Raw genomic sequence first — 285,065 nt, forward strand, 5'->3', positions numbered from 1 at the left:
AGTGTAATCAAAGAAATAGTTTTATAATTTTGGTTGTAAGGAATAAAATCAGATTAGCCATTACAATGACAATGGTGAAATAGATCCCAGGCCGGCTTGCGAGTTGTGATACACAATCGTGTCTTGATATGTGATATGTAGGAAAAATATCATGAATGAGACTTTTCGTCTACTTCACTTGTTTGTTGTTGGTTTTGTGTGTTTGATAATGGCTTTAAACTTTGTTAGAAGAACTCTCTCCCCTCCCTCATCTCATTCCCTCTACCTGTATGTCTGTCTCTCACTCACAAACACAATAGGTCTACACGAAATTTCCACTTAAATACTTAATCCTAACATGGGCATCACTATTATAAAAAACACCACTACCACCATCGTCATGATGACGATGATCATCATCATCATCGTCACCTTTTTCGTCTATTCCTTCTTCCTTGTTGTCACTCTTGAAGTACATAAGAAATAAATTAGTATGTAATCGTTACGCAACTATTATTATGACTATCTGGAGTATCCTCACTCTTGCTGTGTTAAGTTTTGTATATTACCATCACTTGTACAGATTATTCTTGCTGTTTTCTTTATTGTCACTGGTTGTAGTGGTCGTGGCAAATTGCATCAATTAGCACAACTGTCAAACAACATCTTAAGCAGACCCGTATGCCAGATATGACAGGGTATGCAAATCCCGTACGCCTGAATCAATGTCTTACATGGTAAGCAGCCCCCGTATGGCCAAATCAATGTCACGCAGGTCAGTCCCGTATGCCTGAATCGATATCTAGCATGGTAAGCAATCCGATATGTCTGAATCGATTTCTGACATGGTAAGCAGACCTATATGCCTGAAACGATGTCGATCATGGTAAGCAGCCTCGTATGCCTGAATCGATGTCTGACATGGTAAGTAACCCCGTATACATGAATCGATGTATGAAGTGGTAAGCAGTCCCCGTATGGCCAAATCGATGTATAGCAGGTCAGTCCCGTATGCCTGAATCGATATCTAGCATGGTAAGCAACCCGATATGTCTGAATCGATGTCTGACATAGTAAGTAACCCCGTATACCTGAATCGATGTATGAAGCGTTAAGCAGCTACATATGCCTGAATCGATGTTGACATGGTAAGTATTCGTGTATGCGTGAATCGATGTCTAACACGGTAAGCAATCCAGTATACCTGAAGCGACATATGACATGGTAAGCTGCTCTGTATGCCAGAATCGATGTCTAATATGGTAAGCAACCCCGTATGCCATAATCTTTGTCTTACATGGTAAGCAAATCTGTATGCCAGAATCGATGTCTAATATGGTAAACAGCCCCGTATGCCAGAATCTATGTCTTACATGGTAATCAATTCTTTATGCCAGAATCGATGCCTAGCATAGTAAGCAGCCGAGTATGCCTAAATCGATGTCTAGGTGCCACAGTTGTAGCATTGAGCGCATATATATATATATATATATATATATATATATATATATATATATATATATATATATATATATAGTTAATTTGTCAATGATAACCAATATTCTGGAACGAACAGTTAATAAAATTCTACTGTCATTATAATTTAACAAGTCAAAATGAGCAGTTTTCAGAGTAATCAAAGTCATTGTTATCATGATAGGGGTTACATTAAAAAATGTAGTTCGGTATGAACTTAAAACGTTAAACATTCCTCAACGAAGTAAGAAATTATACATATGGATGTTTTTTCTTCTTTTTTTAAACATATATTTGTATATAATTTATAAATTTTTCTATTTAACTTACTACTTGCGTATATCTGTCTCGGTGTTTTCACGGTTTAGTTAGTGTAATCTTGACTAAGCCATCATAATATAAACGTCTTGGAATGGTTTGCTTCGATTATTCTCTGTGTTAAAACTGTATACGGTCTATATTCGCTTACACGACGAGACCAACTACAAACTGCACAGACCCAGATTTGCATACTGCGTCGACAGATCTGTGCATATGCAGTTTGTTAGGAGGAATCAGTACAATAAACAACAGAGACCCTGATCTGTATTCGTATTATGCTATGGCAGATTTGTTGTTCGCAGTTTGACTCGACTTATAAGCACTTTCAGACGTAATGAATACAATCACCCTTTAAGTCGTTTTATGTGGTCCTAATCCTGGAGCTTTATACTGTTATTTAATGCGACAATTAATTGTATTTAAACAAAACTCTACTCAATTCAACTTTATTCAACTAAACGAAACTAAATTAAATTAAACTAGACCCATTTCAACTATGCTAACCAAAACAAAACTGAACTAAACTCGACTAAAACTAATATGTGAACAAATTGTTTTGAGAAATTACATTACGTCTTTTGAATATATTGTCTGAGTCTTCTAAAACAAAGAAAGAAAGGACAAAATCTATCGCGGAATAATATCAAGTAACCATTCATTTTCTTTGTATTCAATTTTCTTTCAGTGTAATGTGGGATCCTGTTGACGACCACTTGAGATCTTTGCAAATGGGGAAAATTTCAGAGATCTCATCCTTCTAAATTACAACTTCCATTAAGTAAAGGGCATTTTATTATGACCTTTTAAAACATTTCGCGAATTCTATCTTGGATTCAGTTGCATCTGATATATAGAGCTGCCAGTTTTTGTTTGGTATGATTCATCATACCAAACACTGTACTGGCTCTCATCCACGCCATGGGCATGGACTACCAAAATACAGAATGTCATCTTGCATGACGGGAAGGTGACTGATTTCCAAAGCTCATTACATGCTTTTGAATGCATATACTTACACTGTCTGATAACCATCTCAGCAAATGAGTACGAGAAAACTTACGCTCAACATTTTTTAACATTAAGATTAAAGAGGGAAATACTTACTATTGTGACCATTTTAGCAGATAAATGCGTTAGTGGTCTCAGGATAGTATATATGATTTATGTAGTTTTACAACTATACTGTCATCATTGAAAATGAAAATGATGTAGACCTTACCAAGCGAGACTCATATCTAATAATAAATAAAGACGAAACCAAAGAAAAACAATTCTTTAATTATCGCATCACTTCTCCTGCTCTTTCCATCAAAGAAGTTAAAAGAATATTCCTTCACGCATGAACTACATCGTAAATATCTTTGTCTCCTCTTTCCTCTTTATGCAGCTTTACATAGACGATCTGACGACACCCTCGCGCCGCATGTAGACCTTTGACCTTGTGTCCAAGTCAAAAAGTCAACTGTCGGCGGTAAGCATTAAGAAGCTGCAGTTCTTTGGTTCTTAATAGCACGTGCTATATCTGGTGATAGTGAAGACGTAAACAGTAGGATCTCACTTGTGTACTAAAAGAGGCGACGATACAAATTGAGAGATCACTTGCAATCGGTATTATATAATTTACACACCCTTTGCTTCCATTTAAATTCTTCAAATACAAACTCTTCTGCCCGGTGCAACATTTGTTATGCAATAATTTAAGTAGCTCTTTAAAGGAATGATTAATTTTAAAATCAGAAATCAGTTCCTCTCCTAGCAATTAAATGCCTTCTAATGCTTTCTATGGTTGTATCGTGTGATTTGTGAAAGAAACCCTATCCTTTCCGCGCTCTCCTGGTACAAGCAGAACTACGCAAATCAGCTCATTTAGTGCTTGGCTACAATATGATTGATACAACTATTCTGAAATGCAAATAGAATGAACGCCAATTTTGTTTGGCTATCAGTTTCTTCTGAAAGGTTTTCATTTCCGCACGCATGAATATAGCTGTCTTCAGGACACCTTACTACGCCGCACGGGTCAAAGGTCATCCAGGCTATAGTGCCACCAGAAAATAGGATATGGTATCAGTTTACTGAGAAAGGAAATTAGAGGAGAACTGGCTGTTGTACAATAACATAATACTTCTCTTATTTGTGTTTTTCAAGCGTGTTGCGGTACAATAAGAATCCTTATTTGAAATAAAGGCCCATCATGGTTGTCAGTTTAAACGCGGATATACAGGCTAAGATTAAATTGAATAATCAGAATATGTATTCCGATCAAGAAATAACGCTTATATCCACCATTCCTCCTCACTCTGTCTCACCTAACAATATGAACTTTAAAATAAAAATGAATAATACAAACATTATAGAATTTATTTATTTATTTATTGGGTTTATATTCTAATTTGTGTAGGTTGTTTTTGTTCTTATTTACCCTTAGAAGTAACTTACTTTTTTAACCCTGTCCCTTTGACAAAATCGCTAGCGTTACAAACTGCACACGTGCTTGTTTCACTGTTAAAATTACACCTCATATAGTAAGATCATGAAATAGTTTTTCAATTGTTCGCCTTTCCATTCTCTATCCCGCCCCCTTTCCATTCATTTCTATTCCCATTTTTTGAGTTATATGCCACCCATGTAAAACCTCAGTGGGAAATTTACCAGTTCACCGATATCCCATTACATGGATGTATTTTTCAAAAACTAAATACGCTTTTTATGGTAATTGTGTGTTATTTTCAAGCTAATTTGATATACAAAACCCCTCCGCCCAAACAAATCAATTTATTTTTATTGGGTAGTTGGTATTCTATCACTGGTTCCTAGCTGTACAAATGTTGGATCTCGGTCACTTGAGGAAGAGAATTTCAGAGCTGACGCCTCCGTTAGTGTCTGGTTTTAGATTAGTTTTGGTATTTTAGGGCACAGCAACAGCGTTCGGTTATACAGTGCCAAGCCAATAGGAGTAAATTGCCTGGATCAAATATGTATAACCTGGGCTGATACAATGGCAAGATTCGAGCCCGCACACCTCAATTGCAAGTCTGGCACGCTAACTACTGAGCCAGAGCGGTTCCTACCTCCGTTAGTCGCCTCATACTCTATGGCGCACGGAGCCTGTTCTACATCCCTGACAAAGCAGGAGATGAAACCTACATTCCAAAACGAAAGCATAACAAAAACAAAAAGCAAAATAGTATTTAAAAAAGTACATACAGTTTCCCACGTAATTTGTAGTATAGTGCATTGAGGAGTGTTTTCTGAAGTCTTTTTTTTCCTTCATAGTTTCATAAAATCAGACCTCTCGCTTGGTTCAGTGCGATCTCCGTGATAAAAGGGACTCTCATTATGCAACATCTCGCTAAGTAAACTCTGCTGCTATCTGGTGATTCTCTATATAATCGTATATATTATCTTCCGTCAACCAGCTTGGCGAACAAGTATGTGTGTTAATAATCTAATAAAAGCGTTGCAGTCTTTCCCACTGTACATTGTTTGTTGTGCTGACAGGCTAAAGAGAATATAATAAAGTCACTGGATGTAATTTAAATTAATTAATATTCTTCGCAACAATGTGTTAACATACGTCTTTGCAAAACTTAAAAATTGATCATGATCTTTGGAGCACTTCCGTTGTAACACTCTTCAGTTTCGGAGGTGAGTAGTTCTTGCATGGTATCAATCTTTTGAATGTTCGAGGTAACTAGTTCTTGCATGTAGACTGCAGTAATGGCATGCCTAAATGAAAGTGATCGGTTTTGAAAAACACTTGAACTCTTGATGTTTGAAGGATGTCCAGCAAGTCTGGTGCACGTCTCAGTCTCTCAAGAGTCTGGCTGAACAAGACTATTTTTGTCGTTCTCTCTCTCTCTTTCTCTCTTGCTTATATGTTGTATGCACAATCATGCACAATTAGTAGAATGGGGCATTTGACAATTTGACGATGACTTTAGATTCATATTCCCACAGTCATTACAAATCGAAAGAATTTAAAGAATATATTCACAGAGAAAAGGTTATTCATTTTACCCTTTTTTATTAACAATCGAGTCTTTTCTTCTTCTTTGAAACGTGTACTATAGACCATTCTTAATGAGATCCTCACGAATACTAATGTATCGCGAAAACGAGGCTAAGCTAAGCAGATCGAGAAAAAAATATGGCGTCCTACTGTACATCGAGTAACGATCTAAGCTGTTTGCCAGATATTTCTTTTGCATTCGTTGAGAATTTCATCACGGGTGTCTCCAAATAAAAAGATCAACTATGAGTTAATTGCAATAATTAGTTGTCAAAAAAAATCAAACTATTTTTTCAGCACAGGCCATTAAAATTATATCACTGTAGTAATATAAAAAGGCCAAAATATGCAAGAAAAAAGGGAGGAAAATCATATATATATATATATATATATATATATATATATATATATATATATATATATATATATATATATATATATATATATATATTTGCTTCCCTTTTGTGGGATTTCTCTGACATTAACTTACTACAATGATAGAATTTCAATGGCCTGTGATATAAGTGTGCACTTTTCCTTACGTTTACACATATCAGTAGGTTTTATCAACAGTTTCATGAATTTGTATCCGGTCACGTTCTCTGTCTGTCTCTCTCTTTCTCTCTTAATTTTATTCAACTTGTTCTCTCATCGTTTTCATTTTACTGGTGCTATATCTCTTCTCTATCGTGGTCATTTTCATTCTGCTGTTTCTATTTATTTTTTCAGCTAGATAATAAAATTCACTTTTTCTGTAATTACTACTCGTATATCAATATTCATAATCGCTGAAATGAATGCACTGCGTGGGGGTACACAGAGATTTCGATGACCCTGTTTTGTGGAATGTGACTAGGGGTAGCATTTTTAGAAACCTACCATTATATAACACACATACATACACTCATTTGCTTCAACGACAGAACCTATTTTGCGTTTTGATGACTCTTTATTACATCATTCAGAAGAAAAAATAAAAACACCAACATTCATCCAGTTTATTATCTTAACCTTCGGCCCCTCCTTACGACGTATTGCAACAATCCATTTTCTACGACGTTCCATTTTCTTCACTGATGGAATATAGTGGAAGCTTAAATCTATGTGAATTCTACCATTGCCATTGCACAACGGAACACAAAAATATTCGTCACTATTTTTTCATTTGCCAGTATCAATTGTAGTAGCCATGGTTGCGAAAAATATAGCTGGTGCTTATCTTAGCCTCGTTTTGGATTCGTTGACCAGGGTCACATGAATACATGAATATATTCTGAGAATGGTCTATAGCGAAGTCGTCTGCCCTTTTGCATGCGTCCTTTTGGATCCAAGATAAGTTTTTATGCAATCCAGAATTCTAATGAGGCAACTGTTTATATAGCTAGGAACAACAGTTTTGACTGAAGATGAATTGAAGGTCGAGATGTGAAACATGTAGTGAACGGTATTCACACCTAAATCCACAAACACTTACCCGTGAGGACTTGCTGATGTGAAATCAGTTCGGTGTGCTCTCCTGAGTGGATAAATATACAATAAATGCAGGCAGGAGCCACGCTGGCTCAGTGGTTTTTAGCATGCCGGTCATGCGAATGAAAAGCCATGGGTTCGAATCCTACCATTGAAGCAGTTCCTGTTGGCTTTATTGGTCATTGGTGTGTCCTTAGACAAAGCACTTTGCTACAGTTGCTTCGTTACTAACTAGCCTCCTTGCGCTTCTTTTCTGTAAAGCACAAAACCAAACCACACACACACACACACAGAAACACACACACACACGTACACACACAATATTTGTTCTTTCTAAATATGCAAGGTGCCCCAAATCTAACTTTTTTTAAATGATCCACCCAGTCACATTATCGTGTTCGCACACATTAACATAAATATAATTCGTGCAAAACATATATAAAACACAATATGCCTTAAATACTGTATGAAGAAACTACATTAAGCGACAAATCCTAAGTGTCTGTCTGTCTGCATGCATGCATGCATGTATGTACGTATGTATGTATGTATGCTCGCACGCATGTACGTACGTACATATGTGTGTGTTTGTGATTTGGATTTTTAACGTAGCTTTAACAATTTTTCAGTCATATCGCTACGATGTCTGCAGTGTGGCAGTTTATAGTAATGTCTAGCACTGGGGCATCATGCTCCAGACATTTAGCATGATGTCCCACCCAGTCACATTATCCTGACACCAGGCCGACCAGTCCTAACACTAACCTCTTCATGCTGAGCGCCAAGCGAGGCAGCTGTTAGTACCATTTTTATAAATCTTTTATATGACTCGGCCGGGGATCGAACCCACGACCTACCGCATCCGAGGCGGACGCTCTAACCACTAGACCACGGAGCGGTCCGTACATATGTATGTGTGTGTGTGTGTGTGGACCTTTCTGGTGGCATAAGTGGTTAGAGCGTCCGCCTCGGTATCGGAAGATCTCGGGTTCGAACCCCGTCTGAGTCATACCAAAGACTAATAAAAATGTTACTAGTAGCTGCCTGACTGTGCGTTCAGCATTAAGAGGTTACTTTTAGGACGGGTCGGCCTGGTTTCAGGTGGTAAATGATGCTATATGTCTGCGGTATAATGTCCCAGTGCTGAACATCAGTATGAACTGCCACAATGCAGACATCGTAGCGATATGAGTGAAATATTGTTAAAGTTACGATACAAATCTAAGTCACACACACACACACACACACACACACACACACACACACACACAGAGCTATCTGTTATCATACGATAGTTAAATATATGTTGTTAATGTGTCCATTAATGTACATATTTCATTTTATGGGATGAACTAGAAGAATATATCCCAGAATAATAATTTAAACTATGAAAGCTACAAAATATTGGTACCAGCCAGAGGCATAAATATCAGAGAAAAAAAAAATCATAACATTAGAACCGTGACTTAGTTTTTCCTTCTTTTTCATGATTTAACTGTTGCCATTTCTAATTACGAGTCTATTTCTAAGTTCTTTAATTAGTACAAATGGACCAGACAAAAACATCAAAAGGAACCATTTATCCTTTCTTTTTAGGGAATAGTTGGCAAAAGCACTTACACATCAGTTGAGCGAGACCTGTGATTTACACATGATTACAGGATATCATGGAAGAAATGTGCCAAATTTGAAACCTGTTTCGATAGTTTGCATCAATTCGTAAACCTAATTAGGCAATTTAATACTTTACGAACATTTTGTGATATATTTTGAAAATTAAGGTAGAGCTGGAATTGTTCTTGATGATCCTCCTTGATGTATATGAACAGGCAAACATTTTCAAGACGATAGAAGCGAAAGTTAGTCAAAACCAGTTATATGGTATGGGAGAAAAAATTGTGATGGCTAATGTGAAACTTTTATTTAAAAATGTTGCACTTACTTTGTGCCATCTTGCTAAGAGAGTAAACTATATTAAAGATACATCTTCACTGGCAATGGGTTTTCTGGAGCCAATACTTTCCTTACAAATGGGCCAAAACAATCCAAACATGTGACCATTTTATATTCCGTTTTCTTTTCGATTTTGTTTTTAATGACCTGACTGGGGTAGTGGCTTTGCCATTATTCGGAATTTTCCAAAGAGAAAGTTGAAAATGCAAAACAATAAATTACCCTAATACAAAAACACACTTAGTAATTATATCTCTTTTCCCCAGCAACGAAATGCTAGGTAAAAATGTTTTAACTTAAGCTGCGATTCTTTCCCATATGAATTGAATACATTAAACGTTTGGATTCTCTTCTTGTGTTGTCTCCTCCATTGTTTGCGGTTTATAAAATTGAATTATTAAGTATCGCATTCATAAGTAGGTGTTGCGTGGAAGGAAAATGATACGGCTTCAAATCACCATATTTGTCAAATGGAACCACGAATTATGTCGTCTGCAACCACGAATTTGTAGTCTGCTTGCTGACATAATTGCTACTCTCTCCAGATGGCAATTTCGCCAATCGAGGAATATGAAGGGGTATTGGATGTCGCGAAGAGATTATTTCTGTTGACAGCGAAAATTGCCCCGTAAATCAGCTAGTGCTAAATAGAGAATTGTCTCTGACAGTCACATTTTCGGACAAAGAATACAGATATGATGTTCGTCAGAATATTATCGTTCGATGAAGAGAGAAAAGCAGACATCAAGGTACTCGGTGTTAGGAAATGGGTAGCAAAAGTTCGTAACAAGTAATTCTTGTTATTGCCTAAAGCAGATTGCCTTTTTGTACATATTACCATAGGCGATGGCCCTTTAAAACCCATATTTACATGATGTCGATAAATTCAATGTATATGTGGACAGTACCGCAGATACCTTATCAGTATCGATAAAAGCATACCCATGCTTAGTCCATACCATCTAAACTACCATGCACATGAAAACATGTGACTGAAAGCATCCTCTACTTTTGACAAGATGGTGACAAGTGGTAAGGAGAAAAGCATCAAAAACATTTGATCGAAATTTAGCATTTAATTCAGCGTTCACACCAAGGCGCCAAAATTTTGAGAAATGGGTAATACAATAAACCATATAATCATGCCTTTAATGAAGCAACCTTGTGTTAACGTTTTATGGATTTATTATTGTAAGTATACATATAGACGCGACAACGTGGTACCCCCCCCCCATAAAGCTTATTAGCTACAGTATAAAAACACATTGTTTGTCATATGTCGCAAGTCATATTAAACATAAATAAATAAATAAATAAATAAATTAATAAATAAATAGGTATTTATACACATAAGAATAACCATCAGTATAAAGAAATGAATGTAAAATATAGTTTCAAAGTTGCTCACTCTCCGGTTGGGATATTTTATTTATCAGTACGTCCCATTTTCCACAGTTAAGTGGTTAGAACATCTGCCTCGGATGCGGTAGATCGCTGGTTCGAAACCCCGACCGACGCATACCAAAGACTTATAAAAATGGTACAGGCAGCTGCCTCGCCTGGCGATCAGCAATAAGAGGTAAGTGTTAAGACTGGTCGGCCTATTCTCAAAATAATGTGACTGTGTAGGACATGATGCTACATGTCTGTGGCATGATGCCCCAGTGCCAGACATCATTATATGCTACGAAAATGAAGGCTTCAAAGCGATGTGACTCCAATTGTTACAGCTACCATACAAATGCTAAGCCACAATCATAGTAGCTAAGTGGTTAGCGAGCTGTATCATGAGTCCAAGGTACGATTTCCAGACCAGACCAGATCTGCTACCAAGTTGTGCCATTATGCAAGACAATATTCTCTCATTGCCCAACAAACACTAACCAAAGCCATTTTTGTTAACACCTCCACGTGGTCATAGCCCCAACAAACCAGACACTGCCGTGCATCATTGATGCGCACTCATAATGTTTTTCACAAATCTGACTTTGTTTGAAAATAAACTCATTATCAAATGTTGAATAATGGACCGATCCATCATCAGATGGTAAATAATGGACAGATCTATTATGAGACGGTGAATAATGGACAGATCCATTATTAGATGGTGGTTAATGGACAGATCCATTATTACATGGAGAATAATAGATCCATTTAAACGTTTAAAATAGTGATAAGAATGTATAGCACTATAGATCGGAATAGTTATACTCTTTTGTTAAGAATAATTTGGACAGTCAAATAAAAAGCTTGTGACAAGACAATATATTGATTAAGCACATCTATATCATAACAAAGGCGATATAAAATTCAACATTATTCTACAATTGGAGGGTCTTAAGATGTTATCTGCTTTCGAGTAAACATAATGATCATCCTGTTCTTGTGAATTTATTTTGAAAATTGAACAAGCTTGTTTTTTGACTGTATAAATTTTCACAAAGAGTAGAAATGTTCCGATCTATATTGCCATACACTTTCTGATGATGATACCCGTTCTTATTTCAGCATTGAAACCAAATTGTATCTCTCTGCATCATGTCTGTGTCTAAAGATCCAAGACATGTCAGTAAAAACTGATACAATGGCAGCGATGTAAAAGTTTGGTCTTATAGCTCAGTTTTAATTAACTGCTTAACGACTTCAAAAGTAGCATTTAAATATCACCAAATGTTTGTTTTTTTTAAAAAAATATTTTTTAAATGTTGTCATGTGGTACTTAATAGTATTACTATGTACGAGGTGAATTTGAAAACTTCTGAATATTTTGTTAGAACTTTTGTGCTTTGAACCTGTCGACAAATGTAATGCCGATTTAGTGGCAAAACAGATTTGAACAGTATGTCCAATAACGATTGAGTTTCTTCCGCGTTTTCCTGATCGGAACGTATATGAAATCTGAAAGAATAGTTCCTTCTCCTTGTGATATTACTACATAGTGCATATAAAGCGGCATTGAAGGAATTATACTGAGCATCGTGCATCAGAACTGAATCAAAGAAGAACATTCTGGAAAGACAGGTGGACGTGGATAGGAGTGAGGGTGTTCTCATCGTGTCAGATGCTTAACGTTTGATTTCTGTGAAATAAAAAGCTAATCAATTGAAGGATATTGGCAAACATTGTTCTAAAGCAGGATTTTTTTTTACATTTGGCACTTGATTTAAAATGTCAGAGCCGACAGAAATATAATTTATCGCGTAGCAGCTTTGTAAACTAATCAGTTGTAACAGAGTGCCTTGGTTAGAGAAGAGAAATAATATTGTAAACTGACCTATCATAGGGTCATCTTGAGGGATCTCTCTAAGGAGAGCTATTTATCATATCTGAAAGGGAGACAAGGTCGGAATATCATGGTCAGTCTTAGGCATTATTCTGCAATTATGTACTTAGACGGCATCAGACAAAAGAGAAGAAAAGACAAATTCCTAAATCAGCTTTTCTAGGTCTTATTTCCAAAGCATGGGTCAGTGAATTCATAAATCTTTGACCCTTTGGAAATCTTTTGCTTGATAGAAAAAATACAGAAAAAATAGCCTTCTATTTGGCTTTTGTTTCAAACATTGATCTTGTTCCAACTGCCATGGAAAATATTTTGTTCTCTTTTATTCCTGTGACTAACTGCACAATAGCATTAATATAACTTACTAAGTCATCAAGACCTCATTCGGTCTATATGTGATATTGAATTTACAGTAAGAAGTAAAACGCTAGCGATTGTTATTTTTTTATTATACATTTTTGGCAGACCAACTTACAATTAACTGAAAATGCAAGCATTGTTTGAAATGAAAATTGCATTTGTAAATTTCTAAGAAGTGCTGTGTATTCTAGTATGCCTAATTCCTCGAAGGTGATTTGATGGTTTCATAGACCTGGCAAATTGTTTCCTCGAGCAAAAGACCATGCTTACAAGTCCTAATCTATGACTGAGAAATATTTGATTGTGTTGCAATTGCGTAAGCGTCGTGTGAGGTGGAGATAAAGGCAAATTTTGAACTGGAAGTGCCTGCAATTTAACTCGATTTTCAGATCTTATGTGGCTTACGATGGTTCATATTTAAATCCGAAGATTTTGCAAAGTAATTACCAGAGGGTAGTTTTGTCATAAGGTGAAATACATATATCCAAATGCAATTACCATAGGGTAGTCTTGTCACAAACTAAATCCATATATCTAAATGTAATTACCAGAGGGTAGTCTTGTCATAAGGTAAAATACATATATCCAAATGCAATTACCATAGGGTGGTCTTGTCATCTTGTCACAAAGTAAATACTTATATCCAAATGCAATTACCATAGGGTAGTATTGTCACAAAGTAAATACATATATCTAAATGTAATTACCAGAGGGTAGTCATAAGGTAAACTACAACCTCACCTGAGTAACCTCTCTGGTTTCGTGCGTGTAACAAAGCTCAGATACATTATCACGATTTGTGTATGTCCCGAACACTCTTCGAATTGTTTCTAAAGGCACAATTCTGGGTGGGTGGGTGGGTGGGTGGGTGGCTGTGTGCAGGGCCGTAGAGAGCGATCATGGGCCCTGGGGTAAGAAACACCCAGTCCTCTTGTGGTTCTTGTTCAAACTAAAAAAATCTTTTATAAAATTAAGAAGTGTTGGATATATCCCCGGTTGCTCTCCTCCCCCTCTTGTCGGCCCTGGGTGTGGGTGAGTGGGGGTTGGGGTTTTTTGGTCACAGCTGGAGTCGGATATGCTTTCCAACATAACCCCTACTATCCAGCACATATTGTGTGATATAAATTCCATTTTGGAAAAAATTTAAAGACCGCTAGATGCTCGCCAACATCTTTTTGGCTGCTATCCAATACCCAACTGGTGAGTACTATCCAAGACCCATGTATTGATTACTATCATACATACTCTTTGTGACTGATTACTATCTAACACCCGCTTTATAAGTACTATCAAACACCCACTTTTTGAGTACTATCTAAAACCCACTTTCTGAATATTAAGCAAGACCCACTTCGTATACTATCCAAAACCATTTTTTCGTAGTATTCAACACACGTTTTTTGTTTTGCATTACTATCCATCACCCACGTTTTTATTACTATCACATTATGTGATGACTAACATTTACATGTATATATTTACATACACACAAATATGCTAACGCACAAGAGTAGAGTATGATCTAACAGGAAGGGATAGATATAAAGCAAGCGTAGGTATTGTGTATAGACACTCCATATCCACAAACAGTTAGATTGTAAACATTGACATAGACATGCACAAACAGGTCATACACATAAACATATACATGCACACACACACAGACATACAATAGACAGACTGCAATAATTTTGAGAAGTATATATCTTTTTAAAGAGATTTTGATATTATCAAAGTTACTGCATTGATTCACGCCACAAGGATTAATGAATACGGAAAGGGAAAGGTGAGGATGATTAGTCTCCCTTTCTCAGCCCTCCATTGATGGAATGAAGTTTTAGGTTCCTGGTGTAGTTGCTGTTGCAGCTGCAACTGAAAGAGCGTATTGTATTGTTCCTTCTGTTTCTTTTCGCCTCTTTCAATTTTCGTTTTCCTTTCTCCGTGTTTTCTTCCAGCTAGGAGACAACTAACACTTTAGCTGTTTTGAATGGTCCTTTCCGTTCCTGAAATTTATCCTATTCGGATGTAGTTCTATATCGTCATCTTGACCTAGGAGAGGCTTCACGCAGATATGGTGCACTAAAGTTTCCCTTATCATGTCTCTCACATTCAAATTGCTCATTCTTCTGCGTTGACAAGTCAGCGATGGATGGCAAGACTGGTGAAAGCACCGATTTATATACAAGAAGAGCGGATGTGAAGGAAAGCATCCCTCAGAATTGGTATCTGAACGTAAAATAAAACATTACACATGTAAAGAAGATTGACAGAAAGAATATGAACATGTTCAAAAATAACTGTTATTCATCCAAATCAACACTTTTTTTTTTGTATGCCCTGCTATGAAACACTTTTGTATTTCCAGAGAAAATAATGACTTGAATTCAATAATTCGAAGAAATAAAATTCAGCCCAAACTGGTCACAACATAATACAACTTAAAGTGCTAGATCATAAAGCACGACTGGTAAAATGCTCAGCCACATGACAATATGTTTCTCTGCTTGAGCTCAGGTCACAATTAACATTTTCTAAAAACAACCAATACCTAATGGAAAATAACCCTCTAGAATGATCTAATGACCCTTGTTTATTAACACAATAGCCTACAACATTCACTTTGGAATGTTCAAAACCCTGACCCTGATCAACATATTTACTCCTCTTTTACTTGAATAATAATGGTGAACTCCAGTTACTTTTACTCGGCTCTATGAAATCATTCTCTACCAAATACTGAATTTATTTATTCAAGCATTCCTGTTTGAGAGGATTCATCATGTACTGGTGTTGTTTCGCAGGTGTGGAATTTATAATTTCAACGTCATGGTCGATTTTATTTGTGCTTGTAGGAACATCTGGAAATTAGTGCTCATATTCAAGTAATAACTGTTTAAGGTCATTCCTTTCTTGTTGTTACAAATATTAAAGTTTCTGGTCCAGATTATTCATAATTTCTGAATTCCGAAGATTTGTTACTCCAAAATCAATAGAGTTCGATTGCATTCCTTCGCTTAAATCCTCACTGAGTGGATCAGGTGCAACTAAATTAACTGCATGATTAACCTCTCTCTCTCAATATACTGTTACTCTGTTATTATCTTTACATCCCAGGAGTATTATTATTGTAATTTAACTCATTTATTTTCTTCTTAAATTTGTAACGGCCGTAATATCTAATCTGAAGAAAATTTGTTGAAAGCTGAGCAAGAGAGACAGAACTCCATCACCAGACTCAAACGTTCTCTCCATTGTAGTTGTGTCAAACCATAATTTCACTTTTGACCTGAATTGCTGAATGCCAAATTCAAGGGTAATTAGCTGGAAAATTCCAGACATAAAATTTGACCCTTGATCAGATTGGACAGATTTGAGAAGGCCAAAATGAGTAAAAACAAATTTATCAAAGCTTTTACTATTGTTTTAGTTTTAATATTCCTCAAAGGAATTGCCTCTGAGAATCTGTTGACGCACACATTATGATCAACAAGTATTGGTTACCTGACACGGTCTTAGGTAAGGGACCGACAAAACCTACCATTATTCTGCTAAATGGTTCGTGAAATGCAGGAATAGGTTTCAGATGAGCCGTATGTATTTTCTGATTGGGTTTTCGTACCATTTGACAAGTATGACAAGATCTGCAGTATTTGCAAACGTCACTTTTAATGTTTGGTCAGAAGAAGTGATTTAAGATCTAGTGATAAGTCTTATTAATCACTAAACGACCAGCCAAAGGCGTTTCATGGGCCAGACTAAGAATGTCCTGTCTGGATGATTTTGGAACTACAATTTGATAGTTCACTGACCACTTGTCACCAGCAGGTACCTCGGGAGGTCTCCATTTGCTCATAAGAATTCCATTTTTAATGAAATAACAAACAGGTACTTCTGTGGGTTCAGATTCACGGATGACCCTTTCAAATAAACAGGAGATCTCAGGAACTTTTTCCTGTTCGACGACAAGTGTCGTTTGTCACCCTGATTAGAATAAAGAGAATGAGTAGTTATAAGAGGATCACTGTGATCAAAACCTTTTGATTTATCTGAAGAATGAGTGAAACGGACTCATTATAAGCCTAACCTATACATGTGTGAGCTAAAGGAATACTTACCTGATCAACAACTATCTCACGAGCTATTTTGCCAGAGCTCTAGTAACTGCACAAGCTCGGTATAAATCATTTAACTCTTTTTCAATCGGATCGACTTTCTGGTCCAAACAAGGCTCGACAGTTACAACTGGATTAACCACAGCCTTATCTCCAGCTAGGTCATTGCCTAGTAATAAACGAACGCCTTCAATGGGTAAAACAAAAACTGTTCTGACTGTCGCGAGTCCTTAGAATCAGTCTAATGACAAATTTTCACAATGGAGAGGAACATCAACAAAACCGCAGTCTACTCCCTGAATAAGAACATCTCATTAGAAGAAGACTTCTAAAAAAAAGACAACGTACCTGATGTCACGGAATTAAACTCTTTTATGTATTGAATACATGTACTAGGGTTTCGTTTTTTGTGTACAATGATGCCCGATGGTGATTTATGTATATTGTGTCGTATTTCGAAATAGTGAGTTTGGTTCATCCCATGCCGCACGTGCGAAGTGCTCTCGATGGGACGAACCGAATGCCTATAATGCACATACTATGTTTGTTTATAAATACCTCACCGTACGTAAATTTCTTTACAGTACGAAATAGTCTTGTCAGCGGGCAGTCTGCTTCAAGGACTTGCACATCTTCAGCTGTAGAGCTGTCTGTGACCAGAGTGTCTGTGTCTGGAGTGACCGGAATGTCTGTGTCTGTGATTGGAGTGTCTAATATCCAGTGTCCGGGGTGTCCAGAGGGTCTAATGTCCGGGGTGTCCGGAATGTCTACTGTCTGTGACCAGAGTGTCTGTGTCTGTGACCAGAGTGTCTGTGTCTGGAGTGACCACAGTGTCTCTGTGAGTGTCAGTGTCTGAAGTGACCAGAGTGTCTAATGCCCGGAATGTCCGGAGCGTCTAATGTCCGGAGGGTCTAATATTCGGAGTGTTCCGAGTGTTTCGAAGTGTTCCGAGTGTTCAGAGTCTGTAGCAACTGTGAAGCTGAATTGTAGCAGCCGTGGAGTTGAAATAGTGTACTGATGACGGAGTGTATCTCCGTACATGTAATTTGTTAGCCGTGGACTAATTATGGGGTTCGTAAAACCCAGTGTATCTTTCGGGATTGTAAAGATAAGTTGTATATCTGTCCCTCTTTTTTATCACCATAATTTCGCTACCTGAGTGAATGCATTTTACTACATGAGTAAAATTTTACATCGTTTACTACCTGAGTAAACTATATCCATCGTTTCATTGTCAAATCGTTGTGAACCATTCACCCCTTGTCTTTATATTTGCTAAATTAATTTGTATTTATCATCATTAAGTCTGTGCGTTCTTATGTTAATCAAATCAAATATTTGGATTATATATATATATATATATATATATATATATATATATATATATATATATATATATATATATATATATATATATATATATATATATATATATACGCACATTTTCATAATTAGTTGCTCATTCAAGTCATCCATTATCAAAAAATTGTATTTATATCATCGTCAGAAGTGTTCTGTTGTGAATCTGAAAATCCCACTAGGATATCTTGTTACACCTGATAATAAAATACTCTGAGAAGCTACTGTGTCCCTTCAAATTTTAGTAGGGATAGGACTGGTCGAATTACTCATGAGTGATATAGAACCCTTTGACATGAATGGTTCATAATTCTCCATGATGAAATCAGACTGGGGTTTATTAGACCCAACAAATGTATTGCTTTCAATACATGACGGTGACCGTGACCTTTACTTCTTAGAAATAAGAGTATTTGGAATAGGTCTGTCTTGATTCTGTTGCCTATTTTTTCAATTACTTGCTTTCTGAAAGTTGTGCCAGATTAAAATTTAGAAGGGTTCTTATTAGGCTGAAATACTTTTGTTTTACCAAAAGACTGCTGAGTGGAAGACTTACTTACAAAAGAAACTTTATGAGCTAAGGAATACACGTTGGCAATACGAGCAGCATTTTCCAAGGTTTCGACCTTATGCTCATCAAGATAAGTCTTAATGTCACTATGGACTCAATTCTTGAACTCTTCATGTAATACGATTTGTCTTAGATTTTCGTAATCTTGATCAAATGTATTGGCTAAACATCATCTCTCAAATAACTGCTCTTTTTCTCTTGCCAATTTGACATGAGTTTGTCCAGCTTCCTTTTTATATTTCCTTAATTTTTGCCGATAAGCTTCAGGCACTAACTCATGACCCTTTAAGACACATTCCTTAACTAGCTCACAGTCAGCACTTTGCTGTACTGATAGGAAAGCATAGATGTATCGGGCTTTGCCAAAAAGTGCACTCTGTAATAACAGAGTCCAATGCTCTCTTGGCCTATTCGAATTTTCAGCATTTTTTCCAAATCAGGACGATATTTATCTATTTCTTTTTCTCTAACAGGGGGCATTAACTTAATATTCTTAGTAACATCAAGACTTAATTTGTATGTAAAGTGGGGGTGTGAATTTCACTTGCCAGTTCTAAATCTTTCAATCTATATTGATATTTCCTTTCTTCCTTCTGTCTTTCTCTCTGCAATTCTGTCTTCCTTTTCTTTTCGCATTTGCATTTGTCTCTCTCTTTCCTCTTTGTCCAATTGCATTTGAATTTGTTTTTCTTCTTCATTTAGCTGCATTTGTTTTTCTCTCTCCTCTTTTTCCAATAGCATTTTTCTCTCTTTTTCCTCCTTATCTAATTGCATTTGCTTCTACTCTTTCTCGAACTGCATTTGTATTTGTTTTTCTTCTTTCTTTAACTGCATTTGTTTCTCTCTCTCCTCTTTCTGCAATAGCATTTTCTTCTTTCTCGTTCCTCCTTATTTAATTGCATTTGCTTCTCCTGTTTCTCCAGTTTTGATGACATCATAAAAAGGTTTGTTGATTTCACTAAAGATTTCTGAAATGTGAAAAAATTCCGAAACTAGGGTAATTTAAATTTCAGAAACAAAGTTTAAGCAAGTGTCATGAGCCCATGCTCTTAAAATAAGAAAAAGGTAAGCGTGAAGATAACAAGTTTTGTGAAATTTAACAAATAATTTATTTCCCTAGAATACAACGTGAAAACTGAGAAAAATAACTTACGGTATTGCGAATTAAATCCAAAAATAATCCAAGAATTAAAGACACAAGTCATAGTAATAAAATCTCCTGAATAAAACTCAGTTAGGTCCCGAAGAGATCGTAAATTGAAGGCGATGACGTGTCTTTTATAGCCTACGAAGCACTGTAGTGTCAACAGTATCTTGTTGAATCACAGAAATATTATAACAGGTTTGATTTCAGTATAAATTAAAGTGAATGTCTTTATCCAATAATTTTATCAGAGTACTTTTGTATTTCCAGAGAAAATAATGACTTGAATTCAATAATTTGAAGGAAATAAAATTCAGCCCAAACTGGTCAGAATACAACTTAAAGTGCTAGATGTTAAAGCACGACTGGTAAAATCCTCAGTCACAAGATAATATAGGTTTCCGCTTGACCTCAGGTCAGAATTAGCATTTGCTAAAAACACCCATTACCTAATGGAAAAAAACAATCTAGAATGATCTAATGGGCCTTGTTTATTTACAACACAATAGCCTACAAAATTTACAGAGGAATCTCCAAAACCATGACCTTGATCAACATATGTATTCTTTCCTGCTTACCTGAATAATAAGCCTAATAATAAGCCTAATAATAAGCTCATACACACTCATTAGTTGTTTACATAAAGAAATAAATAAAAGTCAGTCAGGTCAAGCAGAAATGAACTCAGTTTTGGACAAGGTCAAGTACAGCATACAATGTTAAATTACAATAGCATGTAATGAAATAATAAAAAGTTAAACTAACAAGCAAAGAATTAAATTAAACATACATAACACCATCTCATCATCATGGCTGTATGTGTGTCTTATTCACTTGTGACCTGTGACTGCTGTTGTTCTAGAGAGAAAACATCTTCGTCTAAAACGACAGGTTTGTGTACCTTTTTTTTCTTCTTATAATAGTCTCGGATCGCTTCTTTCAGACTGTTGATTTCCACAGTATTATCAACTTCTGCGAAGAAGATGACGTGGTCGCTGCTGCAAGCTGAAGTTCTTCACGAAGTTGGCCTAACTGAAGAGGGCGGAAATGTCAGTCGTAATTACCTTGGTCTGAAGTGAAATCAGAACCCCACAAAAAATATCCTCTTACATAGTCGTGATACGTGATGCTGCGGCTTCAACCAGTGTCAACTAAAATCTCAGGTACTATTTCTGGGCAAAGTTAAGTTCATTAGTTTTGGAACATAACGTTTGGCAATCTCAAGTGACTTCACTCCTGGTTACGTTGAAGTTTTGGGAATCTGAAAGGATTTTTGAACGATGGCTTCGTTGAGGATTGCATAGCTGACTCTGCCAATGAGCAAATATTTGGGGAGCTGTCGTTGGAAGAGGCGATCTTCGAACTTTTATCGGTGTTCAAAGGCAATGAAGATTTTCATTTCCACTTGTCGTAGAGGATACATGACTATCGTTCTGGTTTGTCTGATGCCTATTCCCACATTAGAGAAGTCCTCCACACGGCGTACGTAGCATCAGTCATCAAATGGAACGCGGCATTACTTCAATTCTCTCTCAGGCGTACATCCACTCATTTCAACAAATACTTATCGTGCAACGACACATCTGTCTTTGAACTTGTCCACAGTGGCAAGTTTTCCTATCACTGAAATGATCCAGATGTGTGCTATTGGACTCTGTCAAGAGATATACCAGGTACTCTCAGTTAAGAGTAAATGTCCACGTTGCTGCTGACTAGTTTGTTATTGAACTCCAAATCCACTTCGCTAAACAACTAATGCAAGAAAGTGTTGACGGGTAAGACTCTGGCATGAGGGCATGGATTGCTGTTGTCCACTTTGAGGATTTTTTCTTTCAGTTATAAGTAAATGTTAATCCGATCGATGTAATCCTCTGCTTGTCCTTTTATTTCAAATTCTGTAGGTCTGCGGTGGTCAGTTATGACACAGGATGAAATTCTACCTATTGAGGTTCTCGATTCATCATCGTCGATGGCACTACAACCATATCGAATTCGGTCCAGGAACTTTCGCAAGAATCTAGGTACATCATTTTCCTTTTTTCAGTTTGTAATAAAAAACGTCCCACTCTCTGCCAGATGTTTATTTTATATTCATTTTCTGAACGTGTCTATGAATTTTCGACATCTCTTTTTGCTTTTGTCGTTCTTTTTCGTGATTCTTTGTAGCTCTCGCAAGTAAAAATTATCTTTTAGCACTTCTCTGTTAATAACATCCGATTTATGCGAATCAAACCTCATGTCTTTTAATTGTTTTCCTTCGTGGATGACACCTGAGACGTTCAAAATAATTACATTGCTTGCCCACATTATACATTATACCCATTAACATATTTGTACACTGTCACACACGTGTAGTTATTAGACTGTATTGATTTTTTTTTTTGTTTCATTTGGCAATCATTTGAATAGTATCTACTTTCCAGCAGATCTAGGTGGCTGTGGAAAGAGCTGTATATGTGTCTGTGTCTTTCACAGATGAACTATACCATAAATCGTTAGTATGTTAGTAGGTATAGTGTGTAAGCACTACTGCTCTTCGCTTGTTTACAGATAGACAGAAAATTCTTAATAATTACAAACTCCAAACGTATGATACATAACTGCCTTCTCTCCTCTCGATCTATGAGAATATACTCATTTACTTTTCAATTTGTGAAGATGGAAGAATCACGATAGATCGTACTTCCGATCAAAGATTTAAAGACGTCTGACGTCAAGACACCAGCCATGTCTGTCAAGAGAAAAGATATTAGGCTCCAGAATATCAATGACGTCAAAGAAAATGAATCCCTAACACAATAAATATGTCATAGGTCTTCAGCATGTCCCAAGAAAGAAAGAATAGAAGGAAAATAAATATTGATAAATCGAAACGGGAGAACTCACTCATGTAAAGAAATTCAAGTAAATGAGACGACCAGAAGAAACGGTCGAAGAGAAAGAACCCATGCCAATAAAGGAATTTAAACTTCGAAACAGAAAGACAGTAAAAGTGGTGTTTGGGATGTGCTACGAAAAATCATAGTGACTTTGATTTCATAGGAATTTATATACCAAAAGAAAACGTAAGTTTTCTTTGTCTTGATGTGCCTTTTTTTAAGCAGGGATATAATACTGGATCAAACGTTTAAGGTATAATAATGGCTTGTTGGACAGTAAGTGTAGGGTGTTGGATACTAAATGTATAGTGTTGGACAGCTGATGACTGTGAGAATGTTAAAATACCTATTGAGTTTGTTAGTAAGTGTGGTGTCTTGGTCACCCAAAACATCGTTAAATGTTTAATATTTTTTATACATATATTTTACAGTTTGTAAAAATAAAATTGTTACAATTTTATTTTTAACAATTTACATAATACTACAGTTTTTAAATTTGGATTAAATTTTTAAAAATTTTCACTCAATTCTGTAGAATTTAATTTTTTTATTTGTAAAAAGCTGTACATTTCTCAAATGTTGACCTTTAAAAAAAATTGGACAAATTTGTAAACATCTTTTTTACACATTTTCCAGAAATTTCGTATAATCTCCACAAAATTCAGATTGCCTTAAAAAATTGTGTTACTTTTTGAACAATTTTTAAATATTTTTTTTCTGAATATTTCATTGTCCGCAAAAGTCAGTATTAGTTTTGGAATGTTAGTGCTACTTTCAGTTTAGGTATATTTCTTTTAAATCCTGCATAGTTTCGTAAGTTCAGTTTTAGATGATTAAAAAAAAATATCGGATTTACTTCAGTCTCATACAAAGCCCTGGACAGTTTCGGAATTGAGTACTACTTTTATTCTAAGCCTTTATAATCTAATATTCCGGGCTTCTTTTTAGACTAAGTTAAATTCTTTGACAGTTTCGTAAGTTTTTAAATTACACGTCCATTTTAGTGTCATTATGAGTATGATCCCTCGATTATAGCTGTTTATGGCATCGGTGCAATATATGCAAATTTACCATGTATATAATATCAGATATGTACTTGGATAGGTTTGATAGTATGTGTACCATCTGAGTCAACCATTTCTAACAATGTAATAATATAGCCTCATTTGAGGTCAACCAGTTCTAACAATGCAACAATGTAGCCCAATTTGAGGTCAACCTCTTCTAACAATAATACAATGAACTCCCAAGTTAAATTTCCTTTATGACCCCATAGTGCCATAAACCATGTTCAATTCCCATTCCGCCCCATAAATTAAGGTCAGCCACTTCTGACACTACTGTAATGTATCCCTAATATCAAACATGCAGATAGTTTTAACATAGGATTTCACGTATGCCTCCTGGATGTTAATTCATGGGCTTATATATAATTATCATATGACCCTCAAGTGACCTATATAACTACTTATATGCATGTAAAGAAGCTAGATGAATTGATCATGTTCAACAATGTAGTGTCAGATCAGCATAGCTTTAAGGTACGAAGTCAGCTAGGCATTCAGTTATGAAGTCAGCTGGGCATTTGGATATGAAGTCAGCTAGGCATTTAGGTATGAAGTCAGCTAGGCATTTAGGTATGAAGTCAGCTAGGCATTTAGGTATGAAGTCAGCTAGGCATTCAGTTATGAAGTCAGCTGGGCATTTGGATATGAAGTCAGCTGGGCATTTAGGTATGAAGTCAGCTGGGCATTTAGGTATGAAGTCAGCTGGGCATTTAGGTATGAAGTCAGCTAGGCATTTAGGTATGAAGTCAGCTAGGCATTTAGGTATGAAGTCAGCTAGGAATTTAAGTATGAAGTCAGCTAGGCATTTTGGTATGAAGTCAGCTAGGCATTAAGGTATGAAGTCAGCTGGGCATTCGGGTATGAAGTCAGCTAGGCATTTATGTAAGAAGTCAACTAGACATTTGGGGATGAAGTCAGCTGGGCACTTGGGTAGGAAGTCAGCTTGGTATTTTTGTATGAAGTCAAATAGGCACTTAGGCATGAAGTCAGCTAGCATTTAGGTACGAAGTTGGCTACGATTTTAGGCATGAATTCAGCGGCATTTAAACCTTTTGATGAACTGTAGCCAAGTCCACATGCTTGCACCACAAGCCTTATCCCACGGTAGATGTTCCACTTTGCACATAAGTTTAACCTTGAAAATTTCAACAGTTGCAACATAGGTGGCGAAACAAATTCTCAACCATCGTCGGAAGTAGGGCCTTTGCCGATATTCGTGTCGCCTTGCGGATGTCTTCTACTCACGAATGGTTTTATCAGAAACTATACTCCATCTTTTGGGGGATGTTCGCATTATCAGATCGGTAGAGGAGTTGGTGTGTGTACAATGGACGATTAGAGCCGCAATCCGCTGATTCAGGTTCGAATCTAGGTTACAAATTATAAATTCTTTAACCTATCTGATAATATTTTTTCCCAATATGTTATAATTTCAGTTTATATTATCACGCCTCCTCTTGTAGGACCCAGGAATAGCACATTCCTCTCTGTGTGGTTATATCCGTACAAACTCCCGTGGCCTAGTGGTTAGAGCTTCCGCCTCGGATGCGGGAGATCGTGGGTTCGATTCCGGGATGAGTCATACCAAAGTCTTAGGTGGCGCTCGCCAGTTTCGTATTTTGCATAAGATTAGAATTTTAAAGAAAAAGAATTTCGCTTGGTGTCCTCACTGGTTATACTGGCTATTTAAAAGAGCCTTTTATATCTTAGGTATTATTTTTTTAAAAACTTGAATTCCCTTTATTTTGGTTGATGGATGTAAAATGGGTTATAGAGTACACAGCTTGGCCTTACATCAAATGTGCATCTCTCAAAAAAAAAATGCTAGCTCCGCTTGGTCATTTTCACTGTCTGGACTTCATAGGTACATTGTAAAAAATGGACCCGATAACGTTTTTTACTTTTTATGTTATTGGTAATTCTTTCATTGCGCTTCCAGAAGCTGTTATTGTCTAGTCTGGCAAAATTCATTTTCCCTACTTTAACAATTGCTAAAGATAGTGTACTTTAGATTAATTCAGGCTGTTTTTTTTAGCACAAGGGAGCAATCAGTTTAGTTAGCTATGTGCTTAGATCATTTACAATTTCCACAAGTACAGGATCCAATGAAATTTCAGCCACAGTACATGAAAGTAACATAAAGTTATACCAACATTCTCTCCATTGTGCGTGCTGCAAATGCCCCCTTACAAAAAATAGTACTAACATCTACCTCGCTTGGCGCTCAGCATGAAAAGGTTAGTGTTTGGACTGGTCAGCCTGGTGTCAGGATAATGTGACAGGGTGGGGCATGATGCTACACGTCTGCCGCATGATGGTGCCCCAGTGTTAGAGATCACTATAAACTGCCACACTGCAGATATCGTAGCGATATGACTGAAAAATAGTTAAAGCTACGTTAAAAATACACACACACACACACACACACACACACACACACACACACACACAAACACACACACACACACACTTGTAGGAATCTATATTCATTTCTGGTAGGCTTGACTTCTGTCATAGGAATCCAGAGTAACTGTTTTAGATGATAGTATCACGGTACCAATTGTTTTTCCATAGACCTTAATGCTAATGTCTGGGGAAATAAATATATTTTCTATCCTACTTTAGCGTGCATGTCACACACTTTTCTAGAGAGCACTGTTAGATTGTCAATTTGGCAAGGACAAAACCAGGTACTCCATTGCATTTAAGAGAGATAACTCTGCTGGAACTAGACAGGGGTAAGAGTTATCTAGTCACAACAGACATAGTTTCAAACATGTGTACTACATTTTAAAATCATAAAAATACAAAATATCATCTAGATAGGAATTAACATGATCTCACATGTTGCCAGGAGGCACAACTTTTTTTAACAGAAAGTACAACTCTTACATAATGCACCAATCACAGCTAGTTTTTGAAAATTATTTAGAAAATACAATGTTCCCTACACCTTAAACTGAGCCCACCTGGACTTGCGCAGTTGGTACCGTTATATTTGAAAGTTAATTACTAGGTCAAAATGCGGATGCGACTGCTGCGCATTCATGGTTATTTCAACGACTATTTTCCATACTTCCTTGGAGATGTTCTCATGCTATATAGGTTTATATTGGGGTTGTTGCGTTTTTGCAAAGGCAATTTTTATCATAAAACGCAGACCCGGGTTTAAATCTAAGTAAGGAGAAAAAATACATGTATTATCATTATACAAAAACTTCTTTTCTAGTACAGAAATGCTTACGACAGATGTGACAGAGTATACTTAAGTAGTCAAAGGGAAGAAACTCTCTCACTTCTAGTATTTACCTTATTTAGTACTTCCCCTTTATCATTTGCAATGCAGCTATCTTGACTAATAAATTATTAATAATAATAACAGCAGCAACATCAATAATAATAATAATAATAATAATAATAATAATAATAATAATAATAATAATCGTTATCATCATAATGTACTTATCATCATTATACATTTATTCTATTTTTCAAGTCAGTTCACATCTTGAAAGTAGCATTACGAGCTGACTGATTGTTTTGAAGATGCGAGACTTGAAAAGAATCACATTTAAACGATAAGGCGAGGCGACAATGTATTGAATGAATAGAACACTACTGAAGCAGTAGAGACTACGTAAATTTGCATTTAATTTAATTTATTCATTAGCCATTGTTACGAGTATATGCTCTTAAAATACGTAAAACAAACAAGAGTGAAAACAACAAGCTTTGTAAAATTCAACAAATATTTTATTTCCCTAGAATGCAAAATGAAGGTGAGAAAAAGAACTAAAATAAAATAATCCAAAAATTACAGTCACAAGCACTAATCATTTAAAGTCCTGAATAAAATTCGGTAGAAGCCCAGACTAAATCCAAAAACTGAAGGCGCTGATGTGTCTGTTGTAGATTATAGTGTTGATATGTCAACAGTCTTTGTTGAATCACAGTTTGATGATTCCAGGTTGAATTCACTATAAATTGCAGTGAATGTCTCTATAAAGGAATTTTATTAGAGCACTTTTGTATTTCCAGAGAAAATAATCACTTGAATTCAATAATTTGAAGAAACAAAACTTAAGCCCAACTGGACACAATATTTAATACAACTTCAAAGTGTTAGATCTTAAAGCAAGATTGAAAAAAAAACACATTCTCAGTTACAAGATTATATAGTTCTCTACTTGACCTGAGGTCACAATTAGTATATATATATATATATATATATATATATATATATATATATATATATATATATATATATATATATATATATATATATATATATATATATATATATATATATATATATATAATATAATATAATATAATATAATATAATATAACTTTTTCTTCAAGTAGAATTCACTAGTTTACATCACAAATGTGCGTATAGGCAGAATACACAATTACTTATGTTCTTGCATCTCACTAGAATCAGGCCATTGGAGTTTTTTTGTTGTTTTCATACTTTTTGCTTTATTACTTGCATCTCACTTGAATATACTGGATTGTGGTTTTTGCTTTTTTGTTTCCTTATATCTCATTAGAATCTGGTCACTGGGTTGTGTTTTTGCACGACTGTTTTATTTCTGGCATCTCATTTAGAATCTAGCCGTTGGATTGTGGTATTTGCATGTTTTTGTTTTTCTTTCCTTGCATATCACTAGAATCTAGTAATTTAATTGTAGTTTTTACATATTGCACCTCAATAGAATCTAGCCAATTGATTGTTGTTCTTTTATGCTTTTTGTTTCCTTCTTTCTCATTTGAGTCTGGTCTTTGGAATGCAGGTTTGTCATGCTTTTTGTTTCCTTGCAACTCACTAGAATTTTGCTATTGTATTGTAGTTGTATATGCATCTTGTTTCCTTTCTTGCACATCACTAAAATCTGGCTATTGGATTGTAGATTTTGTATGTGTTTTGTTTCCTTACATCTCACTAGAATCTGTCCATTAGATTGTTTATTTTGCATGTTTTTTGTTTCCTAGCAACTCAGTAGAATCATTGTTTGTCTCCCGTTTAGATTTTTTCCCCCCGTTGGAATAGACTCTTTTGTTGTTTCTTCTCTTGGTCTGGATATCTTATCTTTCTTGACGTGGATGGGTTCTTCTGCTTCTGAAGACATCTTCTCCTTTTTCTCTTGCTTCTTTATTTTTGTTCTCTTTTTCTTAGGGCACTCTGAAGACCAATGTCCTTTCTCTTGACAACGATAACAGGTATATTGTCCTTTGTCTCTTCCCCTGTGGTTCCCTTACTTTGATGATGTGGGTATTCTGGAGTCTAATGTCCTTTCTCCTGACAGATATGGCAAGTATCCTGACTTTTGTCTCGTGGGGATAGTAGTCTATAGTTTCTCTGAAGTATACCGTCGTGTGACCCTTCGCAAATCTCTGACTAGAAGGTCGATCTCTGTTGACTCTTCCGCCTTGATCGTTTGAGAGATGAATGAATAATCTGGCTCTAAGACAATAACCCTATATATAGATAGAGATATATAGATAGATGTATATAAGTAACGAGTGGGATTACCCTAAGGACAATGGGACTTATGTTAAATTTGGGTGTTCGTATCCTGGGACAAACGGGAATTTAATAAGGATGGGATACTCTAGGGACAATGGAAATTTAACATAGGGAATGTAGAGTGTATATATATATAGAGAGACATGGTTAGAGACATAGACATATACATATCACACAGACATATATTTATGGACATAAATCTATCACATCAAAAATTGACTAAAACAATTTTTAGGCAAGAGACGGTTGCATCTTTTCAGAACAGTTGAGAGGCCATGAAAAGGGCCTTTGTTTTTTTTTTTTTTTTTTTTTTGGTTAACACCATTCAGTTAACATAGAGGGCATCACACGAATCTTCTTCTCTTCCTTCGTCTGACCTCTGGAGCGTAGATTAAGACTCGCTTCAGACAGCATTGCCTCTCCACATAGATCCTTTGTTTCCAAACGGCCTCATCGGTGATCTTGGTGATAGCTCATGATGATTTGACATACATCGGATAGGCCGGGTTGAACAGCAGTGACGATAGGAGGGTAGAAGGTTCTACGTTAGTCCATATCTTGTAATGATAACAGGTGAATGGAATGAGGTGAACCGCGGTTATTTATAGTGGAAGAGCGGATTGAAACAGACTGAGTTCTTTCACCAATCTTAACACGCGTTACAAAATTCAGTCACAGTGCGGAGTCTGTCTTCCAATCCGAAGAGAGCTGCATGTGATGTCGCATTCCCTATACAGGCGCGCAAGCGTCTGTGCGCAGTAAATCAATGCGACAGAGTAAGAACATGACAGAAACTAAGAGATGAGGACTAGGGGCATAGTAGCGGCTACTAAAACAACCACAATCCTACTTCCACAAGAGAACGATTTTAATTGGAATTTAACGGATTTTCTCTCTTCACAAGAATTTTGTTCCGGTACCGGCACTTTCGACTCATTTTCCTTCCTCACCCTACGTAGAGGATTTTAAACAGAGGCAGAAAGAAGAATTTAAGAATTTTTTCCAACAGCAGAAAGAAGCAGAACAAGCCTTTCTCATTCAGCAGCAACAGCGAAAAGAAGAGGCAAGAAGAAAACGACAGGAAGAAGAAGAATCAGTGAAGAAACAATGTCTTGGAGAGAAGGCGGACAATGAAAATCAAACGATGACGGTACTCTTAGACATTTTGGCAGTGTTAAGGAGTCTCAGAGAAATGTATAAGACTTTTTTAATATACGACCCAAGAGAAAACGACCTTCCAGGGCCAAACACTCCAATCCCGTCCACAGCCCCACTACGCCTGAGGTACTAACGCTGGTGATCACTACCAAATCATCGACAGTAGCAGGTCCAGAAGTGGATCTTGGCCGTGGCAATTGAATAAGGCAGTTGAAGCTCATTACTTCTCGTTCCTGAGCTTGTTTGTTTGTTTTTTTGGAAGAGGGAAAAGAAACAACAAAACACCCAATGGTCCTTTTCAGGGCCACCCACCTCTCTCGAAAAGAGACTACTCAATGTTTGCCAAAATCAAATAAAACTCAAATCCATTTTCCCCCTAGATGGTCGTTTGTGAGTGCGTGAGTGGTGGTTCTTATTATGACTATACAAATCAAAACCAAGAGACACGTTTTACTTTCTGGTATATTCTCTGTAAAATTTTACAATCCATTTTCAACACACAACACATTAAAAAGTTTATATACTTCTTTGTCTTTTCTTTTACTTTTTTTTTTGAATTTCTTTACTGTTACAGGTTTTTCCTCTTCTTCCTCGTTTTCTTCTCGTCGTGTCTGGGTTCTTCCTTTTTGGAGGGTACCTCTTCTTCTTGTTCGGATCCCCTCTGTTCCTCCTTCTCATATTGTTTCTTAGAGCAGTCTGAAGACCAATGTCCTTTCTCTTGACAATGATAACAGGTATCTTATCCTTTGTCTCTCTTAACGTCTGTCCTACTTTGACGTTGTGGATATTCTGACGACCAAAGCTCTTTCTTCTGACAGATATAGCAAGTATCTTTACTTTCATCTTGAAAGGAGGGAGAGTAGTCCGTCGGCTTCTCTGAAGCCTTCGTATGACACCTCGCAAAGTTCTGATCAGAAGTTCTATCTGTGTTGGCTCTTCCATCTTTCTGGTAGGATTGAGAATGATATGAATACTTTGAGGGAAGACACTAACCATTTATATAGGGAAGACACTGGCCTTACATTGATATATAGGGGACCATGACGTTTAAAATATAGTCATTTGACAAATTTTCATTGAAGATGAAAAGATCGCGTCATTCGGTGAAAAAAGGAGAAGAATGTAAGAGGCAGAAATGTAACCTATCGCCTAGCACAGTAGTTGAAGTCTCGTCTCAAATTCATGCCAGCGATTTTGAAGTTGACATGAGTCAGTCAGAATCCCGACCCAGAGAGTCAAAGTCCAACCAAAGTTCACCACCAGTAACCCCTGAAAACTACTACCACATTCGAAAGACGGATAAACGCTAATTTCATGAACCACGACCTACACGTACACGGTGAAATTTAAAGATTTCATGTCAGACGTACCGCTTGAGAAAACAGAGGGGTTCATCACTGATGTGCGGGATTCCTTGTTAACCACACAGAAACGGCATTGTCGTGCCAACTAAGACGGTCGCTTGACACTTTGCATTTATCACGACAGTCTGAATACCCCCGTTTGGATCGAGTTTATCAGGTCATCAGAATTGACATCTTCCAAACTCATCGACAATATTCAACACGTTCAGCAGTCCAACCACAAGTTTCATATCAAAGATAGAAAAGCGACACTGTACATGGCCGACGTTTCTCTTCCCAAAGGGACCGGACGCAAAAAGGCGTTATTGGTGGGCGACCTAAACAGCACCAAAAGAGCCTCGTCCGAATTAACAACCCTCAAGACAAGATGTGTTTAGCAAGGACCATCGTAGTGGGATAAACGTATTCTGACAAGATCAACACGGCAGAATGTCAAAGAGCCTGGGACAACGTTCGAAAATCGAACCGAGCCACACAACAAAGAGAAGCAGAACTCCTGTTGCAGCAAGCGGGGATACTTAAAGACACACCCTGTGGCATCCCGGAAATGCAATAAGTGCAAGACGTGTTTGCTTAAAGGTACACCTCTGTTGTTTCGATGCAAAAATGTCAAAGACGGAAGAAAAAAAACATTCACGTCTACCATCACGATAAACATTTCGATGTCATTACCAGTATCACCGCATTCCTGGGAGACGGTTATTATTGTGAGAAATGTGACTATGGTTATAACAACCGAGAGCAACGTAAGCATTGCGGATCGAAATGTCTAGGATGTTTGGCCTGTAAACCCTGACTTGACGAAGGACGAAAACGAATGCATTGCTCAGCTTGTCAGCGAACATTTGTCAGCCCCAAATGTTACCAACAACATCTCAATGCGCAAGGTTCACAGCCATAAAGTGATTGTCAACTCCTGAAATATTGTTCTGCTTGTGAACAAGTCAAACGTAACAATAGTGCCAAGGCACACATTTGTCCAGGAAAGAAACGGTGCCACATTTGTCACCAAATCATGGACTTGGAACACGAATGTCACATTAAAAAATACCAAACCCAACAGGAAGAGGAGTAGGAGGAAGAAGATGACCAGAAGAAAGGGGATTTCATCTTGTTTAATTTCGGATTCGTGCAAGAGACTGGCATTCACATTTCTAATTTCATCGTGGCTCATCGAGCGTGCGAGAAGTTCATCCAAGACCCTATCTTTAGTCATTACCCTCACTGCAGCAAGATTCCTGAAGGACGTGAAAAAATCGTCGGGGACCTAACACGCTGGCCGAGTTTGCCTAATGTATCTTAGACCCTATCGACGAAACGTGTAGTCAAAAGGACATCGAACGTTATGGAGATTGCCATCGTTATACCACGGTAATGGCTCACAATTTCTCGGGATACGATGGACAATTTCTTCTGAAATACTATACGGAACAAAATACCGAATGTCCTAAAGTGACTTTGAACGGAGCCAAGTTCATTTCCATGCACATGGGACAAGTGCAGTTTAAAGATTCTATGAATTACTTGGCTTTGCCATTGAGCCGAATACAGATGAAAAACCAAGATCAGAAATACTCATTAATTAATTAGTTTGGAATGACAGAAATGGCCAAAGGTTATTTTTCCGCACTTTTTCAATACTGAAGCCAATCAACACGCTGTTCTAACCCATTTGCCTGATGATCACTACTACGACCCCGACAACATGCACACCGAGAAACGAGAAGCTTTCTGCGCTTGGTACTACGCTCACGCCTCGGACCCCATTTTTATTTCAGGAAGAAATGTTAAAGTTGTGTCGTTCTGACGTGGACATTTTACGGCGATTCTGTGGAAAATTTCGAGAATTGTTCATGGAACATGGAGGAGGATCCTTTGAAAAAGCCTGTACCATTGCCAACGCGTGTTCCTTAGTGTACCGCAAACGAGTCATGCCCAAGAGGACCCGTGCTGTCATACGCCCTCAAACGACCAATTTTGTCAAACGTCAATACTCGGTCAAAGATCTGCGCTGGCTACATTACTTGTGTGACAAGGAAGACAAATGGATCCAATACGCACGAAACAGGAGGAGGTGAAAAGTTGATCAGAACGTTTTCGGTGGATGACTGGGTCATAGAAAACCCTGAGATCGTGTACAAGTTTAACGGTTGCTTATTTCATGGATGTATGATCTGCTATCCTCAACGGTACGCACAAAATCAAGACGGAGTATTTGACAGAGCCTTCCCGCTATTTCCAGATGATTCACGACAAAAACAAATACATGAAACACATAGATGTCCTTCGTGAGGACCTGATCCTGGTCAATTGCGACAAAAGAATTTGAGTTTGTAGAAGCTGACGAATTTGAAAATATCATCATTGCGACATACGTGACAGCCCATGCTCGCTTAAAATTATGCTAAGCCTTAGAACTGTTAAGAGATCGTGTACTGTATTTTGACACGGACAGTCACATCTAGATCAATCGCCTGGGTCACTGGCACCCTGACATCGAAGGAGAAAGCTTAGGAGCCTTGACGGAAGAGCATCCCAACAACAAGATTCTACATTTTGCTAGTGGCGGTCCCAAAAATTACGGCTACGAATACCGTAACCCACAAGGAAAAGCGCACATGGAGTGTAAAGTGAAAGGATTGACTCTCAATTATCGTACAAGTCAAGTGGTGAAATTTGGGATATTAAAAGAACCTCAGGAGTCTGGAGAGGATCAACATTGTAAAGTGACCACCTAAGAGACTCACAAGATTGTACGTTTAGCCACATACCAAATCGTCAGTCGACCTTTGGAAAAATTGTACCAGATCGTGTACTAGAAACGAATGCGGCTTCCCAACCACCTCACTTTACCTTATGGACACGTCGATATTGGTCAGCATATAAGAAGGGAAATCGTCCAAGACCGATAGTTCTTAGTAACTACCAACACCAAGCGAGAAAGATGAATCCTAACAATTAGACACAATTCAAGTTCGGTGATTTTCAAGTGGAGTGCGATGCTGTGCCTTGCGATTGCAGTGATGCCGTACGCTGCGACCTCAGCGATTCAACAGGACATCATGGGAATTGTGCTATGACTACTGCAATACCTACCGTGGAAAGTGATGCTGTGCGTGTCAAACCTGACGGATGCGAAAGCGATGCCACTCGTTATCATGGCCTCTTTACTGGTTTTCATTGTCAATATCAGCCTCAACGTGAAACCATGAAGCTACCACTCTACGAATGTCATCAATGCCGAAGCAAATTACTGTGGATTTCACCGTACCCTCCTCGAAATGAACTTGTGAACGACGAATATTCGTTCCATATGCGTTTGTCTGAATACTGCGACTTTAAAAGTCGATTCCAAACCTTCCAAGCGAAATTGCCTAAATATATGGGAGGACCTACCCCCGAAGAATTATCCAGAGCCGGATTTATCTACTTGGGCGAAGGTGACAAAGTAAAGTGCTTCAGTTGAAGTGTGTCGCTTCACCAGTGGGAGCAGAAAGATTCAGCTTACCTAGAACATGCTCGATGGTCTCCGCACTGTCAGATCTACCTTTAGTGGGACAACCTCGGTAATCTCTTGATGGATATTTTACAAGAGAACATTCGTGGTTTGCCTGTGGAGTTGAGAGAACGCATGTACCGAGAGTTTGTCAAAATAATAGCCAAACACAAAGAACAATAGAATACTTTACGTCACCGATGTTGGAACCACTCGTACCTGAATGGTATAAAAGGATCTATTCATTTCAAAGTGTTCCATTGGTCAGACAGTGACGAATCAAATGAGATTCATTAAGTTTTGGATGGCACTAATTCTACTTACAAGGTGACCATAGTACACAGAATTCCAATGGAAGAGTTACAATTTTACCAAACTCTTTTACACGAACAAATATTGGTTCCAGAGGAAACTTATGTGCAACATGTGGTGTGTGAGTTAGTGATTAAACAAATTTGGTACAGTACTGAAATAAATCCTCTTCTGTTAAAAAAGTACATGCATTACCTTCAACAAAAGAGGGTATAAAAACTTACTACCATGTCACGCGCTTTATCATTAGTGATACAACAATTGCCGTGGAAGGAAATCAAAATACACTATTCAAGACTGGCGGATTACCAACACCTTTTACGAGAACTGTATCCAATGAATTTGGGTCGTCGTGTGGTGTGTGTCTTAGTGTCTTCCTTTCTGGGATTTTGTTTCCCAGCCGATTCCTTGTGGGCTCTTTAATATCTGTACCTCACAGTACCACCAAAAACATGAGGGTGTTTCCTTTAACTATACACGAGAGACTCATTCTGTTAAAAACCTTGCTCTTTCATCTCGATACTTCTCTACCCCTACGGGGAAAAAAGATTTGTCAACTATCAGTCACTGAAGATGTTTACAAAGATGAGTGTAGCTTGTGATTGACACTCTCACTGGCAAGATGTACGTGACTGGAAAAGTTTTGGTTTCGAGGCTTGAACAAAAGAAGTGGCAAACTATGCCAAAGATTTGTGATCATAAATTCAAACAGTCAATAAAAAAGTAAATTTTCAACTTGTGCTAGCCGCAGTGTCATAAGAAGAACCCGACATCGAGGAAAACCACTCCATTGAGGACAGGACCATCATCGACATGGACACCTCAGAAAAGCCATTCTGGGAGAACCCCCGTGTGACTGTGACTGTGCCCAGTGTAGAGACTCTAAGAACATGACCCAGTGTCCCTAGGACACCACAACTTCGTCACAAAAAATTTGTTCAGTGACTTTTTTATATTCCACTTCGATCGGTGTGGTGTATATTTTATCGATGTACTTAACCATTTGGCTTTTACGTGTTTTGTCTTTCCTGTTTAATTTCGAAAATGTTTTGAAATAAATGTGTCCTTATACTATGGCTACCACTGCTGTCTCTGATCCCTCTTCTTCCACTTTCAAAGTCATCGACGAAAATTTAGATCATGCCAGTTGTGAGGCCTTGTATCTTCGTCATCCCGTTAACATGTTAATTGCTGGACCGAGCGGTTCAGGCAAAACCGAATTTGGCAAACGTTTGATCGTACATAAAAGTGATTTGATTGATCGTCCACCTCAACGTATCGTGTGGTGTTACAAAGAGTGGCAATTGGCGTAGTATCCTGCGAGAAAGTCAAGGAGATTTCATCGTGTTTGTGGAAGGCATTCCTGGCGAATACGACTGGATCATGTCTGACACCCGTCAAACCGTGGATTTAAAACCCACGACCCACGATTATTTACGATTTCGTACCCATCTGTTTCACCACTTGTGCCAAGATGAGGACCTGTCGCAAACACCTCTCCGTCGACTTAAAAAATATCTTTAAAAACCTCGAACACTTTGGTCTGTTTCACATATCATCCAGTCAAATTGATTCGTGCCTTCGCGAAAAAAATCCACAAATACGTGCTCGTGTCTTAGAAGCCAGTCTGAGAGAAGTCTTAGGATGGTTTACGGTGACATCACGTAGATTTCATCAATGTATCATTCACATCCCTCATTAAACCAAGCGCTTTTTTTGAGGGAAACAAAGCAACCTTGACGCAACAGGCAGATCCCAACATCGACGCTCAAACCAAAAAGCAAATCATGTTGAAACCTGGAGGTAGCGGTTTTCCCAATGCCCCAAAAGACATTCCCAGGAACAAAAACCTCTCCCTGTCCCAAACGTGCCCAGAAGAAAAAGAGCAGTGGTATCAAGACCAGGTCACAAGCACATAAAAGGTAAGTCCCAAGAAAAGACCCCAGAAAGCAGCTTCTACCAGCAGGAGAAGCACTCAGGCCAGGACTCAACTTTATACCACCGAGCCAGTAGCCTCAGGTTATTCTGTTTCTCCGTTGCTTTTGATGCCAGCCAAACCAAATCTGACACGCGTCTATCCTAATCCGATGAAAATGGAACCCCTTGTCTGCAGGAATTTCTCCTCTAGCGGTGACACCCTCCTCTTCTTTAGCTGCTGAGACAGCTGCTAACAAGTACCTGCCCCCAAAATCAAAGTCCAAGAGAGATCGGGCATGTTACAGAGTTTACTGGATTTATCCAAGTAGGAACTGTCCCGATATAGTTCGTTGCGAACCCTTCAACGTCGAGTGATGCCTGCTATGAAAATGATACGACTGACCGACAATCAGTGGCGACACGTTCCGCTATAAAAAAAAAAAGGACTTGGGTAAACGATGGGTATCAGTGTTTTTGTGCTCCTGAACTCCAAAGATGTCACCTGCCAGAAGTGCACGCCGTCACCACCGTTGTTCTTCTTTCCCAAAAGGAAAAGGAAAAGAAGAGGACAGTCTCGTCGTTTGACCCGGCATCCGAAAACACGCTTAGCAAAGCATCAACATCTACCCCAGTAAAGGCCCTAATCGTCCAAAGAAAAAGACTAGTAACCAAAAAGGAGCATTTTCTCTTTATGGCGATGATGTTATAGTCAAGGAGGTCGTCAAACAGACCGGTCACACACTCTACCAACTCCTCCAAAAATATTACTTAAAAAAATAAGATAAAAGCACGTGTGCCAAGTTATCAACGTTAGTGTTTTGTGGGTGTGCTCTGGAATTAACAAAGATGTCACCCCCAAGAAATCATCCCTCTTCTACCCCCAAAGGAAAGAAAAGGAAAGGACTTCCTCCTTGCTTAGCCAAACGTGTTGTCCGTCCTGTGCAAAGCCCCTCCACCCATGCGAAAACAACTAATTCAAACTGCCTCCAACAACTTCTTCCATACCGTGTGCGAATGTTGTCTGAACGTCTTGAAAGGAACAATACCTTTGTCTCAACATCAGAAAGAAAGCTTAGCTAAACATCGTCACGTTCTTCGCCAAATGGTCCAAAATAAAATACCCATCCGTCAAAAGAAAAGATGTTAGTGTACCTGTTGTTAGTATCCATTCTCAAAGGAGTATTGTGATCACTGATTAGAGGACTCGTGGAAGCTGCTGCTTCACAAGGGATGGGTAAAAGATAAAAATGATAAAGAAGACAAAAGGGGCCTCTGGGGTCAACAGATCTCAGACGTGACCTTTGAAATCTGATGGAAGGACGAAAACTAACTTTAGTGCCTTACAAACGATGGATGGAACTCCATCGGTGGCAAGAACAACGGGCCCCACATTTACCTCCCAATCCTCATTTGACCGAAATGTCCCAGTTACTGCACGAATTGCAATCGTTGACGGATCTCAGCGATTTATCAGAAACGGAAAACTCAACGGTACGGTCAAGATGCGTCAGTAATGTCTCAGCGTGCATACGTAGTACGGAATTTGGAGTCTGGTATTGATGAAATAAGGTCAAAGCCTCCAATGGTGTATCGTCCTGCTACCTGATCTGCTACGTGAGTCTCCTGCAGACAGATTATGTCAACATTATGACGGTGGGTTATAGTGCTGATGATGGTTCGTTTGGCTGATGAGATACCGTCGCTATTACGTTGCCACTCTCGTATAGCCGGTCCAATGGCTTGAAAGTCAGTGGACATTGCCACGTCAGGGGCTGCTCTTGGTAGTGGCACGTAACCGGGATTGGTTTGCAAGCTGGATCCTTTACTTTCCTAGCCTCGGGCTGAACCTTGGCTGAGTACTGACGGGGAACGCGACGTGAACGCGGATCCATGCTCCTATAAAATCCTCTTAAAATCCTTCTTTTGAAAACGTAGATGTAAAGTTCTCACATTGCACCCAAACATTCTGGGATTCGAAATGCAATAAGACTGACACATTTTCCATTGATCACAAATTGTACGATTGTTCGTGTGTTGTTTTATTTTGTTTAAGCGATTAGTGGTTATGTGATATTGTCACTACATGAATAACCACTGAAGCGAATTCGAAGTTAAGGCGGTATAATATAATGGTTACAATGAGTCACATATTGTTTTATTCTAAATTTAAGGCAGACAGTGTAGTGGTCAGGCGCTCAAGTTGCATGATCTTGTCACTGTATGAATAGCAAAGCGGTTTCGATGCTAATGCGGTAAAAACTATTGGTTAGTCAATGAAATCACTTAGAATGATCGACGGATTGTTCTGTTCTAACAGAGGGTAAAGAGAGAGAGAGAGAGAGAGAGAGAGAGAGAGAGAGAGAGAGAGAGAGAGAGAGAGAGAGTCCTGTCTCTACATACATACTGGATGATGGTGCATGAGAAAATGAGATAATGATAATATTTGCCCAAGCAGTTTGCTTTATGTTTGTGTATGCATGTTATTTGCATGTCTGTTTGTTTACAACTAAAAACTAAATGCCCTTGACCCACTATCTCTTGTGAGATAGTATGTTTGTATGTAAGGGTATAGTAGAACTTTCTACCCTTGCATGTGATACTATGTTTGTATGTGAGAGTATGGTTATAAACACTATTACCCTTTTCTTTGGATAGTATGGCATGTGTGTGTTTGGATAATAACAAAAAAGGCGGGAGCAGGATAGTATATGCGATAAGCTGGATTTAATCAAAAAGTGATAGCTAGATAGTGTATGTGGTGTGTTGCAATGTAGATAACAATTTTAACTTTATTTTTTCCTTTGTCCCTAAAAACTGCCGAAACTTTTTTCCATCAACAATTTGAACATTCCATTTTCACATGTCCTTATAAACAACTTGGTCCCTATAAACACTTTTGTCACCGTAATACCATCTCCACGTTAAATTTATGTACAATTTTAACATAAGGTTTCCTCGTATCCACTAAATTCATTTATATTGATCCTATGGGCTAATGTTTATGCCCACATTGTCCCTCAAGCCCCCCATACAATCATTACAATGCTGATGATAACAATTTGTCCGTTTTCTCACCAAACAGTGACAATCTTATTAACACATTTGAAACATTCCAACATTCTGACTCAGTGCCGGATTATCCATTAAATACGCTAAGAACGTCCACGTGCTTAAGGCACCAGCCCAATAGGGTCACTAGAAAAAATTCAAATTAATTATCCTGTCCTGATACCGAGTATGCTGCCATTTTGTTTGTACTGTCATTGTGTTAATACCCCCGCCCCGTATCTGTATGTGTTAACTCTTTGTTTTTACTGCCCTCATGTTAAATACTATCATATGCCTGTATGTGTTACCTCTTTGTTTATACTGCCCTCATGTTAACTACTATCAAATGCCTGTATGTGTTACCTATTTGTTTATACTGCCCTCATGTTAAATACCATCAAATGACTGTATGTGTTAACTCTTTGTTTATACTGCCCTCATGTTAAATACTATCAAATGCCTGTATGTGTTAACTCTTTGTTTATACTGCCCTCATGTTAAATACTATCAAATGTCTGTATGTGTTAACTTTGTTTTTACTGCCCTCATGTTAAATACCATCAAATGCCTGTATGTGTTAACTCTTTGTTTATACTGCCCTCATGTTAAATACTATCAAATGCCTGTATGTGTTAACTCTTTGTTTATACTGCCCTCATGTTAAATACTATCAAATGCCTGTATGTGTTAACTCTTTGTTTTTACTGCCCTCATGTTAAATACTATCAAATGACTGTATGTGTTAACTCTTTGTTTTTACTGCCCTCATGTTAAATACTATCATATGCCTGTATGTGTTACCTCTTTGTTTATACTGCCCTCATGTTAACTACTATCAAATGCCTGTATGTGTTACCTATTTGTTTATACTGCCCTCATGTTAAATACCATCAAATGACTGTATGTGTTAACTCTTTGTTTATACTGCCCTCATGTTAAATACCATCAAATGCCTGTATGTGTTAACTCTTTGTTTATACTGCCCTCATGTTAAATACTATCAAATGCCTGTATGTGTGAACTCTTTGTTTTTACTGCCCTCATGTTAAATACTATCAAATGACTGTATGTGTTAACTCTTTGTTTATACTGCCCTCATGTTAAATACTATCAAATGCCTGTATGTGTTAACTCTTTGTTTATACTGCCCTCATGTTAAATACTATCAAATGTCTGTATGTGTTAACTCTTTGTTTTTACTGCCCTCATGTTAAATACTATCAAATGTCTGTATGTGTTAACTCTTTGTTTTTACTGCCCTCATGTTAAATACTATCAAATGTCTGTATGTGTTAACTCTTTGTTTTTACTGCCCTCGTGTTAAATACCATCAAATGACTATGTGTTAACTCTTTGTTTATACTGCCCTCATGTTAAATACCATCAAATGACTGTATGCGTTAACTCTTTGTTTATACTGCCCTCATGTTAAATACTATCAAATGCCTGTATGTGTTAACTCAAATGCCTGTATGTGTTAACTCTTTGTTTATACTGCCCTCGTGTTAAATACCATCAAATGCCTGTATGTGTGAACTCTTTGTTTATACTGCCCTCGTGTTAAATACCATCAAATGACTGTATGTGTTAACTCTTTGTTTATACTGCCCTCATGTTAAATACTATCAAATGCCTGTATGTGTTAACTCTTTGTTTATACTGCCCTCATGTTAAATACTATCAAATGCCTGTATGTGTTAACTCTTTGTTTTTACTGCCCTCATGTTAAATACTATCAAATGACTGTATGTGTTAACTCTTTGTTTATACTGCCCTCATGTTAAATACTATCAAATGCCTGTATGTGTTAACTCTTTGTTTATACTGCCCTCATGTTAAATACTATCAAATGTCTGTATGTGTTAACTCTTTGTTTTTACTGCCCTCATGTTAAATACTATCAAATGTCTGTATGTGTTAACTCTTTGTTTTTACTGCCCTCATGTTAAATACTATCAAATGTCTGTATGTGTTAACTCTTTGTTTTTACTGCCCTCGTGTTAAATACCATCAAATGACTATGTGTTAACTCTTTGTTTATACTGCCCTCATGTTAAATACCATCAAATGACTGTATGCGTTAACTCTTTGTTTATACTGCCCTCATGTTAAATACTATCAAATGCCTGTATGTGTTAACTCAAATGCCTGTATGTGTTAACTCTTTGTTTATACTGCCCTCGTGTTAAATACCATCAAATGCCTGTATGTGTGAACTCTTTGTTTATACTGCCCTCGTGTTAAATACCATCAAATGACTGTATGTGTTAACTCTTTGTTTATACTGCCCTCATGTTAAATACTATCAAATGCCTGTATGTGTGAACTCTTTGTTTTTACTGCCCTCATGTTAAATACCATCAAATGCCTGTATGTGTTAACTCTTTGTTTATACTGCCCTCGTGTTAAATACTATCAAATGCCTGTATGTGTGAACTCTTTGTTTATACTGCCCTCATGTTAAATACCATCAAATGCCTGTATCTGTTAACTCTTTGTTTTTACTGCCCTCATGTTAAATACCATCAAATGCCTGTATGTGTGAACTCTTTGTTTATACTGCCCTCGTGTTAAATACCATCAAATGACTGTATGTATTAACTCTTTGTTTATACTGCCCTCATGTTAAATACTATCAAATGCCTGTATGTGTGAACTCTTTGTTTTTACTGCCCTCATGTTAAATACCATCAAATGCCTGTATGTGTTAACTCTTTGTTTATACTGCCCTCGTGTTAAATACCATCAAATGCCTGTATGTGTTAACTCTTTGTTTATACTGCCCTCATGTTAAATAACATCAAATGCCTGTATGTGTTAACTCTTTTCTTTTTCAGTAATGCTTATATGCATCTTGGAATGCTTTTCAGTCATAAATGGGTGAATCTTTTAAACCGATATTTTAAGTAATCTGGACTTTTTCTGTACCCTTCAGACCCGACTCTGATTTAATAGTTTCCTAAATAGTAAATTAACTTTCACTGCCTTTTTTAAAAAAAAAATCTTTGTTTGCTTATGTTATGTGCTATTTGTTTTGTCCCGTTGTACATATCTAATATGCTGCGTTGGTATGTCTTGCAAATGATGTTTTATTGTTATTTATGTCATGCCAGCAAAAGCTCATTTGAGCTTACGTTGAACTGTTGTCTTAAATCAATCCCGCTATAAATAAATGTTATCTTATCATATATTTTACTTCCCAAAGACGGCAGACAAAACAAAACAACAAACAAAAACAAAACGTTATGTATTTCCTATACCAAGCCTGTTATTGATAATGTGTAAAAATCGTTCATTTTAATTACTACAGTTTTATTCGTCAAATTTGCAACTTTCGTGTCTTTATCTGCATGTTAAACCCTATTGTTTGATGCAAAATGTATAAGTTCATTGATAACACTGACATATATGTAAGATTTGCAACATCTGCACGAATTCCACATGGAACTGTTCTATACTTAGAAATACGGGTCACGTGACTGCGTACAGCTGTGTTGAGTCAAAATGGAGGCGATGTTGAGTTGGTACAATGACGATCAAACCATGGACTCATAAGTTGATCTGGAAGTGTATACGGCATCAGTGATGATGCACTTTTACCTTTAGCAGAAGCGACAAGTGTACAAATCAACATGACATCTGTAAAAGTAGCTGTTCGTGTGCGACCTCTGAATACCAGGTAAACCGTGAATGTCGCACAGGTGCACTGAAAAAAACAACCCCACAAAATATAAAATGTGGGATGGGGGGTGGGGGTGGGCGGGTAGGAGATGCAGATATTGATCTTCCACATGTAATGTTTTTGTTGTTTTTATTTTTGTTATTGTTTGGTGACCGATACGGAAAAAGAGGATGATTGTTGAATCGTTTATTTTGTTTTCCAATGAGAAAGTGGAAATCAAAGTACGGCTTCGTTAAGCCTGCGGTATCGTGGGTTATATGGTATCGGGGTAGTCGAAGTTTTCGGTATTTTCCAGCATGTCGCCACCTGTTGTGTGTTCATCTGACTTAGGGAAAATATTGGGATTCCTAGCGAGTACACTATTTTAAAAATAATTCCACCAATATCAGTTTCCAAGCGAGGCCGTACCCCGTCTTCTTAAGTAGAATCTATATCATCCGAAGATCGATGTCACTGTAATAAATTGGTCAGTTTGTTGTCTGATTGTGTCCAGTGATCGTAACCAAGAGTCAAATCACATGATTACATGATATTTGTCAAGAAGCAAGAGATCAAATATATGGTAGCATATGACCACTCTGGTGGCCTTGTGGTTAGAGCATCCACCTTGGATACGGGAGGTCGCGGGTTCGAACCCTGGCCGACTTTTTACAAAAATGGTATTTACAGCTGCCTTGCTAGGCACTCAGCATTAAGATGTTAGTGTTAGGACTGGTCAGCCTGGTGTCAAGATAATGTGACTGGGTGGGACATCAAGCTACATGTCTGCCGCATGATGCCCCAGTGCAGGACATCTCTATAAACTGCTACACTGCTTACATTGTAGCAATATGACTGAAAAATTGTTAAAGCTATGTTAAAATACAAATCAAACACACACACACACACACACACACATACATATAAGAGTCAAATATGAAGTATGTTAATGTTGTTGTTTTGTGGTGGCTTTTGCAATTGACATGTGTTGACTTAAGAACTTTGTTGTACACAATTTATTACTTATCCCCTTGCATTACCTAGAATGTACATGGTGTCAGCTTATCGTTTCCAGGAATCATCTGATTTAAATTGGATATTAAGTGCATTTTAATATAGAAAAAAGAAAAATAAAGACCTTCGATGCCATAACACTCCTAGCTAAGTGTATGGCTTATTCTCCAATAAGTGTGCAAAATCTTGTCCTATATACACTTTTTCAACTGGGGCCCAGAGTGGCTGAGTGGTCTAAAGTGCTCTCCGTTACAGATCACTGCCATCTCACCTCTGTCTGCATGGGTTAGAGTCCAGGATTCGACCAATGTGGGTCTGTGAGAAAGCTTGCCAGTAGCTTCTCGTGGGTCGGTGGTTCTTCCCAGGGTTTTCCCTGACTCTTCCTCCACCATTAATACTGGCCGCCATGCATAGCCTATCTTGTGCTGAAAAATGGCGTTAAACCCCACAAAAACAACAACAACACTCTTTCAACCACTGCATTATATTTTGTGCCAGACTATAATTTTTAATATCCGTCATTAATTTTTGAAAAACTTGATCATTTAAGCAAAATTATAATTCAGAATCCATTATCATGTAGATGTCACATCGTTTCAAAAACACTCATGTAGTGTTACAAAATTAAAATTTCAATTTTAATTTGCACTTCTTTCAGTTTAATTCTGTTTAAAGTAGACCAGGCATTGTGATTAAAGTAATGTTACTGACGATCTATAAATATCTAAGAAATTGCGTTAAATATTCATGCACAGAATTTTCAGCACAATTTATATTTTGTCTAATCATATAGAGTCAGTACCAATTTTCTGTAATAAGAGTCATAATTTTGACATCACTTTAAGCAATAAACTTAAGTACCTCAGAGATGTACACATTCAATAATATATATATATATATATATTTTTGTATGAAATGTTTGCTTCACATTACACTGGAATTTTTTTTTTCAAAATCAGAAAATTATTAACATGATAATGTGTGAGACGTCCATCGTACATTCCAGTTGGCATTCCCGTAACTGTCTTGATACTAATTGTAAAGTGGGGGCCCCGAGTGGTCTAAAGCGCTCTCCATTATGGATCACTGCCATCTCAGCTCTGTATGCGTGGGTTTGAGTCTCGGATTCGGCTATTGTGGGTATGTGAGAAAGCTTGCCACTAGCTTCTCGTGGGTCGGTGGTTCTTTCTGGGGTTTTCCCGGGTTCTTCCTCCACCATTAATACTGGCTGCCATGTATAGCCTATTGTGTGCTGAAAAATGGCATTAAACCCTACAACAACAACAACAACAACAACAGCTAATTGTAAAGTTGACCAATAATATATAACAACTTAATGTATCAGTGGTATCATAGCTTTAGTTGCTTACTATTATTGAAGTAAAATTTCAAGGAATGTATTTTATGGGACGTAATCTATGTTTGAATGTTTTCAGAAGAAGAATGCAAACCAAAATGTAATGCAAAACTTAAACATGCAAACTTTGTAATGTCTGTGATGTAATTCCAGTCATTTGCATCAATTTTGAGTTGTCCGAAACATTTTGCCAGCAGATTTGAAACTTTAGATTTTATGGTAAAGTTATCGTATTCTACTTCTCAATATAGCTAAATAATTCATGAATAGAGTGCCAAGATAGGGGTCAATTTTTAGCGTTATATGCTTAAGCAATGTTCCCTTAATTTGTTTGTTACATACGTCACTTTTATATGTGGTTTGTATATTAGTGTAAAGTGTTTTAAAAGGGTAAGTGATAAAGGAGCATTTGCAAGTTGTTAGAAATTGATGAAAATTATGATGGAGTCTTAATTTCTTTCATGGAAGATCATGGAGAGGTTAAAGGAAATTATATATGGCCTCAAAGATTAGCTATGGGTATCAGTGGAAGATATCATTTGAATGATTCCCAAGCCCTAAGCTACATGGAAATCAAAGAGAATATACAGATTGTCTGAGGAGGCTTTTGAAACCATCATGTTCAAACTTGAGAGCAGATTGGTGGGCATATTGTAATTAATGGGACAATCTTTATTTTAACTGAACTGCGTTAAGTAATGTTTCCTGGATGATTTGACTTGACGACAGTGTTGATGATGGATGGTTGTTGTTGTTGTGGGGTTTAACGCCATTTTTGAGCACACGATAGGCTATACATGGCGGCCAGGATTAATGGTGGAGGAAGAACCCTGGAAAACCCCGGAAAGAACCACCGACCCATGAGAAGCTACTGGCAAACTTTCTCACATACCCACATTGGCTGAATCTGAGACTCGAACCGGCGCAGACAGAGGTGAGATAGCAGTGATCTGTAATGGAGAGCACTTTCGGCCAAATAGGGGCCTCTGATGATGAATGGAGTTAGGATCATAATTGTGTCTTTCTTAGTTTCAGTTGTTTGATTTCAATGTCTTATTGCATACAGTATTTATTGTTATGTTGAATTAAAAGATAAAACAGATTTGTTGGTGTTCAGATTAATTTATGAGTTCAACAGCTGATTCCCACAAGTAATTATCTCCCCTTTTGTGATATACGGTGACATTCTGTGAATTTGTTTTAATTGTGCATGCTATCAATATAGAACAGAAAATCCAAAGGCACAGTTAAGTGAATTTTCAAAATGGTGTTGACTTATTTTGCAAGTTATGAGTATCCAGTAGTAATTTACTAGTTCTTATAATTCAGTCCTATCCAGACAGTACAGATTATCACATCAGTTGGACAAACACATATTTGAAATACATACATCTTGGTGGCAGTGAAATATTTAGAAATGTAATGATTACTTTCTCTTATGTTTTGGACTGCTCTGGTGGCCAAGTGGTTAGAGCGACCACCTCATATGTGTGAGGTTACGGGTTTCAAACACTGGCTGAGTCCTACCAAAGACTTATAAAAATGGTACTAACAGCTGCCTCGCTAGGTGCTCAGCATTAAGAGGTTTGTGTTAGGAGTGGTCAGCCTGGTGTCAGAATAATGTGGCTGGGTGAGACATGTCTGTGGCATAATGCCCCAGTGCTAGACATCACTATAAACTGCCACACTGCAGACATCATAGTGATATGACTGAATTGTTTTTAAAGCTACGTTAAAAATCCAACACACATACACACACACATCTTGTGGCATTTACAGTAATTGTGAACAAGATATTTATATATATTTCTAAGTCAAAAGACTTAATATAAAAAATTCCATATGAAAACATAATGAAATCCACAGAATTCAATGCAGAGTTTACATTTATCACATTAATATGTTATCCTCTCGACAAGGAAGTCACATATTAAATGGTTAAACTATTTCTGTATTACAAGATATTACAAAAATAAGGTCCTTGTAAATTACATGCTATTTGTTTATACAGTTAAACATGTAGCTATAACAACACAATGCTGTAGGGGATGACCAGATTTGACCTTTTTTATCATCAAATGATGGAGGATAAAAAAGTTGGGGTTAAAAATGAATTAAGTCAATTTTCTTTGATTTTTGAAGTTGAAATTTCATACCTAATGAACAATGAATCTTTTTTTTTGTATTTCAGTAAAGTATTGATTATTCTGAAATTTAAGACTGATTTCAGTTGACCAGTGTTGGTGCATTCTAGAATTGTTGAGGGATCTGCATCTTAGTAAACTTGCAGATGAAAATTTAGCGATTACTTTGAACCGTTACATTGAAAGCTGATCAGCAAACTTAGACAAGGAAAGTGAATTTCAGGTCTTACCATTTCCAATGTAAGGGGTAGTAGTATTTTTTCTAGTATGCAGTGCTTTCATTTTGTGAAATTATAGCACACACAATGTTTGATCAGTTTATATTGGATCACACCTCTTGGTTAGTCTTTAAAATTGTCCATGTCCTTTAAGACAGATTTCGTCAGATGTATTTCCTTGGTCAGTTATTTAATCTTGGAAGGAGTATTGATCAGTGAGCAGCTAAATGGAATAATCACCATTTTAAAAGATCTCTTCAATAAAATTCTAAATAATGACACCAGTAGATGAAGTAGTACTGCACACATTTACATGCTACACACATTAGATCTGTTGAGAATCAACTTAAAAATGGCAGATCAGTTGTTTTTTTACTTGATGAATGGAACTAGGATCATAACTGTTATATGTGCATTTTTGTTATAATCTAATTGATTGACTTTGTTACTCTCTTGGAGTAACTATGCATTTGTCACTTGATACTTGTAGCTTAAACTCAATGTTTCCATGATGGTTTTAAAGGGGACAAACAATAGACCTTTCCTTGATAGTTTTAAAGGGTACATTAATCTACCTGTCCATGATGGTTTAAAAGGGTAAAGCAATAGACCTTCTGTGGTGGTTTTAAAGGGTTTTGCAATAGTCTTTTCCATGATGGTTTAAAAAGGGACAGCAATAGACCTTCCATGATGGTTTTAAAGGGTGCAGCAATAGACCTTCCATTATGGTTTTAAAGGTGGCAACATTAGACCTTTCCATGTTAGTTTTTAAGGGTACATCAATAGTCCTTTCTGTGATGGTTTTAAAGGGTACAGCAATAGACCTGTCCATGATGGTTTTAACGTGTACAGCAATAGATCTGTCCATGATGGTTTAAAAGGGTACATCAGTAGACCTGTCCATGTTGGTTTTAAAGTGTACATCAATAGACCTGTCCATGATGGTTTAAAAGGGTACATCAATAGACCTGTCCATGTTGCTTTTAAAGTGTACAGAAATAGATCTGTCCATGACGGTTTAAAAGGGTACATCAATAGACCTGTCCATGTTGGTTTTAAAGTGTACAGCAATAGATCTGTCCGTGATGGTTTAAAAGGGTGCAGCATTAGACCTTCCATTTTGGTTTTAAAGGGTACATCAATAGTTCTTTCTGTGATGGTTTTAAAGGGTACAGCAATAGACCTATCCATGATGGTTTTAAAGTGTACAGCAATAGACCTATCCATGATGGTTTTAAAGGGTACATCAGTAGACCTGTCCATGTTGGTTTTAAAGTGTACGGCAATAGATCTGTCCATGATGGTTTAAAAGGGTACATCAGTAGACCTGTCCATGTTGGTTTTAAAGTGTATGGCAATAGATCTGTCCATGATGGTTTAAAAGGGTACATCAATAGACCTGTCCATGTTGGTTTTAAAGTGTATGGCAATAGATCTGTCCATGATGGTTTAAAAGGGTACATCAATAGACCTGTCCATGTTGGTTTTAAAGTGTACGGCAATAGATCTGTCCATGATGGTTTTAAAGGGTACATCAATAGACCTGTCCATGTTGGTTTTAAAGTGTATGGCAATAGATCTGTCCATGATGGTTTAAAAGGGTACATCAATAGACCTGTCCATGTTGGTTATAAAGTGTACGGCAATAGATCTGTCCATGATGGTTTTAAAGGGTACAGCAATAGACCTGTCCATGATGGTTTAATAGAGTACATCAATAGACCTGTCCATGTTGGTTTTAAAGTGTACAGCAATAGATCTGTCCATGATGGTTTCAAAGGGTGCAGCATTAGATCTTCCATGATGGTTTTAAAGGGTACATCAATAGTTCTTTCTGTGATGGTTTTAAAGTGTACAGCAATAGACCTGTCCATGGTGGTTTTAAAGTGTACAGCAATAGATCTGTCCATGATGGTTTTAAAGTGTACAGCAATTGACCTGTCCATGATGGTTTTAAAGTGTACAGCAATAGATCTGTCCATGATGGTTTTAAAGTGTACAGCAATTGACCTGTCCGTGATGGTTTTAAAGGGTGCAGCAATAGACCTGTCCATGATGGTTTTAAAGGGTACAACAATAGACCTGTCCATGATGGTTTTAAAGGGTACAACAATAGACCTGTCCATGATGGTTTTAAAGGGTGCAGCAATTGACCTGTCCATGATGGTTTTAAAGGGTACAGCAATAGACCTGTCCATGATGGTTTTAAAGGGTGCAGCAATAGACCTGTCCATGATGGTTTTAAAGGGTGCAGCAATAGACCTGTCCATGATGGTTTTAAAGGGTACAGCAATAGACCTGTCCATGATGGTTTTAAAGTGTACAGGAATAGACCTGTCCATGGTGGTTTTAAAGGGTGCAGCCATGATCATATCACTTGACATCTGCAGAGTTGGAAATTAATGCTAATCTGCTGTCAAACAGTATGGTAATTTTGAATACAGATCACTAAAATCCAACTGTCAAACAGTACGTTAATTTTAAATACAGATCATTAACATCCAGCTGTGAAACAGTATGGTAATTTTAAATACAGATCACTAAAATCCAGCTGTGAAACAGTATGGTAATTTTAAATACAGATCACTAAAAAATCCAGCTGTCTAACAGTACGGTAATTTTAAATACAGGTCACTAAAATCCAGCTGTCAAACAGTACGGTAATTTTAAATACAGATAACTAAAATCCAGCTGTCACTATTCCATAATAGTTAAGAAATAGTTGTGATTTAGCATTCCTTTAATGTTTAATTGATCTGTTTGTTGTGTTATGAGACAAAATACATGCTCCTGGTGCAGATAGGAAGGTGTTAAACCACTCCTCCACTCATCACGTAAATCTGTGTGATTAGTAGGGGGGAAATAATATACATGTGCCTCGTATTGATATGATTCATGATACACAGTCTGTGATATGATACATATCGATACACTTGATTTGTTTTCCATCTTTGAAAGGTAGGTGGTGCCCCTTTATGTATGTTGACATACTCTTTGTATTTCCAGTATGCAGATTACAGATAGAGATATAGTTATATATGCAATTCTCAGCGATGACGAGAAAACAAAAATACCTTCAAACAGTTGGTTGTCAGTGAGTTTTATTCATCGTTTGGGGCCATTTAATGGTGGCTCCATTTAGCTCACTTTAGCCACCAGGCCTTTTGTTTTGCACTGCATGAATGCTTTGAAAACATCTTATCATTTTCATGTCTGACTTAAACTTGGAAGGCATTACGATGTTCTCTTCAAAACTGAAGAAATCAAGCTGTTTCCTCATGCAAAGAAAATCTCATCTAGAACAAATCTGGACGTGGGAATGAGAATGAATACCAACAAAATCTATCACTTTGTACTTCCTATAATTTTTAAATTTTCTTTACATACATAAGTTGATAAACTTAAGCTGTTTGAAATCTGCCCCAATGCAGATTCTGTGGTAATTTTATTTATTCCATCAGCACCTTCATTCAGTGGTTAAATATCTCTGCATAAAAAGAGAAATTCCAAATTTGTTCCTCATGTGCAATTTAAGGAGAGATGCTGGCATTATTTTATCTTAAGGGAGACTTCACCCATTGTCAATGAAAGAATGAGAGAGTAGAAAAGGTGGAAGAAGAAACAGTCATGGTTCATTATTTATCTAACACTTAAGTACTCCACTTTTTTAGAGCTCTACTGAAATCAAAATCTTTAAAAGATGTCACCTCTAGTTGTATATATATTAATTGGTATATTATTTCTGAACATACTGTTCCTTATCTGTGTATACATATTTTCTGTGCTTCCTTCTGAAAGGGCATATGCATAGCTAGCTTTGGCAGCTTGAAAGTGTTTAGAAATTAATCTTTGTGGCTGTTATTTAGAATTTTCCAGAGTTCACAGATATTACTATTTGGATACATCTGCTCAAAAATAAGATTTTTCACTAACACAAACTTATTTCTTGAATTTGTAGTTTACTGACTTCCATGCCAGATTTCTTATCTGTTCCATGAGGGTTTTAAGCAAATTAATGTCATAGTCTGCTTGTGCAGACAGAGGTATTCAGATAATTATCTTTACTTCTTAATTTCATTTTTTTCATCCTTACTTATTCAGTTTATGTCAGGGGTCTCAATCATGCGGCCTGCTAAGATGTATTATGTGGCCCTCGATATGATTGGCGTCACAAGGTGTCATGAAAAGTAACAAAGGTGGTGTGGCCCTTGGGCTATCGAAAATGCCCACATGCAGCCCTCAGGATGGTTTGAGTTCGTGACCCCTGGCTTTTCTTAACCCTGATATGGATATATGGTTTTGTAGCATATGATTCGCAGAGTTAAATTGGTTGAAGGAAAAAAAATGAAAATTGCATTCTGCTTTTTAATTGTCTGTATTTTAATTAGGCTGAGTATTCTGATGTTTCTACATTTAGTTTTGAAATACCACTGAAAGGGAGACTGACTGTCATGCCCTCTATTTTAGTCCATCCAACATATACATCTGACTCGTATTTAATGCCAATTTTCAGCTCAAAATCACTCACTGGTATTAATAATTAATAATTTCCCAGCTCCAGAAATCCAATATACTTCATAACTTTAAAAATTATTGTTATAGTCACCATCACCAGCCAGTATTTGGTGAACAAAAACGTACTGAACCATGCTGGCAATCAGACATTTTGGATTTTCTAGGTGGCATGTATTTTAGACATGCATTTGTAAAACTTCCTTAATGGAATGTTTAAACTGCACCATAACACTTATTCCAGGGCACAGTGTGTCAATTAAATTTAGTTTAACAACCATTTTTGTCATGCTTGAAGACCCCATATGTGTAAACTATTCCCTACCAGAAAAACATGTTGCAGCAAGAACAGTTAAATAAAAAATGTATACTTCGCTGAGCACATTTTCATATGCGGGACTTTCAGCTAATTTGTGGGAGTTCTCATGCATCACTGTTCTCCAAGTGTGCGAATTCGTACGTATTTTGCATGATTCATGCAATTGCACACCCTGACAGCATCTCTGTTTAAGTACTTTATATATGAATGACTTTAGAGCGAAGTTTTTCTGTTGCTTTGTTAGTACTTCCTGTCTGTCATGTATTGAATAAGCTACACTGATTCTTGATTGGTAGTTATTATTTAACCTTGACCAGAACAAGCAGTAACCACCAATAAGATTTGAACGTAACATATATCACCGTGTGACACTAGTGTAGCTTTCAAATCGACCAAAGTAGACCAGATCAAATTCAGTGTAGAAACTTTGCATAAAATTGGTTATTAAATGATGAGTAAAGTATTTCATTATATTCATTGTGCATGTGGCACACGTTTGGAATGTATCCTTTACACTGAACATGCTGCTGGGTTAAGATAATTAGCATGGAATTGGGGGTGGGAGCAGATTACGAACCATGTCACTTTGTCTGAATTTGCAGACAGCAAGCGAGTTTTCTCATTAGTCTTTTTCATTTTTGCTTTTAAAAATGAGTACCTAGGACTGCAAATGATGTTTCAGATGAATTCTATATTTAAAGAACAAGGCGAACTTGTTATAATATTGATAACTGCTGAAGACTCAAATAACTTGTGTGTGGTAAGTATCGATTTTTGTATTGATATGTGTATCATTCTGGCAAAAGTATTGATATATCGATGAATCGTTTCACCTCTGTTGATTAGTGTCAAGAAAGTCTTTATCAGCATGGAACTAGCCTGCTGTACTGTCCCCAGCTCTGATTTCATTACTGATCATAACCAAAGGTATAGACTCTTGGGCTACTGAGGACCACTGATTTCATTACTGATCATAACCAAAGGTATGGACTCTTGGGCTACTGTGGACCACTGATTTCATTACTGATCATAACCAAAGGTATATATTCTTGGGCTACTGTGGACCACTGATTTCATTACTGATCATAACCAAAGGTATAGACTCTTAGGCTACTGTGGACCACTGATTTCATTACTGATCATAACCAAAGGTATGGACTCTTGGGCTACTGTGGACCACTGATTTCATTACTGATCATAACCAAAGGTATAGACTCTTGGGCTACTGTGGACCACTGATTTCATTACTGATCATAACCAAAGGTATAGACTCTTGGGCTACTGTGGACCACTGATTTCATTACTGATTATAACCAAAGGTATAGACTCTTGGGCTACTGTGGACCACTGATTTCATTACTGATCATAACCAAAGGTATAGACTCTTGGGCTACTGTGGACCACTGATTTCATTACTGATCATAACCAAAGGTATAGACTCTTGGGCTACTGTGGACCACTGATTTCATTACTGATCATAATCAAAGGTATGGGCTCTTGGGCTACTGTGGACCACTGATTTCATTACTGATCATAACCAAAGGTATATATTCTTGGGCTACTGTGGACCACTGATTTCATTACTGATCATAACCAAAGGTATAGACTCTTGGGCTACTGTGGACCACTGATGTCATTACTGATCATAACCAAAGGTATAGACTCTCGGGTTACTGTGGACCAATCAGAAATGGCTACATTTGTGGACTAAATGATCAGTCCACAATTATATGGAACAGTGTGTTTTAATGTTTATATCATTTTTGATAAACATTCAGTGAATTACACTGGTCAACAGTGAAATCATTACTGACTTGAAAAGGCCCTAATCTGTAGTATTTTGGTGTGCCGAACACGAATATAACCGTGAAAAATTTGTATTGGCTCTCGTTTTGAAGATATTCATATACCTCATTTTCTATGTTTCACTGTGTAAATTTCTCCAGTAGGACTGCAGCAACATCCGGAATAATGATGTAACATTGCATAATACCATCATGCTCACATCATCCACAGTTGATTGCATCATTTTCTGATGCAATGCAATACTAATGCCATGCGGCTGCTGAAGTAAGTTGACGTCAGCAGTGTACTATACATGTGTAGGCCTATTATACTAATGCCAGGCGGCTGCTGAAGCTGACGTAAGCAGTGTACTATATAAAGCCCAATCAGATAGGTTCAGCATTTAAAATATTTTAGACGTTGTGCGAGACAGTTCAAGCTACTGTTACATAAAACTTATTATTTTATCCATTTACGTACAATAAAGAACAGTAATGCCTCGAAAGTGTGTTAATACCGCGGACAATTTTTGCTATATTTGTGGGGAAGTGACATTTGCCAACCAGAAGAAAAGTATCAATTCTCAAGTGAAGAAGGCATATCATCTTTACTTCGGATGCAAGGTTGGTGACCAAGACAAGCCTTGGGCTCCGCATATATGCTGTGCTACATGTACAACACAGCTTTCACAGTGGTTGAATTGCAAAAGGTCATCAATGCCGTTTGCAGTCCCAATGGTGTGGAGAGAGCCAAGCAACCACCTAAATGACTGTTACTTCTGCTTGGTTCCTCCTCTTTCCGGCGGAATAACGAAGCGAAAGAAGTCGAGAATAGTCTACCCAAACATTCCGTCTGCATTGAGACCAGTTCCACATGGTGAGGGACTTCCTATTCCAGAACCTCCAGCAGAATATTCTCTTGATTCATCTGACGAAGACAAAGGTGAGTCGACCCGTTCTTCTCCTGGTCCATCAGCATGCAGTGATCCAGATTTTCACTGTGGTGCATCATCAACCCCACACAGAATAACACAGGAAGAACTAAATGACCTGATTCGTGATTTGGACTTATCAAAGAACAAGGCAGAATTGCTAGGATCAAGACTCCAACAATGGAATCTTCTAGAAGAAGATGTCACAATTACTGCATATCGAAAGCGCCACCAGCAATTGGAGCCTTTCTTCAGAAAGGAAAGTAATCTGATATTCTGTTCCGATATTGAGGGCCTCATGAATGCTTTAAAAATCACTCATGACCCACAAGAATGGAGACTATTTGTGGACTCTTCGAAACTGAGTCTCAAGGCTGTGCTTTTGCACAATGGAAACATTCTTCCATCTATTCCAGTAGCGTATGCTGTCCACATGAAAGAGACATACGATAACTTAAGGCAGCTACTGAATTCCATTGAGTATAACAAGTACAGCTGGCACCTCTGTGGTGATTTGAAGGTAGTTGCCCTTTTAATGGGACTGCAGCAAGGATATACAAAATACATGTGTTTCTTATGCGAGTGGGATAGCCGAGCAAGGGAAATGCACTACATGAGGAAGGAATGGACTCACAGGCAGAATGTAGCCATTGGAGAGAAGAATATCCAACACCCAGCTCTGGTTGAGGCTCAGAAAATCTTGCTACCACCCCTTCACATCAAACTAGGTTTGATGAAGAACTTCGTGAAAGCCATTGACCGGACTTTGCCAGCATTCCGATACCTGCATGAAAAATTCCCTCGACTCAGCGAAGCAAAGATTAAAGAGGGAGTTTTTGTGGGTCCTCAGATTCGAGAGCTTTTCAAAGATGACCGGTTCAACAACTTGCTGGAAGGTGACGCGAAACAAGCATGGAATGCTTTTCGCCTAGTTTCTACAAACTTCCTCGGAAATGTTAGGGCAGAAAACTATAAGGAACTAGTAGAAGACATGTTGATGAAGTATAAGAAACTTGGCTGCAATATGTCTCTAAAGATTCACTTCCTTCATTCCCATTTGGATTTCTTTCCTAGCAACTGTGGTATTGTTAGTGATGAACACGGCGAACGTTTTCATCAAGATATCGCAACAATGGAACAAAGATACCAGGGAAAATGGTCCACTACAATGCTGGCTGACTACTGCTGGACACTCCTCAGAGATGCTCCCGAACAGCTGTACAAGAGACAGGCGAAGAAATCTAAGATGTAGTCAATGACTTGATTTTTTATAGGTAGGCTATTACAGTTGACCTTTTACTATTGGAATGCATTTCGTTATGTAAACATTAATTTCTTGCAGATTACAAAAAAACTAGAGCCAATTTTGCAATTTGACTGTCATATTCGTGTTCAGCACATAAAAATTGATAAGAATTGACTAATTTTATTTCAGTAACATGACTTTTGTAAAAATTTGTTGTCCAGTGTTATGCGATGACAGTTTCAAAGGTGGAAGTATCTGCAGGGTGCACAACCACCACTGAAACTGCAGAAATTTGATTGTGGAGAGAGAGAGACGGAGAGTGAGAGAACACATTTGCATATCTGGCTGAGGAAGAACCCGGGAAGAACCACTGACCTGTGGTAAGCTACTGGCAGTCCTTCTCATAATCATATTGGCTAAACATAGACTCGAACCCATGCAGATATAGATGTTATGTGCATGACCACTCAGCCACCCAGGGCCCCTAAAATGCAGGAAAATGAGTGGTGAACATGTTTGTCATGATCATATTCTCTTTTTTTTGCACACTGTACATTCTTGTGTATTGATTGAGTCCAGTTGCAAACAACATAGACCCAGATATACCAACTCATAATGTGCTGGCAGATCAGGCTCAATATTGTTTGGTCTCCTGATTGCTCCAAACAAACTGCATTGACCTAGATTTGCTGATGCATTATGCAGTGTCAGTTATAGGTCTGTGCAGTTTTGCAGTTGATTGAGACTTTTAAGCAAGTATGTACAGTGCTAAAAATGTCATGTTTTTGCTTACTCTAGTGTTTGAGAGTACATGTACATAAGTTTCTGTGGGAACCAATTTTATTCCTGCTAATAAAGATATGTAAGTGCATGCAGCGTTGTCTTTTATTTAGTCATTTTTGAGTCTCCAGATCAATACCAGTGGTAGATGTGACACAGTTTTGTGGAAAAGGGAAAGTATATATAGAAGAGCTTTCCTCTGGAAAGATCTGTTTAGGGAGGCTTAACATTGGGCTAAAATACGGTTAAATATTTACCTATGCATCGACTCATTAAACCAAACACTTTTTATCTTTGAATCCTCATGATCAATACTGATACTTGTGTACTGTTTGTATAACTACCATTTTATACATTTGTATTGTTAATGCTGCTGCCTTTTGTGACAACGTTAGGTCTTAAATTATGTAACAAAAAGAAGCAAAACCAACAAGTTTTTTTAAAATCAACAAATATTTTATTTCTCTAACTTACAAACTGAAAATTTACACATACAGTATTTTGAATTCATTTCCAAAATAATCCTAATTAATCTATCACAAGTTCAAAAGTATAGAATGTTCCAAATAAATTGAATTGAATGTCTTGATTTATCACAATGATATAATCCAGAATGTCTTTGAATGAGTCTTCAATTAGAGTCTCTGTGACCACTATGCACCAAAGTAGTTTCAGTTCAGAAAGTATGAACACTTTTTAATTCCAGTTAATATTTAAATAAACACAACCAAAAATGATTCCACTGACTGATCTTAAGACAGGAATGAAGATTTTGTTTACAAAACCTCTATTTACATGTATGTACAAATTGTACCTGACCTACAAATTTTGCCCTGCTGGCAGCCCATTGATCGGGTCAGCTAGGGCAGCTTGGAATACCTACCTACAATGCAACAGAATGTTCTGAAAAACTGACCATTTCTAATGGAAAAATTCACCAATTCATAATCAAAGTTAGACCATGAACTTAGATTCAATTGAAATCATGACAAAAATCAGGCAGGCACAAACCTCAACCACAGACAAAATTTAAGCACACAATATAGAGAAACACAGCACTTCCACTAGTTTGTTAATATGGTACATATTGTATTGTTTACTTTTTTAAGCATTCATTTGTATAAGCAGGTCACATATGGGGTCTTTTTTGAAATAATATGTCTTTCAGATGCCTGTTTTATGTTTCAAGGCTAATAGATTCAAACCCTGAATGTAGCCCCTGCAGAAGCAGAGGAGGGAAACAAAATATTTTCATAGATAATATGGGCTCATCCTTTGATACATTTGCCATCTGTAGGATTAATGGAGGATGGTCATATTTGATACAGTTACACTCCATCTATATAATTTATGGAGGGTGCACTATTCAAGAGAGAGACCTCAGATCTAGGGATATAATTTAGGGTAGATGTGCACAATAGTTTTAAATTTAGATGAAATCACTAGGGGGTGATGTGAAGTGGGGGTGCTTTACATAAACTTAAAATAGTTAATAAGTTATGACACTAAAATCTCAGAGAAACTGTGTTTGTGATTACAGACACAAGTGTCCGGAAATATCAGATGGAGATTTTACTGGAACCCTGGTGTCATGCCTATTGTACATTGGTCATGACTTAGGAACTACTGAGATCCCCATATATAATTAAATGTGCAACTATTGCCATAACAAAAGATATTCATGCAGTTGGTAATGGCCTTAGGAAGATTTTTTTATTTCTTCCCCCATCCCCATTTCCCCACCCAGGGTTTAGCCACTGGGTAATAACATTAAAACTAATGAGATCAGCACCCAATAATCTTACTGTATGTACTTGTGTATAGGATGAGACCATCTGCAAAGACTCAGCTGCCATTGCATATGTGCCAGCAAATCTGGGTATGTGCAGTCTGTTAGGAGCAGTCAGTATAGCAAACAACATACACCCTGATCTGCTGATGCATTATGCTAAGACATCTGGATCTTTGTCGTTTGCAGTTTGACGTGACTTATAAGCAAGTATACATGTATACATGACATATAAACTAAACTAGCATAAAAGACATATTAATGCATGCAACTAACATTGACCCTCTTGTCCACCCCTACCCCCAGGAACTTAACCCCATCTTCATTACTTGCAAACTATAAACCTACTGGCCATGAAAAGATGAATTCATATATACAACTAAATTTTGGTCTTTGTGTCTGTGCTGTATTCTTAGGGTGCATATTTTGAGGGTGAGTTGGACAAATCACTGCAGCATGTGTATGTATTTTGTGAACACTCCTGTTATAATTTTATGAGATTCTGAAATTTTGAAACAGAGCTTGAAAGTGAAAAGAAGCCAAATATATGATTAGTTTCCTCAACACACTGAGATTTACTTGTCAGATGTACAAAAAGCGGTTTCCATGAGTTTGGACAAGTTCTTTCATTTGGGCCAGTGAGCAATCCGTTGAAATCTAATCAGGGGTCCTGGGGTCAATATCAACTCAACACAGACATGCTTCAAAATAATTTTAAAATGATAGGGCAGACCAATAATTTTTATCAGCATTAGGATCAGTTACATTTTCTTCCCTTTTTCCCAAACATTTGTATGTATGTGTGGGTAGATGGATCAATCTCTTTACCAAACTGTTTCTTATTTTATATCCTATATTGATCAACATTTTTTTCTTTTCAGGGAGATCAACCTGGACAGCAAGTTCAATATTCAGATGGATGGACAGAAAACTATCATCACCAATACTAAAGTAACATTTTTAACAAGCAATTTAACAACAATAATTTATACTGACAATCACACTTATTTTCCTTATACAAATCACTCTTTTTTGTCTATAAAAATCAACTCCACAGTGACTCATATTATTAAATAGAAGGTATTCGAGACTGGATACTACATGAAGAAAGATTAGGTGAAGTAGCCAGTAATAATCAGAACTATGCTTATGTTCTGTCTAAGCATATGCAGTGTACATAAGCACTTATCTGATCTAAATGGAGATACAGACCCATATCTGCATTTGCATAATACACTTGCAGATCTGGCTCAATGCATTTTGTTGGGACCATTCTGTAGAACAAACAACATAAAACTGATCTTCTAGCGCATTTTCTTGTTTGCAGTTGGACCTAACTTAATGTTCCAAAATAAACTATGCATGCACAAGCTGAAATGGGATTAATGTTTTCTCAACATTTGACGCAACTTACTACAGAAAAAGAAAACATCCCTCATTTGCTCAGTAAATTTTGTTGTTGTTGTAGGGTTTAACGCCATTTTTCAGCACATGATGGGCCATACATGACGGCCAGTATTAATGGTGGAGGAAGAACCTGGGAAAACCCCGGAAAGAACCATAGACCCACGAGAAGCTACTGGCAAGCTTTCTCACATACCTACATTAACCGAATCCAAGACTTGAACCCACACAGACAGAGGTGAGATGGCAGTGAACCGTAATGGAGAGCACTTTAGACCACTCGGCCACTGGAAGCCCCCAGTAAATTTTGAATTCATTAATATTTCTTGAATTCAGGTGTTGACTGAATATTAGTTGTATATATATATATATATATATATATATATATATATATATATATATATATATATACACACTCATATGTCATGTCCAACAGCAGACTTCAGACACATATCTGCCATCACAAAACACAGTAACTAATCTAGTTTCCTTCAAGTACATTCCCCAATCACATTATATTTGGGGATATTAGCTGCCACCTTGCAAATCCAGCCCTACTAAATGACAAAAATATTTTTCTGTCAATTTCATATAGAGAAAGGGCAGTAACTCTTGCCATTACCTCCCCTTGCCACCAGCAGGTCTCACTAGTGTGTTAGCTACACTTCTGTACTGATAAAATTGTACATTTTACTTCGGATAATACATATGTTAAAATAGGACCATCCAACTTTCATTTTCGATTTATTGTGTTGGACAAACATTCTTCTACAGGTTGTATACATTATTTTTACAATTTCTGCCAATTTGAGTGACTTGGTCACCTTTATGGACTTCATCTATTTAAGATCATGCTATCATTGACCTCTTGTTGTCATTATGAGTTAGCAGGATACTGACTATTCTTGCTTACTCTGTAATGGAGATGGTACTAGTGAGTTAGTAACATGCTGAATTGCTAATTTATGCTTTGTTTTCTTTTTTCTTGTGTCCTTTCAGTAGAATGTCAACTAAATGCATGACATAAGTTTAAAGGGTAGTCTAAAATGATACAATGATTATTTTCGCTAACTCTGTTAGTAATGAGGGATGTAGTAGCGAGTTATAATCAGCATGTATACTTTTGATCAAAAGGTCAGGCCAACTAGGTTTTATGGGAATCCTAGTGATAGATCTGTCCCTTTAGCCATACTGTCAGTGACATTCCCTTGCTATATCGGATATTTCATTGAGATGTCCATCTAGCCAGGCCATTGGAGCATCCAGTACCAGTGATAGCCAGACTGTTTTCTATACTGCTAGCATTCTGGCTAGCCAAACACCAGGTAAACCAGCTGACTGTTCCATCCCTGCCAGACTTCCATAAGTTCACTGCTTATCCACATAGGAGAGTTAGTGCAGTTTCCAAAAAGGATAAAATCGAGTCATTGTTGCCACCTGGTATGTCTTATCCAGAGCTGCAAGTGGAAACCAGGCCAGGACTGGACACAGTGAATGTGATGAAGCTTCTACAGGACTCATGGTACTAATTCAGTTCCCATAGTTAACCTGTGCAAACACCATGATATTAAAAATTCAATAACTTAAAATTTATGAGTACTCATGGTCAAACATATATTCATCAGAATAGATGAAACCTAGATGTCAGCTTCTGTGTAGAGAAAAGGATGTGAGCTGCAGCATTTTCTGGACCTGCATGTGTTTGAAACACATGCTTTCAATTCCACACCAAAGAGTCAGGTGCTAATTTTAGTAATGAGTGTTCCAAACTAAAGACTGTTAAAGGACTGAAATTCCATCAATAAAACAATGTCTCTATTTTTTCACTTACAACTAGGATAATCTCTCAAAAGATTCTTTTTCCTAATAAATAACTTACATTTTTAACCAATCCTGGCCAGCGAAGACCCATATATACTCTGTTTTATGTTCACCTATTTCCAGGCTGGTTCCCATTTTTCCATACAGTTAGTACCATGTGTCCTACAAATCAGCCATACCCAGATCCGACCATGAAATGGACTGAATTTAGCTTCAGGGCCATAGTCAAGGAAATTTATAGGTGGTTGGAAACTTCATCAAGCCCTAAACGCCCTACTGCTACTCAAGCCTGTAAAGTTAAAGCATCGGTAGAGTTCAACCAGAGGAAGAGACCCTGTCTTTTCCCAGTCAACTTAGATTAAGAAGATCAATTACCACCTGTTAGGTAGAATTGCTGACCCAGTGAGTTCAAAAGCTTTCTTTTAAGGAAGCCAAGTACCAGCGATGTTCTCCAATCACTGGTACAACACTCAGATTCTTCAGTAGTGATTTCCCAGCCCTTGACAAAAAAAGAATATAGCAGGAGTGCACAAATCCACTCAACTGCCTTATGAAGTGGACAAAAATGTGTTCCATACCATGTCAAAGCTACTCCAGAATGTAGTTAATACATTTTTAAATGTAGAATTAAAGGTCAATGTGTTGACTGCTTTGGCCATTGTTGACCTGATATGATGCATGTCAGTGGTCCACTTCACTCAAGCCTCATTATACCCTGGCCTTACAGATGACCCCATTTAGGTCACCATTGCTCTTTGGATTGAAATTTGAAGAAGTTAGGAGGGAGGTGCTTCAGGAACTGCCCCTCTAACTCACTGCTTAACCCACACAGGCATTTTGAAACAATCAGCCCCTACCACTGCAGAGGGACAATAAGTGGACTAGGACAAGGGATCTTTCTAGTCAAATGTGTAATATAGATCCCAGCCCAAGGCCAGGAGACAACAGTCTAACCAATATTGGAGGCAACCATACAGAGACAGTAATAAACCAAGTTTCTCCACCTTCAAGCCTCCTAACTTGAGACACTGACCTACTCTCCCCACCAGCCGCAAAAAACCTACCTTTGGGCATTCACCTCCTGCAGTTTCAGCCTCACTTGATCAACCTATTCCCTCAGAACAATTGGGTATTCCAGGTAATTTCAAAAGGGCTTTTATTCAAGCCCTCCCCTTTCTCCTCTCCTTTCTTCATGGTCTAACCATTAGAACGAAAGAAGGATACCTTTCAACAACAGGAGATAGGGTCACTCATCAAAAACAGGTGGTGGAGATTGTGCAAAGAACTCAGTTGCTGGGGTTTCATTCAGCATTCTTTCTTATTCACAAGCGAACATCAAGTTGAGGCTGATCACTGGCCTGAATCCCCTCAACCAATTCATTTTGCCACTGAAATTCAAGATGGAGATCAATCAATCTTTCCATCTAACTGGACAATTATGCCATCAGTCTCGATCTGACCAACGAGTATTTTCACATCCCTATCAACTCTGCATCATAGGAATTTCTTTGTTTTGCTTACCATGATATGGTTTATCAGTTCAAAGTGCTACCCATCAGCCCTTGGCTTTTTACCAACGTTATGGATTGCATTGTCACAGTTCTGTTGAACTTCATCTACAATGATTGCAGCACAACTGGACAACATCCTCAAGAAACGTATGGTAACATCTATTCTACTCCAAGGCATAAATGATCTTCTCTCACTTTTGATTATTGAGGTCTTCTAGTGAAGTGGAAAAATCCTAACCTCCATCCATCCCAGGTTCTTGTCCATCTGTGACAAGGTGGGATCACGGGTTTCCCACCTTTGTCCCTCCAGTTCCAGACCTAGAAGCCTGGGCCATGGATATTCTGTCAATCAGTTGTGATGGGTTCTGGGCATTTGCCTACCCTCTCTGCGGTCTTGGTACCAAAATGATCCAGATGTTATGGGGTCATAAATGGAAGATAATTCTGAAAGTCCCTCTCAGATGGGACAAGTTCGAGTTACCAGTGTACTTGATCTAGCAATAGACCTTCCCAGGAAGATTCCAGCCAACCCAGATCTTCTCAAGCAGTTGTGGTCGAAGGTGTTCCATCTCTGTCCAGACTGACTTCGTCCTTGTGAGACAATAAATTTGAACTTTCTTTTGTGGATAGAATCTTGAGCAAGAAGGCCCTTCACTCTGAAAGCTTACAAGGGAAAACCCCGGAAAGAACCACTGACCCATGAGAAGCTACCGGCAACCTTTCTCATGTACCCACATTGGCTGAGCCAGAGACTCGAATCCACACAGACAGAGGTGACATGGCAGTGATCCGTAATGGTGAGCACTTTAGACCACTCGGGTGGCCCCCAATTCAAATGAATTCGAGCCTTTACCCCACACTTAACTAAATTTACTATTAAGCAAAATATGTTTCCTGATAACTTCAGCTTCAGCATGCAAGCTGAGTGAGTTTCATGCCCTTTCCTTTGACCTGAACGATCTTCAGTTCAGATTGGATGGTTCGGTGGTCCTCTTTACACAACCAGGTTTTGTAGCCAAAAAAATAGGTTATTGTCTGTCATAATGAGATTGGGTAAGTATTCTCGGAGAAACAAAATTTACTTAAAAATTTGCTCTCAGTATAGTAATCAGTAGAACAAACAATATATACCCTGATCTGCTGACAAATTATGCCGTGGCTGATGAGGGTTTATGTTCGACTTGACTTAAAGGGGGGTATAAATGGTATGTGATTGATCATATTATTGTAGATCATTATCTTGTGTCTTCTCTTTGCCCATACAGTTTTACCATCTTAATGCTTTAATGAACTGGAATATTATTATTTATGTTATGTTATAATATCTTTTTATAATTTCATGTATCTATTAAAGGGGCATTTTGATAGATCATTGGCTAAACTATGGTAAAAATAGTATACCAAGGTGAAGAGTACCGTCATTCTAGCTCATAATCTAGATGTGGAAAAAGTTCAGTTTATTTTTTGTTTTAACATGTTTAAGACAAAATATGCAAAATAACACTAATAACATTAATTGGAATCTTAATGTTGCTTGAGAATAAAATAGTGTGTTTACATACACTAAACTCATTAAATCAGTCAGTCCAGAATAACTTGATCAGAACACTGTACCTCTAAAATATGCATGGCTGTGACACCAAGATAATTTGAATATTAAATAAAGCATAATCAACTGGTGCAAGCTGAATGAATTAAACAGTAACAACAAGTATATTGTTTAAAAGAATGCATGCATTTTTTGAATTAAACAACAACAACAAGGCTAGCTTAGTTATTAAAAGAAATTTCATGCAATGTTTGAATTAAACAACAAGTATAGTTATTAAAAGAAATTTCATGCAGTGTTTGAATTAAACAACAAGTATAGTTATTAAAAGAAATTTCATGCAGTGTTTGAATTAAACAACAAGTATAGTTATTAAAAGAAACTTCATGCAATGTTTGAATTAAACAACAAGTATAGTTATTAAAAGAAACATGATGCAATGTTTGAATTAAACAACAAGTATAGTTATTAAAAGAAATTTCATGCAATGTTTGAATTAAACAACAACAAGTATAGTTATTAAAGGAAACATCATGCAATGTTTGAATTAAACAACAAGTATAGTTATTAAAAGAAATTTCATGCAGTGTTTGAATTAAACAACAAGTATAGTTATTAAAAGAAATTTCATGCAGTGTTTGAATTAAACAATAAATATAGTTATTAAAAGAAATTTCATGCAATGTTTGAATTAAACAACAAGTATAGTTATTAAAAGAAATTTCATGCAATGTTTGAATTAAACAACAACAGGTATAGTTATTAAAAGAAACTTCATGCAATGTTTGAATTAAACAAGTATAGTTAATTAAAGAAATTTCATGCAATGTTTGAATTAAACAAGTATAGTTATTAAAAGAAACTTCATGCAGTGTTTGAATTAAACAACAAGTATAGTTATTAAAAGAAACTTCATGCAATGTTTGAATTAAACAACAACAACAAGGCTAGCTTAGTATTTAAAAGAAACTTAATGCAATGTTTGAATTAAACAACAAGTATAGTTATTAAAAGAAACTTCATGCAATGTTTGAATTAAACAACAAGTATAGTTATTAAAAGAAACTACATGCAATGTTTGAATTAAACAACAACAAGTATAAAGAAACTTCATGCAGTGTTTGAATTAAACAACAAGTATAGTTATTAAAAGAAACTTCATGCAATGTTTGAATTAAACAACAAGTGTAGTTATTAAAAGAAACTTCATGCAATGTTTGAATTAAACAACAATGACAAGGCTAGCTTCGTATTTAAAAGAAACTTCATGCAATGTTTGAATTAAACAACAAGTATAGTTATTAAAAGAAACTTCATGCAGTGTTTGAATTAAACAACAAGTGTAGTTATTAAAAGAAATTTCATGCAGTGTTTGAATTAAGCAACAAGTATAGTTATTAAAAGAAATTTCATGCAGTGTTTGAATTAAACAAGTATAGTTATTAAAAGAAACTTCATGCAATGTTTGAATTAAACAACAACAAGTATAGTTATTAAAAGAAACTTCATGCAATGTTTGAATTAAACAACAAGTATAGTTATTAAAAGAAACTTCATGCAATGTTTGAATTAAACAAGTATAGTTATTAAAAGAAACTTCATGCAATGTTTGAATTGAACAACAATATAGTTATTAAAAGAAATTTCATGCAGTGTTTGAATTAAGCAAGTATAGTTATTAAAAGAAACTTCATGCAATGTTTGAATTGAACAACAAGTATAGTTATTAAAAGAAACTTCATGCAGTGTTTGAATTAAAAAACAAGTATAGTTATTAAAAGAAACTTCATGCAATGTTTGAATTAAACAAGTATAGTTATTAAAAGAAACTTCATGCAATGTTTGAATTGAACAACAATATAGTTATTAAAAGAAATTTCATGCAGTGTTTGAATTAAACAACAAGAATAGTTATTAAAAGAAATTTCATGCAGTGTTTGAATTAAGCAAGTATAGTTATTAAAAGAAACTTCATTCATTGTTTGAATTGAACAACAAGTATAGTTATTAAAAGAAACTTCATGCAGTGTTTGAATTAAACAACAAGTATAGTTATTAAAAGAAACTTCATGCAGTGTTTGAATTAAACAAGTATAGTTATTAAAAGAAACTTCATGCAATGTTTGAATTGAACAACAATATAGTTATTAAAAGAAACTCCATGCAATGTTTGAATTAAACAACAAGTATAGTTATTAAAAGAAATTTCATGCAGTGTTTGAATTAAACAACAAGTATAGTTATTAAAAGAAATTTCATGCAGTGTTTGAATTAAGCAAGTATAGTTATTAAAAGAAACTTCATGCAATGTTTGAATTAAACAACAAGTATAGTTATTAAAAGAAACTTCATGCAATGTTTGAATTAAACAAGTATAGTTATTAAAAGAAACTTCATGCAGTGTTTGAATTGAACAACAATATAGTTATTAAAAGAAACTTCATGCAATGTTTGAATTAACAAGTATAGTTATTAAAAGAAATTTCATGCATTGTTTGAATTAAACAACAAGTATAGTTATTAAAAGAAATTTCATGCAATGTTTGAATTAAACAACAAGTATAGTTGTTAAAAGAAACTTCATGCAATGTTTGAATTGAACAACAAGTATAGGTATTAAAAGAAATTTCATGCATTGTTTGAATTAAACAACAACAAGTATAGTTATTAAAAGAAACTTCATGCAATGTTTGAATTAAACAACAACAAGTATAGTTATTAAAAGAAATTTCATGCAATGTTTGAATTAAACAACAAGTATAGTTATTAAAAGAAACTTCATGCAATGTTTGAATTAAACAACACGTATAGTTATTAAAAGAAACTTCATGCAGTGTTTGAATTAAACAAGTATAGTTATTAAAAGAAACTTCATGCAATGTTTGAATTAAACAACAAGTATAGTTATTAAAAGAAATTTCATGCAGTGTTTGAATTAAGCAACAAGTATAGTTATTAAAAGAAATTTCATGCAGTGTTTGAATTAAACAAGTATAGTTATTAAAAGAAACTTCATGCAATGTTTGAATTAAACAACAACAAGTATAGTTATTAAAAGAAACTTCATGCAATGTTTGAATTAAACAACAAGTATAGTTATTAAAAGAAACTTCATGCAATGTTTGAATTAAACAAGTATAGTTATTAAAAGAAACTTCATGCAATGTTTGAATTGAACAACAATATAGTTATTAAAAGAAATTTCATGCAGTGTTTGAATTAAACAACAAGTATAGTTAATAAAAGAAATTTCATGCAGTGTTTGAATTAAGCAAGTATAGTTATTAAAAGAAACTTCATGCAATGTTTGAATTGAACAACAAGTATAGTTATTAAAAGAAACTTCATGCAGTGTTTGAATTAAACAACAAGTATAGTTATTAAAAGAAACTTCATGCAATGTTTGAATTAAACAAGTATAGTTATTAAAAGAAACTTCATGCAATGTTTGAATTAAACAACAATATAGTTATTAAAAGAAATTTCATGCAGTGTTTGAATTAAACAACAAGTATAGTTATTAAAAGAAATTTCATGCAGTGTTTGAATTAAGCAAGTATAGTTATTAAAAGAAACTTCATGCAATGTTTGAATTGAACAACAAGTATAGTTATTAAAAGAAACTTCATGCAGTGTTTGAATTAAACAACAAGTATAGTTATTAAAAGAAACTTCATGCAATCTTTGAATTAAACAAGTATAGTTATTAAAAGAAACTTCATGCAATGTTTGAATTGAACAACAATATAGTTATTAAAAGAAACTCCATGCAATGTTTGAATTAAACAACAAGTATAGTTATTAAAAGAAATTTCATGCAGTGTTTGAATTAAACAACAAGTATAGTTATTAAAAGAAATTTCATGCAATGTTTGAATTAAACAACAAGTATAGTTATTAAAAGAAACTTCATGCAATGTTTGAATTAAACAAGTATAGTTATTAAAAGAAACTTCATGCAGTGTTTGAATTGAACAACAATATAGTTATTAAAAGAAACTTCATGCAATGTTTGAATTAACAAGTATAGTTATTAAAAGAAATTTCATGCGTTGTTTGAATTAAACAACAAGTATAGTTATTAAAAGAAATTTCATGCAATGTTTGAATTAAACAACAAGTATAGTTGTTAAAAGAAACTTCATGCAATGTTTGAATTGAACAACAAGTATAGGTATTAAAAGAAATTTCATGCATTGTTTGAATTAAACAACAACAAGTATAGTTATTAAAAGAAACTTCATGCAATGTTTGAATTAAACAACAACAAGTATAGTTATTAAAAGAAATTTCATGCAATGTTTGAATTAAACAACAAGTATAGTTATTAAAAGAAACTTCATGCAATGTTTGAATTAAACAACACGTATAGTTATTAAAAGAAACTTCATGCAGTGTTTGAATTAAACAAGTATAGTTATTAAAAGAAACTTCATGCAATGTTTGAATTAAACAACAAGTATAGTTATTAAAGGAAATTTCATGCATTGTTTGAATTAAACAGCAACAAGTATAGTTATTAAAAAAAAAGTGAATGCATTATTTGAATTAAACAATAACAAGTATAGTTTTTAAAAGAAACTGAATGCATTATTTGAATTTAACAACAAGTATAGTTATTAAAAGAAACTGGAAACTGAATGCATTATTTGAATTAAACAATAACAAGTATAGTTATTAAAAGAAACTTCATATATTGTTTGAATTAAACAACAACTAGTATAGTTATTAAAAGAAACTAAATGCATTATTTGAATTAAACAATAACAAATATAGTTTTGAAAAGAAACAATGCATTGTTTGAATTAAACAACAAGTATAGTTATTAAAAGAAATGTCATGCATTATTTGAATTAAACAACAAGTATAGTTATTAAAAGAAACTTCATGCATTGTTTGAATTAAACAATAACAAGTATAGTTATTTAAAGAAACTGAATGCATTGTTTGAATTAAACAAGTATAGTTATTAAAAGAAATTTCACGCATTATTTGAATTAAACAGTAACAAGTATAGGTTTTAAAAGAAACTGAATGCATTGTTTGAATTAAACAACAACAAGTATAGTTATTTAAAGAAACTGAATGCATTGTTTGAATTAAACAATAACAAGTATAGTTTTTAAAAGAAACTGAATGCATTGTTTGAATTAAACAATAACAAGTATAGTTTTTTTTAAAAAGAAACTGAATGCATTGCTTGAATTAAACAATAACAAGTATAGTTATGAAAAGATTCTGAATGCATTGTTTGAATTAAACAATAACAAGTGTAGTTATTAAAAGAAACTACATGCATTGTTTGAATTTAACAAGTATAATTATTAAAATAAACTTCATGTATTGTTTGAATTAACAATAACAAGTATGGTTATTAAAAGAAACTGCATGCGTTGTTTGAATTAAACAATAACAAGTATAGTTTTTAAAGGAAACTGCATGCATTTCTTGAATTAAACAATAACAACAAGTATAGTTTTAAAAAAGGAATGGCCTGCATCAGCTAAGTTTGGTTCATTATTATCCACAACCAGATTGTATAGACTTAAGAATGATCAATAAAGCCTTGTCAAGCAAAGCTCCTGTATGAGCTTGAAGTAATCTTTGTCAGATGGCACTGTTTAAAGTAATTGTTGATATTGACTTGTTACAATGCCTCTAGAAATAGGTTACTTGAAGTATTTAATTTGCTTTTAAATTTACAGTACGTTCCTGAGTTTATACTAGATATTTAGTCTAGAAATAAAACATGCAGATGTTAATGAAATTTGTTATATATGCGCAATATCCTATGGTGAGGTGATAAGTACATGTACCCATTGGGTGGAGGACAAGGTAACAAAAGGTAAGGGCAGTCACTATATTGAATCATTCACTCACTTTACAGCCCTGAGTTTCCAACTTTAATCACTGGTTCCATTATATTAATAGCTTAATGACCTTCTATTTGACATAATTGGTTATCTCCAGTATTTTCACTCACCTCCATATTTAGGGCCACATGATGTCCCTGGGATTTGTCTTTGACTCCCTTGTGGGAAACCTTGACTCACAATTCAGTGAAAATCGATTGGATATGTCTTGCTTTTGTGTCTTTTGACAGGATTTTCAGGACATAAATCCTAGAAGAAAACCTGGCCACTACTTTGGCTCACTAGACTGTGTATTAAGTGGCTAAAATTTATTGTATGTTGATATGAAAAAATCAAACCTAAACTAGCATTTATTTTCAATGTTGATATTCTATTTTAGGTTCCAGAAGGAGTAGCAGTGGGTGATGTTGGCCGGGAAGCCATTAGGATCAAAGCTTTCACATTTGATTTTTCTTTCTGGTCGGTTGACAAGAATGACGCTGCCCGTTACCACTCTCAGGAATATGTAAGATTTTGAATCCATTTTAAGAATGTGAAAAAGTGTGTGTGTGTGTGTGTTTGTGGTTATGATTGAGTGCACGTGTGTTTGTTGTTACGTGTTTGTGTGTGTGTGTGTGTGTGTGTGTGTGTGCACACTAATAAGATCTATTAGCCTAATGCAGCACATGGTTACAGATAGATGATAAGAAATGATTTTGAAATCTCCAGATCATGAAATTATTACACACAGTTTTATCTTTTCAGTCGAACTCAGATTGCTCCCATAGAAATAGCCCTTGTTGGGATTAGGAACGTAGCAAAGGTCTAATGTGCCATTTTGCCTGTCATTGTGGTAGCAGCAGTGGCTAAGTAGCTTGCATTTTATGCTCATGACCAAAAATGGTTTGAATCCTACCATCAGATAGACCTGAATCAGATAACATGATGTGTCTTGGACAGTACCTTTATTCCAATTACCTAGGTACTAAATAACCTATTTGTGTTGTGCTCCCTTAGAATACCAAACTAAACATGAAATTCGTATTGAATTATGTTATATTAACTTATCAATCAGATCAGCAAACTCTCGTATTTGCTATTTTAAATATAATGGCTTGAATCTTATGCATCGACTTGCATTGGCATTGGGATAAATGGAAGTTTTGATACAAGAGAGTAAACTCTATATCCATCACCTATTCTTTGCAGACGATCTAATACAATATGTATTTGTCTCAATTACAAAAAGTCATCAAATTTTAGTGTTTACCACTCGATGATAAAAGGAATGTTGATCCCAGTCTCTCGAATTTAATAGTAATTGATTTACGTTTTGTAAAAGCAGATTCCAAATATTATAGCATATGCATGGATGTTTCTGCTGTATTATATTTTATTACATAATGTTCAGTTTTATTATTATCATGTGTTGAACACTGTTGGGCTTAATACTTTACAATGCCAAATGGCAGTGTTTTTGAATAATGCAAAGTCCTTAATGTTTGGAATGTTTTGTGCTAAACAAAATCTCATATTCGTACTCATTGTATGTGAAATTAGATGAATCTTGTTGAATAACACACTGACATTCACAGCAAGCACCTTGTGGTCCATAGTGTTGTCAAATAAACACTTGTGTAGGATTCTCTACAGCAGAGCTGTATTGTGAAGTATTGTATCTGCTTGCTTATAAGTTGAGTGCAAACAATGTAGACCCTGATCTCTCATCACATAATGCACCAGCAGATCAGACTCTGTGTTGGCTGTTCTAGTGATTACTCTTAACAAAACTGCATTGATCTAGATCTGGTGTTACATTATGCAATGGCATATCTGGGTCTGTGCAGTTGGACCTGGCTTATAGGCAAGTAAAGATGCTACACGTATTGTTTACAGTAAATGTGAAAACATGGTCAAATTATACCCTCTGGAATGATCAGCTCATTAAGTAGTGATACATACATACATACATACATACTTTCAGCATGTTTTTTATGTTTTCTAATTTCATGGTGTTTGTTTTTTGTAATCATATTATATATGTTGTTTTATGTTATAGGTGTTGTCTAATGTTGTAAAGCACTTAGAGCTTCTAAAGATTAGGCGTTATACAAAGTCCTCATTTTTATTATTATTATTTTACATGTATGCATACATACATACATACATACATACATACATAGACACACACACACACACACACACACGCACACACATGCATACATTAATACACATAAATGCATGCATTGTAACAAGTTAACCAGGTGGGATTTCGGAATTACAACAGAAAACTTTTGATGGTGATACAAATACAATGTTTAATGATGAATGACCTGAATGAGAAAAGAATTATGATTAATACCTGCATATAATATCCATAATCTGCATGAACTAAATAATGAAAATACAAATAAATGACCCTACACAGGACAAGGGGTGAATGATTCACAATGATTTCACAATGAAAGAATGATGTGTTTTACTCAAATAGTAAAAACTAGTATTTTACTCATATAGTAAAAATGTATTCACTCAAATAGTGAAAATGATGAAAACAAAGGGACAGATGTACAAAATATCTTTACAGTCCCAACAACACACTGGGTATTACAAACCCCAAAGATTCACCCATGGCTGAAAGATTACATGTATGGAGTTACACACACTGTCACCAGCACACTTGGCTACCAGTCACACTGGTCAGTCAAGCAGTCAGTATTCCAGGTTGGTCAGTCAAGCAATCAGCACCCACCAGTCTTGGTCAGCAATGCCCGATCACTTGCTACTCAACCAGCAATGCTGTTTACTCAGCTCTACAGCTGCTGTGGTTCAGCTTCACAGCTGCTATGGTCAGCTTCTATGGTTAGCTCTGCAGCTGGTACCACGTTGACTCTGATCACTCCGATCACTCTAGTCAGCTATACAGCTGTGACTCCAATCACTCTGGTCAGCTAAAAATACATCTAACACCATGTTCTATGCATGACATGTGATATAAGATAAAATGTAATGACATTATACACGGTAAACTACACAGATTACATTATTGGCACAATAATTACAAAACAATGCACAGGTTCAGAAGTGAACCTAACCGTGCCTGACAAGAATCCTATGGTACTAAATGTTTCTTAAAAATGCAACTTTATATACAGTAGTCCCCCTCTTGAACGGCCTCCCTGACCACCGGCCATCCGCTCCTTACGGCCAGAATCCATTGGCACCGACGAGTTTGTGTTCAAAAGTACCCCTCGCGAAAGGCCACCCGGCTAATGTGACCAGCGGCCAGCATATTAGTGCAAAATCATAAAATTTACCCCTCACAAGTGGCCGCATTTTATTTGAATATGTATCCAGAACCAGTATTGTATTCATAACGTGTGTTAAGTAATCCGATTTCTGTTTCCCGATGTCAGGTTTTCGTTACTGAAAAAAGTGTTGAGTAAAGTACATTTACCACTAAGGTTAATATTATATCATTTACGCCTCACGAGAAGCCAAATTTATTCCATAAAAACCGAGAAAGACTCAAATTTTAATCCATACAAAAGGGTACGTACATGTAATCCAATTAGCCTTACTGCTGTGTTATCATAAGATGTCCGATTTAGTCACTCTGATAATTGTTAAGAATACAATTATCGAACAGTAGTAACAGCTGAGAAGTGGCAGTATTGATGTACAATACCCAAGTCAGCAGGAAAATGGTTTAATAGCCTTTATGGCTTCCCTTAGTAAGATGTTGAGCTTGTTCGCTTTGGTAATCAGTGGCTATTACTACTGACAATAATTGTCAAAATTACGAATCCTAGCGGCCGCGAGGTCAGATCTGCGTGATGTTAATGGTACATATCGAAGCCGTTTTGGCTTCTCTCACCTAGTTTCAAGAAATGTATAAAAACAATAGGGTACCAGACTGTGACTAATGAATCACGTGACAAGATCACTTCCTTTAAAAACACACGGCAGTTTGTTTAGATGCATACAAAATTGTTTTATCAGTATTGTAGTTGGCAACATGAATAACTTACTGCAAAAAGATCAACATGTCATTGAGGAAAATAAAAATTCTCAGTTTAGAGGAGAACGTGAAAGTAATTCAACTGATGGGGGGGGGGGTTCGTCGAGGATCCTTGCAGAAAACTAACATCGGGAAGACTCAGATAAACAATATCGTGAAAGATAATGAAACAATTCTGCAGAAGTGGAAAGGTGAAATGGACGGAGAAAGAAAAATTGTTTGAGCCAGGAGACGTTTGTATCCTGATTTGAAAGACAAGAAAAAGCAAAAAATTTGTCTGTTGAACTGGGATATGACGACTTTACCGCAAGTAATGGATGGTTGCACAGATTTCAAGTGCGACACAATATCAAGTGTTCTGTCATTAGCGGCGAATCAGCTGATGTTAATAATGAAGTTGTCAAAGATTGGAACAAAAGACTAAACGATATATGCAGGGGATATGACAACAAGGATATTTTTAATGTGATGAGACTGGTTTGTTTTTTTAGACTGTTATCAACAAAGTGACGTGATGTGAACTGTAACATAATTATAAAGACAGTTTTAAAACTGTATCAGTGGTTATTCATAGCATTCTTTTGCAAATGATGACAAAGTTTGTTTTACATTTGTTTCACATCATGCATGTGATTTTTTTAATTAAAATATTAAATATTTAAAATTAAATGTACTTGTGACTTTTTTCATATGTATTTACTATTCGCATTTGTCATCCCCCTCTAGAAAGGCCACCCGCATTATAAGGCCACTTCCCTGCTGCATTAGGGGTGGCCTTATAAGAAGGGGACTACTGTATCGCCAATATAAATCTCTTGCTAAGTCACAAACAAGAATAGAAATATTTGCATGATGCTATGTAAGCCGAAGCTACATAGAAAATATACAAAATTAAGGTGGTAGTACAATAGTTATAACTTATACACAAGAAATTAATAACTCACATACCTCAACAGCTGAAGATTTGCAAGTCCTTAAGTAGACCGTTCACTGACAAGATGTTCTGTAATGTAAAGATTTTGACCTTCTGTGAGATATTTATACACAGACAATGCGGCAATACATCGTCTGTGCGCAGAAATTATTCGGTTCTTCCCATCTAAAGCACTTTGCACGTGCGGCATTAGATGAACCGAACTCACTGTTTCAGAATCTTTATAGAATATACATAAATCAACCTTTGGTATTGTTGTACACAAAAAAACGAAACCTGAGTACATGTATTTAATAAATAAAAGGATTTATACAATTCCCTGGCATGCATGCATACATATATACATACATACATACATGCATACATACATACATGCATGCATGCATGCTTGCACGCAGACAGACAGACAGACATGCATGAACATTATACATAAATATCTGCATGTATGTATAGGGTTTAACAGCACATAACCACAACAATGGTCATAGAATGCCATCATTAAATCATGATAAGTTACTCTAAATGTAATGATTTAATAGGAAACTGACCTTTAAGTCTGGTGTTGAAATGTATGTAAGGTGTATACTATATTTTTAATGTATTGATTAAAGCCAGAAGATTTTTTTGCAAACTTATATGTGTGAAGATGTCAGAACAATGAATTTGTCATTAATCATGCATACAGCAACTGTCCCAATTACATATATTAGCTAAAACTTTTTTCTCAGAAGAAAGCCCCCTGACCTGTATTTCCGTATGATTTATAAAACATGAAAATACCTTACAATTTTTTTTGTGCTATATGACAGATTGTCACAAGGTTGTATTTTTGTATACATGCAGGATTTTTTTTATACCAGAAGCAGCCAGTACAATACAAGGGATAAAAAAAATACATAGCATTGTAAGTGGAGCAGTTTTTCTGTTTGAGCATGGCAGTGGTTACACATTTCTGGGTTTGAACATACCAGTGGTTTACACATTTATTTGTTTAAACAAATAAGTCATTTAAACTTTTTATGGATTGAACACACCAGTGGTTTACCCATTTTTTTATGATAATTGCATATTCAGTGAGAATTTACCTCTAATTCAGTGTCTTACCAGGCAGTATCATGTTTGATACACCCAAGTTCTAAATCAGTCTGTAGAGTATTCTAAGTGAGTGGTAATTAAAATGATTTTTATTGTGACATTAAGCACGATTTATTTCCAATTTCAGAATCATAAGCAAAAAAGCCCATACAAATAAAATAGGAGTGCATTATTCCTACAGTGTAAAAAAAATCAACTTACACAGTTATGATGGGGGTCGGGAGATCCACAACCTTGACTCTTGGTTGATATTTTATGTTGTAGTACTGAGGAGTGTAAGTATTAATGATCTAGCAGACACTTCCAAGTAGCTATGCTGTTTACTCTGATGTCAGTCATTCTAACAAAACTGCATTCATTATCTTTTATTACAATGCATTAATTCCATCTTGGTTTTAGACTATCGGTTTAAGGTATTGATTTGTTTCTAGTACTAATATTGGTACCACAACCATCATTTGATTATCCAAATGTCTGTCAAGACTGCAGAATCATTGATAGCTTGTTATGTCTCTGTTTTTAAGTACATGTAGCGCTTAAACAAATGCTGCTACTTGCTTTTGTTGATATTTATTATATTCAATGCTCAAATAACAGTGGTTCATATAATAAATGCATTAACTATGCTATAAATGCATTAACTATGCTATAAATGCATTAACTATGCTTTAATCTGAACATTGGTCAGATACTAGGGCTTTATATAGTGTCTCAGCTGAAGGTAAAGTACATGTGCTATTAATATATTTGATTAAACTAGACTGTTACTCACATGCAATTGAGATTAAAGGGAAGACTGCACGGCAGGTAAAGTACATGTGCTATTAACTATATCTGATTGAAATAACCTGTGTTACCATAAACCTTTGAGATCAAAGGGATCAAAGGGAGGACTGTCATGTAGGTAAAGTACCTGTTCTGTTAATATATCTGATTAAAGTATACCGTGTAACCATATATCTTTGAAATCAAAGGGAAGACAACCAGGTAGGAAAAGTATGTTCTGCTGTAATGAATGTGTTTTTTTATACAATGTTAGCAAGGCATGGATATTTTTAAAATTGAATATAAGTTGTCAGGATTTTGCATGTTTCCCTACATCACCATCTGACCAAGTGCATGGGGCATTGCCTTAAAATTATTGTCCGCCTTTGCTCTTTACTTATGTTCTTTTAATTAGACACAACATGACACATACACTCACAAATAATGTTCAAAAAGAACCACACATTTACAAACCCCAAGGTGTTTTACATTGCCTGTTTGTATGATGTGAAAGTAAAGTAAAACTAAGAGATCAAACCAAAAGTTCACAAAAAGATTCTCATTTTTAAACTCATCACTTTTGTTATTCACTTTGGCGACTTATTTTTCTAGTGTTTTGTATGATAAAACACAATTTTTATAATAGGTGAGATTTGTGATTTTTGATACACAGTGTGATCTGTATATAACATATTATGCAAGCAAAATTAGAAAGTTGATGATATCATCAAAGTCTCTATTTCATGTAATTATAAAATTTGTGTCATAAGTTTGGATCAATTCCACAAGTAATTTCCAAACATGTTCATTAACTGAACAGTCATAGAATGAGTGCTCAACATGTTCTGTTTCCTCCTTACAGAATGTGCATTTTATCATTTTCACTTAATTAATCATTATAAAAAACTGGAGAAATCTATAATTAAAGCTAATCAGTTTTTTGTCATTTGTACAAAGTTTAGCCAAAACAAAAGAGCTGGTCCATTCATTTACACCGATTGTACATGCTAGCTGCCTGGACCAAGTTTCATATTTACTATTTGGCCTTTGTATCTTGCTTCTTATTAGATCTGTAGGGGCCCCGAGTGGTCGAGTGGTCTAAAGCGCTCACCGTTACAGATCACTGCCATCTCACCTCTGCATGAGTTTGAGTCTCAGCTCAGCAAATGTTGGTACGTGACAAAGCCTGCTAGTAGCTTCTCGTGGGTCAGTGGTTCTTCCCGGGGTTTTCCAGGGTTCTTCCTCCACCAATTATACTGGCCGCCATGTATAGCCTATCTTGTGCTGAAAAATGGCGTTAAACCCTACAACAACAATTAGATCTTTATAAATAAATTTAATCTGTTATCCTATGTATTAAAGTATTTTCACTTTCAAGGCATGGATTTTGTCATTTAGCATTGATTTTTTTGAGAGATGAGAATGCTGGCATGAAGCAACTAATTTAAAACTTTGTTAGAGAGATTAAAAACGTGGCAAGTGTAATGATGATTTATTCATGATATTCTTGTTAAGATAAATGGATTAACACAATGGATTAACTCATAATGTATTAACACACACTGAGTACCAACATGCTGACAGTGAGTAACATTATTTACCAATAAGGGATTAATGAATGTGTTCCATATTTTCTGATTTTCAAGCTTGGAAAGTCGACATTTTTCACTTGGCATTTTTGTACCATGGATATAAATCCTTTGAACAACCATTTTGATGTGGCAAAGCTTATATTTGCACTGGAATTTCTTGTTTAGAAATCACTTTTGCATGGAATATTTAGGCTTTGACTAAATGGCAGTTAAGCTAGTGATTCAAGTTCGAAAATCATTTAACGAATTTAACTAATGAGACATGTTGAAAATGACATAGTATTTATTTAGGTGCTAACTTTACAGTTTAAGAAGCCAGAGGGATAACATGGAAAATGAGGTTCACAGTGGGAGTGGGGTGGGATGGGGCATACTTCTTTTCAGCTGGAACACTATACATCCTGATTTATACACACTGTCGTGTTGGTCAGTACATAAAGTTTGCTCATATGTAGTAATATGTTTACCTGTCTGGAGTAAACTTTTACTAAACCAGCTATAATGGAAATATGAAAGTTGATGATATTAATGACCTAACTTTGATCGTGTTATACGATGATTTCCAGAATTTATTCTGCAAATCATCCAACACCATTGTAAGTAATTATGAATTGAGACCATTTTGTTCTCCCTTGGTTTCAGAGTTTTCGAGTATTGAAGAGTGAGAGTGATGTGCTTTTGTATGCTTGATCAAAGGAAACGGAAAATAAAATTCTGTATAAAGTACTGACTTAAGTTAATAAAGCTGAAAATATTCTCAACAGAACAGTCAACACTTGCCCAAATGGATGTTAACTGCCAGACATTTTCACTTGACATTTTGAGTTGGGCAGTGAATTTCAGCTCCAGAATACCTGCCCTGGAAACTTGGATAAATCACTTTTAATGAATAAATCATCTTTAGATATGAGTAAATATGCTGTATGATTAATGTATAAAGGGAACATTTGACATTGATACACTGGCATTATTGTTGATAACATATTTTTTCCAGTACAATGCAACACACACACACACACACAGACACAGAGTTTTTACTGTATTTATATTATTCTAGGTATATCAGTGCCTGGGTGTGGATGTTGTGGAGTCAGGTTATGAGGGCTACAATGCCTGTGTCTTTGCTTATGGGCAAACAGGCTCAGGGAAAACCTACACCATGATGGGAAATCAAGTGAGTTACAGTCAAAACATTCACATGAATCATTTGCAGACAATTAACACTTAGTATATAAGCAGTACATTCGCCTTTTTGTCATGATTGTAGGACTAGAAGAATTTTTCAATAGACTCCCTGCATGGAATCAAGATTTTTGTAATGTTGCACACAGATCTGGTTGTTCAGTTATATTCTTTATTAAATCCCAGACAGCTGATGAAAATCTTAATTGCACTTCAGAACTTAGCAACCCTTCCCTGTTAGCTGAACAATGAATTTTTCTGAAACATTGATTGGATATGCAATTTCTAATCAGCACTTTTCCATAGCACATAAAAAGCTAGTAAGTTTTATTGTAAACAGATGTAATCTTTAATGTTTTATATAAAACACCATGACACTTAGATTTTACTCTTACATCAACTTTACTGCATGTTAATTGAGGGGCACTGAGTGGCCGAGTGGTCTAAAGCACTCTCCGTCACCGATCACTGCCATCTCACCTCTGTCTGTGTGGATTCGAGTCTCTGGCTCGGGCAATGTTGATATGTGAGAAGGCTTGCCAGTAGCTTCTCGTGGGTTGGTGGTTCTTTCCAGGGTTTTCCCGGGTTCTTCCTCCACCATTTATACTGGCCACCATGTATAGCCTATCTTGTGCTAAAAAATGGCATTAAACCCTATAACAACAACAAGTTAATTGTGCATTCAGTCTGTCTTAAAAGCAGCCAGTGAATAACTAACTCAGTTGTGATGATTTCCCAGCACCATGCATAAAGAAATGTTGAAAATCAGAAATATGATGTACACATACTTATGCATATCAGTAAATGGAAAATTGTATTATTTTGTAATGAAATTTAATTTATAAACTTGTTAAAAGATATGATGCACACATACTTATGCATATCAGTAAATGGAAAATTGTATTATTTTGTAATGAAATTTAATGTATAAACTTGTTAAAAGATATGATGTACACATACTTATGTATTTCAGTAAATGGAAAATTGTATTATTTTGTAATGAAATTTAATGTATAAGCTTGTTAAGGGATATGATGCTTCTCCATAAGAAAATGCCTTATTTCAAACCAAAATCCGGCCATGTCTAGCTGGTCAACTCGTGCAATTATTGGAATTTAGCACATAATTTTTAGCTCTACTGCAGATATCAAAATGGGTTTTCACTTCTTATGATATCTGGTTGATGCTAAATGAAAATGGTGCCCATCAGACATACCCTTAGACAGCCATCTTGAAAACATTGTAATCACTGTTCATCCTGAAGAGATGACTGTATTGACATGCAGTTTTCACTACAACCTCATAAAGAGAGTTATGGAAATGCTCAGTATTTATAAAGCTATATTCATATGTGATATGCCAATCTTTTTTTCCTAGTGAGAAATGAGAGGAAATAATCCTTCACATGCATTGATAAGGAGATAGGGTAATCTCACTCATAGGATCAGGAGGGATTTCCATGTTGAACACCAGTGCTTGTGGTGTATTCAAGTAATCTTTAATTGATTTAAGAATTGGAATTGATATTTTACAGGATTTGTTTAAGAATTGGCTTTCATATTTTACATCATTTAGGAATAGGAATTTATATTTCACACGATTCATTTAAGAATCGGAATTAATATTTTAAATAAGTCATTTAGGACATGGAATTTATATTTCACATGATTCATTTAACAATTGGAATTTGTATTTTACACGATTCATGAGTCATGAAGATTAAGAATTAATCTCATGCTACATTAATGGTCATAGCAAAGATTAGGTCGTTTATGTGTTGTGTGTACTCAATTTACTAGATTCAGGACTTCATAAGTCCTGTAAAATGTGAAGTTCAATGTGTATAAGTACAAATAGTTATAAAAATACAAACAAGTCTCAAGATATAAATATCAGAACTATATTGAAAGCATGAAAAGGGTGCATGAATGCACAAGTAGATTTTTTAAAATATTGTTATTAACTAATTCCTAGTTTTCCATTTTACATGATGCAATTTTATCTAGTCTAAATGCTTGGTACAAGGCTTGGTAAATGTAAATTATTTAGATACTGAAACTCTATGAAGGACACCTGTTAATTAAGACAGAATTATGTGGTTCTGCAAGTGTCCCTTATATTCAGGTTTCTTTGGATTTCATTTTACGTTTGAGGTGTGGGTTTTCATTATTGCTCTATTGTTCACCATGCTCTTATTATATTTTAGGGTGATGAGGGACTCATTCCAAGAATATGCAAGGTAAATTTGTAATCTTTACATATTAATAAAGAAATTACTTTATTTATATGATGCAACTTCTGTTGTGTTATACTGTCTGGCCTCTCATGCCATAATTTTGGTAAGTCTTGGGACACTATACATTTTGGGACACTATAAAGTCTTGGTGGTTCTCTACAGTTTCATATTTTGCATAAGGTTAGGATTTTAAAGAAAAAGGAATTTCCCTGGCTTTCATCACTGGTTATGCTGGCTATTTAAAAAAGACCTTGCATATATCTTAGGTATAATTCAAAGAACCATTAATTCCCTTTATTTTGGTGTATGATTGATGGATGTAATATGGGTTATAGAGTATACAGCTTGGCCTTACTCCAGATGTGCACCTTTCATAAAAGTGCTAGCTCCACTTGGTCATTTTCACTTTCTGAACTTCAGAGGTAAATTGCATAAAAAAGAGCCAATAATGTTTTTACATTTTATATATTTGGTAATTCATTCATTGCACTTTGAGAAGCTGGTATTATCTAGTCTGGCAAAATTCATTTTCCCTATTTTAATAGCTGCTATGGATAGTGTACTTGGACTAATTCAGGCCGATTTTTTTAGCACATGGGAGCAGTCATTTTAGTTCACAGTGTGCTTAGATCATGTACAGTTTCCAAAAGTACAGTATCCAAAGAAATATCATCCACATTACATTAATGTAGTGTAAGGTTATGCCAACATTCTTTCCATTGTGCATGTTTTAAATGCAAACAACTTCACCTTACATATGTCACTCTCTCAAAAGTACATAATAACTGGTGAGCATCCCCCTTGGGACACCCTTCAGTATTTTCAAAAATAATTTATGACTTACAAAGTTGGGACATGAAATTATAACATTTTTTAAAATGTACTTCAAGTTTTGGGACACCATGGACATGTTTTTCCTACTAATTGTGTATTTTATTGATTGTAATGTTGAAGCAAACAATAATGTCTCTAAAATATGATGAAGCAGTATCAGAAATAATGCTTTGAAAATAATTGCAATAATAATGCTGTGGTAGTTTCCTTTGATGCAGTTGACTTTAAATAAGTACATGTTTGCTCAGCTACATGAATGATGCTAATATTATGTTATAAAGGCAATAAAAGGAATTTGTAGAAAAAAAGGTACTGGCATTGCCTTCAGACAAAATTCCTCATTACCCAAGCCAGATTCAGGGCTTAAATGATTAATTGGCTTGGATAATTGTTGGGAAACAAAAGAAAAATGCACCAGTTATAATCAAAAGGAGGCATTGAAACCACCAGTTTGCCAAAATCAAATGTTGAATGAATAATGTGTGTAAAATTGCAATTTTGTTTTGTGTTGAAAGTTAAAGTGGATCAATGATGATCTAGTTGATATATATTTAGGACTTGAACCTACAGTATATACTTGCTTATCAGTAGAGTGAAACTGCAAACAGCAAAGATCCAGATCTGCCAAAGCATTATGCACCTGCAGATCAGGGTCTATGTTGTTTGTTCTACTGATTACTCCTAACAAACTGCACAGATCCAGATCTACTGGCACATTATATGATGGCAGATTTGGGTCTGTGCAGTTTGCGTTTGGATTCATAAGCGAGTATGTATAGATTATTATGGTCATGCTTTAATATATGACAGTGATTTGCATATATGCTGGTTTTTATATATGCCTAATATGTTTATAAATATTCATTAAGTTGTTTTTTTTTTAAAACTTAGATTACATCACTAGGTATGATTGCTTATACTGCTGAGTATGTGAAACAAAGTAAATAAAACAAATAATGGAAATATTGCTAAAATGCGATCTGGATGAAAGAGATTTGGTAAAATTCATGAATAAAGCAAAATCTGCATCTAATATTTATAGGAATAAACAAGGATATAAGTGTTGTTAAGCATGATATGCAGTGTGTTATCTCTTTATTGTACATGTGTCCCAGTAAACTCTAAGCTGATTGTGTGAATTTTTGAAGCTGTTATTTACATTTATTTTATTTCATGTTGGAGAAATCAGAAAATATGCAGTATAATAAAGCATAAAAACAATCATAGTAGTTTATAACAGTTTATTGATGGTAATTGGACAAGAGCTTGTCATTGCCGAGTGACTTACGGTGATCTTGCAGATTTTGTTGACATTGTTACATCTGTAAGTGTAGGGACACCAATAAAATTATATCTTTTACATGCATGTAAGTCTGGGGGACATTTGGACACAAAAATAATAATGAATTTTTCCTGTTCCCAGACTTACTATCATTATGTTAATGCAAACATTTTAACATTTTCCAGTGATTCACTTGTGATTTACTTGTGGTGTGGAACCTGCATTTAGCCAAAGTTTAGAAGCTCACATTTTATTATGCCTGCACTTTTAAAGGCATTATTATACTAATTAGGTTCCTTTAATGCAGTGAAAATAAGACATTTTTGGGGGGCTTTAAATTTTTTTATTTTAAAATTTTATTTGTTTTTATTTTCCCCCTTGCCCTGGTCAGTTTTTTTTTATTGTTTCAGAGTTCAGTTTATTTTATAAGAAAACTGTATGTGATGGGCCATGTCATGTCATAGCTTACAATGTTCAAAAATAAAATAGACTTAACATAACAATCAGAAAATGGTGGGTTTAACATTGCCAAAGACACATTGCAATCCAAAAGAGTGTCATAAAGTCTTTTGCATAGGAAATGATAAAGAAATGTCTGAGCTGATAATTCTTGTCAAGGCAAACTAAGCATTACCACAGTTATAGTGTCAGTGCCTGAAAAACGTTGTCATGATCCAATCAGATTGTATCATGGTCACTTCACATTACATCATCACATCACATTGCATCATGGTCAGATCAGATTGTGAGAACCAAACCATGATTACCGTATGTGTGCTAATCACACTGTAGCAGTACCCTTAGGGTGCAGAAACCAGTAGCAGTTCCCTTAGTGTGCAGAAACCACATGGCATGAACAATCAAGTTTTGTTTACATCCAGATGAAGTTTCAAATAAATTCAAAGCTTTGTAACTGTGTGACAAATTATTATGTGTAAAAGGTACATTTGTAAGAAGAAATAAAATTTTGTCTAAACCTGTTGCCTCATATCTTTTAGAAAGATAAATATATATTTTCAGCATTTGCAATTCTTCAAATATACACCAAAAATAAATCTATTTAATTATTTTACTTTCATGCATGAATAATTAGGTATGAATACATATTCAGTAAATGTCATAAGTTGGCACTGCTCTGAAATTGATGATTTGTCATCACAGGTAGTTATACATGTATGTGCATTTTGGCCAGAAATGTTTAAAATTTGGAGTAAAAACTGAAAATTTGGAGTAAAATTTTACACCAAACACATTCACTCTCTTTCTGCCTTTTGCCTGAACACTTGCACTTGTAACAGGTCAACTCTTATTAATGAAAATGGATGGAGTAATACCATTTTGAATAATTCATGTAAGTAGATAATGTTGGGACAACTGTTATTATGCTTGGAGTCAAGATTTGAATTGCTGCTAGTTGATTGTCATAATACATGTAGTATCAGTGTGTAACACAAAGCTGTACTGCTCAGCACACTGAAGCCTCAACCCACCAATGACATACCTTCACGTGTAAGGACAACATGACCCTGAGCAGTCAGCTTATTAAAGCAACAAATGGTCAAGGACTTGTGTTGGGGTTGGGTTGACTGGACCATGCCAGTAGATGCAAGGGAATGGCTCCACATTACTTCAAGCAGCATTTTCTAACTGCAGCATAAGCAAGGTTACAAGTTATCAAGAAACCTCTGAAAAATGAAGAATGGGATGGAAATCAACAATGAGAAGTTTGTGTATGGGGTAAATCGTTGAATACTTGTTTTATAATCATGTTGAGAATAATTGTAAAATAAAAGCTATTTCTGGTGATTAGAAGTTGTTCTCTTTACAGATTAAATTACCTTTATTTTTAAAATAAACAAGCTCAGAAGGATAGTTAAAGGCATTGCTCCAGGTGGAGCCATTTTCTTCCATCTGCTGGCATGGTCTAGTTTCAACACACGTGTACCAGGGAAAACATGGTGTATTACATCTCTTCTTTTTGCACATCAGTGTAAAATAACTCTACTATTATGGTTAGTTTACAACAAGATTCTTTTTTAAAAAAAATAGCAGACATTTATTTTGTAAACAAAAATGTTAAAATTTGATTTTTCCTTTTGTTCTGTTAGTTGAATAATGCTGCTGTAAATTCATTGTAAATAACATTGACATTTCTGTTAAGCATTGATCAAATCTGAGAGCCGATATGAGAATTTTAAGTTCACCGTAGGCTTCTTGATGATGACTTTTTATGTACTGGTTATGGCTTTTGCTTGGCTTCCTTCCTGTTCCTGATCACATTTATAATTGTGTAGGATAAACCACTTATTAATTTCAGATATTTTATGTACGTTATAAGCATATGATATTTATTAATTGTGATCAATTGGTCAACAAATATGAGTTGACTTGACACACAGCAGTGACTGCTAGCCACATATACATTCCTTTTAACTCATTTATTATGTCCCCTTTGGGTTTTTTTGATGCAAAAGATGTACTGTGATAATAAAAAGCAGGTCAGCTTTTCATTGATTGTTACAATACAAAGATCAAAATACCGTTGGTACCTAATTAGGTTCTGAAAGAAATGCTTGCAGACATAGCTGTGATGGTTGATTGATATTTTTTGCATTTGAATACAAGACGGCATATTGCATATATTCTGACAACACTGATGCTGAATTAAAAAGAGAAAAACTGAAGAATGAATTTCACTTTACAACTTATTTAATTGGCATTTATTTCTTACAATGTTGCCACTGATAGACATTTTTACTAACATTTTAGTTGATCAATATTTTCTCATATTATTTACAGTGTACTAAAACAATGATAAGGAAAATTTATCAAAATTTATAACTTCCCTGTTTCAAATTTCATAATGTTGATTCAGATTTCTAGGAATTAACCTTTGTTTTGGACTATAAAACAAGCATATATCAATGTTTCATTTACCACTTTTGATAGTAATTTTATTCACATTGACCAAAGAGTGGCCTATTGTTTTTGTGTTTATTATAAGAATGAAAAGGGATCCACATCTGGGCCTGCAGGTTATCAGGGCACACTTTTGAAAAGGAGTTGTTTACATGGAAGTGTTTCAGATATTGTGATATATGTCATCCAGTATACATGTACACAGCTGTGTAAAGTCCTTCAGTTCCTCCTTGAATATTAAAGCTAAACACATGGAACTTGTGTCATTGATACTCCTGTTGGTGTAGATTGTTCCAATCAATTAATCGTGCCCCTGAAGGCAGGGCAAGTAATTTGTGATCAGTAACTCGGGTGCAAACACTTAAGACTGGAATCCCTGCAGTATACCCAGGGTCTTTCCCTACCCCAGGAACATGGTACTTAATTAGGTTCTTATAGAAATGATTGCAGACATAGCTGTGTTGATTTATTGATATTTTCGTTCATTGTTTTCTCTGATCCAAACTTTGATGTTTTATTTTCATAACGGTTCAGAAAAGTAAATCATGTTTTATCCCTGTAAAATTCTGTAGTAACTCTTTATATTGGGTAAGTAGTAGCCGCTTGGCAATTTCAACCCAAGTCTTTCTTTGATGAGCTGTCGACAGTTGTGGAACCCATTCAGCACACACCTTTTTGTGCTTCAAATAATTTTTCTGTATGTTACAAACAGTTGACATGTTACTGCACTTGATATTAGAAATATCTTCCACTGAGAATCAGACATCTTCATTCCACTGAGAATCAGACATCTTCATTCATTGTCCTCTTCACATCATCCTCTTCACACTCACTGATCACAGACAATGGCCTTTGTGGGTCTTCTTTCTTGGATTCATTTTCATCTTTGAAACAATGAGACCAGCTTGAAATTTTCTGATCTGACACAGAAATACATCCATAAACTGTATCCATGTCAGTCTTGATATCACCAAAGTGCCCAGTTTTTGCAGCCCTCTTTTTGCACAGTTCTCCTTATGACATTTTTATGTCACTGTCATCTACCAATGTTATGTCATGCATATCTCTGCAGGTTTCTGGCACTCTGCAGATGCAAACTGCAGAACATTGTATGGAATGTTATTTTGTCTATCAATTTACATTAAATTTCTTGAGATGTTCAAATAAAAAAGTTATAACAAAATATTTGTAATTTTTTTAAATACCCATTATAAACCCATGTAATATTTAGTGAATATTGTAGCTTATAACATCTCAGGACATTACAAATGTTGTCATCATATAAGGTAAGGGTGACGTTTCTGCCTGATGTCATGTCATCATATAAGATAAAGGACTACATGTCTGCATGATGTCGTATCATCATATAAGGAAAGGACTAAATGTCTGCATGATGTCGTGTCATCATATAAGATAAAGGATTACATGTCTGCATGATGTCATATCATCATATAAGGAAAGGACTACATGTCTGCATGATGTCATATCATCATATAAGGAAAGGACTACATGTCTGCATGATGTCATATCATCATATAAGGAAAGGACTACATGTCTGCATGATGTCGTGTCATCATATAATGTAAGGGCTACAGCATCTAAATATCATTTCATGTTTTTGTTTGTGGAATTGCTCAATAAATTGAGAAAATAATTTTGAGTAATTTTGATCTTTTTGGTCACCAAGGCTAACAGGTGGTAAAAGTAATTCAACTTGTGCCATAATATTTACTTGAAATGAACATTCCTGTAAGAATCACTTTGTATCTATGACAATCTTTTTTCAGGAACTGTTTGCTCGTATGTGTGATGAAGGGACAAGCTATAGGACTGAAGTCAGGTAGTGTGAAATGTACTTTTTGATATTTCCATGTACAGTTTGAGGTGAAAACCATGATGAGTTCACATTATATATGAACTCAAATATGAAATTTTAATCAACTATGGAAATCCACTCAAGAGAGTAAATGTCACTCCAGCACAGTGCTTAGTAGAGCTGAGTAGCACAAGAAAGTTAGTACTACAGTGTACTGCAGTATTTCTTAACACACCTGTGATATGTACCTTGGTGTACCACAGTTATATTAGAGACCAGCAATTTAATGTTCTGACACTATTTTAAAGAAAATAAAACTATCAGTACCTACAAAAATATCTTGCTTTGATTTACAGCAAAATGATACCTAGTATATTATCTTGAGGTGCAAGGAAATATCTTTGCTCAAAAGGAATTGCAGCCACCTCCCCCACATTAAATGGTCAGTACTCAGTAGTAGATGAATTTGCTGTGTATGTTAGTTGTATAAGTGGTAATCTAAAAATTTTAACTAAACTGGGATGATTAAGCTTGCACTAAATCTGACAACCTGTACAAGACACTGTTCTGACATTGTAGAACATGTTGATAAAAATACAAAGTCATGACACAGAAGCCTACAATTTATTAGCTGTACTATTATAATAAACTTATGATATATTCTCTTTGTATTTATGTCTCAGTTTATAGCATTCTAAAATTTTGGAGATTATTGGTTGATGAAGGGGGATTGATTTTGGGAAGATATTTTTCAACCCAACATTAGGTAATTTCAAAGAGCAGACATCATAATGTTCACAAGACTTTTTGACAGCATGTGTTAGTTTCGTTAAATGGACCTGCCCTAATTTCTTAACATGAGGAATTCTCTGGATATTTTTAGGTTTGCTTGTTCAGTAATTTGAGGTAGGAATAATTCTGTGTATTATGTGTTTGAGTCCTGTTTTGTAATATTAGTCTCAGAAAGGCTTAATATAATAAGTCATACAAATGTGAAAGAAGAGAAAAACCATGCACGTATGAAATTAGAGTTTAGCGAAGTGTGGTGATGAAGTTTTTTAGTGGAAAATTACTGTGGTATTTACATATTTAAGAAACTTTCAGCTGACAATGACTATTGTCTTGCGGTTCTTGAGAGTAGGGGAAAACATGAGATAATCAAGCCATGCTCACACAAGTGTTTGTGGTTATTGGGAGTGAGGTATCAAGCTATGCTCACACATGTGTTTGAGGTTATTGGGAGTGAGGTATCAAGCTATGCTCACACAGGTGTTTGAGGTTATTGGGAGTGAGGTATCAAGCTATGCTCACACATGTGTTTGAGGTTATTGGGAGTGAGGTATCAAGCTATGCTCACACATGTGTTTGAGGTTATTGGGAGTGAGGTATCAAGCTATGCTCACATATGTGTTTGAGGTTATTGGGAGTGAGGTATCAAGCCATGCTCACACGTGTTTGAGGTTATTGGGAGTAAGGTATCAAGCTATGCTCACACATGTGTTTGAGGTTATTGGGAGTGAGGTATCAAGCTATGATCACACATGTGTTTGAGGTTATTGGGAGTGAGGTATCAAGCTATGCTCACACATGTGTTTGAGGTTATTGGGAGTGAGGTATCAAGCCATGCTCACACAGGTGTTTGAGGTTATTGGGAGTGAGGTATCAAGCTATGCTCACACATGTGTTTGAGACACTTGGTATGAAACCCTGTTGCATGTAAAAACTATTGATATAATAGAGTAACTTTCAGTTGGATGTCAACACTTGGTGAAGAAATTTGTAAGAAAGAACCAGTAAATATAAAACACACTGATTCAACAAATAAGAAAATTTTTAAAGTACGTGAGAAATTACCCTGAACCTCTAGTGCATAGGGCACACACTGCCTGCAAATTTTAAAGAAATTCGATTTTGATTTGTTTGAAGCATGAATGTCCATATAATGAAATTATCAATTTTATTACAGTTCTGTTCCATTGCTTTTTATTACAGTTCTGTTCCATTGCTTTTTATTACAGTTCTGTTCCATTGCTTTTTATTACAGTTCTGTTCCATTGCTTTTTACTACAGTTCTGTTCCATTGCTTTTTATTACAGTTCTGTTCCATTGCTTTTTATTACAGTTCTGTTCCATTGCTTTTTATTACAGTCCTGTTCCTTTGCTTTTTATTACAGTTCTGTTCCATTGCTTTTTATTACAGTTCTGTTCCATTGCTTTTTATTACAGTTCTGTTCCATTGCTTTTTATTACAGTTCTGTTCCATTGGTTTGCTACATGTTTCAAAAAGTCCATCTTGTATTTCATTTGTGCCCAATATCTTTTGAACTTTTGAAACCAAATTTGGTATAAGGTTTTTACATTAAAATTCCTATTTCAAGTTGGATTTTCATCACCTAGAACTTTACCATTCAGTTAGACCGCTCTGGTGGCATAGTCGTTAGAGCGTCTGCCTCGGATGCAGGAGGTTGTGGGTTCGATCCCCAGCCAAGTCATACCAAAGACTAACAAAAATGGTACTAACAGCTGCCTTGCTTGGCTCTCAGCATTAAGAGGTTAGTGTTAGGACTGGTCGGTCTTGTGTCAGGATAAATTGACTGGGTGGGACATCATGCTACATGTCACCGGCATGATGCCCCAGTGCTAGACATCAGTATAAACTGCCACACTGCAGACATCGTAGTGGTATGACTAAAAAATTGTTAAAGCTACATTAAAAATCCAAATCACACACCCGCACACCATTCAGTTATATCATATTGACCGGGGAGGAGTGGGGATTAATGCTGTATTAACACATATCTAGTTTGTATACTGATTTAATTTTCATTTGCAAAACAGATATTTTTTTAAACTTTGTTCTTGATGTCAAACTTTCCATTAGCTTTATGTCCATTATGTCATCAACTTAGTTAAAGCATTTGCTTGCAGTGTTTTCGTCAGATTGCCCCTCTATACCTTCCTTCATAATCATATTCAGGAGGGTGCACATAAACATAACGTGTTGTTAAAGGTATCTAGAAAACACAATTTGCATGCTTGTGCGCTGTATCCTAACTGTTTGTCAAGACTCTAAGTAATCAAGATGATTTTATCACTTGGGTCAGTTTCTCAGCAAATAGGTTTACCTTAAAGCTCAGAGTGTTAAAGTATGTCTTACTTTTTCAAGTTGAAAGTCAGAGAACATGATAATGACTAATGGTCTGATACAGAGGGGTTCCCAGGTGGCCGAGTGTTCAAAGGCACTCCTCTTTACAGATCACCAACATCTCACCTCTGCGTGGGTTCAAGTTTGAGGCTTTGCCAGCTTGGGTATGTGGGGAAAGCTTGCCAGTAGCTCCCATGGGTTGGTGGTTCTTCCCTGGAATTTTCTGGCTTCTTCCTCAATCAGATATACTGGTGTGCTGAAAAATGGTGTTGAACCCAAAACAGCAAAATTGCAAGACCATCAGAAATGATTGAATTAAAACTAAGATGATGACAATGGGGACATTACATCAGCTCTTCTGATACAAATTTTGGGAGTGACAGCTCGGTGGAAAATGCCAACAAAATAGAACAATAATACTGCTAATGATTGACAGTAGAAAGGTTGGCTTTATAATGACCAAAATTAAAATTATAATTTTTTTTTTTATTCCCTTGGTTTGCTCTGTCCATCTCTCTCTCTCTCTCTCCCTCCCCCCCCCCCACATGAACATTTACATTTCCAGTGCTTGATTCATGTCATTTAAGCTATTTCAAGTGAACTGGGAACACACTGCAGTCAAGCTGCATAAAGGTGCCTCTTCATACTTAGAATTTTGTATATTCAGTATTTTAGATGGAACAAAGCACATGAATAGTATATGAATTTGGAGTGGTAGACCACATACAGAATGACTGCTTGACAACTGTGAAATTCTTACATTTATGGTCAATAAGAACATAACATGTGAAAGTAATTTTAACAATAATTTAGCTTCTATGAGAAAAACTCTATGCAGTTAATGTAGTACTTTTACTGGACTTCAAGTATCCCAAATATTATTGAAGTAATGAGCAACATATGTTCATAATAAATGATATAAAAAAATATGCAGGACATCTGGAGTTAGAAGATCCCCCAAAATTCAACCATTGGGACCCTTAGGGCCCTGTTTCTTGAAAGCTTTAGAAAATACTATTAGATGGTTCACATAACCCTAAAAGTGAGGCCAGTAATTGTTGCATTATATTAAATGGCACCCTCATCACTCAGTGGCATATCTTCTTGTCTTTTATTAAATGCAGGACCTAGAGACTTTCAGGTTTTACCCATGCGCAAAAATGTGAGATCTGTTTATACATTGAGAAAAACAATGCCTCTGGATGATTTATATCTTGGGTAAGACAATATTCCTTACAGGACAAGAAGAATCTCGTCCTGTGATTCAGTATTTTTCTCACATATTGCTATGAAATTTTAACTGCACAGTTGATTTCAGATTAATTTTCAGAGTAATGTTATTCCTATGCTTTAGCTTGGGATATTGTGTTACACTCTGTGCTCATCCATTTCTCCATTACCACATATCTTTCTAAATCTTGGGTGGAAATTCATGAAACTTTGTAGTTATGCTGCTGCTGTGGGCAACTGTGGATGTACTCTTTGGTCCCTCCAATGAGAATTTTAGTCCATTGTACGCAAATTTCAATTGCAGTGACATTTTCGAATACTCTCTGACTGCACTGTAAGTTGACAGTTACGGCATGAAGATACAACGTACATGAGATAAATTTTGCACTGCAAAATATGGGTCATTTGGAGAATTTATGGGTTGGGCTTTGAATGCTGTAAAGCACATGTAGATTTATGATGGTAAACCATTGCAGTTGCTCTAATTACATCTAAGCTGATTAACAATGTTGATATTTAGTAACTGTCATTTTTCAGCTATTTGGAAATCTACAATGAGAAAGTGAGAGATTTATTGAAAGCACCAGTAGGCAGCAAACCAATGCACAGTCTACGAGTTAGAGAGCATCCCAAGGATGGACCCTATGTGCAAGGTAAGCAACTTGATTCACTGCTACATTCACTTTTCATTTCCAGTCTCCCATTTCGTCTTGACATACTTACCAGATTATAATGCAGATGGAAAATATCAACTTAAGTATTTTCACCTGTATATGCCATGTTGTTGCTGTTTCCAGTTACAGGTAACACTGAGCAGGCATGATCATTTCTGGATAGATCTGTAATTCTGGAATCAAAGGATCTGGTTTGTGCATGAAGGTAACCAGAAGAATACTGTATGAGTTATTTCCCATTCAAGCTATTGATGTAGTGCAAAATGCACACAAAATTAGTACCTCCACTAAAAATGTTCTGTAGCGCAGAAGTTAAAATCACGGGCAGAGTATGGTATTCTTTGCGGTTAAGAATAATGTATGTTTTAAATTTTGCAAAATGAGTAATCATTTTGGAACATTCATAGCCCAGAATGGGCTGGATTAAGTGTGGGTTCTTTCAAGCTGGTTGTAGATAATCACCCCATGTTTATTAGCTGTATGTTGTGTGATTCAGACTTTACTTGTGATATTTGTTTGCACTGGTCTAAAGTGAGATATGTGACAATTACTGCCAGCAGTTGATCTGGGTTAGAAATGCTGCCTAAAGAATATGGATGCAGTCAATATTGCCACCAGTGCTGCTTTGGCTGCCATCTTTCATATATAGCAGACATTTGAGGCAGAAAGATTTACCCATTCCAAAGAGGGTCAGTCAATAACTGCCATCTCAGACATCCCACACAGTCTTCAATGTCACCCACAGTGCTGCAGTCTGATCATTCCAGAACTGGACAGACTACCTGTCGAATACATACATGGTATGGAAGCCCAACTGGATCATTCTTGGATAACCCATTACTGTATATAGAACCTGTCACTGCTGTGGTTGTATATCCCTTGAAATTTAGCTCATTGATTAGCTGTTGGTGTATAAAGGTTCTTTGACTCTTGTTTTGTGCCATCTAGTGGTGTCTCAGATGCAGTTTTTTCCACAGTTATCACACTAGACCACCAGAAACCATGAAACAATAGTCAGAAAACACTTATACACCAACAGAGAATCTCTGAAAGCAGTTGGTGAACATCACAAAGAATCAGGGAGTATGTTTCATTGGGATAACATCTGAGTACTCAGTAGAGAAGAATAATACCCTCAGGAGAAAAATAAGGGAAGCTATTTAAATCATGGAGAGGGAGCCAGTGTTGAACTTCTGCTTTTGTACAGAAGGATTTTTGTCACATGGTCAACATTTAGTGTTAATGGAATGAGTTTTAGTTGTTTTCAGTTGAGAATTTAATTTATTTCAATTATTCACTGTAATAACAAAGTACTCTTTGACTTCAAAATTAAATCACTATTTTGGAATTATTTGCAAATTCATTGTAAATATTTTTGGATTATATCATTGTGATACATCAAGACTTAAGCACATCAACACATTCTAGGCTGTTGGTATAGCATACTCAAAATTGGAATTCGGAACACTGCAGTAATTAATTTGGAATACTCTATACTTTTGGACTTGTGATAGAACTTTTAGAACTATTTGGAATTTAATTCACAATATTTTAAGTTCTTTTCAAACTTTCACTTTGTATTCTCGGGAAATAGATTGTTAGTTGAATTAGTTGAATTGTACAAAACTTGTTGGTTTTTGCTCTTCTCTGTTACATAGTTTAAGACAATAGGGTCAAAACAATTAACCTATTATGTTGTTAGAATCACATTTCAGTGTCATGTCAGGAGTAATAACCATCGCCCGTAAGTTAATTTTTTTTTTTTCTTATTGGTTATTTTCTTTTAATTTATAACGAACTCTTATTTTGTAGGTCTTTCTCAATTTATTGTGAACACCTATGAAGATATAGAAGAATTAATAATGAAGGGAAATGCACTCAGGTAAGTATTTTCCTCATGTTCATATTTGAATATAAAATTTATGTACATAAAGACAAGTAAATAAAGAAGCAGATGGTATACATGGTACTACATGCTGTTGTTTATGCTTGTTGTGATTCACATTTAGCATGCACTGCTTATTGTTCTAGTGTTGATTCAGCAAATTATTAACATGCTGTGTTAGTATATTATCCATTTTTTGAAATTTTTTGTAATTTCAGTAAAACATGTTGTAGAACAAAAAAGGTAAGAAATTCAAGGCCAGGGAAGACATGCATGAGTTGAGCTAAGTGCACTTCATCCACACCATGCAGTTTTTGTGCCATATGGTCTGAGGATGCATTGGCAGGTGTTTTGCAGAAGGCAAAGAAAACAGGAAAATGCTTCAAGGGCAACATGGATGTATTAAGTACTCGTCTATTGTAAACCTTGTGCAGGATGTTCCTGGGTACCACCCCCACCACCACCCAAATTAATCATATGCAAGCATCAGCTGCTATGACGTCTGTGGAAATGGGAGAGCATAACAGTGAAGTTTTTCTGTCAGTCTACCTACATTATCCTTTGAATTACATATGCCTCAACAGGTTGGCACAGCTAATCAGTTCCTTGGCAAATTTTGTTTCTGTATCCCTCTCTTACATCCACAGGTAATTTTGACACACTGGGGAGTGTCCCGCCATTTTTTGGCAGCCCAAAATGTGTATGTTAACCAACAAGTCTAAGCAGGGACTTCTGGCCTTTAAGTTCTGACTATGTATTTTTTAACAGATTGATTGGATCCATCCTATAATAGAGTATTACCATCCAGGCAGTTGAGCTTTCTCCACAGAGGGATTTTGCTGATAGATCCATCCATCTCTACATGCCTACAGTTACAAATACCTGGGATCTTTTATATGGACCAATCTATTCTGCTGTGTCCATTGCATAGCTGGTACCAGAACTGACCAGATGCCTTCACACAGCCAGCAGTGAAGCCAACCATGATCCAGGTGAATAAACCACCTCTACCAGTACACAGAAGTTACCATGACTTATATAGAGATGACGGCATTGCATCATCCGTGCCACTGGGGATGGATTATCTGGATATGGAGGCAAAACCTGAGCTGGATACTATGTAGCAGCCTTACTGAGATCCAACCAAGGATTTGGACTGAGTTCAGCTTTAAGGCTGCTGTTGAAGAGATACACAAGGTGTTGTCAGCTTCAGAATGCCCTGTACCTTTACTGAAAAACATGTTAAGTAGATATTGACACTGACACAGAGGAAGAGACTCCATCCTTCTGGCTGCTTCCCCAGTCAGTGAAGATCAGAGAGATAAATGTCTGGAAGAATTTGTGATCTGGGGAATGCATAGAATCTCTTTTCTGAAAGCCAGGCACCTATGACTTTTTTATTGCACTGGTATAAAACACACTTTGATGGCTTCCATACTGACCTCTTGGCTCTGGATAAAAATTGAGTGGTGGTCCAAATGTCTGCAATGCCATCTTACAGAATGGACAAGAATGTGTTTCATGTCACATTGAGGCTGGTTTGAAATGATGTTGCCATTTCTTCAGTGTTATACTTATTTTCTTTGGAATTTTATGATTTGCTGAGAAATTAGGAAATGAGCATGCCTGTGAGGTAGCAGCCCAAATTGCTCGGGTCGTTAACAGGGTAATTCACCATTCTTTAGTGAATGTACTGACTGCTACTGCAATTCTTGACCTAATACAACATGATGCAGGTTTGCATTCCATGTCGCTCAAGCTATTGTTTTCCCTGGCATTATGGATGATGCAGTTTGGTTTGTCATTACTTTCTTGCAGAAAAATTAGGATGTTCAGAGGCAGGCAGTTCAGGAACTACTTCTCCAACTTTCCACCCACCCTGCAATCTTTTAACACCAGTCCATCCCCACCACAGCAGAGGGATGATAGGTGAGCAAAGGAAAAGGGATCTTTTGCACCAGAGACTCAGTTAAGATCCCAACTTAGAGTTTAGGAGGCAACTTTACAGGGGGCCATTTTTTTCTCCAAGTCTCATAACTCTTGATGTGTCCCAACAACCCAAAGAATCTACAGGTGGGCAGCATAGTCCTGCATATCCAATCTCATTGGGTCAGCCTATTTTCTTAGAATGAAAGGGTGAACCACTGGTTTCATTGTTACAATGCCTGCCTTCTTTCTCCTTACCCCTTCTTCAGATCAGGAGAGTGATAATATACTGTCGTTCAACAGTGGCGATTGTGAAAGCTACAGTTTTTATGGTTTTATTGAAACTTCTTCATTTTGCTCACCATGACAAGGTTTACCAGTTTCAGGTTGTTCCATTTGATTTAAACATCAGGCCCTGGGGCTTTATCAGAGTAATGGATTTCATTGTCAGGTCCACTTCGTCTTTGTGATGGCAGTGTAGTTGCACAACATCGTCCAGAAACATCGTAAGTTTTATTCTTCTCAAGAGCAGAAACAATCTCCTATCCTTTTTGGTATCATCTCAGTTTTCCCCATGAACTGGGAAAATTGTGACCTTTATCCATCAGAGTTTTCTCAGTATGGGAATGAAGTGCATCACCAATCTCATTCTGGTAAACACTCTCATGTTCATGCAGTATGGATCATTGAACCCATTGTCTGTTTTGAACACGACATGGATTTCATACATCCAGTGTTTTGTCCATCTGGGCTTAAAGTTTATTTCAGTCTGGTACAACTGTCTCATATTCACACAGTATGTGTCATTGAACTCATTAAATCTGTTTCCAGCAGGACTTTGATTTCATCCATCAGAGCGTTTTGTTCATCTGTGTATAGAGTTTATAAACAGTGTCAATCTCTCCTGTGTTTGTGTAGTATGGATCATTAAACTAGACTTCTCACAACTCCTTGGATGATTTGAGGTGACCAGTGTGACAGCAGATTTAATTCCACTGGGCCATCTTTTCATGTACCCCTTACAGATTACCTTGCTGCCTCGATGATGCCACTTACAAATTACCTTGCTGCCTCGATGATGATGTCCCTTACAGATTACCTTGCTGCCATGATGATGCCCCTTACAGATTACCTTGCTGCCTTGATGATGATGTCCCTTACAGATTACCTTGCTGCCTCAATGATGCCCCTTACAGATTACCTTGCTGCCTCGATGATGATGTCCCTTACAGATTACCTTGCTGCCTCGATGATGATGCCCCTTAAAGATTACCTTGCTGCCTCGATGATGTCCCTTACAGATTACCTTGCTGCCTCGATGATGCCCCTTACAGATTACCTTGCTGCCTCGATGATGCCCCTTTTCGAGTCTGCTTGATCAAAAGGTCATGATCACAAACAAGGTACAATCTTTTCGGTATCACTGGCTCAACCATGATTCACCCATTCCTCTGGAGAAGCTTTGACTGGAAGTGACAATACATACAGATGCCACAAAATATGGTTGGGGAGCCCACATGTTGTCAGGTTTCTATACCGTCAGCAGCACATGATAGCCATGGGAACTGCCTCTCCACATCAACCTTCTCAAATGAAGGCTATCATCAATGCCATACAGTTCTGGAAGGACCAACACATTGGGAAAACAGTCCTGTGTGGGAGCACCAGATCACCTGACCTGTGTGTTCAGGTTTGAGAGTTTGGTGTACAATTCAGATAATCCGAGCCATTAGCCCAAATAGAAAAGATGTGGGCTAAGTGAGTTAAACATACAAAACATGTTTCTTGATATCTTTAACATTGGCATGTGTGGTAAGTGAGTTAAATGCCCTTTCAGTGTGCCCAAACTATCTTCAGTTCAGATCAGATGGTTTGGTGGTCTGCATGATGCAACCAGGCCTTGTGGCCAAAATTAGTTGCCATTTGTGGGTAATCAGCCATCTTATGCACCCACACTTTGGTAGACACATCAAGAGCAGTGGCCATGGAAGACCCTGTCCATGCCCTCAAGTGCTACTTGAAATGCATAGAAACAATTGTGGCATACACAAATGACTCCTTATCACCCGTAAGCCCTATCTTCGCTGTAAGGGGTTTCAAGCATCACAGTCTCAAAAGTTGCTTCAAGAGAATTGCAGCTTCTGAAATTGAGCAATCTCTGTGAGCCTCGCATTTGAACATCATGTTTCAGTCCATGACATAATAGACGGAATTGGCTGGCATGCAGAGTCAACAATATCAAGTTTTTTTTTCCTCAGGGATTTTACTTTGCATGGACAAATTTAGAATTTTTTGGGTCCTGTGGCAGAGGCCCAGATGACCACCAGACCCAATGAAAGTCAGCACAGCCTCTTACCTTCAATGGATTTGCTAGAGAAATTAATTACAGATATCTGTAAGATGAATTGAATAATTATCTTCTTCACCATTTGCTTTCAAATTAGGTGAGCAGGTTATCATTTGCATAGGGAATCCAGCCTTTTCTTCCCCCAGAAGGATATGCAAAGTATAGGTAGAATGCTCAATTCCCTTTTCCCGTTACCTATTCTCCTAAAGTTAATGTGATCAGAGAATGTATTTAAAGGAGAAAGCACATTTTTCTCTCAGTAAATTATGTTTCTGAGAGAATGCTTGTCCAATCACATTACTTAAAAACACTTTCAGCCACATTGCCACCCAATCATCCTCATTGATACATCACTTATCTTAAAACCAGTCAAGCCTGGTGAGGGCAGGGGAGGTATGAGCATGAGTTAATGCCCTTTTTCTATACAATATAGATAGAAAAGACAAACATTTGTTTGTTTAGTAGGGTTTGATTTGGGAGGTAGCAGGCTTATATCCATAACATTAATATGATTTTGTAAGTATACTCTGGGAAACATAATTGGTAAACTGTATTTGTTTGTAGTTTGGTCTGTTTCATCAGTTTTGTACCTCCTTAAAGTTAAGGAATAATGACTTTTTCATATCAAAATGAAACATTCTATTGCATTTCCTTAGATTATTAAAAGGTTTTCTGCCTCAAACGCAGATTCAACAATTTGATGTCTGATTGGCTGGCTATTTTCACTTTACTGACTAATTGGACAAACCAACTTTATATCTGATTGGCTGGCTATTTTCACTGTACTGACCAATCGGACAATCCAACTTTATGTCTGATTGGCTGGCTAATTTCAAAGTGCTTACCAATCAAACAATACATATTTTTGATGTATGATTGACTGGCTAATTTCAAAACATTGACCAGTCAGACAAATTTTGATATCTGATATAATGTCTAATTTTAAGGCACATATCAATCAAAAAACAAAAATTTGGAATTTCAGAGAATTTCCCAATCAGATGACAAAATTTGTATGTTTGATTTGCTGGCTAATTTCAAAGCACTGATCAGTCAGACAGCAAAGGTTTAAATTGTGTCTCAATTTTAGCATGAGAATATTTACATAATATTGGAGCCTGATTAACTTTGGACCAAGAAAATGTGTTCAAAGACACCAGAACTGTGGTTTAAATATGGAGATTCTGAAAAGCATGGAGTTTATGTTGGTCTTATCTAAACATGAAAATGTAAATTGCTATAGCAAAGTATCCCTTGTCAGAAATTTTCTAATTTTCAAGTTGGTTTTGTTTTATTACTTTGGAATATGTGTTGAGTATTGAATATTGATTTAACTTTTACTGTACCCAGGACTACAGCCTCCACAAACATGAATGATGTCAGCAGCAGGTCTCATGCTATCTTCACAATCGTCTTCACTCAGGTAAATGTTAAAATCATTTTAATTGAGATTGATCCTGCTACTGTCTTTGATGTACCATGATATTGTCTCATTTTTGTACCATGATATTGTCTCATCTTTGTATAAATAGCATGAAGTATTTAAATGTACAACATCTTTATACAAAATATGCTTACTGTATACATTCAAATGTAAGTTGAGCCCAACAGCAAAAATCATAGACCCTGTTCAGGGTCTATATTGTTTGTTATACTGATTACCGTATTTACCGCATATGTTGGGACACGATAAAATAATTATTTTTTTTCCTGTCCCAGAACTTATGGTGAAACATTTTTTTTCACTTTGGTCATATGTCCCAAGACTTAAGAAATGAAATAAAATTGTATTGCATTTGTGCTTCCTCCCACCCCACTGCACGTTGCAATAAAATAGATAAATAAAACGTTGAATTGATGATAAAAAGAAAGAAACTAACCTTGTGTTGTTATCATTTATTCCTTTTTTTCAACATGAGCATTTAAGAATAAAATATTTCCACGAAATCCGTAAGTGTAGGATTCCATACTGTAGCGTGTATCAATTATGTCCGATACCACACACCACATTGTTCACATGAACATTGAGAAGCAATTGTGTGTGGTTGTGCTCCAAAGTTTGAACATGTTATCCGACTGAAAACTGGAACCAACAAAATCGCAAATAAGAGGGAAATAGTCAACCGATATCTTAAATACGCCATTCACGCATGACACGGCGTTGGGTGCAAAATAATCAAGATTGAATTATATCCAGGTCTACTGTATGACAGTATGTAGCAAATAAAAATGATCATTTGAAAACACATTCACTTGAGTGCAAGTGACAATCTTTTCTTTTCACCTGTATTCACGACATTTTTTAAAATAAAGTGAAACAATGGAACAGTTTTTAAAGCTTACAATATAATGCTTCGTGCGCGAACATCGATGACCCAGCATCATCCAGAAGATTTGGAGCAAAATAAAATCACGTGATGAATAAATCATTTCGCTGACAATATGATCATTAACATGGATAAAACTCTAGTGTACTTTGATTGCATTCCTGGATGGACTGACTATAAGATGGGCGTCAAAAGTGTGAGAATTAGCAAGACTAGTGCAGATTTGAAAACATCTGACTTTTGTCCTTGCAGTTTCCGCTTCAGGTGGTGTGTTGTCTCTAACATTTTTTCACAGTATGTGATGTGATGTGATTTTGGATTTTTAACGTAGCTTTAACAATTTTTCAGTCATATCGCTACGATGTCTGCAATGTGGCAGTTTATGGTGATGTCTAGCACTGGGGCATCATGCCACAGACATGTAGCATGATGTCCCACCCAGTCACATTATCCTGACACTGGGCAGACCAGTCCTAACACTAACCTCTTAATGCTGAGCGCCAAGCAAGGCAGCTATTAGTACCGTTTTTGTAAGTCTTTGGTATGACTCGGTCGGGGATCGAACCCTCGACCTCCCGCATCCGAGGCGGACGCTCTAACCACTAGGCCACCGGAGCGGTTTCACGGTATGAGAAAGCTAAAAATATATTAATGTACCAAAAGAATAGATCGTACGTGTACAGGAGAAGGCTTGTGTTTATGAGATGCTGCTGCAGTTGATTGAAGAGTTTTATTTCAAGTATACAGTTTTATATTTTTTTAAATAAAATTTCAGTTTGAGTGCAATTTCCGACATGTAATTTTTGAATGATTTAAATGCTGTCTCACAACTTACAACTCGAAAAAACGATGTGTCCCAGAACATACAGTGCACAAAAAAATTACTTTTAAATTAATTTATGGTGTCCCAACAAATACGGTGTCCCAACATATACGGTAAATACGGTATTTCTAACAAAGACAGTACATTATGTGCTAGCAGATCTGGGTCTGTACAGTTTGCGGTTAAGTTATAAGCATGTATATATATGATGCTTTTCCCATTAAGTCCCACTTTCTGCCCAGATCATAGCAAATAATGGTTTGTGTGACTAAATTCCTGAACTGGTTGAAGTAATTTGGCTCATTTACATGTTTAGGCCATTTATGCCATATTTGGAGTTGTAGTGTCAAGATTGCTTCCAGAATGTTCTAAGGAAAATATGAATTATCTTTCAGATTTTCAAAGATAACATAGCATTCTGTTGTCAAAGTCGGTCCTTATATTATGAAACAGTACCAAAAATAAGAACTTATTCCAGTCAGCAATTTGCATACATTATTATCATCTGTGTCACGTTTATAAATAGTAGATAGGTTTCTAGTGGCGATTGAGATTTGTTGGCTTTAATCAATTTAATTTGTTAATACTATTCTAAGCTAGGTTAAACAACATGATATATTCCATGGTTCATGAACTTGTCCAGAGTTTACAGAAATTTAAAGTTCATTAATTATATAATTTGAGTTCAGTTTACACTTAATCACCAGCAGCCGTACATGTGCAAAATATGGAGCCTCAGCATTCCAGATCACTGTCATCTCACCTGTCTGCATGGGTTTGTGTCTCAGTCTCAGCTAAAATAGGTATGTGAGAAAGCTTGCCAGTAGCTTCTCGTGGGTTGGTGGTTCTTTCTGGGGTTTTCCAGGGTTCTTCCTCCACCAGTTACACTGGTTGCCATGATTTGTCTAACTTGTGCTGAAAAATGGTGTTAAACCCTACAACAACTTCAACAACATCTGCACAATGAAAATACATGTATAAAAAATGATTGTTTTACCAACAGAAAACAAACATAAGAAATACAAGCGAAATTCTTCATATGTAGAAGAAAAACACATAAATATTTATTTGAAAGTCCTCTTTATTTTTAAGTCAAGATATAATGCAACCTAGTCAATCCTACCAGTAATACTCATGACAAGCATTGAACTTGCTGGGTGCATCAATATACTAACAGATAAATGTACAAACATTGAACTTGCTGGGTGCACCTATATACTAACTAATAAATGTACAAGCATTGAACTTGCTGGATGTATCAGTACACTAACAAAAAAAAAAGGTTATGAATTCAAGATAGAAAAATTCAAGATAGAATATTTGAGAAAATTGATCATTTTCATTAGCATAGGAATTATCTAGATGGAGAGTAAAAGTAATTATATTTTAATGTCTGGATATTTAGTTCGGTGACAATATTCACATATATACCTTTACAACCCAGAAAGGTCATTGTGACCTATATTTTATGTTTGTCTAACCTTGGTTAAGTTTTTTATGTTTAGTTTATGACCATATTGATTTTTTCATGCTATATAGATCATTGCCTACTCAGAAAACCCTTTCTGACTAATGCAGGTTGAAGCAGGCACAATTATTTGAAGCAGACACAAGTATTGTAAACAGGCATAAGCATGTTTATTCGGTGGTAAACTTTCCATATGAATGGATATGCATTGCACGCTATGACTGATTACTTTTAAGAGGTTAGCTTTGTAGTGAATGAGTATAGGAATTAGATGAATGGACTGCATGATGCATGCATTTCATGTCCTCGGCTGTTGTTGCTGATCATGGTGGTTATTGATGCATGAACTATTCTCGTAATGAATGGCTCTTACTCCTAGGTTACTCAAAGCCTGTGGCTTTCACTCATTAAAATATGGCATGTAGGGCTGGATAATGATAAACGTTTTTAAAATGGATTTTACAAAAGCAACATTAATCTGTTTTTTCGCAACTTGATTGAATACTTGAGTGAACTGAACTCACTACATCAAAATAAAGTATGAAATAGATAAACCACTCTCGGCTAATACTCTTCACAGGAATAAAACTCGAGTGCATTCTATTCCAAACATTCATAAACAATAAATATACACAATTCCGTGACAGCATCCATCATGGCCATCTTGAAAATCTTGTTATCATAACTCCTTCTGAATGGATGATCATACTGACAACAGATTTTCACCAAAACTCATTTTATCTAGTTAGTCTTGTAATGTTGTATGATCTAGACCTTGCACATGTGAATGTATGAGTAATGTTGTATGAACCAAACCTTTCATATGTTTGTATGAGATAATGTTGTACATGATCCACACATTTCATGTGTGTATATATTAGTAATTTTGTATGATCCAGACCTTGTGCATGTATATAAATTTACAAGGTAAGTACATCTGAAATGTGCGGCAGTGTCTTGCTTTTCTGCAGACTTTTGGACTTCTTATATAAGATTTAGCATCTGAATTAAATTTCTCATTCACAGGCAACTATCAGAGATGGAATTCCCAGTGAAAAGACTAGCAAAATTCACCTAGTGGACTTGGCAGGCAGGTGAGAATCATACCTGGCTCTTAACTGGTGTACTTGAAGTCACTGTCTCAGGGATCGTGAAATTTGGGCAAAGTTCCTGAAAACTTAGATTTGATGTCTGCTTCGAATATTACTTAACATAGCTGGAACTTAATTCACCAGATGTGCACTAATGATAGTTTCTTGCATATGTACTAATACATACCTGCCAACCATTATGCTTTTGGTGTAATCATTATGCTTATTTCACCTAAATATGTCTTATGTTTGCCTTCTTATGGATTACACTTTTTTAATACATTAAGAAGAAAATAGAAATAAAGCAATAAAAAGCTGTTTGTCATTATTTTCATCTCTTTAATCACACACATGATATAAATTTCAGAATATTCTAAAAAAGAAGACTGCTGCATAAGAATAGCATAAGAATATGTTGTCCATCATAGACCTACGTGTATTTTCATTATTTTCTATTTATAGTGGCTGTATATGACACATTTCCAAGAAAACAGGTTTCTTCAAAAAAATTGAAACCTTTTCTCACAGATTTATTATATTAAGATAACTGAACCATCCTGCATTTAAAAAGTTCAAGGTCAGTGTTGCTCAAAGCAGCAAAATGGTTTCTGCACAATAACTTTGGTTCTCAAACAACTGCATTTGCCATACTTTGTGGCAGTCTTGTACTTTGGTCATGGAAGGGTCAGTTGATTAGGGGCTAAAAAAGACCCTAAAGGTCACATTCACTCAGACTGAAAGAAGAGAACTGGTTTAAGTTTAATAGTTTAAGTTCTTCATCAGCTTTGATTATGAAGCTTTGTGGATGGCTTGCACTTTACAAAAGGAAGAACCTATTAATTGTTTACTCTAAAAGTTTAAGGTCATGGTCACGAACTGAAAGAAGAAAATGGTTTCAGAAAAATAATCTTGGTTCTACATGACATACCTCAACCAAAGTTTGTGGATGGCCTGCATTTGGGATAAGGAAGAATTTGGGGTCAAAAGGTAAAATATCAAGGTCACTGACTGAAAGTTATACTATATAGCACTTTGTACCAGCAGTTTGAACATAATACTGTATAGCACTTTGTATCTACAGTGTGATCTGCAGTGTGAACGTAATACTGTTTAGCACTTTGTATCTGCAGTGTGAACATAATACTGTATAGCACTTTGTATCTGGAGTGTGAACATAATACTGTATAGCATTTTGTATTTGCATTGTGAACATAATACTGTATAGCACTTTGTATCTGCAGTGTGAACATAATACTGTATAGCACTTTGTATCTGCAGTGTGAACATAATCCTGTATAGCACTTTGTATCTGCAGTGTGAACATAATACTGTATAGCACTTTGTATCTGCAGTGTGAACATAATGCTGTATAGCACTTTGTATCTGCAGTGTGAATGAAATACTGTATAGCATTTTGTATCTGCAGTGTGAACATAATCCAAAGTGGATGTACTATTCACTTAGGCCACTGAAGCAGTGCCTAAAAAAATAGGACAAATGTAAAGATATATTTAAAAAAAAAACTAACATTATTTGAAAATGTTATTTATGACTATGACATTTCACTACTGCCAAGAAAAAAGAATGGTGAGTATTATGGTTGATTTTAATAGTTCCTCTACTCCTACAACTTAATAGTTCTGTTCCAGTCAGTGGTCAGTAACAGTTACAGTACAGTTATACATGTAACTTTAGCATTAGCAAACATCTATTGGCTATTTACCATGGATTGAGCGACAGTTTTAAACATGATACATTGATGACAAACACCAAGAAAGTCAATGGCTTTGTTGTTGATGATTCAGTGATAATTAGATTAATACTTTTGAGGAGTCAACATCTTTTTAAAAAATTAGAAGTGATTAATTTTTTCTTTCTTCAAGAATACAACACATATGCCATATATGCTCACTTATAAGTTGAGTCCAACTGCAAATTGCACAGACCCAGATCTGCCATTGCATAATGCAGTTTTTTAGGAGTAATCAGTAGAACAAACGATATAGACCTAGATCTGCAAGTGCATTATTCTATGGCAGATCATTATCTTCGTTGTTTGCAGTTTGACATGACTTACAAGTGAGTATATATGGTATTAATCAATTGTTTGTTTATTTTGTCACCATAGCTGTATAATACTTCAAGAAATTGGTGAAATTACATATTACAACATTTCAGGAGTCACCATGATCACGCTATATCTGAATTTGTGTTGTAATGATGTGTGTTGTAGCGAAATTTCACTATATATAGACATACAACATTAATATACCCTCTGGTGGCCTAGTGGTTAGAGCGTCCGCCTTGGGTTCGAACCCTTGCTGAGTCATACCAAAGACTTACTAAAAATGGTAATAATAGCTGCCTTATTAGGTGCTCAGCATTAAAAGGTTAGTGTTAGGACTGGTCAGCCTGGTGTCAGGATAATGTGACTGGGTGGGACATCATTCTACATGTATGCGGCATAATAATAATAATAATGAGGACTTTGTGTAGTGCCTAATCTTTAGAAGCTCTAAGCGCTTTACAACATTAGACAACACCTATAAGATAAGAAACATAATAATATTATTACAAAAACAAACAACATGAAATTAGAAAAACATTAAAAAAATAAAATACATGCTGAGAATATTTCAGGTAGGAAACATTATTAGGTCTTTAAGTTTGCTCTTGCAGTCAAAATAAGTGAGTTTTGGGAGCCCTCTTGAATGTGATCACTGTGTCTTTGTGTCTAAGTTCAGTGGGCAATTCATTCCACGTTGCTGGGCCTTGGTATGCAAAAGAACGCTCCGTATGACTTTGTTTTCATAGTGGGAATAATGAGTATACGATTGTCAGAAGAGGAGTGCAAGTATCTTGCTGGTGTGTACACATGGGTGAGGTCAGATAGGTATGTTGGACTGGAGTCCGACAGTGAAACGTAGCACAGAGAACAAATTTTGTGTTTGATTCTGGATCGAATGGATAGCCAGTGTAGGGTACAGAGCAGCGGAGAGGTGTGCTCTGATCGTGGTACTCTAAGTATGATCCAAGCAGCTGTGTTTTGAACTTTTTGAAGTTTCTGGAGTAGATATTGAAATGAACCAGACAAAATTGAGTTACAATAGCCCAGTCTTGAAAGTACTTATGAACACACAAGTGTTTTAGTGGCATCAGCTGAAAGATATTTGCGAATTGAGCTGATGCGTCTCAGCTCAAGATATGCAGCCTTGCATATGTTCATGACATGTTGGTGCAATGCGAGAGTACTGTCCAGAGTAACACCTAGGTTTCATACTGTTTGTGTGAATTTAATGTTGGCGTTGCTGATATTTATTGTTTGAGGTAAAGGATGTGAATGAGAAAGTCTTTGTGTTGTGATCGGAATGGCCTCAGTTTTATCATCATTTATCTGCAGCTTGTTACAAGTCATCCATGATTTCACATCAGAAATGTACCTCTCTACACCTTGGATGGTAGCATCAACTTCAGTTGGGTGGCTAGATTTGTATATTTGGGTGTCATCAGTGTACAATTGGTGAGACACTGGATGATGATCTATGACACTTGAGAGCGACTGAGCGTACAGAATGAAGAGAACAGGTCCAAGAACAGACCCCTGTGGAACACCACAAAATATATCAACTGGGCTGGAGTGTATTCCGTTTGCAGATACAATTTGTGTCCTGTTGACCAAGTAGGACTTGAACCACAGTAAGGCTGTATCATGAATGCCAAATACATGCTGGATACAGTGAAGTAATATATCATGGTCTATTGATTCAAATGCTGCAGACAGATCAAGGAGGGTGAGGACTGTAATCTTTCCGCTATCCAAAGCAGAGAGAATGTCATTAACTACTTTTAGAAGAGTATTTTCAGTACTGTGGCAAGGGCGATATGCAGATTGTACATTGCTAAAAAGACTATTTGAATTTAGATGAGATACAAGCTGGGATAGAACAACCTTTTCTAAGATTTTTTAAATGAATGGGAGATTAGAAACTGAGTGGTAGTTCTTTAAATTGTTATGGTCTAGTGTTGGTTTCTTCAGCAAAGGCTTTACAATGGCAGTTTTGAAAAATGATAGGAATTCCCCAGATGAGAGAGAGGTATTAATAACATCAGTTAGTGAAGGCAATACTGGATCTAAGCACTCAAGCAGCATTGATGTTGGAATTTGATCAAGTTCACATGACTTTGGTGCACTCTTCATCACGATTGTACGTACGAAATCCATAGAGACAGGTTCAAATGCTGCTAATGGTTGCCGCTCAAATTCTGTATCCCAACTGTATGGTGACGACGAGTCAATTGAAATTGTGGTGTCAAGCTTATCTCTAATGGTTTGTACTTTGTCACGGATAAAATTTGCAAACATGTCCAGAAGGTCGACTGGAGAGAAGGTAGTTGGAAGTGGTGTTGATTTGTTCCTTGACATTAGCTTGTTAGTAATCTCGAAGAGCTCTTTGCAGCTGGAACTTTTCATGATCTTAGTAGTGTAGTGGGCTGATTTCGCTGCATGGACTATATTTGTGACATTCTTCTTAGCAACTTCATAGATTTGCTTATGAATAGTGAGTCTGGTGGAAGGCCAGAGCCTCTCAGCTTTACAGCAGTCTCTTTTAGCAGTGCGAAGCTGGACCCTAACACTGCTATACCATGGAGAACACTTTTGAATTGATACTCTGGACTTGGTAGCTCAGGCATGTTTGTCAAGTAATGAACACAGACAGTTATCGAGTTGTTCTGCGGTAGGAGGTAAGCAAGTTGTTAGGTTAGCTAGCTTGGATGTCATGCATTAGTTTGGTTCTATTTATCATATGGAGGTTTCTCTTATTAGCAGATAAAGGTGGAGTGTTAGGGACTGATACGTCAAGATGGCATATAATGCAAAGGTGATCTGATGCAAGGTCATGGGATATCAGGGAGGACCGTAGAATGTTATCATCAGGTCTATGAAGAATCCAGTCTAAAATGTGACCATGTTTATGGGTGGGTTGGTTAACTGACTGTTTGAGGTTGAAAAATTAATAGAATCTATGAGTTTTGATGTATTTGAGTTTCCAGGACAGTCAAAGTGAAAGTTGAAATCTCCAAGAATAATCAGGTTGCCCCAGTGCTAGATATCGCTATAAACTGCCACACTGCAGACATCGTAGCAATATGACTGAAAATTTTTTAAAGCTATGTTAAAATTCCTAATCACATCACACATTAATATACTATTTTTGTTTAACTTTGGCACTCACTTCTGCCAATATAATCAAAATTAAGTGCACATCAAGCATAGGTCTTGTGCAGTAATGTAGATGCCATTGCAAGCATCCCTTACATATTGTCTGTTGGGAAACTTGTTTAGTTCAGATTTTGTAGTCTTGGTGATTTTAAAATAAATATGTATAGTTGGAAAATTTCAGAATTGCGCAGGTTATGTAGGTGCATTTTTCAAAATAGAAAATTTTCAGACAAATAACAACATGGAATTTTCATGGTGGATGTATACTTTTACATCATTTCGAGTCTCAGGTTTGGCCAATGTGGGTATGTGAGAAAGCTTGCCAGTAGCTTCTCTTGGGTCAGTGGTACATTCCAGGGTTTTCCCAGGTTCTTCCACCATTGATACTGGCCACCATGTATAGCCTATCGTGTGCTGAAAAATGGCATTAAATCCTACAACAACTTTTACATAATGTTGTTATTAATATTGCATATTCAAAGAAACTGCACTGCTTTAATGTATGCTTCTTTTGCATGCAGAAGGGGCATCTTAATTTGGTCTTGTCCATCTTGATTTGGTGCTGTCCATCTTGATTTGGTCCTGTCCATCTTGATTTGGTCCTGTCCATCTTGATTTGGTGCTGTCCACCTTGATTGGGACCTGTCCATCTTGATTTGGTCCTGTCCTGTCCTTGATTTGGTCCTGTCCGTCTTGATTTGGTGCTGTCCGTCTTGATTTGGTCCTGTCCATCTTGATTTGGTGCTGTCCATCTTGATTTGGTCCTGCCCGGTCTTGATTTAGTCCTGTCCATCTTGATTTGGTCCTGTCCATCTTGATTTGGTGCTGTCCACCTTGATTTGGTGCTGTCCACCTTGATTTGGTCCTGTCCACCTTGATTTGGTCCTGTCCTGTCTTGATTTGGTCCTGCCCTGTCTTGATTTAGTCCTGTCCATCTTGATTTGGTCCTGTCTCTCCTTTGTGAGAAGTGTGTCAGAATGCACAAAAACTGAGATAGACGAATGAAATTTGGTGCTGGGCATACTTCTATTACTGTGCAGATGATTGTTTTAGACCCTTGCATCAATTTTCATTAAATAAAAATATTTTAGGTATTTTTTTGGCACATTGACCTTGTGACAACAACCTTGTTAATACAGTTAGGCAAATACCACATGAAGTCAACAAATGAAATGTTGTGTACATGAGTGTATCCATATGTAGATAACTTATCACGTTTTCATGCCATTATATCATAACTGCCATAACATGATGTGAAAAATACAATAATTGACACCCCAACCCCCTGCCATGGTCATGTTATGATAAACACAATTTTCAATAATCTTTGGGAGGGTGACCATTTTTTTTACCACTAAAATACATGTCCACAGCATGTAGTCCATATAAATGGCAAACAGTCTTGCTTAGAGTCCATGTAAAGATATCCTTGGACCAGGTTATACAGCCGATTGTCGTGGAATCGATTAAAAGATAAACAACCACCATTTCACACATTACTTATTTTGCTGAGTATACTAGGATGATGCAGTGTTAAGTCCTTTTGAACAATGCTGTGGCAGAGTCCATTAGACTAATTTACATAGGTAAAATATATGGAACAACCCATTTTGTTAGAATATCTGAGTTATAGGTAACATCCTTGAGATACAATACATCCTTGCCTTAAGTGAATGATTAAACCATCGTTATTAAAGATTATGGCAGGTTTGTGATTTTGGCAGCATTTCTTTGAAGTTGGATTTTACTTTGTATATAATACACAAACAATGATTATTATGATAGTCAGAATAGTATTTAAATGTGGTCCATTTTTTATGGTAAAATGCAGCTTTAATTTAGGAAAAAATGAGTAAGATAAGCAGAGCCCAGCAAAACTAAATTTTTGATAGTCATTTTGATTTTCTGAAGCATGACATCAAGGGGAAGTATTTTATTTTTTGCATACAGTCCAAACACCATATAGACATTTGTCAATCTGCAGTGTAGGACATCTGATGACATTGCACTGCTACATGACATGATTACAACTCCCTGACAGCAGATGTAGAAAAATCATTTTCTATGCAGATGTAGAAAAATCAGATGTAGAAAAATCATTTTCTATGCAGATGTAGAAAAATCATTTTCTATGCAGATGTAGAAAAATCATTTTCTCTGCAGATGTAGAAAAATCATTTTTTATGCAGATGTAGAAAAATCATTTTCTATGCAGATGTAGAATAATCAGATGTAGAAAAATCATTTTCTATGCAGATGTAGAAAATTCATTTTCTGTGCTAAGAACATCAGAATCATCCAGTCTCAAATGAGTAACAAGACGAACACAAATATTTCTATTACTATCAATGCCCTCTCCCTGAACTACTTACAGCAGCAAGGACTGAAGCAAATTAAGAAAATATTCCACTGTCCAATTAATTTCAAAGACAGGAACTTGGTATATTTGTATTTAATGTCTGTGTGGTTATGTTTATATGTCAGCATATGTGTGTTATGATGCGATTGGACAATGTTATAATAAGCCAAACAACTATTTTTGGTTTGTAAGTATATTAAATGCTTCAAAGAAAATAGTTCTGTTATTTTATTTTTTATCAGATTTGAATTTCCAGTAATTTCATATAGGCTTATATGAAAAGATAGCTTTTTCTCAATTGGACATCAGTTTTTTTTTAGCTCACCAGCACTGCCCCCAACCCCCCACTTAAAGACTCACTTTTCTGGTCCCCCCACCCCAACACTGTCTGGGAATATGGCAGGTAAGCTATATCAGTTTGTTGAAATTTTCCGAATATTTTAACCTTTCTGACTTAGACCTTTTGGTCTGTATGGAGGCACTTGTGTTTTACAAACAAAAAACAAATTGTGTTGTATACACACAGATCTAGTTTACTTTGTAAGTATGCCAATATAAATCATCTTCTGTGTAAATTTTATTGGTACCACGAGAAACTTAGATACATAATTAATGTCCAAAAAGTTCTTTCTCCCAAGCACTAGAACAATAAAATCAGATGTACACCTCACCCTCAATATCTCATGCACAACTGGGTCCATAAATGTAGACCGCACTATAAGCGAGGTACATGTTTCTGAGGGACCTCTGAAAAATAAATAAGGGGGTGCCATTCCAACTAAATATCAAGAAGACAGTGGAAGGGTGTGTGTAGCAGTACTATTTAATGGCTAAATATTTGTTTTATAATCACACTGGGAATAATTGTCAGTAAACAGCTTTTGTTACATTGTTTGCTTTTTGGTATAAATTACCTTTATTTTGAAGATAACCCATCTCTTAAAGATCGTGAAAAACAACTCTTAAGCATATCAGTATGTGTGCCTCAGTGTTCACCAGCAAAACTTAGTGTATTACATCATTGCTTTTTGCATGATAAAACAAGATTCTGTTTGTTCGAAAGTAGAGACATTTGTTTCTTAGGACAACTGTTATTGTAGAATCTCTAATTTTTAAATTGTTTTATTAGTGAAATATGGATGTCATGATTTCATTGCAAGTAATACTGAAATTTCTGCTCATCCTTGAGCCAATCTGTAACTGCTAATTTAGGATTCTAAGTTCACTACGATCTATTGTTTGGTTGCCCTGCCATGATCATTAAAAGTTGTTCTGCTTTTAATTAACAGTACATCAAATATGTCCACAAATCAGAGATCAAAATACAATTGGCAGTCAGTTAGGTTCTCACAGGAATGCCCGTCAACATAGCTGTGATGTTAGATTGACAATTTTCACATTTGAATATAAGAGGGCACATCACATTTATGGTGCTTACACTAAACTGAATTAAAATATGGAACTAAATTTTCACTTCACAAAACTTCTTTCATTGATGTATATTTCTTCAACTGTTGCAGATTTGTCAAAATTTGATAAAACGTTGTTATTTACTGTGTACTTAGAATTGTGTTTTCTAAAGAAAAGGTAACAAAATATAGGACTTTTCACTAAAAGATGATAATTTCATGATGTTGATTCTGATTTCTGGACACTAACCACTGTTTATGATGACAAAATGAGCACTATATCATGGTTTTGTTACCAGGTTTGATTGCAGTTCAACAAATTAGGCTAAATTCTAGTTGCATTTTTTAGAAAAACGGGGATAATCACCTGCCACGTGTTTTAAGTGTGTTCATGAATTATCCAGGCATGAGTAATTGAGGGAGCAGTGTACTTCTTTTGATTATCCAGTAGATTGTATATTTGGGGGATTTTCATTTTGCCAGAAATTGCTTCTTCACTGTATATTATTATGGGAACAGATCAGAGAAGGTAAACAAGTTTTCATAAATATACAGAATATGTATTTTTCAAGTATTTTGACAGCTGGTTTCATGTTTTTATGAGCCTAGTTGTCTTTAGCCTAATTATCTTTAGCTTAGTTGTCTTTAACCTAGTTATCTTTAGCCTAGTTATCTTTAGCCTAGTTGTCTTTAACCTAGTTATCTTTAGCCTAGTTATCTTTAGCCTAGTTATCTTTATGATTCATTACTTATCAAGAGAATATTTGTTTGAATTTCAGTGAAAGAGCTGCAGCTACTGGGGCCACAGGTGTAAGGTTACGAGAAGGAGGCAGCATAAATAAATCCCTTGTGTCCCTTGGCAATGTAATATCTCAACTAGGTATGGATACCAGTCTGTTTAGTGTTGTTATGTATACCTATATTATATATATTATCATTCATAATTACAGTTTATAAGGATTATTTAGTTAATAATAATTAAATATTAAATTTCTTGTCAGTAGTAAGTTTGCCCTGAAAGTTTGTCAATTCATTCATTAAGTTCCAAGGTTGAGATATGCTATAGTTCAGGTAAACATCACCTGACCTAACTCCAGGACCTGAGTTTTGAAAGGCCAAGGTGACCAAATTTATGATTAGTTGGTGTTAGATCAGCTGATCCGTTTACTGATTAAGTGAGTTTGAAATGCCAAGACGATTAATTCAAAGCCTTGTATTGCATTCTGTCTATTGCATATTAGCATTAATACATAGAATTAGGCATTTGTCATAGTACTGCCAGGCTTGGAAGAGTTATTGAGAGTATTCATTTATTTAATTTAATCATTCATTGGAATTACAGTGCTCTAACATTCATTTAAAGACTACTTAGATATATAATAGCTGTTCATAATTACTATGAATTCATTTAAAGACCATCTGGATGTATAGATATTACCAGATTACTGTGAATTCATTTAAAGACATTTTGGGATTATAACATATTGTTGATACTACATACTATCACTTGAAATACCTTTGGAACTCGTTCAGATTATTTGAAACTTTTGGAATTGATGGAACATTTAGGACTTTAGAAATTCATTCACCATAATGTAGGTTATTTTTTATTTCTTTTACTTTATATTATATGGAAATAGATTATATTTTCCAATTATACAAAACCTTTTGGGTTTTGTTTTTTTCTTGTTACTAATTTTAAGACCATAGAGTCATAACAGTGTTGAAAGAAACATTTAAATATAATATCAGAACTAGGTAAGGATATGTCTTTTTGTCAACATGTCTTCACAGAAACATCTTTAAACAATGTGGGGCCCCGAGTGGCCGAGTGGTCTAAAGCGCTCTCCGTTACGGATCACTGCCATCTCACCTCTGTCTGCGTGGGTTCGAGTCTCGGATTCGGCCAATGTGGATATGTGAGAAAGCTTGCCAGTAGCTTCTCGAGGGTCGGTGGTTCTTTCCGGGGATTTCCCGGTTTCTTCCTCCACCATTAATACTGGCCGCCATGTATAGCCTATCGCGTGCTGAAAAATGGCGTTAAACCCTACAACAACTACAACAACAACTACAACTTTAAACAATGGTATTGAATAGCCATTATTACATAATGTTACAATTGTAGGTCTTAAATTATGAAACAGAAAGGGAAACAAGCAATTTTAAGTGAAATCAACAAACAATTTAATTTTCTCTAATAAGAGTGAACATTTAAGAGAGTATTATGGATTAAATTCCAAATAATCCTAAAAGCCTTATCACATTTCCGAAATGTAGAATGTTCAGAATCAATTAAAATAGTCTTGAATGTACTGATGTACCACATTGATGCAATCCAGAATGTTTTTGAATGAGTTTACAGTAATTCAAGAGTCAGTGAGTAATTTAGTAGTTCTAATGAATATTTTAAATAAATAATTCCACTAGAATTATATCTGATGTCAATAACATAGCTGCAAATTCTGATCATAGATTCCCACAGACTTGATATAGAACAGGAATGAATTATATGTTTATCAAGACTCTGTTTATACACATTTTCACTTTACCTGCAACATAATAGAATGTAAAGATTTCCAATAGAAAATCCTAGTCTAACTGTAATCAAGACTAACATTGAACTCTTGCAGTGTATACAAGTTGTTTCCAACTTACAATCACGGACAAAAGTTAGCTATGTAAGCATTCTCTTGACAACTTGCGCCTATGGACCTAAGTTAAGCAAACAATACAAATTAAATATACGTAACAACAACAAGTACCCAAGTTCACTTTGCACTGCAGTCCATACCTTTCATTCAAATCAAATATGAATACTGCAAAGGCATTTGAAAATAATTATACAGATACTATAGATTTTGATTGATTGGTCCATTTAACATATTTGCCACTTATTGCTGTGAATTGTGACCGATGATGTTCTTTCACATTAGCTGATAATTAGTAGTCATACAGCATGTGCCAGTAGCCAATGCAGTATTCCCATAAGCTATTTATAACATCACTGCTGTGGTTGTTTATAGCATATGATCTTGTGAGGATTCCTATTAACTTGCCTAATTTGTTTGTGTCTGTGAGTGTCGAGAACCACATTCTGTTTATGTGTGTGTGTATGTGTGAGAGATAGAGAAAGAGTAATGGGTTCTCTTAATTTTGAATTCCTTCTGTCTGACAAAAGAACCATATCAAATGCATCTTTTAACACCTGCAACATTGGTAACACTGAAATGATTTTACAGATAGTGAACACAGTTCTTGGTCTCTCTCTCTCTCACACACACAAGCACAGAACAAATTTCTCAACACTAGTCAAGTATAGGTCAATGTAGTCCTGTAGAATCCTCGACTAATCTTAAATAAATTATTAATTGTTGTTCTAAATTTGAATACTTAAAAGTAGTTTTACCAAAGTTGGTTCATTCCTGATTGTTGACTAATCTGCATCTTAGTTGTTTTAACAGACCTATTGCTTGGTCTTGTGTAAAGATGTTGACATAAATTTAATTGATTTGTTGAATATGTATTTCTTGGGGCATTTATAAAATGATTTTCCCAGGAATTTTTGATGGACAAGGAGCAGAATAAAGTGTCCCATTACCACTTAAATGTATATGTAATCCGATTTTGAAAAATAACACCTGTTGCTGAAATATTGATATTGAACGCCTACAAGACCCCTATGACTTGTACTTTAGACAGAAACAATCAAGGCAAGTTTGTTGGCTTGCTCACAAGATCATGTGCTATAAACAGCCATGAGAGTGATATTATAACTAGATTATGGGAAGACTGCATTGGCTATTTGTGTGTTATCAGTCACAATTTATAACAGTAGGGGGCAACTGAATTATTTGGACATTGCAACATCTGTAGTATATGAATAATATACAAAATGTAGATTAAAACATGCCTATAAAGGACATGCAGGGATTACACAAATTTGTCCTTTATTGACAGGTGTCCTTTATTATATGAGAAATATTTCAACTAACTGAAGAAAATCCATTCAGTAATGCTTTCAGCAGGTGTCCTTTATATTATAGTTTTCACTAGAGTGGGTTTTACTGTAGATTAAAATGCTAATATCCACTTATTGTTTGATATTGTGATTGATAGATATTCCCAAGCACATCATTTTACCCAATGTTTTAAACTCACATTATACTGTTATATGTAGAAGAGATATGCAGTTTTAATATTGCTAAAACAATTATATAAACATGACTATATTTGTAAAACTTTCTTTTCATTTTTATATTTTTCTTTTTCAGCTGAGATGTCTGAGAAAGGAGTCAAACTAGGGAAGAATCAGTTTATTCCATATAGAGATTCAGTGCTGACTTGGTTGTTGAAAGACAGTCTTGGTGGCAACTCACGAACAATCATGGTGACTAGTAAGTTAGGCTGTTATTAATATAAATATTAGTGTGTTGTTGTTGTAGGGTTTAATCCATTGTTCACACAAGATAGGCTATACATGGCAACCAGTATAAATGGTGAAAGAAGAACCCTGGAAAACCCCAGGAAGAACCATCAACTCACGAGAAGCTACTGACAGGCTTTCTCACATACCCACGTTAGCCGAGACTGAGACTCGAAACCCACACAGACACAGGTGAGATGGCAGTGATCTGAAACAGTGAGCACTTTAGACCACTTGGCCACTTGGGGTCCCAAATATTAGTTTGTAAACGTTTCTTTTTAGTAATATTTATTCAGGACAGTATCTGTAAAGGATAACTTTTATACATCCACTGCAGTATTGTGTTTCTGCTGTCTGTTCATACATCTGTGTGTACATTTGTTCTTACATCCATTTGTAGATCTGTTCATACATCCATTTGTACATCTGTTCATACATCCTTTTGTACATCTGTTTTCAAAAGCTGTTTGTACGCCTGTTAATTCATCTGGTTTTACATCATTTATACATCTGCTCACACAGCTGTTAGTTCATCTTTCCATACAACTTTTTGTACATCTGTTCATACATATCTTTTGTACATCTGTTCATACATAATTTTTTTACATCTGTTCATACATATATTTTTTACACATTTTTTTACATCTATTCATACCTATTTTTTTACATCTGTTCATACATATTTTTTACATCTGTTCATACATTTTTTTACATCTGTTCATACATATTTTTTTACATCTGTTCATACATTTTTTTTACATCAGTTCATACATATTTTTTTTACATTTGTTCATACATTTTTTTTACATCTGTTCATACATATTTTTTACATCTGTTCATACATATTTTTTACATCTGTTCATACATATTTTTTACATCTGTTCATACATATTTTTTTACATTTGTTCATGCATATTTTTTTACATCTGTTCATACATATTTTTTACATCTGTTCATACATAGTTTTTTTTACATCTGTTCTACATATTTTTTTACATCTGTTCATACATATTTTTTTACATCTGTTCATACATTTTATACATCTGTTCATACATATTTTTTACATCTGTTCATACATTTTTTTACATCTGTTCATGCATATTTTTTTTACATCTGTTCATATATATTTTTTACATCTGTTCATACATATTTTTTTACATCTGTTCATACATATTTTTTACATCTGTTCATACATAGTTTTTTACATCTGTTCTACATATTTTTTTACATCTGTTCATACATATTTTTTACATCTGTTCATACATATTTTTTACATCTGTTCATACATATTTTTTTACATCTGTTCATACATATTTTTTACATCTGTTCATACATATTTTTTTACATTTGTTCATACATATTTTTTTTACATCTGTTCATACATATTTTTTACATCTGTTCATACATATTTTTTTACATCTGTTCATACATATTTGTTACAGCTGTTCATACATATTTTTTAACATCTGTTCATACATATTTTTTTACATCTGTTCATACATTTTTTTTACATCTGTTCATATTTTTTACATCTGTTCATACATATTTTCTTACATCTGTTCATACATATTTTTTACATCTGTTCATACATTTTTTTTTACATCTGTTCATACATTTTTTTTTACATCTGTTCATACCAATTTTTTTTACATCTGTTCATACATATTTTTTTTACATCTGTTCATACATTTTTTACATCTGTTCATACATATTTTTTACATTTGTTCATACATATTTTTTTTACATCTGTTCATGCATATATTTTTTACATCTGTTCATACATATTTTTTACATCTGTTCATACATTTTTTTTACATCTGTTCATGCATATTTTTTTATATCTGTTCATACATATTTTTTTACATCTGTTCATATATATTTTTTTACATCTGTTCATACAGTTTTTACATCTGTTCATATGTTTTTTTACATCTGTTCATACATATTTTTTTACATCTGTTCATACATATTTTTTTACATCTGTGCATACATTTTTTTACATCTTTTCTTACATATTTTTAACATCTGTTCAAACATTTTTTTTACATCTGTTCATACATATTTTTTACATGTGTTCATACATATTTTTTTTACATCTGTTCATACATATTTTTTTTACATCTGTTCATACATACTTTTTTACATCTGTTCATACATATTTTTTACATCTGTTCATACAAATTTTTTACATCTGTTCATACATATTTTTTTACATCTATATTTTTTTACATCTGTTCATACATATTTTTTTACATCTGTTCATACATTCTTTTACATCTGTTCATACATATTTTACATCTGTTCATACATATTTTTTTTTACATCTGTTCATACATATTTGTTTTACATCTGTTCATACATATTTGTTTACATCTGTTCATACATTTTTTACATCTGTTCATACATATTTTTTACATCTGTTCATACATATTTTTTTTACATCTGTTCATACATATTTTTTACATCTGTTCATACATATTTTTTTTTACATCTGTTCATACATATTTTATTTTACATCTGTTCATACATATTTTTTTTACATCTGTTCATAGATATTTTTTTACATCTGTTCATACATATTTTTTACATCTGTTCATACATATTTTTTTACATCTGTTCATACATACAGTTGTTCATCTGTTCATACAGCCATTTATACATCTATTCATATAGCTGTTAGTATATCTGTCTATTTTTTTAACAAAACACATATTTGCTTGCGGCAAGAAGATAAATAATTGTTCTATTAATGTATTTTATATATTACATTTTTTATATCATATCCAGGTTTGTTATTGTGCATAAATTTTTGCATCTGTATAGGTTTTCCATGTGAGGAGTAAATAAGTTAAAGAATATAGGATAGAAAAATCTAGTCCACGGAGAATATGACATGTAACATGGAGAAAGCTTGTCTTATCCCTCAGGCTTGATTTTTGCTATATTTCCTATCTTGTTTACAAACATGGGGTGGCTATATTTTATTTCCTATCTTGTATGCAAACATGGGGTGGCTAATTTTTATTTCCTATCTTGCACACAAATATGGGTTGGCTATTTTTAGTCTCAATAATCATCATGTATTCAAATTCACAACAAGGAAAGTTGAATAAACTCCAACTTCATGAGATGGCAGAAACCTTAGAAGCTAATGCTAAATCACTCTAATCTCCATGCTAATCCTAAATCACTCAAATCTCCACGCTAATCCTACATCACTCAAATCTCCACAGCCATATCTCCAGCAGATGTTAACTATGCCGAGACTCTCAGTGCTCTTCGTTATGCCAATCGAGCCAAGAATATTATCAACAGACCAACAATTAATGAGGTAATCATTTGTTTTGTTTGCATTTTTACTATGTATATTTTTTTATGTAGTTTGCTTGAGATTGTTTGCATAAGCCACACATCTTCTGTTGATTTTAGTTGTTGTAAACAAATGAACCTGAATTTCATAAATGCACCATCAGATATTCAAATCTTGAAATAAGTCATCTGATAATGAATGCTGACAGTTTTAAAAAAAACCAAAAGTATGTGTGTTTCTTATTTCACTGGTTTTAAAATTAGGTTAGATAGGTTGGGGTTTTTTTTAGGGGGAGGGTTACCGGGGGGGGGGGGGAGTGCTAGGGTCATCATTGAGAAGCAGGAATAGTTGGATTACTGAAAACACATTTTTTGTGCCTAAATGGACTTGCATTTGCTAAATGCTGAATAGGCATTTTTAGACCAAAGGCTTCATTATTTTAAAGACTAAATGGATTGATGTTCATCTCTTACGTTGTAAATAGAAAACAAGAAAACAATTGAGTATTTTTCAGTGAGAAATAATCTGCCATCTTAGCACTGTAATAAATTTATGACTGCTAAAACATTACAATTCAGCCTAAAGCAATCTGAATATCCAAAATACATTATTGTGAGTTGGCAATAAATATAATTGTTTGGTGGTCAGCCTATACTGTCTGTACTTCAGTTGATTTCCTTACAGTGCATGAATCAAATATAAAACCAAGTGTTTTAATGTTTTTCACATATATTGGCTCTGTATGTTTTACAAATTAAATGTATGGAAGATTTTAATGGTAAGATTGGCTCAGGATTTGGAAAGTAGATTGAGTTTCCGACATGAAGACCTCTGCAAGGCTGTTTCATGTTATGAAGTGGTTTGTATCTGATGAGAATTAACCTTAACATACATTCTGTTTAAGGAGATAAACTAGGCAAGAAATTGCTTTGTTTGTTATTTATGCATCACATTATTAATTGTTCTTTTTTTGTTGTTGATCTAGCCAGAATAGAAATGACGTTAATATTAAGCACATAAATTACAGATATTCATGTGTTCTCAGTTGGATGCGGATGTTCGTAAGTTCTGAGTTTGATGTAGTTGTTTATCTGTTCTTAGTTGGATGCCAATGTGCATATGTTCTCATTTTAATGCAAATATTTACATACTGTAATTTTAATGCAAATGTTTACATATTGTCATTTTAATGCAAATGTTTTCATATTGTCATTTTAATGCAAATATTTCCATATTGTCATTTTAATGCAAATGTTTACATATTGTCATTTTAATGCAAATGTTTACATATTGTCATTTTAATGCAAATGTTGACATACTGTCAGTTTATAGTTTGTAGCATGACATATATTTTTGCCTATTAAGATCTGAACAATTTTCCTGCAGTTTATACGTGGTTGATTTTATATTTAGTGAGTTTATACTTTGTGGAATTTACATTTAGTGAAGTTTATCCTTTATGAAGTTTATACATAGGTGAGTTTATATTTAGTATAGTTTACATTTAGTGGAGTTTATACTTGGCAGAGTTTATATTTAGTGATGTTTATACTTTGTGAAGTTTACGTTTAGTGGAGTTTATACTGGGTGGTTGTTATACATAGTGGAATTTATACATGGTGAAGGTTATATTTAGTGGAGTTTATACTTGGTGGCTGTTATATTTAGTGGAGTTTCTACTTGGTGAAGGTTATATTTAGTGAAATTTATACTTGGAGGTTATATTTAGTGGAGTTACTACTTGGTTGAGTTTATATTAAGTGGCATTTATTGTATTGGAGTTTGTGCTTGGTTGAGTTTATGCTAAGTGGCATTTATATGTATTGGAGTTTGTACTTGGTTGAGTTTATGCTAAGTGGCATTTATATGTAAAGGAGTTTGTACTTGGTTGAGTTTATATTAAGTGGCATTTATATGTATTGGAGTTTGTACTTGGTTGAGTTTATATTAAGTGGCATTTATATGTAACGGAGTTTGTACTTGGTTGAGTTTATGTTAAGTGGCATTTATATGTAAAGGAGTTTGTACTTGGTTGAGTTTATATTAAGTGACATTTATATGTATTGGAGTTTGTACTTGGTTGAGTTTATATTAAGTGGCATTTATATATATTGGAGTTTGTACTTGGTTGAGTTTATATTAAGTGGCATTTATATGTAACGGAGTTTGTACTTGGTTGAGTTTATATTAAGTGGCATTTATATGTAACAGAGTTTTTACTTGGTTGAGTTTATGTTAAGTGACATTTATATGCAAAGGAGTTTGTACTTGGTTGAGTTTATATTAAGTGGCATTTATATGTAAAGGAGTTTGTACTTGGTTGAGTTTATGCTATGTGGCATTTATATGTAATGGAGTTTGTACTTGGTTGAGTTTATATTAAGTGGCATTTATATGTAATGGAGTTTGTACTTGGTTGAGTTTTTGTTAAGTGGCATTTATATGTATTGGAGTTTGTACTTGGTTGAGTTTATGCTAAGTGGCATTTATATGTAATGGAGTTTGTACTTGGTTGAGTTTATGCTAAGTGGCATTTATATGTATTGGAGTTTGTACTTGGTTGAGTTTATGTTAAGTGGCATTTATATGTAATGGAGTTTGTACTTGGTTGAGTTTATATTAAGTGGCATTTATATGTATTGGAGTTTGTACTTGGTTGAGTTTATATTAAGTGGCATTTATATGTAATGGAGTTTGTACTTGGTTGAGTTTATGTTAAGTGGCATTTATATGTATTGGAGTTTGTACTTGGTTGAGTTTATGCTAAGTGGCATTTATATGTATTGGAGTTTGTACATGGTTGAGTTTATGCTAAGTGGCATTTATATGTATTGGAGTTTGTACTTGGTTGAGTTTATACTAAGTGGCATTTATATGTATTGGAGTTTGTACTTGGTTGAGTTTATGTTAAGTGGCATTTATATGTAACGGACTTTTTACTTGGTAGAGTTTATGTTAAGTGGCATTTATATGTAATGGAGTTTGTACTTGGTTGAGTTTATGCTAAGTGGCATTTATATGTAATGGAGTTTGTACTTGGTTGAGTTTATGTTAAGTGGCATTTATATGTAATGGAGTTTGTACTTGGTTGAGTTTATATTAAGTGGTATTTATATGTAATGGAGTTTGTACTTGGTTGAGTTTATGCTAAGTGGCATTTATTGTATTGGAGTTTGTACTTGGTTGAGTTTATGTTAAGTGGCATTTATATGTAATGGAGTTTGTACTTGGTAGAGTTTTTGTTAAGTGGCATTTATATGTATTGGAGTTTGTACTTGGTTGAGTTTATGTTAAGTGGCATTTATATGTATTGGAGTTTGTACTTGGTTGAGTTTATGTTAAGTGGTATTTATATGTTGTTGTTGTTTGTACTTGGTAGAGTTTTTGTTAAGTGGCATTTATATGTATTGGAGTTTGTACTTGGTTGAGTTTATATTAAGTGGCATTTATATGTAATGGAGTTTGTACTTGGTTGAGTTTATGTTAAGTGGCATTTATATGTATTGGAGTTTGTACTTGGTTGAGTTTATATTAAGTGGCATTTATATGTAACGGAGTTTGTACTTGGTAGAGTTTTTGCTAAGTGGCATTTATATGTAACAGAGTTTGTACTTGGTTGAGTTTATATTAAGTGCCATTTATATGTAACGGAGTTTGTACTTGGTTGAATTTTTGTTAAGTGGCATTTATATGTATTGGAGTTTGTACTTGGTTGAGTTTTTGTTAAGTGGCATTTATATGTAATGGAGTTTGTACTTGGTAGAGTTTATATATGTTAAGTGGCATTTATATGTATTGGAGTTTGTACTTGGTAGAGTTTATATTAAGTGGCATTTATTGTATTGGAGTTTGTACTTGGTTGAGTTTATATTAAGTGGCATTTATATGTAACGGAGTTTGTACTTGGTAGAGTTTTTGTTAAGTGGCATTTGTATGTAACGGAGTTTGTACTTGGTAGAGTTTATGTTAAGTGGCATTTATATGTATTGGAGTTTGTACTTGGTTGAGTTTATATTAAGTGGCATTTATATGTAATGGAGTTTGTACTTGGTTGAGTTTATGCTAAGTGGCATTTATTGTATTGGAGTTTGTACTTGGTTGAGTTTATGTTAAGTGGCATTTATATGTAACGGAGTTTGTACTTGGTAGAGTTTTTGTTAAGTGGCATTTATATGTATTGGAGTTTGTACTTGGTAGAGTTTATGTTAAGTGGCATTTATTGTATTGGAGTTTGTACTTGGTTGAGTTTATGTTAAGTGACATTTATATGTAACGGACTTTTTACTTGGTAGAGTTTATGTTAAGTGGCATTTATATGTAATGGAGTTTGTACTTGGTTGAGTTTATATTAAGTGGTATTTATATGTAATGGAGTTTGTACTTGGTTGAGTTTATGCTAAGTGGCATTTATTGTATTGGAGTTTGTACTTGGTTGAGTTTATGTTAAGTGGCATTTATATGTAACGGAGTTTGTACTTGGTAGAGTTTTTGTTAAGTGGCATTTATATGTATTGGAGTTTGTACTTGGTTGAGTTTATGTTAAGTGGCATTTATATGTATTGGAGTTTGTACTTGGTTGAATTTATATTAAGTGGCATTTATATATATTGGAGTTTGTACTTGGTTGAGTTTATGTTAAGTGGCATTTATATGTATTGGAGTTTGTACTTGGTTGAATTTATATTAAGTGGCATTTATATGTATTGGAGTTTGTACTTGGTTGAGTTTATGTTAAGTGGTATTTATATGTTGTTGTTGTTTGTACTTGGTAGAGTTTTTGTTAAGTGGCATTTATATGTATTGGAGTTTGTACTTGGTTGAGTTTATATTAAGTGGCATTTATATGTAACGGAGTTTGTACTTGGTAGAGTTTTTGTTAAGTGGCATTTATATGTAAAGGAGTTTGTACTTGGTAGAGTTTTTGTTAAGTGGCATTTATATGTAAAGGAGTTTGTACTTGGTAGAGTTTATGTTAAGGGGCATTTATATGTTGTTGTTATTTGTTCTTGGTTGAGTTCATGAAACATGCTAAATCATCTCCTTGTGTCTAGTGTTCAGTTAAATTGTAAAATATACTGCATAGTTTGGGGATAAACTCCACACTGGAGCCAGCATAGCAACCCAAGTCTTGAATTATTCCCACAGTTCAAGAAATAGTTCCATGAACTTTTTCATCATTACCAATCCATATTGTCTGCTGTTGCTGATATTTCAGTTTTTGTGCTGCTGAACTTTCCCCAAAAAATAAAATTGTATGTATGTTTATGTATTTGATTGTAATATAATGAATAGTTAAATGACTGTCACTTTCATGTTGTGTTGTATAAATACAGTATTCCCCTGCAACAATGTAAGTCACTATTACAAAATATCCATGGAGATGGTACATGCCTAAAAAGAATATCTCAGCATGATTAAGATTTTATAATGAATGATTGTTGTTGACCCTACATGGTGCATTGCTGTTGAAAAATTCACTTGAACATGGAATAAACCAAAGACTGTCATTTTGTTAAGGTATACAAGACCACATAATGCCTAGTGGTCTGACCAGTTTCAAAGACGTGACAGTATTACAGAGTTGTCAAATTAGGACAAATACATGTATTTTGTCAGACAGTCAGTATAAGTTGATCTTAAAATTTGATTATCATTATTTTCAGTTTTGTCTTAAAATCAGAAAAAAGACTAATTTGATGAGTATTAAGGCCTTTGTATTTATTCTTTGTATCTTTTTAGGATCCAAATGTGAAGCTGATCCAGGAGTTAAGGGGAGAAATATCTCGGTTGAAATCCATGCTTGGTGGTGATATCGTATGTGAAAATTTTGCTTAGAGACAATGCATGTTGTTGTTTTTTTTTACATTTATGAGATGATACTAATGCAAAGGATCTTAAATGAGTGATCATTTTAGATACGGTTTGTGAAACAAGTTGAATAATTTCCCTCTTCTGTAAGCCATGGCATGCAAAAGATTTAGATTATTCAATGGAGTGAATAAATTTTACTGAGAATGTGCACAAATTTAAGATTTATTGCATGACATTTTATTTTTACCAAATTGCAGAATATTGTAGTAAAATGACTTTGAAATACATTTGGATGTCTTGGCCATTACACAATTACCTTACATGCCTTACATGATGTTATGACATCATTTGTGACAATATGATGTTATTACATGTATTACATAAAGAAAATTATTATTTGGATGTATTACCCTAAATAACACAGTAGTCATGTGATAAATTCTGATATCCAGTGTTCTTGTACAATTTAGCAGTTTAACAAATGGAAAAGAATAGATTTAAATAGTTTATTTTCTCCTTCTGTTGGTTTTAAGTTATTTTCTATTTTACTGATTTAACAAGAATGCTTTGTTAATAATGTTTTGAATCCTAAGAAAGTCATCTTTATATTTTAAAGTTTTCTTTCATTATTTACATCCATCCATACATTGAAGAGTAGTACAAAGTTGTTAGTCCTCAGAAAGTGTTACAGTATGCAAGTTGTTAGTTGTCAGAAAGTGTTACAGTATGTAAGTTGTTAGTTGTCAGAAAGTGTTACAGCATGCAAGTTAACTTCAGCTTAAAATTCATATTCCAAGTGTTACAGTATGTAAGTTGTTAGTTGTCAGAAAGTGTTACAGTATGTACATTAACTTCAACTTAAAATTCATATACCAAGTGTTACAGTATGTACATTAACTTCAACTTAAAATTCATATACCAAGTGTTACAGTATGTAAGTTGTTAGTTGTCAGAAAGTGTTACAGCATGCAAGTTAACTTCAGCTTAAAATTCATATACCAAGTGTTACAGTATGTAAGTTGTTAGTTGTCAGAAAGTGTTACAGTATGTACATTAACTTCAACTTAAAATTCATATACCAAGTGTTACGGTCTGTAAGTTGTTAGTTGTCAGAAAGTGTTACAGTATGTACATTAACTTCAACTTAAAATTCATATACCAAGTGTTACAGTATGCACGTTGTTAGTTGTCAGAAAGTGTTACAGTATGTAAGTTGTTAGTTGTCAGAAAGTGTTACAGTATGTGTGTTAACTTCAACTTAAAATTCATATACCAACTGTTACAGTATGTAAGTTGTTAGTTGTCAGAAAGTGTTACAGCATGCAAGTTAACTTCAACTTAAAATTCATATACCAACTGTTACAGTATGTAAGTTGTTAGTTGTCAAAAAGTGTTACAGCATGCAAGTTAACTTCAGCTTAAAATTCATATACCAAGTGTTACAGTATGCACGTTGTTAGTTGTCAGAAAGTGTTACAGTATGTAAGTTGTTAGTTGTCAGAAAGTGTTACAGTATGTACATTAACTTCAACTTAAAATTCATATACCAAGTGTTACAGTATGTGTGTTAACTTCAACTTAAAATTCATATACCAAGTGTTACGGTCTGTAAGTTGTTAGTTGTCAGAAAGTGTTACAGTATGTACATTAACTTCAACTTAAAATTCATATACCAAGTGTTACAGTATGTGTGTTAACTTCAGCTTAAAATTTGCATACCAAGTGTTACAGTATGCAAGTTTACTTCAGCTTAAAATTTGCATACGAAGTGTTACAGTATGTACATTAACTTCAACTTAAAATTCATATACCAAGTGTTGCAGTAAGTGTGTTAACTTCAAGTTAAAATTCATATACCAAGTGTTACATTATGTATGTTAACTTCAACATAGATTCACATACCTCCTGTACATAATTTGATACTTGTAGAAAATGTTCCCATTTTTTCATTGATTATGCCATAAAAATTACACAAATGCTAATTGATGCCTTTTCATTGAATATGCCATCAAATTACAGAAATGCTTATTGATACTTTTTCATTGATTATGCTATCAAAATTACAGAAATGCTAATTTATGCCTTTTCATTGATTATGCCATCAAAAATACGGAAATGCTAATTGATACCTTTTCATTGATTATGCCATCAAATTACAGAAATGCTAATTGATACCTTTTCGTTGATTATGCCATAAAAATTACAGAAATGCTAATTGATATCTTGTCATTGATTATACTGTCAAATTACAGAAATGATAAATGATACCTTTTCATTGATAGTGCCATAAAATTTATGGAAATGCTAATTGATACCTTTTCATTAGGTATGCTCTCAAAATTACAGAAATGGTTATTTATACCTTTTCAATTATTATGCCATCAAATTGCAGAAATGCTAATTGATAACTTTTCATAGATTATGCCATCATATCACAGAAATGCTAATTGATACCTTTTCATTGATTATGCCATCAAATTGCAGAAATGCTAATTGATAACTTTACATTGATTATGCCATCAAATCACTGAAATGCTAATTGATACCTTGTCATTGATTATGCCATCAAATCACAGAAATGCTAAATTGATACCTTTTTGTTAGAGTTACTTATAAATTAATGGATATTTTTCTTAGTATTGAAATTCTTTAAGATTCTACCAGATATATGTTTTACTTTGTAATTCATGCTTAACTTTTGTCACAACATTTAAAGTGAAAAAGCCATAGCATGTTTTTAAATTTGACAATTATGACATCAGATATACATAAGTACACTTTGTCGATGGATTTCTTTATGTGTGATTTTTAACTTGTATAGTTATGAATGTGTTGTTAGGCATTATTGTCTTTATTAATTATTTTGTCACCGATCGTGAAGAGTTAATCTTTTGTCAGATTTATTGGTTACTTTTTCTTACAAGATTTAGCAGCACAAAATTGTGTTACAACATTGTACATCAATCATTGATCACTTAGAAATGTTAAGCTTTTTCATTCTTGAAATTATTTAAAAACCTAGATATTCCACAGTGGCTCATAATTATTATTCATTATTAAATTTTGCTTTGCAATTTTACTTTCCATGGCAGGACAACATTTCCAGCCCGAAAGTGAAAGAGAAACTGCATGAGAGTGAAGCCAGGGTAAGTGTATAAATAAAATTAGAAAGTTGCAGTCTCGAAATTCATGTTTTGATTCATCACATCTTTATCAAGACATACATGTATAAACACATTACAACATTTTATTGACACAAATAATTACCAGAATTACAATAGAGGCTGCTTGGGAGTGAGTTGAAGAAAGTGTTCCAAGAAATTTAAAAGGTATCATGGACCGATTATCCATATAATGATTGATCATTGATCATTACTAAGACATTACTAGCGCAATCTGCCTGATGTATTATAGTACTTGATTGAAAGAAAAATGGCTAAGCTATTGTGAAATATCAGCAACATTATTTGCTGCAATAAGTTATTTACAGTACTAAATTCCATTTCATGGTCTACAGACATGATTTTTCTCTGTTTTAAAGTGGAATTCCATATTCCACAATGACCCTTGTAAATTATTTGTTCCATATATTAGCATATGACTCTCGAAAAGAGTATTCTGATTGGTCAAAGGTTTAAATTTCATCCAATGAATCATCATGTAATGGAAACTGATGGCAGTGGAAAGAAGCATGCTTGCAAAACATGGTGTCCTGAATTGTTGAGAGAGACCATGACTTGAAAAGTTTAGATAAAGGTTTAAAAACATATGGAAATGGGAATGGTTGGAACGAAAGGTTGACAGAAATTTAGTTGGTCAGTTTATTAGAAAACTGAATGGTAGAGGACTGGCATTTTTACCCTCTGCAAGAAAGATCTGAATTATGGTAATCACGATTGGAAGAGTTTGGAACAGCACCTAGAAAAGAAGCTGCATACAGAAAAATTGAAGCTCAGAAGGCATCTGGAAAAAGTGCAGTTAATTCCTATAAGTAGAAAGATTTCTTGCATGAGAGAACAGATGTAGCCCTCTGTCAAAATATGCGCACTACATGTCGCCAATACAAGCACCAACTTGAAAGGAAAAAGGCTCTCATTGAGAAGGAAAAGAGCTTGACTGACATATCAACAGATTGTGTCCATTGGAGAAAAAGACAAGTGATAGTATGGGATTTTTTGCATATAGTTGATGTACTTGGGTGTTTATTTTACAGATTTGTTATGAAAAGAGAGAAGTATAACATATTTGCTGCAAAAATTTACAAATTGTTATGACTTAATTACAACGTGAACACTGACATGCACATGAAATAACTTCATGAAATAACTTCAGCATCAATATTATTGGAGAACAAATTCATGTGAGAATAATTATTGTGAAATTATTAAAGTCAAGTTGAACATTTTTGGTGAGTTTATTAGTTTTTCAAATGATTATTTTGGTTTATTTTTTTTATCATAAGTTGCACTAGGAGCAGTTTTTTATGAGTGTAAAATGCGTTTTTGGCCAGGGGCCTTTGGCCATGTAATTTGGGGGCGCTGCCCCACAAGTCCTGGTTGGAGGAGAACCCTCAAAATCCCCATAAAATTTTTCAGCTATTTTTATGGAAGACCAAAATCATGTCTGGGTCTAATAGTACTACTCTTTCAGTTTTATGAGAAAATACTTCATCAAATTAAAATTGATTATTTATTGCAAATAATATGTTATTTATTTCTATTGCATACTTACCCTTTATAGGATAGAAGTTGTCTTTGTCCATATGATGAGAATTCATCATCCTGTAGGTTGACGTTCTAGAAGATTCTCAAAGTTGACCTTATGGCCAGGTGCCATATCCAGCAGACTTCATCCTTTTTCCAGATGTCTCAGTGTTTAATGGATGCAAATTATGCTACAAGACAAATTGCTTTTGCTTCATGTCCTACAGTGTAAATTGGGCATTTTCAATACCTTGAACTCCATGGCCTACATAGTTCCCCTAGGCAGATTGCACTTACACCCACTCCAATTTCTCCATCTGTTGAATGGAAACTGCACAGGGATGATCCTCAGACAGCAAAGATTTCTCTGAGATAAGTTTTTCACTATTGTCTAATTTGCTGGACAAATTGAAACTGGTTTTAGGCCAGAGTCCCTATACACATCCCCAAATCCCACTTCTATCTGTTCACAGATGTATCATATTCTGGGTGGGACACTCCTCAGGAGCTGGTAGGTAGGGTTAAATCATCAAAGTTCTTAGTCCCAGGAAGAATACACCTTCCGCGTCAACAATTTGGAAATAAAGGCAGTGTTCTGAGCCCTTCAGGGATGCATCAACAAAAATATCTGTGGATTAATAATTGATCAATAATAGTGCTTAAAAACATATGTTGTAAGATTTTGAAGGCTTATGTCTCCATTTTATCATTATTGTACCAAATGGTACACAATTTGAATTTCAGTGTCAGTGTATAATTTTACTTCTAAATTATGGATAATTCTATTTGCATTTTAGATGAAAGTCTTGACAGATGAATGGACGGAGAAATGGAAGGATGTTGCAAGCATCTTGAAGGTCAGCTATTAGGAATGTTTAGAAAAGATCTTTTTGACATTCATACTGAACAAGCTTTTTGCTTATGTTAATGCCATTCATTGTAACATGGAAGTTACATCAAAGTATGCCTCACAGGCTAGCGATTGTATCATGGAGGTTGCATCAAAATACGTTTGATTGGTTAGACATTGTAACATAGATGTTACATCAAAGTATGCCTCACAGGCTAGAGATTGTAACATGGAGGTTACATCAGAATATTGATGGGCTAGACATTGTAACATAGATCTTACATCAAAGTATGCCTCACAGGCTAGACATTGTAACATGGAGGTTACATCAAAATATGTCTGATGGGTTAGACATTGTAACATAGATGTTACATCAAAGTATGCCTCACAGGCTAGAGATTGTAACATGGAGGTTACATCAAAATATGTTGATGGGTTAGACATTGTAACATAGATGTTACATCAAAGTATGCCTCACAGGCTGGAGATAGTAACATGGAGGTTGCATCAAAGTATACCTCATGGGCTAGACATGGTAACATATATGAAGGGTACATTAATGCATGCCTCACATATTAGACATGGTAACATGAATGGAACGTATATCAAATTATGCCTGACAGGCTAGACATGGTAACATGCATGGAAGGTATATCAAATTATGCCTGATAGGATAGACATAGCAACATTGAGGCGACATCAAATTATGCCTGACAGGCTAGACATGGTAACACGGAGATTACGTCAAAGTATAACTCACAGGCAAGGCATATTAATATGGAAGTTATATCAAATTATTCCTGACATGCTAGACATGGTAAAATGGAGGTTACATCAAATTATTCCTGACATGCTATCAATGGTAAAATGGAGGTTACATCAAATTATTCCTGACATGCTAAATATAACATTCTGCAGATTCCTTTTTCCTCCTTGTTTTTGGAACTAAAAAAGAAATTTGACACATTGACATTAAAAATATTTATGGAATAAGAAGCTTGCACATATTTTTGTTTATGTTTTGCAAAAAATCAATATTTTGAATATTTATTTTGTCTTTTTTCTATTGTAACAATAGCGAACCCTGAAACCAGTACTTTACCAGTGAAATGAAAACAGAAAGCAATATAATGCATAATTAATACCATAAGGAATGCACTATGAACTCAAATGGAATGCAGAATAAACAAAAGCTAAATGTAGAATGAACACAGATAAATTGATGAATTCATTTTGAAGAAGATAGAGAATGCAAATGTAGAACAATCATTGATAATGAAAAATGGAATGAAATATGACCGTCAGAAACCCATTTGCCTGATAATACGGGATCAGATTCTTTACTTGGACAGACTACTTATCATCCTTTTACAAGAATTTACATTGTTCTTGTTGAAGCAGACATAAAACCGACTGCCATTGATGTGATTACATCTTCTGCAATAGTTGTATCTGAGGGTAGTCTTCAGCATAATGAGACAAAACAAAACTAAAATTTGCTGTCAAATACTCTGCAGTTATACTTTTACATTGACTGTATTTGCAGTTATATTTTAACTTAGAGTAAATTCATTGCTGCTATTTACACTGTATGCAATTGCTGTTTCATTAAAGCACACTTTTGATCAGAAAAGATACAAAAGCTATAGTTCTGTCCCTTTAACACTCTAGAAAATGATAAACCTGACTGAAGTAAATGCATTTCTGTTTCATCCCAAATTAGCAAAAACAGAAGGAAATGATGGATGTTTGCAATAAACGTAAATTCTGTATGCATTTCTGAGACAGTAGATGTTAAATAATGAAATGATAGATGAAATGCAGGTGTGAATGGAATGCTGATGAAATGCAGGTGTGAATGGAATGCTGATGAAATGCAGGTGTGAATGGAATACTGATGAAATGCAGGTGTGAATGGAATGCTGATGAAATGCAGGTGTAAATGAAATGCTGATGAAATGCAGGTGTGAATGGAATGCTGATGAAATGCAGGTGTGAATGGAATGCTGATGAAATGCAGGTGTGAATGGAATGCTGATGAAATGCAGGTGTAAATGAAATGCTGATGAAATGCAGGTGTGAATGGAATGCTGATGAAATGCAGGTGTGAATGAAATGCTGATGAAATGCAGATTAGGCAGAAGTACCTGTTTTGGGGTCTGTAAAAAACGTAAGTATTTTAAATATGCAACATTGATAATTATGTCGATTGTACAGATTTTATTTTCTGTCCAAGTCTCAAGAATTCCTGTACCGATCTGTAAAATCTAATTAATGTTCTCATCTTTACTCAGGAGCAGAACACCCTGGCATTAAGGAAGGAGGGACATGGAATAGTCCTGGACTCCACCATCCCCCATCTAATTGGCATTGATGATGACATTCTCAGCACAGGAATCATGCTCTGTCACCTGAAGGTGTAAATTATAATCTTGTTGTATCATAGTCTGAAATATTATTATTATTTGCTAATTCAAAAAAAATTAAGCATATCTACCATATATACTCGTGTATAAACTGAATAATTTAGGAAAAAATAAAAGCTTGAAAGAAGGGGGGCCAATGTGTATACTTGACAGTTTTTAGGTCTTTTTGTTGACTACTATAATGACTGTAAATCTTGTGACATGAAAACAATAATTATTTCCGTGTCCTAAGACATAGGCATATAGGCATGTAAACAGAAAATAACTTTCGGTGACCCAACAATTATTAAAATGTTATAAAGTACTGTGATTGATTTTGTTATTATTTTGCATGTGCATATTTTCTGATTTCTCCAACACGAAGTTAATTAAAGGAAAATACAGACTTGAATATCGTGGGCCAGTTGAGTTTACCAGGGAGTCCATGCTGAATTATAATGTACAGTACTTACAGATTGCAAAGCGTGCATAACGTCGCCTAATCCTTACTTATTCCCAAACATAGATGCAGATTTCGCTTTAATCCTTGTTTCGACCAAATTGCATTTGACACTGAACATCGCCCAGTTCCAGTAATTATCTACACTACCAATGAAGTTTTCCTCAATGCCATATTGCAGGATTTCTCTAGTTGATATCTCAGATTTTTATTTTTTTCCTCACATCATGTCTTTCATAATCCTTTTGATAACAAAAACCCCAAACCAAACACCTTCATGATAGAGTTTTTGGGATTGACCTTTCTTCAGTCCTAAACTAGTTGAAAATCTCAGCAATGTTGGCCAATATTCTTCTGTTTTGTTTTACACTCTGAAATAAATCTTTTACATCATGCTTAATTTTTTTCCCCTTCCTTGCCATGTTTTCCACTTCTCGTCTTTTTGTACCCTACCTTGCCTTACTTTCCACATTTCCTCTTTTTGACCCTTTCTTGAGAAGCTTTCTACTTTTCTGCCTTTTCAAATTCATTCAGTCACATAGCAAACTACAGAATATTTATTCTTCGGGCTGTATTTGATTGTCAGACTCTAGACTCGTGTTGACCTCATCACCAGCAGGAAAGCAGACAGTACCATTCCAAAAATATAACAACACATAATGGAACCCAAGACTGATATGTAACAGTGTTTGCAGTGCTAAGCATTTTCAAATTGAATCAGTACATTAGTTATGTTAAGTTTATGTAAAGCAAGTTTGTTTGTAACCTTCATATTTAGCACTAATTGTATCCTGACTGTGACCTGTACTGCAGTTGAATAAAGTATCATGAAGACTTTATTCATGCTCATATTCTACATTGAAATCCAGTCAAAAAAGGAAATGGTTTCTTACATACAGTGGTGAGGGCTGTTAGTAGAATGAGATTGAATTAATTGATTTACAGGATGTTTTATGTGAAAACTACCATATATACTCAAAAAAGCTGAGTCCAACTGCAAAGTGCACAAACCCAGAACTGCCAGCGCATAATGTGCCAGCAGATCTGAGTCTGTGCAGTTTGTTAAGAGTAATCAGTAGAACAAACAGAAAAGACCATGATATGCAGGTGCATTATGCTATGGCAGATCAGGATCTTTGTTGTTTGCTGTTTAACTTTACATATAAGTGAGTATATATGTTATTTCAGTACCACGTACTGTTCACAAAATTGTTATCTGCTTCTATTCGATTACAAATTAATTATTATAGTAAGATGCCTTTCTTTTCTCATTTATTTAAACAGGAAGGGAAAACCAAAATTGGCAGAGCAGGTGCTGATGACCCACCTGATATTGGTAATCTCTAAATTTGGTCTGAGCAAGTCTTCATGAATTTTTATGTCAGTTTCTTGGGAAAGCAACACTTCAAAACTTTGTTACATTTGAGACCTGTAAAATAGCAGATTCTTCATGCACACACACACACACAGGTAGCCTTTATATGCAGGTGGTAGTTGTTACAGTTTGTGTGTACTTATCAGTATCTTCACAAACAAGATGGCCCTATTGTCTAATATCTACAGAATTTTGCTTTGTATATGGTTGTACATTTCAACATTTCAGTCACAATATATACTTGTTGCCCAATCCAACTGGCATCATCCTTTTATACAGTTTTTTAAGGGGAATTATTTCCAGTCCTCATAATTTTTTTGTCACCAGATGTGTGCTAATCATGAAATTCATATTGTATTTGTCACAAATAAGACTGATTTTTTTGTTTACTTTATTAAGATTTTCTTGGTCAGCATTTGTATTGACTGTATCCATCTAGATTAATATATTATGAAAGTCACCTTTCTTTAATATTTATAGTACCAGTCCTGGTAGTTTACATGCTATGGAAGATATCATTGATTCAAATTTGCAACATTGTTCAGACTTGGATCTTAACCCTGGTAGTGCTGTGTTGTTTTGGGATGACCTTGAAACAAGTGCTGATTTGTTTCTAACTGTCCTCTCTGTGTATGCTGAATTGTTTCAGAACAATACAGACTTTTTGGGCCAAATCCCTATAACAACTACATAACTAGTATTTATCAAAACTAGTATTTATAATCAGATTGCTGTGAAATTGTACAAAGTGATGCATATTTGCATGCATATTGCAAACACTAAAAATGTAAGTGAAATGTGTAGCAACCAAATAGAGAAAATGGAAGAAAAAGTAAGTTATGAAGAAAAAAATTGAATATAGTGTATACTTTTCCATCAAATATGGTTATTCTGAATGTGTACATGGACAGTTAATTTGTTTCTACATATTAAATATCCTCAGTTCATTACTTTTATGCCTTTGCTAGATAATTAAAACTTTTCTTTAAAAAACTTGTCTCTACATTTCAGTATGGTACAATATTTAGATGGTGAAATATTTATGTAGTTATTATTCAGAAACTTTCTCCATATAAACATAATTCTATTCACTTATATAGTTCATTGATAAGGAACAAATACTAATTATACTGAAAATGATAATAATTATATATTTACTTTGGTTGCCATAACAACCAAAAAGTAATGTTAGTGTTTGAAAGGTTTAAAAGACTGTTTAAAATAATGTTGTTGGCAGAATCATTTGTCCAACTAAATACAGCATTCATTGTTCAAAGAACTTGATGTTATCAAGTTGTTTTAATTATGAAGGTAAAATAATAATTATCATGTTGTAGAACAATTATATTTGTCATGTTTTAGGGTAAAGAGAATGCTGTTTATGCAATGAAGTCAAACTAACGGAAAACTAGTTATCTCATTTAAAAATTGTTGAAAGGCAGATGTCTTACATATTTGTATGTAAACATCTCTATAAGCAATTACTGTTGGTTGCAGGAATAAATTCGATGAATACAATTATCTCTATACATGTGACAAATGTAATAACTGACACAAAATCCATCTGTAGGTTTGTTATCGACTGCAGTGGACTCTTATTTCATCACATCGTGTAAATGAAACAATTATAAATTTTTCTATCAAAATAAAAAATACTGTTAAAAAAGTTTGTATCGTTACTAAACCTTATGTACATCATAACTTTCCTTTTACTATCTATTAACATGCAGACTGAGTTTCTTTAATAGCTTTTATAATTAATGCATTCTTTAATATATGACAATAAATATAGCTTTTTAATAACTTTCTTTACTACTCAAGTTGTTTTAAATTTTCATTTTTAACACATCTTATAATGTTCAGCTAGTTTTGTTTTTGTTTTTGGGAGGGCATCCCTCTTTTGATCTTTTCAGACCATTAGAGTTTGGCCCACCTTCCTAACTGTAGTTGCACCCGTAGGCTTAGTATATTTGTTCAAGGTGAATGCTGTTCATTACAGTTTTTAATTTTTGTTTGTTTCATTTTAATTAAGTATTATTTGGTGTAGCTTGTATGGGTTGTGCCTGTGTGCTATCTCATATTGTATATTTTTGTTTGTTTTCTTTAAGTATTTTTGTGAGGTTACTTGTATCGGTTGTGCCTGTGTGCTATCTCATATTGTATATTTTTGTTTGTTTTCTTTAAGTATTTTTGTGGGGTATCGGTTGTGCATTCTCATAGTTTTTTTCTTCTTTCTATTGTATGTTTTGGGTCTTTTCAGAACCTCTTTTTTTTTAAATTATTCATTTTCCACATCTGTCATGGACTTACCAAATAGATGTATTTAATTCCTTTACATTCTAGTGAATGCATCTGAATGATTTGAATACAATATCATCAGATAGAGCAATATTATCACAGCCATTAGTTTGGGTCTTCTTGCGACACAATTGAGTAGTGTACCAATTTTTGGTTGTATATGGTAATGAAACAGCCAAAAAATGCCATTGTGCTACCAAGTTAGCTCTTTGATCTTTACTGCCAAGTGAGGCAGAAATAAACAACAGTATGAACACTGAGATGGAGTTTGAAACACAGGGAAGGGAGCTGCTGTGTCCGGTACACATATATGATAGTGATATTGGTTGTCAGGTATTCTTTTGAGTGGAGCTGTACATTTGAGAGGCCTTAAAGTCATTATTACTGAAAATTAACAAATATTTCTCATTGATTATAAATTATAGAGCAAGAGTTATGATGTTTTCAATGATAATTAATAATTTAAACTTGCCAAAAATATTTGAAATTAAATTTCTCAGCAACATTCTTAACAGGTCATAACTTCTGTGTTGTCAAACATTTGAGGAAAAAATATAAGAGATCAAGCTTTTTATGATCATTGGCCTACCTCGAAAGCTAGCTCTGTTAAAACGAACTGACAAAGAGAAAAAAAAGAAAAGATTTCTACCGGGTCGTAAGTTCAGATATTGGATGAAGGTCTTGATTATTAGATTCCAAAGTCACATACATTTCACATTGCTGTCATAAGAATGGGTTAAATTAAGAAGTGAATCTCTTAGAGAAACAGAGCAAAATGAACTTTATAATGCGATAGAAATATTGTGATTTATATTTTTTTAAAAGGATAGTCAAGGAAAGAATATGTTGGATTCGACACTTGACACCCCCCTTAAAATGAATGGTTGGTCCCTTTCAAGCTTGTACAGTTCTCACTCTTGATGATACAATGTATCACCCAATATAAGAAAAGGCTCTACACATGACAGACTTGTTGATAAACATAGCTACTATATAGTTTAAGCTCAGTTTAGTGTAACTTTAAAGTTGTTACGGAATGCGATGGCCATGTCATAGCACTTGTATATCAAAATGCGATAGTGTCGGAGCACTTTCATATCAACACATGGTATTTTCCTGCAGAAAATTAATTCTCAAAATTTGGAATACTCTGTATATTGCTATTTATTCCTCCACACAGAGCCCTAACAAACTTTATTCCAATTTGGACTATCCCATACATATATACAGTAATCAGTGCCAACTGGATATGGGACAGTTGCGAGACTGCCACTACTTAACAGCCACCATATTGTTTACATCAGCGTCCACTGTTGACAACAGACTTTCCTGGGCAAATAAGTCGGTTTGACTATTTGTTTCACTGATGTTCTGTTACAGTGATGCAAAGCCGTGATCTTTGAGACAATTACATATGCTATCTCCCTGTTATTATTAGCACACGATTAATGATTGGCCTAGATTGGACATCCAAAGAGGTCACTGTCCTGTGCCATAAAAATATGTATCCACACAGAGCTAGGTGACATTTGACCATAAATATATGGTTCCCGCGTACACAACCAGGTGACGTTATCCATAAATATATGACTTCCGCACTACCAGGGTTAAGATTTAAAAAGGTTTCAACTTTTAAGCCAGACTGAGTGCAGATACTTTTGCATTGCTTCTTACTTCATGTCTTTGTTTCAAGAACTGTATATTGTTGTTACAGTGATAGCCAGAGAAGAGATTGAAAGGGAACATTGTGTCATTGAGAACAACAATGGGGAGGTCACTCTACATCCCATCAATAATGCCCAGTGTCGTATCAATGGAAGTATTGTCACTGAGCCAACAAAACTCACTCAGGGTAATGACTTAATATTTCACCATCTTGCAAAATTGTTTGACATATCTAGTGATTCAGTTTCAGTCTTTATTCTTGTCAATATGAAATGTCATGTAATTATCCATACCAATCAATGGTTTATCAGAACGGGCAGCAAATCTTCCAGATAACTGAATTTTTGTACAATCCAACCATTTCAGTATAATTATTATAATTTGATAGATATTATTATATCTTATGCTCACTTGTGTATAGATTATGCTTTTCGGTACATTTGCTTTATGATATGAAAATAATTAAATGAAAATTGCTGTTATCTTTTGATATATTGGCCATTGGCAGAGCATATTATGTTTATGACCCTGACTCTCTAAATTGTTCCTTTTCGGCACAATATTTCTACAGTACATACCTTCACCATATTTTGTGGTTAGATTGTACTTGGGTTAAGAATGATGTCTATCAGATTCATGGTCAAAATATTGGAGGTCAGTGTCATTGTGACTTAAACGAAAATAATACTGTGCAATAACATTACTTCTGCCTTTCACCTCTGTTTGCGTGGGTTCGAGTCTAGGATTCAGCTAATGTGGGTATGTGAAAAAGCTTGCCAGTAGCTTCTCATGGGTCGTTGGTTCTTCCCAGGGTTTTCCAGGTTCTTCCTCCACCAATAATACTGGCTGCCATGCATAGCCTATCTTGTGCTAAAAATGGCATTAAATACAACAACTTCTACCTCACATACCTGGACTAAAATATTGTGAATAGCTAACACTTTGGGTAAGAAATAAGCTTCTTGAATTTGGTGTCTAAGAGCCAAGGTGAAGGTCACAGTAACTAGAAAAGAAAACTGCATTTGTGTGCATTAATATTAGTTCTACATTATGACCAGAATGATGTGTTGTGGAAAGTTTGCACAAGTGATGTGGAAGAAACCTATTTATATGGTGTCAAATGGTCAAGGTTGCTATGACTTAAAGAAGCCAAATGTTTTTTTTGTGCAAAATTTAAATTCTCTATGATGTACCTTCACCAGAGTTTGTGAATGATTTTAACACTGGGTAACAGAGAGGTAAATTGATTGGGGTTAAATATAAAATCACTGTGACTGAAAGAAGAAAACTTGAGTCCTACTTCACAGACCTGGACTAAACTTTAGTGGCTTATACTTGGGGCAAGAAAGAAACCTACTGGTTTGAGGGCCAAAAGGTCAAGGATCAAGGTCACTGATTAAAAGAAGAAAAATTGTTTTTGCCTAATAACTTGAATTAAAGACCACATAACTTTGATCAAAGCTTGTGGAGGATTTGCACTTAAGGTATAAAAGAGGGCTATATAATTTGGGGTCAAAAGCTCAAAGATCAACATCACTGGGGCTCAAGAGAAAAAGGATTTACAGAATAATTTTTATTCTAGAGTAAATTCCTTGATCAAACGTTATGGATGGCTTGCACTTAGGGTGATAAAGCCACGTTCAGATTCTCAAGTTCAAAGGTCATGGTCATTGCAAGTAACACATTAACTTTAGTTCAAGACTACATACCTTCACCAAAAGTCCCAGTCATTGAGATCCATTTGCAAATGATCTCCATTGTCAACCATGCCCATCTAGGTCTTACATAGAAAACTGTTTAATAAAGGGCAGACATATATATACCATAATATTTGAGAAAACTGGAAAAGAAACGGGGCTAGCTGCTTGGAGCTTCCATATTCAAATGAGTTAATATAGCATATACATATACTTTCTCAACACTTTTTTTTATAGTGTTTTCTTTCTAGCCATTCTTTATAATAAGTGCTAGAGAACAAGTGATTTCTTCAAGTTGAAAACCTAGTGCTCAAATTCTTCATATTTGCTTAGAGAGTTGGAGAACCAGTCTTAAAGTGGACAAGTTGACATAACTATCAAGCAAATCAGGCTCTATTCATGTATTTTTAGTAGCTATGAAAAATGTTTAAAGAGGTATTTTTTATACTTAAAGTATGCTAAATTAGAAGAAGAAAAAAATAGAATTAAGAGTATCCTGTTTATGCAATACTGGTGTCTAAACTTTAGGGCAAATCACCATACTCTTCATGATAGTCACACAGTAACTGTTTATCTTGAATACAGTTTATTGTGGGATAGTTTCAGCCTATACCCTTAGCAGCTTGCACAAACTGTCATTATTAAGAAAAAAAAGCATCAAGGATATTTTAAAGAATAACAAAACATACTCATTTCTTTCATTGGTTTATAATTTTTAACTCGAATAAGCTGTCCCTAAGATTGTAATCTTTTCGCATTCCAAACCAAACTGAAGATTTCATTGTTAATGGGAACCTGCTTACTGTCATTTTCTGAATTCAGGAAGAATCCATTTTCAGCAAAGGGATGGTTGCAAGGTTTACACATACATTGATGGTAAATGGTTTGTCATCTGCATCCAATGTATGCAATGTCAAATTCTAATATTTCCCAGAAAAATGAAAAAAGGAGAAAAAACATGCCCTTACATCTCAATGTTATAAAAATGTATGGATTTGGAACTTAAGAAGCACCATGGACTACATCACTCCTGTTGTGTGAACAAAACATACTCAAATATGGAGGCTGTGTTTGTGTTGGATTTCCATTATGTTTTAGATGTGAGGAAAGTGACAACTTTTTAATGATCATCTTACAAATTTTGAAGCTAACATTTTTTTAGCACTGAGGTTAGTCTTGTGCCTTTCTTGAGTTTTGTGGGTATTTAGAGTATTAAAAGTATTTAAAAAAAACAAACTACACCTTTCTTTCAAATTAAGGTAGTACTTCATTTGAACTTTATGTAAACAGCTTCATGAAGGAAAGAAATAACAAGGTGTCATATACATCCATTATTTCATCCCATTCTTCAGCTAAATATTCAGTGCTTTATGATCATGCAATCCCTTTTGTTTTGTCACATTTATTCATTTTTACATCTTATACAATTTCACTGATTGATAGGTTTTATTTTTGTAATTTGAAACGTTTCCATTTTATTTATTCCATTTGTCTAGGTTTGAATTATTTATTTGTTGTCAGAATGCCAAAATGGTAGGGTTAAACTATGCAGGATTTTCCCAGTATACATTATTTTAATAAATTTGATTCATTATATATATTGCTGTGTTTTTGAAGGTGATGTTATAGTGCTGGGACAAGCAAGCATGTTTCGCTTTAACCATCCAGCTGAGGCTGCGAAAATGAAGAAGGGACTCAAGAGAGTAAGATATAAACATGATTTTCTACAGCCTCCTTCATATGATGTATGCTTAACCATAACAGTTGTAGGGGCATTTAGTGTTACCTTTATCCATTCATTACAACTTGGTTAAGCTTTGAGCTTGGAGAAATTTTAGGTACCCTCTGTACTCACTTACAAGTAGAGTCAAACTGCAAACAGCAAAGATCCTGATCTGCTGTAGCATATTGCACCTGCTGATTGGGGTCTGTGTTGTTTGTTTGTTCTATTGATTACTCCTTACAAACTGCACAGACCCATATTTGCTGATGCATTATGCAATGGCAGATTTGGTCCTGTGCAGTTTCCAGTTGGATTTATAAGCAAGTATATATAGTGATGTGGTGGGGCACACTACCAGCAGGTAGTGTGTGGTAATAAGGTACACATGTACACCAATGAGTTTTTAGGTATGTGATCAGCAGATAGGTGTACAGGAAAGATGTATACATATCTTAGTGTGTTTTTAGGTATACAACTGGCAGCATGGTGTACAGGAATGATGTACAATGTACCCCAGTGTGTTTTTAGGCATACAGCCAGCAAGAATGATAAACATGTGTCTCAGTGTGTTTTTAGGTATATGACAAGCAGCTAGGTGTACAGGAAAGATGTATACATATCTCTGTGTGTTTTTAGGCATACAGGAATGCTGTACAATGTACCCCAATGTGTTTTTAGGCATACTACCAGCAGTAATAAGGTACACATGGACCCCAATGTGTTTTTAGGTATATGACCAGCAGCTAGGTGTACAGGAATGATGTACATTGTACCCCAGTGTGTTTTTAGGCATACAGCCAGCAAGAATGATATACATGTCTCTCAGTGTGTTTTTAGGAATATGACTAGCAACAAAACAAAGTATCCTTTTGCTCCACTCATACATGGACTGGTCACGTGGATCAAACATCCTGTAACCTATCTCAGCATTATGACCCAGATGATGTCCTCCTGATAAACATGGCTTCTTTCTGATTTGACTGGCCTGCTACAAGGGAACTTAAGGGACAAAGACCTCAACACAGTAAGTTCCATGAAATCAATCTGTCATCCAGTCTGTCAAACCCATTGTATACAGGCAATTATGGAGACCAGTCTAACCCACATGTGGCCTCATAGCAATTTTCATTTATGATTTCTGAGCTTAGTACCTAAGCTTCTGATGGATGCCACCTCTCGTTTCTCTTACCCTTGGTCAGTAGAAGGGACTCTTTAATCGGTGACTGATTGGAAATCACTGTTTCTACTTCTGGGCAATCCACAAGTTTTGTCAGTGGCAGACCCCAACACTCATCACCAGCTCCATCTTGGGCAACTAAAAAGCTTTTGCAGTTCTATTTCCATACACAAGTTTTCATTTGGAAACACCATCAGTTGATTTGGACATGACTGCTTTGGGGATGACAAAATCATACTCTATTCATCTGGATCAAACATCTTTCAATGACACCAATAGGTTTGCAGTGTAGTAGCCATGGGCTGTATGTTGGACTTGGTATCAATGGCTATCTTCCAACAGGTGGAACAGAGCTCATCATCTCTTACTCCAAATGCCAGGGTACATGCGTTGGAGCTAGTCTCCAAAATGGCTTGGATCTTGATCGGAGCTGCTCAGCATATTTTAGCCAATGCTGTCACAGCAGCTGTAAATTTACAGTTGGCAGAATGAAATACACCACCTCCACCTTCCTTAAGTATCATCATAAGTCCAAGCTACGATCACAGCTGTTATCTTCTAATGTACTTTTCAATGGCCATATTGACAAAATATGCAGTTGAGCCATTAAGGAGACAAATTTTCCAGCCCCTCAACAGCAACACTGATACATCGACGTTTTGGGTGACCAACAAAAGTAACCAAGGGACATGACTCAAACACAAAACTCTGACAAGTTGTCTTTTCATAGTTCCTCACATCTAAAACCATTGCTCTCTTGAAACAAAGTGGACAACAGACAGAAAAGTAGCAATGGCTTATGCCAAAGTTTCTCTACATGACCTCTATATCTAAAGAAATGACATCTTCACACCGCCCTTCCCACAGATTCCAAAGAAAGGAAGGCTTCAACTCCTTGCTGCCAAATGGGACAATATTTGCCACAATGATAATTGGACCTGACAAATGGTTTGGAGGGACTCTGCTGCATCACTTTTAAAACAACTCCTCTGTCCAGAGTCCCACCAGATACAACATTCCAAGAGACCCATTTAGATCCACCACTTTAAAGCAAGAAATAAATGACCTTCTTCAGAAATGGGCAGTAGAAATCATTTTGAAACATAAATTTGTGGGATTTTATTCCAGACTTTTCTTGGTCCCAAAGGAAAACAGCAATTTTTGCCCTGTCATCGACTTAAGTGCCCTCAATCAATTCGTTCACATTCCTTGGTTCTTGATGAAAACACAATGGTGCATTTTGATTGCTGTTCAAGAGGGAGACTTCACAATCAATGTGGACTTAAAAGAGGCATATCTTCATGTCCCCATTCACAAGGCTTCTAGGAGCTTCCTGTGTTTCACCTACAATGACATCATTTATTGATATCAAGCACTTCCATTTAAATCAACAGCATTCCCAGGGTCTTCACTCGTTTGATGAACTGTGTTATGACTATGCCAAGACCATCTCCAAGGTGGGAACATATTGTTACCTGGATGACATCCTGCAAAGTCTTCAGGTAAGTTATATATTAGAACACTATATGATAACCCTTATCACACTGCTTACAAAATCTGGGTTTCCTTGTCAACAAGGGCAAATCTGATCTATACCATCTCAAGAATTTGTTCATCTAGGTATGGAATTCAACACATAGGTAAAGAGAATACATCTCCTTCAGGAACTGGCATTAAAAATCTGGACCATAGTGGTTTCATTACTCTCGAGGGAGTCTCTCTCAGCATGGGAATTCCCTCAATTTCTAGGCTTGCACAAAATGATAACGGACCTCATCATCCTAGGTTGCCCTTATATATGCCCATTAGAAATGATTCTGTTATCCCCATGGGGACCAAACGTTTGCCCACTGGACCATCCTGTCCCCATCTACACAAATATGAGGTAGCATCTGCAGACTTGGAGTGACCAAACTTGGTTCACAGTGGATATACCTCTGTAAGTACAACCCTTAGAATTCATAGTCTGTATGGATGCAAATACAGATGGCTGGGGGAACCTCAGCTAATATCCTTCCATGAAAGCCAGTGCATTGTGGTCTCCCCAGGACTATCATCTACATATCAATATCTTCAAGATGAAGGGCACATTGGACTGGAGATTGCAACTCTGGGGTAAGGGAATGTACCTCCCTGCACCTCTTACCTATTCTTCTAAGGTATTTTAATTGGGTAATGTATTTAAAGAAGAAACTAATATTTTTCTAATAAAATATATTTCTTCATGAATACTTACCCAATCACAACACATATACATCCTTCCACCCTCCCGCAGTTACATCCATATAGGGAGCATGCTCCAGTAGTATGGGGCCATCCATTTAGTATTTAGTATGCACGCATGAAGGGGGGAGGGGGGTTAATCCGAATGCATATGCTTGCATATGGGGGCATGTCTACTGATAATGTATGTATGCATATTAAATGGGTGTGTGTGAAACCTCGATAATAATTTGTCTAATACATAATCTGTTCGACTGGGTTCAGTTGGCATTTGAATTTTAGCAGACACTAGACAAACGTTTTAAAGTTACGCAGCTTATTTTTTTTGATGCAGCCAGACATTCAACATCGGTGGACTATCTGTTTTATTAAACATGTTAGTATTATTAATCCTTGATGGTTTCTGTGTGGATTAAATATAGGCCATTCTATAGAATTCAGGGGGTGGGGGTGTCAAGCATATAGACAAAGGTGGGGTGGGTGTAAAACTGTATGCCTGTGTACAGGGATGGGGGAGGGGTCAAGCTTTGCCACATTTTTGCGTATGTACTAAATGGATGGCCCATAACTGAGATATTCTTTAGTTTTGCTGCCAATCCCTACATCAAGGGGAGGTCACTCTGTCAAATGCCCACCTATGTGGACAGATAACTTTTAGTTCTTTTTAGCGAGAAGTTTTATCTGGAATGGCTGGATTTACAAGGTAGTAATAGTTTGTTTAAGTATTATGATTTTTTTAAGTATTAGTAAAGAAATATATTTTACAAAAAAAAATTAGTTTCTCATATGAACATCATCTTCAAGTCATATCTAATTTTGATTACCATATATGCTCACTTATAAGTTGAGTCAAACTGCAAAAGACAAAGAACCAGAACTGCCATAGCACAATTCATTTGTAGTTCATGGCTAATGTTGTTTGTTCTACTGATTACTCCTAACAAACTGCACAGACCCAAATCTGTAGGCGCATTCTGGAACGACAGATCTGGGTCTGTGCAGTTTGCAGTTGGACTCATTGTACAAGTGAGTATATACGGTAGATCTTATTAGCCTGCTTATTTTGTGGATCAGTGGCTTTGTTAGGTGAGTTATATTTTTTCAATTTTATGATAACTTTTGGAACATTTTACCAGGTTTGTATTTTTAGAATGAGCTAAAATGCATTGGCACAGAAGTTTGCACAAATGATTTCCACTGATTAATTGCCTAATTTTGAATAAAGACAATTATGTTACAAGATAATACCCACTAAACATTATAATAGCTACTTTCATTTGTTGGTGGTCTAAAGGGGGCCCCGAGTGGCCGAGTGGTCTAAAGCGCTCTTCGTTACGGATCACTGCCATCTCACCTCTGTCTGCGGCGGTTCGAGTCTAAGATTCAGCCAATGTGGGTATGTGAGAAAGCTTGCCAGTAGCTTCTCGTGGGTTGGTGGTTCTTTCTGGGGTTTTCTCTGGTTCTTCCTCCACCATTAATACTGGCCGCCATGTATAGCCTATCATGTGCTGCAAAATGGCGTTAAACCCCACAACAACAACAATTGGTGGTCTAAAGTAAATTGAGTATGATGTTGAAAATAAAGACAGTGGGATAAAAAAATGAAGAGTAATTAACAGTCATCCATGTATTTGATAAATACAGCAGTTACTGTATTCTTTCAGAATAGTTTAGGATTGTCCAGAACTTCTCTCCTTAGTCATTCAATGACAGATTTGTACAAGTCTTCAGAGAACATTTCCTGGGCTGGAGGGTAAGTAGTTGCATTTAAGAGAATAGTACTCTGCATGGTTTGTTATGTATAGTGAGGTTGAAGAGGAGTAATTTACGTGATTTGTTATGTATACTGAGGTTGAAGAGGAGTAATTTACATGATTTGTTATGTATCCTGAGATTTGAGAGGAGTAATTTACATGGTTTGGTGTGTAGAGAGAGATAGGAGAGGAATAATATATATGGTTTGGTGTGCGGAGAGAGATAGGAGAGGAGTAATTTTATTACATGGTTCAGTGTGTAGAGAGAGATAGGAGAGGAGTAATTTTATTACGTGGTACAGTGTGTAGAGAGAGATAGGAGAGGAGTAATTTACATTGTTTGGTGTGTTGAGGGAGATATGAGAGGAGTAATTTACATGGTTTGGTGTGTAGAGAGATAGAAGAGGAATAGGTTATGGATTGCCCTGTAGAGAGAGATAGAGGTGTAAGTAATGGTTTAGTCTGACCACAGTAAGTTATGGGTTGGTGTGTAGAGAGAGATAGAAGAAAATGTTACAGGGTTTGGTGTGTAGAGTGAGATAGGAGAGGAGTAATTTACAGGGTTTGGTGTGTAGAGGGAGATATGAGAGTAGTAATTTAAATGGTTTGGTGTGTAGAGAGAGAGAGAGAGAGTAGTAATTTACATGGTTTGATGTGTAAAGAGAAATAGGAGAGGAGTAAATTTATTACATGGTTCAGTGTGTAAAGAGATATGATTGGAGTAATTTACATGGTTTGGTGTGCAGAGAGAGATATGAGAGGAGTAACTTACATGATTTGGTTTGGTATGTATAGTAAAGTTGAAGAAGAGTAATTTACATGATTTGTTATGTATAGTGAGATTTGAGAGGAGTAATTTACATGGTTTGGTGTGTAGAGAGAGATAGGAGAGGAATAATTTATATGGTTTGGTGTGTAGAGAGAGATAGGAGATGAGAAATTTTATTACAATTTTAATTGCATTGTTAAATTGGCTTAGTTGCCATGTACTGTATTGAATTTTGGTCAATATTCTTCCCTAATAGCTGGAAACTAACAGTTATACAGTGTGTGCCAGAAGCCAATGCCCTCTTCACATAGCCCATTTTTAGCAACACTGCCATTGAACATACCTACAAACTTGTCATGTATGTTTCTGTCTAATGGATAAGTCATACATGTCTTGTAGGCACTTGGTACCAGCTATTTCATCTATAGGCATCATTTTCATTAATTTGATAACACATACCTTTAAATGGTGATTTACACATTATTTCACCACGTGTCAATCAGTATTTCTTGGAAGATCATTCTTTAAATGCCCTAATCGCTCTGGCAGCCTAGTGGTTAGAGCGGCGTCCACCTCAGATGTTTGAGGTCATGGGTTTGAGTCATACCAAAGACTTACAAAAATGTTACTAACAGCTGCCTCGCTTGGCGCTCAGCATTAAGAGGTTAGTGTTAGGACTGGTCGGCCTGGTGTCAGGATAATGTGACTGGGTGGGACTTCATGCTACATGTCTGTGGCATGATGCCCCAGTGCTGGACATCACTATAAACTGCCACACTGCAGACATCGTAGCAATATCACTAAAAAATTGTTAAAGCTATGTTAAAAAATCCAAATCATACTTTAAATGCCCTGAAAAATACATACAATAAATGTTGAAGTATTTTGACATTTTTACCAAAAGCCAACCAAGAGGCATGATCCATTTTAAACTGGTTTGACTGTAGTGCTATGATGTCACAATGAAAGTGCCATGTATTGTAAACTGTTTGAATTAGCCATTACACTGGAAATGATTAGACCAAGCATCTGCTTTTCTTGACCCAATTTAGTGTGAGTTTGCTGTTGTAAAAGCCAGTAGAGATCAGTAGTTTGCTTCTGAAAATTTTGTGATAAGAACTAAAGTGCATATTACTTAGTGATCAGGAATGAACTGCCATTCATAAAACTACTTTTAGTATTAAACTTTAGAATAATTAACATTGTTTTTAAGATCTGTAAAGGCACCTACATAATGTTGTTGGTGTATACATTACGAGTGTTGAGAACCTTGTTTTGTTTATATCATAGAGAGAATTATGTTAACTATCATGAAAAAGTTTTAAATATGTACAGATATTGCACATGTCAAAAGCAAGATCATGCAAAATTGAGAGAGAACAGAATTCTCTCACACACGTATTCACGTGCATAAATGGAATGGCGGTTTTGATACTCATAGGCATAATCAAATAAGGCTGTTTAGTAAGCATGCTCACAAGACGACATGCTATTAGACACCTTCTTTAGTGATGCTGTAAATAGGTTATGGAAAGACTGCATTGTCTACTGGCACATGCTTTATAACTAATAGTTACCATCTAGCAGGGAAGAACATCACTGTTCACAGTTCATGACAATAAGTTGCAGCTGGGTCGATAGGACATGCAAAAAAATATGTAGACCAAACGGTCAGATATGCTTATCAGCATAACTTCTAAGTCACAGGGATAAGCTGAGTCTTTTCTTGAAATAAGATTCAGTTATAAACATTATCCAGTCAAAATATGTCTTTTTATAAACAGATCATCAATGTTCGACTGTACATGAAAAAAAGAGTTGCTGAATAATGCTGGATTTATGTTATATTCATCTTGAATAATGTTGGATTATGTTTTATTAATCTGTAAACAGTTACTGAATAAGGTTTACAGTTTTGGAAAGAAATTAAAATTTGAGTTGTTGTTTGAGTAAACCATCCTGATTTTGTACATGTTCAGGCTAAACAATGTCATAGTAATTATTACTACTAGGCATTAGCCTTCCTCCGTAAAGTAATTGTTTATTTTCAGCATGGAAGTGGATGAATCTCACAGAGAAGAACATGAAAAATGGGAAGAAATTCAGTATGTAGAATGTTGTCCATTGTGTTTGCCTTAAAATAGCAGAAAAACAGCAGGTTGAGAACAGCTTACCTTTTATCATTTCCATAAAGAAAAACACTAAAATATAGATAACAGAATATAGTATTCATACTTTATAAACATAAATATTGATAACGATAAAATGATACAAGATATGTCAGTGTGGAGGAGATGAAAATTGCTGTGAAAAGAAAGAAATTACATAGCATATTTCTGAAATAAATGCATTAATGCTGAGAAAAATACTTTTTCAAAACCACTTATTCATAATTTAGTATCCTTGATAATATGTCGGCATTTAATATTATTTATTATTTTAACGATTTGATATACAGGTAAGTAAGAACCATGATTGCTTTACTGTGGTATGCTGAATTCATTGCTTTTAATATTATTTTTCTTGTGTTCTTATAGACAACAAATGAAGGAGATGGAGAGGAAGTATCATGAGGCAGATGATGAGAGGATGAATCAACAGGTTGCCATGGAGATTGAATTGGAAAAGAAGCAGCGTCGGCTTGAAATAGCTGAACAAGAACTGGGAAAGATCAATGAGGAATATCAGAAGGTATAGTTATTTGTTTCTGAGATGAGGAACAGGAGGTGGATGATGATGTGTTGGTGGTGATGGTGGTGGTGATAAACTTGCTGACATTGAGAGTGATGATGCTAAAAAGATGATAAAAATTAATTGTAATGTTAATGATGATTGTTGTTGTAATATAGATGCTTATTCAGCATTCTTGTGCAGAAGCAGTGTTTCGATACCATATACATACATGTATAATGAAATACCAACATTGATTGTTGTGTTCTTTTTATTTTATGCTTTGAAAGTTGAGGTAGTGGTCTGCTGAAATCATTATTTCAGTTGGTAAACACTTTTATTTACTTGTTATTTCTTCTTGTTTGATGTAAATGTTGTTGAATTTACTACCATTAACTGTTTTACAGAGGAACGTTTGCTTGGTATTGCATGTACGTTAAGGCAGGTATTTATTTTTTCAGACTCTGAAATCCAAGGGTTCACTCCGAAGTTTACCAAAGGTAAGTGAAAAAATTACTATTATTATTATTTATATTGCTTCCACTCGAAAATATTTTGTATTTTTAACAGGGTTTGATTTTAAAGAAAATGAAATTCTCAGGTTTTTCACACTGGTTATCATGGTTATTTAAAAAAGACCTTGTATATCTTAGGTATTGTTAAAATAACTTTTAATTCCCTTTATTTGGGTGCATGACTGTTGGTTGTAATTTTGAGTTATAGAGTATGCAGCTTACTAGTCTTGCTTCAGATGTGCACCTTCCAAGAGACTGCTAGCTCTGCTTGGCCATTTTCGCTTCTTTAACTCCAGGGGTAAATTGGGGTGAAAATAGTAGCTGATAAGTTTGCATTTTTAACAGTTTATAATTCATTTCTTGTACTTTTAGAAGTTAGTATTGTCTACTCCAGTAAAATTAATTTTCCCTACTTTAATGACTAATAACATTGGTGTCCGTTTGGACAAGTTTCTCAGACATTTGGTAGCAGGTATTTCAGTCAGCTGTCTAATTTAGTATGGTGTTTCCCTGATATGAATGTTGTGACATTAGAGCTTAAAATATGTAAGAGAAAGAAACTGAAACAATAAATTTTAATTAAAATCGGCACACTTTTTTTTTCTTTACAATAAAAAATGAGAATTTAAGAGACACTTGCAGTATTGTGAATTAAATTCCATATAATCATCAATGTCATATGACTATTTCAGAAATATAGAATGTTCCAAATGAATTCCAGTAGTCTTGAATGTCCTGATGTATCACAGTGATGTTGTCCAGAATATCTTTGAAAGCGTTCACAAAAATCCAAAGTAGTGTGTATGAATCTAAAAAGCAAATGAGCACTTTAGTAATTCCACTGAATATTTTAAGTAAATAATTCCTCTTGGATTATATCTGACTTCAACAACACAACTAGATTTCCAGAGACTGATCTAAAATGGGAATTAATTATTTATCAAATCTCTGTTTGTACATATTTTTGCTTGATCTGTAATAGAAGGTGAAGATTTCCAATGGAAAAATCTTCTGTAAACAAGTCTGACCTTGAACTCATGCTATGTAAACATGTTTACAGCTTACAGTCATGGACAAAAGTAAGCTGTTTAAACATTCTCTTTATAATTTATAACCATGGAATAAAGTTAAGCAAACATAATTAATTAACTGTACATAACACATCATAAAGAGATATCAGTTATAGTATATGAAAGTAGCATAGAAGTATGTCAATATTGTCTCTACTGAGCTTGTTAAAATAAACCAACTTCACCTTATACCAGTCCCAGTTTCAGAAGTACTTTATAACTGCAGATTGGAACCATTATGGTAAAAGCAAGTGACTCGCATGTGTCTTTATGTTTATTTATATCCCCCATCCCTTGCTTTGGTCTCTGACGTAAAGAGCTTTACTCGAAACTATCATATTGCTGACAGAACTGACAAGACTGTCATCATTGAAAAAATGACACCTGTGTCTTGCTTTGCATCATCTAATGCAGGACCTTGTTACATGTAACACAGAATCATGCTACATGTAACACAGATGGGTCAATATTTTCCGATCAGATGCAGAACAACAGAGTGGAACATTTATTAAGAGTTTTTAAAACATCCAGGTTTTACAAAGTGCTGTTGTAATTTTAGTTATCAATATATACTGAAATCTATGCATTTCTTCCATTTTAACAACCCTTTTTCCTAACGAAAACTTTCTTGAGGTTCTTTTTGATGAGTCCCACTTTTTTTAGAATTAATCTCATGGGGGGGGGCATTTTGGTGTCACTGTTCTACATCATTGGTGCATGTTTTATATCTGCAGGGCCAAGAAATAGAAGAGATGTTACAAAAACTTGATACAAGGGAGACACAGCTGATACAGATTGCCAAATCTACCAAGGAAACATTACTAAAAGTAATTTTTTCAGAACTGTATACCACTTTATATCACTGGTGCCAAATTTTGTCAGTTTTCTCCAATGGATATATAGGGTGGGTATAATATTTTGCACTATCATTTTGTATACATTTTTAAGGTACTTAATTCCATTTGAGTTTGTATTATGTTTGAGGTATGAACAATATTCCTAAATTAAGAAATATCAAGGCCATTTTATGAACTATCAGATAGCCAGCTACATCAGTTGGATGATCATACTTTGCAAGGTCTGCAGTACTGTCTATCAGGTGGTATTTAACTGCTGTAAACAACCTGCTTCAACTGATTTTTACTGCACAAGATGCTGATTGGAGAATTAGTTAATTAAACTTTAGCTTGTATACTTTAATTAAGACAATTAAAATGATGAATATTATGTCTATTTCAGGAGATACAAAGCTTGAGGAATGATCTAGAGAATAAAAAAGAACAAACAGATCAGGATTTGGCCAGTCTGGAAGAAAATCAGAGAGAAACAGAAGTTGAACTTAAAAGTCTTGCCTCAGAGATAGACGAGAAGAAAGTCTACTTCAGTGCCGATATTCAAAAGGTAGATTGAGACTTTTGTTTTTTTCTTATTGGCAGAAAAAAGATGTTGCAGCTTTCAAAGCAGACCTTCCAACTTTTACGATTTTACCATAAGTCTTATGAAAATTACCCTTAAAATACGGACTTATGGCATAAAAGCAAAAACTACAGAAAATTGATCATTGCCGAAAAATTTGGAAATTTTTCTAATCCGTGTTTGATTTAGATCCGGGTTTCACACTAGAAGTAGTGAAATTGATCAGGGAACCAGACTAACTTTACAGCAGCACATCTAATCTTTAAACTGCACTTATTTGTTCATGTGAAGCATCTGCATGATCAAACTTTTGATCATAGAATTGTTTTAAAAATGGCATTCAGCAAGCGATGCATGTTTAAGATGGAAGGGAAAATAAGCCTCTTGAAAAGTGTTAATAAGCAACACAGGAAAAATAAAAAGGAATATTCAGATTATTGTGAATAAAAACTGGAAGGGACACAATTATGTTTATTGGTCATCACGTGCCAATTTGAGTATGACTTGTGGCAGGAAATATGATTGCGAGACAGCAACAAGCCATTGGGCTGCATAGGATTTGGAATTAAAATTTGTGCACTGCACTAGTGGTAAATAAAGTCTACTCATAATTTACAAACTTTTCAGTTGAACATAATGTTTATCATTGCTGCTCATTCAGAATACCGAACTTTTAATTATGTTTTCCAGCTTTACAATAGCAGTTTATGATATTTTATTACACCTTACTAAAAACGAGTCAGACTTATGGGAAAAAATCAACTGTCTTTACTGAGACGGACACGTCAGGGTATGTTTGTGATTGAAAGTTAGGTTAATGTAGCGTATACATATCTTGAACGCCAGTCTTGAACAGATGATCACTTCTTTTTATGGGGCCCCAAGTGGCCAAGTGGTCTAAAGTGCTCTTCATTATGGATCACTGCCATCTCACCTCTGTCTGCATGGGTTCAAGTCTCAGATTCGGCTAATGTGGGTATGTGAGAAAGCTTGCCAGTAGCTTCTCGTGGGTCGGTGGTTCTTTCCAGGGTTTTCCCGGATTCTTCCTCCACCATTAATACTGGCCGCCATGTATAGCCTATCATATGCTGAAAAATGGCATTAAACCCTAGAACAACAACATATCTTCAATTTTAAGTCCTGCTTCTAAAACTGTTAAAACCAGATTTTGGTTATCAATGCATATTTGATAGCTATGTGACAGATAAATCATATAAAGAAAACATTATGATGACATAAGCATTTAGTGTATTTTACTTTTATTTACTTTGTTTTACCTGTCCATTTTTTTCAGAAAGAGGAATTGATTCATGTTGAAGAGGAACAGCTGGGTAAATTACAGAAAGAGTTTGAGATTTTGTTCCTTTCTGAACTGGCTGTGAATGAAAACTTTAAAGAAACATTCCAAGAAATTGAGTCTCAGGAAAAACAGCTGATGGAAAAACTGGAGGTGTTGGACTCAGAAATGAAAGAAAAATGGAAGCAAAGAATTGAGAGCATTTCAGAAAGAAACAAGGCTATTGAAGAGGCGTGGCATGATTTGAGTGATCAGGAAAAAGAATATGATAATCAGCTAAAAAATACAAGTTTAAGCGATGAGCGTAGAGCTGAGATTGAAGCAATCAAAGAAGAGCTTTCTGTAGCAAGCAATCTTTTGAAAGATGAAGAGGAAAAATTAGCAACTGAAGAGAGACAAGTTTTGGATGGGGTGGAGAAGGACATGGATCTATGGGAGCAAAAGAAAGGAGAAGAACTATCTCAAATAAAAATTATAAAATCCAATCTAATTAAAGATTGCAGGAATAGTGGTCTGAAAAAATTACAAATGGATATAGAAGCTAAGGAGAACTCTGTTAAAAATTTGACTTGCAGTAAACATGACAAAGAAAAAGAACTTGCCAGCCTTGCCCAGATGTATGAAACAAATCGAGAACAAATCATCAAACAAAGAGATCACATACATGAACAGAAGGAAAAAGTGGGCTTGATATATATTAAGGCTGAAGAGGAAATGAACACAAAGATATTAGACCTTAGCAATGAAATTAATTCTACAGAGAGCTGTTTACAGGAGGAGCTTCGTGACATTCAGTCTGAGAGAAAAAGGTCTGAGTTTTTAGTCAAGATCTAAAACTATGTAGTTTGATGTTCACATTTTAATTAGAATAGAATTAGAAGATTTGGCAATCAATATTTTAGCAAGTTTCACTAATTCATTGTACTTTGTGAATTTGATGTTCAAAAGACCTTTATCCTGGGTATCTGTTCATCTTTTGAGTTTGAAGATGTCCATAACATCACCAACTGGGTAATTTAAACACAACATGGTCACCATATTTAATGGTTTTTATGTTGGGTCCAACTGCAAACTAGACAAACCCGCTTCTGCTGCCACAGTACAGTTTGTACTGGCAGGTCTGGTTCTGTGCAGTTTTTTAGGATTAATAAGTTAAACAAACATCAGAGACCCTGTTCCAAAGGTGAATTTTGTGATGGCAGATCAGGGTCTATGTTGTTTGCAGTTGGAGTTGACTTATAAGTAAGTATTTATGGTAGATAGTACTAACCTAAATGTGAACAGTATGTTTTCTTCTTGCTATGTAGTAAAATAATTTATATTTATTTTCAAGTTACTTATTTAGAAACACTTCAGATTTGCAGATACTGCACAGTAAAAAAAAAGAAACGATGAAATTTGTCTCTGTATGTGTGTGTGTGATTTGGATTTTTAATGTAGCTTTAACAATTTTGCATTCATATTTCTTTGATGTCTGCAGTATGGCAGTTTATAGTGATGTCTAACAGTGGGGCATCATGCCACAGACATCCAGCATGATGTCCCACCCAGTCGCATTGTCCCAACACCAGACCAACCAGTCCTAACTCTAACCTCTTAATGCTGAGTGCCCAGCGAGGCAGCTGTTAGTTCCATTTTTGTAAGTCTTTGGTATGACTCAGCCAGGGATCTAAAGGGTATGAACATGGCATTCCATCAGGTAGATGTGTCAAGTTTCAAAAAGATCTAGAAAAATATTGGGAAATAAATGAAGTATAATGCTACAAACTATGACAGTTGGATTCTTTTTTTAATCAATATTCAATCTTAACTTTGTATATAAGAAATAACATCTGACAACTTCAGTCAGCTTGTAGTGATTTTGGCAATGGATAATGCCAGCATGGAATAAATATGCACTCCCAGGGAGTGCACATGTCGATATTCGGAAGACCTGGCTAAAATTGCTGGAAAAACACAATTTCACATTTAAGTCGCAACACTGTTGTAATAATCATTTGTGGAATAAAATCAGACAGTTGATGTGTTATAGTACCCAAAAGACTTGTTTATACTTGAGTTCACAGACCATGCAGACCAGTTAGCTATTTTTTCTAATTGATCAAAGACACTGTCCATCAGACCCTGCTTTGACATCATTGTAACATAGTCTAATAGCAAATTTTTAAATATGCTACAGTCTTTCAATACAGAAAGATAATCTTCAAAGCAGGAGGAATGAATTTCTCACACGGTAGACTATAGTTATCCGCTTGAGAGATTTACTTTAGTTGAAGGACCGCTCCAGTGACGGAGTGGTTAGAGTGTCCGCCTTGGATGCAGGAGGTCGTGGGTTTGATCCACAGCTGAGTCATACCAAAGACTTACAAAAATGGTACTAACAGCTGCCATGCTTAGCGCTCAGCATTAAGAGGTGTCAGGATAATGTGACTGGGTGGGATATCATGCTACATGACTACGGCATGATGCGCCAGTACTAGACATCACTATAAACTGCCACACTGCAGACATTGTAGCGATGTGACTGAAAAATTGTTAAAGCTACGTTGAAAATCCAAATCACATCACACTGTTAGTTGAAAGTGAGGGTAGATTTGGGTTAGATGCATATTGAGCTTGGCTTCTAATGTGTATATTTATATGTTTACCTTTATTTAAGTTTCAAATCATTTTTGAGGTGCAGCATTAGATCATATAGGTAAGTCGATTTCTAACTCAAGTTGTACAGTGTTTGGAAATTTAATAATACTAAAACAAGCGTGTGATTTGTCCAACAGATTTTAATAACTTCTACTTCTTGAAGGCTCTGATGTTGATGGCAGTTGGGTTTGAAGGTTGAAGAAACTATAGAACCTCCAGAAGATCATGAACAGTGGAAGTTCAAAATACATATAAAGCAATTTTAAGAAAAATGTGACAGAATTGTAATTATTGCTTTAAATTTCATTTACTTTAACTTTTTTGCAGCTTCTTTTAGTAAATACAGTAATAATTATATAATGAACCTCTTTGGGACCTTTAAATTAATTTTCTTTTATCTGTAATATCTGCATTGTTATGAATACATGGCACCTGAGAGTTATGCTGAATTCACTTCTTACTAGCCATGAATTTGGTGCATTTGTCTTCCCACTTTTTCTGGAATCAGATATTTATATGCAGTGCTGAGATGGAAGAAACCAGAAAAATGTCCAAAAGTCACCAATCTTGAATAGACGATCACTTCCGTTTACCATGTATATGCTAGAACTGGGATCAGACTAAAGGCCTTGGAGTTATGTAGCAAATTCTCTACCACTATACTTAGGCATAATTTCCCATAAAATGTGATATATCTTTCTGTTCAGGCTGTTGTTATTAAAGACCTCTGAGGAGGATGTTGTACTAACAGTGTGTGAGAAGGATGGGAACATTGTAGCACAGTTGGAGTCTGTCAAACCTGGGCTGACATTACAGGAGCAAAAACAGCTGGAAGAAAAAATAAAGGTAAGAAAATGCTGACTGTAATTGTACACAAACTTAAAGCTGGTGTAAGAACAGAAGAGATATCACAAAATGTTGTCTCACATGGACATATTTCCTGTCTCACATGGACATATTTCCTTTGTATACAGGTCAGATCTGGATCTGTGCACTGTGTTAGGACTAAATAGTAGAATATGTAACAGACCCCAGGAAGATAATGACTGAATGAATGTGAAGGCATTCCCTCCCATCTGCTGGGGTGGTCTCATCACTGCTGGTCCCTGACCAGTTTTGTTACTGCTGTAACTCTTAGGAAAGAATTGATCTAGTTTATTCAATTAATCAGGTCTTGTCAGTGAAAGTTATACCCCTTAGTTGCTGGCATCTTCAGTGCAACGAGTATTGCTACATGTTAGGTCATGTGACAGTTTTATTGATGAGACCCAATATTGAAGCATCCGGGTTTGGAATAAGCTCATGGTCTTGTAGTTGGCTAAAACAGTGGATAAAACATAATTATAGAAAACTATGTTTTAAATAGGGGTAAAAGCAAGAAATGACTAGAAAACTCTTGAATTTTATTTAGATTACAATGCTTTGTTTTCTATACTGTAGATAAACAAAGTTTTTGTAACACTAAGCATAAGGCTGCAATGTGTATATTTTTACTGTATAGCACCAGTGATTGCCGATATTTAAATGATGCTGCACATTAACATCCATTATGACATATAACATTTGTGTGTCAGGGGTTGCATCATGGTTTATGATGTAATCATTTAAAAGCAAGGGCAGTGAACAAAGGAAAGTGTTTCCTTGAAAAGAGTTTAAAATTCAAGCAATGTATGTGGGGCCAGAATGTCTGAGTTTAAAGGATATATAATAAATAAAGTTAAAAATGCCTGGACTCCTGTTTAAACAGATATGTTAATCCCTTCTGGTTTTGGAGCACGTAATTGGTGTATCCAGAAAAGTTCTATCTTTCCGATAAAATGTGCTACAAGAGGGCACTGGATCAGATTTAATAATTTCTATTATCTGATACTTAACACCATCTATGTTGCTGTCAGATTTGTTAAATTGTTTAAACATTGGGGAATTTTTAAGGTTATCGATATCCCTCAAGGGTTCTTTTATTCTCACTGGGAATTCCCTCTTGTACTTAATGTTAGTCACATTGATGGCTGGTGAATAAGTAGATGACATTTCATGTGGTGCAATTACATATTCTACAGTCGGTGAAGATTCACATACCTATTTATATTTGAGTCAAGGCATTTTTAACTCAAAATAACATCCTAATTTGCTGGTACATTATGCTGTCACAGATTTGAGTCTGTTATTTGCTGTTGGTTCATGCTTATAAGCACATTTAGAGGAATTTTTTTTATTTAAAGGAGTTACCGTATTTACCGCATATGTTGGGACATGATAAAATAATTCTTTTTTTTCCTGTCCCAGAACTTATGGTGAAACATATTTTCACTTTGGTCATATGTCCCAAGACTTAAGAAACGAAATAAATTTGTATTGCATTTGTGCTTGCCCCCCCCCACACGTTGCAATAAAATAAATAAAATGCTTAATTGACAATAAAAACAAAGAAACTAACCTTGTATTGTTATCATTTATTCCTTTTTTCAACATGAGCATTAAAGAATAAAATATTTCCACGAAATCCGTATAAGTGGCGTAGGCTTCCATACTTTAGCTTGTATCAATTATGTCCGATACCACAAACCACGTTGTTCATTGACATGAACATTGAGAAACAATCATGTGTGGTTGTGCTGAAAGGTTTGAACATGTTATCTGACTGAAAACTGGAGCCAACAAAATCGCAAACGAGGAATTTAGTCAACCAATATCCTGAAGACGCCATACACGCATGACACAATGTTGGGTGGAAAATAATCAAGACTGAATTATATCCAGGTCCACTGTATGACAGTATGTCACAAAAAAAAATCGTCATTTGAAAACACATTAACTTGAGTGCAAGTGACAATCTTTTCACCAGCTCAGGTTACAAAATTATCCTTACTATTTACCCGCAGACATCAATGCTCCTTTGTATTAATTGTAACCACATATGCAAAGCACATAGAAGCCCTGGTGGTGAATAAACACGACTGGCAGCAAGCAGTTAACTCCTTCATTGAACCTACTGACAGGACATCAAAGACAAAAGGTTATTTTTATTACAAAGCAAACCAATCTCAGAAGCCGACTTTGGTTACTTTTTTTTGTAAAGGATATCAATACAAAGGTTATTTTATTGCAAAGCAAGCCGACATCGGAAGCTGACAATGGATTCTGTGAAGTGAGCCGATTTTTTTACATTTTTTTTTTGAATATACAAAGACGGTCAAGATATGGAAGTAAACTTCGGATCATTTTCAACTGTATTCATGGGAAATTTGAAAATAAATTGAAATAATGGAGCAAATTTTAAAGTGACACAATATAGTGCTTTGTGCACAGATGTCTATGACCCAGCAATATTTGGAGAAAATAAAATCATGTGATGAATTCGTGAAGGCCGGAAGAGAAGCAAACGATTTTGCAAACGAGAGCGAAATAATCAACCGATATATTGAAGACAACTGCCATTCATGCATGGCACGGTGTTAGGTTCAAAATAGCCAAGATTAATTTATATCCAGGACAACTGTATGACAGTATCTCACAAATAAAAATCATTATCTGAAAACACATTCACTTGAGTGCAAGTGACAATCGTTTCGCCGGCGTGGGTTACAAAAGTATCATTACTATTTACCCGCAGACACCAGTGCACCTTTGTATTAATTATTACTACAGATGCCAAGCACATAGAAGCCCTGGTGGTAAATAAACACAACTGGCAGCCAGCAGTAAACTTCTTCTTTGAACTTACCGACAGGACATCAAAGACAAAGGTTATTTTTATTACAAAGCAAGCTGACGTCGGAAACTGTCTTTGGACTTGGAAGCCGAATTTTTTTTAAAGGATATCAATACAAAGGTTATTTTATTGCAAAGCAAGCTGACCTAGGAAGCCAACTATGGATTCTTTTAAGTGTGCCGAATTTTTTATTTTCTAGCTTTGAATATACAAAGACGGCCAAGATATGGAAGCTAACTTTGGTTCCTTTTCACCACTATTCACGAAAATTTTGAAAATAAAGTGAAACAATGGAACAGTTTTTAAAGTTGCACAATATAGTGCTTTGTGCGCGAACATCGATGACCCTGCATCAGCCAAAAGATTTGGAGAAAATAAAATCACCTGATGAATTCATGAAGGCTAGAAGAGAAACAGATCATTTCGCTGACAATATGATCATTAAACAGGGATGAAACTCTAGAATACTTTGATCGCATTCCTGGATGGACTGATGATAAGATGGGCATCAAAAGTGTGAGAATTAGCAAGACTAGTGCAGATTTGAAAAAATCTGACTTTTGTCCTTGAGTTTCCACTTCAGGTGGTGTGTTGCCTCTAACAATTTTTAATGGTATGAGAAAGCTAAAAAAATATTCATGTACCAAAAGAATAGATCATACGTGTGCAGGAGAAGGGTTGTGTTGAGATGCTGCTGAAGTGGATTAAAGAGTTTTATCTCAAGTACACAGTTTTATATTTTTTAAAATAAAATTTCAGGTGGAGTGCAATTTTCGACATGTAATTTTCGAATGATTTAAAAGGTATCTCACAACTTACGACTCGAAGAAAAACAATGTGTCCCGGAACATACAGTGCACAAAAAAATTACTTTTAAAATTAATTTATGGTGTCCCAACAAATATGGTGTCCCAGCATAAATGGTAAATAGGGTAATAAATGTCCTTTGTGAGTAAATATTCTGTTTGTGAAGTTGTCTCTATGTTAAATTTCACTGTACTTGAAATGTGAGTATAGTAATTATTTGTGTGGGCTATTACATCGCATTTTATATGTCTTCATAACATCACATTTATATGTCTTCATAACATCACATTTGTGTCTTCATAACATCACATTTATGTGTCTTCATAAGATCACATTTATACAAGTCTTTACAATATCATATTTATATATGTCTTCATTAAACATCACATGTCAGTTCATTAAAATGTATTACAACATGACAAAATAATCTAGCAGTTTGGTAGTAACATCAACAAGTCAGGGGCCCCGAGTGGCCGAGTGGTCTAACGCGCTCTCCGTTATGGATCACTGCCATCTCACCTCTGTCTGCCGGGTTCGAGTCTTGGATTCAGCTAATGTGGGTATGTGAGAAAGCTTGCCAGTAGCTTCTCGTGGGTTGGTGGTTCTTTCTGGGGTTTTCCTGGGTTTTTCCTCCACCATTAATACTGGCCGCCATGTATAGCCTATTGTGTGCTGAAAAATGGCATTAAACCCTACAACAACAACTACATCAACAAGTCATGCAAATTCTTTACATGTATGTGTTCAATGGACTCAGATTCATTAATATTTGGTATGAAGAAAAAAAATTGTCATACAGAATGGCACTAACTGCATCAAAATTGTGGCATCAAATATTAGCTGGTTTATAAAAATTAGAATCTAATGTAAAGATAAAGACAATTTAAATCTTTGAACAGGAATATGTGAACCTTCAGTCTGAGGTGGAAGATGCACAGTCAGAGCTGGAAGAAAAAATAAGACTCTTTGATGAGGAAAGGGACAGAGAGCTTGACAGAATTGAATTTGAGAAAATGAAGCTGCAGGAGATGGTGAGAAATGACAGGTAACTAGGAAAGGGTTAGAGAATCTTACAGAATTGACTTTGAGGGACTGTGACCATATGACATGCTGAGACAAGACAGGTAACTGTAGGGGTGACATGATTAAAACCAAATGGATGCTTGGATTGAATGATAATGCAATACAATGTGAGGGTATGAAAGTTTATGAAACAAACAAAATATTGGCTCGCACACCCACCCACTACATACAATACACTACTACTATACTGAAAACCTTACAGATACACATGTGTAACAAGAATATGAGTGGTTCTCACAGTCACAATGTTCACAATGAAAATAATATTTACAGAATCATACGAGACAAATGAACAGACATGGTAACTATTCACAGAATCGTATGATGCAAAATAAAAAAGCATGGTTCACACAACCATATAATACCAATGAAAAATAAGTGACTCACACAACCATTTGATAACAATGAAAAATATGTATAGTTCACACAACCAAATGATAATGATGGAAAGTATGTATGGTTCAAATAACCATGTGTTACAAGGCAAATTAAGTATGGTTAAAAAATAACCATGTGTTACAAGGCAAATTAAGTATGGTTCACAACCATGTGTCCTTGTATACATTACACAATGTAATGGTCCTTATCCAGGAGTTGAGAATTCATGTCATAATTCCTTGTCCTTCTCCAGAATTATACCTTCATAGCCAATAATTCCCATCATGAAACAGATACACTGTTGGTTGAAATGGCTTCACTGCCACACTATGGATACTAACTTCACCATCCTGGTTCTTCTAGATGATCTATCCATCCATCCATACATACAGATAGACAGCTATAAATAAATCAATCTTTTCATAACAAGGAATAAACAAATACAGATGAGAAATCCAGAAACACATGTTAGTAAATTGTTTTATGTCAAATAAAACCCTTAGCGATAAATTGTAACATACCGACTGTTTTTCAAGTGTATTAAACTTGTGGAATAACAAATAAAGGCATTAAGTTGAAGAAAGGCATTTAAACTATAAAAATATGCTTACAAACTTGATTTTTATAAAATTTAACACTTACCCGTATGGCTGTAGTTTGAAGTAAGAGTATTGACACTCCCTGACAAGATTCAAGCGATCACTGTGTCGCATAGAACATTAAGCCTCCTATAAATACAGGAGAAAAAAATGCACACAACCATGGGTAAAGTACCTTCCATACCGTGCTTTATGAGTATCTCACTGTGAGCGACCTACGATGAGATGCATGTATTGTTCAGTCACACAAAACAAAAACAAATGAACCACCCTAGGTAACGCTGCATGTGTCTATGAAGTTAATAAACCAAATTGTTCTTAAGGCATACAAAATTATTTTCTTGCCTTATTTCATGACAGTAGGCATGAGACGAACATCGGATTGAGTTTGAGACAATATTGTACCATATAATGAGCCAAAACATGATTAGGTGACAATAGGCATGGGAGCAACAGAGAATTATACTGGATTAAGTCTGAGAAAATGAGACTGCAGGAGATGGTGAGATAAGGTAATTATAGGCATAAAGGGAACATAATTAGAGAGGACTGTGATGGGGAGAATGAGATTATCTGATATGGTGTGATAAGACATTTAACTAGAGGCACAGAGGGACAGAGAATTGAGTTTGAGAGAATGAGATGAAAGAGATGGTGAGACAAAATGAGATGAAAGAGATGGTGAGACAAAATTGGTAACTATATATGGTAGAATGCAAGAAAGAGACTGTAGGGTGCCAATCTCTGATGCCCCAGTACATTTTCATAAGTCAGATTAGATTTTATGAGAATTTTCAACAACATACTTTCTAAAAAATTTTTTAGAATCAATGCCTTAGTAGAACAAGAAGTAAAAAGAAGGCTATTTGAGGAGAAATTGCAAAGGGAACAGATACGACAGTTTGAGAGGGAGAAGGAAAAAATGGAAAGGGAAGAAGAAATCAGGAAACTGAAAGATGCCCATGTCAGAGAGATCAAGCAACTGAAAGCCAAATATGAGAAGAGGTATTTACATGAAATAATATACTTATTTATCAGATCTTTAAGCAAACGTCTTGTTGACAACCTTTTCAATGAAATAGTGGGGGTGGGGTTCAACTTAAAGCATAATGACCACATAACTTTATAGCAAAATAAGCATTTACAAAGGTTGGCATCAGTGTATTCTTTTTTTGAATATATATTTAATGGTGAAAAGTATTTATTACACTGGAATGGAATATTTCAGTACCTTTGCAGTGAAAACTGTTTGTTTCACTAGAATGAAGTATTTCAGTGTCTTTGCAGTGAAAGTGGTTCTTTTCACTTTAATGAAGTATTGCAATTCCCTTGCAGTGTAAAGTACCTGTTGCACTGGAATGGAGTATTTCATTGTCTTTGCAGTGAAAACTGTTTATTACACTGGAATTGAGTATTTCAGTGCCCTTGCAGTGTAAAGTACATGTTACACTACAATGCAGTATTTCAGTGCCCTTGCATTGAAAACTGTTTATCACATTGTAATTGAGTATTTTCAGTGCCCTTGCAGTGTAAAGTATATGTTGCACTAGAATGGGGTATTTCAGTGCCTTGCAGTGAAAACTGTTCATTTCACTGGAATGAAGTATTTCAGTGACCTTGCAATATAAAGTACCTATTACACTAGACCAGAGTATTTCAGTACCCTTGCATTGAAAACTGTTTATTACATTGTAAATGAGTATTTCAGTGCCCTTGCAGTGTAAAGTATATGTTACACTAGAATGGAGTATTTCAGTGCCCTTATAGTGAAAATTGTTTATTACATTGGAATGGAATATTTCAGTGCCCTTGCAATATAAAGTCTTTGTTACACCAGAATGGAGTATTTCAGTGACCTTGCAGTAAAAACTGTTTATTACATTGGAATGGAATATTTCAGTGACCTTGCTGTAAAACTGTTTATTACATTGGAATGGAATATTTCAGTGCTCTTGCAGTGTAAAGTATCTAATTACACTGGAATGAAGTATTTCATTTTCCTTGAAAACAAAGCAAATCAAGGTGACTTGGTGAAAAACGCTATTTTTTCTTGTTTTAAAAAAAAAATCTTTAGACATTCCTGGGTTTTTAAAAAATCTTTATAGGTGTAATGATTTACACATGCAATACACAGCCCTCTTTTAAACCATTTAACCTTCCATGTCATATACTCTTGATACAGTCGATTGTTAGTAAGGAAATGACAAATGTTTGATAGAATATTTCCAAAATGTTCATCAGAAATCAGCAGGACAAGCTGCCACTTTTCTGGGCTCCAAAAGCTGTATGTACATACCAGTGCTAAATTCTCGATAATTTACTTCATAAATAAATATTCATCATTCATAAGACGGTAATCTTGGGTTTCAGAGTTCAGAGCCAAGCATTGTTTAATGGATACTATAAACAGAAGTAATTATTGGGTCGAACTGCTTATGTCACAATTGAAATTCTATGTATGTGTACCCTGAGTACAGTGTATATGCATTGAAAACACCAAACTGTATTAAAAATTGTATGTGATTAGTATCCTCACCAAAAAGTATTAAAAATTGTATGTGACTAGTATTCTCACCAAAAAGTATTAAAAATTGTATGTGACTAGTATTCTCACCAAAAAGTATTAAAAAGTTGTATGTGACTAGTATTCTTTCCTTACAGATCTGGGTCCCTCAGCAAAACAGTTAATCCAAGTAAATCCAATCCATATGTAACTGTCATGGTAAGCACATTTTTACTTTGTTATTTTACAAATTCATCCAATAAATTTGCAAAAGAAGGAATAGCTACAGTTTAGTATTTCACCATTACTACTCATTTAAAATAGGATATGTTCTTGATGATTGTTGTTGTTGTTTTGGGTTTAAGGCCACTTTTCAATCCATGATAGACTATACATGATTGCCAGTATAACTGATGGAGGAAGGACCAGGGAAAGCCCAGGTAAGAACCATTGAACCAATTGGAAATCACTAGAAAGCTTTCTCACATACCTGCATTTGACTGAGCCAGAGACTTGAACCCATACAGACACGTGAAATGAATGTGATTGGTAAAACCAAGCCGCTTTAAATTTCTTTGCTACCTGGGGCCCCTTATTCCTGCTAACAGTCTGAATTAGTTTGAAACGCAAGTAAATTCCCTTTATTTTTACACTTTATGTAATGGTGGCTACTTCCCCCATGATGTATATCTCAAATATGAGAAAAGGACAGTATGCTTACCAAATATAATTGCTTATAAATTATGCTTAACTGCATAGACCCAAATCTGCCACCACATAATTATCCATTACATCTGGGTCTGTGCAATTTGTTATGACTAATCAGTAGAACAAACAATATAGACCCAGATCTACCAATGCATTATGCAGTGGCAGATCAGCATCTGTTATTTCCAGTGGACTCAACTTATAAGTGAGTATACACAGTAAGTTCACTTTAGCTCAGAAATACTGTAAATTAATTACTATTTGTGGATTACCTATTTTCATGGTTTTCATCAGTAGGCTAGACCCCCAGTTTAAGTTGAAATGAAATAAATCAAGGTATGTGATGGTAAAACATCATTCATGTATTTGATTTAATACCAGTGGATTTCAGAGTATTGAAAAATGATGTGTTCTGTTTGTAAAAGAGGAGGAACAATGGAAACTTATTGATTATGATTGAAGTTGTATGAAATATTAAATGAAATTGAAAGCTCTTGATTGTTTTTAATTACTCCATTACTGTAATAATAAATCCAAAATTTGTTCTTGGTCTGTGCCCTTCTTTTTTCAAATCACAATTTGCATATTTTTTATGGACACATTTCCTTGAATAATGTTAATTATAATTTATTGATGAAAATATCCAACATAAGGTATGGAACACAACAACATTATTTTATTTACTGGTAGACAGACTATTCCATACTGAATGTTTAATATGAAAGGAATTGCTGTGTTGTTGATCCAAACATTAATCATTTCATGAATAAACAAAACTTTCACTGCATTTTTTTATTTAGTTAATCACAAGTACTATTCCATTGAACAAATGGAACACAAATGTACATTGTTATTACTGAATATGATTGCACATATAACTAAATGCTCTGTATCAATTAGCAGACCAATCCTGTTTCTCAAAACCCATTTTAATCATGTCTGTCCAGATTAAGACTTTGTCATATGTTGAGATATTCCATTTTGTGTGAATTGGCTGAAGGGTATGTTTTCATGTTCATTGAGACAAATAAATAAGGGTACTTCTCCACATTCCTCCCATTTTTTTAATTGAGTAAGCAGCTGAACTGTTAAAGATATGTAATGCCATTATGCTTTAAATGAGACGGTAGGCTCTCTTTGTGATGTGCTTTGATGCTTATCAAAATGTTCTACTGCCTCTTGATCCATTATGCTTTAAATGAGACAGCAGCGTCTCCTTGTGATGTGCTTTGTTGCTTATCAAAATGTTCTACTGCCTCTTGATCCATTATGCTTTAATAGAGACAGCAGCCTCTCCTTGTGATGTGCTTTGATGCTTATCAAAATGTTCTACTGCCTTTTGATCCATTATGCTTTAAAAGAGACAGTAGGCTCTCATTGTGATGTGCTTTGATGCTTATCAAAATGTTCTACTGCCTCTTGATCCATTATGCTTTAAAAGAGACATCAGACTCTCCTTGTGATGTGCTTTGATGCTTGTCAAAATGTTCTACTGCCTTTTGATCCATTATGCTTTAAAAGAGACAGCAGCCTCTCCTTGTGATGTGCTTTGTTGCTTATCAAAATGTTCTACTGCCTCTTGATCCATTATGCTTTAATAGAGACAGCAGCCTCTCCTTGTGATGTGCTTTGATGCTTATCAAAATGTTCTACTGCCTTTTGATCCATTATGCTTTAAAAGAGACAGTAGGCTCTCATTGTGATGTGCTTTGATGCTTATCAAAATGTTCTACTGCCTCTTGATCCATTATGCTTTAAAAGAGACATCAGCCTCTCCTTGTGATGTGCTTTGATGCTTATCAAAATGTTATACTGCCTCTTGATCCATTATGCTTTAAAAGAGACAGCAGCCTCTCCTTGTGATGTGCTTTGATGCTTGTCAAAATGTTCTACTGCCTCTTGATCCATTATGCTTTAATAGAGACAGCAGCCTCTCCTTGTGATGTGCTTTGATGCTCATCAAAATGTTCTACTGCCTTCTGATCACATTTAGGAGCAGCAAGTATCAGAGTTCACGATGTGTCAGAATCTGAACAAATGTCTGATTCCTTAAGCTTAGGCAGACCAGCAATGGTAGGGGATTTTTTTCTCCAGTTTCCACTCTTTGACCAAAGTGTCAGAGACATTGTGATAGTTTCAGGAGTGAAATTCAGTTTTAACAGAACTGTTTCTATTAAGAAGAGATAGAAACTTATTTTCAAAAAGCTTGTTTTGATGTCACTGGCTTTGTTTTAGTGCCAAATCTCCAGTCACTGGCTTTGTTTTAGAGCCTAATCTCTGATCACTGGCTTTGTTTTAGTACCTGATCTCTGATAACTGGCTTAGTTGTAATGCCTAATCTCTGATCACTGGCTTTGTTTTAGTACCTGATCTCTGATAACTGGCTTAGTTGTAGTACCTAATCTCTGATCACTGGCTTTGTTTTAGCACCTGATCCCTGATAATTGGCTTAGTTGTAGTGCCTAATCTCTGATCACTGGCATTGTTTAAGTGCCTGATCTCGGATCATTGGCATTGTTTTAGTGCCTGATCTCAGAGTGTGTGTGTGTGATTTGGATTTTTAATGTAGCTTTAACAATTTTTCAGTCATATCACTATGATGCCTGCAGTGTGACAGTTTTATAGTAATGTCTAGCACTGGGGTATCATGCTGCAGACATGTAGCATGATGTCTCACCCAGTCACATTATTTTGACACCAGGCCAACCAGTCGTAACACTAACCTCTTAATGCTGAATGCCTAGCGAGGCAGATGTTGGTATCATTTTTATAAGTCTTTGGTATGGCTTTGCCAGGGTTTGAACCCATGACCTCCCACTTCCAAGGCAGACACTCTAACCACTCAGCCACCAGAGCAGTTCCTAATCTCTGATGGTTGAGAACTGTTTGTTTTGATATCAGGCTTTAAGAACCTCATTTCAATCTTAATTGCAACACAAGAATCAAGCTTGTTTTCTTGTTAATGCATACAAAAGGATGTTGGCATTATTTAGCAACAAATAACTGTGCAAAATTTGTACATATTCACACACTTGATGTGTTGTGAAAGAACTCCCACAAATTAGCTTAAAGTCGCACAGTATAGTGTATTTAAATGCTCACTGTTAAAGTGCTTGTCATGACATTAATCACACTGGTAAAGGTATCATAACACTTGTTGTGACTTCTTTATTTTAGGTAAGCAATTGGTACAGATCAGGGTTATACAATTTTACATGAATAGTTGTTAAACTAACTTGATTGGCTCATTGGGCCCAGGAGCAAGCATTCTGTCATAGTTTGAACCTTGCATCAAGGAAGTTTTATAAATGTGTGTTTAAAATTGCTCATTCCCAGCATAGTTCATCATGAGATGATGATTTCGTTCAATGTTACTGGCTGATCATCGTGACAATGACAGTGTTTTCTAAAGCTATGAAGTATATCAGATTAGGGGAGCTTGGAAAGTGTTAACGGAGATACAAGCAAGTGATTTAGAGCCTGAAAATGTTAAATATGAGTCTGATGTACATGATGGATGGACAAAAATCATTGGCATTCCAGTCAGCCCTTCCCCTTAAGTGATAATTCAAAATTAATTGTAGAACAGACAGAATACCAAGCCTAAAAGAGAATTTAGAGGTAGAGTGCAATTTTCATTTCTTTTCTCCAGCAGTTTAGTCCTGCAGGGATCTTGTGATACAAAACTATATAGACTTTCACAGTTTAAGATAAACAGAATAAATAAGAATATACAGCATTATGGACAGGAAATCTGGCATACTAGTCAGTAAAGCACTGATTCAAAAAGTGAAACTTTGGCAGAGCATAATTAGTGAAAAATCTAATTTTGGAGCAGAAGTAACAAAAAAATGATATTGCTAGGTATATGTTCCTTCAGAAAGAAGACCATGAAAGTGGGGTTCTCAGCACAGATTAACAGATTAATGCTTATACAGCTAGAGGAAACATCTTTTAAAGATTTTGATTTCAGTAGAGCTCTAACAGAGTAGAGAAGGAAGAGAGATGGATATTGAAGTGTTATGTAGATATTAAACTATTGCCAATTCCTTCTTCCCGTCCTTTTTCATACTTCTCCCTTATTTTAGTGAAAATGAGGGAGCTCTCCCCTTAGATAAAATCCTGGCAGCATCTCTGCTTTCCTAACCATCCAAATTACTGCAGTTGGGATTAAATCTGCAATGTTTTACATTTCATTTGCTCAGTAACTGTGGCTTGGATGTCACTTTAGTCATGTTTCACGTTTTATCTGTGCAGTTACTTTGGCTTGGATGTCACTTTGGTCATGTTTCACGTTTCGTCTGTTCAGTTACTGTGGCTTGAATGTCAGTTTGGTCATCTTTCACATTTCATCTGCTCAGTTACTGTGGCTTGGATGTCAGTTTGGTCATGTTTCACATTTCATCTGCTCAGTTACTGTGGCTTGAATGTCACTTTGGTCATGTTTCATATTTCATCTGCTCAGTTACTATGGCTTAGATGCCACTTTGGTAATATTTCATATTTTATTACCTATTTGTGCAAATCTCAAAATGGTATTCATCGACATTTATCTGACTATTTATTTTCAGCCTTCAGATGATGTAGAATCTGATGTTGCTGCTCCAAGAAGAAAAAGTGTAAGTTTATGTGTTAGTTGTGAAAACAATAGTGGTGTATAATACATATAATAATAATAATGATAATACATACAATAATAATTTGTCAGAATAATTTATATATGTAATAATAATAATAATAATAATAATAATACATGTAATAATAATGAAATTATAATAATGATAATACATACAATAATAATTTGTCAGAATGATTTATATATGTAATAATAATAATAATAATAATAATACATGTAATAATAATGAAATTATAATAATTATAATACATTCAATGATAATAATAATAATAATAATAATAATAATAATAATACAAATATGGATATGATGGATTTAAAGCAAATTTAGAATATGGTTTGAAGCAGTAAAATAAATAAAACTACTTTTATCATGTTCATAAGCACTAAGGAAATTATGCATTTAAATCTTTTGTAAGTTCAGATTTTGAGTAGTCTAGAGTTTCTGCTCCTTTAGTCTAAAACATCTGATCACTTAATATGAAATTTATGAAACACACTGAAAAATTTCTATTTTTGAAGTATATTTTAGTGCCTTGGATAATATATTTTTGCTGTGTATGATGACATATCATGCTTGATGTAATTACATGTTATTACACACAGATTATTATGAAATTGTAGAATAAGTTAACTTTATGAAGTTTCATATTGATTATGCTATGCGATAAATAAGCAGTGTAAGACATTAGTCAGCTTTTATGTTTTCAGAATGGCAGTTGTCAGCTTTTATGTTTTCAGACTGTTACAGACTGGCAGTTGTCAGCTTTTATGTTTGCAGACTGTTACAGACTGGCAGTTGTCAGCTTTTATGTTTTCAGAATGGCAGTTGTCAGCTTTTATGTTTTCAGACTGTTACAGACTGGCAGTTGTCAGCTTTTATGTTTTCAGACTGTTACAGACTGGCAGTTGTCAGCTTTTCTGTTTTCATACTGTTACAGACTGGCAGTTGTCAGCTTTTATGTTTGCAGACTGTTACAGACTGGCAGTTGTCAGCTTTTATGTTTTCAGAATGGCAGTTGTCAGCTTTTATGTTTTCAGACTGTTACAGACTGGCAGTTGTCAGCTTTTATGTTTTCAGACTGGCAGTTTCACAATTAGCACCAATACAGAGGATATGTCTGCCCCAAGTATCAACATCGCCATCCCTTCATATCGGCTGCAGAGTTATGGCTCTGATACTCACTATGAGTATGAGGTCAAGGTCAGTAAAGATGCATGCACACCATAAGTAACCAGTCTGGTTCTAGCTGGTTTGTCATGTGCAATTTTGTGTGATGAGCTATTTTGAAATATTTTCTCAGCTTCCAAAGATGATGACTTCTGTTGGATTTGTATGAGGGAAATTTTCATTTCATAAAGTCCCTGTCTTGGCATATAGAGTCAGTGCATCAGCCGGATTATCTGTCTAGAAGCTGCCTCACATACGTATAGGGATGTAACTTTCTTTACCTGCAGAAGAAATCAGTTTTTTATAGTAAAATATCTTTCTTCCATAGTACTTATCAATCATAATACAGATACACCTTCCTAGTCTCCCAACAATTACATCCGTCTAAGAGAGCATGCATTTGCCTAGAATACACAGATTAAATAACTGTTGATTTTATTATCCCCATTATTTTGTGTGTGTTTTCAACTGCCCACCTGTCTGTCCCTGTAATATATTCATATTTTTGAATTTCTGTTTTTGTATATTTTGGAAACATGTTTTTATCTTCCTTACCTCTTTCTGTCATTATATTTTTGGCACATTCTGTTCAGTATTTTTTTGCATGGGTATGAGAGTTGAAACGTTAAAAATGTAGGGGCCACAGGTGGCTAAGCTAAGGTGCTTGTCTTTACTGGTCACTGCCATCTCGCCTCTATTCACGTGTCTTTTAGTTGTGGGCTTGGACAACGTGGTTATGTAATAAAACTCTTCAGTAGCTTCCCATAGGTCAGCAGTTCTTTCCAGGATTTTTCTGAGTTCTTCCTTCTCCAGATATACTGGCCACCATTTATAGCCTATCAGGTGCTGAAAAATGGCATTAAACCTATAAAACCACAAACCACAAACTGTTCATATTCATTGGTACTTCATTCTGCAAGCACAAGACTATGTCCTCAGAATTCAGACCAGTTCATAAATAAGACTTTTCCATAGACCCAGTGGTATTCTGAAGCAAAAGGTTATTCAAATGAGATCATTATACAGGTAATACTTAATGTAACCAGTCATACCTTTTCCATTTTTAGAACTGTATTATAACATTATTTGTAATATGACACAGACTAGGGTGTCATTCTTTTGCATGATGTACCCAAGTGATATTTTTATTTTACCATCCTATGTGTTCCCTTACAGGTGGATACTGGAAGTAACTGCAAAAGTTAAACAATGATCCCACAGGAAATAGTTGTTGGATCTATCTGTGCTGCTTGGTTTACAATCAAATGAAAGCGACTTGCATGCACATTGACTTTGCAATGTTTTCAGTCAGTCATCACATAATCAGTCCACTGGCAGCTAAATAATCAGTCAGTCCGTTGATTAACAATAGATGCTATCCCCAAAGCATATCTATTTGTTGCCTGTTGTGAGACATTTGTGTTGGCTATTGCTTAAGGTAACTCCATAAATATAAATATATCCACATATTGTGTCTTCCATGTAAGTTTTGAAGTCATCATATGACTATACCTATATGCTTAAAATAAGACTTGATCCAATTTATTTTCTTAAAATGTAGTCAGAAATCATATCAGTTGGTGAGTACAGATGTACTTTATATAGTTGCACTGTTGTTTCTGATTTTGTTGTATATCTATGTAACAGTTTCTCTGAAAAAACTGAAATACCAAATAATCACAGTTTTTAATATTTCTTTCTTCAATATATATCAATTTAAGTTGGTTACTGTATCACTAAAGCATGGAGATTTGAGCCTCCTCTCCTTCCAGTTTTTGCATAGACACTACTATACACATGCAATCTTCTGTTAATTGACTGTTTTCAATATTGCACAATATGTGCATAACACAATGATATATTGTGGACTCTTCCAAACACTAACGGCTTACTGTTAAGGTGCCACAAGAATATAATCAGCGTTAACTACTTCTGAATATATGAAGCAAAAGCACAAATATCAGAACATTCCCATTTGCTTTATTGAAGTACAACTTGTTAATTCACCTTTATATTATATATGATTTAGAGGTATTATGCAAATGTGACTTCGGTGTTTACCTGTTATTTCAGATTGTGATAGGGGAAGAAGTGTGGACAATCTATAGAAGATACAGCCGTTTTCGACAGTTTCATCAGGAGTTGAGAAAAAGATACCCAGAGGTGAATTGAATAAACTTTAAACATCATTCATATTTTGGAAATATCTTTGTGCAAATGAAAACAAGGGGTTGTTTATAGCAAAATGTTTGTTTGGTTTACTTTGATGTTTTATGGCAAATAAACAACAAAGTACAAGTACAGTAGTTTATATAGTGCCAGGATAATAAACTAAATTGCCTTGCCCAAGAACACACCATGGTAGCTACCCCGGGCTGATCCAATGGTAGTATTCCAACTTGCACCTTTTGGTTATAATCCAGCGTGATATCCACCATGACTCCTGCTTTCTTTAGTTGCCAGTAACAACGTGCAGGAGGCATCATCAGGCTGATTATACATCAACAACTCCACAGGAAGCTTGCAGAATGTGTATTTGAGCACTGTTAAAGTGCGATATGTAGACTGTAGACTTGTATTCACAGGCAATATTCCTATATTGACCTAATAGCTATGCAAGGACATATGGAGGAAAATGGTCTCATAAACTTGTATTTAAAAAAAAAAAGGAAAACAAACTGGACCTGTTAAAGTGTATGCACTCAAGAATGATTATTCATTGTCTGGCAATTAAGCCCTGAAATTATTATTTTTTTATTGCCCTACTGGTCATTGAATAGAATTTCTTTTGGGATGTTTTTCATCTGTTGTCTGTCCATCCATTATTACAAGTTTGTTATTGCATGAAACTTTACATTGCAAGTTTGTTATTACTGTCAAACTTTACACATACATTTATCCCATAGTCTAGTTGATCCTAAATGAAAACATTTCTATTTGGACTTATTAAAAATCTTGTTATCACTACTCCTGCTGAATGAATAGTCATATCAAAATGGTATTTTCATGAGAAAACTTCTTATGATGTCTAGTTAATCCTAAAAGAGATGGTGCCAATCTGATATCCAGTAAAAAGCAGACATATTAGTAATCTTGGAAATTATGTTATATTGGTTTTCCTTTTGAATGGAAAGTTATTTTGACGTAGGGTTTGCACAAGATGGCTTCTTATGAAGTTTGGTTGGTCTTGAATAAAAATAGCCATATTGAAAATCTTGTTATTACTACTTCTGGGTGAATGATGTATTATGGCTGATACTCAATATGGCCACCATAGTCTTAAACGTATTAGTTTACTCTTCCAAAATGTATGGCTATATCAACATGGGTTTTTTACCAATAGACTTCTTATGATACCTGTTAGATGCTAAATGAAAATGGTGTCAATCATATGTACATTATAGCTGCCACAACATCAGTGTTGAATGTCTTGCAGTTGCTACTTCCTCTGAAAGAATGGTCATATTGTCTTGGGGTTTTCACCAAAAGACTTACAATAATGTCTGCCTGGTCCTAAATGAAAATGGTACCAATCGTACATCCAATATGTCCGCCACAGCAGCTAATTTGAAAATGTTGTTACCGCTGCAGAATATCTTGGATAGTTTCAACATTCAGCAGTTTAAAAGAAGAAATGGTCATATCAGGAATTCCTTGAAATTCAACTCACCCAGTAGAGCAATAGTACCCTTTGAGGAAATCTTGTATATATTTAAAATATTTTTAGATATTATTTCCTAGGTTACCTGGAGCAAGGACCTTCATACAAGAATGATGGGTATATTTTATTACTTAAGTCCTTCTGAAAGACGCAATGTATTTTTCCAAATGCTTTAAGAAGGTAATATTTCTTGTCCTGTTGTATCAGTTTATTTCTTCCTGAATTGTACCATGCAGATCTCGAATTTTATTTGGAGGAAATAATTTTTTTATAAAATCTATGATCACCTTAATATTTGCAGTTGTCATATCTTTGTTGAAATATGGAATTTTTACTTGAAGAATTAAATAATGATGGGTATTATACTTTTACATTTTCAGGTCAGTTCATTGGTCTTTCCATCTAAGAAATTATTTAGCAAGACAGAAAAGGTTGCTTCAGAAAGGCAGAAACAACTAGAGGTATTTGTTTTTTATTTCTTCTGATACATTAATATTGACAGAATTTGTCGAAAAATGTAATATTAGAGGATGAAATATAGAAGACATATTGTTGACCCAATTCCAAGTAGCATAAACCTTGATCTGCCAATACAGGATGCACTAGAGTATCTATACCAGTTACTTCTCAGTTGTGCAGTTAAGGGAAACTCATTACCACATGATTGTAAATTGTTTGAAAATCTTTGGAATATTTTTGTTAGTTGCAGTTACAAAATAAAAGGTGCATTATATGTTAATGATGCCTAGTTCAAGAAATGCTGAACAGAGTCCAGAATTTAAAAAAATAATCACATGATAACTGAATCCATGCAGCAAATTTACAAATGCTCCGACGTAGACAATCTTTTCATCAGTGACTGCTCATCCTGAACAAATGGTCATATGGAAATTAGTTTTTTACTGAAAATTTTGTATGAGATGTAGTTGGATCTAAGTGAAAATGCCGTTGATCAGACTTTTTTATATGCCAGTTTTCAGTCAGACATAGTATGCTATACACCCAGTAACATTTGCTTGTCTGACCCAAAACATGGAGACTTAAACCATATTTTTCATATGTCTTGAGACACTGTTTAGAGGCATCAAATTTATTTTGCCAGATAATTTTGTTCCATGTTTTTAAATTTTCACCCATCATTTAAAAGTATTTTATTTTATACAGGATGTTTTTGGACATTATTGATGTGCTGCAGTAAGAAAAATAAAGACAGACTAATAACATTTTTTTGCATGGCTTGCTTTTCATTGGAATAGCCATGTCAAGTTACGTATATGGTTCAGATTGTCACAAATTTAGGAGGACTACATTGTACTGTTCATTAGCTGTATGTCATATGTGTTGGTTTGATGTATATGTTATTGAGATTGCTCTAATGTGTGGCAAGGCATAGCTGAATTTTATGTGTGTTGCTTTATTGTACATGTGAAGTGTGACTGCTTTGCTGTGTGACAAAAAGCATAGCTGAATGTCACGTGTTGGTTTGATTCCTAGAACTTGGATTTTTCAGTAATTTGTTTTCAGACACTGAACAAATATTTTTTAAAGTTGTTGGACCAAAAGAGGTAATTATTTTTGGGGTTTGTGTGGGTGGGTCATAAACATGAAGAAAATGTATCTACACATGAATTTAGACTAGACTTGGTATATATGACAGTAAGCAGGATGGTTGTCAGCAATCTGATATTGATTTAATGGTCGAAGATCATGACTTGGGTTTTCTTAAGTAATTGTTAGTGAGCATGATAACCCAGACAAGTATGAATGGGTTCTTATCAAATCCAGTTTTGGGATATGCATGAAGAATACCTTGATTAATGCTGGTCAAATTTTCTTGGGTCGTGTAAATGGAACCAGTCTTAGTATCTGAATTTGATCCTTACTGTCATGTTTATGGTCAGAGGATATGATAGCGTATTGTTTGCTGCACTTACCTTGTGAACATACTAGCTCAGATATATTTTTTTTGTAATTTACCAAATTTGGTATATTGGAAATTCTCAAAAATATCTGAGATGGATTCATTGTGTAGCATTTAAAAAGGAGAAAAGAACATAAGAATAAATCTGTTATGGATTCCTGAAATTCTTTTTGATCATTAGAGCATCAGGCCCATCAAGGGGCTCTTGTTATAACAAGGAACTACTGTACTTCATGGGTAGTAAATCATCTACAACACTCCCACTTTATAATGGAGTCACAGAGTATTATATTGAAGTTGCAGTTTACTCCTGTTTAATGAAATGGGATCACCTTGCTGTATTTGCTGACGAAATTAGACTTGAAAGAATTTATTTTGGTTCCATGAAGTATTTGAAATGTCTAGAAAGAACTGGATAAATATTTGACAACCACAAGGTATTGTAAAGTTCACTTGGAACATTAATTTTTTTCATCAGTGTTTTTTCAGTGAGTTGGCATTGATCCAAAAGACATAGAAGATGTAATTCAGGTTAGCTTTTATAAATATGTTTAGTTTCAAAGAAAACAACTCATTTCTTTAAGTGCAGAAATCACATTTATACAGTACAGCTTATTGCCAATAAAACTTGCAGATAAAGGTAATTGTTGGATAAACAGGTACATACACCAAACTGCAATATGTGTTTTGTTTTGAGTCATCAGAAAGAGCAAGCTTTATATGCATAGGGATACATTGAGGCCATCAGACAGAGACATATTTGTAAGGAACATTAAATTGGTTCTTTCTCTCAACTCAATACAAGACATGATTGTGGTTATGTCCTTACATAGCATCTTTTTGTGTTTTCCAAATATTTTTAGCTTTACTGTATGAATGATATTCTAAACAAATTGGAATTTATAAATGTTTGATTCACTGTGTCTGAACATATCTTCATGCAGCTGACAAAGAAGGTCCCTAAGCAGTTTAAATTGGGGAAATATGGATTGAATAGATGTATTGAACACCAGTTGAAAGCTGTATTGAACACCAGTTGAAAGCTGTATTTAACAACAGTTGAATAGCTGTATTGAACACCAGTCGAATAGCTGTATTGAACACCAGTTGAATAGCTATATTGAACACCAGTTGAATAGCTGTATTGAACACCAGTAGAATAGCTGTATTGAACACCAGACCAAGCATGATAGATTAAATTTAAACTTAGCACTAAATTTTGAAAAATTATGTTCTTTTTCAGCATCATATTAAAGTGATTGTAAGGTAAAAGATTAGATAATAAGCAAGAAAACTGTAATCAATGCCTGGAGTCAAAAGGAATTATAAAATTTTGATTGCTTTCTCTTGAATTACTGTATATACTCACAGATAGGTATAATCCAAATGCAAACTGCATAGACCCAAATCTGCAGAACAACTTGATAACTGCCTGCTTTCATTGCTTGACAAACATGCCCCAGCTACCAAGTCCAGAGTATCAATTCAAAAGTGTTCTCCATGGTATAGCAGTGTTAGGGACCAGCTTCGCACTGCTAAAAGAGACAACCGTAAAGCTGAGAGGCTTTGGCTTTCCACCAGACTCATTATTCATAAGCAAATCTATGAAGCCGCTAAGAAGAATGTCACAAATATAGTCCATGCAGCGAAATCAGCCCACTACACTACTAAGATCGCGGAAAGTTCCAGCTGCAAAGAGCTCTTCAAGATTACTAACAAGCTAATGTCAAGGAACAAATCTACACCACTTTCAACTACCTTCTCTCCAGTCGACCTTCCGGATATGTTTGCAGATTTCTTCATGACAAAGTACAAACCATTAGAGATAAGCTTGACACCATAATTTCAATTGACTTGTCGTCACCATACAGTTGGGATACAGAACTTGAGTGGCAACCATTAGCAGCATATGAACCTGTCTCTATGGATTTCATACGTATAATCCTGATGAAGTCATGTGAATTTGATCCAATTCCAACATCACTGCTGCTTGAGTGCTTAGATCCAGTATTGCCTTCACTAACTGATGTTATTAATACCTCTCTCTCATCCGGGGAATTCCCATCATTTTTTCAAAACTGCCATTGTAAAGCCTCTGCTGAAGAAACCAACACTAGACCATAATGATTTAAAGAACTACCACCTAGTTTCTAATCTCCCATTCATATCAAAAATCTTAGAAAAGGTTGTTCTATCCCAGCTTGTATCGCATCTGAATTTAAAACAGTCTTCTTAGCAATGTACAATCTGCATATCGCCCTTTGCCACAGTACTGAAACTACTCTTCTAAAAGTAGTTAATGACATTCTCTCTGCTTTGGATAGCGGAAAGATTACAGTCCTCACTCTCCTTGAATTGTCTGCAGCATTTGACACAATAAACCATGATATATTACTTCACCATCTCCAGCATGTATTTGGCATTCATGATACAGCCTTACTGTGATTCAAGTCCTACTTGGTCAACAGGACAAAAATTGTATCTGCAAATGGAATACACTCCAGCCCAGTTGATCTACGTTTTGGTGTTCCACAAGGGTCTGTTCTTGGACCTGTTCTCTTCATTCTGTACTCTCAGTCGCTCTCAAGTGTCATAGATCATCATCCAGTGTCTCACCAATTGTACGCTGATGACACCCAAATATACAAATGTAGCCAACCAACTGAAGTAGATGCTGCCATCCAAGGTGTAGAGAGGTGCATTTCTGATGTGAAATCATGGAAAACATGTAACAAGCTGCAGATGAATGATGATAAAACTGAGGCCCCTCTAATCACAACACAAAGACTTTCTCATTCACATCCTTTACCTCAAACAATAAATATCAGCAACACCAACATTAAATTCACACAAACAGTATGAAACCTAGGTGTTACTCTGGACAGTACTCTCACATTGCACCAACATGTCATGAACATTTGCAAGGCTGCATATCTTGAGCTGAGACGCATCAGCTCAATTCGCAAATACCTTTCAGTTGATGCCACTAAAACACTTGTGTGTTCATTAGTACTTTCAAGACTGGACTATTGTAACTCAATTCTGTCTGGTTCATCTCAATATCTGCTCCAGAAACTTCAAAAAGTTCAAAACACAGCTGCTCGGATCATACTTAGAGTACCACGATCAGAGCACACCTCCCCACTGCTCTGTACCCTACACTGGCTATCCATTCGATCCAGAATCAAACACAAAATTTGTTCTCTGTGCTACGTTTCACTGTCGGACTCTAGTCCAACTTACCTATCCAACCTCACCCATGTGTACACACCAGCAAGATACTTACGCTTCTCTTCTGACAATCGTATACTCATTATTCCAAGTATGAAAACAAAGTCATATGGACAGCATTCTTTTGCATACCAGGGCCCAGCAACGTGGAATGAATTGCCCACTGAACTTAGACACAAAGAGACAGTGATCACATTCAAGAGGGCTCTTAAAACTCACTTATTTCGACTGCAAGAACAAACCTAAAGACCTAATAATGTTTCCTACCTTAAATATTCTCAGGTTTTTAATGTTTTCTAATTTCATGGTGTTTGTTTTTGTAATCATATCATCATATATTTTTTATCTTATAGGTGTTGTCTAATGATGTAATGCGCTTAGAGCTTCTAAAGATTAGGCGCTATTACAAAGTCCTCATTATTATTATTATTATTATTATTATTATTATGTGCCAACAGATGTAGATCTATGCAGTTGTTAGGACTAATCAGTAGAACAAATAACAAAGACACTCATCAGCCAGTGTATTATGCAGTATATGTGGTTTGCGGTTGGAATCAAAATATACATGAACATAGATACTCCCATGTTTACTGTACATTGTATAATGCATGTTAAACTGTGAGCATAGACTCAGACCTACCAACACATAATGTACCGGCAAAGTATAGCTTATGCTATTTATTTTATGCATAATTTCATGTGAAAACAAAAGTAAACTTCTAGTACATACTGCACTGGCAGATCTTTGTGAACATTTGGCAGTTTTTTTTTGTTTATTAGTGGGGTTACTTCAGTTGCCCTAAGGAATTATTGTCAGATAATTGTTATTATAATTCTGCATGGTGATTTTGTTAATGGACAACAAGTGACCATTGTGCATTATTTCCACAATGCAGCTAGTCCTTTATATATGGGGAAATGTGGTTGAGAAACTATTGTTATAAATGTTATTTATTGTGTCTTTTCAGTTTTACCTGAGAGGCCTTATTGTGTCATTTCAGTTTTACCTGAGAGGCCTTATTGTGTCATTCAGTTTTACCTGAGAGGCCTTATTGTGTCAATCAGTTTTACCTGAGAGGCCTTATTGTGTCATTTCAGTTTTACCTGAGAGGCCTTATTGTGTCATTCAGTTTTACCTGAGAGGCCTTATTGTGTCATTTCAGTTTTACCTGAGAGGCCTTATTGAGATATGCAGTAAGATACCAACCTGCAATCTGCATCCATCAAAGAGCAAGTTCCTCACAAAAAAAGATCTTCGCGACTTTGACCCATTTTTCCGTCAAGGTCTTTTTGAAACTACAAAACATACCACCTCATGACCACGTGCATTTACTGTAATTACAGTATTTGATCACATGTAGCTCACACCCAACTACAAAGGTCCAGATAATGGGCTGGCAGATCAGGATCTATATTGTTCATTCTTTGCTGATTTTAATTAATAAAGCAGTATATACCCTGATCTGCTGGTGCAATCTGTGATGGCAGGTTACAGTCTAGATTGTTGATAGTTGGATGTGTATTACTCATGGGTAGTTAAAGTAAGAGCCAAACTATCGCAATATCCATGCTGGCTGCAAAGCAGTTTTTGTAAGAAATTATGCACACAAGTGATGACATTTCTTGAAAAAGATCACTTGACACCATTATTTTTAAAATTTCACCTGTAGTTTGTTATAAATGCTTGTCAGCTGTATAACATTAATGTATATATTTGTTTTTATTATGCCCCTGAGATAGTTGCATCTAGTGATTTGGATGTCCATTTTTGGGTATGACACATGTGAGCTTTGGTTGCGTTTTTTTCAGCAATTGAAGCTCAGCAACCCCTTATAACATAACGGAAATATATCACCACATACTACTGTCACATATCTCTTACCATTTTTGTGGAAGTATAATAGTATTAATATGGTAGGAATGTAATACTCATTATTATTATCATTATTATTATTATTATTATTATTATTATTATTATCATTATTATTATTATTTCACTAAAGCCTTATCCAACTAAATACATATCTTTGAATATGACATCACATTCTTGTTTTGCATACAGTTTAAACATTTAATGGAAAATAAAACAATATTATATACTTCCCCTACTTGTTGCATCCTGCCCTTGGGTCATGCCTAGGAAAGGGTCATGTGGTCATGCCTTTAGATATATCAGTTGCACATCTTGGGGGCATATGATGTGTGTCTTCGTCAGATGCATATTCCATTAGTAGTACATCTTCTAACTCACAAATTCAGCCTTGCCATGCTAAAAGAGACCTGATTCACATAATTTGGTTAAATAGTCATCTGTTTTCCAAGGTGGAAGTCAGATGAGAGTGATCTTCCCTTGGATGGAAGAATTGGTGCCAAATCCTATCAGTTTGTCATTGACAACTTCCATTTGCTGCCCCTTGTATTTTGTTTACTTTGCCATGGATTCTTTGTCAAAAGGACAAATTCAGTCTCGTCCTATACCAGAACTTCACTCAGCATTTCACTCAGTTCGGTATGGAGTTCAGACTACTTTGAACCAAGTCTTTCCACCCTTAGATTCAGGACTTGAAAATCTTCTCATTTGTACCTTCAGTTCACTATTGATTCAGCCTTTTAGGAATTTCTTAATCTATTCTGACTCCTCAGTGCAGCATTGTATCTCCACATTGTATGTCACTGTTCATTACACCACTGCAGACAATTATTTTATCCCAGTGTTGACTATAAAAGATACATAGCCACAGTTAGCTAACATCTTCTTTTAGCTTTTTAAGAATAAGAAGTTAGGTCCTTCTTGTGAACATTGATGTCTCTACTGAAGGCTTTGGTCTTTTTCGAAAACTGAATCTTTTGCAGGTTCCAATTTGGTTGAATAAGGCACATTTTAAACCATTGTCTAGATCCTTCTTGACTTAACCTCAAATACAAAATATGCTTCTCAGTCAACCCAGACTAACTGCAGTTCCACCATAATGGTTCATTTTCATGCCTGCTTTCATGGCCAGAAATAGGCTACTGCTCATACAGGAATCAGTATTTTGTCTTGGACCCTCTATCCTCCTTGGACCCTCTGCCCTCCATGAATCCTCTATCCTCCTTGAACCCTCTATCCTCCTTGGAACCTCTATTCTCCTTAGACCCATAAGAGTTCTGACATGGTACCTAAAATGAACTAAGCTGACCAGAAGGACATTTCACTTGCTTTGACCACTAATAAAAGGGATGATATTTCAGATTTGGCTTTATTGTCCAAGATATGATGGGTTGTCTCCTCCTAGCTTAAACAAACTCAAGATATTATGATGCTTGTGTGCAGTCTGACACATGTGGTTAGGCAGTTGCCACTAGTATAGCATTTGAGTGCAACTGCTCCCTAACTGACATCAGGCTAAGGGATGGAGGTCAAAGATGACATTCTCTAGCTTTTACCTCAGACCTGATATCAGACCTCAGTATGACCTATCATCATGGATCATTCTGTAGATTGTTCAACACTTCCATAGGATTTTCAGTAGCAAAAATTTTCCTTCAAATTGTGTTAAAGCATAAACCATGTGCTAATCCCTATCTGTATCTCACAAGTTGTGAAGTCACTTCATGCACATTATGGGTCCAGAGATGTGGCCAACTGTATGGTATGGGGAAATAACTCCAGCCTATATTATGATCTGATAATATATTTGAAGAAGAAACCAAGGTATATAGTAAAATAAATTTCTGAAATAATGCTTATCATAATATAGCAACACCTTGTTAAGTCTTCCAAATAGTGACAGGATCACTCTGGTGGCCTAAGTGGTTAGAGCATCTGCCTTGGATGTGGGAGGTCGAGGGTTTGAACCTCGGTAGATTCATATCAAAGAGATATAAAAATGGTAATAGCAGCTGCCTTGCTTGGCTCAGCATTAAGATGTTGGTGTTAGGACTGGTCAGTATCAGGATAATGTGACTGGGTGGGACACGCTATGTATCCATGGATGATGCCCCAGTGCTAGACTTATAAAATGCCACTCTGCAGACATCATATCGATATGATTGGAAAATTGTTAAAGCTAGGTTAAAAATCCAAATCACGCACAAACAGCCAATCAGTGATGTTCCTGGAGGAATATGCTCAAAATAATACATGATCATAATACAGCCACAACTTGTCCAACCTTCCAAGGTCTGATGTTCATGAAGGAGTATACACACTTGTTCCAGTGGTAGATGATTAGTTGGAAGGTTTTGGTACCACTCCATCCTGGATGAGACAACACTCATCTGACTTCATCTTTGGTAAGCAGGTGACCTTTTGACACTTCCATTGCTAAAACAAGCCAAATGACATCAATTTTAGCTTGGGAGAGCTGGATGTCTTGAGGTAGTGGATGAACCTACAGTGTATTTTGATTGGGAAAGCATGATTTAAGAAACATTTTAATTGGAAAAATGGTTTCATCAAGCAGGTTTCTTTTTATTACTTTTTTTAATTGACTTCAATTTTAATTTTAATTTCTGGCCTGAATTTTATGGATTTTATATGATGGGGTATCTTTTATTGACACACTTGATGTATTTCTTAGTTTAGTACAAATGGCATTGGTTTTTATATTGTAAAAATGAAAAATTTACTAGACATACACTATTTGCAGTATTATTTTGCTCACCTGATCATAAGACCAGGTAAGGTCATGGTATGGCCATGTATCTGTTAAAATTTGCTATTTTCAACTTTTCAAACAGTACTAGTTTCAGTCAAATGTATCTGTCTTTATTAAACTGGAAAAAACCTTTAGATGACATATTCAAAAATAAATAATGAACAGAATTTGACAAAATGTGACAGAAAGCATCCTCACATAATGGTCTTCAGATTTGCAGAGATTTTGCTGGTCCACCATCAAATATGGCTGCCATTACCAAACATTTTGCATAAATCACCATTTGTTTGTAACCCCCTACCGATTTCAAAAACAAAAATCAATATTGTGATAAAATAAACAGAACTTTTATTCATCGATTTATAATTTCTAACCTGACTGTGGCCAGAGTGGAACTAAAACTGTCATAGTCTGCACATTTTATGCTTAATGGTTTTTCCATACTAACATGGCACTATAGTGCATACACTATGGGTGCATACACTATGGGCGAGTCTACTTTCCTCAAACAGCAGAGTGACATAGTTTATCCTTTTAGGTAACTGCCAGATAATTCAATAAATTACCATCTGGTTGAGAGTTGAGAACTATATTACATTACACACATGTTAATAGAAATTACATGGCTTGCTAAATCCACTTGAAAGGCAGATTTGTAGTTGTCATTCCTTTCCTATCCTTGATTTGACATTGTAAATATCAGAAGCAGACATTTACCTTCTGTGTGTAGTGGTGGATCCACCCCTCAGCTGAAAATGGACTTTTCCAGGAACTGGAAATGACTGGCAAGCAGGCTTGTCTTTTATTGAAAACTTCCATTGGGTATGAAACAGACTGATGATAATGGTTTTAGGGCTTCCCTGGTCATAATCAGGTTTGAAATTATAAATCAATAAATAAGTTCTGTTCATTTTTTATCTCATTTATGCTTTTAGTTTTTTTAAAATAGGTATGGGGGTACAAACAAACAGGGTGGTATATTCAGACTATACAAATAGTGACTGCTACTAAACTGAATTTCTTCAGTTTGACAGGAAGCATTCTGGCATTAAGTCAGTATTGTCAATCTACCATAATATATGGCCACCATTATTAAAAACAGAAAATCCTTTGGACGACTTCCCAAAAATCTGTTTTATGGAATTGAATCAGGTTTGACAGAAAACATCCAAGGATGCTGATCTGTCACCAGATTTGACAAGCATTTCAAGAAATTGAACCACATTTCAACAACTTTTTCTCAAAAAGAAACCACTATGCTGAATTTGCTTATAGGCAGCTACCTGGTATAAATGCCTCTCAGTATGCTAAGGGCTGTTCAATTTAAACTCAAATGGTGCCCAGGGAAGGCACTTAAAAAAAATTGTATCCTGTGGTACTCTGGTTTCTCAGAGGGTTTATATGAAAATAACACAAAGTTCTAAATTGTCACCTACATTAAAAGTGCCTTCCATGTGTATCCAGTATATTTTACTGGAACAGCCCTTGACAAAATAATGCTGATCAAGCATTATTAGCTTGATATCAGCTTGAAGCTATAGAAAATAGAGAAGCCTTAAAACTAGTGGTTTAACTAGTTCAGTCAACAGCATTAGAAGAAATTTCTTTGAAAGCTTTGGCAAATGTCAGCCAGGAAAGCGATCTCAGTTTGGTTTCTTGTTTTCAAGTAACAACCAAACACTTATGCTGTCTTATTTCATTGATAGCAATTAAGAAATCCATTTTGTTTTATACAGCATGTAGAAATGACTATCTAGTAAAATCATGATCGAAGAAATGTCATTTTCTCACATTTTTTAAAGTTATTTTCTTTTTACATTATTCCGAGATTAAATAGTGCCAACCACAGAATTCATATTATGTTTCTCATTATAAAATGTTTCTTCAGATGGTTATGAGAATCATATTTACAGAATCAGTTAATCAACACCTTGGATTGTTTTTCACTTCATTCCACACAGCATTGTGAAGTTTTTCCTACCAGGAACTCAGTAACCTTTCCAGTCAGTTTCATGAAATGTAACTAAAAGTAGCAATTTGTTTCACAAGTTGTATTTTAAACTTTATTATGTACTTTTAGCTACATATAATGATGCTGACCTGAAAATTTATTGAGTTACAGATAGGATAACACTTGCAATGCTGTGTGGAATTAAATTATAATAATTTCCGGTTTCATATATATTAAAAGTATCACTGTATACTATTTCAGATTGCCAGCAATAGGGAAATTGCATCACCAATAATAAAATGTATTTTGGGGGGAGGGGGAAGAGAGATACTGAGAGAAGGATGCATATGTATTCCATCGCATTTTTCTTTTTGCATCTCGTGTTAAAAATCAAATATGGTCCGATGTATGAGAGAGAGGGAGAGAGAGAAAGTTCAGCTCTTAGTGGACATTTTTGTTCTTTTTTTTATACTTATTGCCCCCGTGTTGCTGAAGCTTTTGTCAAAGAGAGAAAACATTAATAAATGAAACAGTAAATGTAAACTATGAAAATACATACCATACTTCATCAGGTTTTAAATATTCACAATATTTATATCCATATAGACTCCATTAGGTTAAATCCCAAGCATGACCATTTGGCATGCTGTTTAATTTCCTTTGCAAGTATCACAACCTCTCCATTCTCAGCAACTAAGATTTTCTTTAAAGTGCATGTACTCTTCCTGTACTTAGGCAGTAACTGTGCTCATGCTAGATGTACTTTAAATTACTTTTGGTTCCATAGGCAAGTTAAAAAATGTCACTGGCTGAGAAATTTACAATAGTAACCACCTGGCATTTCGTTTAGCTATATGGTACAGTATTCATAATACCCATGGGTAGCCTCATTTCCCTATTGGTAGCCTCGCTAATCTGATTGGTCTGCATAATCTTGACCTCAAACATGTTATCTTGGAATGACTGAATACAACCACACCATATTTAGTTAGCATGTAAATACCATTACAAAGCCATGTGATTTTTGTAATAATGGAAGTGGAAACAAAAATTAGAAGGGAATCACCTAACTGGTGATATTAATTGATAATGGAATGTGGTACTGCACTTGGACACAAGTAAAATCGGTCATCACATAAGTGAACGATACAGATTTACATTTGTGAATACATCTCTGTCTGTCTCTCAACAGGGCATACGGAATATTTGATCATTAGGTACAAGAAGATAATGGATGGAATATGTATTTGTCATGGTTATTCATCTTCAGACTTGTAAATTCTAATGCACATACACTGCGCAATTACATCTTATCTTTGTTAATTTTTAATGCTGACAGTCATGTAATTGTTTAAAATACTCAATGTGGAATCCTATAATTGTTCATACATGATCTCTTCCCCAAAATGAAAAAATTATTTGCTCATTATTTTTCGTACTCTTGGAGAATTATTTTCCATACGAAAAATATAATAAAGCGATTCGGATGACAATCCATATATAAGTAAGTTCGGAATATTAGACGAAGCTAAGATTTTCTGGTCAGAAAGTATCGCCTTATTGGCTGGCAAATACAGTACACCTATCGACACAGACTGGCACTGGTTGCATCTTCAGATCAGTGTTTGTCATACTTTGAAACCAAGTCACTGTCACCTGCTTTTAATTTATAGGATTTGCTCTGAATTCATTTATTTTGATAGGCATCTAGTTTGGGGGTTTTATGAAATTTTTGTATTATTTCAGCACTGAAATTGGTGGCTTGGTGTCTCCATTATAGAAAAATTGTTTGTCGGGTCTTGAAATTCAGCATCCACAAAAACAGTGAAAATTGGTACCTCACAAGATATAGTGAACAGTATTTAATATTGCTTAGAAATAATTTCCAGACATTGATTCCATTAACTATCACAGGGTTCCCACGCTACCAGGAAATTGGGGAAAAGTTGGGAGAAATGATAGTTTTTTTCCCAGCCATGAAAAGTCCATGAATTTTGCAAATATTGATGAAAGTCGGGAAAAACCCAGGAATTTTCCTACACAACTTGATGCCTGAAACAGTTATGTAATTGAGATGTAACTGAACTGATCACGAGTTAAATTTATTGAGTTCTAACCAGAATATTAGGAGGTTGCATTATGGTTCATTTGGGTGCTTGCCATAAATATATTTGTTGAGATAATCAAAACGCTCAGTGGATTAGATTCGTCTAGTAGACTTTTTGTTTCATAGACAGTTTGATATCCGTATCTTTTTTATATGGAATGTATGAAAACCAGTCTAGCATCACAAAAGGCCAACATGTTGGCGTTAAAGCATAGCCACTTAGTGGATGGGCTGGCATACTTAAACGGTAAATCGAGTTATGTCTGCATGAAATTGATATGTAAATTACTTTTTTTCTCAGAAATTGCAAGTATTAAATCATTATGTTTCTTATCTGCTGAAAGACGATAAAACTAATGCATTGATGAAATTTGAGCTGGTACTTGCAATTTCAATTGCTAGTCGCACGAGCACACAGAATCTAACAACTGTCATTCTCAAATATTGTAGAAAAAATATTAAATGAAAGTTATATACTGGTTGTAATAAAAATACAAAAATGAAAGAGCACAAAATTCTCTATATTTATTCTGAGACCAACTTCAGAGTTTTGTTGTATCACCTGACTGCCACGTTGACACACAGGGAACCAGACTACTCTGCTTATTGAATCAGACTGGCCAAGTTTCTTTTAGTTGTTCAGGAAATAAGTATATTGAGAATTATATATTATTTCTGGTTTTTACAAAAGGTATCAGACGTTCATTTAATATAATTGAAATTTTGTACAACGACATCAAGGAATTGTTGATATTGCATGACTGGTAGCCTTACAATGTCATTGTGTGAGAGTTGTTTAGTCATAGTGACAATTAACGCAAATGGCGACTACCGTGTCAGATTTCGTCTATGCCAAGTTTCATCTAGTCGGTCAGCGGATTAAAGACATAACGATTATAATACTTGCTATTTTTGAGAAAATAAATAATATTCCTATTTCATGCAGGTATAAGTCGATATAACATAGCTTAAATTTGCTAGGCCCATTGGTAAGCTATCTTACGGTGGCAGCAGATTCCAATTTTTTTATATGTAATTGCTCTGAACCCACACTCCATCCTAAATGTCCAAATGTGAAAAAAGAAAGTTAGAATATCCGGAGGAAACCCAGATTAGAAAAATTTAGAATCTCTGAGCTGAACTTTGGTGCGAGACTATTACACAGTGACATGTAGCTTGAGGCATTGGTTTCAGATCTTAAATAGAATGCAGGAGAAATGGGAAATTGTCGTCCCTTTTATTATATATTAAGAAACGATAAGAGCGCATGTATCAATACAGGTTTTAGGACTAGTTTATTGAACTACAAGAAGACAAGTTGATTTTACAGAAAATTCAGTCCTTGTTTATACAACAATATATAATTTTGAAGGTCTTTTGTCAAAATTCAAATCAACCTTTTTGTAAATATCTTTAAATGATGGAAGTTTTACCCAAATCATCTTCAGGAGTTTAGGTTGGTTGAAAAATCTTGTTTGAGATTTTCTTGGCAATCATAAATTCAGGGCTAGACCTTTTTTGTTACGAGATAAGATTCTAATACTTTGCATTCATTGTTTTTTTGCTTCTCTATACTGTGATAGGAAATGTTTGCTTTGTATAACATGCACATATATTGCTCTAGAATTCATTAGAATTAAAGTTTTGAAAGGAAACAAAATAATTTATGCTCATTATGTTGTTTCCACGTAGCAACATAATGCAGGTCAGCAAAGAAAAGTTAGAATTTGTATTCTGTACATTGAAATGGCTTTAAATGCCAATATATAGGAATATAATCATATTTGTTTCGTGTGACTCATTTTGTGGTTTTGTACATGATCATCTTTTCTGACATATTTTGGAGAGTCTTGAAAGAGAAACATCTTCAGATTTGTTAACTGTATGTTTTGTAATCGAAAATGTTCTTTAATTCCATTCAGTAATGGTCATATATTAACTGTGACAAAATTAATCTAATCCTGGAATAAACCTGGAAATTTTTATTTAGAAAAGTGTGGGAACCATGATATCAGTAGCTCCAATCTTTGACTGTTGATGCATCTTGGAATCAACATGTGTCATACATCTACACTCAGTCACTGGAAACTACTTTCCTGGATTTAGTAAAAATTGCTTTAAAGTTGTTTCTTAGCTTTGATTTCAGTATAATTTAATATGCTGCCACTAACTTTCAGTGAGAATGCATCTTGTGACGATAGTATGGCACACACCAAAACCAGCTCTTGTCATCTTTCAGTGACTTATTTTGTACATCGCTTAAAATCACATATTGGTTCTGATTTCAAGATGTGTACTAGTACTACATTTTGGGATGAAAGTATGTTATATTCCCAAACTGAATCATTGTGGCATGCCTATTCACCTGTTGTCACGAAATTTGAATTTGATTGTACATCTTGGGATGAAGGGGCATCACACATCAAAACCTGGGTCCACGTGATCTGCTTTTTTATAGACTTTATTGTACACTAACACATAATTACCAGGACACGAGTCAGTACCTTTTAGCTCCCACTCACAAACTACTGTAGTTCAGATCATCTCTTTCTACTTTATGTGTGGCAGATGATATAAAATCTAAAGGGTGTTTTCACAAAAGTCAAAAGATCAGTATTTTCATATAAATAAATTTCACGTCTAAAATAAAGCTATGGATGATGTTTAAAAAGTGCTCATGATTATGTCATATAAAAGCTTGTTAGTTATATTTGTTTCATGTTTAAAGGGTTATCATTTTTAAAGTTTTTTTTTAATATTGGTAAACATTGTGTTCATTTGTTTTATATTTGTTATTGTAATTGATTAGGTGTTCATGATCCTGTAAATATTCATGATTTTTAATTGACACTACTTTAAAGTTTGATAACCGGTTCTTTTTTAGCTTTTTTTGTTTGTTGTTGCACTGAAATAAATAGCAGACAAGTTAAATTTGGGTCAGGTACATTCCTGATTTGGAGACTTGAATAATGGGGAGGGAAGGGGGAAGGCATAAAAATTGTGATCAAAGAAATTTTGGAGAAAATCATTGCTGTATGGTAATTATAAATAATGGGACTCGAAAACTGCTCATCGAAGTGATAAGAAAATTGTACATGTTTTGCACTTTGTGTGATCACTTTGAAGATATTTTAATGAAAGATTTTCTGTTCTTGAAATTTTGGCAAAAGAATTTATTTGTATATAATTGTGGATTTTGCTACAAGCTTTCAGTTAAAATATATTTATATTATGTAATTTCAAATTGTGGTTTACATTTTATCAAGATTTTTATTTTCATAACCTCCATACAATTTTTACATGTTTTAGAGCTACATAGCTATCACTCAATGCTTCTGTCCTGTTTTTATAGCCAGCACTTTGTGTTGAAGATATGATTGAAAGATGCTGGTTTCTTTACCCATATAAACATGCACTTTATTATTTTTATCCATATAAAATTGATGACCATGTTCATACACTTTTAGAAAATAATCACTAGCAGGAGGTTGTGTTGACCCCAGGGTCATCTAAACCTTTGTTTATTATCCTTTCACAGTAATACATGAGCACGTTGACCATATCCTAACTTGTGTCTATTATCACAGATTGAAATCCAATAAAAACCAGGGAAAAAGAATTGGACTGTGCCTATTGGCTCAGAGGCTTTTTATTGCAATGTCATCAGTATGTTGTGATGTAGGTAGCATGCTACCTTGCAACATCATTAGCTCTCTCTCTCTCTCATCCGTCACTTCTAGTAAAGAATTCCTGATATTTTCCTCCAGTTTATTTGGAAATTTTTCCCCATTTGACATTAAAGCCACTGTAGAGAAAATATTGCACTAAATGAAGTTGAAATGGTCTTATTTATGTTTATATCTGTAGATAGATTAACCTAATTTATTTTGTAAGTGACAATGTTTTCAGGACCATACACCTAGTTCAGGCATAGAATTCTCCACAATATCTGACACAATTTGAAGTAAATTCTGGTGTTAGGTTAAGCATTTTTATAAAACAAGAGTCTTTACAGGTAAATTCCACAAGAGAATTTTATGTAGACCTGACATTTTATTTGAATTACATTATGTAAGATCTCATGAACTCGGTGTTGCAAAATGTTTTAGATTACAAGCACAGAATGTGAATTAAGAAGTTTAACTTTTTTAAGCATCTACATGTGTCAGCAGCGTATGGGCAGTGTGGAAATAATATTAATGTGTTAGGAAAAGAAATTTGTACAAGAGATTTTACAAATTCTGGTCAAGAGTAGTGAGATTTTCAGAACCTTGCATAATTATTCATATTTATTTACATTTTTGTATATTATTAGTTAGCTTCACTGATCATAGACCAAAAGAGCTTATGTGACGGGATGTTGTTTGTCATCAGTCATCTGTTAGCACAGATGTGTTATTTCTACTACTCAGAGGATTGCAATAATCCCAGTGTCAAACTGGTCCTAAATATAAATGGTGCTGTTTGGATATTCGGTATACCCACCACAATAGCCATCTTGAAAGTCTTATTACTGCTACTCCTCCAGGGGCCCTGAGTGGCCAAGTGGTCTAAAGTGCTCTCTGTTACGGATCACTGCCATCTCACCTCTGTCTGCGTGGGTTCGAGTCTAGGAATCGGCCAATGTGGGCATGTGAGAAAGCTTGCCAGTAGTTTCTCGTGGGTCAGTGGTTCTTCTCGGGTTTTTCCTCCACCATTAATACTGGCTGCCATGCACAGCCTATTGTGTGCTGAAAAAATGGCGTTAAACCCAACAACAACAACAAAAGCTACTCCTCCAGAATATATAGTGTTATCATTCTACAGTTTTCACTACAAGATATTTTATGAGGTATGGTATGTCCTAAATATGAAGAAGAAGAAAAGAGGAAAAATGTATGCCAGGCATCAAGCGAGGCTGCATAGGCCCCTTTGTAGGTCCAGGGCATTGTCCTTTTAGAGGGTAAGGGGGCAACACACACTCCTTCCCACATCCCATAAAAGCTCCCTCAATTTCTTAATTTAAACCCTTAACAGATTTATTGAAAGCTCCTGCAATTTATTGATTTAAAACCCTTAAAACTGACACAGAATTACAAAATTTATATGTATAAAAAGATTAACAAACATACCTCAGCATTTACTATCACACATTGGAACAATATGTGGAAATGAGACTGTTGCTATTGCAGTGTCAGAGGTACTGGTACTATTAACTTATCCAAATGGTTCATGTTTATCAATGACCTATTTAAACAACTTGTCAGTATACACGTTTCATTGAGCTGATGTGATCTTCAGGTAGAACTGAGCCGAAAGTGTCACCTAATTTAACTAATACTGCTTTGTCTAAACCCATCTTCAGTTGTACAAAACATTCATACCATTTTAAGGAAATTTTGCTCTTCACATCTTTGTCAATTTCTGTCACCCAAGATTCCTTTTTTTTATTATAATGCTACTCATTTTTCAATGTTTTAAAATTATAAAAATTTCTTTAGTTGCCATTTTTTCCACTCAAAATGATGAATGCAGAATGTTTGATAGTGGAATGTTATTAAACATGCTTTGTGATTGGTTAGTAATTGCAATTGGATATTTCAGTCTTCTTTGGCCAGGCAATAACCTAACTTATTGACGAATGATTATGTCCTTGTCATCTTTGTGGATTGACAGCTAGCCCCCCCCCCCCAATTCTCAAACTTTTGCCACTCAAAAATGATCACGAGGATGAATAAACCTGTAGAAATTCGCAGAGAATTCACAGTCCTGTAAATAAGAATGAGCAGATTTGATTCCTATATGGCATTCATGGCAGCCATCTCAAAAATCATATCAATATTGGGTTTTAACCTTAAGACTTTTATGATGTCTAGTTTGTCCAAAATGAAAATGGTGCTGACCTAATCTCCTATATGGCCAGGATGTTAGCCAACTTGAAAATCTGTCACTTTTTTGGGATGGATCGTCATATTGACATTGGGTTTCCACCAAAAGACATTCAGAATGAAATGATACCAATTTGACATCCTTAAAGATCTTATTATCACTACTCTTCTCCTGAACAGGTGATCATGGTCTTCTCACCAAATCTCTTCCAGTGATATCTAGATGGTGCAGATCTTGCATTCAGTAAGATCACTGAAGAAAATCAGAGATGATTTCAACACTAGTTATAAGGAAGAAACAAATAGTAGAGTGTCAGTCCCTTCAAGGGACTCTGTTTTGTTGTGTTTTCTAGTCACTAGCACACTTATTGGTCTTAATACTGTTAATATTTTGTGAGTTGCCATTTTTTTGCATTTGTGGTAGTTGCAAACCACAGATTTAAAGATCTAATAAACAATGATCCTTCTTTGGAAATTATAACAATAAGACGCCCTGCTCAATCAATTTAATTTCCAGTACGTTTTTTTTCTCCCAAACTATGAAAATTGATTCCAATGAAATTAAATGAATTCACACTATTTGGTGTCTGTGTTATTGATCTCATACCTATTTGCTGGATTTGTTTCTTATTTTATATCAATGCTTAAAAGTAATCCAGACACTGTTTCAGACTGTGCTCAATCTTCAGGACTGGACAATGTTTGTGTATTAATTTCTTTACACATGCTATAAAGCAGAGTTTGTTCTGATATGATGTAGTCCATGTGTATCTTACCAGTCTGTTTCTGCACAATAATTCTAGTTGTCCTCCATTTTCAGTTACCAAACTTTGTGGATGGCTTGCATTTGGGGGTCAAAGGTCAAGTTCTTGAGAAAAGAAAATTGGCATCTGGACAATAATTTGAGGGCGTTCACATCAATGGTTACCAAACTTAGTGGATAGCTTGCACTTTGGATAAGGAAAATTTCAGGATCCAAATGTCATGGTGACTGTAACCAAAAGAAAAGAATCGCAATAGTTCAAGCTCTCCACCATTAATAGTTACCAGATCTTATGGACAACTTGCTCTCAAGGTAAAGGAAAAACCCAATCATTTTTGGGGTCAAAAGGTCAATGGTCAAGATCACTGTAAAAGAAGAAAAATGGCTTATGCACGATAAAGATGTGAGCTCTTCACTATCTAGTTATCAAATATTGAGGGTGGTTTGCACTTGGGGAAAGGAATTAGTACATTGATTTTGGAGTCAAAAGGTCAAAGGCCAAGGTCACTGACTGAAAGAATACAAATGGTTTATTTACAAAGGACTACTAAATACAGGGCTGGCTTATAATGTTGGATTCATGTTACTCTTCTTAGTTTTTGTTAGCTTACTGCATTACTGTATTAACTATATAGACCATAAGAATGGAATGCACTTTCAGATTTGCTTGATCTTGTGAATGCAACTGGATTGTTGTGAAACATGCTACATATTATGGTCATTATCTACCAAGATACATATTGACAAATCACTGCCCCCATGATTAATGATGGAGTTATTGCTTTTTTTTACTTAGGGCTGGATGTAGTCTTATGTCAGAATACAATGAATGCAACTAGTCTCACAAATTTCAACTGACTACCATGAAACTTGGGAAATGCTATGGTTAATTACTAAAGATGAATACAAAAAATTCACTGTGCTCCTGTGACTTTTTTAAGAGTTATTTCCTCTTTTGCCTTGGAACCTAGTGAAGTGTACAAGAGAATCTTGTGAACACAATTAATCTCAGTTTTCAGTGGATTACAAGCATCTGAAATGTGTGTACATTGACAAATCAATTTTGCTCAGGCAATTTTTGTTACAAGTTATTCCTTTTCAGTCCTGCAATACAAAATCTTATGAACTCTGTTTGTCTTAGGGTTTTTTTATGGAATGCTGTTGAACTTGGTACATATTATGGTCATCATAAAAGATGTACATATAGACAAATATTTGCACTCCCATGGTTTATGTAAGAGTTTTTGCCCTTTTTACTTACAGCTGGGTGCAATATGTGATAGAATTTTATGAGTGCATTTACTCTTACAGTTTTAAGAGTGGTGTGGAATTTAGTACAAATTATGTTTATCATCAGAAGATATGCATGTTTACTAATCATTATCCAACACTATTTTGGGAAAATTGTACACTTTTCTGATTATAGACTAGTCTCCAACTTGGAGATAGGGGTGGGATTCAGAAGAGGGCTACATATTAACATCAGCAATCACTCACCATTCCTCACCAGTGTTAGGTTCCACTACCTTGAGAATTGAGCAATCATGAAAAGATTACAACTTTGTCTGTGACAATAAAAAAAAATTCTACCCAACCCTTTCCCTTACCTCCCTTTCCAAAATTAGACAGCTATGATTCTTTACTAGAGTTTGCATGAGCCATATCTCAAAAAAAGACTTTTGCTTTTGCAGGCTGTGTGGGTAGGTATTCTCTGAGAAACAATTAATTAAAACCTTTGCATTCTCCTTTGAATACATTCCATGATCACATTAATGATAGGAGAATAGGTAATAGGTGGAGACATGCTAAGTATCCTACCCTTGAGGGAATGATGATTCTTCCTGTATGAAGGTAAAATGCACTCCTAATACCATAAAAGCACATTTGATGGTCACCTAATCTGTGATGAATACAGAACCTGCATAAGCGAAAAGGAATCGGATGACTTATTCTTACCAAGTAAAATCCTGAGTCAAGCAACGGTGCTGTACTATGCCCATGGTAAATCTGTGCAGACTTTAAAGTGGTTTGATGATGGCATGGCCTTCAGCCACTGAAACTACCTGTATAAATTCTGGTCTATGCAAAAGCTAGATCATGAAGATAAAAACTTGAAATGGTTAATTGCATGTGCCAACCAACTCTATCTATTATGTCTTGGATCACCACGATAAGCTTGAATGCAAGGCTTGCACAGATAACTCCGATTTATGAGCTGGAATTTTCATCAGGAGTACTTGATCTTGAGATCGTGGAATATACCAAACATATTACCCACTTGAGACATGATGCATGAGCTTGGAGATTTATATCCAAACATATTACCCACTTGAGACATGATGCATGAGCTTGGAGATTTATATCCTCTTTTCTGGTTTGACCAGATGAAGAAAAAAAAAACGTTCCCAGGCTCCACAGCACTCTTCTCTGTGCTTTATGTACTGCATGAGTACTTGGACCAGGGTCAACATTACTGTCTCCCTAGACTCAATGAGGAGAGGGAACAGATGATCTGTTTTACCATCAGTCCAGACCTGTTCTTCACTATGATGCCGGGTTACATAATGACGCACATAGAACCATCTCATCTTAACTGAAGGGGCATGCAACTTACTGACCTTACATGCAGAAGCTTGAGCTGTCAAAATCCACATTTTGTATCATGGCAGTTTCAGGGAGGTGCTGGCTAAGGGCATAAACTGATTTAAACTGAGCCTTGTCAGTAACTCATGATAAAATTCCACTTTGAAAAATGGGTGTGATTTTAGCCAAATAAATTTAAAATTGTCAAAATAGTCTTGAGATTTCCTTATCATGGCCTATGTCCACTCTATGGTGATACATAAATGTGTCTCCTATCATCATAGTGGGAGCATCCAAAACTAAAAATAAACATAGATTTTGGTTCATTATACCAAACACTCATATCATAGAATATCTGAATATAAAGGTACTTTGTTTCTCCGTTTTGTGCACTGGGGCTTCATGCTGCATGATGTCCCACCCAGTCACATTATCCTGACACCAGGCCGACCAGTCCTAAACTGTCTCTGTTTTAAGACACTCAGTTCGATGATCAAGCATACATAACAGTTTAGCTGAACCATTCACATCATGTAGTGATGACATGAGAGTTCAGTAGTCTATAATTATTATCTGCATAAATCACATCACTTTGTGCTTTTGATTTGTCCAAGCATTAGTGTAGTCAGAGGAAATGGGGCACATGGAATTACATGCCTTTTGTTTTATCAAAGCATTACTACTCTTATGAATTTTAATTTGGCAATGGAACAAGTCTAGCATAAATTACAGCACCAATTAGAAGTTGCAAATTTCTATTGCATACTTTGTGTATGTTTAAAGTATATGTTAAGGTAAGAAGTATCCAGTAAAAATATTTGGAATGGATCACATTATCCTTTGGATTTCTGTTGGCAAATCTAGAGTGAACTGAACTGAACACCTTTCTTAGAATCATGGTCATACCACTGACAAACAATCTATAATACCATAGCATGATCATACCACTGACAAACAATCTATAATACTGTAGCATGGTCACACCACTGACAAACAATCTATAATACCGTAGCATGATCATACCACTGACAAACAATCTATAATACCGTAGCATGGTCATACCACTGACAAACAATCTATAATACCGTAGCATGGTCATACCACTGACAAACAATCTATAATACCGTAGCATGGTCATACCACTGACAAACAATCTATAATACTGTAGCATGATCATACCACTGATAAACAATCTATAATACCATAGCATGGTCATACCACTGACAAACGATCTATAATACCATAGCATGGTCATACCACTGACAAACAATGATACCGCAGCATGATCATACCACTGACAAACAATCTATAATACCGTAGCATGATCATACCACTGACAAACAATATGATACCACAGCATGATCATACCACTGACAATCTATAATACTGTAGCATGGTCATACCACTGACAAACAATCTATAATACCACAGCATGGTCATACCACTGACAATCTATAATACCGCAGCATGGTCATACCACTGACAATCTATAATACCATAGCCTGGTCATACCACTGACAAACAATCTATAATACCATAGCATGGTCATATCACTGACAAACAATCTATAATACCGTAGCATGGTCATACCAAACAATCTATAATACTGTAGCATGATAATACCACTCACAATCTATAATACCATAGCATGGTCATATCACTGACAATCTATAATACTGTAGCATGATCATACCACTGACAAACAATCTATAATACCATAGCATGGTCATACCACTCACAATCTATAATACCATAGCATGATCATACCACTGACAATCTATAATACTGTAGCATGATAATACCACTCACAAACAATCTATAATGTCGTAGCATCAGAATAACAAGTGCATACATTTATTTTGAAAACTAATGATGGTCATATATGTGCTTATGTTTTATATGCACTTACATTAGTGAAACTGATTTTGATTCAGTTTACATCCAAAGTGTTAATACTAATAAAACTTTGCAGCATATTATATGGTAATTAGTGAAAAGATTTTTAAAAAATAGACAGAATCAGAGCAATGTAAATAGTCATTTTTATTATGAAAATAGGAACAAACAATGTCCAGGAAGAATGAAGTTCGTTCTTAATGTAGGTTCTAGTTTTGCAACAATATCTGTGCTCATTTTCACTACAAAAATAGCAGAGCGACCAAGTGTATTTATTTTCTGTATACACTTATTTCCACATATGTGCTTTTCCCCACATTTTACTGCAGATATGCATAAATGATGGCATCTGATTATCCATGTACTTTGAATTCATATAAAGAGGTATTCTTTTTTGAGCAAGATGTGTCTCATAGGCGGCCTTTTGACTAGTATGAACCCCAACCGATAGTGTCCAATGTTCACCACATTTTGACTGGTCATGAATGTTTATGTCTGACCATTTTGTAATAACTGATGAGGAGATGCACTGATGACAAGATCAAACCTACTGTGTAACCGCCCAGGGTGCCTAGAATGCAGCTGATGGGCCACACCTGGAAAAATAAAATGAAATAACAGTAATTACAAATTTCACAAACACTAAATGGAGGATGCAATATGAATACCAATCTACTAAAATGACAGTTAAATTAAAAACACCACAATGTGAGAGAAGCTGTGTAATCTTTGCTAACTTCTTTTGAGTGCTAAGTTAAAAAAATAATGTAAACTAATTACTGTGGGCTCTAAAAATGTTTTTTAAGGATTTCATGGTTAATACAAACATATATAATATATATAGTGACCTTAGAGAGTCTGTGTACAATGAACCTTGTGTGGAAACAATAGGACCACCTTTCCCACTCCAGGTATTTAAGCAATGTGGAAACAATAGGAACCCCTTTCCCACATTTGGTATTTAAGCACTGTGGAAACAATAGGAACCCCTTTCCCACTTTTGGTATTTAAGCACTGTGGAAACAATAGGAACCCCTTTCCCACTTTTGGCATTTAAGCACTACTGAAACAATGGGAACTCCTTTCCCACTTTTGGTATTTAAGCACTGTGGAAACAACAGGAACTCCTTTCCCACTTTCCATATTTAAGCACTGTGGAAATAATAGGAACTCCTTTCTCACTTTAAGTATTTAAGTACTGAAGAAAATTTAATTTTTCACAAACACAATAAAAGTGATGCCCACAAAAGTAAATTAATTCACATTACTTCATGGGGAAATGTTTCTGAGATAAATAACTGATATGTATCTAGAGGCACATATACTATCATGGTCAATTTTCGAAAAATTATTAGCAAGTGAAATTCAACTAAACATGAATACTACACACTACAGCGGCTGTAAATTTACTACTATAACATATACAGTCAATATATGAAATTGTCAAAAACATCAAATTCTAAATTATATCAAAATATTCTAAATAATGTACTCATTCCACTAGCAGCTATGGATTTAAATTTAATAAAACCTTTGTTGTCCTAGCTTACTGGCAGATTCAAAATTGATTAACATAAGTTCAAATACCAGTAATCAGAACATGGTTCTAGTTTATACCAGCATTTATAAATGTGATACAAAGTCCATACAGACCTCGGGTAGAAAAATTCAATGAGTTTTCAAGGACCATGTCCAGTTTCCAAGAATTTATTCAGCCCCATTTGTATTACCAATTTTTAGCACACATATTCATTCTGGAAATCACTCTAGTTCTGTCTGGACCATGACACAAATTCAAACACATCACATAATTATTTAAGGTTTTAACAACTGAAACACAAGTTTTTGTTTTCATAACAGGATGAATCAGTTTTAAAAGAAAAAAAAGCACTTCTCAGCTATATGTGGTCAATGTTTAGTCACATGAATATCCACTTGCTTCTCCTGCATCTTCTAATTTTTGATTTAAGCAACTTCATGAAATGTTTTGCAATATATAACACTCGTGACACTTGTTTATTCTGCCTTCCTCTCGCCACATGAAAACTGTTTATTAATATCAATATCTGGAAATATCCATTTAAATGGTTTACTAGTGTCCTCTGATGATCTGCATGACTGGTAACCAGTTATAGGTTTTAATGTCAATAACATCTCAGCTTTTAACATATCATTGGTAGAAACTTTGTGTTCAAGTGACCTCTGTAAGTTCTGGGGTGGGTGAGCTTAATGAAACTTCAATTCTCAGTAATTAGTTCCTTCTTGAGTATATCAGCAAACTTATATTTTCAAAAAATGAGCTAATATTTACCCAAGGTTAAGAACATGCATTTTACGCTTCTCATGCTTCAAATGCAACTTTCTGGCAGATTCCCCCAGGCAGTGCATAAGGCCTTACGCTTATCTCCCTTAAAAGGTTCAATCCATCCCTTGTACAGTTTGTCCATGACCCATTTCAAATTGTATACACACTGCTTTTCGTTCATGGTTTATAGGTTTTTAATAAACCTGTTAGCAGACACCACATGCTTATACAGTTTACTTACCCTTGTTAAATTAATTCACTTTAGATCATCATAAAAATGTGTGAACTCTGAGTTCACTATATTCCATCTTATTTACTAGCTGTTTTCTATCAAAATACTCCTTTTTTATATCATTATATTTGCTTCAAGGTTTTCAAAGAGTTTCTGTTTCTAAATTGGAGGAACTTTCAAACAAATTCAAGGAATTTTCAGAGAAAATAGCCATCATATCCAATTCATGGAGTTTTCAAAGATCAAGCACAAACTGAGTAGTTTACAGACTGTGCAAACCTTGTGACTGTACTTTTAAGTCCATCCTTTGAAGGAACTGGAAAATACCCAATGCTATCAACTTTTTATTGCCTCTGCAGCAACATGCTGTTTTCACTGCTTCTGCAACAACTTGCTCAACTTTTCATTACATTTAAAACATACTCAAATTTTCACTGCCACTGTAGAAACTCGCTCAACTTTTAATTGCCTCTGCAGCAACTTGCTCAATTTTTCATTGCCCACGCTGCAACTTATGGAACCGCTGTAACAGAATCCCTTCAATGAACTTGTGTCATCTTTGGAATTTTTAGTGTAACCAAGTCAACATCAAAACTGATATTTAATTTGGTAATATCGTTTTGGTTGTCACACAATATAACTGCAGTGTGGTGACACAAGGTATATATAAAGGCTATTTGCCAAAATCATTTATGTCTTGATCTAAATCAAGTAACTATGAAGATGTGAGAAGAAATGTATACATTTATGTCATTATCTGAGATTGTGGGTTTCATGGCGAATTTAAAATTAATTTCCTGAGAATAATATTTGGAATCTGCAGATATTATATTGTACGACTCATGCTATATGTGTTACACATATTTAATTTGTATTGTGTGCTTGACATTTGTGCATAAAGGAGGGTAGGATTTTGGGCCTACCTAATATCATTTTTATAATTAAAAAAACAGGTTTATTTGTGTTTGAGTTCTACATATCATTGATTCTGACTTTAGAAGATTCTAGAAAAAAAATTGTTTACGGTATGGGATAACTTTCCATTAGGAGGATCAAGTATTTTCAGAAAAATGTTATTGCAATGTAGGACAAATAAGGTTCTTTTTACATAAGAATTATTTATTCTTATTTTAACGTGTATAGTAGAATCATTCTTTTTAGCTGCGTTCAGTTACATTTCGGGAGGATTTATTTATTAAAATTATTCCTTGTAATTACACAGTGTTTATTTGACATTTGGACTAAAATGCTATTTTGGGATCCTTGTAAATTCATTCAAAGACATTTTGGATTATATCATTGTGATACATCAAGACTATTGTCACATCAGTATATTTAAGATTATTGACACATCAGCACATTCAAAATTGGAATTTACTCAGAACTCTACTGGAATTCATTTGGAACACTATACATTTGAACTTGTGATAGAATGTTTAGGACTATATGAGATTTGATTCACAATACTGTAATTTAATTTTAAATTTTAATGCATTCAAAGGAAATAAATTATTTATTGAATGTTACTAAACTTGATGGTCTTCCTTTTTTCTGTTACTTAGTTTAAAACCATATAGTTGTAGCAAATGGAAATTATACTTCCAATAATCTACTGAGATTTTGTGGTTGCCAACTGGCCCAAAGCAAATGCCAATATGACTTATATATCAACTGCCTATACTAAATGCCTGAAAATAAATTAATATTATGATGATATGGAATCATGTCTTGAAATTTTACTATCATTAAACATTTTCTGTATTAGACACATGAGATGGTTCTCCAATAAAATTTTTAAAAAAATATTTTCCTTTACCTGCCATGGTCTGTCCCAGTCTAATGGTATGGGGAAGGCCCCAAGCCAGGCCCCAAAGATACTACACAAGGATATCCAGTATGCAACAACTTCAACACCATATTCTGGACTGAAATATTGAATCAGTTTATATATATATATATATATATATATATATACACACACACACACTGTTTTATTAACATGTCTTCAGTGGCTTAAAAGTTATACTCCAGACAAGGATACCAGTCAAAGAATAATATTTTTCAATGTCAAGACCTTGACCCTGAGGCAGGAGGCATAGCTAAAGTATATGACACATGATCTAATAATTATATATATATATGTATAACCCTAACACTAGGTATGTTAAGAGTGCACAGATGTCTTAACATAATAAACCCAACTTAAGACAGGCATATAAAAATACTAAAACTAGAGAATAGGAAAAAATAAAAGCTCCATAACTCTAAACTCTGAGATCTTTTATTCCCTTCTGTTACACAACTCTAAAAATCTTAACAGCTGTGTCTGATGATGGTGCAATTTAAAAATCAAAATTTGTATAAATACCATTAGATTGTATCAATTTATGACAGACCTGCTCAGTACAAATATTCTGCTCCATTCATCGAGGTTAACACCGCATGTCATCAGTCCTGGGAAAGTTCCAACCACTGATAATAACAGGGCAAAATGAAAAGTCTCTGCTCTTGACCTGAAAGATAATTAACGGTGTAAATTTTGTTTGCAAAGACAGACAATAAATTTGTGCAATACCAATTAAAGATGGAACAAATTTCTGTGCTAAAAAAATCTTAAATCATATCTGGTCTTCAAAGATACTGGAATTAGGCAAACAATTTTTGAATAAAGATACATGTGATCCACCTAAGAACAAATTTATTCAGCTCGATGAAAGAGAGCATTACGGTGAGAGAGCATTACGGGTGAGAAAACAATGTCTAAATACTTTATATACTCACTTATAAGTCAAACTGCACAGACCCTGATCTGTGCCAGCAACATCTGGTCATTGCAGCCTGTTAGGAATAATCAGTAGAACAAACAACACAAACCCTGATCTGTCAGCACAGTACGTGATGGCAGACCAGAGTTTATGTTGTTTGCAGTTTGGCTTGATTTATAAGTGAGTACAGATGGTAACAATGACAACAAGTTCAAAATGTAGTTATCATGGATTCAGATTTTGAATCCAGCTGTGTATACATTACAAATATTGGATATACCAATCAAGATGAAGATTTTGAAAGAGAATACAGTACAAAGGTTGGATATTTCCAACATAGTTCAAGATTTGAAGCTATATTGACTTTCAAACACCAAGACTAAATTGATGTATTCTTGATTGATTGATCTTGATTGATTGATCTACTTGTGGCAATTTTTGACAATCTTTTCATTAGGTTACCTCAGAATGAAGTCAGAATATATTCAGCATTGTTTTGTATGGAAGGAATTGTAATTAATCCCACAGGAAATTAACCAATGCCTATAGTAAAACTAAACATGATCCCCCCATCAACTTTTGGCATACTTTGTACCCTGTACAACATCAAATCTTTCTGGATAGGAAGATGTCATCAATTCAGTTGTCAACAAACACATGTAATTACCTCTACACAAACATCACCCATCAATAAAAAAAGTTTACAACAGAAACTAGATGAAAAAGTTTGCAGTGATTTCTTTATTAAACCTTAATATTAGGAATATCTTCTGAAATTTATTTACTTTTCACAGAGTTTTAAGCAACAACAATATAATGAATGCATGTATGTTTCTTTAAGTTCTGAACATAATATTTCCAACTGTTATACTATATTTCCTGACTATGCTTAAATCTAAGTATAAGATTACATATATGTATTGTAAATCATAATTTATTAACTTGAAATTTTAATTACAATATTCAAATGACCCTGTACTTGTACACTACAAATAATAAGATCAGAATTGTCCACTTAAATATGCCCTGTAAAAAGTACACATTCTATGATTTATTTGTCCATGGATCTTACTCAGTCAAAGGTGCTCCAAAAAGAATCGTAACGACACAGAAGAAAGTGACAACTGCTAGAAAAACTGCTACATATTTCAGGAGGCTGCCAATCTGTAATTGCAAGAAAAGATAATTGTGAGATAAAATGAATGAATGAAAACATATTACGTTAATGACATTCTGAATGCAAAACAAAAACTTATTTTGCAGAGCAAGACATTTAAAGAAATTGTTGAATTGTTTTTAAAAAGTGACAACTTTTCTGAAAAAGTATAACACCATGAACAAGGAAGTCAATACAGTTTATGATAATGTTGCTGACAAAAAAACTGATGATGAATTTTTGCTTTGTTTTCCTTTGAATTTTAGCATTAGGAGTCATCAAGAGTCTGGAATACTGGTCAAAGAGCATTATTAACAAGAGTCCCTTGAAAGGACTGCACTTTACTTGCAAAAAGAATGTCTAAGAATCCCAAATAAGACCATTTCTTGTTTTTAAATCTTGAGGACTTAAACTATCTTCTTGAAATAGTCCAATGTACCAATTTTGATATAAAAATATTTCCTTCATTGTTTACGCGTAGATGTGTTAGTATATTCCTTTTATGGCCATTGACCCTAAACCTTAATTATAGACAGACAATCATTCTTAATATCATGTGCTGAGTCTGGTAAAACCAATAATTAGTAATTCTGGAGATAAAATGTTATTTATGTGGCATTATTTAAGGTATTTAGTAGATATATCCACAAACTAGAATGATAAAATAACATTTATAGTTGTTTGTTTCATCCCAAGCCAGTAAAACTAAAAACCAGTCATGACCTTTGACCTTAAAATCAATGTCTGAGTGCGGACTATCAACTGGTTCACTGGAATGTAGTTAAATATAAAGTATGGTCAAAATTTACTAGTACAAGTCACTGTGTTTATAAGCTCAGTGGAGTACAAAAAATGCATGCAATGACCTTTGACTTGAGTCCAAGGTTAATTAGGTCTGGTTTTCAAAACTCGTTCACAAATGTGTACATAATTATATGGTGATGCTCACCATATTTCTTTAATATCACATGATGAGAAATTAGGAAATTAAAGAAATAAAAGTGTAGAGAATCTAAATATGTTTCTGACAATCTTTGTCACTTTTCCTAATTTCTCATTATGTCACTCTATTCTGATACAAGATACACTTTGCCCATGAAGGCAGTACCTATTGCACAACAGTGAAAGCAGGGTGAAAATTTCATATTTAGACATTACTATCATTGTGTGGATTTTCATAATAAACAAACAATACAACCCTGAATATGTGCACTGATGATTGGTAATCCTTTAAAAATGGAATGGCTGATAGGAATTTTCAGTACATGAAATACTTAAGTTTATAATTACATATGATGGTGATATTAAAGAAATAAAAGTGTGGAGAATCTAAATAGGTTTCTGACATTGTTTTATTGGAAAGATTAATGAAGATTCTGCAGGAATAGTAAATATCTCACTCTAACAGAACTTTAATGATTTGAGGAATCCATCGTCCCCCCAAGGTTGTTGTTGTTGTTGTTGTTGTAGGGTTTAACGCCATTTTTCAGCACACGATAGGCTATACATGGCGGCCAGTATTAATGGTGGAGGAAGAACCCGGAACACCCCGGAAAGAACCACCGACCCACAAGAAGCTACTGGCAAGCTTTCTCATCCCCCCCCAAGGTAAATGCATTAGTTGAATTCTAGGTTTGCAAGCATGAATTTACATCCTTAGAAACATGTGAATTATGATGCAGTCAAACAATACAATGTTCCAGAAGTAAATGTATACTATTTGGCACATCTAATAACCAAACCAACACATGGTCCACTCAGCTGTTGATTGGGTAGCAGGCCCTAAAACTGCCTTGGAAACACACTGAAAAACCATTTGTCTACAAGAGTCATATGAAATTTTGAATTGATATAAGTATAATGTCAAACTACACATCACTTACAAAAATGAAATACATGTATATGAGTATTTGACTTGGATGTGCCTTGTCCAATACTAAGTAGAAACAGAAGACACCTCCTAGTCATACATACAAGAAGGGGCTACTCTGTAAGTCATAATAATTCTGAAGTCACAAAACCAATAAAATGGCCATCAAAATGTTTATACCTTTATGCTCTCATTGGTAAGTTTTAAAACATCTGAATGACCTAATGACGTTCTAGATATTTCTGAATTAATTATTTAAATTTCCTGAGATCTGAATGCCCTCTTGATAGTCAAAACTTGTGAACTGAGTGACTGTAGTTTATGGCTTACCGGGTATGGCTCCCTTGACCCAGCTGAGTAGGTACAGTGTAATAAGCCTGGATTAAATGTACTGATTGCAACCTTAGCTGGTTGGCTTTCTGTTGGGAGTTTGTGATGGTTTCACTACTACGGGTTGTTTTCCGTGTTTTATTTCTTTAGCTGTTGGGCATTTCTGGGGTGTCTGTGCTACATTTCCATATTTCTGACATTCTCTATGACATATGCACCCCTTATACAATGTTCTCAATAGGAATCCATGGATAAAGAACACTTTCTTCATTGTCCTGATTTTTTCCTTTTCTATTTCTATGATTCTAGCTCCATTTTTTGTATGGGAAATCCAGTGTGTGTGTGTGTGTGTGTGTGTGTCCATTCTTTCTTTTGTAACTTTGAGTTTGAATTTTTTTCTTCAAATTTTGGCACTGTCACGTCTAATGGTACTTCTAATGGGATGTCATGTAAGCGTAGTTCAGCTGTTCTTTTCTTAATCTTCCGTAGAAAGGGTGCTGGTTTCTTTATGCCAAGATTCAGCCGTCCAAAATTCAGTTGTCCATATGGAAGTATTGGTGTGTTCCCTTTAGGCCTTAGTAGAAATGCTTTGTCTCCTTTCCTATTCAACGAATCCGCAAGGCCAATAAAGTTCTTGTCGAATAATCCCAAGGTTATCAGTACTTTTGACATGCTAGGTCTTTTCTCTACCTCTATCTCTCATATTTATTTCTTGTGTTCCTGACTTATATGTACATTCTAAAAAAGATCCTCCTCTGTATCTATTTGCTTTGTATCGAAGAATTTTTCCAGTTCGGTTACTTCTTTTAGCCGTGACATTCTTGTTTGTGCACATGTAATCTGTGAGTACAGTTCTCTTGTTATCAGTTCAGAATTTTGTATTTACTATTGAATATCATTATACTTTTACGTATAATATTCCATGATTCTAATCACTCTTGTCGTAGTAATCTTCCATTGCACATCACAATGGTACAATGTTTGGTCCTGTGGACTTTTGTGCTGTTTGCTTTGTACGTGCCATTGCTGATTTTAGTGCAACTTGTACTTTTAAAGCAACAATACTCTCATTATCAAATTGCAATGAAAAATAAAGAACCTGAAATCATGTTTAGTTAATGCGTGCGAGTGTGCATGTGTATATGAGAGAGAGAGAGAGATGAAACAAAATTTTGTCAGCGTACAAGACCGTATTTATTAGGGTGGTTTTTATGTGTAATTTTTACAGAGAGAAATAAAGACTTACCCGACGATTGTGATATCCTTATGTATTATGACCCTACTATATTCCATTATCAATAAACACCGATAAATCAACAATTCATTCTTGTTTTAATTATGATGTGCATTGTCACAACAACCACATGACTATGCAGTATTATTTACACGATAATTAACATGCTTAGTGCTTTGGTTATTCCAGCTGAAACCAGATTGAGGGCAAGAATCAACAGAATAGGTCAAATCAGCGAGGCAACCAGTAGGGAAATGAGGCTCTCTTTAGGGAAAGAAATGAAAATCTGTCACTGTACTAGTGAAGCCGTTGTCCATGCAGAATTTGTTATAAGGACAAGCGATCATACGCATTACTTGTTATTCACACTCGTCAATAAAGATAATAGAGGGGTATATCGTTGAATAGATTTGCAATAAAACGTTAATTATATCCAAGTCAAAACAGAACAAACACTTAAAAGATAGTATATGTATATATACGAATCGATTTAACGGAGTCCGTGGCTTTCAAATTTATGATAGAGAATGACAAGGTTTTTATATTTTACGTTTATATGACTATAATAAAACAATAAGACTAGTTGACCATAGCATGTACTGAGATGTAATTTTTGTTGTATAAGAAAATATCAAAGAGCTTCTGAACTCATTTTCAAATGCACGTGGTGTTTTGTTACGGTGACAGACTTTATAAGGAGAACTAATTAATGATAACATTTAAAGGTATTTTAAAGGTATTTTCTGTGAAGTCCTTTGTCCATTTGTTAATAAACACCAGTAGATATTGTAATGACAATAAGACAGCTTATGCATCAATCATTGTATTTTCTCACCAACAATTAATTATTAATTTTGTATAAAAAAATACGGCAATATGGTATTATCGATCTTTTATGCATTTTTCCCCGCTAAGAAGTCTCTTCTCATTATGGATTATATGTATACACACATTAGTTCCGAGACAAAGGTGAAGACTGAAACCAAGAAGACATTGTTAGACATCATCCCAGGTGGTATGACAAAGTTATTACAACCATTAGACATTTCCGTTAAACACTGTTTCAAAGCTGAGCTTCAAAAGTTGTGGGAACATTTGATGATGGCAGATGAGCACAGCTTCACAAACACAGGATGTATGCGACGCGCTACATATTCCCAGGTTGCACATTGGGTTAAATATGCATGGGACAGGATTCCTGAATCAGCTACTGTGAGTGGCCGAGTGGTCTAAAGCGCTCTCCGTTACGGATCACTGCCATCTCACCTCTGTCTGCGAGGGTTCGAGTCTTGGATTCGGCTAATGTGGGTATGTGAGAAAGTTTGCCAGTAGCTTCTCGTGGGTCGGTGGTTCTTTTCGGGGTTTTCCCGGGTTCTTCCTCCACCATTAATACTGGCTGCCATGTATAGCCTATCGTGTGCTGAAAAATGGCGTTAAACCCTACAACAACAAAAACTGTTGGTGGGATACAGAAGCCAGATGAGGATGAGACAGAGACAGACGATAATGAGAACATTTCCAATGATCTTAACCCTGAGATAACCGCTATTTTTCATTCCGATATGAAAGACAAAGACTTCAAGGGATTTTCAGATACTAGAGATGTTTAAGAGAATTCTTAATCATTATTTTCTTAATTAGAATGTGGAAAAGTTCTACTACATGTAATAAAATGAATTACAACATTGATGTGCTTTCAATTATAATTGACTTGTTAAAAAATATGCATTATAAAAACTGTTCATTTGTGTACATTGATACAGCATTTCATAGATATGTTAAAGTATAATAAAAATAATTTTTATTTATTTTTCATTTATAACTTTTCTGTTTTCTGTCTCTTAATTTTCTTCACATTTGTGATTACCCATGGATAGCCTCATTTCCCTATCGTCAGCCTCAGTGAGTTTATCTCATCTGTTGAATCTTGCACTCAAGACTGGTTTCAACTGGAATAATCAGGTTACAGCTTTAGACCTTTAATTAACATGTACATAGCATGCACAGCCATGTGGCGCTTGTTGCAATGGATATTATAATTAAAACAAGCATGGACTGTTATTTCAGCGGTGTCAATTGATAACGGAATATCTCATTGCCTTGTATCAAAATTACAAGCATGTTAGCATCAGTGATATCATGCAATATCACGATTGCCAGTAATATGGAATATCATACATTGATACCATTAATATTCATGAAACCGAAAGTTACTTGTGTAAAAAACGAAGCCAAGTTATTGACCTGGTATCATCTTATACTCTGAATCGACTTATATATGAACAAAGGATGGAAAAATTACAAAATTAGTGAATTTGACTTATTCTCCGAATCGACTTATAGGCCAGAAAATAAGGTATACGTAACATATATAAACAGTTGACAATCATGATTGAAACTGATGTAAAACTATCCTTTGGGCAATTTAAATAGCAGCAACTAAATGGCAAAGAAGTCAGGTATAATCCACCATTTCAATATTACTTAACTGGCTGACAATAGCTATTTGAAGACTGTAGTGGATGATCCCATTGTACTAATTTGCATACATATGATCAGGACATAAAACAACCCAATATAGGTAAATCATAGAGATGCTAGATATGTGTAGGAGCATAAGTTATTTCATATCATTGCTATGAATGAGCATGTTTAAGCCATATGTATTATAGATTTTTAACAAGTTTGTGAGCAGCAGCAATGTTTCTTTGAATTCAGATTTTACTGCATAAATAAAACGCAATGATCATTTCAAATGTCAGAATAGTGTTTTAAGTATGATTCAGTTTTGATGCCGATTTAAGCTGCAATTAGCTATCAGAAAAGTCCCAACAAAAATAAGTTCAGAATTTTTGGTCAACAGAGCTTTACCAGCAAAAAAAATGAAGGTGGTGGTGGAATTGATTCTTTGCACATACTGCAAACATATGGACATGTTAACTTGGTCTACATGGTTCTGACCACGATTCACTCAGAGAATCAAGCAGAAGTTTGAACACCAAGAACACATGGTCTCTAATGAGTGTAGTGATGAACACTGTATACACATGCATTACCGTCACACCCCTTATTGAACCCTTTTGAATTTATATTGTTGTTGTAGCAATTGTAACATTGTGTGACAAATAGTATTGAAAAAAGGGGAAATTTTGGGCATATGGAAATTGGAGTCCAGGCTTGTGGAATTTCAGTCAGGGCTGGTGACTTTTTTTTATTAATATGTAATTTAGCTGTCATTACAAAACTTCCACATTAAAATATTGACTGCAATGGATTTTTACAATGACTAAATTCCAATTTTTCTGACATGCAACACTTTCATTGTGATATTATAGCATGACATTCAATCCTCTTGGTTTGACTCATCTAATAATGTTGACATCCTTTAGCAGCAACTGGGTCATGCTGCTCAGGCATTTATCATAATCTTCCAAGGAATATTGATTAATGAGGAAAAAAATGTGCACAAATGCCATTTCAAGTTTTGTTTAATCAAATTCTCAAAAATACCAACTACAGCTAAATGACTTGTACTTTAGATAAACAAGGCATTCCCCCTTCAGTGCCCTTCACTCAAAATCCTTCAAAAATGCCACCCCACCCACCTTTCTAATGTCCACTATCTCCACTTATCAATGTGCTTAAGTCCGTTTCTTCTTCCAAAAAGATTAAATTATAAATCTGAATACTGAAATCGTCTTTTTTTATTGTAAAAAGGGCATTGTTACAAAAAGTGTCCCTTTCTTTAACAAGTGACCATTTTGCTAAAAGTGTCCCCTTCCCATGTATAAAACCCACGTCGTATATTACAGTGTAAGGATTTCTGATTATAACACATTCGCAGCTAAACTAAAGAGCAGCAACATTATGCAAGTATCTTAGCTTGTATGTGATTACCTTACTCTGTTGTTTACTTGGCAACGAGTGTGTAGCCGATTTACAAATGAAAAAGATCTGAATGAGTATCACCAATATCCATATTTTTGTCGCAATTAAACAGTTTGATACTAAATCTAAAATTGTGCCTGAATTGAACGGTATAAACAAAAGTATTAACGATGCTAAACTGCACAATAAATTCCACGTGACTGTCCTTTTTAAGACTTTTCTTGCACTGTAGGAAGTCTTCTCGTCAGTCATGTTGAACATGACTCTTTTGAAAAGAGCAACCTATCCACCTGGACTGGATCGAGGTATAATAGCTATCCCTGCTGGATCGCATCATACTATTTTTGTGTGATATAAACTGGTCCCCTGTCTAGTCTGGTTCCTTCCGGAGTGCTAAGCAGATAGCAAAAGTAACAGTGAACCAGACTAAGCCAAACCTCTCTCACTCTCTCTCTCCTGGCACCGCGAGAGTCTAGTTAAACGAGATTTTTCCCAAGAGTCCATTCCAAATATGGAAGCGGAAGTAAACAAAGTGGTACGCGTTGTCCTAGGCGTACACGTGTCACACCAAGGTTTATCGTAATAACGCGTCTAGAGGCAAACATAAGTGCTCAGGAATTACATTGTAAATGGTAAGGTAAATGCTGATCGTTATGGAGCCATCGCCTGTCCTCGCATTCGTCCAGAAAATGCTTAAATTGTACAGCGTCTGTTGACGTACTGATCTCCTTTTATAACTTAACCATCGATCAATTGGGCAAGTTACAAATGAAATCATGCGTATCGGTCACTGGATGGGGGAGAACATGTATCTAGGAACCCCCTCCCCCATTAACCGACAATTATAATTTCTTTTGTAACGAGCCCATTTGCATGGGTTACACGAAACACCCAAAATATAGGACTACCCAAAATATACCTTTCGTATAATATACAAGTACCTATTTGTACGATGGCCATGTACTAAAATTTACCAAGATCGTTAAGACATAATACGGCGACCGGTGTATGCTGCAAAGTTTGGACTATAATAATAATGGTGGGCAAACGGTTAAAAGATAGTCCGTAAATAAGGGACGCCATGATTTACCACAATGATCAGCAAAATAACAATCTACTACAATCTACCAGTCTTGAGTGCACGCTAGGGGTGGGGGTGGCCGGATTTCACCTCTAAATATGCTTTGGGCTACATCCGTACAACTTAATAGCTGACCACTACATATTGCCCCCCCCCAAAAAAAAAATAAAAAATTCGGCGGACGCAGCTGACCTCATTTGACCTTGAAAATGTTACAATGACCTTAGGGCTTAACTTAACTTGTTGTATATACTGTGTTTGGGGTGGCTACTGACAGCCAGTAAGGTTTGGTACAATCTACTGAAGCGTTGCCAAAACAAGGTCATCTCGTTGACAATGACTGATCACAAGTTTCTTTTCATTGTTTTGATATCATGCATATGGCAGGAATCATGGTAGCTCTGGGATATTGTGGCTATTTTTAGAGATTTTTCTTATAGAATCATACTTGCCTGGATAAGGCTTATGATCATGGTAATTCCAGGTAAAACCCCGGTGTGTGTGTGTGTGAGCAAACAATAATGAGGCCTAAAATAGCAGCTCTGGAGATTCAACAAATTATATTAAACATTGTTGATTATTTGAACTGTTTTATTGCTCAGAGTAGAAGAACTACCAGATTATTAAGCTTTTTTTCTGATGCTCCAAGTCTGATCTTTTGATCAACTTGTAAGCTTTTACTTATACACACACTTGCATGCACACATTTGCCCAATTGCTATAAAAGTTTACAAGTTGATCAAAAGATCTCACATGCCCAATCACAATAAAAGTTTACAAATATATTGGTAGATCAGATGTGGATTGTATTTCATTAGCTTTTGGTACAGACAACTGAGGTTGTATTACAATTACAGTTGGTGAATTAATTTGCATCAGCAGTGAATCTAATTTGTTAAAAATAATAAATTTCAGATCCTTTTTACAAACAAGTGTCATGTAGCATAACTTGTAATGTCCATTGAAGAGGTTTCACAAAGTGAGTTTGATTCCAGTACAGTAACCCACCTACCAGGGGAAATCTGGTTGGACATATTTAGCCATCTTGATGCCATAAGCCTTTTTGCAGCTTGTCTGACTTGTAAATGGTGGAATAGTTTGATCTCTGGCAGTGGGTCATTGTGGAAGGAGCAGTGTCTCAAGCTAAAAGACTGTAAAAAGTATATTAAAAAGGACAGAAAGGCTGGTTTACATTGGAAGGTGAGTGTACTGATGTAACGAGCTCTAGGTTTTTAAGTTAAGAAGTTCATATTTTTTAATGGTGCCAAAGTTTGCAACAAATCCCTTGCTTGGAATAAAAATTATAAAAAGGGTCACATGTCTTATGTCAGATCAGTGTATTCTACAAGTGTACAAGACAGCTGCTTGTTCATATTTTATCTCTTGCTGTATGTGTGGGGAGAATCCTGTATTTGTTGTTATGTGCAGAAACTATATAGCTAACAGAAAAGGGCAGCCAGGATGATTTTAACTGTTTAAAATATTTTAGCATCAACATCATCTCTTTTAAGCACTCTTGGATGCCAATAAAAAAATTACTAGTACATTATTTTTATAACAACTCTTCTCTGAAGGTCTTACAAAATTTAGTGACAGAATATATTAATGTTTTAAATTCATAAGGAAAATTATTCCATGGGCTACAGGGTCAAGTGTAAAGAATGATTTGGACAGTACTTTAAAAAATCTTTTGCTTATACTATTGAAAGGTTTGCTGCATAATATTAAACAAACACCTGATGTTTCAGCTTTTAGAAAATGGCTCTGCAAATATTCAATTAGCAATCCTGGTTTTATGGCTGTTTAACATTTATACTTGGTAGCTGTGATTTATCTATGTGATCACAGGTTGTCCAGTTTGCATTCACTTGTTGTTCGATTGTATTCTTTTATGAAGAAGACATTATCCTTATAGATTCTTGACCATTACATGTATATTTTATTATTGCAGGGCTGTAAATGTAAAATACCTGTTAGCTAATTATGTCACTATGGATAAATGAAGGATATTATTATTATTATTATTATTATTATTATTTGTGAAAGTAAAAGGAATGATAATATATTATTTTTCATAGAGATAAAAGATGATAATCGAATTAAAAGCAGGCACTTTAGCAGTGTAAAAAAAATTGATAAAGACTTATCAGACAGGATAAGAGCAAACTTTTTGCAACTGTCAGATAAGATTATTTATCTAGTTATTTATTCATTTATTGAAGGAAGTGTTCCAGCTGAATTACAGTAAGATTGGCCTGAAGAGGCATTGGAAGGAGGGTCACTTCAGTAATCCAAAGAGTCACACTGATTTGCCAGAGAGACCTTTCTGTCTTTTAGACACAGACAGCTGGGGTGAGATCTTCCAGTGGGAACTAGACAGATTGTGAATCTGACTCTCTCATAGTTTATCAACAAAACTAACAATTGCAACAGTTTTGTATACCGTTTGGTTCTCTCTTGGGTCACAGAGAACAAAAACAATTCAACCAAAGTTTTGTTTTTGTCAGAAATTATCTTTCTTTTTAAAAACAAAATTAAACCTAGAAATCATTTTTATTTCCTTTGTAATAACGTTGCATCATTTTTTAATCTCTAGGTTTTACGAATTTCAGCAAGTGAACATTTTATTGTGCATTTGCAAATTTCTCATATTCTAAGTAGAAAATATATTTATAAATTGTTTGCGGTTAGTAATTATTTCCTGTGATCCAATTTTAGTCATATTATTTAAACTGTATATTTTACTTTGTTTTTGTTTGACATTTCAACCCAAATTTTGTTCAAGAGTACAGGTAGGATATTCAGCTATATTATCAACTGTTTCTAAAAATGTCAGGCTGGTCAAGTTGTGACTTATTTTACTCATTGGTGTGTACAACACTGGTTATATTTTCTGGATGTTATATGATTTCTGCTGAGGATATCACAGATAAGGATGTATTCCAGACCAGCAATCAACCTTTGCTGCAATTTGGTCAAGCAAAGGAACCTCGTTACCTATTGTATGATGTTAATCCTGGTGAGGGTTTTAATTTGAGACGTGATGTTTACATAAGAGTTGCAAATTTAGTCAAAGTTCTTAACGAGGATGAACCATGGATTTTGGTGTTACCTCCTTGGGGACGATTGTACCATTGGCAGACCAGAGAGCTTGGTGCTCAGATTAAAATTCCATGGTCAACATTCTTTGATCTAGAAAGTTTACGCAAGCACATTCCTGTAGTTGAGTTTGAAGATTATCTCAAAGTCATTGGGAAACCTGTAATTGGTGAGGTGTATTATCTCCAAGGTTACAAAGAGGGCTGGGACAAATGGGAAGAAAAGATGGACATCCGAGAATGTATTGATAAACCCCGATATCAACAAGATGAAAATGGCAAATGGAAGGGACCATTCTTTTATTATGATGAAGTATACGCAGAGAAATTTGCCTGCATGTCTGCTCAGTCTTATGCTGTATCCATGAAGCCTTTCTTAATGAAAAATACAACGGCCAGATCTGTGTTTCTTGATCGAGCAGAAGCATTGATCCATGGAAAGTTTAGTGAGTGGTCAGCAGAGTACTGGACTGCAAGACGCAGCATGAGGTTCTCCAGAGAACTGAGAGATATTGGAGATGCTTTTAGGGAAAAATATCTTCATTCCAATGACAAGAAAGACAGAACAGAACTCAAGGACTGGACAAACATGAAGCACAAACATGGCGATGCTTTAGGCGGGCCCTATCTCGCAGTTCACTTGAGGAGAAAGGACTATCTTCATGCACACAGTAAGCAAGTGCCGAGTTTGAAAAATGCAGCAAAGCAAATTAAGAAATTTTTGAATAAATATGATGTACAAAGGGTATTTGTTGCTACAGATGCTCCTGATGAAGAATTTATCGAGTTTGTACAAAAATTTAAGAAAACAAAAATTTACCGCTTTGAGCCAACTAAGGAAATTCTTGAGAAATACAAGGATGGAGGTGTAGCAATTATTGACCAGTGGATTTGTGCTCATGCTAGGGTTTTTGTGGGAACCTACGTTTCAACTTTCACCTTCCGAATACATGAAGAGAGAGAAATTCTTGGCTTTAGCCAAGAGTCCACATACAACAGGCTGTGTGGCAGTGAGGAAGATGACAAGGAATGTGAGCAGCCAACTAAATGGAGTATTATTTACTAATGAAATATATTCAAAAGTATTACTAAGACAATCAAATGGCAATAAAAATTAAACTAAAATTATAAAATAGAAAATTTCATAGACAACATTTCAAACTGGAGGCATGGCACAATCATGCAGGACAGTCTTTTGTGTACACTAGACCTAATGCTAAGAAACTCTTCTATTTTTTTAAAATTCTGATTTCAATATAATAAATTAGGAATGGAACCAGGGATCAGAAAATCTAAGATGATTTTGAGAATACACTACAAATGACTAATTATTAATACATTTATGGTGTTGGTATTTGTAAATCTTTGATTAACATTAAGATTTCTATTTAATAAGAGACTTAAACATGCAATTAAAGAAAATACAGTCAAAACATTCACTAGCGGTCACACATAGGAAAAGGCAAAGCTGGCCACTGTACACCAATGACCGCTGTACATAGGTTCACATTTTAAAATGGATTTCTGAACCAATACCATGTACAGAATATTATTACTGCTATTATTATTGTTACAGTGTTAAGATTGTTTTAAGGTACTGCACAACAAAATCATAATTATCACTTTAATCAGTTCTATAAATGAAATTTCACCTTAAAAATATACACAGACCTTTGTTCACAATATAAAAATAATATCTTGATTAGTCAGTTGCTCAACTCACCAAGATAAAAAAACAGTGGGTTTATGCGAGAGGTCAGTGATGTACAGAAAATCAAAAGAACCCATATATGACTATAACTTGTGACCCATGTACCGAAACTGCCTGCCTTTGCCTACATTTTTTGAATATTGAATGACCCCTGACCCTGATGAAAAGGGATGCAACTTATGTCTCTTCTCAAAGGAGAACTTTTTTCTTCCAAGATCGTTTTAATTCATGGGCAAATTGATTATGGTATTGAATTATGTCTGTCACACTGGTACAAAATGTGACTTTATTTCAAATGTTATAACACAGTTATTTTGCCCCATCATCCAGCAAACAAAATTGTTTCTACCCTCTGCTCTAATGATACAAACTGACTCACTTTTGAATTTGACATTTTGACACCTTTGAATTACATGTTATCATAACTGGAATTGCTAGGACAATATAGAACTAGATGTGTTTTGTTAACAGCAGAAGGCAGGTGACACTTATATACAGGATATTTATATAGGAAATTTGCTGGATGGGGGTTAGAATGACCCTTGTGGACAGGTGATTATTGATTAAACTTGACCGTTAGGATTGGTTTGACTGTACAGCATTAAAAATACATTTTTAATTTTGAAAACATTTTTATCAAATTAAAAGGGAAAGAATTGTTTTGTTTACTAATTTTATTGTTTTGGGTACAAGGAAGGACAACATCTTGGTGATGATGTTTTTGATTTAACTTTTGTCTAAAATACATCATGTGGTGATGGCTTGAAAAAAATGAAATCTGAATATTTTCAAAGTTAAACATCTTAGGTACTATATATACTGGCTTATAAGTTTAGTCCAACTGCAAACAGTATAGACCCAAAATATGCTGGCAGATCAAGGTCTCTGCATTTTTTTCTTCTTATTTTCTACTGGTTATTCCTAACAAACTGTATAAAGCCAGATCTACTATTGCAATATGCACCAGCAGATCTGGGTCTGTACAGCGTGCAGATCGATTTGACTTATAACTGAGTATATATGGTAGTATTATATAGTCCTACTTTCACAAAGAACTTCATTCAATTCATAAGAGCTAATGAAGATTTGTATTTTGAGTGTTAGCTGCTCTACAGTATGCTGCTGTTAAGATATACATCCTACTGATATTTATTGTTTTCTGTTTTAAATGAATAATTTTATTGATGTATGTGTGTGTGCATCAGAAATATTAGACTAGTGTCGATTCTTCATTTTAGACTAGTGTTGATTCTTCATTTTAAAGAAAGATTTGTAATGGCAGAGAACTTTAAATAATGCTAGACGACAAAAATGATGGTTTAAATACACACAGATTCAGTGATTGTCAGGTCCAACTTTCAAAATGTAAATCATCACATCATTTGACAAGGTCACCACATGTGCCGTGCTACTGAAAAAGTGACACTTATCTGCTAATGAAGACAAGATAACAAGAAAGATGCCAACAAAAGAATTAATCAAATCACACTTCTAAATGTTTTAAACATAAAAACAAAAACTTGAGACATAAATCATCAGCTTGCTTCTTTGCGAAAGTTTTCTATGATTCAAGATCATTTTGTTTGTTTTAGTGTACCTTTCAAATGTCTAAGCCAAGTTCAGGTCATGATTATTTTAGAAAGAGAATTCTTTTATCAGTTTCATTGTCTAAAATGCATTTTTTATAACCTTCATAACATATGTTGTGCAGCTTGGAAATTAGTGCTAACTTACAGTGGCAAAAATCAAATGGTGAATATTAAAAATGCCTGGTAGCATGTCATATCAATCCAGAGATGATGTATTATAAATGAAGAAGTGCTGCCGATGGCAATGTTGTAGACAGCATTAGGGCTATATAGGAATTAAGGATTCACAGCATTTTGTTTTGTTTAAGAAATGTTCTTTTCCAAATGTCTGAATTGTGGATGAAATGAAACTATTATGGATACTTTTAAATAATGGCAAAGAATGATAGCTGAAAAGAGCATGAATACAGAAATGAAGAAAAAAAAGATTTCATTTGATCTTCAAAACTTATTTCATTACAACACTTGTAAAATGGTACTGTATGTTCTTAATATAGCATTATCCATGGTAACCATATAATAGAAACTTTGAGACTGCCTTATAATGAAGTGTTGTATTCTGATTATGTAAGACATCTGTCTCATCATAAACTTATACATTTAGCTTGTATGTTCTCCAAAACACTACTGCAGTTACAAGACTGGAATATGATGCATTCAAAATCTTTTTTGTCAAAGCTTGTAAGTATATCATTTGTAACTGTCCTTTAAATGTTCCCAAAAATTCTTGAATAAGAACTTTAAAATGTTTCATGACTTGGTGCTGATTGTAGTGTCATTGCCAGTAAAATGTATTAATGTTATAGACGTTTCAAAAGGAATTATTTCTGAGGACAGTCAAATCAAGGTATGATATCCAAGACCTACTGTACAGGGATTGTCACATGTCATGCAGCCCACACATTTTATACTGATTTTCCTTTGTATATCTTGAATCCAACTGTGAACATCACACAACATGCCAGCAGATCAACATCTATGCTATTCACCTGAATTCTGAAGTAGACAAAACATTGTAAACCCTGATCTGCCAGTAGGGTCTATAGTTTTTGTATTTGAGTATTTATAACACTTGAGCTAGAGTAGTAGTTGGTGTCTATCACTTGTGTATGTTTCTGTATGCATCTACAATCTTATTCATTTAGTGAAATTTTCATGCTAATTTTTGGAGGAAAAAATGATATTTTAATTGTTCAATAGCTGATTGTTTCAAAAGTGAGTGATTCTTAAAATAAAAACACTTATGCCAAAATATATTTTTCTTTTCTAATATTTTTGATACGTTATGGAAATATTTTATAAGATTTTAATAATATTCAGCTAATTCTCTTGTTTAGTTTATTCAAGTAATTACAAGTTTTGTGAATTTTACCACAGCTCAAACATTTATCTATACTCAAGTTCTGCAGTTACAATTTTTATCATTTTCAACAACCATTTTCCTTTAAAAGTAAATATTGCTTTACAGCGAGTGTAGTTTTTACAAAAAATCTTACTGAACTTGATTACCCATGATGCCAAGTTAGATGTATAATTTCAGTGATAAGATGGACTATTAAAGTATGCAGTAATTATTCATCTTCAGTAATTAACTCATGCATGTTAGTAAAATGAATAATATTCTGCTGCGTCACATCTTATGAAATGTCTGATTTTACATGGTTACTGTCTTTTTTTTACACCCATCAATACATAGTTCTGCATATTTTTGAAAAGCATGGTAACAAGAGGTGTGATGAGCAATTTATACAACTCTTGCATCCTATTCCCAGCCCAATGTTGAAGTCCAGTCTCAAGCGCAGTTTCACAGAAAAACTACTATTAAGACTCAGAGATCTCGCTAGGAATTTTTTAACTAGGAGTCCAGGACTCCTATTTTGGTAAAAATAGGAGTCCCACCAGCAAAAGTTGCAGTCCCCATAAGCATATTGGCAGACTTGAAGTGGCTAAATGTCCAGATGAGAAGAACAAATGTATGTCTTTGAGCTGAATTTTCCAAATTCTTTACACCACTGACATATAGCTCTTGTCTGCCCATTAGAATGAGACTGAATTTAAAAGGCCTTATTCCAAACACTAAGCCAGGCATCATACACTTTCTTACACTTGGCTCTCGGGCACTTAATTTGGTGGAAAGCTAATGAGAACACTCACTAATTAATTTAGTGTACACATTGGTTTCCCCCAAATGAAGTGCTTGTGACCTGGCTACTGTTCCATTTGAACTATCAGTTCTAGCAACTTCATAGCTCTTCTGAATCTCATAATAATCTTTAACCCCAAAAAAACTTCTCACAAATTTTGCAAACTGCATTTTGTCTAAGTCTCCTCATGTGTTGGTTTCGAGGTCACACACACTACTTATTCTGCTACACTAGGAAACGAACACAATAATGAAAGCTAAATTTGTTCATTTGATGTACTGTTATAATGACCACATGTACAACACTGGGTCTTTCTGCCTCAGAATTCTGTCATTGTAAATATCAGCACATTTTCACAGCACTCAGCAGCTGGTCAAAGTCTCTGAACTTGCCCCCAGCTATTGCATCATGTTCTTTTGATGTACTTTTATAATGAAAACATGTACCTCTGGGGGCCTTTTATTTCATTTACCCTATTTTCTAAAATAGAATAGTTGTTGTTATAGGGTTTAACGCCATTTTCAGCACAAAATATGCTGTACATGGCAGCCAGTATAAATGGTGGAGGAAGAACCCGGGAAAACCAAGGAAAGAACCACCGACCCACAAGAAGGTACCGCCATGCTTTCTCACATACCCACGTTGACCAAGCCAGAGACTTGAACCCACATAGACAGGTGAGATGGCAGTAATCTGTAATGGTGAGCGCTTTAGACCATTCAGGGCCCCTGACAGAGAATAGTAAACTTGTGTAAAACTATTCATATTGAGTGTGGACAAATATCGTTCCCCATGGAGTCGGTTGCTCTAGATCATGGAGAATTTCAAGCACAGCTCCACTCAATGTGTCTACTCTGTACTGCATCAAATAACTGTGTCTACACACTGTCCACCTTTGCTGTTTATTACATAATAGATGTTAACAATGGCTCTTGTGTTTTGACTGCCCTATGTTCTGATTCTCATGATACTAACACATCACTTTAGATCTTACCAACTACTGACACCACTGTTAGATGTTAGGACTCTTTTGGATGTTACTGCTGTATACTCACTTACAAGTCCAACTGCAAACTGTACAGACCCAGATCTGCTGGCACTTTAATCTGACAGCAGAGCTGGGTCTGTACAGTTTGTTAAGAGTAATCAGCAGAGCAAACAAATTAGACCCTAATTTACAAGTGGATTATGATATGGCAAATTGATCTTTGTTATTTTGAAATTTGACTTCACTGATATGCAAGTATATATGGTACCCTAATGTTGTGGATCTTGCTCCTTTTTAACAATGCAACACATATTCTTGTCCTTTTTAATGTCCATCATTTATTTAATTTCTGTTAGATCAACTGGTAAGTAATGTACTCAGGATGTGTGTCCTTTTAATATTAAATATCTGACTGGTCAAGCCTTTAACTGAGCTCTAGCACCTACATCATTGAACACTTGCGGGGGTGGGGGGACTTAAAAAATTGGATGATATGCAATGGAGAATCGGTTATACCATAAAAAAAATGTACTGTGTATGGCAAGTCCCAGTCATTCGGCATGGCAGATCACATTACAAATAGTAGAATGTTAAACCCTTGTCAATTATCCATTCATGTTTGGAGAGGTCACCATGTAATATAGATATTAATCACTGCTTGATTTCCTGTGTTCCCATTTGAATGTAACACTCCATAACTGTATAAATATGTATGCTGCACATCTAAGAAATCCAATCCTGTGAACGATCCATTTGGATGGTCATCAATATAAAAAGGTATATTTTTTAGCCAACACATGGGGTGAAAATGATTTCAAGTAAAATTTATTGTTCATATTTTTCTGGCAAGAAGAGGAGACCAAGATTGGAACAAAATCAAATCCCAAGCTGCTGCAAGCATTCTTGATAGATCATAGTCTTTTACAGTCTTTATCCGGTGCAGTCCTTACAGTGCCATCTCTGTCATGTGTGATATAATTTCACCGTGCACTGGATGAAAGCATTCATGTATCTCTCCCACACTGTGTTTAAATTTGGCATATTTCTGAAATAAAACATTCTATTTATTCTGTCTAGAATGAAATACTCAGATTATAATGAAAACAATGTAAAAGCAAATCCTCATGATAGCCTCAAAATGAAATTAATATTCAATTCTTAATTGGTCACTTTTCCCCTTAATCTAGTCACCTTTCCCTTAATCAGGTTGCTTTTTATTTTTGATAGCAACATTTTATAAAAAATTTTCTTGTAAAATCCCTGTTCTCAAAATATAATCAACTACTTGTGAAAATTATCAAAGTTGAATGGTTGCATAGCTGCCAACCTTCACGACTTTTTCAGCGATTCACAGATTCACGCCACATGCAAAAAAAATCATGAATTCCCCAATTCTCAATTATTTTAAATCTTTAATAACATAACTGATTTCCCATTAAGCACTAGTTGTGATATCGGCAGTTGCCGAAACGGTCCAGTACTGCTGGTCATGATATTAGTGGAACAATAGCTGAGTGGTACAGTTGGCCTGGTTGCAAATATTTTAGCGTATTTTAATCTATATGTATAAGGAAAGTTTTACAAATGCTTTGAGAGAAACTGGGGCCTAACTGTAATTTTGCTTCGTGCATGTGCTGCAAACACTGATTTGAACTACCATTTGGCATCGCATCTTGAAAATATCTTCACCAACAAGGAAAAAGTTAATGCATTTCACAAAAAGTGAAGTTTAGTTTGGAATATATCAAAAACTGGCCGTGCATTCTGCCATCAAGCACTGATATACATCATGCTTTTTGCACAGTGTGCCACAAATTTTACCATTGGGCATGGTGGCAGAGATGATGTGACGATGCACATTGGTAACAAAAAGCACATAGAGGTTGGGCAAATTAAGAACTCACAGCAGATTTCAGCTCTGGAATATTTTAAGCCATTGACGGAAGACCTGCAAGCTACCAATGCTGAAGCATTGTTTGTGAGTTTTTTGTTGAACACAATCTACCTTTAACTGCTGGAGACCATGCTAAACATTTGTTCCGACATATTCCCGGACCCAAAGATCGCTTCACAAATTCATGTCAAAATTCACTCACTTTTATCCCTATATTCACTATTTGTGAGCCTGGAAGGTTGGCAGCTATGTGGTTGGATGACTCATTGGCTAGTGTTTAATAGCACTTCAACATATGAAAGATGACATATAGCTCAGGCAATTGGAGATTAAATGCCTTGACACACACTATGGCTGCCAACCTAGCCTGGTCTGGGCAGGATTTGAACCCTCACCCATCTGGTCACAAGTTCAACATGTGAACCACAAGCATGTGACTGCATCTTCTGTCATGGTTGAAAGAGAATGAAATACCCAAATATAAAGAAATAAACTTCACACTGAGAGGACTGCTAAGCCTACCTTGAAAATAAACGTCTATTCAGACTCCAGTTTTTATTTGATAATGTTAAGGTAGTACTCAAAATAAGCTACCTGAAAATATTTTGTTCCTGTCTTATTTAAATGCACATCTAAAGACAGATACAGCAAATACTGGGAGACTTAACTGGGTGATTTTTAAGGATAAAGAAGACCCCAGTATTTTAAACTGTTATCAAAGAATTTAATCCTGTTATTGTGTGATGGGGGGAAAATTGACTGCCCATAAAATACTCATTTATCAGCACCCTATGCATGAACTGTAGAGATCATAACAGGTGTATTTATTAATAATCAACATCTTATTTTTACTAGAAATTCTTTTACCAGAGTTCACCTTTTCCTTTATAAAACTTAAAACTGTTACTGATGTAGGTCTGTTTCAAATGTAGTACTAACTAATAAAAGAATGAATGAAAATCACAATTGAATTTAACAAGCTGAGGCTAATTTTTAATCTGATGGCACCTTTGCACAGCTTCCGTGAGAATAAACATCACCTCTTTTTTGCAATACAAGGTATAAACTGATCAAAGGGTACATTATATGCCAGCCATATGTTTAACAGTTGGCAACTAGTAAGGGATGGATGACTGAAAATTGTTGACCAACATGTCTCAATGAACTTGACCTTTGGTTATGGTATTCAGTTCTAAATTAATTTTACTATGCAAAAAAATCATAATTTGTTGTAAGACTTACCATCACCTGTGAGCTTTAGACCCCAAGATTTATATGGTTTTTCTTACCCTAAGTCTGGTTTAGGAACACTTTCAAACAAAGGTTTATACAAAACCCATATTTCTTTGATTTACACTGACCATGACCCTTTTCACACTTAAATTAACAGGCCTTGGCCATAATTAAGGCAAATCCTTTCACAATCTTTGATCAAAATATGTGGTATAGAACTGAAATTATCATGCAAAATATGTTTTCCTTTCTTATCAATGACCTTGTACTTTGATCTCTTGATGCCAAAATCAATCAACCTCATCTAACTATCCACAAACTTTCGTGAAGGTATATGGCCATTAAATAAGAACTAAAATCTGTGCATCAACCAAGTGTTACAATTTTCAGCCACAGCGACCTTGAAGTTTGGTCATTTTATCCCCCAAATCAATGTTTCCTTCCCACCCAGCATCGTCAAGAACTGAAATCTTTTGTGCTAAAACCATTTTTCTCTTTCTGTCAATGATCTTGATCTTTTGACTACAAAACTCTCTGAATTTTTTCTTACTGCAAGTCCAAGCTATTCACAAAGTTTAGTAATGGCAGAGTGTGTAAAACTAAAGTTATTGTGTGGAAAGAAAATAGGTAAGAGATGTGCAGACAGACAGACAGCCAATGTCATAACATGTGCTCCACCTCTTGGTAGGTGTATTAAAGCTGCGACCAGCCTCTAGTAAGTACACAGAAAGACAGTTTTACCTGAAGGCAGCAATTTGTTGTGGTGCATCTTTCAATACAACAAGAAAGTTTTCAATGTCCTCACAAGTCCAGCCTGATTGTTGACATGGTTCTATTAGCTGTTTGAAGAAAAAAAAGACAGAATCAAAGAGTGTTGTGATAAACTTTGTGGTTCAAAAGACTTGCTTGCAATCATGCTCATAATAAGAATGTGTTCTTTGATCCATAACCATGTATCTTTGGGGGATCCAAAACAGGATATGATTACATATAAAGGAAAAAATTCATAATGATTTGGTTAGTAAACAAGAGGCCCTTGAAGAGACTGATACTCTACAGACCAAAAAATAATTTCCAAGAATCCAAGACGAGACCATCTCTTCTTCATAAATGCGGAGTGTTGAAACCATCTCCGAAATTTTGAGCAACAATTTAAAAACTGGCCACTGTGGCATCTACATTGGCTGGAAGATATGAAACATTTTCATTTAGTATGAACCCGACATCATTTAATTTTTTGGGAAAAATGTGAATTCAGGAGTAGTGATTACAAGATTTTCCAGGTGGCCATCATAATGGTGGCCATATTGTATGTCAGACTAGCACCATTTTCATTTTGGAGGAAGAAGGCATCATAAGAGGTCTTTTTGCTGACATGACTTTCCATTTAGGTGGTGTATCAATAAAATGATTTTCAAGATAGCAGCTATGGAAACCAAAATGATGTCAGATCAGCACCATTTTCACATAGGACCAACCTGATATCACATCAAGTCCTGGTGAAAACCTAATGTTCATATGACCCATCTACCCAGGAAGATTACCAGTAACAAGATTATAACGATGGAAACTGTGACTAGTCATCATGACATACCTCATGTCAATATTACTTTCCATTCAGGAGTGGCATTAACGTTATTTTCAAGATGGTGGCCATATTGGACGAAAACCCATGTTAATATGACCATACGTTTATGATGAGTATCAACAACAAGATTTTCAAGATGGCAACTGTGGTGTCCATACAGGATGTCCAGGCAATACCATTTTAAATTAGGAATAACTAGACTTTATAAGAAGTCTTCTAGTGTAAACCCCATGGCAATATGACTTTCTGTTCATGGGAAGAAGCAATAACATTTTCAAGATAGCATCATTTTCATTTAGTACCTACTAGACCCAATGTCAATGTGACTTTCCATTCCGAAGGCATAAGATTTTCAAAATGTTGTTGTGCTGCAGCAATAAGATTTTCATGATGGCCATTGTGGTGACAATACTGGATGTCTGTGTGGTACCATTTTCATGTGAGACCAACTAAACCACAGGATGAGTTTGTGTGTAAAGTTTCATGGCAACCCTCCAAGTACTTTAGAAAGAATAGTGAGAACAGACTTATGTTAACCAAAGGATGGACAACATGATGGATACTAGATGACAGGCAATAGGCTATCCCATTAGCTCTTTTTGTCTATGACCAGTAGTACTAAAACCCTGGGACGATTTAATTCATAATATCTTCATAGCATTTGCCAGATAACAAAATCCCATGAATAACAAGAAAAGAAATTTGCCACATTTACATCAACCATATGTCGACATGAGGTGTCAGATATGATTATTTCATGTGACTATATTGTAGCAGTCTGCAAAGCATCTGATTTTGTATGCTTGGGATCAAAGTAGTCTATTTGATATGTTACATTCTGATGACCACTTTTGTTTTTTTATATATAGAAAATTAATGTTTTTCTATTAACCCATTTACCTTTTCCACCAAATCCACAAAGAAATCTCTTACTTCCTTACTGTGGTTTAGGCCATATGCAATGTTGATAATGGCTTTCATTATATTCTGAAACGAGAGCAACAATACATTGAGTAATTGTAACCATTTACAATTTCTGAACATTTCTATTTGTATCAAACCCTTAGTCTGACATAATAAAAGCTGTCATCTACATTTAAAAAAAAACATTATGCTTGAAATTTACTTTGTTTTGCCCAGGTGAACATATAAACCCAATTTGAAAACTTGCATGTTTTATGTTTGTTAATGTCCTAAATATTTATTTGATAAAAAAGGAGAAGGCATATTCCATCAGGCCATTAAAGAATACATTTGTAGCATTTCTTCCTTTACACTGACAAAATGGGAACAAGCTGCCTATTTCCTGCAAGGTCCTGGGCCCATGGTGTACTGTTGCTATCAAATTCATCTGATATCGAGATATTTTTTAAAAAAATATTATGTTGACAAGAAGCTCTAGGTCTCAACTTAAGTAAACAATTTGTTTTCTTATTGTTTATGTCAACAACATGGCAGTTGTGAACCATACATTATTCTACAATTATATGATGATGTAGCATGTAAACAACTACTATACAGCCAGATGCTACTAGCAGCAATGAATAGTAAATTTTTTGGTGACAATTAAATATAGATCAAACAAGAACTATAATTTCTATAATATATATGTGTTTCTTTTGTTTTCTAATAGAATGTAGCCAACACATTAAATTTTTAACTTGATGGGGACTCAAATTTATTGATTTTTCATGTATATGTAAAGTATGTAATCCATTATGGATTATATTACAGAAAGATAACACGCATGTAAGCTGTCAATATACAAGTGTATTTTCAACTAGTTTTATTTTCATTTAATCAAAATTTTCATTGTTCATTTTATCTCAGTGTAATCCTACTCAGTGATGACATGTCACTCCTTATAGACAAATTCCACTATGTATGTTTTCAGCACACTCCCCCAACACATACCTCAACATCCACTTATGTCATCAATATTACCTCTGGGCCAAGGATATCAATATTTTCTTTGCTGAAAACTGTGTCACACTGCTGCATGGTGATCGTGAGATTGCAGATGACTATCAACCACATCTTTGAAAAAAGTACAAAATTGTGTACCTTTTACTAATCATGCACCACAGCAAGGGGAAGCTACCAACCAATCTTTCCAAAAAAGGGAAGAGTTTCTATTCCACATTTGTAATGGGAATGATGTCACTGATGTGTGAATGAAGCCACCCACGAACCAATCAGGAGACAGATCCTACAACCATATGTACTTGCATATAAGTCAAATCAAACTGCAAACAACAAAGACCCTGATCTGCCACAGCATAATGCACCTGCAGACCAGGGTATAAGTTGTTTGTTCTACTGATTACTCCTAACAAACTGTACAGATCCAGATCTGCTGGCACATAATGTGAGAGCAGATATGGGTCTGTGTAGTTTGAAGTTGGACTTGACTTGTGAGTACATATAGTAGTTATCAGCCATTGATATTTGCTTGTCAGTTTAGGTAGGCACATTCTCTTGAATACAGTTTTCTAATTCAAAAGCTTGTATTTTAAATATAAATTTACTAGGTCCTTCTCAAACCAGTTTAAATACTGGGACATTTATATTAGGGTTGTGACAAATAAGCCAATCCAGTATGTGTAAACACTGTACTTTTCCATGCAGCACTGTTTAGTCACATTATTACCAAATCTACAACATCAGTAAAGAAAACGCGCCTTTTACCTACATAGGTTGTATCCAAATTAAGTTTTAATTACTTTGAATGAAATGATAAATATTTTTCTTGTCAATATGCAGTATGTAAGGTTTGATATAATGTCACTTAATTTTGCTAGCCCATATAAAGTGACTATCCCATACCACAATCACATGGTTTCAGCAAATTATTTTTTTTCAACCTGTACGAATAACTACCTTTTATCATTATGAATATGTTAACATAATAAATTGGAATTTCATTAGACATTTTACAACATGATTTATATTTACTTGTGTCAGTAATAAAAAAGATGAAACAATAATAACCGAAAAGTTATTGCATACACATGGGACCAAATACTAACCTTAAAATTTTCATCAAGGTCCTGGAGTTTTCTCCTTATAAAACTGGGTCTTAATGTTTGGATTACAAAACTGCAAAAAAATAGAAATTGGAAACATTAATTGCCACATAATGCCTAACAGTCCAATAAAAGTTAAACATCCATGTAGAAACCTACTGGTTTACAAATCTGATGTTTCTGTTTTCTGTTCTAGCTACCTGTAGTAGGCAATGGTTATGGAATGACTTTGAGTGTATACCAAGAAAAATGTGTGTCTGATGGAATGACATTAAAAATATAACAAACGTACAGTAAAACCTGACTAGAAGGACCACAATTGTGAAATAAGACTTATGAATATATTCGCTATGAACAAATCAGTTCTTTATATGATACGATGGCCTCTACTGTGTGACCACCTGCCTTTAGAAACTGTGTTTTATGTTCACAGAAGGAATAGTATTTCAAAGCAGGTTTTAACTAAAATGATGGTATCCAGAGAGGCAGTTTGTAAAAAATATATGCTGTAAAAAATATATGCCTGGGTACTCTGTTTACTCAAAGAGTTCATATTAAAAGTATACTAAATTCTAAATGGCAGCTATGGGTGACTACTATGCAATGTAAGTGCCTTCCCTGGATCCCAATCATGTTTTACTGGAACAGCCCTGATTGTATAAAATGTGACAATAAGTTGCCACTAAAATGGCCATTGTAACCTGCTGTCTACAACTTAAGGACTGGAGCAATGGGAACTGGATGTAATACTGAATCAATGAAAAGACAAAATCTCAGTAAAATATGATCAATGTCACATGAGAGTGGTCTTCTCTTGAATAGAGGGACCCCTTACAACTTAAGCAGATGTGCAAGCCATTTCAGGGATATATGGTGACTGCCACAACATCATAGGCCAATGTACATAAGAAATTATTCTGGTTTTGGATTAGTTCCTTGGAGGCTAAGTGGATAACCCCACAGATCCAGGAAGTAACGGTATGTGTAGAAATATCATTGCATCCTTGTTTGAGTGATAATAATAAGGAAGATCTTCTTTTGCCAGCTAAAATAGTTCTGGTGCTAGCATATTTGACCTTTTGAGAACAACATTACTTATATTTCATCAGCATTTAATGTCATAAGCCACTGATTGGTCCAATCATTTAATTATGCAAATCATGGTTAATCACTTCTTCAATGTCAGTAATGCAAGGAGATGAATAATATAATGGAATCACCTGCGAAAGACAAGTATGGGAATTCACTGATTCAGCAATATCATTTAAATAAACCAAGAATAAAAAAGGGTTTAATACTAAATCTTGGGGTACTCTTGCATTAATTTTCCACACACATTAAAATGAATATATGGTTATGACTCTTTCCCTTGAAAAAAAGAGATAGCTTCTGAACCAAACCAGACCATTATTTGTGCCAGGCTGCCTAAATCTGAAGACAAGTCCTCAGCTCTGCCAAATGCTTTTTAAAGGTCACAGAACGCAATATAATTTTCTTCATTTCTTTCTCTTGCTAGACATAGAGTAGGGTAAATCTGAATAAAGTTGGCCAGTAAGAAGTCAGAATGATATTTATAGAAAAAATCATCTGCATGAAAAGGTCTGTAAAGATATTTATACACAATCCTTTCAAGCAGTTTTTCAATGCATTTTGTGAGTGAGATCCGTCTTTAGTTTGATGCCAGACTTTTATCACCTTTTCTAAAAAGATTTTTACAACCCATAACAGAAATGATTGTCAGCATCTTACAACAAATGGTGTTTGTTGCTTACCTTAATGACCTCTTTTTACGAATGGTAATGGGACTGCTTGCCTTGTTGACAGCTTATGACAAATGGCATCAGGAGTGCTTGCCTTATTTATATATAATGACAAATGGCATCAGGACTGCTAGCCTTATTGACAGCTAATGACTAATGGTAATAGGACTGCTTGCCTCATTGACAGCTTATGACAAATAGCATCAGGACTGCTTGCGTGTGTGTGTGATTTGGATTTTTAATGTAGCTTTAACAATGTTTCAGTCAAATCACTACAATGTCTTCAGTGTGGCAGTTTATAGTGATGTCTAGCACTTGGGCATCATGCCGCAAACATGTAGCATGATGTCCCACCTAGTCACATTAACCTGACACCAGGCCGTCCAGTCCTAACACTAACCTATTTATGCTCAGTGCCTAGCAAGGCAGCTGTTAGTACCATTTTTTAAAGTCTCTGGTATGACTTGGCTGGGGTTCAAACCTGCAATCTCCCACATCTGATGCGGATGTTCTAACCACTAGGCCACCGGAATGGTCAGGACTGCTTGCCTTATTGACTTTAAAAAACTTTGATAGCATCCAAGATGTCCTGTTCAGGAACCTTAATAATGGACAGCTCAAGGAAATTCAAAGGCTGAGCTCTGGTTTTCATTATTAATAGTCAATACTATGTCTAAAATTTCACCCTTTTCAATGTCTTCACATGCAAATAAATCAGATTTTAAAAAATCTGAGGATTGCAGAAGTGGAATTTGGTTCATAGGTTTTGGTTCTGAAATATCTAGTGATTCTCTAATAATGTCTGGGATTACTTATACTACCCAATTTTTTGATAATACTGGAAACAAGTATCGAGTCCAGCAAAATTAAAGATTTGAATGTCACTCTAGCAGGTTCAGTGCTAACATTCCAAATATTATCTTTACTTACGGTCCACAAGAATCCTGCATTTTAATTTTAAGAAAGAAATTTTCATTAAAATCTCCCAATGATATAATCTCTGATGCAGAGTTCATAGCCGTATTGACTGAACTACCAAATAATGACCAAAAGCTATTTCCAAATAGATTATTTGGGGATTTATATATAAGGCAGATGACCAAACTAATTTTTAAAAAAATATTTCTACCCAAAGACTCTTTATAATGTTATTTTGTTCTAAATCAAGCAAATCAAGCAACCTAACTGATGCAACAAAAACTTGATTACTCCTCCATCCATATTTGTTCAAACTGGAAGGAAAGAAAAAGACTATTTAATTGAAGACCCTGACTTGAAACTGTAATATCAAGTCTACTTTCAGTTTAACATATAACATCAAATTCATCCACTTCTTTAATAACCTTTTTTTTTTGTTATTCAAGCTTCTAATATTAATATGAAACAATTTAATTTCATTCTTCTTGTTCAAGTTTTCAGATCTCAGATTTTCTCTGTAGTTTCAACTGCATTAAATGATGAAATAATACCAATGTAATAGCTACAATGTTGCTCTATGGATTTAAATATTGTAAGCATAGTGTATATGGAAAGATACAAGGACATTAAATAGTTGTCTAAAGAAATATCAGAATACAGTAAGATTATTACATTCATGAATACAATGTGTTCTCTGTTAGAATATTGGACTTTAATTTCCATGGCCAATACCTAATTACTATTTATTCCAAAGGCTTTGTTATAACATTCCCTTCTTACATCATTTAATTGGTTACAGTGTTTCATTTATTTGGTCTGCCTGAGAAAATTTGCTAAATCATATAATTTTATTATCTGCAGTGTTGAAACTTGATAAATATTGGTGGTCATTCAAATAACAAAAGCATGAGAACAAAGGTACCCGGTACCTGGTAACAATAGTGTGATAACCACACATTATTCATAATCAGTTATTAGCAAAGACCTAATAAGGAGATAAGTAACAAAGGTGTGATAATCACACCTCATTTATAATCGATACTTTAGATGAACTGGTTATTGTTCAATGCAAGAATGAAAAGAAATGTTTTTGTTCTGATGGAAACACAAATGGATAGCCAGACTGGTGACGTTATGTCCATATCCCCTCATCTTAGTTGATGGGGACACAAAGTGCACAAGAATTAGTACCAGGCCATACAGTGTAAAGTAAAATGCATATTTAAATGACATTTGACCAACAAATCTTGTAAAGGGAAAAAATATTAGCTACGTCATATTTTATACTTTATGTGCTGCAACTGATGAATTTCAATGTGATTTTAATGATCCTGTGGACATTTCACTAGTACAATCACACACACTGTTACATGGTTTTGATACATGAATTATCTGATTTCACATTTCTGTATGGCTTTTGATTCAGCAGCCTCATTACAAATGATGGAGTCAGAAATAAAGGTTTTTCAACACTGCACTGCCTCATATATTTACTGTTTCATTAAGTGAAATATCTTAAAAATTAGAAAACTAATTTTTCTTCAGTGTTTTATAGGACAGCTTAATTTTGAGGTATGCATATTTTGAAGTAATATATATTGGTAAATAATCGGGAAAATGTTTCCATGTAAATGTATTTTCAAATGTGTGAAAGATGTTTCTAACAAAATTCATACATTTCAATTCAATATTGATGAAGAATTATAAGTTACTGCATTTGTATGGGAAAATACGAACAAGTTTTTCAGATGGAATACTTCACGACCTTGGGAGTGCAGTACCAAAATACCAAAATCTATTCATTCCAGATCAAATGAAAAAGTTGTTGCAATGTGCAATATCCGACAAAACGAGTTCATATTTTCCCATACAAATGCAGTAACCTTTTTATTACATGCTCATTTTTCTTATTCTACCTAAGGCTAAACTGTATAAACAAAATACACTACAAGAAACAAAGTAATTGAATATATGTTGTATTCCAAACTAAATACACACGTGCAGATTCATCACTACACAACAAGATTATTAATGCGCACATAACTCCGCCCAGATAAATTTGAATTTAGTCACACGCTAGACATAACTTTCGTAAGAAAATGGTGTTTTGGTCTACTTAAAATTGAAATTTAGATTCATATTGTGAATGAATGCACATTGCAACAACTTTTTCATTTGATCTGGAATGAATAGATTATGGTATTTTTGTCGATTCTATGAAATTTTGTGATTATGGACTGGATTCATCGGTGTAAATTCTACATGAAATACATCGGATTGAAATAGCGAGGGAGAAGCATGTTGACATCTGCAAGTGTGTTTCTGTTCTGTCATTGAATATTTGAAATCATAATGTGAGAAAAATATGACGTCTTTCAATTGCAATTATCAAAAAGATGCTATGGAATTTATTGTTTATTTCATTTTGAGTGCAATAAGGAGGATGTAACTGCACTTGAAATATAGTCGAAATTACAGTACAGTTTCGAAATGTGTAATCAAGATTGAGAACCCATGACATGGCTCATGTAGTTCAGATTTGCAGAACTAAGAAAGGAAATTCAGGATGTAAAACTATAAGTAAAAATTTTGCCATTTTTATTACCAGCTAAAGAAGACAGTTTATGTCACTTGCATGTTATTTGTAGGTACCCAGCAGCTTTATGAAATCTGACATCTCCCAACTAAATCCGAAACACTGTATCAAAAAAGTTAATGTGGAATGTAGTAAAGCAGCTGGACTGTGACAGTCCACAAAACATCTGCTTTAGTTCATTTATAAACAAATGTAGTCAATTAAAATTTAAACCGCCTACTATGTGAGTTTACATGATTTGTTTACAAAAAGTGCTGACCATCTGCGTCTATTGTTTGTTTACAATAGAAAGTAGTTCCTTTATGAATATGAAGTTGCCCACAAGTTCAGTATCGTAAAATAATGAACGATTCTGACAATAAAATTATCGGAGAAAAAAATAGAGCAATAATAATAGGTTACTCCAATATTCACTGGCACATGATATTACAATTAGATTTTCACAAATGGTTTAGAATAATTGAGCTGTGGAATTAGGAAATATAACCTCATGCTTAGAAACAGTTGGCAGGATATTTTGTACTGCAACAAATATGAGATGAATCAGTTACAATGATTTCCATGAAAATTGTGATTGAAAACCTTTTCTGGTCATCCACGTAATCCTTTTCTACCAAAAGTTTCAAATCTCGTAGGTCTTGTAGGAATAGTCGGTCCAGATCCACATCCATGTCTTCATGATTAGTGCATTCTGAAATAAACACAACATGAATATTATTGAAAATTATTTACTGTAACACAGTTTAATGCAATATATATTTCAGAATATGTTATTCTCTGGACATTGATGTTCTGAAGCACTTAAGCTTTCCTTTCTCAATTGTAAAAAATAGTTGGTCACATCATTCTGAACATTATATCTTAACTTTTTTAATTCGGTTGCATGTGTACACCATCTTAAGTTGACCGCTCCGGTGGCCTAGTGGTTAGAGCGTCCGCCTCGGATGTGGAAGGTCGTGGCAGGATAATGTGACTGGGTGGAACATCATGCTACATGTCTGCAGCATGATGCCCCAGTGTTAGACAGCACCATAAACTGTCACAGTGCAGACATCGTAGCGATATGACTGAAAATTTTTTAAAGCTATGTTTAACAAAAAATCCAAATCACACCATCTTAAGTTAAATTTTCCTCCACTGCATCCAAATTCTTAACTTTTCTGAAGAACTGACTCTTCTTTGTTTTTCAATCATAAGACATCAAAAGTCTGAAACCTGATTTTTGTTAGTAAAACATGTATGACCACACTACAAATAATGCAAACCAAAATATTTATGTCCAAATAAAATCAAAACTGACAAAAAGTTTGAAAAATTACTTCAAATTGTATGAAAATATAATCAGGTCATAAATTTACACTTGCAGACAAGTATACTGAATTTCATTTGTTTACCACATGTGGGTTTTTTTCTCTTCTAAATTGTAGTAACAAGGTTTTGCAACAAGCTAAAAAATGAGATAGAACAAAACAAAGCTAAAATATACTGAATTCTATGCAGGTCATCTGTATATGAGTACAATACACCTAATTTTTGTCTGCCTCAAGTGGTCTTGACTTAAATGTTTTATGAAGGTTTTTATTAAAAAAAGTCCAAGTTCCAAAAGTTTAAAAAATATGTTACAAAATTGAAAATTTTCTGTAATGTACTGAAAATTTAATCTGGTAATACTCATTACCATAATGCAAACTGTCATAGTTCTAAGTCTAATTGTTATTGTGCTATTGCACAAATATACATTTACAGATGGACAGCACTAAAACATTTATGCTTTCTTATGTTACTGTACTGGGAGCATAACAGCTATGCCAAACAATTAAAAGCAATTAAATCTACTATTCTGAGCAATTTAGAAAGGAACTGTTAAGACAACTCATTTTTAATATTGGTTTCATACCATCAGTTGGAATGATGATTGAACCTTACCACCGGTGGGATATGATTTTCTTAATGCTGGTTTCATATCATCAGTAGGAATGATGACTGAACCTTACCACCGGTGGGATATGATTTTCTTAATACTGGTTTCATATCATCAGTAGGAATGATGATTGAACCTTACTACTGGTGGGATATGATTTTCTTAATACTGGTTTCATATCATCAGTAGGAATGATGACTGAACCTTACCACCAGTGGGATATGATTTTCTTAATACTGATTTCATATCATTTTCAGGAAAGATGAACAAGCCTTAGCACTTGTGGGATATGACTTCTTCACAAAATGCATTGCAAAAGCGAACAATGAAAGTAAAAAAAAAGCTGCAAAGCAACAAGTTTGTTCAGTAAATAATTTGAAAATATGTTTGATCAATAAATTTGGCATAACTTTAAAATATGTTTGATCAATAAATTTTGCAAAAAAGTAAAATTCGAGAATATTCATACTTAATCATTATAATTCAAAATAAATATGAAATTTATTATTTCTAAACTAGTTTCAGCTTCAAAATGCTTCATACCAGTCACTATCTAATGTCACACAAAATTCCGAATTGAATTTTCTAGGCTGTAGATCTTTCATGCCTTCAAAGACGAGCTGGATTGTTTTAATGATGATGAAAAGCCTTAGTTTTGTACTAAGCACACATTGCACAATCTGAGTCTAATAATTAAATCTGGTAAATGATGCTATTAATTGCACACTAACTTATCCAAGACATGGTTAATTTATTTTTATCCCAGAGTAAAATTCAGGAATGCCTTGTCCATTTAGGCACATGATATTCTCCTACCCACCCTCGGCACTGTAGGACCAGTTGGTTATCATCAGGTCTGCACAGATTAGAAAATCATCTAATGTCAGGTGATTTAGCTTCTTCTTGTTGGTCTCAAATCTGTGGTTGGTTATGAAGACTATAGCAGCATATTGCCTGAAATTAAAGACAAACTTCAAAGGATAAATGCATTAACAAGCATGATAAAGAATAATGAGGTGTATTCACCACAATGTATGCCTATAGGATATGAGGTACTAACAGATCCAGGAAATTGCCCAATCTGCCACAAACAAAGAAAAGGTGCAAAAAATGAACCACATAAAAAAAGACCAGAGATCACCTGGCTGATATCTGTCTAACAGCCAAAAGCAAAAGCAGTTGGTCAACAAATCAGGGTCAGTAGGATATTTTCTGCTGAAATTTCTACCAATCATGTTGAGTGCATCTATTATAAAAACAACTGTTTCAAGGTTTCACTAGTTTTTGTACCTTCATATATATTCGATGGAATATTCAGCATCATTTGTCCCATAATTAAAGGCCATGATGCCAGAATGTTTTTTGTGTCAAAGTTGGTCAAATTAGGTTCAGCACTTCTTTCAAATAAAGTACTGTCTTTTAACTTTTAGTACTGACAGCCATATTGAACGCCATCATTTGTATAAACCTGAAAGGCATTCAAGTTAGGATAATTTCTGTCAAGTTTTATCGTTTTCTTTTCTATATTTAATGACAACAATCATATCTTAAAGCAGACTGTCATCATTTGTATAAACTTAAAAGCTGTTCTGTATAATTCGTTGTTATATTTTGTTGAATGGTTTTTAAAAAGAATTCATTGAAAGAATTTTGTGGAGACCACATCTGAGGGAAAAATCAGCATTATTTCTATAGATCTGAAATCCCTTATTATCAGAATGACATCTACAAATCACTGGAAGAATCAGAAAGGTCTGAAAACTATTCTCATTACTATATGTATCATGATATTGTGAAAAACACCTTAAAGAACATGTGCAACTGAACAAATAATGTTCTTAACACATTAACCCCTGAAGCTTTTGTCATTTTCGCCTGAATTTCGAGTAGGAACACATTTTAAAAGCTATTTCTGAAATAATCCTAAGAAAGCTACTTCCAGGTGATTTTCCAATAACATAATGCCTAGTTGTGTTAGAAACATCGTTTTTCATTGGCTATTTAGCTCGCACATGAGCAGAAGGGTAAAAGTTGGAGTTCTTTTTTTTTTGCTTAATGGACCCATTATTTTCATATCAAGACCACTCTTTATTCCAAATGCCCATCTTATCCTACTTTTTGCAAAGGTCCATCTGTCTGTTTGCAGTTCATACCAGTCTGCCTTAGATCTGAGACCAAAAAGTCTAAACTCCAGACACAAAAATTGGGTCAAAAAAATGAGTTTTTTCCCTATGTATTTTGTATTGCAATGAGAACTTCCAGATTATTTGGTATCATTGTAGAGCTACATCGGTCTACCTTTCTACAATACCACTCACTTTAGTGTTCTATAATACCACCCACTTTAGTGTATCATACATGACCATGATGCTACAGAGTTCAGCAGTAGGCTACTACCTCCTGCCATGTAAACTCGTCACCTGGGGTTAATGTGTTACGGTAAACAAAGAACAAGCTGCCTTTTGAAGCATTATGAATGTGACTGATATCTCTCTTACAATGGTAAAATTCATAACGGCATTTGAGATAAAACATATAAACAGTTAAACAATAAAAACTTATTTAATTTTATTACAGGAGTTTTCAATTGAGAAAATCAACTCTAATAGGTTTTGACTTTGTGCATATCCAATACAAAAGCTACTACAGCCGGTATTTAGTAAATTCAGTCACATTTTTATGGGGTGAACATTTTAACATTAAAACCGGATAACTAAACTTCCACCCAGTGAAATGACTCTTCCAGTGCACTGACTGGTACTGGGTGGATCACATTTTTTTGGAGAAAGTACCAAAATAAATTGGTCTCTATTTGTTGAAAATGAAGAAAATCACAATAAAAACTGCCAAATGAAACTTTGATAATTTGCTTGTTTTATCACCAAAAACAGCAGTTAGTGCCCAGAAATTTAAATCGGCATAACGAAATTCAAAACCTGTAATAAGAAGTCATATATTTTGTTAAATTGTTTTTAAATAATAATATTCTCAGTATACTGTTGATAACATTATTCGACTATATTTCTGTCCATGAAAATGTGTGTGTGTGATTTGGATTTTTAACGTAGCTTTAACAATATTTCAGTCATATCGCTACAATGTCTGCAGTGTGGCAGTTTATAGTGATGTCTAGCACTGGGGCATCATGCCGCAGACATGTAGCATGATGCCCCACTCCCCACTCAGTCACATTATCCTGACACCAGACCAACCAGTCCTAACACTAACCTCTTAACGCTGAGTGCCAAGCGAGGCAGCTGTTAGTACCATTTTTGTAAGTCTTTGGTATGACTCAGCCGGGGATCGAACCCACGACCTTCCGCATCCAAGACGGACACTCTTACCACTAGGCCACTGGAGCGGTGTCATGAAAATTTCACTAATGCCTAATTGTTGGCAGCACTTTAAAAAATAAATACATTTGGTCAAGTGAAATTTGTTTTAGTCTGTCTTTTAATTTGATTTCAGTGTAATCATCATAAATGTGATATGCCCTGTTGTATTCGAATATGAAGTGTCAATCTATCATCAAAGCTATGGCTGTGTGCATTTTTGATAACGTAATAAAGTGCCAACTGTGCTAAGATCTCCAATTTGCAGAAGTGTTTGTATTTTAACAAAGTAGAACTGCTTTGTATTGTCATGTTAATTATGTATTATGTATCAAATCAAATAATGAGAATGAAATAATATTAAAAACAAGTTAAAAGGCATACAAATCCTACCTATATAGATCTAGCAGTCACAGAAGTGTGTCAGGTCAACTCATTTAATCTAACCAATTTAACATTGTTACAAATATTATTATGTAGGTAAGATAATTAAAGCCACTAACATTAATCAGTGATTTATCGTCCTAAATTGCAAATGTTATCAACAATAGTAAGGGAAGAAAGTGAAAGGAGTACTCAGTGTATCAAGTTTTTTTTTGTACAGACAGGGTTCCAATGTTTGTAGCAAACTTAAAATTCCCAAATTGGCACACGGAGATTTGCTCAAGAAAGAACTCGAAATTTCACCAATACTTACAATGAAATCATGCCATCAATAATTTACTAACAGAAAGATTACACACAAAAAAAATTAAAGATATTTTTTCGACAATGATGGTTGTTGTTTCACTAATTAAATGTTCATAACTTGTACAAAAAGGAAATCCTGTTTTGTTGTGAATCAACAATACCACTTGAATATATCCACATTCACATGCAAAAAGAAGTGACATAATACACCTAGCACACATGTATGCTAAAATCTCTTGGATTAATGTTTTTCAACAATCTATCAAATATTGGTTATCTTCATAATAAAAGTAAATTTGAACAACTTTATTAGAAAAGGCATTTTACTGAAAATTATTTCCAACACAATCATGAAACGAGTATTAACCCATTGACCCCTCCACCATTAATTTTTCTTATTGCAGATGTCCAGCCATGATGGCATCCCCGTCTTATACTCAGGTCTGTGTTTTTAGACCCCCTTGTGCATAAGTTATCAAGGGAGAGGTATGATTTTTAAGTGGGGGGGAATTAAGATGCAAAACTTACAAAACGGGCATTGCAGCAATTAATATTTTGTAAAATAGTTAAGTGCCTCTGTATGAGAATGTAAATTTAAATGACATAAACTCTTTATAGTTTTAAAAATTAAAATTTCTACTCAAACATTTAAAATAATGATTACATTCCTGAAAATATCAAATGTGAATGTCTGCAATCCCCACAAAAGTAAAAATGATTTCCTTGAATCAATCCAAATTAAACCACTATTGCAACAATTTTTATCTATTTTGTTATTTTTTTTAAAATCAAATTTTGAAACCACTGAATTCCAAAATTACTCTCTACATGGAAAACATAGTATGCATGTAAATATCACCCCAAAACTTACTTGGCCAATTCATCAGAGATTAGGTAATGGGACTGTATATTGTGATCAAGTGATCCCAACATCTCTTCCACTGTCTTGAAAACCCGCTTGAGGTTGTCAAACTGTAAGAAATAATTCACTGAGATAATTTCATCTCAATCTTCAACAACTTAAAGGGCAAAAACATATGCGTGTTTACTACTGCACTGGTTTTAAAATTACGGTAGGTAGTTGTTTTTTTTAAACAGTATATATATATATATATATATATATATATATATTATAATAATTAGCATATATAATGTTACCAAGCACTTCAAGTACTGGGCTAAACCAGCTCAGTTTAATGCACAAATCAACTTCAGAAATTATTATGATTATTATTATTATTTTATTTATTTTTTCTAAAAATATTATATATATATATATATATATATATATATATATATATATATATATATATATATATATATATACACACACACATACACACATAGTGGAACCCCGCTATAATGCAATAATTGGGGTCCAAAAAATTGGATCGCATTAATGCGAGGTTTTACAGCATTTTACTTTTTTCAGAGAACAACTCATTGGCACATACATGTGTATTCATGTCTAATGCATATGATGAAAAGGGTATCAACACCGTTTACAGTCGTGGCATGCAGTTCATCCATAATGCATGTAACTCCATTGAAAAACTGCACACATATTTACAATATTCATTAATTTTGTCCCAGATCATTGTGTCTGAATTCAATGTCTAATATATAGCATGAACAGAGTATTAACACCATTTACTTGCCGTCTGATATCATACCGTCAAGGCCTGCAATTAATTCATAAAACATGTATTTCCATTGTAAAATTGCATACATATTTAAACTATTCAATAATTTTGTCATAGATCATTATGTGCCTGAATTCAATGGGAAAAAATAACAGCATAATTAGGTTAAGAAAGAAGAAGCACGTGTATGGTTCATTATGTTCCAGGGCCTATGAACAGGGTCTGTACAAATTTCATCCTGCTAACATTTTCTCATATGCGTTTCCATGTACATTTTGCACTTTAAATTTCCAATAATTAATGCAGGTACATTTGAATGACTACAGCAAGACTACTTAACAATCAACACATGCTTTCAGCGTGCATATAACTTTTACTTCAGATTTTGTGAATATTGAAAGAAATGTGTGAAAACTACTATACTAATCATTGCTCAAAGTGCAGAGAACGATTTGTGTTTGTGATCTTGCTTTCCCATAATGGTAAAATATTTTTTTTAAAAATAGGAAATTAATAACAAGTTCATAATCAAACACCACACACATGTAAAACCCAAGAACTATGTGCAGTAGGCCTGCAATGGTCATGAGTCGCTTTTATAAAAAAAATTTAAGCTGAATGCATGTACAATTTCATACCCTTTAAATTTCCAGCTAAGTAAAGCAGACATTATTTACTGGTCAACTGAATGCGTCTAATAACACTGCCAAGCCCAGCAAACATGCTGGTGGCTTTCATATTTTGATGTTTATTAAATTGTGAGACTCTTTTATCAACCACTGCATTGTCTGCTGCTTGGTTGTGTATGCAGTTAAAGAAGAAACACATGTTGGCTTTTGTTTGAGCAATGATTGTATACAGAATTAACTGAAGACAATCACAAAGACGACTTACTGGCTTTACTCATGGATCAGTAATAAGTAACATTTCCGATAATGTTTATTTTGACATAACCACTTCAAGAACCTTGTGATATTCATTCATGAACTCTTCCCCAAAACGATAAACGTTTTACATACTATTTCTCATACTTAAAAATCAATATTTTTTCCCAATAAGAGAAAAATACACATACATGTATTTAACATTTCAGGAACCAAGCCAAGATCATATTATATTCAAATTCATATGCAATCTCTTCCCCAAAATGATTTTAAAAAATTTATAAAGCATTTAACATACAACCGCCAAGGTTCAAACCCATGACCTCCCACGTCATAGGCGGACGCTCTAACCACTAGGCCAACAGAGCAGTTATGTGGAAGAAGCCTGCTTGATGAATGAATGGACATTCACAGTGTAAAATATTATTCCCTTTTAACTTTAGAGAATGGGGATATCTGTTGTTGTTGTTATGGGTTTAATGCCATTTTTCAGCACATGATAGGCTATGTTGGCCAGTCCATTTGACAGAGGATGGAGCCAAGAAAAACCAGGAATAACCACTGACCCACTGGAAGCTACTGGCAAGCTTTCTCACATACCCAAGCTGGCAAAGCCTGAGACATGAACCCATGCAGACTGAGGTGAGAAGTCAGTGATCTGCAAAGACAAATGACTTAGATCACTTGGACACTTGGAGCCACTATTGGGGATAATGACTGACCAACTGTTTGTATCAGACAAGTGGGGCTTAGCGATTGGTCAGCAGAAGTACTAAAAGTTACCTGTCTCCTACAACTTCTGAGGGGTACTTTTGTTTTCTCACAGACATCATCAAGATATTTTCTGGTATTAGATGACAATTTTCTTCCCAGTATCTCCCGCACTACAATTGGATCAAACTGGTAATACCTGAAATATGAATGTGAAAAAGTGTTTTGTTATGATTTTTTAAACTTTGTTTCATTTGATTAGCAATTACCATTCCAATATATGGCGACAGTTCATTTTCCAATTTTAACAAATATAGCACTCCCTTACTTTAAGGCCCTAATAATTACAATATGGTTCTTTTTATAATTCAGGTATGGCCATGGATTCCATTTGAAATAAGATACAGTAAAATTATATATACAAAGAACTTCATTATAAGACATTCTCACTGTAAGGAAATATACTCAATGGATGCCATGGACAGTGTTATAATGAAGGAGTGCTGCGTAATGTACTTCATTATAAGGCATTCTCACAATAAGGCTCTATATTCTATGGGTCCCATGGACAGCATTATAATGAGTACTATTATCATGCACTCTAGTATAAGGCAGTCTCACTTAAAGGTAGTATACTATATGGGTCCTATGGACAGTGTTATAATGAGGGAGTATTGTGATTATGCACAGTATATACTCGCTTCTAAGACTAGTCAAATTGCAAACTGCAGAGACCCAGATCTGCTGATGCATTCTGTGCCAACAGATCTGGGTCTGTGCAGTTTGCTAGCAGTAATCAGTACAACAAACAAAATAGACCCTAATTTATGAATGCATTATGCTGTAGCAGATCAGGATCTTTGTTGTCTGCAGGCTGACTCAACTTATAAGTGAGTACATATGGTACTTCATTATAAGGCATTCTCACTATAAGGCTCTATATTCTATGACTCCCATGGACAGCATTATAATGAGTACTCTTATCATGTAATTTATTATAAGGTAGAGGGCAGTATACTCTATGGCTCTTATGGACATTATAATAATAGGGTAGTACATTTATCATGTACTTCATTATAATGCATTCAGGTGGTATCTTCTATGGCTCACAACAACAGCATTATCACAAGGAACATCTGTAATTATAACCTACCTTAATGAAATGTCCCCATGATCACATTTGACAAGCTAAATATTTCTGAAATATTTACCCCTTGTAAACTGGATAAACAAGGCAGAGTTTATTCTGGTTGCACACATACTTTAATAGCATCAACTCATCCTTACATATCCACTAACCAAAGTCAATACTTTTATAAGCATCTATTGACCAGAGTTAAATGGCTATGTGAAAAATGTGTTGATGCCAGTTATTCTTTAGATGTACAAAAATTAGTCGACTCCAGTCGGTTAAAATACATGTACAACTGGTGTCAACTCTTCCTCTCTTATCAAGCTTTGAAAGACTGATTATCTATAAAACTGTAATAACAGAAATTTAAAACACACAAGAACCTATTATGTCCTCCCACTGCAGCATGCCTTGACTGGTTGCTGGCTTTATTGGAATGGTTCCTAACAACATACACACATAAAATCAATTTTCAACTAAAACTTGAGGTACTGGTGTCTCAAATGGAAAAATGTATTCCCACTGTGAGAAAAGTCTCAATTTCCCTTCATACTGTATACTTTCAAAGCAATGAGCCTCATCAATCAAGTGATTCTCTCTACCATTTGTCACGAGAATGGTTTGTTCTTGAGGGCTTTTTTAATATGATCGAGACAAGTAGGTTCAACAGAGCTGGCTTTGGATGAAATTACTGGCATCAAATTTGTTCAAGCAGATGAAGAAATTTTCAATTTCCACTGCCAGATTTATCAAGTCATTTATCAATGATTTTTCCCACTACCAGCAGAACAGTCAGAATAAAGCCTTCTATTTCTCTTGCCTTTTGCATAACCTTTTGAATCAGAGGCACTAGAAGGTAGTCATTGGCATCCGATCTATTAAAAGTGTAAACTGCCCAGACTTTTGGAGTAAAAACGGGTGATGAAGGCCAGGAGTTTTGAGTTCCCTCTGACTGCAAAAAGATCCACCAGTGGTTGACCATACTGGGTACAGATATGACTGGAAACCTAAGGGATGAAGTAACTATTCTGTTTGTATTAGTTGAATCCTTCAGGACGGTAACTCTCCTAATATATTTAGTCCGTTGGGAATATGATGAATTTGCATTGGATTTGTCACTGATGACACCACCTTAGAAAATCCCAAACAAGGATGCAGAAGTCTGTGGATGTGGCTCTCCCTTGCCTTCTGAGACATTTCAAACAGTGTAGTTGTTGGACAAAATGAGTATGCCCTTTCCATCTTGCTTCTCCTGCCACCAATGACATGTTTTCAGTATGGCTTTCATCTATAGGTTATTGATGCACAGTCCTGGCTCACTGAAACTATCGAAGGTGCTCTGCACCCCAGCCTGCTGTGCTTGCATCCATACAAACTGTTATCTTTGGGGCTAGTCCTTGAAAGGCACACTCCCAGTAAACCAAATAAGAATCTCCAATTTGCTGAGATAGGACCTCATATGGTTAGAGACTGGCATTGTTTCTTCCGACAGGCAAAGTTTCACTGGAACAACAGTATCATCCATAACTGTCTCATGATTAGGCAACTCAGGACAATGAGGATTGTTGCCACACTGAATAAGCCCTGTAGCCAAATGAATTATCGGGCTGAATAAAGGTTCTTTGCATGAAATGAAGCCACCACATAAATGATTTTCAATGCACATTTTTAAGGATGACATGCACAGTTCATATGCATTTCGAATTTCTTACTAAAGTGGGTGAAATGTTGAACTGGTATGATATCTGAGTTTTCCTTGTTGACAAGGAATCCAAGGCTGAGGAAAAGGGTAACAAGCATTTTCATGTCTTGATTTAAAATACACTTCATCTGGAGTTTTTGAAGTATGTTATCCAGGTAGCTTAATGTCTAAGACATTGAGATAGTCCTGAAGTGAAACACTGCTCTGTCCAGAATTCTGCACATAGTCTCGTGAAAACCAAGGGAATGATGCTGATGCCTAAAGGGTGCTCTGAACTGGTAGTATGTGACCCTGAAGTTAAAGGAATAAGTTCTCCTGGAAGACTTGTGAATTGGGACATTAAAATCAGCATCTTACAAATCTACACTGACTGCAAAGTCTCCCTCCTTAACTCATTCGGCCCCAGCACTGTTTTCAGTATCTCTGCTGATATGCCTCAGAAGCACAAAGCTGTGTCTAGCTGCTTGTGCCCCATAGTTTTTACCTGTTTGAAAACATCGTGCACATGCATTCACTCTTACCTTAATTTCTCATCTTATATCCAAACAAAATCCATGAAATTTTCACCATTTCTTCCAAATGAATTTGTCGACACATTGATGTAATTTTTCCCCTATTTGTCGAAGTCTTTCACAACTTATTTATCCAGTATTTACAAACTTATGTGCAATGTTTATCCGCAAGAACTCCGTCATCATCACTGTCAGCATCATCATCTTCGGACGATTCAATCTCAGAAATTTTTATGTCCAAATCTAAATCTCACAAAATATTCAACTGTGGAACATATCTTTCCTCATCTTGCTCAATATTTTCGAGATCAAACCAGAGAAACTCCACATTTTTGCTCTCATCAAAAATCAATCTTCCGTCCGCCATCATATACGATTTTTGATGAACAGAACACATGTAGTTAAACCGCTCTCAAACTTTAGCCTTTTGCTTCTGAACAATTCAAATTTCCACAAATGAAAGTAAAATCATTTCTGATTGGTTTAATAGTTGTTTAGTTCTTGGAATAAACCATTTCTAACCAATCAGAGACGTTGTATCTAATACACATTCATCACGCCTGGAGACAGGATCGGCCATTGAATGCAGTAAACAATTCACGACTACAGGCGGGATCGGCCAATGAATGCAGAAACCGATCATGCCTACAGACGGGATTGGGGCCAAATGAGTTAATGACATTTAAAACTTGCCTTGGTGCTTCCATTTTTTAACTATGGTGCTTGTATGAAATAACTGAAAGCATTTAGGTTTATGACTGGTCAAGAGTGCTGTTTGGCCTTTGGGACCAAGAACAGTGTTGAGAGAAAGCCCGGTGATTTTGTGCTGTGAACAATCTCTACCACTGTTTCATTTTTATTTCTTACTGCAAGATGTCTGCCTTGGATAAGTCCTCTGGGACATCAATAGCTGACGAGACCCTGCACAATGGCGGAGGGATACTGAATGTTATATGGATGCCCTCTGAAATAACTTACTGGGTCCAGGTTCTTTCCCACTGGACAGCAAAGAAGAGGAGTTTGAGAACCAGTGTAATCTGAACAATGAGAATGAGAGTAATTTGTTGTCTTTTTAGAAAAATGTGACGATGCTGACTCCTCTTGTACAATCTTAGATGGAGCTTGTTGAAGATTGTTGAAACAGACAGCTAGCTATTCTAGAAGTTTATCCCGATTGAGATACAGTAACTTCAGGTGATCACTACGTTTTCCCTTAGAATGGCATAGGCATATGACTGAGATGATTCCTTATCACATGGTTTCCCGGACATTAAACTGGGTCTCTATAGTGGGTTGAGTACTTTATGGCACTGTAATGGGCACGCCAAACCATAAGAGTGCCAATGTTCTGATCTTGGGGCAGCATATTAGACAAAAAGATTCAATCCTTTGACATCAAAGGTAAGACTGACTTCGGTGCTGACCTCTTGTGATCTCATTCAAATGGCAGAGTCAAACGGTGGTGGAACCATGCCATGTTATCCTAAATAATGTTATCCAGTTCCTTATGTTGGGACAGTTGTTGTTGTTGTTGTGGGGTTTAACGCCATTTTTCAGCGCAGGATAGGCTATACATGGTGGCCAGTATTAATGGTGGAGGAAGAACCCGGGAAAACCCCAGAAAGTACTACCAACCCACGAGAAGCTACTGGCAAGCTTTCTCACATACCCACATTGGCTGAATCCGAGACTCGAACCGCCACAAACTTTCAAAGCCTTGAAAATGCTACCTTATTTTTCCCAAACTATCAAAGACCTTCATAGAACGTACGAACCCTGTCCATGAATTTGAAAAACATGATCTTAAATAAAAAAAAAGAACAAAAAAAACAATTGGAAATATAGATGGAGCAAACTTTCACAAGATACAACTCTTCCAACTTACTCTATAGTTCAATGCTAGAAGCTCTTGATATGGCTTTGCATAAGGCCTATAATGACAGAGTGGGCTACTTGGAACGAGTGCAAACAGTAAATGTGTGTGTGATTTGGACTTATTAACGTAGCTTTAACAATTTTTTAGTCATATCGATATGATGTCTGCAGTGTGGCAGTTTATAGTGATGCCTAGCACTGGGACATCATGCCACAGACATGTAGCACAATGTCCCACCCAGTCACCTTATCCTGATGCTAGGCCAACCAATCCTAACACTAACCTCTTAATGCTGAGCACCAAGCGAGACAGCTGTTAGTATCATTTTTGTAAGTCTTTGGTATGACTCGGCCAGGGATCTAACCCACGACCTCAAGCATCCGAGGCGGATGCTCTAACCACTAGGCCACCAGAGCAGTTGTAAACAGTAAATGAAGTACGATTATGATTTGGTGACACTACGTATATCAAGGAAAGATAACTCTGCCACCTATATGGGCATGCAACTTTAGCTCCCATAACTACAACTTGAAGACTGGAAGGGTGTGATAATGGTAGCACTCCAAAAGTATTATGAGCAGGTAACATATCTGAAGAAGAAATGCAGCTGTGATTCAGGAAAGGATGAGCCATCTGCAAAATAAACAAAGCCCAGCAAAGCCAACTTTCAGAGCTCATGGCTGACAGAGTCTGTCTTTGTGAAGTGAATCAGTAAGAGGGGCCATTTTATTCTTTGTAAATACTGCAAACACCATATTAACATTAGTTGTTCTGCGACATGCTTTGATATAATAATACCACCCACCATGAGTACAATGCACAAATTCAGAACTCAACCCCAAAAGTAATTAACATGTCTGAACAATCACTGACATACCATGTCATCAGAGATGACGTACTTTTCTGCAATTTCAATGCAGAGCATAATCAGACATTTTCAGTGGAAAATTATTTTCAAACCTATGTAAGGAAAGGATCCTGGATAGCAAATATTACCAAGAAATCCAATTGTAAAATGACAAAAGCAGTGAATAATGCAATTGCAAAAATGCTGGACAAAAACAAGCAGCCAAGTAATATGCCAAAATAACAAATTCTCAGGCCTGACCGACGAATCTAATGACAAAGAAGGTGACAAGACCATTGTTATTTTAATCGCAATGTATGATCATGATGTAAAGAAAGTTTATTATCTACCTTCAGGAAAACCAAAATCTAACTACGGTGGCCATTGCTAATTTTGTATGCTGAGAAAAATTAAACAAGTACAGTCTAGTTTCTGATGAGTACAAATATGATGACACTTGCATTGCCTTCAAACCCAATATTGCCCTTCAAACCCCCTTCAAACTGACAGCAGCAGAGTCTGTCTCTAGTTAAGAAAACATTCTACTGTCCAATGGATTTTAAGGACAGAAACGTGCTGATTTTTTTAAAAATTTCTGTGTGGTTTGAATTTTTTTGCGAGACAGTGCACATGTTTATGTATGTTTTTTATATCTGACATTTCTAGTCTACTATTCTTTTTGCATTAATTGCTTCAAAGAAGACAATTACGTCATTTTCTTTTACTCAGATTTGAATTTCCAGTTATTTTCTTTAGTCTGACGTGAAAAGACAGCTCATTCTCAATTGGACTGAACCACATTTTAAGGGTCATAAATATGTACTGATGTACTGTCACTCAACCCCTTCAGACTTCAAATGCCACTTCTAAGTCTTGAGAAAAAAACCAACATCTGGGATAATGGCAGGTATGATTATATCTGATTGTGGGATATGAAAATCTCTTTCCTTAACACGGACTATAGTTACCATATAAAGTCACTTATAAATCCAGTCCAACTGTAAGCAACATAAACCCTCATCTGCCACTGCATAATCAGCCACCAGATTAGGGTCAAGGTTGTTTGTTCTACTGATCACTCCTAACAAACTAGATTAACTCAAATATGTTGTTGTTGTTGTAGGGTTTAACGCCATTTTTCAGCACACGATAGGCTATACATGGTGGCCAGTATTAATGGTAGAGGAAGAACCCGGGAAAACCCCGGAAAGAATCACCGACCCACGAGAAGCTACTGGCAAGCTTTCTCACATACCCACATTGGCTGAATCCGAGACTCGAACCCACACAGACAGAGGTGAGATGGCAGTGATCCATAACGGAGAGCGCTTTAGACCACTCGGGGCCCCAATTGAACTCACTTATACATCCAGTCCCGCTACATAAACCCTCATCTGCCACTGCATAATGAGCCACCAGATCAGGGTCAACAGTGTTTGTTCTACTGATTACTCCTAACTCAAATATGATGGTGCATTATGTGATGGCAGGTCAGGGTCTATGTTGGCTGCAGTTGGATCCGACTTATAAGCAAATAAAATGGTACCTTTGATGAGATTAAACAAGCTGTAGACATCTGTTTAAATACTATAGCCAAAAGTATATACAACAATTATTATGAGTCAATGAATTACTTGTCAATGAGCATTTTCTGGGTGTCTGCATCAATCTGATAAATCTGCTGGTTGGCAAACTTGGAAGGCCACTTCAGGAGTTTCTCCAGACCCATGAACAGACGATAGTTATCCTGTGTGTCACTCAAAAGATCATCTGGTCCAGCCCCCATTGACTGCAGAACTCCCTGCTTCTGCAACACAGCTGCAGCCTCCACTGCTGCAATAGGTGTATCATTGTAAACATGTAGTTGCTTGTGTTGGTGATGGTGACGGGTTTCAGCAAATTTAATTTCAATGATACAATACTCACCTGCTGCTACTGCATTGCTTATCTTTCTGAAAATTGAAATTTCCATTGTCCACATCATAAAGTTGCATCTTCCCATTAGATGGAAAGCTCCAGAAAGTCTGTAACTAGAAAAAACACAAACCCAGTCTGTCCCCATCAATACAGTACATGTGCAGTAGCCATCTTATATTTAGTGATCCAGACTATTTGTGGGACAGCAGAGCAGTGTGGGAGGAGGGAATCTGATAAAATCAACAGGTAAGTATTACAACATTAAAATCAACAGGTTTCATCACCCTCAAAACTTCATTTTATTATCACTAATAAGTTACCCATTGCTATTTTGTTGCTGATGGCCTCAAAAACTGGTATAAAAATTGACATACTAATCTTTATTGTAGGAGTGTCCACTATTTTAAGTTGACATCAGCTTCAGGTTTTTGAGCTGCAACTATAGAACACAAGACACATATGCCTCCACTCACATGCACCAAAGACCAAAGGTAGAAGGAGTGCAAAATAATAAGTGACCACCAAAACACAACTCTTATAACATCCTCCAATTATGAAGAACGAGTAAGATGTATTAATAACTCAAAACTTCACAGGCATTAATATTTATGAATGAAAGGGATTGAGAATATCTTTGATAGTAAGGGCAATCCACCTGAAAATGGTGATGCCAATATATCAGCTTAAAAAAACACTCATAGATGCCACTGAACTATAAACAACCTTTCCCTACTGACAAGGTGTGAAGCTCATTTCTTCTCATGAATACTAAGGAAAATTGGAAAACAGTTTCAAAGGTAAGGTTCTCAAAAGCATCACTATCAGTTCATACAGTTTGTTTACAAAGACCACAACAGGCATTAGAGATTCCACCAAAGCTGTATTGAGTGAGAAACCAGTCTCTGCAGCTCAAAATATGTTTCAATACTGGAAATATTAGGATTTGAACTAATGGCTGGGACTTTTAAGAACTTGAGCATGATGGACTGGGCTGCCCTATATTCCCTTAATAGTATAAATGGAGCATTCTCTCTTAGAAAAGGAAAAGAAGAAACTCTGCAACAGCACTTATTGATGAACAGTCAGGATTAATGTGTTTTCTACTGCAACAATCTCAAAATATTCTCCACTTTGCATCACGGACTTTGGATGTGGACTGTCTCCTGGCTGGATTGATGCAATCAGCAACCTTGCACAAAAACGTTTGTCCCAGAGGATAGATCAAATGAACTGAGCCAAGCATGAAGGTGGAAGGTCTGTGAGCTGTTGTGCAGAAAACAGCCCTGGTCTGTCTCCAGAGGCAATGTCCTGGGCTGGTCCACCACCAGGATAAGATGACCACTGAACAACAAACACTGAGGCCACTGAAGGACTATCAAAATGAACAGAGCAGTGGTGATCCTGACTTTGTAAATCCCTTGCCAAATCATTCTGAATGTCAGTAAGTTTTAAGATGATTCCGCTTCAGACTGACGGCATCCAGTGAAATGCATTAATATATGCAATCACAGAACAAGGACTATTGAGGTTTGTAAGCTAAATTTAATTCTAGAGCAATATGCAATAAATGTTATATTTCAAATGAAGTGAATGTGACATACAGGAGATATAATGCCTTTATCCTTTCATCAGATTCACCTGGAAAAGCCTTTTTTGTTATTTCTTCTACGCAATGTGCACACACTCCTGAACAAAAAAGGATGTGGTCAAAAAGTGTTCATTACACAAACCTAACTACAGTAGCCCTTCTGGCTCATAGTGAGTGCCTCACCCCAAATCAGACGTATCTCTGAATAGACAGGAGTGGAGTGTGCATGGGGACTCTGGCCACTGACTGGTTCCAATTTGCATATCAATTCACATGGTTTTGAAATTCTTATCCTAGGGGAATCTGAGCTGACATAGGATCTCTGTGTGACTACAAAAGTTTGCCAGAAGGAGAAACTGGAGGATGTGCTAGTGCAGTCTTCCTTAGCAAACAAGGTCTGCCTTGGAGTTCACTGTCCCAAGCAAGGATAGATATAAGTGAACTAACAACAAAGTCAATTTTTTGAAGCACATCCTAAAGAATTTTCATTATACTGTAAAAAGGAAAATGAACTAAACCAATGCTGAAGGTCGAGTATCAAGTTGCCAGGCCTTATATTCGTGACTAATACTGTAGACTGCATCTTGAATGGTTCCTCCTGATGAAACTTACTTAGGCAGAAAGATCAATAACCAGCCAAAACTTCGTTCCTCATCAGTAAACCAGGAAAAGATGATAGTAGAAGATCTGAGATAGATCATTAAGTACCTTATCTACTGCACTATTTTATTGTAGGATGTGCACCTCTTTCTTTAACTGTCTGGTGGAAATGGATAAGGGTCAAAGCAGCCTGAGAAGGATGATCCTGAAACTTAAGTCAGTATCCTTCCTTTATTATAAAGAGGAACCCCCCATCTGCCATAATGTTCAACAAGACATCTGAAAAGAGGGCGTCAAGCACCCACGGGAATCCACAGAAGAGGGATGCACAGGAGGTGAAGGAACAAAACCCTAGGATTGCTCTCCCACATCTTAGGGAAGGAAGAGGGTCAAGTAAACTTTATGGCAGGCTCTAAGTGTCTTGTTAAAATGGGGAGAATTCTCTTGTCCTCTGAGCCCAAGGGTTTAGGACACAAATCTAGGGGGAACGGCCCTAAGTTACTTCCTTATCAAAGACCAGATCTTTTCATCTTCTACCTGACTTGACAGGTAGGAGGAGGTAGGGGACCCAAATGGAGGACGAAAAGCCATCTAAGCCTGGTCTTCAGTAAAATCACTCGAGTCCACAATAACTGACAGGATATCCTCATCCAGCTCTTGACCCTGTGAGGAATGACTTTTCAACTGCATGCCTATTGATTAAGAAGGAAGCACGGGGATAGGGGTATCCACATCCCATAACTTGAAGGGACTGCCCCAAGTAGCAGACTTGATAGGAGGATGTGAATGCTTTGTGACCTTGCTCAAGCATCTGTGGAAAGACCAGCCAACCTCCCTTTTCTTGGACTCATCACAAGCAGGTGATGTAGGTCCACAACTCACAAAAGTCAGCACTGACATGAGGCCAAAGCCTGAGCATCTACAGCAACATAAAATGGAAAGGACAATTCACTTATCTGAAATGGATACTCCCATATCCTGTAGGGATTAGATGGGGATCTGATCCTCTTCTCTAGCCTATTATGTGTATGGACTCTCTATCCTCAGAAGGGCTGATTGGTAGCACAGCAAAGTAAGGGGGGGGGTCTTAACCTGTTCCCTGTCTATGTATTGATGGGGTTCTAATGACCGGTTACTGGTGCTTGAAGAACTGTGCAAAGTATTCTATCCTCGGTAACTGATGACCAGTGCCTGTATAGCTGAAAGGCACTGCTGATAGAAAAGGGTACAAAATACCTAAAATCACAAAAGACAGCATGTCTGACAACTAATTATACAATGGACTGTGGGTGTAATCACTATTATAATACAGAAAAACAAATTTGAGTGTCAGAACACATTATAAACATGGAAAATTTTCTGAGAATTACCGAATTCAACTGAATCAAATAACTTGTCCATTGAAAATTGGACTGCTACTGCACATGGAACTATGACATGAAGGACAGATTGGGTTTATGTTTTTGTGGTTCTAGACTTTCTGGAATTGTCCATCTAATGGGAGGTTGGAATTTTCTGATGCAGATAAAGGCAAATTCCATCCCATCAAGGTAAGAAGTGCAACACTGACAAATAATGTATTACTGATATTAAAATATCAGTCTGTAGAAACATAAAATCAAAATTGATAAGTAAGGCCAATTAACTTGAAAATGATTCAATACTGTAGTCAATTTGTCTTAAGGAGGCACAATTGTCAATTGTCATATGAGAAAATTAGCCCTTGAAGATGACAAGTGGCTGCTTAATAGAGGTTCATTTCTTCAATACTTAGGTTTATGATACTTAGAAAAACTGGCTTTGAAGACAGGTGATTTCATCTTAGAAGTGACCTTTAGATCAGGATTGACAGAATGAGTAATTTCAGTCAGTACAATATTTACAAAATATTCATTATTTAATTATCAATCAAAAAGACAACAGTCAAAACATTGCAAATCAGAAAGATCTTCTACACCATTAGCAACACTTTATCACATGAAGTCAGCCCAAGTTGACTCTGGTATTCCATCCATGAATATGTTAGTATTTATTGATCTTTTTACCATTTCTGACTAATAACGTGCATTCATTAGAGTAACAAGAAAATGCAAGCCTCATTTCATTTCTCTCTGCAATGAACCATGAAAACAATGAAGCAGATGGTGAATACATTGAAAACTTCAAAAACTTAAAGTGCTCAATGTGCTAATTTTGGCTCAAACTTAGTCATTACATTCATTGATTTACAATTTCTAACCTGACTGTCATCAATGGGTCCCTAACACTGTCAACTTACTCCCCAATGGAACCAAGCAGGCAGACTGCTTGATGTCCTTTTATAGTTTAAAGAACAGTCTATTTCTGTAAAAACCAGTTGTATGTGTCCAATATTTGCAATATATAGTTTTAATATTTCAAAAACAAACTGAACAAATAAAAAGAAGGAAGTCTTGTAGACATGTGTTCAAAGAGATGTAACTCCAAAAATTATCAAAGAGGCTGAACTATATCATGTCTGTTGCTTGAAAATTTACTAGACTCGCCCACACAAATATGGCTACCATGTTACTAAATAAACTCCCATTTGATTTGAAGAGCCAACAACTTGCTATTTTTTGTGAACTCCCTGGCAACAATCAGGTTAGAATTTATAAAACAATGAATGAAATGACTTCATGTGTGAATATTTTTTATGTCCTTGAAGGCTTTTGTTCTTAAAATGGGGGTGGGGTGGGGGTGTTACAAATAAATGGGAGGGTGAGCGAATACAACAGATGCATAACAAATCAAACATGTGAAGACATCTACAAAGTAAAACGTTGACACACTAGTCTGATGAAACAATTCATTAGCTCCATGCTAACAAAAAAAACAAGGGTCTCTCAAAGAGATTGACACTCTACTGGCCAGTACGAATACACAAACTACCCAATACATGCATGATTTCAAAGGAATACATAGTATTATACAAACTATACAAACATTATTTTTTAAATTTTAAAGTTTTATATCATACTTTCCATCAGGAACTATATTTAAGGGGCCTCTAATACAAACAGCAGGTCTACGCCATGATGAAAAGTACAGCAATTTGATCAACACTTTTCTTTAGTAATGATCTGTTTATATATGACCATTTCACCTGATAGGCCATTTTACTTGACAGGCCATTTTACCTGATAGGCCATTTAACCACATCTCATAAAGATCTGTATCAATTGTCACAAAGTTCCCGACAAAGACATCCACATAGGTAGACATGGCTATAATTCTGGCACTTCTGACTGGGCTGTCAACAATTCAAAATCTCAATACCATTATAATTTACTGCACATGTCTGCCTTCCATCTGAAGAAAAAAAGAAAGATATCAGAAAATGTTGAAGAATTAGTGGAATCATTGAGAATGTCATCACATTAGACCCGTAACTTATAATCTGAAGGCATAAGAGGAACCTGAAAATAGCAGAATGATCTACAATGAAATTTCAACAAGTGTTCCATAAATGAATGCATAAACCAGATAGTGTGCTTTGACAGACAAGAAATGAAAAGAACGAAACATGATAATAATCTCCATTTGCTTCATAGAAAAGGGTGGGATTATGTTGTCCTGCCCATCCAAATAAGCATTCATGCACATGTAATATTTTGCAACTTCTTTGACTCCATTAAAGATAATGACATCAAACCATGAAATCTGACTACATTAATATTAACATATACAAGTGCTTTAAGGAACTGATGCATCCCTAATACTGCCAGAGTGGGGTGGAGCTCATTTTACAAAACTTTGTTGTTGTTGTTCAGGGATGGTCCTGGCTTTCAAAAAGCTGTCGCCAAAAAAATCGCCAACCTCAATATTTTGTCGCCAATTTTCAAAAAGTGTCGCCAAAAAAAGTAGTGTACATTTTTCCAAGTGTTAATTTAGTCTATTAATGTAACAGGCAATGAAAATTACAAAAGATGGATTAGTTAATACTTTAATTACAACAAGCATTAACAAAATGTTACAAAGTGTTACATGAAGATCCGTCGCGATTTTAGGGCTGCCCACTTGTTGAATGCAGTTTCAAAGTCTAATTTTTCACATCTGTACATGCTGATTCTCATTAAATTCTCGAGAGATGAGATGCAGAACTTATTTCTGATGTCAGTTTTTATGAGGTTCATCTTACTGAATCCACGTTCACAGTCCTCAGTGCTGACAGGTGACACCAGTAGTCTCTCAGCAGCCCCCCCCCCATGGCTAGCTTCACAAAGCTTGTAGCGAATTGCTTCCTAAATCCCAAGAATGATCACTGAATGCTGTATAAATTTTCTCGACAAGAAAAATAGGATCTCCATTCCCACGAATGAAACTTACACGAGTCAACACCTAGCAATATTGGACCGTATATATAAGCGTAAATTCACACCCAATTTAGGGATTCTTTCACTCCTGTATTTTGAGAAATAAATAATTATTATTAATTATGCAAAACTGGTTTGTTTTTTTTGTTTTTTGCTATTTCTTGCTGCGGAGTTTAAGTCTCTGCAGCCGTAACACGGGACTGATGACAAAAGAAAAAGATCAATGAGTAAAATGCTGCACTGGCGACAGATGTAATTGTGATTGAGATTTTTTCCATTTGCTTTGTATTTATACACAGTAGTCGGTACTTCAAAGGTTATCAGTTTTCTATGAAGGTTCAGCAAAACTATTGTATTGGTATATGTATTAAAAAAAAACAGAATGATTAGCCATACAATTAATTATATCTGTTCTATTCGCGTCTTCAGAAGTCGGTCAGTTGTAGGTATAGTGCGGTAGCATGATTGACTGTATCGCAACATACAGTACTCAGCCCAGATGTCAGCATAGGCAGATTATGATGTAACAATGCACTGTAAAGATAGGGTTGTCAATAAGAACAAAGGATCGTTTGTGTAACAGATTGATTCCAATGCATTGCTTAGTCAAGTTTATGGCTTCCTTTCGTTCTGGCTTTAAATTTATTCAGTCCAAATCCATGATTGTATGTACAAATTAAATAACCAAAAAGTATGTCGCCAAAAAAATTGCCAGACGGGATATTTTTGTCGCCAATAAGGAAAAAAAATCGCAATTTGCGACATTGGCGAAGCCCAGGACGATCCCTGGTTGTTGTTGTGGGGTTTAACACCATTATTCAGTTCACAATAGGCTATACATGGCAGCCAGTATTAATGGTGGAGGAAGAAAATGGGAAAACCCCTGAAAGAACCACCGACCCACGAGAAGCTACTGGCAAGCTTTCTCACATACCCACACTGGTTGAATCCAAGACTCGAACCGGCGCAGACAGAGGGGAGATGGCAGTAATCCGTAATGGAGAGTGCTTAAGACCACTTGGCCACTTGGGGCCCCTACAAAACTCTGAAATAACTTCAAAATTATTAGACTAACATATCTGAACATTAGTTCATGCATGATTGCTGATCCAAATATCAACATCTATCTGATGGCCGGAGGGGGGGCTTGACTTGAAATGAACGTCTGAGCCATGCCCCAGAAACATACTAATTGTGGCCCATGGGTCAAAACTTCAATGTTTGTGATCCCAGTCTGTAACTACACATATATTTGTAGTGTGTAAAAGGACTAATTTTGGTATGCAAATGATTTTGGCACTCTTGGGGGTACATATTGCAGGCAGTGGGTGGGACAGAGCTGGGGAAAAGATATGCATTTTACAGGCACTCTTGTTGTACATATGAAAATAAACATCGTTATTAGAAAGAACTAAATGAAAATCATGACTTTTCAGTTCATATAGTGTTACAGTAATGAGCACATACTATGCTTTAATACACTATGCTTTACATACACTATGCTTGAATACAATATGGTTTAATACACTTTGCTTTAATACACTATGCTTTAATACACTTTTCTTTAATACACTATGCTTTAATACACTATGCTTTAATACACTATGCTTTTTATACACTATGCTTTAATACACTATGCTTTTATACACTATGGTTTTATACACTATACTTTAATACACTATGCTTCTATATACTCAGTCACTAGAGATTACTGATGATAAATTGCTCTTATTGAGGTAAACATTTGTTAAAAGTATGTCCAATTTACATGCATTTAAGATGGATATTTCAGATTCTTTTTGTTAATAAAAGCTTTTGAACTTTCCTCAGAAAGTGACTTACCATTACATACTTGCTTATAAGTTGAATCCAACTGCAAATTGCACAGACCCAGATCTGCCAATGTTGTGTTCAGATAGAATTTAAGAAGAATCATTTATTTAAATTATCCATTGGAATTACAATGTGCTCATTTACTGTTTTGATTAAAACACTACTTTGGCATTATTGGAAATTCATTCAAAGACTTCTGGATTATATAACTGTCATACATCAAGACTACTGATTCATCTACTCATTCAAGACTAATGGTACATCAACACATTCAAAATTATAGGAATTCATTCAGAACGTTTTAAACTTTTGGACTTGTTATAGAATATTTAAGATAATTTGGGATTTAATTCAGAATACTGTCAGTTTCTCTTAAATTTTCACTAAGTAACTCAGAGAAATAAATTATTTGTTAATTTTGATAAACTTGTATGTATTGCTTTCTTTCTGTTACGTAGTTTAAAAGCATATATTTGTAACAATACTATTTACTGAATGGTGCAAATAATGATGTTATGACCAAACCACATAATAGTGTATTGAAATTAATTTGAAATCTATCTGGATTCCCCCTTCCCCGGTCATTACCCCTTGCCCTTGCATGATGTCATGACATTGTGATGTCATGAAGTATTATTAGACATGATACAATATATTACAATTTTTATATGTGTATAACTACAATCATGGGATTTTATGATAATGGTGTAATTGTGGTATGGGGATTTTATGATACGGTTATAATTATGATATGGGTTATTGGCTTACATAACAAGACAGTTGACCATTCCACTAACCAGGCTTATGAAGTATTGTAAGAATAAAACCAATGTAACTTTACCTTTAATTTTATATCCTGATAAAAGCAATTTCTAAAGATAATGGCATGATTAATATATCTAGTTTCTTCCTCATAAAATCATCCAAAATGTTGATGATACGAAAAATCTTGATCAGAAATAGTCACTAATGTGTTCACAGCTAATTAGATACAAAATCGGCTCATTAATATGCCTGTAATTGTATTCATCCAAGATCTTAGTGATTTAAACCTATGTACCAAGTTTGATCATATTCTGATGCAGTCCTATGAAAGGCACCATTAGCAGTCAATCACATGCAAGATTACCTCATTTTAGTATGCATTGCTCCAATATACATGTATTATCAAACTCTGCAACATCTTGATCATACAAGTATATACTGAGCATATGATCAGAAGACAAAACCATTTTTATAAGTATATACACTTTAAGTAAATGGAAGAAACAAACTCACAATGGCTAGTATCACTGTTTACAATTTAACTATCTGTCATACGTATAGCATAATGACTGACAGTTAAATGGTAAGCAGCGATACGAGTCCCGGTGATAAAACTTAGAAAACGGAAGATTTAAGAACGATTGTTAGTGATTTTGAGAAAGGCTACAGACACGGCTCTTGGACACAGGTGCTCGTATCCATGCTTATACAATGTACTTGTCATACATGTCATTATTAAAAATAATAATAATTATATAGTACATGTATGACTGATAGTTAAATTGTAAGCAACAAGTCCCTGTGCTTAGGTGGTGGTGGGGTGGCATAGCGAGAAGGGTTAGACGGTGCGGAGCATAATGGAGAGGTCACTAGAGGACCGGAAGTGAGCAAGCCCTTCTATTTCTAATTAGCTGGATCAAAATTAGTGTTTTTATCAGTAAGACATAAAACATCTAATATAACAACTTTAAAAATTCTACCGCGAAATCTGGTATCCATAACCCATGTCTATGCTGCTATTCATAAATAATATCCTTGGTATTCAATCCGTAATTATTCAAACTGATACAACTTCGTGAAAATTTTTTCTGTATACTTACGCAAAATTCAATCTAATCACACTCTTGTGATCTTGTTTTTATACTGGTGAGATCCGTCCACTGTAAATAAAAGGGAGATAACTACAATCATGCAAAGGAAGCTACTAAAGCCGGATATGCATCCCCGTTTGTTTGTACCCCACTACCGATTTCGATAACGAAAACGTTTAATTTGATACAGATTTAAAGAACTAAGTAAAATGAATAATTGATTTATAACTTCCATCTAACTTTGAAAAGAATGGACTGATAGAGGCATCCCCTGCACCTTTCATGCTTAACGGACTTTCCTTACTAACACGGCGCTATATTGCGTACACTATGGGCTAGTTTATTTCCATCAGACAACATAAAGACGTAGTTCATCCTATTCGGTAGCTACCGGATAATTCCGTAATTACCCATAACGTTGGGAGTTTGGAATTATAACCCTTTGCAAACATGAACATATAAATTAAAAGGCTTGTTAAATCCACATGAAAGTCAAATTTGTTATTGTCATTATTTTCCTTTGCTTGATTCGACATTGTAAATATCGGAAGTAGACGAGATAGATATATTGATCTGTAGTGGTACACACACCCCTTGTTTAGAAATGGACTTGTCCAGGAACTGGAAATGGATCTCAAGCATGTCCGTCTGTTATATTGAAAGCTTCCGTTAAGCGTGAAACGCGCAGAAGTTGACGACGTTAGAGACATTGTACTCAGAGTCAGTTAGATACTGTAAATCAACGAATTCATTGACTAAGATTCTTGCACTTTCTTTTATCACATTAAAGGTTTCCATTATTGAAATTGTTAGGGAGTACAAACAAACGGTGATGTATAGTCGGACTAAATACTGTAACGAAAGCTCAAAAGCAGTTTCCAACTTTATTTGTCATCTTTAAAGTGTCATTTGTTTAATTACTGTATTGCACATATATAGCTATGGTGGTCCAAATGACTCGTGGTTCAAAGATTTCGGGGCATATATGTTATCTATGTAAAACAAAATGTAGATGTATGTCGGTAGTAGTTATATGAGGCACTTGAGGAGTTTACTGGGAGAGTGTAACATGACGCGTGTCTTCTTTTTCTTCTTCTCGCTTTTTTTCTTCTTCTTTTTCTTATTGTTGTTGAACAAATGTTTGCTCTTCTTACAGACTTTGCAAAAACTCTAACTCTTCAGCCTATTTTTCTCGAAAAAATCATCAGCCACTGATAATAATTTAGAAAAAGGTGAAGGTAGAACAGGCAAAACATGTTGCGGAGACGACAGGAAATCAGTAAAAGCTAAATTGATGTAATCCTCTTTAGGAAGAGTAATACTGGTTACAGTAGCACTAGTAGTAGTAGTAGTCGTTGTACTGTCACTCTGAGTAATCAGTTTATCTGTGGCGGGTTCGTTACAAAGAAAATTTTGACGTCTGGCCAAGTAATGGCCCAGGCAGTGCCATTTTCATTCGGATAGTCTTGGATTTCACCTCTGACCGAAAGGTTTGACGTCAAAATCGAGAACAATTATTACATTTTCTCCAATATGTCACAAACTGAACGAAGTGTGTCGAGCTGTTTTGAAACTGAACTGTTCTTGATTACGACTGGCTTAAGTTGGTAATTAGCAGACGCAGTTAGGATAAACAAGCAGGGTTGGAACTACCGAGGGTGTGGACTCGTGTCTTCCCTTGTGTTATATTGTTACAGGTTAGGCCTCCCATCCCTTGATTCATGGACGGATACTACTAATTTTCTTTGTAACGAACCCCTATGGTAGCGGGTGCACCCCAACACATTGTTTTCGTTGTTTTATCACCCTTAGGTATTGCACTTGAACTGTTTTGCAATGATATATTGTAGGAATGCTCGTGCGCATAAATATTCAAAGTGACGTGATGCGTAAGACACAGGTGCTCGACGCGAGCTTGATGTTGAGAAAGAAAAAAAAAAAAAACAATAATCTGAAAGGGAAAAAAATCATACAGAGTGACACAAATACCTCAGATTACCCCCATGTTCCGTTCTAACATAGGACCTTCTCTATCATACTATATAAGAGAGAAGGTATGTAGCTTCTAAATATTTGGTTCCACCTATGACCATCGACTTCCTTCTGCTGTTCCCGTCTTTATAGGCACACTCTATGGCTTGTTTTACTCCTGACATATATTTCGATTCATCAAGCCATCATTGACTTTTCTGCGTTGTACCAAACTGAAGTTACAGGCTCCGATACGTGCGAAGTTCGCGAATTTTGCCTGCCGAGACAACCTCGCGCTCAGGTGACAACCGGTGAAAACAACTACATATACCATATTTACAACTCTACGCTACATCACTTTTTTAATTACAGAACAGTGGTAGATGCAAAAGTAAGTTTTTACTTACCATTAACTCACATCAACTTTAGGAACCCTGTTCCATGGAAGAATTAGACATTGTCTTCTTCACTGTACATACATCGCATACAAGCGACTCTCATTTTCAAAACATGTACACTATGGGGCACACACGTCAACGGCGAAATATGACTGGCTCAGACGGTTATACTTAAATAACATCCATGCATCAGAAAACCTTTTCACGATGTAGACTATGTGTACCCAGGCAAAAGAGGTAATAACATCATCACATCATGTTAGAAATAATTTGAATGTGTAAAATTGATGGCAGTATACATTAAAGTATAACCTTTTGAGCCAATCATACTTCGCCGAAGAAAGAAAACACGTTGTGGCTGAATTATGTTACCCGCGTTCTTATTGGTGAACATTTCGATCCATTTCCAGTCTTAGACTATATGTACAAGCTCATTATCCTACTGTCTTCACCTATTCGACGCAAACAAGGTGTATACCAGAATACAATCATCAACCATAGTTAGCAGTATTATGTCCAACACAGAATACATAGACCAGGTGAAAGTATCGTTGGCCATCACGAAGATTACAGAGACAGCCATATGGAAAAGAAGGGTGTACGTACGCAAAAATCTGGCAAAGCTCCCCCCTCCCCGTACAAATGCCTACTTTTTTTACCACACACACACACACACAACACTTGTGCCTACGTACACCTGACGCAGACCCACTCGAATTCTATAGAACGGCCTATATCTAATCAACGCAGAAACGATCAAGGATTCATAATATTAACGTGTTTAATAAAACAGATAGTCCACCGATGTTGAATGTCTGGCTGCGTCAAAGAAATAAGCTGCGTAACTTTAAAAAGTTTGTCTAGTGTCGGCTAAAATTCAAACGCCGACTGAACCCAGTCGAACAGGTTACGTAACAAACAAATTATTATCGAGGTTCCACCCCACCCCGTTTCCTATGCGTACGTACAATATCAGTAATGCGCAACTGCATGCATTTGGGTTAAACCCTGCCCCGTCCAAGTATACGTAGTAAATGGACGGCCTCTAGGTGGAGAAACAATGAAGTCTGAAGTGGTTCTTAGACTACGACCCAGTTGTGAGAAGCAGATTATTGAAGCTGTGTTATCTGTATTAACCCTCTACTTTGGTCAACACATTTCAAGGGCCTTTTCGTTGGCCACCTAGATTTCATAATACAAAGAAACTACTAAAAAAAATTTACTGCCGATTTGTATTTTATGTTTGTGTGTGTTTATTGTATGTTTATATCTATGTCTATGTTAACAGCTAAAACCTAAACCGATTAACGCCCTTGCTTATATTTGATAGAATGTTTGTGTGAGGGCATGTACGTGTCTATAAACACACACAATTGGATATATGGATGGATGCGTGCATGCGTGCATTATAATCTCTCTGTAAACACTCCAACCTTGCTTGCTTGTGTGTGATAGAATAGTATTTTTGTGTGAGTGGATAGTGTTTATAAACACTTTTACCCTGTCTGTGTGTAAGAATGTGTGCATTTTTCATTCCTTTCTTTTACATCCTACCCCTTATTGTGTGATATCATGTTCGTGTGCTTGTACGTATAATGTCAGTACAAATTTCACGGAACTGTGTGTATTTAATGAGTATGCATTATAACAAACTAAAATGTGCTCGGTTTTCGTTTCCGCGTACAGCGTTACCCGAAAAGGTTTATTTACGTCTTAAGTTATTTTAAAATGCTTTGGCTCACCCCTTCCTGGACGAGCAGACTGCCTGCAATGAGGAAACGGATTACCTTAAGCTCTCTTGCCGCGGATTTCACTAAATCAAGGTACGCATCAGACAACATTATCACAACACAACAAGTTTTGTCAGGAAGCTGCCTACTTTAAGGGAGCAATCTTCCGCTGTAGAGCTGATATCTTGGATAGTGAGTCGTAGGACTTAGTGGGGTTTCGTATTACCTGTGCTTCTTTATGTGATGACGTGGCTCAGAGGACGATATGATTTTCTCGTAGTGAGGGGCCAAAGCTTTGGCACCAACAGGTCTGCAGCGAATAAGGGGATTTTCAAGAGATCCTCTGGCCGACAGGGAGCAGCGGGCTATGTGTGGTGGCTACTTGAACATACGCCGAGCGCGGTGTAACCAAGAATACATCGTAATTATCAACTGGATGCCACAAGTTACATATGTTCCGTTGTTATAATTAATAGTATTCTTATAATTAATAGTATTCAGTATCACTATATGAGTGAAAATGAAAGATATGTATAGGTTTCAATCGTCTTATTCCAATAATAGATATAATGGTTAATATACATAATAAGAAGGTTACAGATAGTACTAGACCTGAGATCCTGTTGCGTAGAACGCTCGAGCTTAAAATTCGGTCATTTACAAGAAAGCATTCGCGGTTGACAGGCTATTTCATCAAGGTATGTTTCGAGTGTACGAGTTACATTCACGGTAATGTATATTTTATTAAGATGATGAATAAATATTACACCTGAACAAAGGTATAAATTTACATTTTGAAATATAATTGCGATAAAGTTCGTAGTTTGATGATGTTCATATTATTATCAGTAATATAACAATACGGTACTTTGTTTATATCTTTATAACACTTTCAATGTTTATCAGTAATATAACAATACGGTAATTTGTTTATATCTTTATAACACTTTCAATGTTTCTCAGTAATATAACAATACGGTAATTTGTTTATATCTTTATAACACTTTCAATGTTTATCAGTAATATAACAATACGGTAATTTGTTTATATCTTTATAACACTTTCCATGTTTCTCAGTAATATAACAATACGGTAATTTGTTTATATCTTTAAAACACTTTCCATGTTTCTCAGTAATATAACAATACGGTACTTTGTTTATATCTTTATAAAACTTTCAATGTTTATCAGTAATATAACAATACGGTACTTTCTTTATATCTTTATAACACTTTCAATGTTTATCAGTAATATAACAATACGGTAATTTGTTTATATCTTTATAACACTTTCATTGTTTCGATTCTTCTGTAACTACAGTTGTATTCGCCAATATATTATGACATTAGCGGTGGGATTACATATGAATGAGACTTGTCTAAAGGAAGAATCTCTTGCTAATTTGCAATCCACTTATGTATTAGTCGATCCCCCATTTCGTATGAAGGTTTCGTTTGATACTAAATCATACATAGATAACCAGCCTGACAACTGTATCTTGTATCAAAACATGTTTGTAATTTACAACGGCTATGAAATATAAGTTTGGGTCAAAATTGTGCAGAGTATGAGTGTTTACAACAACAACAACAACAACAACAAAAAAGATTCACGTGGACGTCCAAGCTATGAACCTTCATTTTGATGCCATCTGATTCCATAATACCTAATATGACCTATTTGGAAATGAAGGCGAGATAGTATGTTTCTACCGATACACTCTCTTAACGTATGTACCGTGAGAGGAATATATGTACACACACAAGGTTCGGCATAAGCGCTTCCCAAGCTTATTAACAATAACGTCCACATTACTGGATCAAAACAAAGTTGATTAACCCCCATTATATTAATTGTAAAGCTATATATGCTGTTCTATTGGAGCCAGAACTAAATCTGACTTGTATATTTCCAAAGGTATCAAAACTAAATAATATAGTAGTAACATGTTTTGGATTTAAAAAATTGATACACGGTTTAATCAATTAAAATCCTGGTAGTCATGATGAAATGCACAAAAATATATTAATCTTCAAAATTAGAACCGGTGATTACACGTCCTTTTCAATAATCTTCGGACACACGCAAAATTCAAAAAGATTGGTCTTTGGAAAATATGTACCCACCCTGCAAAAAAGGTGACCTCTCAATAACAATACATTACAGCTCAGTTTCACTCGCAAGTGTTCTCTAAAAAACATAATTGAGCATAGTTTCTGTTCAAACATCCTGAACCGCTTAGATAAAAAAATTTCGAGCCAACAAACTGCATGCCATCCGTAAATTTCACAACTGTGTCGAGTTACTAACGATCGGAGTAAACGTTTAGGCAAGGACGATCAAATATACACTTTTGTACCACATTCTGAAAAAATGCTTTTGACACTTCTCTCCATCAATAGTTAAAAGATAATTATTTAATTACTGAATTGTAGACCAAATTGTCCTGAATGGGCTCTTTTTATGTTTTCGAGAACAATGTGTAGATTGTTCAATATCTGGTGGTATAAGGCAGATTCATGGGGATGGATGGGCAATACTTTTCGCAAGGCGTGGGGCACTCCACGAATTTTGGTAATTCGTCATTGGACACATATTTTACCTTACAATCTAGTAGTTTCCTCAATTGCCAGGAGTCATGGCGGGCCGATAGAAATGTTAGGCGCAGGTTCAGTGCAAGAGCAATTGGCGCCCTAAGCGAATCATCCACCTTACACCCACCCAAAAAACCCTCTGGGCATCACCTATTATAAATTGTTCATTGGTATTATTACACGTTCGGCTGGATAATTAATTAATTTCGTTATTTAGTCTACACGTTTAATTATAATAACCTGACAGTGTACTTCGTTTTTGGCGTCCCCATCCCCAGTCGTGACGTCATAGGCGGGCGGCCTTTTTCGCCTAATGGGTTAAACAGACCTTGGTTAGACGGGTCTTATTTGGCCCGCGGACCGTATTTTTGCCCACCCTGTTATAGGGTACAGAGGTCACTAACTTGGTTCAGTAATTTACTCTTTGTACATCAACAAGTTCGTAATTGGTTTTGATTCAGAAGTTCGCCTCGTTGAAGACGACTGTGTGCGCTATGTATCAGTTTGAATCATGAAGAATAAACAAATCCTGCAAAGTGATACTAATAAATTCAGACTATGCGACAAATTTGCGGTAGGCGATTCCCACCGCTAAACGTGAAATATAATGCAAACGACAAGAAAAAAAAATATCATAAAATCTGTAAGTAATGTTCCTTTGAAGACTGACATGGGATGTTTGGTGATGTGAGAGCTCTCGCCCACTCCTTACAGTTTTTTGGTTATCTTATCTAGGAGATGATCGACCATGGTGTTATTGCCAGGATCGAGTAAACAATATAATAAAATATGAAAGTAATGGACGGAATAATAGAGATCTGAGCGAAGATTTATAGCAGAATAACACGAGACCCCGTATGTAAAATGCAACAATTTAATAAATTACATTAAAAAAAAAAATCGAACATGGCATGTGAATGATTCGTTTTCTCTCAGAAATAGTTACAAAATTATACGAATTACATTTAGCCGTTCTGTTACTGATATAACAACTTTCATCATATGATTGACAGATCTAACTCAGATCGGCGGCATGACAGCATCACCTGGTACTTTCGGTCTTTTCCCAATCGTTGCTGGTGATCGGTCAGCGTTCCCCCCTCCCCCCCCCCCATTTAGCCTTGCCGGGCCTCGATCATCTCGGTTGCAGACTGAGCTATCTTTTCTATGTGCAGTCCGGATGAAGCTGTCTTATTTTCCTTCAAGTAAAATATAACACCCAAACTAAATACTGTCAGTAATTGTTTTTTTTTTAATGAGATCAACACATATTCCCAGTATTTTTGTCGGATATCGTCTATCTAATGCAACAGAACTAGCTTTGGTCATTCGCACTAATATAGAAACAATCTATTATTATAAATCGATGTATTTTACCGGTTACTGCATTCTTCTAAATTGAATACCATTACATAATTAGCCCTCTCTGATACTATCACTGCCCCGCTGTGGCCATAAATTTACCAGCTGACCTATCAGCAGACACACGTTCCGAATGCTACACCATCATTTAAGTTGGAAAAATCACAACTTACGTACACACAAATTAATGGACATTACCTTGTCCTAACTATGTTACTTTGCTAATTAGTGATTCATTGACATACATTTTCAGACATAGGAAAATTAATTTTCAGCATAAATGGGGCAAATCATTTGAGACAGATTATTTTATGTATTCACCCAATTTACGTTCAAAGAAATGCTTGAAATCCTACTACATGATTTCTTTACATATAAACAACTCACTCCGAAGTAATTCATGTACCGAAATATTATACAACATTCTAACAAACATGAATCATAAACATGCACTGTTATTTTTGAACTCAAGGAAAAACTGAAGTGTAAATTTTACAAAAATTATTCAACAATAACAACAAAAATACATCAATGAACACATCGTATGAAACCGAGACTAACCTTGTGCATTCCCGAGCTCTCACTTATCATCATAGAAGTCTCTCTGTCCTTCTCTGTATACGGGTATCTAAATGTTCCAGACCCCCTTGTCCTTTCGATAAAATTTTAAACGAGAGAAATTACTGATTAATTTTCTCTGAGTCCCTCAGACTTTCCCCGGCGCAGATACACTTGGACTAATTAATTTTGCATGGGGAACTATTTTAAAACCATGAATCCCGTCTGGGAACACTCAAACCCTCGTTTAGATTATCCAGTCAGGATTGCTACTTTACCCGCCATAATTCGTATCAGTCCCATAGAAATCAGAACAATTCTTTCTAGACCGCCTTTTTTAATAACTGTTCTGGATAATATCATTTTATGACACCTGTTTCAAATGGACCACAACTTCTTAGAATCTTCTCTGGCTTATATCTGTTCTTGTCAATTTACAGCTATGATCTCGCGTTAGCATTTCACTCTTGTCTGACTCTAAAGGTTAGCCAAGCGGTCCTTAATTAAAGCTTAGTTCACGCCCCAAACAGAACATATTAATTATTACCAGTTGCCAAGTTATAGCGATCCTAGCTAATATCTGAAACTTAATATTTACAAAACAACAAAATGTACTGCAAAATATTTACAAAATTTTATTTTGCAGCATTACATTAACCTTCTTTTTCAAATCGCAGTCAAACGAAATATATAGGAGTCACAGTTACTAGTGACTTGAAATTAAACCTTCAAATTCAGGAAATGCACTAAGGCAAGTCGTTCGTTAGACCTTATAAGAGGTAATTTACTATCTTACCTACATAATGCGAAATAATTAGTTTTCAAAGGTTTAGTTACACATGCTTAAAATATAACTTTGCTCTTTAGGCCACCACCCACCCATCTCCCAAGCAATACTTGATGAAGTTGACGAAAAATCCAAAAGTGAGCACCAAGATTTGTTTCATCGAATTATGACTTTACTGTGCTCGAGAAAGTATTATCTCATTACTGAATTAGTTGTTTTTGAATTCCTTGAACCAAAAGTAGGCAGAAACCTATTTCGATTTCTTATTTTCAAATAAAGATTAAATAACACACTTTGCAAAAATCACTTCCTCAATATGATCAAATTAAGCCGTTCAATCTTCGAAGCACCAAACTGACACATTTTCAAAATTATGCGGTCCTTTTTTTCTTCTCCTTCTGAAGACGTTCGTTTTGTCACTGTTGACGCTAAGCGGTGCAATAATGTCATTATCTTGCAACACAGACAAAATGAAGATCAAAACCAATCTCCGTCTGTGCATTATACGGCGACAGATCTGAGCCTAGTTTATTTACAGTTTAGTACGCGTTACATGCAGGGATTTCTGGTTGTTCAAGATAGAATAACACGGGTTGATTTTGTTTTGGCACTCAGAAACCTTTTTTATTACTAATTTTATCTAACTCAAATGTGATTGAAAGGAAACATATCGGAGCGATCTTAATGCTATGTAAGTTTATATGTGATATCTACATTTTCTTGAAAGGATCTATACAATTAGCATGCGTCAATGCCAAAATGTCTTGACCTATCTAAAGCGTGTCTGTTTCTACATTTCCGAAAGTAACATACTTTTTTTTTAATGCTAAAGCATTCCTTTGGTCGAATGAATGAAGCAACTTTAAAGTTTCTATCTATAAAATAGGTATTTAAGAAAACTGCATGCCTAAATTTAAAAAAAAAAAAAAAAAAAAAAAAAAAAATCACGAACGATATGGGTGTTCCCAGAGAGTAAACCCACCATGCAAGATGACCTCCTGGTTAGTCTATAAGTGAGTTAGTTCAGCATTTATCTTCAGAAGCATGTTTAAATTGGGAAGCTTAATTTGCTGAGAGACAAGTTACATCTACGTAAACAACTAATTTCCAGGTCATGTGAAGGACAACGCCATTAATTTCGACCAAACCTTCAAAGATTTAATTCCGATGTAGCTTGTTTCTTCATCAGTAACTGTGTCTGCATTTTTAATGTACGGTAATCTAACTTCGTTTGAAAGGGACGCAATCATAGTTCTCGTCAACAATGACGTAGGTAAATAAGCAGCCACTGACTGACTGAGGTCTCTGACACTAACATATATGAAGGGGACCCTATTTGACAACTACTTCTTTTAAAAAGGCCATTATTTTTCTTACTTTTCAAGAGTAGTTGCTGAATATTATTATTTCGCCGTATGTCACTCAAACGTTAGTAGCTGCTGATACATAGGGACTACCGAGCAATACTATCACTGGCAACGTTGCTTACAGGCGCACTGACAGCTTGACGGACGTTTAGGCCTAATGTCCGTCACCTATAAGACTGACATTATTTATCATAAACATAATTCAACTCATCACTAAAACATATTTTGACCATTTGTCGTGACATTATCACTATGTAATAAAAATTAAAACAAAAATAGAATACTTTGTTTTGATATGGTGTACTTAGCTACGATGTCGTAGCCTCAACTTGATTTGTTGTGGTTCAGGCTACGAACTGATCCCATATCATGTAATGGAACATAAAAAATCATCACTAAAGTCAGAAAAACAAACAGTGTAGAAATCAACTACATAAGTATAATCATGTTGTGAAAGAAGTTTGGCTTATTTTGAATTTATTAAGCCCTTACACGATAAAATAAATTGGCATGGTTACTCTAACCTCATCCTGTCCGCCATGACAGATAACGCGAGACTCTCGCCGTGACCCCTTTTCTACGAAAGGCTTGCCAGACCATATTTTGGATATTCTACGCTATATTATTATCAATCAAATGGCGAATAATCGCTTCTTGGTGTAATTTCAAAGTTGCCGATAAACCGTATTTACTTTTAATGCGAAGAATTTCTGACCCAAACGGCGCCAAATTTTCACTACGATTTGTTTACATTTCCAAATAAGGCGTCAATGTCCTTATATGGCGCACAAACAAACGAGGCTGAGAACGGAAGTAATCATTATTTGAAATAATATGGCGGACGGTCATAACGAAAATATCGGCTAAAAAAGGTAAACAAGATTTTACAACTATTTCTACAATGATTTTCGATACTTCCGGTAATAAATAAGAGGACTACTCAATTTATTGGATTATATTCAAGGAATATGTTCAAATTGTTATTATTAGGCTAAAAGAGCGCCGGGTGTGAATCACACCCAGCTTGCTCCATTAACACGTATACCCTGTCCACGAGGTACGAGTAAGGGTACTAATATTAGTACTATGGTGTACTATGTTCATGGCCGACAATGGGGGGGGGGGGGGGCAACCGGGGATATATCCCCGGGCCCTGGCCGAACAACGCTTTTTAATTTTATAAAAGAAAATATTTGTTTAACTAGAACTAGGAGAGGCCCAAGTGTTTCTTACCCCAGGGCCCGTGATCACTCTCTACGGCCCTGACTATGTTAACGAGTTAGGTGTGACTGTCTCTACATTAGCGATAAGTCAGTTACACTACGGTACAGATGTTGTCGTAATGTTGTCTTGGAGGCAGCACAAGCAGGAAATAGCGGTGAAAAGAACGACCTTCAAGGGGCGATAAGTCAATGACAAAACTATACAGATGTTGGCGTAATGTTGTCTTGGAGGCAGAGCAAGCAGGAAATAGCGGTGAAAAGAACGTTTTTCAAAGGGCGATAAGTCAATTACACAACTATACAGATGTTGGCGTAATGTTGTCTTGGAGGCAGAGCAAGCAGGAAATAGCGGTGATAAGAACGACTTTCAAGGGGCGATAAGTCAATGACACAACTACTCAGAGGTTGGCGTAATGTTGTCTTGGAGGCAGAGGAACCAGGAATTTGTTGTAAAACAGGAATTTGTTGTAAAAAGAAAAACAACCCAATTTTCGATTTGTGACAACATAAATGTGACTATATAAGAACTGGGTGGGAA

At 35.3% G+C, this 285,065-nt stretch overlaps 5 protein-coding genes across 10 annotated transcripts; 3 read left to right on the forward strand and 2 right to left on the reverse strand.

Moving 5' to 3' along the window:
* Positions 1–44,305: 44,305 nt before the first annotated feature.
* On the forward strand, positions 44,306–189,651 carry LOC149804815 (kinesin-like protein KIF16B). Its single transcript, XM_089944906.1, has 36 exons — positions 44,306–44,490; positions 61,449–61,518; positions 73,105–73,230; positions 82,169–82,285; positions 84,500–84,532; positions 91,352–91,404; positions 96,293–96,408; positions 98,242–98,311; positions 103,938–104,010; positions 108,232–108,299; positions 118,065–118,165; positions 121,557–121,679; positions 124,942–125,039; positions 130,758–130,832; positions 133,922–133,975; positions 136,330–136,389; positions 138,677–138,799; positions 140,532–140,583; positions 144,635–144,772; positions 147,900–147,985; positions 153,070–153,158; positions 155,980–156,033; positions 156,466–156,619; positions 157,060–157,098; positions 158,918–159,010; positions 159,423–159,584; positions 160,894–161,705; positions 164,244–164,382; positions 168,955–169,100; positions 170,941–171,120; positions 172,777–172,837; positions 177,898–177,945; positions 179,041–179,163; positions 181,204–181,293; positions 183,172–183,252; positions 189,110–189,651. Exons 1-36 carry the CDS (start codon positions 44,444–44,446, stop codon positions 189,263–189,265), a joined length of 4,110 nt encoding a protein of 1,369 aa, XP_089801032.1. The 5' UTR covers positions 44,306–44,443; the 3' UTR covers positions 189,266–189,651.
* Positions 189,652–207,883: 18,232 nt separating this feature from the next.
* LOC149804816 (GPI ethanolamine phosphate transferase, stabilizing subunit-like) lies at positions 207,884–221,943 on the reverse strand. The gene is made up of 5 exons (XM_089944963.1): positions 221,543–221,943; positions 214,128–214,219; positions 212,687–212,803; positions 212,107–212,215; positions 207,884–208,349 (listed from the first exon to the last, which is right to left on the reverse strand). Exons 1-5 carry the CDS (start codon positions 221,792–221,794, stop codon positions 208,233–208,235), a joined length of 687 nt encoding a protein of 228 aa, XP_089801089.1. The 5' UTR covers positions 221,795–221,943; the 3' UTR covers positions 207,884–208,232.
* A 20-nt stretch (positions 221,944–221,963) lies between these two features.
* On the forward strand, positions 221,964–225,358 carry LOC149804817 (F-box only protein 48-like). Of its 3 annotated transcripts, none has more exons than XM_089944997.1 (3): positions 221,964–222,068; positions 223,530–223,814; positions 224,837–225,358. In XM_089944997.1, the coding sequence occupies exons 2-3, from the start codon at positions 223,569–223,571 to the stop codon at positions 224,999–225,001; spliced, it is 411 nt and encodes a 136-aa protein (XP_089801123.1). In that variant the 5' UTR covers positions 221,964–222,068; positions 223,530–223,568; the 3' UTR covers positions 225,002–225,358. The 3 variants fall into 3 exon arrangements, with proteins under 3 accessions (XP_089801123.1, XP_089801116.1, XP_089801108.1); XM_089944990.1 differs by having other exon boundaries at positions 222,027–222,170; XM_089944982.1 differs by having other exon boundaries at positions 222,033–222,165.
* An 85-nt stretch (positions 225,359–225,443) lies between these two features.
* LOC149804818 (GDP-fucose protein O-fucosyltransferase 2-like) lies at positions 225,444–230,266 on the forward strand. Its single transcript, XM_089944915.1, has one exon. The coding sequence runs from the start codon at positions 225,444–225,446 to the stop codon at positions 226,776–226,778; it is 1,335 nt and encodes a 444-aa protein (XP_089801041.1). The 3' UTR covers positions 226,779–230,266.
* Positions 230,267–232,044: 1,778 nt separating this feature from the next.
* LOC149804819 (acidic fibroblast growth factor intracellular-binding protein-like) lies at positions 232,045–275,072 on the reverse strand. Of its 4 annotated transcripts, none has more exons than XM_089944944.1 (12): positions 274,916–275,072; positions 272,547–272,606; positions 267,673–267,844; positions 262,044–262,242; positions 254,413–254,539; positions 251,974–252,074; positions 247,901–248,034; positions 245,742–245,850; positions 239,889–239,958; positions 237,760–237,846; positions 236,013–236,110; positions 232,045–233,189 (listed from the first exon to the last, which is right to left on the reverse strand). In XM_089944944.1, the coding sequence occupies exons 3-12, from the start codon at positions 267,755–267,757 to the stop codon at positions 233,108–233,110; spliced, it is 1,092 nt and encodes a 363-aa protein (XP_089801070.1). In that variant the 5' UTR covers positions 267,758–267,844; positions 272,547–272,606; positions 274,916–275,072; the 3' UTR covers positions 232,045–233,107. The 4 variants fall into 4 exon arrangements, with proteins under 4 accessions (XP_089801070.1, XP_089801066.1, XP_089801078.1 ...); XM_089944940.1 differs by lacking the exon at positions 274,916–275,072 and adding an exon at positions 272,815–272,880; XM_089944952.1 differs by lacking the exon at positions 274,916–275,072 and having other exon boundaries at positions 262,044–262,239; positions 272,547–272,705.
* Between the last annotated feature and the right edge of the window lie 9,993 nt (positions 275,073–285,065).

Source organism: Sinohyriopsis cumingii, chromosome 2 (assembly GCF_028554795.1).
Source record: "Sinohyriopsis cumingii isolate HCF-2022 chromosome 2, ASM2855479v2, whole genome shotgun sequence".
Lineage (NCBI taxonomy): Eukaryota > Metazoa > Mollusca > Bivalvia > Unionida > Unionidae > Sinohyriopsis > Sinohyriopsis cumingii.

What these genes read in the sequence shown, in the direction of transcription:
- LOC149804815 (XM_089944906.1), top strand. Translation starts at nt 44,444, where the DNA reads ATGACATCTGTAAAAGTAGCTGTTCGTGTGCGACCTCTGAATACCAG. An exon ending in GGATGGACCCTATGTGCAAG is followed by an intron (nt 96,409 to 98,241) that starts GTAAGCAACTTG and finishes CTTATTTTGTAG; the next exon opens with GTCTTTCTCAATTTATTGTG. An exon ending in AGCTGGAAGAAAAAATAAAG is followed by an intron (nt 164,383 to 168,954) that starts GTAAGAAAATGC and finishes ATCTTTGAACAG; the next exon opens with GAATATGTGAACCTTCAGTC.
- LOC149804816 (XM_089944963.1), bottom strand. Translation starts at nt 221,794, where the DNA reads ATGTTCAACATGACTGACGAGAAGACTTCCTACAGTGCAAGAAAAGTC. An exon ending in TTTGGAGCACCTTTGACTGA is followed by an intron (nt 212,804 to 214,127) that starts GTAAGATCCATG and finishes ATTATCTTTCAG; the next exon opens with GTCAAGAGCAGAGACTTTTC. An exon ending in AGAATATTTGTACTGAGCAG is followed by an intron (nt 212,216 to 212,686) that starts GTCTGTCATAAA and finishes TCAATATTTCAG; the next exon opens with TCCAGAATATGGTGTTGAAG.
- LOC149804817 (XM_089944997.1), top strand. Translation starts at nt 223,569, where the DNA reads ATGTCCATTGAAGAGGTTTCACAAAGTGAGTTTGATTCCAGTACAGTA. An exon ending in AGGCTGGTTTACATTGGAAG is followed by an intron (nt 223,815 to 224,836) that starts GTGAGTGTACTG and finishes CATTTATTGAAG; the next exon opens with GAAGTGTTCCAGCTGAATTA.
- LOC149804818 (XM_089944915.1), top strand. Translation starts at nt 225,444, where the DNA reads ATGTCAGGCTGGTCAAGTTGTGACTTATTTTACTCATTGGTGTGTACA.
- LOC149804819 (XM_089944944.1), bottom strand. Translation starts at nt 267,757, where the DNA reads ATGTCTACCTATGTGGATGTCTTTGTCGGGAACTTTGTGACAATTGAT. An exon ending in CAGAAAATGCTCATTGACAA is followed by an intron (nt 254,540 to 262,043) that starts GTAATTCATTGA and finishes TTCATATTTCAG; the next exon opens with GTATTACCAGTTTGATCCAA. An exon ending in CTGGTCCTACAGTGCCGAGG is followed by an intron (nt 245,851 to 247,900) that starts GTGGGTAGGAGA and finishes TGTTTATTTCAG; the next exon opens with AATGCACTAATCATGAAGAC.